Source organism: Catharus ustulatus, chromosome 1 (assembly GCF_009819885.2).
Source record: "Catharus ustulatus isolate bCatUst1 chromosome 1, bCatUst1.pri.v2, whole genome shotgun sequence".
Classification (NCBI taxonomy): domain Eukaryota; kingdom Metazoa; phylum Chordata; class Aves; order Passeriformes; family Turdidae; genus Catharus; species Catharus ustulatus.
The window spans coordinates 25,713,270-25,929,368 of NC_046221.1; the positions used below are offsets into that span (position 1 = coordinate 25,713,270).

Here is a 216,099-nt window from a genome sequence, read left to right on the forward strand (position 1 = left end):
AAGGTAGTGAAGACAAAAAAATTACAACCTCCTTTCCTTCTTCTCTCTAATGGTCTGAAATTGAAAAATTGGATCTATTGAGCCCCAGTTAAAGTTAGGACAGCCAAATAAAACAAGACTACAACCTGCAACTTGCAGTTTTCCAAGTATGTAATTTATATACTTTGGAGACTAAATGCTGCTGCTTGAGGGAGTTGTGAGTCTTCACTCTCACCTGAACATAAATCACTTCATGTTATTTCCATCCATTCACTACCTCTTCCATTAACTCCCACCTCTATGGTAAAGAAACATATCCCAGCATTTCAAAAGAATAGATGTACACGTTCAGATCATCCAAAGCTGTTCGTCCTGATTCTTTTCTCAGGGCTGTGATAAAGGCTGTGTGCCTTGCCATCTTTCCTACTTCTCGGTATCTTTTCTGGCTGTTCCTCCTTTGCTGTTAGTGTTAACATAATCTAAGCTCCTGGCAGCTTTACGAAATTTGTACCGGTATTGATCAGCTTGCAGGATGTGGCAAATGCCTTAACGTCACAGCTGCTGGCATTACAGCACTATGTAGCAGCTAACATTCCTAGTGCATTAGCTGTGCAAATGACCTTCTAACTCTCCATAAGAGCATCTCACAGTTGTCCTGAGTAAGCGTGCCAGTTACCACAGTAGTCTGAAGGTGGCATTTTAAGTGTCCCTCATCATCTTGATAAGGGACCAAAAAGGCAGTAGCATGACACTGGGTATGCCCTATGACACAGACATTGCCCGAGTGTGCTGGATGCTGGGAAATGCTGAAGGGGGCCCAGACCAGAGCCAGAATAGCATTGCTTCCCTCGATGTAAATATCCCCTAACAACTCCCCTGTAATCACATCAGTTGAATTACTTTTTCCACAGCTCCCTTTGGAAAGGAACCTTGTCTGGTCCTGTCCTGTCTCACTGTTTTCATTTTAATGAACATGTTTTTCAGAAGTACATTGAGCAACATGAGCAGCACCGAGATATGCAAATTACTTATTCTTCCCTTTTTTATTTTTTCTTTAAGGAAGTTATTAACATTTGCATTTTAAAAAAATTAATTTTATGGCTAATGCACTGTTTACAACATAGTCAAAAGGATGTGTTTCCCAGTTAAGAAGTGTAGTGCACTTAGTAGAAGTTATGGACTGTTTGAACCCAACTGCTGTGTATATTTGTACATAACCTTGATTTGACCTAAGAGAAAGCCTTTATGCTTGCCGAATATATTTATTCTGTGTCATGACTGGGAAACTGGGCTGTCACTGGTAGGGTGCCACCCAGATTTTCAAATGCTTTTTAAAGTATTTGGGGATCTGACAGCTGTGTCTGAAAATGCATTAAGGAGAGGTGGTTTACATGAATGGACAGACTTGGTATGCTTACTAACTACTGCATTGCTGAAGAGCTGGCTGTAATGTTCTGTACTCAGAGTTCAGAAGGTAACTCATGAGTTATTGTATTGGTTAAGTGGATGATTTTCAGCAGAATGGTGAGAAATTTTCTTGCCAGCTGCACATATTAAGTACTATGCATAGCTACTGCAGTGAGCAATATTAGAGGGGATTGCTGGGACATCCTTGAAGTGATGGGTTAACTTCTCAGCCAGAAGGAAGTTGCACATAAATTATTTCTGGTTACTGGATAGTGTGTGACTGTGAATGAAGTCCTAATCCAATGCCCACTTCATTCAATTAAATGTTTCCAGTCATTTCAGCTGTAGTTTTAAGTGGGAACTGGATCAATCCTCTCTCTGTAAGACTGGAGATATCAAAAGGCATACTGAAAGGAAAAAGTCAGTTTTGGGGTTAATATTTTAATTTTTCAATAATTTCTAAAGACTTCCAGGAAAGTATTTTTTAAGTCTGATTTGCCCTTGTTCAGTTTCCTACATTATGCATAGATTAATTCTGTGAGTTGAAATGTTTTTCTTAGGAGTGTCTAACTTGAGGAAGTCAGTGACCAGGTAAGGCAGTGCACTTCAACAGGTCTCTGGGAGTGACCAGCACTCTCGATGCCCGGAGCATGCTTATTGAAGTGCTGATGAACAAAGGCAAAGGATGGGTCTTTGTATGGCGCTCCAAGAAGAACTTACTGTCCCAAAGAGTATCCACAGACAAAGACAAAACTGGTTTAAGGGCACAGGGTTAAATATGAGACAGAAGAGGTGGGTCTGAGGGTCAAGGTCCAATGGGAATAGGAAAAAATGGTGCAGAGAAGGGGTAACCAACCAGGAAAACCAGTGGGGTAACAGGGGTGGAGCGCTGTGGTACAACATAGCCAATGAGGATCAGGAGTGGGGAGAACATTCTAAGATAGATACAAGTAAGGTGAATGGGGTGGAACAGGGGTGGAACAACTGTGCAAACCAATCAAACTCAAGATATTAACATATGCCTGCAAAGGCCTATGGGAGGGATGCACTTCTCACCCCAACCTTAGAGGGGTGTTTCTCCTTGCCCGTTTTTGCCCCTCCAGGGTTGAAGTGTTACAGCCTGAGATACAAACCCCTAGGTCTGCTGGAACTAGGCCATTTCTGTAGCAAAGAAAAATACACCAGGCTTTCTTGTTTTGAAGTATTTTCTCCCTGTTCTTTGTTCTTTCTGGCTGAAATAAACCATACTTCTGATTTAAAAGTGTTCTACCAATGTCATGTTCATCATTGCTGGGGAACTGTCAGAGGAAACATGGGATATTTGAATTGAGAGAGTCCATTGGGGAGATATGGTGCCAGCAATCAGGGGGCAGGAGAAGAGGAGCTGATAATTCTGCCATGTGAGGACCAACATCTGAGTGCACTATGTGATAGGAGCGAAGCAAGGGACAGCTAACTCTGGAACTGCCTGTCTCTTCTTGAGATGTAGTAAGAAAATATTAGAAAGGTAAGGTGGAGCTCTGCATGTAAATTTTTAATTGATTGAATGCTGCTTTATGCAAGATCTCAGTGAAAAAAGCCTCCTGCTATTTTAATCAGTTGTTGGGGCCACTGTGCTCTGTCAGACAGCTTTTATGAGCTTCCCAGTGTAAGGCATGCATGACATGTTAGATAGCTTCACTGAGCCATCCCACATGTGTCCATACAGTGTATCCATCCTAGGATGGATATCCCACAGAAAGATCCTATCAAGGCCTTTTTAGCATTCATACCACCACATGTAGGACTCTGATTAACTGTTGGTATTATGCTAAAACACCTCATAGCTAATGACTGAGGAAAGATGATCTCGCAGGGTTTTGGGGTACTGTGAAAAGGGTAGGAAAGTGAAAGAAAAAGTGGACTTAATACCAGTACTCAAAACAAGACTAGCCAAAAGATGAGACATGGATTGTAAGCTGCTACCCACTTTATTCCTAGCAGGGCATGCAAGCCTTCTGTTTTTTGTGGTCAAAGCATCTTTGTTTTCCTTACTCCTTCAGATTTTGGATAAATGCTCTAGCTATCAGAATAAACAGTGTTTTGGTTTTTTCCCCATGACTCAGTGACATATATATGATTAGAAACTTCCTAGATTTTTTGCGTGTGCAACCCTGTTGTCTACATTAGCCTAAATTCCGAAACTGGGTACTCAGCAGAGAGTTGGATATAGTGCTTCTGTTTCAATCCAGTCAGTAAAACCTCATGAAATAAGGGAAACATTCCTAAGGCCCTTCAAGGAATCGCATAAATTGTGTGCTCTGTAGCAAGTCTCTAGCCTTGAGCTAAACAAAGTTCTTTGCAAGGTTTTTACACCCCACCCTAGCCTTTGTGTTAGCTCCCAGATCAAGACTGTCAGCTTTCTGCCCAGTTAGTCAACATCCAGAAGGAACAATACACACATAACATTTGCTGCTGACTGCAGACATCAAGGCTGAAGATCCAGGTCAGTGAAGGTATTTCTCACTGTAAAGTGGTATCCAAAATGAGCAGAAGCTGAAGATTTTTTAGAAGAAAAAGTAGCCTGATCAAATAATCACAAAAGAATGAGTCTAAGATGGCTTGACTGCATCTTTTAAACATTAGAGGAGATGAACCAGGCATAGCTGACCTCTTTCTTTGTGCTAACTTAGGAATGGTCCCTGGGATATTGTGAGAGTTGGCATCCATACAGGCTAATGCCCACACCTTGAGTTTTGATTGAGGTTTGGCACCTCTCTGCACTTCTGAGTAGAGTAGGGAAGAGAGTTGATTTGGGGGAAAGGGCAAGGGTGTCTGAATGGAAGACCTGTTTCCTTATCCTGTAGGAAAATGATTTTTCAGTCAGGTGCACAGAAGCTTCCCATTTGCACAGGGGATATTATTGAGGGATGGGAGAACTCTGCTTAGCTGTGAAGAGACAATAGCAGGCATTGCTGGAGCAAAGGCTGGACATGGAAGGCACTGAAGGCATGCTTTTGAGTGAACCCCTGTGTCAAGGGCTTTACAGACTGGAATGAGATTGGACTGAGTGTGAAAGGCTGATGGGTCTCAGCTGGTGGGAGGCACTAAATGCTAAGTCCCAGCTCTCGTTTGCCCTTGGGGAGTGTTCAGCACTGTGTTCAGAGCCAATATCCTATGCTTTATATTAAGATGGGTAGTGGTATTAGAAATGGTGTTAGAAAGTAAAAAGAAAATGAAAATAAGCTAGATACCATCATGTCCTGTGGGATTTGCTTGGACATGGGCAGGTCTGGTGTTGGCAGTACACTTAGACAACACTTTCATCAATGTACTCAGGTCATGTATTTTCTAGTGGGCACTAGTCACTTTGCTATTTTTACTTCAAGGATTATTTCAGATTTATGTTTAGGAACAGAAAGAAACAGAGTGGTTTTATACTACATATATAATTTAGAGTTCAAATGAGGTTTGATATCCATACTGGGAAATGGTTTGGTACTGATTTCTGTGAAAACTTTAGTCCCAAAGTGAACAGTAAGATTTTTGAGGATATCAATTTTCCATAAGTATGAACTCACATGACTTATTTTCCTTGGCAAAATACTGGTGAGAACTGACCCTAGTTCTGCAAGCAACTTCAGTACAATTCTGCACTAAAGATACAAAGTGTGTAGGACAATGAACAAGATAGTATTTTAGTGTGTTATTGTCATCTACTTTCCAAGCAAGCAGGTTATGAGCGTTTGAACTAAGTCTAGTCACAATTACAGCCTGATTACTTCTGCTGCATGACATAAACCCAAAGCTACTAGCTCACATAAATAGAAATTTGTTAGTTTAAGGAAGATATGAAAGAGATATAAACATAGCTCGGACAACTTAGTTTCTGTGAGAACCATGGCAGTTATGGTACATTGGAAACAGCCTGTTTATGAAAACTAGGCCATGCAACAGTATGGCATTCCTATTTTACTCTGGCAGACAGTACTTAAATATCATCCTGCACTTTAACACAATAAATGAGCAAATATTTGCTATTCCATGGACCTTTTCTTCTCCTTATGGCTGAATTCATTGAAGACATGTAATTTTTCTAATTTGTGAAGTGTCAGAGTTTCCATAATATATAATTTTTTTCCCGCTGTGGAAAGAAGCAATTCCTCATTCACTGGCACTGTCTGAGAGCTTGCCATGCTTACACGTGACCAAGCATCCACATGCAGCAGGGTTTGTATTTTGGCTTTGAGCAGAAGTGGTAAGGGAAAACATGATATAGGTGTACAGAAATAAACTGGGTATTTAGGATTCTAATCGAGTCGTCAGATCTAATCTAGGCCTCTGGTAGGGCTAAACCTATTTTCTCATTCAACACAGACATTCTGTAATATTCTGGAAGAAAATGCTATAGAGCTGAAAATTAAAATTTTCATTTGAATTGAAAATAATTCTTCTGATGTTATTCTATACATTCAAGTTTTCTGTCTAAAATCAGATAAAGGAAATTATTTTAGGACTGACTGACATTCCCAAGTTTCTGGTAGTCCAACTGAAAACATCTTAAAGGGACAACTAATTGTTCTTTCAGAAAGTGGCTTCCAGACTGACACTGAGCTGAAATGTGTATCTCATCTTTAGCATAGTGAAAATATCTGGCAGGGAAGCTGTTGCAAAACAGAAAGGCTCATTCTTCCTGGCCCAGAAAAGTAAGTTTCTGCTAAGTGTTTTTAACTAGAGTTTGCTCCTGAACTCTTGCTTGCACTGTGCAAACATAATTTACGTTGCTGTTAAAAAAAAATGTGTGTTGTAGCCATTCTTGGCAAATTATCAGAGAAAACTTTTGAAGTTAATTATATTCTAATGAATTACAGAAAAAGAAAGCAAAATGTTGTAAAACCAGGGTTATTTTGTCTAGAAAGCAAAAGGTTTTGAAATGAGTAGTAGACATTATTGAATTTGATAAATTCTGCCTATGTTCCTTGAGACATTGCTCCCCAGCAGATTTCTGTGGCAACACAGGATGTCATGGCAGCTAACCCAGCCTAGATTAGATTTGCCTGTGTGGCACTAAACTCAAGTACAGTAATTTCACGAATACAAGCCGCACCAATTTGACCAAAATTTTGGTGGAAACCCGGAAGTGCGGCTAATATTCCGGGGCGGCTAATCTATTAACAAAATTCTAAAAGCTGCCAACCCGGAAGTGAGAGCCCGCGGCAGCCCCAAGCCAAGCTGGAGCCCGGCCGGCCCCGGCAGAGGTGGGAAAGCCTGGCAGAGGCGGGGCCAGCAGTGTGGGGGGCGGGCGGCAGAGCCTGAGCCAGCATGGCGGGGGAGCCCGGGAGAACTGGGGCTAGCAGTGCAGGGGAGCATGGCAGAAGCAGGAAGGCCGGCGGGTGGGGCTGCCTGGCAGCGGGGGAAGCCCAGCAGAATCGGGGCCAGCAGCGTGGGGGAGCCCGGCGGTGCGGGGGCCTGCAGTGCCGGCCAGGGCGAGGAAACGCGGCGGCGGTGCAGACGGGAGGGGGCGACCGGTGAGCCTGGTGGCGGCGGCGGCAGCCCTGCCGGCGGGGCGAGCGAAAGCGGCGCTTGCGAAAGCGCCGCTCGGCGAGCAAAAGCGGCGCTCGCGAAAGCGCCGCTCGGCGAGCCAAAGCGCCGCTCGCGAAAGCGGGGCGGGGCGGGCGCGGCGCGAGCGAGGCGCGGCGCGAGCGAGGCGCGGCACAGGGCGAGCGAAAGCGGCAGCGGGGCGAGCGAAAGCGGCAGCGGGGCGGGCGGCGAGCCCGGCGGCGGCAGCCCTGCCAGCCGGGCGAGCGAACGCGGCAGCGGGGCGGTGCTGACGGGAGAGGGGGGCCAGCGAGCCCGGCGGCGGCGGCAGCACCACCCGGCCAGCCCCGCCGAGCCGTGGCGCTGAGCTGGGCCACCCGGCCCCGTCGGCAACCATGAGCGGGCTGAGCCTTCCTGGCCCCGCCCCGAGCCAGTAAAGCCCGCTATGCCGCGATCCTGTTACTAATTGGCCAATTTGTGAAAGCTGCGCACGGATTCTCGCGACGAACGAAAGTGCGGCTAATATTCGGGGTGCGGCTTATCTATTGACAAAGACAGCAACATTGTCGAGGCACCGGGGGTGCGGCTTATAATCCGTGCGGCTTGTATTCGTGAAACTACTGTATGTTGCCTGCTGAGGTCCTGAAATGTTTTCTTCTAATAATACTGATCCTTTCTTTTGCCTGGTTGCAAAGTCATACTGAAGAGTCTTATTTATTCCTATTATTTTTATTTTTATTCATTTTCAGTGTGTATAGTTGGTCATTTGAATGTATTTGGTGTTAGCTAAAGAATTATTTGTGTTACTTTGAATCATAATTGAAGATTTCTGAGCAAAAATAACAATTTTCCAAGAAAAGTATTCAGGCTACTACTACCAAACCAGACTGTCACAGTATTATTATATATAACCATCAGACAGTTCTACAGGGTGTAGTGAATCTGTAAGTACTTTGGAGGTTACTTTATTTTAGATTCCAGAAAAATAATCTTTCTTTTTCCTGAACATTTTTACCACTGTTTTCTGTATTATTTGAAGGCTGTCTCATGTTTCTGATGGTGGCAGTGATGGCTGAAAATGAAATAGGAATCTTATCTACAGCACACATAATAAAACATGATAGAAAGGGTCCAGTCCCAAGTCCAGTCCCTACACACAAAGAGATGGCAAAAGGAATGTGTGGATCCTGCACAAAGGACTGCCGAAGCCATGGAAGTCAGTTCATGTCAACAGAGTGAAATGTATTGCATAACAAGTTCAATATACAGCACAGATTTAAATAGTATTACCTGCATAAAAACAGTGATAACAACACTGTAACAAGCCAGGAGGTTCTTGGAGTGCATTTATGGTAACTTCTTCCTCCAAGCCTCCAAGTTATAAAGAAACCAATTAGGAGAAGTGCACTGCTCACCAAGGAGGGGATGTGAAGTTGGGGATGTGAAGTTCAAAGACAGCCTTGTGTTCAGGTCAGCCTGCAGTGACCATGAGATGGTGAAATTCAGGATCCCAAGGGCGGGGAGAGTGGAAAAACAAGGTCAGAACCCTAGACATCAAGAAAGCAGACTTTGGCCTCTTCAGAGATGTTGAAAAAATGCTGTGGGATGAGGCGCTGGAGGAAAGGTGGGGCTAAGGAAGATGATTACTATTAAAAGCTTATCTCCTACACACTTAAGATTGTTCCATCTCAATGAATAAGAGCTCACACAAAAATTTCAAGAGGGCCATGTGAATAAAAAAGTTGTTCCTGGCCATACTCAAACACAAAAAGGCTGCAAGGAGGGGTAACCTGTGAGGAATACCTGTGAGAATCATTGTCTGAACATTGAGAGATGAGGTTTGGGAAGCTAAAACCCAACTGGATTTGAATCAGACCAGGGGTGATGAAGACAACAAGAAGGCCTTCTATAATTACATAGGTGACTTGGGAAAATGTGGGCACCACCTTGCTCAATGAGGTGGGCATCTGCTACCAGGGCATGGACAAGGTTGAGGTACCGAATGCCTTCTTTGCTTCCATCTTTACTAGCCTTGAGGAATCCCAGGTCCCAAAGACCAGCAAAGACTGGATCAAGGAATATGTACCCTTGGTGAAAGAGAGTCAGATCAGGGAATACTTAAGTAAACTGGACATACGTAAGTCCATGGGACGTGACAGGATGTTGAGGGAGCTCAGATGTCATTGTGAAACCACTTTCAATAATCATTCAATGATCTTTGATTGTTCACGATGCCTGGGAGAAGTAAATGAAGACTGGAGGAAGATAAATGTCACTTCTATCATTCAGAAGGGCAAGAAGGAAAACCATGGGAACTACAGGCTGGTCATCCTCACCTTGATCCCTGGGAGGGTGATGGAACAGCTAATTCCGGAAACCCATCCCAGGCCCATGAAAACTCAAAAAAAAAATCACCAGGAGCAGTCAGCATGGCTTGTCTAAGGGGAAAAGTTTTACCAACTTGAGAAATTTGTATGATGAAGTGACTGGCCTGGTAGATGAGGGGACAACTGTGAATATTTTTTACCTGGACTTCAGTAAGGCCATTGGCACTGTCTCCCATAAGATCCTTATAAATAAGCTGTTGATATAAGAGCTGGATGAGCAGTAAGGTGGGTTGAAAACCCGCTAAATGGCCAGGCCCAAGGGGTGGTGATCAGAGGTATGAAATCTTTGCTGGACCTCCTTCAGTTTGTCCATGTCTGTCTTCTGCTGAGACCTCAGGACTGCACAGTACTCCAGGTGTGGCCTCAGCAGTGGTGAGTAGAGCAGAAAGATCACTACCCTTGACCTGATGGCAGCACTTTTTCTAAAGCAGTCCAAGATCCTTTCAGTCTTCCTTGCCACTCAGGCAAGTCACTGGCTTATGTTCAATTTTGCATCTACCAGGACCCCAGATGTACTGCAAAGATGCTTATATACTGGGTGTCCCCCAGCACATACTGGTGAATGGGGCTGTTCCTGCCCTGATTCAGGACCTGCCCTTTCCCTTACTGAACCTCCTAAGCTTCCTGCTCACCTGTTCCTGTCATGGTCCCTCTGGATGGCAGCACGACCCTCTGGTATATCAGCCACTCCACCTAGCTCCCACATTTGTGTCATCTGCAAACTTGCAGAGGGTACACTCTGCCCCATCATCTGGACTGCTGATGAAGATTTTGAACAGAATTAGACCCAGCCCTGACCTCTGAGGTACACTGTTGGTTCCTGGCCTCTGACTAGACTGTGCCTCAGATGTTCAGACAGTTTTCAGTGTACCTCACTGTGTATGTCAATCCAGGCCATGCTTCACTGGGTTCTCTGTGAGTTTCTTAGGAGAGACAGTGTCAAAGGCCTCACAGCAGTCCAGGTAGACAGTGTCTGCCACTCCGCCCTTGTGTTGTACTTTCTTTATACTTTGCTTCTAATTTCTATTTGTAACTCTCCCACTATGGCTTACCAGGGCAGCAGACCAGTACACAGAGTTTTCAAAAAAGTGATCTTCTCAAAGAGAGGACCAGTTCCACTGAGGTCTTAAAGCCTTTAACTGAGAAGTGTAAGAACGCAGACAAAATTACCCCTGAATCCTTGGGGGACGTGAGCCATAGCTAAGCAAACCTGCAGTCAGTCCTGCTGCCTGGGCAGAGTGAATTGTGTTCCTGACACCTAGTGGCAACGTGGTGCTGTGTAGCAGTAACTGCATCTGTGATACTCACTTTATTATGATGCTCACACTTTAAGGAGATGTTTTATTTTCCCTTTCTATGTATTAACCCCCTTTGTACTAATGGAAGATCAAGCATCAATCAATGTCTAAAGTCTTAATGGAAGTTCTGATATATGAGAAGCCTGAATAAATAGGAGGTACTGAATAAATGTATTTTACTAGCAGTGTATCAAACGTGAGTATTTGAACAAATTCAAAATACAGAGTTGAGTAAGGAAACAAAAGTGGTGTTTTTGTAAGAAGTAATGACTTATTAGGGCTGATTTTCATATCTCTTATAATTTAGTCGTAAAAGTTATTAAATAAGAATTTAAATGAGAAAAATTAAAAATTAATGGTGGCTGTCCCAATCAATCTATTATATCATGTATATGTTCTGCCATGGAATATACTCATACCCTTTTACTCACATATTATATCTTCCTGAAAAGTTTAATAAAGCAATGTATAGTGAAAAAAGACTTACAGTGAGCATCTCTCTGTGGGGAGAGATCACAAAACATGAAAGAAGCTGCAGTTTTGGAAGCAGAAACATGGTACTGATACAAATGGCAGAAACTGAAGGATCTCTTTAGGAGGCCTCTCTTATTGTGTCAATGGCTATGCTAAACGGATCCCATACCTCTAGAGTCACTGTATATAACTCAGCTTATCTTGAAGGAGGGTGGTGATCTGAAATAATTGCAGAGGCATGGCAGTGGTATGTAATGCAAAAACTTCTCCTTCAACATGACACCAGATGGTGATGCTACAGATCTGTTTGGTGTTAAGTATTGCACAATGCACATTACATGCACTCTGAGCAAAGGGGATTTTGGCACTGACTTCCATGTAGTCATCACTGGCTCCTGTACAAAGGCAGGACCCTGGGGCTTGTCACTGGAATGTTGCATACTTACATGTCTCATAGAGCTCACTGAAACTTTTTGCACAGTTTGTTTTACAGCTTATGTGCATGTCAGAGGTTTGGGGACAAGGATAGAATACTCCCAAATATTAATAAAACTCACAAAACCCACAGTAATTTCACAATTATAAGCCGCACCATTTTGACTAAAATTTTGGTCCAAACCCGGAAGTGCGTCTTATAATCATGTGCGGCTTATATACAGACAAAGAACGAAAAGTTGCTGTTTTGGTTTGGAGGACCGGTGCCTGCTGAGAAAGGCAGGAACTTCTCTTTGAAATGAAGAATGTAAACCCCCTCCCTCCAAATTATTATAATTTTGAAATCAAGGGACTTTCAGGCAAAGATATGGGAATTAGGAATAACATTTCTTTTCTAGGGAAATTAAAATAGAAATACAGTACTACAAAGAAACAAACTCCAAACCCTGACAAAGTCAGAGTACAACCTGACACCCCGTCAGGCAGGGTGTTGGTAGCAGTCCCATTAAATGGTGGCTGCATCTTCCTGCAGTGACAGATGTGATTCAGTTGGAGCAGTGCTCCTGTAGAAGGTGCAGTTTCCCTCTGGAGATCCAGTGGTGATGTGGAGAAATCCAGTTTACCTCTGGAGTCCAGTGGAGAAAGGGGCTACCTTAGTGTCCCAAAACCTCTGTTTTTATCTTGGTAAGAAATGTGGGGTTCCTCCCCCTGGCTGGAGCAACTTCCAATGGGATGAAGTAGTTTTATCAGTCACCCAGTGGGACTCAATGGACCATTAGCAGAAAATGATTCGCTGGAGGAAGGATTGGTTGTGAAAAGATAAAGAACAACGCCCTGCCTGGTTTCAATGGATGGCCCATTAGCAGAATATCTCCCGCGGAGGTAAGGATCACTGCCCCCACCCTCAACAGATGGTGATAGAATAGATACCTTTTATCACACTCTGTATTGTAACCCAAGACAGTTGCCAACACTCGGACGTGCGACTTATAATAATGAAATTACTGTACATTGAATTAAATAATCGCATTATCTCAGCATGCATTGAAATTCATTGAAATTAAGTTTCCTGTTATACATAGAAAAACATTCTTCAGGTAAACTGGGAAGATAAAATCTTTATTAAAAAGTGGAATATTAGCTATCTTTAGGATAGTAATTTAAAAAGTATGTATATAGGATGAATCAGTGGAAAGCAAAGTATTTGGTCATGCTTCAAAAAATATTTTTATTTACTGGAGAGAAACATCAATGACAACACTGCAGAACATAACAAGCCAGGAGGTTCCTGGAGGGCATTTATGATAATTTCTTCTTGTGTGTATATTGTCTAGACACATATACAGAACTATTTTTATTTTCATCATAGTCATGATGAGAAAACCATGCTGAAGTGAGAATATATTCATCTTCCTAGTGTAGAGTGTGACATAGGTAATGGTTCCTCTGCTTCAGTTTGACATTTTTCACAGATATTTACTTTTCTATTAACTCTGTGTCACCTTTATAGCAGTACCACAAGGGTTGTTTTTTTTTATTAGAGGATGTGTTGGAAAGCACTGTGCCTTCATAAATTTATCTACTCTGATTAGTCGTTACAAACACAAAACTCCATCATCATACTAATGTAGTGTAAAGTTAGGAGTGCCCTTCTAGATCTTTATGAGATCTGCTGTGTTTTCCTGTGTAACTCTGGAACAGGATTTTTAGGATGTGTAATACAATGGGGGGACAATTGCAGTGCCTCTGTAAACTTTTTACTCCTAAGCTGCTTACAATGCTTTCAACATAATTTCATGTAATCATCATTTTGCTTTGCTATAATCATATTTATGGCACATTAATAAAAGCTGCCAACGGTGAAGAAGATTTTACATCTGTACTGTACTGCAAAGTCTGACAGTTAATTTTCAAAAATGAAATCCTGCTAATGAGTTACTACTCCTGGATGATTTTGGAGAGGCATTAGCAATAAGTGCCAGACCTGGCAGCTGTGCTGTTGGGAAATGGTGATATGCAAGAAGCAGATATGGACTGCAGGCAGCTCTCAGACAATTCTGTAAAGGAAGGAATCAAAGAAAACACTGCACAGAGGGTGCAGCCCAGGGAAAAAGGGGCAACGGTAACACTGACACAGAAAAGGGGAGGGTTGCTGAGATACGAGCTGGTGGCACACCCTGTAAAATACACAGTCCCAAGGCTGCAGCAAAGTCTCTGCCTTGCCATTAGCTGTGACTGCGCAGGAGCAGGCTGTGACAAAAGGTGAATCTCCCACAATGTGCACTTACACAGTCTCTTACAATGGATGGGTATAGTTGATGTGTAGCTCATCTGACTAAAAGATGTCATCCACATTTAGGCTACAGGCATCTCCCAAAGCCTGTGTTCAGTGATGCAGCAGGTACCTCCCTCCCCTGCCTATTCAGAGGGAAGCCTGGAGGCATTGAAGGCTGCAGGTGGAGCTGTTCAGTGCTCCAGCTTCCCTGAGCTGCTTGTCAAGGTGACTGCAAGGCAGCTGCAGGGCTGAGAGACCCCTCTCCCGTGTAGCATACATAGCTCTTCTGCAGATCTGTTGGAAGGTAGGAGGGCTCTGCAGAGAGACCTAGAATGACTGGATGGATGGGCAGAGTCCTGTAAGATGAAGTTTAATAAGTCCAAGTGTCAAGTACTGGATTGCAGTGTTATAGGCTGGGGACAGTGTGGTTGGACAGTGTCCAGGCAGAAAGGGACCTGGGGGTGCTGGTCAGCAACTGACTGAACATGAGCCAGCAGTGTTCCCTGGTGGCCAAGAAGGCCAATGGCATTCTGGCCTGTATCAGGAATAGTGTGGCCAGCAGGAGCAGGGAGGTCATTCTTCCCCTGCACTCAGCACTGGTGAGGCCACATCTTGTGTGCTGTGTCCAGTTCTGGGCCCCTCAGTTTAGGAAGAATGCTGAGATGCTGGAGCACGTCCAGAAGAGGCAACGAGGCTGGTGAGGGGCTTGGAACACAAACCCTGTGAGGAACGGCTGAGGGAGCTGGGATTATTTAGCCTGGAGAAAAGGAGACTCAGAGGTGACCTTATCACTCTCTACAACTCCCTGAAATGTGGCTTTGGTCAAGTGAGGGTTGGTCTCTTTCTCCAGCAGCAACTGACAGAATGAGAGGACACAGTCTCAAGCTGTGCTGGGGGAAATACAGGTTGGATATTAGGAAGAAGTTTTTTATGGAAAGAATGAGACTTGATCTTGAAGGTCTCTTCCAACCTAGTTACACTGTGGTACTGTGGAAAAGACCTTGGAAGCCCATGTTCTTTCCCAACAGTGGGACCCTCCCCTTGTAACACAAGGTCCCAGAAATGCATCACAGCAGGACTGGAGGGCAGCAACACTACTAGGGACAGCAGATCTCCAGCCTCAAATGGAGGATTCCCACACCTCAGGCAATCACTACCTTCTCTGATAAGGCATATGTCAAGAAGAAATACTTTATCTCGGGACTACTGGGGTAGGATAGACTCACAGCAAGGCACAGCAGTTCCTTGGGCAGATACTGCACAAGAGTCAAGACAGCACAGACAGATTTGTCCGACAATAGACAAGTTTTCATGGGAAAAATATGATCCTAAATTTGTGTTGAGGTCCTTCTTTCATGATTTCTTCAGACTTGTGGCACCATACAGCCTATTAGACTTGTGGCAGCTCTGCATCAGCCCTGATGGATGATGCTAAATAGCCCTGCTGTAAGCAGGTCAAACAGTGAGCATGTATGAAATCAGCGCCTGTCTTAGCTACTCCAAAGCATGGCTCCTCCTCCACAAGGAAACTACGCTTTCCAGGAACTCAACAGTGTTGTGTGGGGCTTCTAAGATGGCATAACTCTGGCAAGAACTCCCTTTTCTCCTTCACATTGGGCATCATGGACAAACAAACAAACAGTTTGGGGATTGTCGTGTGCCCTGCACTGTGCTCACATGGTCCCATAAGGAATGTGAGTCCATGGTTTTCAGGTGGTGCCTGACTGATGCTCCACTCTGCAGCTGCCTGCACACAGATGACCCTGGGATGTGACACCATTGCTGCAGTGAGGGAGTAAGTTCATAGGACAAGAAACAAGTCACTTAACACAACTCTTTGCATCCAGCATGACAGGCAGTAAGACATCAATGCAGACACAAGGTGTCTACTAATGACACTACTGATCGCTCATCACTGGGACACCACCAACCTAATGCACAGTACTTCTCTTCTGATCAGATTATAGGTTTTCCCTTTCTTTCTGCAGACCATTGCGAGATATCTCACAGGCTATGTAGGAATATGGTCTGTGGATGGGAACTTAGATGATTTGGCTACCACAGAGTCTGACCACTTTTAACAGACCAGGAGATGAGACTTAGGAACACTAACCTTGACCTTCTTAATACTCCCCTTCTCTCCCTAGTCTCCACTGTAGCTCATCACTTCCAACATACAGCTTTCCAGCTTTCTTCTAGCATCACCTTGATCTTACCTTCTCAATCAAATGTTTCATATTTTGTTTTCTAAAGATGTCCAATGTACTCCAGAAAAGAGAGGACAGCAACTATTCCACAACAAACTGCTGAGGCTCTTTGGCACTGCAGAGCACTGTTGTAACTGTAATTCATCATGTATATATTTCCCACTGTCAGCTGCTATCCCAGCCCTCCAGATAACGAGCTCTGTCAAGCTGATGTGCAGAAGAAAAGACAGCACGCAAGTGAGGCCCTGCTGGACTTGATGATCACAGCCCCAGAGGCAAGACAAGTTGCTGTTGCTTGGGACCATTAATTTCAGGAGGATATCTCCTTTTTTGGGGGGGTTGGAAGTACAGGCAGAATCTTTTCTCCTTCCATTCCTGTCTCAACATCATCTGGGCTCTACTAGATTGACGTTTAAGCTTGACATCACAGCAGCAACATCTTTGACATTCACTTTACCACTCAGGGAATGATTGTGCTGTGACTGCTGTCATTTATTCACAGAGAACCACCCCTGGAGCTACTGTTACCTCAACCTCTGCAGCAGCTGCCAGATCTTTCCCTCTCAAAAGGCTTAGGGGTGAGTTCCTCTACTACAATCCAAGTAGATGGGGCAGGTGCCACAGTCACTTTCAGACCCTCCCAGTTCTTCAGGTCTATAGCTTTTTGGACTCTTGCCTATATCTTGCAGAGCTGCTTGTTCTGACCCTGTCCAGACCTAAAGTTTATCCCAGCCCCTAACTCTCCCTAATCCCTATTACAGTAATTTCATGATTATAAGCCGCATCATTTTGACTAAAATTTTGCTCCCAAACCGGAAGTGCGGCTTACATTCAGGAGCGGCTTATATACGAACAAATTTTGGACATTTCCCAACCCTGAAGTCCGAGCCCGCAGCAGCCCTGAGCTGAGGCGGAGCCAGCCTGGCCCTGTGTGGCGGGGCAGTGGTGGCGCAGCAGCAGCGCTACCTGGGCCTGGGGAGCACAGCGGCGGCACCAGCAGGGCACGCCCCTCTCCCTCTTCCTGGTTGCACCGACCAGGCAAGCCCCTCTCCCGCTTCCCACCTGTACCGGCCAGGCAAGCCCCTCTCCCTCTTCCCGGCGGCACCAGCCGGGCACACCACTCCCCTGCCTCCTGGCAGCAGCGGCGAGTGGGGCTGAGGCCACTCCCTGGCAGCCGCCCCGAGCAGGCCCGTGCCAGTAAACCCTGCGATCCCGCGATTCTCTTACTAAGTGACAACTTTGTGAAAGTTGCACGCGGATCCTCGCTGCGAACGAAAGTGTGGCTTACAATCTGGTGTGGCTAATTTATGGAGGAAAAACGAAACGTTGCTGACACCCTGGAAATGTGACTTATAATCGGTGTGGCTTGTAATCGTGAAATTACTGTACTCTAATTGTCACTGGCTTTATAACTGTCTAGTGTACAATTTCCTAAGTGAACCTTCTGCCTTCATCTTTTCTGCAGTATTCACTAACCTCCAAGTTAAGAAGAGTGGGGCAGAAGATTTTATTCTCAGTGGATTAGATTCAGTCTTATCCCTGGCACTTCATTCTAGAGATGCCTTTTGATTCAGACATAGTTTTGTCACTCCTGGAGAGAGCAGGCAGGCAGTCCTTGAGAATGGCATGAAATGTCTACATAACAAGGATTAGTGGAGATGTGTTATCTGTATGTACATGAGAGTGACGTAGGCATCCCTCAAAGCAAAAATGTCAGAATTGTGCTGCCTACCAAGCACAGACATCCCATTCAGGATGTGGGAGTGTTAAAAATTGTGGGGAAGTCAAGGTGAGTCATTGTCGTGCTCCACAATGTCTAAACTGACACTGGATGCTTGCCTCCTTTCAGTTCGATGTCATAATCTCAGTGTCCTGTGAGCTGAGGGATTCCAAATCACCTTACCTGCTATGTGCCACACATGCAGCACTCTGTTCCACTGTGAAGTGAGGACAGATAGCCCTGTTCATGCCATGCCGAGCAGTCCTATTCATTTTGGCAGTGTGGAAGCAGCCTCCTTCCTCTGGACTGAAATGTATAATTGATTTGATTTTCTAAAAGCCTGGGTATGAAGATGTCTTTGCTGAAATTTAATTTGCCTTGTCTTGGTGGAACAGTCAGTGCTGCCATGTCTTTTCCTTTAGGCTCCCTTGCTATGATGGTTGCCGTGTCTGAAAGCTCATAGCATTCAGTAGAAATTTTCCCCAACTCCTCCAGTACTTATTTTTAGATTTCGATGAGAAAAAATCATAACCATCTACAACTCTAGGCAATGACAGCTATTTGGGATCAGAAGCAATGCTGAAATAATCATGCTCACACAGTGCAACAATAAATTCCCTTAACCAAACAGCACTTTGAAGCAGTGGAACAAGCCCACCACAGAACTGCATTATCAGCTATCCCCTTTTAAGAAGATTAAACTGTTCTATTTCTCTGCTGATGCTTTCATCTTCCCTCTGTGAGTCTCATCCAGGCCTCCAGGCAAGCATAGCTACTTATCCTCATCTGGAGACTTTAAGTCAGGAAAAATAAGGGTGAGAGAAAATATAAAAATTACAGACGTATTTGTCAATAAGCAGTGGGTACATACGAGAAGAACAGGTTAAAAAATGGAATCCATGGCCAGGGCTGGTGGCCTCAGGCCCCAGGTAAGTGATTTTCTGATACTGCAGCATAAACTCAGAGCTAGGACACCGCTTGAAAACTTTCATTGTGCACTGACACATTGATAGCAACTTGCACAAAGATCCAGATCATTACTGTAATTAGCACCTACTGTTTTGTCTGTAGATGGAACATTAAGGCCAGAATTTTATATTAATTCACACCAATTATTCCATCCAGTTCATGGTTAAGGCATAATGAAATGGTGAGCAAAGATGATGGTCTTGAGCAGAACAAAATATGAAAAAAAAAGGGATGTTTCAATGAGGCATTTCAGATAAATGCCTTCCTTTAGAATCTTCTCTACATAATGCATTTCTATTTTCAATTGTATGAATAATTTGCCATGAGGTTCAATTTGTTGTCAAAAATAGCACTTATCTTCTTTCATACATTTTAATACATTTTCATGATGTATGAAATTCATGCATCACCTTGTATGTAGAAAGCTACGTTTCAAGTTAATATTTGGGAGGTCTCAGGAAAAAAATAAAGTAGCATCCTTTGGTGTTTGCAAAAATGCAAATTGTTGTTTTAAATCAAACATAAAGATGTGGACTTCAAACCAAAGATGGTGTGGGGAAATGAGACAACCTTTTATAGAAAGAGCAAAATAATTGCAAAGATAGCTGGGTGCTGCTTGTAATTCTGTAAACTCAGATATTTATTTTTTTCTTTTCAACAAAAATATGGAATTCTTAGGAACTCAAAACAGAGGTCAATGGAGACAACTGTGTAGTTTGGTTTTTTAGAGAGCACCTCAGAATCTTTGTACCCTAAACTGTCCGGTACTGCCTGAAGCCCATTTCACTTCCAGGTCCTGCCACTCAAGTTGTGGAACTCTCCTTTTTGCAGCTTCCTAAGTAATTCAGAACATGAGCACAGTAGCAAAGCACAGTAAAACCCTTCAAGCCTGAAATCCTCTCCATGCTGCAGAGTCTGCATGACAATTGCCAGGAACTTGGGAAGTGTCTCCCACAACATTCCACTTCCTTCCCAGGTTACCTGCTTTGCTGACACGTTTCCAAGCCCTTCCCAGTACACTGAATCTTTTCAAATAAAATGAATTGGTTACATTTCATGGCAAGCACCTGTTATTTACAAAATTTCTGGAGCCTCTCTTTTCTGCAGGCAATTTCTGTACCTTGGTTACAAGTGCAAAATCAGAAGCCTGGGCAATTAGGTGTTTTAACAGGTAGAGTCTCAGGCGTGAAGTCAGGTTCATGATTCCTATTTCAAATGTACAGCACTGTTGAGTTTTAGGACAACAACTTTTTGGTGACAATGTTGTAGGAAAACAAGGAACAAAGCAAGAAAAGAGGCTTAGAAAGGGGCCTGTCACTAACATAATTGTTTCTAAGAGCACACAGTTTAAACACATTTAGAGAGTAACCCAAATCCAGAACAGCATGAAACTCACCCATCTGCCACAGATGTCCCTTTACCTTCTACTTGTATACATAATCTCTTATTAGTGATGTCTTTTTCTGAGAAAGAATTTATCCTTTTTAAGATATGTGGGGGGTTTTTTTTGGCTTTGTACATGTGTTTCAGCAAAGATCTTAGAAATGGCAATCTACCAATAGGAAATCAATTGACAGAGGAATTATTAGTGACTTTGTACCAGATAAATTTTAAATCTTCATTTGTATTCTCAAATGTATTTTTGTGGATATTGAGACTTGCAGAAATTTCAACTCAGGGATCTTCCTGAAGCTCTAATTGATTTCAGAAAAACAAAAGCAAAAAACTCTCCAATACTTTCCTATTACCTTTTTTTTTTTTTTTTTTTTTAACTGAGCAATTCCCCCATACATTTCTTACATGAGTAACTAACTAGTTCACTTGTGAAGGAAAGATTTCTGAAGCCATGTGGAATAATGTTCTATAGTGACTTTACTGCTGTAGCAGTAAACTTGACTTCAGAAGTGATATTCCTCACTTTTTCTAAACCTTGCTTCCATTCTGCCTTTGATCCTTTGTTTAAATCATTGCTTTTGAAAAGCTGGAAGGATTTGAAAAGCTGGATTTTGCAACATTCTCTGTTATTTGCCAAGCCTAGGTTATACCTTCCACAGAAAGTGTTTAAAATGTGCTGCCATTTTCACTAAGCCTTAGAAATGTCTGCTTTGAAATTAATTTTTAATCTTCAAGTGGCACAAACTTCCTAGAGGGTTTGCTCATTTATTAATGCCCGCCATGATGTAGGAGTTGCTGCTGCCTAAGGCAGGGAAATGCAATGCATTACTAATTATTACTAATTATTTTTCTTATATTGCATCATAAACATATATTCGTTTGCCAGAGCAACTTACGTCCATGTTTATTAATAACTTAAATGTGAACAACTCTATATAAAGTAACTTCAAAAAGAAAACATGTCAAATTGTTTCCCCTTGAACTTTTCCAATCTAACAATTAACCACATATTGCACTTATTAATGTGCATGGAAATCTCTACATTTTACTTGTGTGTAAGCTAGAAGAGAGGAGACAGGCAAACAATGAATTTTTGTAATTTTAACAATAGCCTTTTTCTGTGCAATCCATGGTCTGTGATGGACCTCAAACTTTCCCCTAATCTTTGATTTCTCTTCAGATGACAGCGTGGTGGCTGTGTGTCCATGTACAACTGACCTCTGCAGCAGGGAGGGCAGCTTGTCAGACATCTGTAATTGCTTAGTTTGCAGTTTGCTCTCTGTTGTTCTCATAAAGCAATCTGGGGCTACAATAACCAACCTCTGAACTCACAGAATGAAAACATAAAAGTTTTGAAAATAATCTTAACCCTGCGCTACTGCACATTCACCTGCTGATTAAGACATATATAATCAGCTAATACTACTAACAGAATACATTGAGTATGGATTTGTGTTTGATGGGAAAATGTAAAATTAGTGGGCTATACTGAAATGACTGGATAGTTTTCATTTAAAGGAGTTACAAAGGCATTATTGATCTTATTTTGTTTTGATGAGTGTATATAATCATATCTTCTTGGTGTATGAGGATTTTATCCCTGCTTTGTAAAATTATTGACAAGAGAAGTTGCATCCTAAAGCAAGAAATCCACAAAAATGGAAAAAAGGTTAGGCCTTTTGCTGAGGAAGATTAAAGAAGACAATGGTGAGATTAAGGTCAAAGAGGACAGAGCATCACTTGTAGGGAAATTTGTTATTCCTTCAGAGGGCTCCTTAACTGGGTTGCTCATAAATTTTCTTGAGTTCCTGGAGGTCACTTGTAGGAGCACCTAACCTATACCACGCAGGATTGCTTCTCTCCAAATTTTCTTACAACAGTTGATTCTGAGGAGATATTTGTGGGTTTTTAATATGCTACCCCAGCCACTGAAGTTATTTCTGAAGTCCTCTGTATACAATTCCCCATTTTTAATAATAATTTTACTAAATCTGTCATTATGTTTGATGAGGATTTTTTCACATTTTTTTTCCTTGACACATGCATTCCCATTCTTTATTTTTATACTTTCAAAAGACTGAATCACCTGTGGCAAATGTGAATATAACAGATACCAAAATTGTGTCACATTGAACTGGGGCTTAAAGGATTTTTTAAAGAAATACCTCATGTAGTTACTAGAACACAAAACACCATTACTTCATAACAAAAAACCTAGGGCTTAACAAGCTCTGGAAACCCATTTATGACATATGTTAGTATGCCTGGTATCATCATACAATGGGATGTCATGATATGTGAATGACACCATGGCATCATGGTTATATGGATAGGACAGCATGTTAACAATATCAGGATCTCATCATGAAGAACCAACTTCATCTGTCAGTTCAGGAATACTAAATGACTCCTAGACCTTCTTAGGTCAGGAATAATCTAAAGCAATCTGCTGAGTTTGCAGGGAATTTGCAAGTGACACACAATTCAAAGGAACATAAACAAACCCTATGGCATTGATGTTAAAGCTAAGGCAAATACTCCAACACTTTCAAAAGCAAAAATCAGTTTCTGAAGTTCAATTTTGGGTGTCTGATATTGAAAGGGCCTTGTTTTAATAAAGAGTTGCAAACCAAATGCCCCGAACTCAAAACTTTTCAAATTGTGCATTTAAAACCACAGGGTTTTTTTAATACATGTTCCAACCTGCAGGAGCAGAAGGTCTTGCTCTTTCAGGACTTTCATAGGAGAGCAAAGGATGAATCTTTCTTGATTCAACTCCAATTAAATTGAGAAACTGTTATTTCATCACTATATCCTCACAGGCAATGGAGGCTTTGTTCCTCTTCAGGATTCTTTGTCTCCAGGCCAGGTGTCTGTCTGGGTCTGGCAGGAACTGGAAGTGATGTGAATCCTTTTTGGCTTTTCAGTGGGCTGGGTGTATCTCACTCTTCCCAGGACAGGCCCTAGACTTCGAGTGATAGTGGCTGGAATTAGTGTTTTGCACCAAAAGAGAACAAGAGATTAGGCTGCAGGGACAGGGTTCTGGAGGGTACCTTTCCCCCTCCCTAGGACCAGAGCAAGGGACAATGGCATAGAGTCATATGTCTAGGACATACTTTTAAAGAACAAAGCATGGTACCAAAGGGTACAGGTTTTCCTTGTGTGCAACAAGGGAAAGGGAAGCTGGGTTATCTACACTGGAGGTGGCTGCAATTTTGCAGGAACATGGACTATCCCCAACATCTCTGCTCGGCACCTCTCCCCCAGGAGATGGATATGTCAGTGTGTGGAGAGAAGCAGGGGCAATGCTGTCTGGCCCTCCTGTCTGGTACCTGTCTCTAGTGGTGTGAGCAAACAGGAACAAAAAAAAACCCCTCTGCTTTTGGGCAGCCTTGTCCTTATTCAACCATGAAAGCTTGGTCTCGTTCATCTGTTCCGGCGCTCTCCCTGTTCTCCCAAAAAGGGATAGGACTAAGCAGGAGCCCGGTGCCATGACCAGGCGGCTGCGGGGCTGATGGCCAGGCTGCCGTGGGGTGATGGTGAGGCTGGCCCGGGGGAATATCGTAAGCAGCTTGGAGGGTGATGGCTGAGCCTTTGTGGGGCTGCCAGCTGCTGCCATGGGACGGTGTCAGGGATGCTGCGGAGCGGGCGGTGGATGCTGCCCGGGCTGTCGTAGGGCTGGCAGTGAGCCGGTGCTGTGCTGACAGCCGGGCAGTTGCCGGCTCGGCTGCTCTGGGGCGAAGCCTGCGCCGCTGTGGGGGTGACAGCGAGGGGAGCACGGAGGAGCCGAGCGAGCGCTCTTGAGGCCGGAGTAGCCGGGGGCCGGGCGGGCACACGGAGCCGCCACCTGCCCGCGGCCCCGGCCCCGGCCCCGCCCCGGCCCCAGGCGGCGGGGGTGTCGCTACCGGGGGCGCAGGCGGAGGAGGAGGAGGAGGAGGCGGGAGGAGGAAAGCGGCAGCAGCAGCTCTCGGGAGGAGCCTGTCCACCGTGAGACAGCATATTCAGCCGGCGGCGGCGGTCCTGCTGCAGCGGCGGGCGGCACGGCTCGGTTCGGCTCGGCTCAGCTCGGCTCAGCTCGGCTCGGCAGGGCGCAGCTCCTGGCAGCAGCCCTTCAGTCCGCGGAGCATCCCTCTGCTCCCCCGGCGGCGAGGCTCGGTGACCGCTGCAAGGCTCCGGGAGCCGCTCCGCATCTCCCGGGCGCCGGCGGAGGTGAGGCACCCGCGGGGCGGCGGGGCCGGGACGCGCCGGGGCCGCACCGGAGCGGCGAGAGCGGCTGCCCGTGGGCCCGGCGCTGGCGGCGGAGGAGCGGGGCCAGAGCTGCCCCGCGGGATGCGCAGCGGCCACGGAGCCTGGTGCGGCCGCCGGAGGCGCTCCCCGAGCAGGCGGCCCGGCCGGGCGAGCGGGCATCCCCGGCCGGGCGAGCGGGCATCCCCGGCTGGGCGAGCGGGCATCCCCGGCCGGGCGAGCGGGCATCCCCGGCTGGGCGAGCGGGCATCCCCCTTGCCCGGGGTGGGCTCTGGCGGCTCGCGGCTCCTCTGCGGGAGCGCTGCGGTGAGCGAGGCTCGCCGGCCTCGGCACCTGCTCCGGTCCCTGGGGCGCCCCTCGGCCCCGGCCAAAGGCTCCCGGCTGGTGCCTGAGCGCCGAACTGCGTAAAGCAAAAGGGAGTGGTAAAAGTTTTTCATCTGTAATTCTTTGCACAGCGTGGGCGGTAGTGGGTTTACTCAAGTCCAGGACGACAGCGGACAGTAAATAGATCTTTCCTCCTTCTTAAGGTGATTCCCTAAAAGGGTCAGAGAAGGAGGGAGGCAGCCAGAGGCCTTTTTGCACTGATAGTCCAGTGAAATAGATTTTCAAAAGGATGTTATTGCAGTTATATCATCCCGGGAATCCCCTACGGTCAGCAGAGAACATAAGGCCCCAGATTTCCTAGACAAAGCCCCCGTTCTATGGGCTGGAACAAAGTTTGTTTTTCTGTCAGTGTTGCCAGATTTGAGCTATAAATGCATACAACATAAGGATTCTAGGCAGATCAAGCAATCTAGCCTGCTAATACAGAGATGGAAGGACCTGACATGAAATTGGTGTGTGACTTTGTCACTTGCACCTGGAAATTCATCCTGACATGCAGGGTTTTGCGTATGCTTCGCTTCTGCATGAGGACTTTAAATTATTTGAAAATTGCACTAAGTGTCAGGAAGCACAGGACTGCAAAACCTGTTTCAAAATGGAAATCCCGGATCCCAGGACTGCCTGTCTCCTGATAGATGGTGTTACCAGAGCAATCAGGGAATTTAATGTCTATTACTACCAATGTGCTTTGTTGAAGTGCCTCATTTGCTCTTGCTAAGTACCTTGGGGCTGCATCCAGGTCTTCTCCCCATGGGAGTGCTCACTGTGACACCCATCCTCTGCTTTATTTTCTTTTCCCAAAATCATGCATCTATAGTCCATAAAAATACAAAATGTGTTGTCCCTTCTGTACCTTCTCTGTGAACAGACAGTTTTGAAGATTGGGACTTACCATCATCTTCCTTGATAAGTGAGACTTCTGAGGGCCAAAAGATGGTTTAGAGTTGGATTGACTAGATTTCTCTCAGGTCTAAGCACCTCTGTCTCAAATTAGTCTACCATAAAAATGCACTATCCAGAGTTTAGGAGAGGAATCTTTTAAGGAGCAGCAATAAACCACACCTTACATATGCAGTAATTACTGGAAGTTTGGAAATCTGGCTACTCATAGTCAGAGAAATATTCTTTTGTACCCTGCAGATCTTAAATTAAGAAGCTGACCTTCCAGCTCTTTCTATAGAAGGAAGGGCAGTGAGCTGCCCTCCTTTGTGATGCCTTTCAGTGGCTAGTTTTTTCATTATTGAAATGTGTTTGTTTTCCAGTGTATTTTTCCAACTTCAGGTTTCTGGTTCCTGTTATGCCTCCTGTAGATAAAAGACTTGCTTTAGCAGCTGTTTTCAGTGTAGGTACTCTGAGCGATGCAACAAACACTTACCTGCCTTATTTTCAAATAAATTAACAGATTCAGTCCCTTGGTCTTCTTTCCTTTTGTAGGACAGGTTTCAAAAAGCATTCCTTGCTGCCCTCTATTTTCCAGCCTGCAAGAAGAGAGAGGGGGAATACTAGATAGAACTGGTTGCTCTATCTAATGGACTGTGTTAGAGGCACCACCATTGCAGGACATTGGACAATGATGTGAAATGGGCTGGAAGGGAAAAAGATAAGGGATTAAAATAGAAAAAGCGTAAGGGTATGTGTTGTATAGAAAGGCAGTGTTGTTTTTGAAAGCTTCATTTACTCATGCCAGTGAATCAGTTAATCATTTGGTATCTTTCAGCTCCTCAAACTTTACTTTTCGCAGAGATTTTAAACATATTTATTCTAGGACTACTCAGGCTTATTAACCAGGGCTATGCCTCCAGTGCCCTGTTGTGCTCCTTTGGCTTGGTTTGAGCAGCAGCAGAAGTAGTTTTAGGAATCTTTCAGTGTTACCAGCCCCTAATGCCCAAATGAGTTGCTGCTTGGAGGTGGTGGTGGGATGTAAACAGAATGATTCTCCTTGTCCTTTCCATGGGCTTTAGTTTTCAGAGAAGTTGGAGGGAAGTAACACTGAAATCCTCACTGAGGTGCACTCACTGAGGGAAATTCCTATCTGCAGAGATAGTCTCAGGCTTTCTGCAGCCATAATCAGACATAATGACCTCTCAGTGCAATACTCATCTGATACTTACAGATTTCTGTTTTAAAAACCTTAAATGAAACAAACCATAATGACTCTAGCTGTTTCCAGCCAAAATACTGATGGAATATGATGGCAAAATGCCCTTAGTAGAGATGCAACTTGTATTAGTAAAACTGTGCTTTTGCCGGTGTGGCTTTATTTCTGTTCATCAAAGCAACACAAGTCCTGCAGGTGAGTACACATTTATGTATCCATATGGGGGCTTGCTTTTCAGATGAATGGTCTTCCCCTCAGCTGTTTGTAAGCAGGCAGGAATGCTAATGCAGGAATGATGGTGCTTAACAGAGACCTGACTCAGTCTAAATCTCAGATCAATGCAATATGTCTGTTTGCTACTTGGTAATAATCCATCTAAAAGCGTGCTAGCTCTTCTTAGTTAGAGATGACATTGGGAACTGTTGTTCACTTGGCCATCTGCAAGCCTCAAAGTAAGACAGTATGCATGAGCTTGCTCCCCCAGCACTGTTCATTTTAGGTGGCATCATCTTGCCAACTTTTCTGGGAAAATGGCTACTTCCAGGCAGATGGCAGGAGCTGCAGGAAGCTGTGAAGCACACTAATGTGTGAGCCACTACATCTTACAGATATAAGATACCTCTGATAATCCGTGAGAGGTGATGTACCAACTCTTACTGAGCTTAAAACTATACCCCTTCTTTTTTACTGTGCTTCTTCAGCACTTTTTGTTGTACCTTTTGAAGCAAAAGCATTCTGTTGAATATCTGTGAGTGCAGTGCAGCATGGAGAAGGTATGGGACAGGGGTGACAGTTTCTTGAAGCCTTTTGTGGGCAGCACATTGTAACTCCATGCTCAAGTTTAAGGACAGAGATCTCAGCCCTATCACTGGTGACAGTAATGGGAGTTTCTCTCTGACATCTCTGGTGGTGAACCAAGCCTATGAAGTGATGGCAGAAGTCAGCTGCCTTCATTGTTTGAAAGCCATGATACCTTTCCAAACACTAATGAAGGAAATTAGAGTTTTGCATTGACTTACCAGAGTTTGTATGAGTCCCTGTCTAACTGCTGCATTCACCTTTGTGCAGATATGTGTATTACCTGATGAATAATAGCTGCTTAGATGTCTCCTGTGATTCTTGGCTCTTAATCTTAGAGTAAAAGTGCATGTTTTATATTTAACACTGCTCCCATGCATGTGAATCAGCTGATCTGGAGAGACAAGTTACATCAACCTGAGGAACAGACCTCCTGGGAGCCCTTCTGGAGCAGTGCAGTTCTACCCTGTGTGTTCCCCACGTGCTGGTTGACTGTCCCTGCTTGGTCCTAGAATAATTAATAATTTGATTAAAGGAGAAGGCTCATTTATTGCCACTCATCAGAAAACAGTTACAGAAGGAATCTTTCAAGGACCTAATTTTTTGTTTACAGTGATATTTTTTCTTCACATTTCCTTTCCCTCTTGCTGTCATTCTTGGAGGCTGACACTTCTCTCTTTTCCTCAGTACTTGTCTTAACATCACATTCCCTCCTTGCTGGCTTCCCCTCCCCTTTGTTTTCTCTCCCTAGCAGAAAACTTGTATTAGTTCCTTGTTCTTTTCTCCCTCCATCTGTGATGTGGTACAAATAATTCCAAATCCTGCTCTTCAGTTATTAATTTTTCACTTCAGCCCAGCAGAAAGATGCAGTATGTTTTGTGTTCAAACAATAGGGAGTTATAGTAAGGCAATGACACAAAAATGCCTAGTATGATTAAATATAAATAAGTATAATAGAGGATGTATTTCTTACCTATTTATATCACTTTATATCAAGCCTTCCTTGATTCTAATATTTTCAAACTGAATTTGACAGAAAAAGCTATATATTAGTACTGAAACTATGCCATGTTAGTATTGATAGTTAATTACTGTAGGTCTTAGACCACATGCTGGGAAAATATGGATTTCTCTTGCCTTAAACTATTCACCCCTTCCGTTTTGTATCCATTAAAACAGATCTTAGCTTTTAAAGGGCATAGACAGCTGTATTAAATCCTTACTATTCAAGGCATGCCCTTGTTTCGTGGTTTGCACATTAGGCCATCACTGTTAGGATCAGAGTGGTTACCAGGTCACTTGGTAATTGGGGCAAAGACGTTTCAAATGATTGCTATTATATATTTCCAGAAATTAAAATATGTAATAAAGCAGGGTTACAGGGGAAAAAAACAAAAAAACCCAACCAACCAAACAAAAAAACCTCCCAACAAACCAACCCAGGCTGATTCTAATGTTTTCATATTTTTGAACCTGTCTGTTCTGGTTTAAAGACTGTTTCACTGACACTGAGCTTTTAAAAGAATTTCTTCTCAGATTCTCACAGCACAAAGTTGGGTGACTATCTAAACTCATGTGACTAATTTCATAATACATGTTTATCTGCTCTTGAAGTAATATAAAAGATTGCCATTTTTGTTAATCTCACTATTCAAGGTCATATGACGTTGTTTCTTTCATCAGTTTGTTTCTAGTTACATTTTGAGCAATTGCTGAACTAGAGGATGGTTTGTGTCATAATTCTGATTTATATCAGATCTTAGCTTGCCCCTAAATGAATTAATTCTTTGTCCTTTTTAGCTCAAACTGCTCACAGAGCTTTGTCACACGCTTATAGCACTTTGTTACAGACTATAAACTTCTGCCAGTCTTCATTGCCTAGGAAAACAAATTACTTCTGCAGAAAACAGAGAAAAGATAGTTCAGGTTATATATGCTTATGACTGTAAATTGTGTGGTGCATTAAACAATGAATGGCTTAAAAATCTATAACCTTTTGGAATGAAACAAGAAATTTGACCTAAATCATACCCCCTAGTGTGCAGTTAGCTATTCATGTACATAATCTGCTGCACTTGGCACAGCCTGTGAATGTTGTATCCTTGCCTTTCACTATCTCCACAGTAGTAATAATAATACAAGAAAAATTGTGCTGATGGGATAGGAGGGTATTGTACTGGAGTCAAAATAAAAAAACCAGTGATACCATTCTCTCTTTGTTCTGAAAGAGCCCGTGGGAAAACTGTCCCTTTATTTCCCACAATATTTTCTTTTTCACAGAAAGATGAAGAGCAAGAAAATGCAGGAAAGCGTAGTTTCTCAGCCTCTAAAGGCCTCTGAAAATATTTTAAAAACACCTTGAGCAAATTCAGTAGTTTGTCTGATAATTATAAATTAAAGAGCCTTAGGATTTTCCGCCATATGTTTAAAGCATAGAACTCAAAAGATGACAGTAAATTATATTCTTTGTTGGAGGCTAAGATGGAAAAAATCCCATGTTTCAACCTTACTACTGGTGCTGCCCACACCTTTTACAGCAGCCTTTCTATACATAACACTTACTGGGTTTTATTGTTTACTTATCAGTGACTCTGGGGGCAGGGAAGTAAAAAACTCTAGACTTCCACACTGACAAACATATGAGTCTTTTTGAACAAAATTAAAATAAAATGCAGCAGTGATATTAGTTAATAATAGTGTTAATTTTGGAGTCTTTAAATGGAGATCATGCATCCTCAATGTTCATTCAGTAAAGTTTAATTAAGTTTAATTTTTTCCCCAGAAAGTTTCTGATCTCACTAAACCAAGTGATGAATTAGCAGTAAGTATGATTTAAGTTGGTTGCCTCCCATTTTTTGTGTTATTTTTCTTGAGGTACTGTGTATGTATGTATATTTTATATTTTTTTATATATATATTATATGTATGTAACTGCTGTGCTTTCTCATATCATACAATATCCACTTTTGCTAAAGGATTAACTTTAACTATGACCCAATTACTCCTGAGGTCTCTCTGGTCCTCTCTTCTGTTACTGCATGATCTGTAGAGTTTTTAAACTGTGTGTTCTGCTCTTAATCCTCAAGAACACCTGTTGGAACTAGTTTAACGGTTTGATGTGGCTGAAAACCAGACCATTGGACCAATGGACCGTTTCTGATTGCCTTGTGAGCCTTCAGTAGTCCAGTATTTTTTTGACAACCACTAGTAAATGTTGATATATTTTCCAAAACTATCTGTATCATGTTCCCCATTTGAAGAGAACTGGTTGTCTCTAGCTAATGTCTCGGTCTCAACCTCTGGAGCCATGCACTAAGGCTTGCGTCTGGAGGCATCCTGCAGTGTGCTCCAGGGGTACGATTGCCCCACCTTTTAGGATGGGGATTTGTTTGCTTTTACTCTCAGTCAGCCCATTTTCAAAGCTTCTCAGTGGAAGCCAGGCCATTTGAGAGAGATGTGTGTGCGTCGGAGAGAAGAGCTCATGTGCAGCCAGCCTTGTCTTTGAGGAGGCTGTGCTTAAAGTGCAGAGCATGTCCACATCTTAACCTGGTATGCATGCTTGAATTCCCCAAAATGGAAGTTCTTATGGTGTCTGGGATGCTCAGGTGCATCTAAACTGACAAAATAGTGTGGAAACAGAAACTGAAATTGCTGTCATTAAAAATCATCTTGGCTCTCACCTAGCTCCTGAAGCACAGGCAGTCTCTAAAAACTCATTTTTTGCCGTTTTTGCCCTTCTCTGATGTGTTCTTAGCTGTGAACCCCCAGACTCAACAACCCAATTGTCTACTCTGTTTTTCTGAGGCTACTCCATCTAGTTCACATTCCTCAAGCCCATCTGCCAGACTGTGTGTTCTATACTGAGCTGCAGCTGACAGCATCTGCTCCTGCTTTCAGTGGACCTCAGTTTTTATGGAACACACCTAAAGTGAAGGAGTCTCAGGTAATTTTTGCTTTTGCTTAAATAGATATTTGCCTTCATCCGTGCTCTGACCAGCAACCTCTGTGTCTTCTACAGTAAGTACCTTTCCAGTCTTCCCTGATGAAACTACTTCACAGAAGTCTAAAGTACTAAAGTTTCTTTGGGTGCAAGAGAGCATGTGGGAAAAATAGAAAGGACTCATCAGCACCTTGCTTGAAATGCTCAGGAAGAGAGAGGAGTATTTGGCTCCAGATACTAAATACAGCATTGTATTGTAAACTAAACAGTCACCATGTATAATATAAACTAACCCTGAAACAAAGACTAGAACCCAGGGGCCTCTGTTAGGGATTAATATTCGCTCTCTTGCATCTGCTTCTTCTGGTCCAATGAATCTTTGCAGAAAAGAAATTAATAGAAAATAGCTTCAATGATTAAGAATGCAATCTCCATTCCTCCAGTCCTTTTCATTCATTAGCCAACAGTCACCCTAGGAATGTGGGTTTCAGTCTTCTCAAGACAAAAAAAAAGTCCAAACCTCCCCAACAAACCATAAACAAACAAACCCCAAAACATGTTTCTCCTATTTTCGTGGAACTCTTTAACCACAGAAAAGATAAATGGAAGACATAGATTTCTTGATTCACTGTCCTCTCTCATATTCAAATTCTTTGCATATCCCCTTTAAATTATGCTGTTAGACATCTGCTTTCATCATCTTACCTTGTTATCTGGACATACCTTTTTTCTCTTCTGTCAGTCAACAGAGATATTTGGCTAAGGCAGGCTCTGAGCATTCATCTTGGTTTATTAGGACTGCCAAATAAGCCTTGAGAAGTACAAAGAGAATGGCAGTGTTGTTTATTCTGCTTTTTGAGAACTTTCTGTATATTTCTTACAACCTGTTTTCTAAATCTTTAGCTGTCTTGACTTCAGAGCTGAAATCAATGTGTAATATTTTTAACCTAGTTACATCCTCAGAGACATCAGCAGCAAAGCAAAGCATATTTTGTTGTAAGAGAGAAACAGTATCTGGGTAAGTCTTCCAGAAAAATCTGTGTGATGGCAACATAGCTTGTTCTTTGATGCCTCTCTGGCAGTTGTCATAACTGGGTTAAGAAGCAGACACTAGAGCATGCATTTTTCATGTTTGGGTAAATGGCTTTAAGTATCATTTTGCTGGCCATGTACCATTAGGGTTATCTCAGGAGGAGGGTGGAAAAGTCAGAGGGGTCAGTTTTACCCCCCATGTGGAATGGAAGTACACGTTTTAATGGCTGAAGTATTTTCAGGATGGATAAAATGAGTCTTTGTTCTACTTCAGGAGGGACTAGCAGACATCCTGAAACAAAATTCAGTGTTAGGGTTTAATAAATCATTAAATTTACCCCTGGAAGGCACTTTGGTACTGTTATGATGAGCAAGATATTTTATATAGGTTTTGAAGAAGAGGTCATATCAATGATAACAGCAGATATCATTGACATCTGGTCATTGTATAAAAAATACATACAGAAGAAATTGAAATCAAAGACATGAAACACAGGGCTCTTCCTTCTCTAGGTTTAGATTGTTACCTTTCTCACATTATCCATCTCTAAAATCTTACCAATTTACAACTTGTATTTGACTGTCTTTTAATGTCAGAAAACACCTTTAAATTATCCTACTAGGTCACTGAATCATAGGATGGCTGGGGTTGAAAGGGACCTTTGAGATCATCTAATTCAAAGCCCCTGTCAGTGGATAGAGACACCTTTCGCTCAGAGTTCCATCCAACCTGACATTTAAACCCTTCTGGGGATGGTGCATCCACAGCGTCTCTGGGCAACCTGTTCTGGTGCCTCACCACCCTCACAGTAAAAACTTTTTTCCTAATAGCCAGTCTAAACCTACTCTTTTTCAGTTTGAATCTCTTCCCCTTGTCCAGTCATTTCAAGCTGTTATAAAAAGTCTCAAAAGTCTCCCTTTCTTTCTTATAGGCTCCTTTCAGATACTGGAAAACTGCAATTAGGTTAACCCAAGGACTGCTCTTTTCCAGGCTCAGCAAATCCAAATCTCTCAGCCTTTGCTCACAGGAGATGTGCTCCATCTCTCTAATCAACTTGGTGGCCTCTTCTGGACTCACTCCAACAGGTCCATGTCCTTCCTGAGCTGGGGCCCCAAAGCTGGGTGCTGTGTTCCAGGTGGGGTCTCTGTCACCAGAGCAGAGCAGAGGGGCAAAACCTCCCTGCCCTGCTGCCCACACTGCTTTTGGTGCAGCCCAGGACACGTTTGGCTCTCTGGGCTACGAGTGCGCATGGCTGGGTCATGTCCAAGCTCTCATCCATCAACACCCCCAAGTCCTTCTCAGAAGGCCTGCCTGCTCTTGATCTGTTCATCCTGCAATTCCTCTCTAGAGCAAGCTGAGAAATTCACAGAAGATAACACGGGACAACAAAAAAGTGTGGGGAATGTAGAGTCACAAAATTTGGGTTTTTTTAATGTCCATTCCCATCCATATATAGAACCACCCATATAATATGAGTGTTATTGCAGCCAAACAGTAAAAGATAACAGACAGAAGCTGATAGAGAAGGCAGTGACCAAGAATGCTGATTGAGGAATCTTCTGTTCTACAAGATCTAAATGTTGTCAAGCATCCAAGCGGTTGCTTTGTTATAAACATTTGCTCTTTGTAACAGATTCACAAGCACAATTCCTCAGTCAGATCCCCAAGAAGTACAAACCAGTATTGGCTGCTGCATCATTGAGGACCATCTCCCAGCACCAAATCTGAGATCATTGTGCAGTTGTAACTGTGCTTATTGAGAGAAAAGCCAAGACATTTCAAAAGACCTATTTAAAATTCAGTTTTCTTTGAGGTGATATGATGCTGTTGGTTTGTGGAATTCAATACAAAGGGAGCATATTTGGTGCAAGAGATGCAGCAATTTTGCTGGAGTGGCATGTTAGTGTGGGCTCTTGAGTTCATTCTGTTCCTTGCTGGGAGGTTGTGTGTTTCTTGCTCATCTCCAGTGTTGTTGCCAGCAGCTTCTTCCCTTCAACCTTGATGGCTCTTCCATGGCCCTAAGTTTGTTGGAATTGAAAAGGTGACGGTCAATTTAAGAAGGTGTTGCTTCTTTGTCTCTACTCCTATTGCTGGAAGAATGGGCGGTAGTAGAGTTCTGCTCACATGCTGCTTTGTGGGGACCCTACAATTCTGCTGAAACTGAGTTTCATTTTGTAGACAGGCCATTATGAAAAGAATGAAAAGATTAAATGGTAATAGATTGTAAGGGATGTGTAACTGAGCAGTTGTGGGTACATATCTTATACCCTGTCAGCACCAAAATAAATAGCCTAGAGATGTGCTGACCTGTTGCATAGCAACCAAATCTCTGGATGCTTATGATTTGTAAACCTGTACAGAACAAAGTACAAAACCTTTGCCCATCTGCAAGAAATGTTCAGAAGCTGAAGGATAAAAATGGTACATTCCCTGAAATGTAACACTCAACAACCATTTTTATTTATAGATAAATACAGAGATGCAGTGTAAAAAGCCTGACTGTTTTGCCTCAAGGTTATGTAGAAAGAATACTTTGTCTCTCCAATTTTACTTAGTGTTTTCCTGAATTCATCACACGCAGGAGATTCCTATAAATGTTGCAAATGCTGAGTTTTTGCAACTGCAAATATTTGCTCATTGTTGTGATTTCGTAAACATTGATATGCTCATTTAGCAAAATTATTTATGTTATTCCACTGAAGTCAAGTACAAATTCTGACACATGATGAAAAGAGGCACTCATGTTTATTTAAAAATTGCTGTTGAGACGCTTCTAGCCCCTCTTGCCCATTTGAAGTGTGTTTCAAACATTATTTTCAAATGAATGCAATGTATTAGAGTGCATTTATACTAGGGTAGCAACTCCCTCTGGTTTCTTGCAGACCAAAGCTGTTTATCTGCTTTGTGCAGTTTGCATGCACACTTTACACTTGTGGAAGTCATAGGTAGATCTCATGGGATTTTTTTTTCTGTTGTAAAAATATGTAATATTCCTAACTGTAGGAAAGATGCTAATTTATACCAAGTAGACATAAATACGGTGCATGATAGAAATGAATAATTTTTTTCCAGTGGAGCACTTCATATGTCAGAGTTTCAATAGTAATAGTACTCCCATCTGTAAACCATTCTTGAAAACCAAAACCACTGAGTAATGTATTTTATTGTTCAACATCTTTTGCATTTCACACTAATACATTTTGCAGTTTTGAACTCCTGTAACTGGCTATTTATGAAGGCATATTAATAATACATGTACAGCATCTCTAAATGCTAGATGCTACCTATTTATTTTGGAGAAGTGTATTAATGAATCAATTATTTATAATTAGTTATATAGGATGACTAATGCCATATGTAACAGTATTTAATGAACCCCTTTGGTAATTGCAATGGAGATAATAATGAAAAGGACAACGCAGGAAGTCACAAACCAGGAAAGACCTCAAGGCTCATGAAGGGTAAAATTTTTACTGCTTTTGGAAAATTTCTACTCTAGTGCAGCCTGCTGAATGAACAGCATGCAAAAATCCTGCAAACACCAAAAAAGCAGTAAAATTTCTAGGCTTTTTTAATGTGCTACCAGATTTGGAAACTTAGGATCCTTTTTAGATGAGCTTGGTGAAAGCATGCAGGCAAAATGCTATTTTAGCAAATACAAAGAACAGGCTTGAAGAGAAGGGAGATCTTATGCATTGTTTACCTTTTCTACTTTAAAAAGTGCACTGTTGTAATTGTATTTTTATTTTATTTGATATACATTGGTCATTTTGGGCTTATTTTTTCCTATATTTAGTCCAACCTACGTACACATCTTGCAACTCTTTGTACTTGTTCTTCTGGTTTTATTACTCCAACAAGTATCAACTTATTGTTAGTGAAATTGAAGTAAAACCTCTTAGATACCTGTGATTGTTTCTGCTGTTAAGTGTTCACATAAATGCTTTGAGAAAATATCTACTCAAATATTGTGATGCTGATCATTGATAAAGACCTTGTAGCTTACAAAGCTGTAGTAAAACTGGCTTGCACCTGTAAAAGCTCTTGCATGGCTTTTAGACCAGTTGAAGATAAAATGCTGCTGTTTGCATATTTATATTTTTACTGCTACCACAAATGAAATGTTTGCGGGATGTTACTACCTGTGGGATGAGCTTAGTGGAGTAGTTTGGCATATGTTGTGTGCAGCAGAGAAGTTTGTGCAAACATCATTATTATTTTAGGATTAATGTAAATTGTCTTTCAAATACCTTGTTTCACACAGTGACAAGCTAAAAGGAACTGCTGGGAGCATTTTAAGGACAGGATTCTTCTCATCCTGTTTGAGACATTTACGATGGAGATTTCTAGAACTTAATGTAGATTACTCAGGGCCCTTTATCATCATTAAAGAGGAATTGTTGGCTTTGGGGCATGCATAATCTTAGCTGTTTTTTAGGAAAAGTGGAATCACGTCCTAGAATACTCAGACTCTTGATTTTAGGATGGTAGGGATAGCTGTGCAGGTACACTGTGGGCAGCCAGGATGCTGTGAGCTAAACCAGTAGATGGTGAAGTCTCAGAAAGCAGACCCTGGAAGACAGTGCTGCATGTGCACAGCCCTGGGTAGCTGCCATCGGGCTGGGTCTGGTGTGTAAGTGTAATTAACTGTGTTTCCAAGCCTAAGAGGGAACTCTGAGGCACATTTAATGCACATGGGAAGAACTCACATCTTCAAATGGAGCACTCAATTTCATTAAAAGGCATGCCGTGAGGAGCCAGCTCCTCCAGTATCTCAAAGGAAGGAGAATTTTCTCCAAGTATTGGGAGCTCAGGCAGGTGCTCTCTGTGCAAGGACCTGATAACAAGAACCTGTGCTAGCATGTGTGGTAAGCTCTTCTGGAGTGGAAGGATTCTCTCTCCTGTTTTAAAACCATGACAATAAACTGGGCCAAACAAATTAAAATTGATCTAAGATTATGCATTTCCCTTAAAGAGGGGAGCCCCAGGCTATGATAATTATTTCTACACTTACTCAATGTTCAGTGTGTTTGTTCCTATGTGTTCCTTCTCCCACACAGAGGATTAATTGCTTCAGTACAAAATGTGCTCCTTAGTGATTCCTCTGACCGGTGCTTTGTCCCAAACTGGAGATTAGATTGTGCATAAGCCTTGGGCTGTCATTCTGCACCACAGAGAATGTTAAAAGTAAATCTCTCTTACTGTTTGCCTTCATCTCTCTTGGTGTGGCATGCCTTTTAGCACTCAGAATGGTATTTATTAGAAATTTGCTCCCAGTAATGAAGAGTGTTAACTCCATGGCTGATGCCAAGCAGAGTGACAAGTACATTTGCCTCCTTGCTTGCTACCAGCTTGCTGGCATCTGAGAAAGGTGGTTACATACCCTTGGTGTTCAATTTGTGCTAAAATTGTAAACAGCCAGTCTGCAGGTTGGTAAGCTGTCTGGAGGGCTCAGGCTCATGACTATAATATATTCAGGATGAAAGTATATAACTAAGCTCTGGCAACATTCTTTGAAGGAAATTTAATATATCTTCTTTGTTGTATGTAAGACCTATCCTGTTAAAATAAAGTTATAATAGGATTTGGTCCCCCTGACTGGAGCATTGTAAAAAAGGGGCCAGGCACTAAACCATTGATGCTCAAATCAGGGGAAAAGCTAGTTAGCTTCCCTGATGTTAAGGGAATTAATTTTTAGAAAGCCATTCATTGATATCTGACAAACAGCTTGAAAGGGATGCCAAACCCTCAGGGTTCCTGTCAGTAGCCTTAAAATGCATTTGCATATTTTTTGCATAGAAACAGGAGCTCTCTCTCTGTTGCCAAACTGCAGAACTAAAAGGATGCAAAACCTCTATCTAGTCCAAAGGGCTCTGAGGGGTGACTTCATACTCAGAATTCAAATGTGTGCAACAGATTAGGAAAATTACTTCAAATGGGATTTCAACCATATCTAAGAAAGACATAGAAATCCTGAACACATTGGTAGGCAAAAGACTACCTGCATTGCCGTTAAAATGCTTGGTTTTTTCTCTGGGCATTTCTCATGTAAAAATAGCTTACTGATGTCAGCTGATCACACAGATTACTGTTGTTTAAGGTGCTGCTGCTTAGTTTTCTTGATATCAAGTGCATTTTTTTTCTGACAGTTTTGATTTTCTCCGATTGTTAGCAATACTATTATGGATAGGATAAGAGCACTGGAGGAATAAAGAAATGGTGGTCCTCCACATGCACCAGTGGTCCTGATGGTTGGCAGCTGTCCTTCCTAGCTATACCATTTGCTGGCAGCTGTTGTGGGTTGAACCAGAGTCCCCTAACCTTTAAAGGATGCCTTGCCAGCATGGGCAGCTCTGCTGGAGTGCAGAATCTGTGACGGTTGGAGCTGGAGTTCGAGCTGCTCTTATGCCTGTCCTTCTCATTAAATGGTTTTCTTGTCTGCTTCTAAATGTTATTCTATCCTTTCAGGAAAATGCTTGCAAAGACAACAAAGCCTTTGGGGCTGAGATTGCGCTTAATGTGCAGGTGATGTTTTGTTGGCAATATCCTCTGTGTCACAGGCTAATTACGCTTTTATCATTTTGAGGAGGAAGTTGATGTCTGCATCAACTGTAAAATTCATGATGGGTGAAAGTACCCTGTAATTTTTAGCAGATAATTTTACTCCCTGGTCATCCACCCATCCAAGCAGTAATATGAGTAGAGTTCTCATTATACTAAGGGAAAGTTGACATTCAAATTTCCCCTGCATCCAGTGAACAATGGACTTCCATTGCGTATACATGGCACTGCCATTGATCTGATTGATTTTAGTTGCAGCAGAGGATATGGTTGGTGATGTGTGAACAGGAAAGGCACAGTTAACTCTTTTCATGAATGTCTATATTATTCAGAACTGTCTTTGAAACAAAGTCCTGATAAGAAAATCAGTATTGATATAGTTAGATTACAGTTCACAATGATTATGACGTTAGAAAATCAATAAATAATCTGTGACTTAAGTTATGGATTTGTGCAACACTGATGGGGTTTTGAAACTATAGAAAAAGATTGATATCATATCTTCTTTAAAGGTCTGGCTCTATATATCTATAGTATGACTTTTTATTTCCTTACCCTTCATTGTCAAGGCTCATGTAGAGCAAAGGCTGACAGAGATTTAAAGACGAAGAATATATGTGGCTCCACATCACTATTCTAAAGAAAAGTGGATTTAAATGTTGGACGAGGTCTTTCAGTATTTCAGAAGAAATGTTTTTGCCAAGGTTGTGTGGATGGCATCAAATCAGGAGTGTTAGGCATGTCTTCTGCTTCTTGGAAAGATCGTGTGAACACAAGACTGTTGGCAGAGCAATGTACTGCTTCCTTAGAGAGAAATTCCAATTTGCTGGGTTGCCTGGTGTTGAGCTTTGTCTGCATCTTCTTGGGGGAATGACCCAGCTTTCTCTGGAAAGGGTGGAGGGGATTCCTGGGCAGGATAGCCCATAGCTTGGTGAGAGTGCTCACTGGAGAGGTGAATGTGAGAAGGATTCTGAGACTGAACTGATGGTCTGTGTGGGACTGTGTTGGTGGAACAGGGGATCCTGCCTGGCAGCTCTGCAAGGCACCTGCAGAAGCAAAAGCTCTCCTGTTCCCTTTTGTTGCAAATAAAATTATTGCTTGTCTAAGAAGTATGGGGCTGTTTGGGGCAGCTCTGATTCTGGTACTATTTGTGGATCTGACTTCTAAAGTCTGGCAGAGCTGCTGAAGATCATGGGAATCAAAAGGCTTTAGCTTAACTTTGAAAGCATTAAAGCAGTATTTGGAGCAGAAATAGGTTTGCTTCACAAAGGTAATTTTTTAGTAGAGGCAGTCTGAAAATATATTCCACATTTGATGATATTCTGGTCTATTTTCTTGAAATGAAAATTGTGAAGAAAATATTCCACTTTCTACACTGTCAGTATAGTCAAGGACCAGTGTTTATATAGAAATATATTTGTTGCAATTTTAGAAGCCCTCCTTTTGATCAAATTAACTGTCTTTTTTTTCCAGTTAATAGGGTGATCAATTTTCACCTTGATTTCCATATTTTTGTTTTCCAGCAGAGTCAAAATGTCAGACAAAAGTGATTTAAAAGCTGAACTTGAGCGCAAAAAACAACGTTTGGCTCAGATAAGAGAAGAAAAGAAACGGAAGGAGGAAGAAAGGAAGAAAAAAGAGGTAAAGTTGCAAAGCCACCTTTTAGATAGCTCATGCTTGCACAAGGGGCTTGCTGAGGTTTTGACATCTCAGTATTTTATGCCCCAAGGTATCTGTCATGTGGAATGAGATACTCAAACCCACGTCAGACTAACCTTAAAGTCAAAAAGCTTATTTTTAGTCAAGAACATTGGGGTGAGGAAATTGCTTTTAAAACCATGGCACTGTCAAATGACAACAGTTTAGACAACATGATGTGCATGTATATGGAGAAAGAAAAATTGATTTGCCACAATGCTTTTTCCTGGGCTCTCCTTCAATGGAAAGGGAGTGGAGAGTGGGGAAAGACAGAAAGAGGACTCACATTTTTTCAATCCATTACAATCTAAATATGTATTTTTGTACTCTGAAGACTAGTTTGATTACTAGCTAAGGTAACAGATTTACAATTATTGTTCACCAGTAAAGTAAAACATAATTGCAACTGCATTTTCATCTTCTGGCATGGGTGCATCTTTCAGTTCTGTTAAAGTTTGATTGACATATTAGTTTATTTGTCCTTGACAATATGCATTAGGTTTATCATTAAAGGATTTGTACTTCTTTTTATTCAGTCACTTAGTGGAATAGAGGTGAGAATTGACAGGGAGTGGATATTCATTTTCATGCAAAGTCAGAGAAGCATTAAGTGATTATGCTTCCTTTCCTTCAAATGTCAACACTTACTATAGTTTAAAGCACCTGTTATCCTTTACTAATAACTGGTTTCCTTTTAAACTGACACTTTAATATTGTACATGAATTTCATGGAATTACCGTGGAAATGTGATGTGATCCAAGAAATCAGCATTCCAGTTTTGGCTGTCTTTTTAATCTTTTTTCATTTGAGCCACATTTGTACAGTTACAGCGGAGGCCCCCGTGAGGCTCCCAGACTCGCTGGGGAAGTGCTCCATGAGCAGATCTTTAAGTGTAACGCTTTCAGTGTCCATTACTGAAGAACTAGAGGGAAGGACGCTGAGCTAATGGCTCAAGGGAGCTGCTAGGTCCTTTCTCTTTGTCCCCTGACTGACTTATGCCTCGTGGAGAACTTGTGGTGGTTGAAACATTTCCATTTCCGAGACCATGTCCGCTGATGATGCTACAGTGCATAATTGTGTAAACGGGCTGTGCTGGGGTGCTGGGTGGGTCCAGGAGTGAAGGCTGGCTCTCACAAAGGTGCTTGGCCATTCACACTGGTGCAGGAGAGCTGTCTGCAACCCTACTTATTGTGAGATAGTTCATGGGAAGAGCTGAGCTCAGGAATATGCCTGGGCCTTGACTATAAAATCAATGTTTCCTGGCTGTCTCCGAACTGGAGAACATGGGGATGCTTCTGAATTGCCACGTTTTCTGTTGTGTCTGCACCAAGATCAACACCAGTCTGAGGAACTGTACAAGTCCTCTTTTCCAACACTGGTTTGAGCAGAACAGCCAACCTCACTGTGGGACTCTGGTTAATGCAGGTGCTCCTACTGCTTTTGAATGCCCATAGATCAGTGTGGAAGAAGGCTAAAGTGTGGAAGCTCTGAGGAGGTAGAGATAGCAGAGAGGGAAGGGTCTTGTGGACTTTTAGTAGGCCAAGGGCTGCCAAAGTCCTAGTTTAGAAATGTCAGTTCTTTCCTTTGTACCTCTTGGATACTGAAGTGATTGAGAAACAAGTGCTTTCCCAACAAATGCTTGGGACCAAATGCACGACCTTAAACCACATCACTGAAATTCAGTCAGATTTTATTCTTGATCCTGAAGTAAGTAGGAAAGGGCCAGTTTTATTCAGGTCAATGATACCTGCTGTACTATGGTCAGCTTTCGTGTTAGTTGTATAGGTTACACCTCATGAGTGAGAGTTAGAAAATTTCCATCATTGTCCTGTAAAAATTCTTGCAAATATCCTTTCAAAGACCAGCTTTACCATCCATTTAGGGAAAAATACTGCTACTGATATATACAGTATAAATTATCTGTTATAAATTACCTAAAATTATCAAAATTAATTTCAAATTGTACATAAGCAGTAGTACATACAAATATTTCCACACATATAATTGCTAGAGCTGATTATGTATGAAATAAAGTTTTCTGTTTTCTTCTGGTTTAACTCAGGCTGATCTACAGCAGAAGAAGGAGCCAGCTCAGGAAGATTCTGACCTAGACCGTAAAAGAAGAGAGACAGAAGCTTTGTTACAGAGCATTGGTATATCCCCAGAACCACCTCTAGGTATTTAAGAGAAATACACTGTAAAGCATTCAGCTCTGCCACAACTAATGCTTTCTTTCTACTAAAGCATGCTTGGCTTTTTTGGTTTTTGGCTGTATTAGTGAAGTGAACTCTTCTGTTTGAATGCCTGCCATACCATTCACATATACAAGCTCATGGCATTTTGAGTACTTGTCATTGCCAAAAACATCTGTTTCATTTCTTCAAGAAGTTTTTATGAACATAATGCAGGTTGGTTTTGCATACCAGCAGTGATTTCTTTTCTGATGGACTATTTTATCTTCTCACACAAAAATATAAGTGTTGTATGTACTTCATTAGCCCCAAGTTTTCTTTCAAAAATTAAAATTAAGCACGTATAAGGAAGGAGGAGCATTGTCATGTGGGAACTCCCACTGAGTTTCTTTTAAAATTAAGTGAAACTAGAGAAGGAAAATTTAAAAAAAAAACAAATCACAAATAGAAAAACGCTTATCAACAGACACTATTGTAGATTTTTACTCTGGTTTCATTTGCTTGACCTCTTTTTTTGGTTTTCATGTTTCAGTTCTAGAACCTGAAGTGCTCAGTTTAAAAATACATAGAGTATTTGAATATGGTTATCTTGATTAAGATCTGCCTCATTTATTGAATGTCCTAAAGTGAGAAATTCTCTTCCCCTTCCAATTCCCCTTCCCCTTCCCTTCTCCCTCAAATTCAGGATCACTCTCCCTGTTTTAGCTGAAATCTTGGCCTCTCTGGAGCTATCAAGCCTTTTCATTAAGTTCATTGTGACTGAATCTAGGATTTTACCCCTAATTCTTTCCAGTAATATATAGGAGAGACTTCAAATTTCACAAAATACAGAAGTTTTGGTTTAGGAAAGCACCTAATACAGATGCCAGGGTGCACATGCAAGTAGGTAATGACATTTTGAATTGGAATTTGAATTAACTACTTGCATCAACCAACATTTATTGAGAAAAGTTACTATTTTTATAAGTTATGGTAGAATGACTATAGCTTTTAGACACCACTTCTCAGAAGAATTGTCTGGTTATTTTTATGTATAATAAAACATGTTTTTAAAATTATATCATGATACAAAAGTAAGGTCCAATACTCCTTATTTTATAAGAATTAATATATGTGTCCTTATAATTTTATTGACCAAACACATAGATTCATGTTGCAAATTATCAGTTTTTATCTTAATTAAATTTTTTGTCCTTGATACTGTCAAAAGAACATGAAAATTCACGTGTAAGATGATTCCTTTTAGTTAAAAATAGTATTTTGTTCTCTTTTGTTCCCTTTACATACACTCACAATTGATATACAAAGGAGGATTTAATTCCACCTTCACACGATGCCAGGTCTCACTGTGAATATGGAATATGTAAACAACCAGACATACCTGTAACCTGCCAAAGGGCTGTCACGAAGATGAATTCACTTTTCATGCTGCAGTCATTTCTGTGACAGTCTCTAGGGAGAATCTACATTCAATGTTTGACCACATGGAAAATCTGAATCTCTTGACAGGTCTGTCATTATATGTTGCAAAACATAACAAAGTATTTTAAAGTTTTACTCTGTTAAATATATAAAATGAAATGCACATGATTTAAACCAAATGGAAACGTTGCTTTTGCATTAAATCCTCTTTTTGTGTTTTATTCAGTGTGACTGCTTTGAAGAGTACTTGCTTTAAATCTTGACTGGAGCCATCTCTTAATTTTTAATATTTTTGAGAAACCATTTTAAAAGAAATCAGGATATTTTTACTCTTTTATTTATTATTTCTTTGCTGAAGAGCTTTAACTTGTGCTGACCTTGAGCTATGAACTTCCTTTCCTGTTTCAGGAAACAAAACTGCCTTTGCATGAAATATGCTTCAAAAGCCCTGGCAAGGCAAAGAGAAAATCATTTCAAGAGCTTGGGCAAATAGTGTCTAAACCAAGGGAAACTTTTCCTTGAGGGTTGAAATCATGTCCCACCCAAAATGGAAATTTTGTTTGACCTACATTACTTAAGAAAACAATCACCACGTAAACGAATGTGTATTCTCAGCATCTTTGGGAAATGATTTTAACTTAACTGGATTTCCTTATTTAGCTTTTCTTTTTGATGTCATTTCCACACTGCAGCCTTAGAGCATATCTAATAGACACTGGCTTTTGATTTAAATTCAGAATTTGAAAAGTATGCTTGTTCTGTTGCCTACTTGACTTTAGCAGAAGAGTTCACTTAGTTCTTTTGGCAAGACAAACTCCTGATATTTCTTCATACCTTTACAATCTTTTGCAAATAACTTCAAACCAGACTCAAGAAAAAAAGTGCTATTTTATTTCCACAGGTATCTTCTCCACTGATTAGCTGTAGATTCCCATTGGGCTTTCAGTCCTGTCTAAATACATGTCAGTTTTAACACTTCCAGAAGACTTAAAATTCACTTGACTCTCTTCCTTTTCTTTTTCTTTCCTTCCTTATTTGCTTTCACCATTTCAAACTCTCCTACTCATTCATCCACTATCATTTTGGTCCATTGGTTTTGATTTGTCTGACACTGCTCTTCATCAGTGCAGTCGCTGCATGTGTTAACATGGGATACCTGTTATTTTCATTATTTAGTCCCAACCCCTATGTCTCCCTCTTCGAAATCAGTGAGCACACCCAGTGACGCAGGCAGCCAGGACTCAGGGGATCTGGGACCCATAGGAAGGTAAGACACAGAGTTAACACACTTGAATAAATGTGAGGTTTTTTCACTCTGCTCTTACTTCCCCATTTCTTCCTTTTGTGCTGTAAATAAGAACATGCTGTATTGAATGTGTGCTTTCATTTCTGCATTGTCCACTGGGTGTTACTATCCAGTAAGAGTGGTCTTAGATGTGAGGCAAATAAATGCATGCTGCCAATGGATCTTAAGCTCTGAGCCCCAAACCTTTTAGTGGAAGCAGGATCTGAATTTACATTTCTAAAATGGCCTACAGGAAGCTCTCATGCTGTTTGGAAATACACTGAGCAAAAGGGAGATGTGCTGTGGGGTAGAACCTGTTACTCATGTTGAGTTATCTTTGTTCACACAACCAGTCCCCTTGGAATGCCTCCTCATGGTTCCCGTGACTGGTCATTGCAGTGTGTGCCACTGACAGTGGCAGAGAAGAGCTTGGACAGGAACAGGCTGAAACATCCCAGGACGCACTGGCAATTCTGCCTTGGAAATTCTGGATATTGGAGAGTGTCATGCAGAATGGAAGGGAAGCAGCTCTATTGTTGTTGGAAAGTGGAATGTGTGTGTGGGATGGAAACAAGAGTAATCTTCTTATTTTTGTTTCCATGAGGGAAATAAAAAATGAAGTGGCAATCCCAAAAAAAATTCCTTCTCCAGAATAGAAAAGAAAGAAGAATGTGAGTATGCTGCTGGTAAAGAAGGTTATGTTCAAGTAAGCAGTTATGCTGTATATTTTGAGAAATTTAAAAGGTGGATCCTAATAGCTCTTTTTGTATCACATTAATTCAACATGGAGCTGAGCTGCCAGCTCATCCAAGTTTGTGAGCCAAGACTCTGCTAATGTGCTTGAAAGCACAGTGATTGCTTTCTGTAGTTAACAGTGCTCAGCAGACATCATATCATACCTCTCCAGACATAAACTGCAATGTGACAGAGCTTCAGGTCACCAGATTTCACGCCATGCCAGACTTCTGCTTAGAAAAACCACACTTCCATAAGCAGAGAGTATATTGTGTCCCCTTCAGCCGGATGCAGACACTGTCCCTTGTGATGTGGATGCTGCACAGCTGCTTTCAAATCAGCTCAGCCCTGCTCCCAGCTTTACCCTCTAGAAGAAATGGAAGTTGTTAAGTGAAAAGCCCTAGCCTGTAAGATGTAGCAGTTTAAGACACAGAAAACAGTGCAATTCTGCCTTTGTAAGTAAACGCAGTAGGTTTCAGCAAGTCAAAGTACTTTGAATAGAACAAAAATAATTTTCAAGCAAAGTGTAGCCTGCTGTTCAGGATGAAGCTATTTACTACAGTCCTGCGTGAAACTCTGACAAAGCTGGGTGGAGACTTCTAAATTCCTGCTTTTCCTCTGAATCTCAGTGGTGTAACTTTTTTACCATTAAGGTGAAAAAAGGCTCTTGGAAGAATTTATTTGGCTGTTACCCACGCTAGCACTTTGGCTCTCTGTCAGCAACGAGCAATGAAAGCACATGACCACGTGTCCTTTCAGAGGAGAATGGAGCTTGTCCCCTTCTTCTGAGCTCATGACATTCTGTATTGTGGCCTTTCATTTTGGATCCATTTTCCGGCTTCTTTTAGCCATACTAGGAATTCACTGGGAATCCTAATACCTTGCTTGTAGTGTCCCAGTTTGCTTGGCATATTCTCAGGTACTGAAAGGGCTGTGCTGTGTGCCAGGAAAGCCGCTTGCAGCTGTTTGCCTGAAGTGATTGGTTTGTGGTAATGGAAATAAGATAATGGCTGCTCCAGGCTCTGGGGAATGTCTGTAACCAGTGGATAGCACTGAGTGGCAATTAGTAGAATTAGTGTCACTGGGTGCAGATAGATGCGCTCAGTGTTTGTGTGAACAGGTGCACTCAAGCCTGCGTGTGTGATAGAGTGGTCAGACTTGACGAGGAAGATGTTGGTAGAACTGTCATCACAGTGGGTAAACAGGATGAAATCACCTCAGCTGTTTTCTCTGAGGTGCCCAGACCATGCATCTAACAGATTTTGAGTACTGCATAAATTATTGCCTGTGTATCTCTATAAACAAGGTTATCCTGCTTCATTTTATTCTTCCATTTCACTTTCTGTGATAGAGGGGGCACTTCTGCTAGATCCCCTGTTATGCCATCATGCTTGTTAGATCTTTCCCTTTTCTCTACTAGACTGAGCTCAAGCTTTAGAGGAGAACAGATTAGTTTCAAAGCTGCTAATGCCCCAATCTCAGTGATCACAGCTTGTCCACTGTTGCTGCTGCTAATGCTGCAGAAATGACGAGCTCACATAGCCTGGCAGAAATCCTGCTGGCAGTCTGATTACTCATTGCTGAAGAGTTCCCTGGAGGAAGATGATGGATATTTAAAAAAAAAAAGCAAACAAAAAAAACCCCAAAAAAACCACCCCAAAAACCAAAACCAAAACCACAAAAAACACAAAAAACCAAAAAAACCCCAAAGACCCCAAAAAGCTGTGAAGTCACAGATTGCAGCTCATTACAGGAGAGAGGCTCTGTTGAAAGCTTTGAAGAATGCGGAGATCTTCATATGTTCCCATAAGAGGGAACAGATTCTGGTACAGAACTAGGTTGTGTTCATACTTCTTTGAGTTGTTGGTACTTCTGGGAGTTGTCAGAGTTAATGTATTGGTCCCAATATCACCAAGTGTACTTGAGATATGCTTTGATCAGCAAGCATCTGTGATTTCTTATATAAAAGTGAATGTAGTTCAGCCAGAAACACAGGTTTATGACATCTGCTTTTCAGGAGAGAAAATTGATAAACTGGAGAGTTTGAACACTGTTAGACAGTTGTAGTCCTGGAACCATAAAACTCGGTCTTACTTTGCAAGATGAAAACTGACTGGTAACTTGCTCACCAAGTGTAATAGTTACATAGAAGCAGCAGGCTCCTCCAGCAGAAAAGATGAAACCAGCAAAGTGCTTGGTATTGAAGTTGGAGAAATAGATAACATTAAAAAAAAAATCAATAGTCAGACAAATTGCTAAAACAATTTGCCTAAAGACGCTGCGGGATCTTCTATCACTGGCCATTGCTTGTCCAGGATAATGTGCCTGGCAAACAGGCAGATAATAGGTCAAACAATAACTCATTCATAAAAGTTGTACAGCCCTTTTGTTGCACAGGAAGAAAAGCTGCATGGTCACAGTAGTCCCTTCTGCCATGCAACCTACAGACTAGTAGTGCTGCTACCCTCCAGGACCATTGTCTATTATTTCCAGCACAATAGCCAGAGCAGTGTTATCTTTTCCTCTGATGCCATTCAGTGTGTTAGGAGAAGAGATGGGGCAGACTTTGTAATAGCACTAAATCGTGGAAGCATTTCTGTCCTCTGCATCCTGGGTTTCTATGGGGTTTTCTTTGCTGCTTAATATTTAGTACCATTTTGCTATTTGTCAGAACATTTTCACTGGGGAAAACATCAGGTTTGAGCAACATTCCAGCCTCCCTCTGAGCCATGACAGCAGAAACTGTAAGAATAAGCAGATGTTAGATGGATAACTGTCTTAGAAACTGCTGACTGAATGCTTTCAGTTGGACATAAGAGCCAATTTTTTTTGGTTTTTTTGCGGTCTTGGGTATCATATCTGTATAGGCAAAAGCGTGTTACACTTTGATTCTGGTGCTGCTCTTAGTTACCAGGCTACACTGAACAATTCACTGGAGCCCAATTGTTGCTTGGAGAGTGACTGATGTGTCTCCACATTGCTTTGCACATCTCACTTGGCTTTTTTGGATGCCTGTGATGCTTGTGCTACACAGATAGGATGGAAAAATTGCACAGCCTGAGCAGATACCCATGGCTGAATAGATGGGTCATTGGTTCACAGAGCTTTCTTATATGATGTATTCAGACGTGACTCATCTTCCATAAGACAGTATTGCAGGGTTGCATGGAGCTTCTCCTTGGAAGAGAGTATGCTTGGATCTTTCAGGATAAGTGTCTTGCTTTGTCTAGTATTTTGTAAGCATTTTGATGATTCCCCTTTGCAGATTGTCAGCTTATACATGCACAGACATGCACAGCTTCAATGTAGATTTGAATGCATGTGAAGAAAAAGGCTGAGGTAAAGGCATTTGCTGAGAGGTCCTGTGCTGTAGCATAGTGTGAAACACAAATTTGCCTCTATTAATATAAAACTCCTTTGTAATAACTATATGCATCTCCCTGGTGGATACTCTGAACTTTTGCTACTCTAGCGTGCTAGAGAAGATGCTAACTAATATAATTGAACCACCATGAAACGTGCCCATGGAGAGGTATGTTCTGCTACTCAGCATAGCTTCGGCATTCGTAAATCTTGTCTTTGCTGGAGTAACAACCATGAATTTTGGGTTTGTGTTGTTTGAGGAAGTGCACAAGGATAAACCTTGTACAGCACCTCAGAGCCAGGCAGTGCAGTGTACGGTTTTGTGGGCTGAGCAGCTCCCTGGAAAGACCTTATATCCTGTCTCAGGTAGGGTCCATCTGCACTTTGTATGTCAACCCAACATAAGACAGCAGAATTACACCTGTGCTGGCAGGAGGTGCTTCTGTGGCTGGGCAGCTTTCAGGGCTCACACCAACCTGCCTTGGTGTGTGTCCTGTGTTACCTACAGGGCTGTGTTCACCTGCCATGTGGCATGCTGGGAGGAGTTCCATTTGGGGACCAAGGTGTGAGCTATCTCTGTGGCCCATTTTGCCCTGTATCCTTCACTGCTCCTATCTTCATTGCTCGGAACATCCGACATGTTCTCAGCTAGCTTCACTATCCTATATGGTGTTAGGTTTGTGAGTAGCATCTCATTTATTGTGAACTGTGTGTGTGTGTGTGTGTATGTGTCCTGTGGAGTTCCATGTGTGCAGCACTTCCTGCTGTGCGTTGGGGAACATGAGAATCCCATTAGGCTGGGTGTAAGGTTTCCTACCTTCCATCTGCTCAGTGAACTGCACCCGGCTCAGCTGTCTTGGATGTATAACAGGTTAATGGTTGCCCTTCTTTCTGCAAGAATTTTAGCTGTGCTGTTTTACTTTCTAACTTGTGTATTTTGCTGTGCATAAGTTTGGGTACCTGATTATTCTGTGGGCTCACATAAAGACAAAGACATTAATCTTCTGGTGCCTTGTTTCAGAGGATGGTTATTTCAAAATGATGTTTTATCTGCTGTAAAATAATGTAAGCTGGATTATTTTGTACTATTTCTCTCATGGCCCATTGGACTGTGATGTGGATTTGTTTGGCTACTGCTACTCATTCTGTAATTATTATTCTTATTTGGATTAGAGTACAATGTAGTACTTGGATTAAATGGTTCCTACCTGATCTATGTTGTTGTTCCTTTGATATCACAGGTTTTGTTATAAGTTTTATGTACTGAAATTGATTAACTTCCTTCAGTGGATGAAGTGTACTTGCAGCAAAGCAGGGTTAGCCCTTCTTTGGATGAAGCTCTAAATATTTAATGAAAATTCCTATGAGAATGAGTTTGAGCATTGCATTAGATAGCAAAGAAAACAAAAAAAGGGAAACTGGATTTCTCAAAGAGATTTTGTAGCAGTAATATGCTGGAGAAGTTAGATCACTCTGGTATCCTGATTATTTCATCATCATTAGTTTTTAAATTCTGCATAAAATACATTAAATGAGCAGTCCTAGAAATAGAACAGCTGTCTGCAATGCTGGAGCACTTTTCTCTGAGGTGCAGTATCGCCTTTGGCTTTGGCACATGGCATGGTTTTTTTGTCCACTACATCAGTTCCTCTTGCAGTCACTGTGACCTCTGAATGTTCCCAGTTGTATTTCAGAATACAGCAGCAGCTGTCACATCAGGTTGGATGTCCTTACTGATACAGAGTTGGGAGCACGTCTTCTTCTCTCTCATTCTGTTTGGAAGTTTGCTGACAGTATTAGTCTGCATTTGTGTATGTTTTCATCAGATGTGATCCTGTGTTCCTTCCATCTACCATGGCCACTTTGATCCATTTTGTTATAAAAAGTATACACTGGGATATGTTTTCTTTCAATGTGTTGGTGTTCACTGCCAGATTGTACTGGCCTAGTGCAGGAAGAAACGGATACGATTCCAGTCCTTTTTCTCCGCAGCATATTGTTTACTCATTTTTGTATAAATAATAGGTGTTCTGATTTATAATGCAGCATCTAAACACACACATCAGTCTCGTGTTAATCCCACATTACTTCATGTCTGACTGTCAAACATAAACATTTTATGCTTTTCAGATACACAATCAAAAGGCAAGAGAGCGCTCTGGAGTAGCTGGGCACCAAATGAGTCAAAGCATGTCATTATTTTACAGTTTTGTATTTAATCTTGCTCCCTGTCAGTCAAAAAATAAAAAAGGTATCTCTACTGCAATGTGTTCTTACTACATAATATTTAAAATCAGAAAGATACTTTTTGTTCAATGATCTCTCATGAGTACATCTACATGTTATCAAAGTGTTTGGGTTCTGTCCTTTATTCCTGAAAAATGAGACTTGGCAACTCAGCTTCTTACCTAGAACAGTAATATAAGGCATCAACAAGCTGAAGAAAGGGTATCAGAATGGCGTTCTCCCTTTTAAGTGTCTACTTTGCTGTTTAGTTAGACAGATAGAGAAGGCAAAGGAAGGTAGATTTTGGTTCTATTCCATTTGTAAAGGAAGGCTGGGTTATTGTAGGAGATGACCTCTAATAGTCCATACAGCGTATTTCCTATCTTCTCCTTAGCTGCAGAAAACATCTCTCACAGACATTAGCAAAACCATGTTTCTGTAAGATCTGCTAAAACCACTGCCAACAGAACTGTGTTGCCTCGGGCTTAGCTACTTTATCATTAAGTAAATGCATTTGACAGGTTCTGTGCAATGATGCTGTTTCATCACTGCCACTCAGCATTGAATTAGCAGCATTTCATTGTGCTACCATATTCAGAAATGACAGGGATCCTTCTTCACTTTTTCCAGGACAAGTGGGCCTGTGATGTATTGCCTCAGGAGCAGCAGCTGTAACAGTTATTAGTGGTGGATTCTTTTCTTTATGGTGCTTTTTTGTAAGATCGATTTATACTTACAAAATGCTTTCTAAATGGCTGCTTTAGTGGCATACTTATTTTATAAATGGGCTGAGCCAAAGGGAAGTACAGAACAATGTAAAGATTCTAAGGGAGTTACAGGAAAGGCTGAGGGAAAATAACTACTTCATGGCAAACTTTGCTTGCATGGTGTTTTATTCAGACAAAGAAGAATTGTACCCCTAGGGACTGTTGTGTAGCCTTTCACAGTGCAGAGTCAAGAGAAGTTTTCTGCTTGGTGGCTAGAGATAAACAGGATACCCTCTGGGATGTTGTGTTGCCACTCTGTTTTGGTGGCTTTAGGCTTAGTATGGGGTGTGCACCATTACATGGTAGGACAGAAATTAATAACACCCAGCTGTTACATTTTCTTCCATTTAATTTACCACAACTCCATTGTCAGAACTGCTTGGCACGCGTTTCATTTTACAGTTTCCAGCAGACTTAGAGGCCAAATCACGCCTTAAGCCTTCTTGACCTGAATGGTGATGGCTTCTGTGAAGCAGTGACAGTGTCAGCATCCTCCCCTTGCCTGGGGGATCCCTGGCTGTCTCTGCTGTCTTTGGCCTAGGAATTCTGCTGCTTTTTAAAGCAATGCTGCAATCTCTCACACTTCCACCATCAGCCTGTTTGCAGGATAGCAATGGGGGCTGTGTTGGGCTGTTTGCACATCATGGCTTGCTCTGCATAGATTAGGATGCAAGGCTGGCAGATTTCTTACATTGTTTTCCCTCTTTTTCTCCCTGCACAAGAAGAACCACAATCGTTCTCCTTTACATTCAATTAATATTCAACCCTAGATATCTAAAGCGTCTCCCTGCCAGTTTTTTTGGTAGTTTGTTGGGTTTTTTTAGCCCATAAACAGAAGCAGACACCTTAGGGACTGATATTTGGCAGTTGCTTTCAAGTGTCTGTATATCTGACCTAGAAAGTAGGGAGTGTTTTCAGTGTGTGCCAGTTACAAAGTCTGAATGGTCCATATTAATTAGAATCATCTGCAATCCTTTTAGCATGTGAGCCTCTGGCATCATTAAGGATTTTCATGCTTTCCTTCCTAAAGGATTGATAGAATTCAGTCCTCCAGATCTTTGATTATTTTTCTCATTAGCAAACATCTCCATGCTATAAATCAAAGGAGAAGGAAAGATTGTCATTCCCAGGGTGCTTATAAAATGCCTTGGAAACCTGAGCCCCAGCTGCATCCAGAAGAAAATAATATTAATGTATAAAGCCCCACTTAACCATTTAGGTTATCAGCCCAGCTACAGTTAGTTCTCTTTAGTTATTTACAGGCATATCATAATATATTTAGTCAGACAATCAGATGATTTTAGGGACTAAAACTCTAATCCTCTTAAAACAAAGCAACTTACTTGCTAAGGCCAGCTCAGCTTAACAGTTCTCTTGCACTGAATTTCATCTTGATTTAATTAAATTGTGTAAGATCACCTTCTATATTAAACAATTTAACATAGTTAAACTGGTACGGTTTGTGAATATTGATGTTTTTTCCTTCTCTAGCCTATTAAAAAGACCTTAGGAAATTTCCATTCACAATTTTATGTTTTATTTGGAAAAATTAAAAAAATCAATGAGTAACTATTTTGGTAATGCAATTTTTAGGATTTTTCTTAAAATATGTAAAGTGGGAATTGCTGCCCCTGGCAAGATATTGCTATTTTTTTAATTTTTATTTTTTCCCCAAGGAGTTTTGAAACAGTCTAAGTAGGCCATATAAAATTTTCCATAAGAAGAACCTATGAAAATGAATGGTTTTCCATTTAGTACTGATTTTGATTCATAAGTTTTTTATGTATTTATTTACTTTAATAGTTCAGACTACAAAAATAATTTCTGAGCTGGTCTCTTAAAAGTCAGATCATTGGGTCATGAGAACTTTTGACATTTTAACTGTTAATGTGAAACATTTTTGATAACTCTCATACAGTGAGTTCTTGTTTCAACCTTAATTGTAGCAAAAAATCTCATCCCCTTTTCGAATGATTTTACTTTTTCTACCACAAAATAAATTGTGTAAAGGAAGGGAAACACTAACTCTTCTTCCATGTAGTAGTTACTGGATTTTAGATTTGCTGAAATCTTTCACCACCTTCTTTACCTGAAAAATACCAGACCTAAAAATTGTAGGTTCCAACCTTCGTGTTACCTCTTTGAATCCTCTGAAAGGTTATGGACTGCCTTTCCAAGATTTGACTATTAAATATGATTTTGTCTTTTATGCAACTGTACCCAAAGCCCCAAACTTTATGAGAAAACTTTCCTCATATGCATATCCATGGAGTCTGGATCAAAGACTCCTAATGTGAGCACTGCAGTTCCTTTCAAGCATTTGCACAAGCTGATAACATACAAAACTTCTCCTGCCAAGTTCTTTCTTTACATTTTTGATCATTTGAGTTGTGTTTTGCTGCTCAGAATTACTCTTGATATGAAAACCAAGACAAAAATAATGTTTGAAAAAAGAATTGTTAGGGTTTGCTAAGGGAATAAAACAACTTGTGCCTTGCTCCCAAACCTGCTTTTTATTACTGCACGTTCAAAATTACTATTTTGGTATCTGGCACTCAGAGTAAATCTGTGTCACTTCTATTTGACCTTCTGTCCTCACAGATCCAGCCTGCTGCCCACAGTGACCCTCCTGATAAACCAGCATAAATTTGCAGACTAAGATTTCTGTAGCTATAGAATATAAGGTGTGAGTATAATATTACCAGGAGATCTGTAGTGCAGACCTGAGTCAAAGGACAGGCTTTCAATATAGCAGATAAATTCAGCAGATTAGATGAATTAAATTTCTGGTTTAATTGGTGGAATTCTGTGAAATGGGAATCAGCAAGATGTTGGTCCTGTGATATGTCCTTATCATTGCAGGCTTGCCAGAATTGCTCATCCTGATTTAAAAGTCAAATGGTTTTTGAAAACTATTAAATCTGTTGTGCAACATAGCCTTGATTCAAGAAGAATTTTGAAGTATACATATATTTAAAATATTATTTGTTTGTGATTTTTCTTAAATATACCTTCCAAAAAAAAGAGTATTTTAAATTCATGCTATTCTGAAAAGGGCTCTTATGGTTGCCAGGAAGCTAAAAGATAGTGCTGTGCTGTCAGGGAGGTCAGAGTTGCTCTTTTTATTGGTGAAGACTGGAAGTCAGAGGTGTCTGCCTGCTTGGAAGTGTAAATGCAAACCCAAGCAAAACCTTCTGGCTGTGTGCCAGCAGCAGTGCCAAACTCCTTGTTCTCTGAATGCACTAAGGCATTTTATTTTATGATTAGCAGTAGCAGCCCAGCTCTGAGCACAAGAACACACGGTGACTTGTGACTCCATGAGCACGACTGTCGTGTTGAGAGGCACAATTCCTCCCTAACTGCCCATAGCCATCTTGCTTATAGAGTGCTTCAGAAAACAAGTAGCACAAGGAAGGTATTTTCTTTCTGCCAATCCTTTCAAAGGGGAACAGATCTGCAAAACAGAGCACAGATGGCAGCAGAATAGTGGCTTAGATCTAAACCATCCATTGAGGCAAGTGGTACTTTTCCATCTCTAGTAGCTTCTTTTATTTAATATAGTTTTGGAGACAAACTTCAAATGTAAAAAAGTATCAGAAAGTGAAAATCACAGTGGAGAGAATTAAAATTATAAAAATGTAGAGTGAAAGGAATAAAAATAAATGGCGTATCTGTACACACAAATTTAAACATCTGCAGTAATTTCCCATCAATAGTTTCTTAGTTCATATTTTCAATTTAATCAGCAGCAATTTAGGAGTTTTGGACAAACTGACACAACCACTAGGTTTAACTGTTTAAAGTAGCTAAATGCAGCCTTAAATTCATTCTGGCAATATTCAAACATATATATATAAAAAAGTAATCTAGATACATGACAGATCACACATTGAAACTGCAAATACTACTGGATTGTAATTTACTGACAATATTTGGCATCATATTTTAAAAATGTGTTCATGCACATCCTAGTATTTTATTCTGTTGGTGGTTTGAAGGAGGTCTCTTATCTCACAGTTGTTATGCATTTTTTAAGGTTGTATGAGTTGGGTGCAATGTGTTTTTCAAGGTGCCATCAGTCTGAAGGTGCAGAATTCCTAATGTACAGTAATTAAACGACAGTAAGGTGCACCGGATTATAAGGTGCACCCCGGGAGTTGGCAAATTTCCGAACTTTGTCCATATATAAGGCGCACCGGACTATAAGGCGCATTTTTTTTTTGCAGCAAGCATCCGCGCGCAACAAAGTAATGAATTAGTAACAATCACACCAGTTGTGCTATTTTGGGTAACAATACAGGATGTGATCAAAGTTTCTATTCTATCACTTTCTGTTGTGACCAGGTGGGGCAGTGATCCTTATCTCCATGGGAGATATTCTGCTAATGGGCCATCCACTGAAACCAGTAGGGCGTTGTTCTTTATCTTTGCACCCCACATCGTTCCTCCAGGGAGTTGTCTTCTGCTAATGGCCCATTGAGTCCCACTGGGTGACTGATAAAATTACTTTATCCCATTGAGAGTTGCTCCAGCCAGGAGGGAGAGCCCAGCCTTTCCTACCTAGATAAAAACTGAAATTCTGGGACACCAAGTCACCCTCTTTTCCCTGGACTCCAGAGGAAAACCAGACTTTTTTTCCATATCATCGCTGGACCTTCGGAGGGAGGCTGCACCCTTCTACAAGACCACTGCTTCAATTAAACCACATCTGTCACTGCAGGAGGACTGTAGCCACCATTTAATGGGACTGCTACCAGCACCCTGACTGACGGGTGTCACCCTGATGAGGTGTCAGGTTGTACTCTGATTTTGTGTCTTAGTTTAGGGGACAGGTGTCTGCTAAGAAAGGCAGGAGCCTCTCTTTGAAATGGAGAATGTAAGCCCCCTCTCTCCAAATTATTATAATTTTGAAATCAAGGGGCTTTCAGGCAAAGATATGGGAATTAGGAATAACAGTTCTTTGCTAGGGAAATTAAAATAGAAATACAGTACTACAAAGAAACAAACTCCAAACACTGACAAAGTCAGAGTACAACCTGACACCCTGTCAGGCACGGTGTTGGTAGCAGTTTGATTAAATGGTGGCTGCAGTCCTCCTGCAGTGACAGATGTGGTTTAGTTGAAGCAGTGGTCTTGTAGAAGGTGCAGTTTCCTTCCAGAGGTCTAGTAGTGATGTGGAGAAATCTCATTATTTTCTAGAGTCCAGTAGAGAAAGGGCTACTTGGTGTCCCAGAATTTCAGTTTTTATCTAGGTAAGAAAGGCTTGGCTCTTCCCCCTGGTTGGAGCAACTCTCAATGGTATAAAGTGATTTTATCAGTCCCACAGTGGGACTCAATGGCCATTAGCAGAAGATAACTCCCTGGAGGAAGCATGGGGGAGTGTAAAGATAAAGAACAATGCCCCACCTGGTTTCAGTGGATGGCCCATGAGCAGAATATCTCCCGCGGAGATACGGATCACTGCCCCCACTGGTCACAACAGATGGTGATAGAATAGATACTTTGATCACATCCTGTATTGAAGCGCAAGACACTTTGTCAGTGTTTGGGGTTTGTTTCGGCTGCAGTTCAGCTTGCAGCTTGCACTTCTGGGTTGGCAAATTTCCGAATCTTGTCCATAGATAAGGCGCTCCGGAGTATAAGGCACTCCGGAGTATAAGGTGCACTTCCGAGTTGGGATCAAAATTTTAGTCAGAAGAGTGTGCCTTATAGTCATGAAATTACTGTAATCTATTCTGAATTTTTTGGAAATTGTAATCCAGGGTTAAAATTGTGATTTTAAACATGAGGCTCCTCCTTACATCAAAGTCAGAAGTAAGAATTGTGTTCTCTGCAGTTTTGGGCTTGTTGGTTAGCTCCTTTTTCCTATTTCACTTATTTTTCTGGTTGAATTTGAAGTTAGAAGAAAGAAAAAGATGACGCAGACTGAAACCTGCAGGCTGTCAAGTAGCAGCTGATTACTTCCTTATCTATTTCTCAGCAGATCAAAGTGAGTGAACAGTAAAGATACCAACCACCTCTAATATCTACTCACAATTGGAGTCTAAGTTGGGTGCTTGGAACTGCTGCATGGAACAACCTCCTGCCTTTCTGTTTATATGGAAAGAGTCCATGGTAACGTTTCACTGGTGGAGCCCTTAATTTAGGTGCCTGAAGATTGTATAAATACCCCCTGCAACATCAGGGTTGCCTACCAAAGATGGGGAGAATGAGGCTAGTCACATTCACATCATTTTAGAAATATTACTCTGGTAAACAAAGGTGCTCTGAGACTTCCTACAGGATAGGTGAGTCCATATGCTCTGGGTGAGTCCCACCTTCATTTCTGGTGTTTTTCCTTCAGGGTAGTAACAGTCTGTGCTCTGCTTAGTGGATTGACCTTTAATCACTGAAAAACCCTGGCAGAGCCTAATCTATGGAGTCATGGCACAGCTTGCCACTGAATTTTAGGGTTAGAAGGGCGTTGCTGTTTCCCACATGAAGGGTTATTTTGGGACACTGTTGTTGCTGCAAGGGGAGAAGCTTGGTTTGGGGCCTGTCAGATCTAATGGTGTTTCATTAGGGACACATGGATATCTCAGTTCAGGAGATACCTCGGGTCTCAGTGCACTGTCAGTGCAGTTTCCTGCTGGTCTGGAGAGCACAACAGCTCTTGGTGACAGCAGATGCCAGAATATGGTGTTTGCTTTCCTCCAGTTCTGCTTGAAGGTGTGATTTGCAATGCTGCAAAGAGGTTTCTGCCCTGCAAAAAGCCCCTGGGATAGCAGAGTTCACTGTTACTCCTGTGAGGAGCCTTTTTTTCAAAAGCATGGATTTTCAGGCCTGGCTGCTCTTGACCTGGGAAAGGGGAGGGGGGGGAGAAAAGAAGTCACGCAGAACACATGTTCTGCAGCATCAGCAACAGATGAGGGAGGATTTGATTTTGGCTGCAGGGTAGCCGAGTCAGAGCTAAGCTGTCAGTATGTTGCATATGAACAGTGTTGGACTGGGGCCCTTACCCAGAGCCAAGTTCTACTGTGATATGACCATGATTGCAGATATTAAATATCATTTTATGATGGCAGATTGTTTAGTGTATGCATTGGAACTGATGCCTTTTGTGTTTCATACACTACTTCTAAGGCCAGACCCAAAGTTGCTTAAATCAGCTGCGAGGTTCTCATGGATTCCAGACTGTTTTGGATGTCAGAATCAATGCTTCATCAATGCATTCTGATGTTGGGAATTTTCCAAAAGGTTTCAAGTGTTTTATTTTATTTTTAGTTTATTTATTTTAGTCTTTTCCACATTTTTAATCTACACAATTGACATTATGCAATCAGAATAAAATCTTCTGGAGGTTATGCAGAGCATTGTAACATATGGCAGTGCCTTTTTTTCCATGGTAATAATAATAATAAAGTTACAGAAAAGGGAATGCTTCTGTTCAAATTCCTCCCACTTAAATTTTACAACAGTTCTCTGACCTTTCAGTACTGAATATCTTCGTAGTGTTTTGTACTTCAGAAGAGATAAGTGTTGTTTTACCATCCAATCCTTTAGTAAATGTATGACATCTGGGCCTCTTCTTCTTGTTGGTTTCTCTCTTCAGGTTATTGAAAGATGATGTGTCAAGATTATCTGTTACTTCTTCAATAGCAAGAGCTGAAACAGCACCAGCATTAATACTATCCTAAATTCGAGGAAAAATAGGTTATTGAGATGCCTATCTAAAGGAAGAGAGTGAAAGCAGATCAGTTTAAAGAGGAGTAATAACACTTGTTCCTTGTCTTCTTAATGCAACACCTAACAGCCCTCATTCCCTTTGTGCTGCTTCAGAACAATCTGTAATTTAGTAATTCAGCTTTTTATCCTTCAGTGAGCCAGGGTCAGCTGCTGTGCACTGAACGTGTAAAAGGGGATGGACCATGACACAGGGCTATTGTTTGCCACTATGTGGGAGAATGATACAGCACCCAGCTCTGAAACAACGCTGGGTAGTTCTGATTAAAATAGTGTCAGTGCTGTTGGGATGGGGGAAACACTGATTTGGCTTAGCCCTGACTGCGTGTCCAGTGAGTTTCCAGGGGTCCTTGCCATGCCTGCGTGAGTCACTTCACCCATGGGAAGGACTGAAGACTGCTAGGGAGCACTACTTTTATCTGCTTGGTCTAATGTTCCTCTCTTTTCCCCATAAAAATGTTCAACTAAAATGTTTTGCATCTCTTCTACACAGACTTGTGCCAAAATCCATTGAATCCATTTAGGGAAACCTTGACCAACTGTGCTCTTTGAAAGGTCCAGAGTGGGATTACTTCAGCCTGACTGCTGACTCCTAGGCCACTCTCTTGTCCTCAGGGTCTGTGACATTACCTTCTCTGCCTCTGTCTCTGGGTGACTTGAAGCCAAGCCATTGCCGTTTTCTTTTATGAAGAAGTAAGAAAGAAAAAAGAAGAGCAACAGCACCTAATCCTTTTCCTCATGAGGAAATGTCTGGAGGAGGAACTCATGCACTAGTTGGAAAAAGATTGGCAACCACTTTTCTGCAGAGATCCAGTGGCATTTTTAAAACACCTCTGAGAAGTGTCCACAGGAGAACAAACGCAACTATGATGCTCATCCATATGATCAAGGAATGTAGTACGCAATGGCTGTTCATTACAAACAGATTAGCTTTAATTTTCTAGTCAGAATGACAGCACAGGCTATTCAACATCATTTTTGGGTTGCTAAACCTCAAAGAATCAATTTCTTTCTTTTTTGATGTTATTGCCATGGAAACTGGCTAAATTACAGGTCCAGATTACATCTTTACTGTTCACTCATTTTCATTTTGATCTGATGACATTCTTCAGGTGCCAGGAAGAAAAAAAGAACAAATCAACAGTGTTCCTTGGAACAGCCACTCCCTGTGCTCTACTACCTGAGTGTACCCACTTGTGTTTTGTCTCCCAGGGCAAGAGACTTGAAACCTGAAGATTTGTTAGCTGCAGCCTCATGTTCTGTGATAGCATTGCTCAGCCAAGCTGGAGAGGACAGCTCAGCAGATTGTTTCCTCATCTATTTCTCACATCTGTGCATAGTGGAGCACAAATCTGGGAAATGCTTTGCAGATGCATTAAAACAGTTGAAAACAGTTATAATATAATGACAGAAATAATTAGGAGTCAAGGAGAATTGCTATTAAAAGTAGGTATCAGTGTCCAGAATGGTGAAGGCTCTATGTGAGAACTCAGATAATAAGGGAAGAACATCTCTATACATGTCTGCATGTGATGGCCCAAACCATGAGTGTCACTCTTCTCATAGTCTTGGAATTTGAGTGCTGTCTTGAGTGTGGGAGATCTCTGATTTATTTTTTTTCAGCATTTTTATCTGGGTACCAGGTAAAGGTGCCCTCTTTTGCGACCTGGCCTGGATTCGTGGAGGTGGAACATAGGCATCACACTTCTAGAGAGCTGTTGCAAGCTCTTGTTTTAATCAAATTATAATGGTGTTCTTTCTGATAAAGTAGCCTTTATCTCTCTACAAATCCTGTAGGTTTGAAAATGAAAGTTGGGGGAAGAAACTGAAATGAGTTATGTGTATATTCTTTTAAGAGTTTGGAAAACCTGGATATGAATGTATAACTAGCCCCTAGGCAGCAGTAAAATTAGAAACTGGCTCTTATATAGCAAGTCCTAATACGTGCAACTGACCTTGGTGACCTTACAAGAGTAATCTTCACACAGAGAGCATTTTTAGTGGAGAATCTGTAATACATTAGTCATTGATGCCTTTGCCTTGCATCAGGCATTCAGATCTTATGTCCATTTTCCACTGTACTTACACTTCAGTCAAAGTTACAAGGGAAAAATCTGTTCTTTATTGCTGTATTATTTTATCTGACCTTTTGTAATGCAGTTTCATTTTGGAGAAGCCTTTCTCTTCTCTTTTATCCTGATAAACATTACTATGGATCATAAGAAGTTGAGGGAAATGAGTGCCCTTATGTTGCATGAGAAAGAGCTTTGCATTACAGTTTTTCATTCTTTTTGTAGGCACAGAGGGTTGATTCTTTTTCATTCTGGAATTCTGAGACAAGAGGGCAGCACATGCCTTTGTCTCTCCAGAGAATGAGTTAACATTGGTAATAGAATGGTGAGTTTACTAAGGACAGGATGTAGAATAATTATTTGGCTTTAATAGATCTATTTCTGAACTAATTCAGTGTCTTGCTAGTTTATATGAGTGATTCATTGGCAGAGGTTGCTATTGTTGCAGAAAGACTTGTTTATATTGACCACAGGTGATTATATGGCGGTTTTTGGCTGAACCTGGTAATATGAGCTCTATATCCTCAGAATTTGTACTCAGAAGAAATTAGGGGAGTTTTTGACAACTGTCATTGTTCAGCATGTCTTCATGAAGACTTGCTTGCTTAGGGAAGGAGCACTTTCCTTTGCTCTAGCCTCTGCTAGTGAGAGCAGGGCATAATCTGGTATTCATACTGCAGGGAAAGGTGCTCAGGAGCCAATCATGTGCTCCTGATTCTGTCATGGATTCCAGCAGTTTTCTTGCATATTAGATGTGGTTTCCTAAGTGTGGAAAAATAAAGTAAAATTAAGAGACAGGGAAGGAGCAGGCATTTTTGAAAACGTTGGCCTCGATATGTCAGTTTTTGCATTTGTAAATTGGAGGATTCTGAATATTTCACAAGACCCTTTAAAGGCTCTGTGAGTGTTTGCAAGGTGTTTTAAAGCTGGTTGCATGGGAAACTGTGCTGAAGTGCAAGGAGCAACATCTTCACTTCAGACCACACCTGGAACATTTGTGCATTTGGTGATGGCCTCATCTGACAGCAGTCCATAAGGGATTGTCATAGATCTGATTCTTTTAGGCGTGTTATTGCCCTCTTCCCCAGGAATTTTATCGGGAGGAAAAGAATTTGTTTCTTTGTCCCAGATGCCCTCAGAGTCTGTCAGAGCTGGTAGCAGTGTGCCATTTGCTGTCACATGCACTATGTGATGTTCCTGCCCAGAACAGTGTGGTACAGGATGGATTTCTGCTGACTCAGGAGTGTGTGAAGGGATAAACTCTTCAGTGGAGTTCATGGCAAGTGCTCAGTCTGCCTTATCATAAAAACATAAATAAATTGTGCCTGCAGATTTTACAAATTACTGTGAATCCATCGACCTAAGTTAAAGAGTTAGACTTTTTTAGGAAAAGGAAAAAAAACCCAACCCCCTGTTTCCTTAATCAATATGCGACAGAAAATCCAGCTTCTTTCCTCTGTTTATCAATGAAATGTAGTTTTAGTAAATTGCCTGCCCTGTCTCAGTTTGACATACAAACCTTGTTTGACATATGGTGGCTGTGGCTTGCACCTGGAGGTTGAATGTACTACATAGAGCATGTAACTAAGGAGATGGGGTTCTGTTCATCCTTTCAGTTAATTCTGTGTGTTCTTTTTTTTCCCTCCCCTTCGTGCTGCACGGCTGATTACCACCCTAGGACCTTGCAATGGGACACAGACCCCTCAGTGCTGCAACTCCAGTCTGACTCTGAACTTGGGTATATGTCAGCTCTTTTTGTTATCATTTCTTTGCAAGAATTATGTTTAAAATGCTTCCTGGTTGAGCTGGTTGTATGTGATTTTTCATTTGCTTTTATGACTCAAAAAGACCATAGTTTAAGTTTCTGTTTTTTTAGTTTTATAAATAAGATGCTTCAGCAAAGTCATCTTTGTGGAAAAAACCCCAGCTATTTAAACCAGCTTATGACAAGATAAATTGCTATTTCTGTTGCCTGAAACACAATACAAATAACTATTTCATTTCAGATGAAATGTTATTATTGTGGCAGATATGTGCGTGTATAGTTACATTGATGTTGTTTGTACCTGTTGATTCAGACTGTTCTCCCTGAATCATTTGCAAAATACTTTCCCCCCTCCTTTCTGCCTGCTGTCGTTAGGCTGTTCCCACATGCAGTAACAATGTCCCCTTTTCCCTTGGGAGCTGTGTATGTGTTTAAAATTGTGCACTTAAGTGTAATCATAGTCTAAGAGTAATTGGCATCTTAGTTGAGTTCAGGGCTATGAAGCTTTTAAAAAATTGTAATAGAGCTAAAATTGATATTTTATAGTTTGGGATGGAACTTATTTACCCCATGCAAGTAGAAAAATAGTTAATTTAACTAATGTAGAAATGCTCGCCTGCAGAGGTATTTGGGATAATCTGTTCCTCTAAAAGGTTGGGGAGCAATACCTGAGGTTCTTCAGAGCATGAGTCATAGTGAAACCAAATCACTACACTAAAAAATTTGCTCTACCAATGAACTTACAGCGTTGCCTGTTTTGAGTCTCCAGGAAAGTGTCTCATGCTTTTACTTGTTCATGTGCTACTTCATTCACCATTCTGCAAGAAAAACAACAACTTCCCTTCAGCTGCTGATTGACAGTGGCTCCAGATGCAGTTAGGTGTGTTAGGTCTATTCCCCAGGAAAGATCCAGAAGGAAAGTATCCAGGGAGCTTTCTAAACAGAAATATTTCTCCATGTCTAGAACTCCTAGGAATGTTTGTAGTTTACATGTGAGTGTGACTTCAAATAGGTCACATTTCTACAACTTTATTTGGGCTGTTCCAAAAAGGTAGAGTTTTTTGAGCTATTTTAACCTACAGAAACCTTTTAGAAATCCCAGCTGCTTTTTTTACAGAAGTTCGGATTAAAAGATGAGGACTCCTAGGAGCAAGGTTTCTCAAACAGCTGTGCAAGGCTGCAAGCTCCTTTATCTGACTAATGAAAAGATAACTCTGTATGTAGCTACAAAACTTCAGTAATTTACTAGCAGTCAATGCAAAGACAGAAAAGAAGCATGCCAAAGAGCAAATTCACAGGTATACATTTTAATGGAAATCCTGCACCTTTTGAAAGAAATGCCTTTGTCTGTCTCTTCAAACCCAAGGCAGAGTTAAACTTTCTTCTGGTGTCCTTAGACTAGAGCAAAAAAAAAACCCAACAAAACCAATGCAAAAGAAATCCCACAGTCGGGAATTAAATTATCGCAAAACACTTCTAGCAGATACATCTTTCTTATGATACCTATGGACAGAAGAATCAGTTTTAGTGCATGGGTTTTAGTCACTATACTCCTACTGACATCCACTGGCAGTTTGGAAAGGAATCCTTCAATGCTTATGTGCTCTCTAATATGAGTATTTGTTGAGTTTATGAGAATTATGAGCACCTCAGATGAAAAGTGGGGATGGGAAAAACAATAAACCACTTAGTGTTGCCCTAAGAAGAACTAGAGACTAGAACATCACAGCACATATTTGGTAGAGGCCAGATATTGAAGGGATGCTGCAGTTGTTCCTGGGCCCACTTTCAGTAGCATGAGAACAATTAGAGGTGGCTTGATACAGGCAAACAGCAGTAAACAGATCCCATTCCTTCAGATGAAGGAGGACCTCCCAGTCTTCACCAGTAATTACAGATATGGGTGGCACAAAGCATTTGTACAGGCACCAGCAGCAGCTGGATTGGAAGTGTTTTAGATGAAGAATTCCATGCATTGTCTTAGCACAGTGCCATGGGAAGTAGCTCACTTCTGGGACACATGGGCAAAGAGGTTAAATCCACCCAACTAGCAGATAACTCCAGCTGTCCTTTAGAGTCATGTTCCCCATCCTCAGGCAGTCCAGGAGATACAGAGTGACCATGTGAAACTGCTTTAGAATTAGGTGAGGTTCTAATTAGGTCTAGATTAGACACATAATTAATTAGGGATTATACTTAACCAAGACCACTTTCAAGAGACTCTTTCAATGCAAAGGTTTAAGAACCTCAGTAAATGGAAAGAATAGCCTGGGGCAGCAGGGACTTGTAACAGAGGGAAGTCAAACTGACCAAGTAGGCAACAGAGATTGTACACCTGATGCTGAGGGAGGGAAAAGCACATGAAAGTTTGCAGGGTGAGATATTTATTAAAGATTGAATTCACACAGACCATAAGCTAAAGCAGCTACAAAATGTAAAACTGCTAAAATTTTGCTAGCCGGAAAAACTTTTCTGCTACCTCTAATAAGGTAGAAGTTTTTTGGTAGAGTTTTTAGACAATTGTAGATTTTGTTCATATTGGCAAAGTCAGAGATGGTTGTGAGGATGGAGACTTCCTAATTTTTCTTCTTTGAAAAGAGGAGAGACTCAGAGCTAGAACAAGTGTTTCTGTTCTAGTGGTTTGTTGCACAATACAGCTGATTTGTACTGATTACCTGCTGAATGTAATTGCAGTCAGCTTAATAAGAACCCAGGCAGTAAAACAGATTAGAAAAAAATATAGCAGATGCAGCTGAGAAGTTCAGTTTGTGTTTTCCAATGATGACAGTTTACTTTTTAGACTCCTGTTTCCTTTCAGACATCAATTCTAATTGAATACCTAAACCACTGTAAATTAATTAGATCAAGACCCCTATGGCTTCTGTTCTTCTAACAATCTGGAAAATGAAGAGGATGTGGATAATGTCTAAGAACTTTCTGTCTTTCCAAATTGTTCTCTTCAATAATGTGGCAAGTTGAGAAACATTGTGTCCGTGAGTTTATTTCCTCATAAATGCACAAGCAGGCTCACGCTTGTTGGTTTAGGTAACTGGTCTTATTTAGTTCATTTGTGTACTGTGTTTGCATTATTTCTCTGCTGAAAGCTGGCATTTTTTCCGGTAAAACACTTCCAAGTAACAGTTTTTATATTCTTCACTCCCTGCCGACAGTCAAATAATATTCAGGAAATAAACTGATGTTTTCCCCTTCCACTGAGTGAACTGTGCACAACTAGAAGTGTTCATGACCATGCTCAGATGCCTCTCTTCTTTTTCCCTTACGCACTTACAGTTAGTTTGCTTCACTGATTTATTTCATATGGTGTATTTAAAGTAAGGGAAGTAGACAAAATAGAAGGCTATACTTTCCCTGCTCCATCTGTGTTGTAGCTCTCCTCCAACCCTTGCATTAGGACTCTTATCATAAACCTACTTCAGTGCCACCATTAACGACTCCTATGGAAGGGAGAATCTCCTTCTCTATGGAAATTTCCCATCTTGCCAGTTAAAGACTCTGTTATTGCTCCCCAGCTGAACACTTGGCGGTCTAATCCATCCAGGTTTACACCCACTGTGCCCTTCCCACAACTGTGTTTCCCAGGCTGAGGATGAACTCCTTTAAGCAGATAGAACATCATAGAAATGATGACATGAAAGAGACTTTTGTTGCATGTTAAGAGGGACACAAGCAGGCCATTTCTCTCTCCCATTACAGTCCCTCTCAGCAGCATGATCTAGAGGTTCAACAACTGCACTGTATTATGGCAAATGGTTCCCAAGCTAATTTTCTTCACTGCAATGAGGTACTTCTCATGCATGCTGTGTTGTGTTTCGTCTTAACAAACCCTGAAGTATTTTTATCCTGTTCATAACAGCAAACGTTTGTTCCTGCTGCTGATTTACATTTAACATGACTGACCTTTTGATGTCGTGTATTCCACCTTAGACGCAGACTGCACAAGCTGGGGGTATCAAAGATTACCCAGGTCGATTTCTTACCTCGGGAGGTGGTATCGTATTCCAAGGAGACACAGACACCTCTGGCCACACATCAGTCTGAAGGTAAGATTTATGGTTGTTTTTTTTTTAATTTAATAGAAAATTTGAGATAAAGAATGCAATAAAAATAATAGTAAGTCATAACATAGCTGCTTATCATGTATTTTCTGCAAGCCAGGCATTGTTTATGTGATGAATGGCTGTTCTGATGAGAATAATTATAAAAATCACTTTAAATGCAGGTGCAACCAAACTACTTCTGATTTACAATGGATTGTGCTTAGATAGCAGTTTAATGGGAACATTTTTAAAAATAAATCATTATCAATATAATTAAAATTGCACTTTATTCAATTTTTTTATGCTTTCTCAAGGAAGTTATAAATTCTGTGCTTTGTAAGGAGGCAGTGTTGGAAAGCTGCCCGCAGTTGTTTGGTCAGGGTAATTGTGTCCCCCTGCTGTAGGTGAAGCTTAAGGAGAACTTGCAGCCTAGTTCCATGTACTGAAAATGAGGTTTGCATACTTTGATGTGGACAGTCTGTCTTTCTGTCTGCTGACATCATGCTGGCATCTGTAGTCTTGGAGCTGTTTGTTGCATGTTTGGCTCTCTTGTTGATAAGTAAATACACAGAGTGGCAGGGGGTTGCTGATCTGCCAGTGTTGTACTGCAGAATGCTGATTGCACGTCAGTGGTGCCATTTAAACTGAATGCAAAGCTGTACATTAGCCTGATGTTATCTGTGCACTAGAACAAAGTGGATTGAAGAGGAAAAACTTAACAGTCTTGACTGTAATTTTTACTGTTGGAGGAGTAGTGTTGTACTGTTTGCAATGGAGGATCAAGAAAAGTTCAACAACTGAATAATTTTCTGCAGAAGATAGTGTAGAACTTTACCAGGCTTCATTCAGAAAATAAAAATACTCAAGCAGGTTCAGAAGGTGGTGATGGTGGTAAATCTGTGTAATTTAAGTTACTGTCATGGAGAATAGAGTGATAAATGTAGCCGTTTTGACAACTGGGTTGCAAGGTCTGCCTTAGGAAGCAGAAATAGAAATTACTGAGCTAGCTGGTCATATTCTGCTTTTCTGGAGCACAAGTTTATCCTGGTCATCTGTGGACTGAAATAGTGCCTTCAAACACAGACAGCCCTTTTACCTGGATGATGCTACTTGAGCACCAGTCCAGAGAGCTTTGCCTGCTCACAGGGAAAAGCTGTTTCAGAAGCCTCCCTGGATCAATCCAGCTCATCTCTGCTTGTCTCTCTGTGGGCTGCTGAAACCTTGAGAAAATGAGTTTTGCCCCAGAGTCTTTGTCTTCTTTGTTTAAGACTAGTTGTTGCTCAACCCTGGAGCACTATCATTAATTCATTCTTATATCAGATGGGGAGGGTGTCCTTCCTCTCTGACACATGGCCTTTATTCAGTGCAAGAACCTATAGATATGGGGAATTTAAGACATGGCTTTGTGTTTGCCTCCCTCAGACCTACAACTCCAGCACTCATGAGCTGACTTGCCTTTCTGAAAAGGACAGGCTCGCTTAAGGAAGCATCTTCTTTCAGTAAGATCTTGCTTTTCTCCCAAGGGTCTCTTCAGCTATTACAAAATCATTTTCTTGCTAGACAGAAGGACAATCTCCTACCTTTCAAGGAAAAAAAACCCCAAACAACAGTGTGGTGCCATGGAACCTGGCTGTCAGGACAATGAGCAGAGAGTCAGTGTGGTTTGAATTGGTCCTTCCAGCACAGAGGAAAGTCACTTGTTCTTCATTCTTGTGAAAGAAGATAAGTGCAAACATAGAACATCATGCACTTTTAACTGCTTGGGCTAGAACTGTGATGGAAGAGTTCAAATACATGGGTTTGGTGGCTGGATTTGTTATCTTTCCTATTCTCTGTCATCACAACCAAGGAAAAAACATCAACAATAATGGTGTTTTCCATATTGAAATACAGAGGAAATATCACCCAGTTTCTTCCTTCAGATGTGTGAGGGAAAGTGTGACTAACATTTCCTTTCCAATCTGCTACTGGGGAATTCTCTGCATATAACTTGGATATAATTATGGATGTGCACAAGTGAAGGAGATTCAGGAAATTTTGGTTATTTTGTTGAGAGGCTTTTTAACTGGAAATTCTCTAGGGGATAAATAATCACTGTCATTTTGGTCTCCCAGGCCTGATGGAAATGAATTCTTGGTTTCCGATCTCACAAGCCTCCTTATGAATGCTGAGCCCTTCATACTGTCAGTCTAAACATGAACACAAGAGAGAGATTCCTCAAGAGAGCAGCTTTAAGAAGTCCCTACACTGTTTCTATGCATTAATTTAATAAAATATAACCATTAGCTTTTCAAGATTAATTTTTCAACCATTATTATGGTTATGGGCTCAGTTATTTTGCATCTCAAGCCTTAGGGTCTGAGAATAGAAAACAAGAAACTAATTTACTTGGATGAGTATGACTTTAGCATTTGGAATTCATTTTTCACTGTCTGCCTTAAATACTGAAAATGTTAAAATGCAGAAATTTAGGATGAGATTGTCCCATGCTTGCTTCTTGTTTGGAAGACAACTAATGAAGGGTACAGATGGTTGGAAAGATGGATGAAAAGAGCACTTTGACTCCATTCAAAATTCTTCAGCTTTTTCAAAATATCCTCCTCAGGTTTTCTGCATTTGCTTCTCTAGAGACCAAGAAAGAAACTCTGAGGTACTTTAAACCTACTGCGGTTCTGGAGCTCAGTGGATGTTCTTTGTGGTAATGGCTATTGCCCACCAAGCCTTATAAAACTGGAAAAGGAAGGGTTCACTCTGGTAAGTCCATGTGGTGCCAGAGAGCCAGATGCTATGTGCAATGAAGTCTAAGCTTGTCAGCTACTAATTTTAGAAGAAATAGTGTGGCATTATTCTTCACTGTATAAAAAACAGATTACCTCCTCTTTTCAGAACAGGTAATTTGCTTTATTTCAGAGGAATAATGACATGTCATTTCTCCCACCAACTCTATTATTTAGGGAGATGTGTATATGCATCATTCAATCCTTTGATCACAAGTACCTAATTCTTTTGCTTTATTTAGGTCACAGTCAGCTTCAGCTTTTTCTTCCTTGCAGGATGATTTCAAAAACACACAGATCTTGGCTCCAGAGCCTGAGAAAAAAACGTGCTCTTTCCTTTCCCCCTCCTCCTGCTATGATTGTACTTGAATTCAGGTATTTGTAAGGATTGAGAGAAATTTTACTTGGGCTGTTCTTTCCATTCTGGAGTTGATTATGACCTAGACCATGCCAAATATATTTTGAGAGGTCTCTGGGACCTTATTGGGCTGAGGCTCTCACATCACCTCAGGCGTGGCTGCCCCATGTGGCCTTTGATGGTTGGACCCTGCAAAGCACTGCAGACCAGACCTGCTTTGCTAAAGGTGCACCTTGGAGAAAACACGAAAGCCATGGCCTGGCCTCTGCCCAGGGTCCCTCACTGCTGCACAGTACTGGGCTGAGCTCACTATGACTGCCTGCAATCCACCTTTACAGACAGGAAAACAGTCTGCACATTCAGGCTCTGCTAGATGCCCACCTCATTGCCAACTTACTGTTCTGCTCTTTAATGGGCCAGAAAGTAAAATATCAGAGAAGGGAGATACTCCTCTGATCTGGGTCCCTCAGAAAGTGACAGCTTCAAGAAGAATAAGTTCTTTGAGCTTTCTGGTTTTGCTGTCCAGTTTCAAGAGTGTTGTTATTCCTATTTTGTGAAGTAGAAACTACTTCATCAATAAAATGAGATGCTTTCACATTCTGGCTTGACAGACTGTCACTGCAAATAGGTTAGTCAGAAATGCATTCCTGAAAGAGTAGGTCCTGTGTCCAAGAGAAGATCTGACTTTCTAAAACAATGGAAGTCATGTGCTCTTCATCAGTTTATCATCTTCAACAGATGTTTGTTCATGGGGCGAAAACAAATGATCTGCCATACTCGCCTCCTGAGCAGGGTAACCTCATCCTACATCACAAATGTTGCCAAGTTCTGGCAAAGAACACAACTGAGACCTGTGATCCATCTGTTTATCTGAAGTTTTCAAGCACTAAGAGTATTTTGACTGTTAGAGAAAAAAGCAAAATAAGCTCTCTACTCCATCTGGAAGTAGGCTGGAATGAAGTGGCAAAATGGAGCTGGATCTCCAGAGGCTGGGTTGGGTTCTGTGTGTGTCTGACAGTGTAATTCTCTGAACTAAGGCTTCTAAAAGTTACCCTTTTTTAAGCAGTGAAGGAAGAGAGAGGAATTCTGCTCACAGTCAGGCTCATGAGACACATGAGTTCAGGTATCTGTGTGTGATACCAAATGGTGAGTGCCTACTGTAGGGTAAACCAAAATTCTCTCTGTACCATTGATTGCATTGACTATTTCTTCTATGACAAACTTGATAAGAGAGCACTTTATATAGCTGTATTGATTTGGGTTTGTTATTATTCAGTAAAATGTGTGTGTGTCTAAAAGAGTGATACACATTATGTGAGACCTGTGATCTACTTTGAGTTTTGGGAATTGCGTGCAAAGTTATCTGTGAATAGGACTGACAAACTCCAATACTGTGAAAGCAAGTCAGGCCTCTGGAATTTTATTGATTCCATGATAAAATCTATGGATAAACCTATTTATACTTTGATTGTCAAGGTATGAGATTTCCAGGTTTAATCAGTGAGGAGATCTGTGTCTGTACATGCTTTAAGATACTGTGCAGCAAGTCCAGCAAGCTCTGCCCCAGCCCTGCTGTGCCCTGCTGTGCCTGACTGTAGCTCAGCTTTAGCTTTATGAATGCATGCTGTACTTTGGAAAAACCAGTCCCAGAACTAAGTGAGATCATACTTGAGCTTTCCCATGGCCAATCTGGCTAGAGCTCATGGATCAGAAGCTGGGGTTTAAGTTAAAGAGCTTACTTTGGCTTTTCCCTTCCAGAGAATTGTAAGCTCAGCTCCAATCTGAAAAGGACAAGTCTGGACCCAAGAATAGCTTTGAATGCCTCATTTAATGGGAAATGCAGATGCACATTTCCATGCATGCAACATATGTGTCAGGGTACATGATAATGTGTGATGGAAAGTGGACGTAACTAGGGGGAAAGCAAAGACCTTCTGTTCTAAACAAAAGGAGGTGCTGAAAAGCAATACTAGGATATAAATCACTACTAAAAAGAGAAGCTAACCCAAAGATGAATCAGTGGTAAAGCAGAGAGACTTTTTTTAAGAGGCAGAGCATTAAGATTTGTACTAATGGACCCTAATTTTGATATAATGTTTTGTAATTTTGTAAAATACTGTGCTCCATCCTAAGTGGTGCCCTGTGTCACTAGGTGTTCTTAGTTAGCAATAAAAATCCAGTTTGCCTTTTCTTCTCAGACTGCAGTCCGGCAGAGTTGTACTGTGGATCTCAGTAGCTGGCATAAGCACTCTGATCCAAGATGGCTTTGTTTGATTAAAACAACAAACTGCTCAAGATGAGATGAGACTAGAATGAAGCTGTGCAAAGATTTGAGGCATCGCATCGTACAGCAGTCTTTCAATAATTCCTCTTTCTTCCTGCCACAACTGCATCACCTTTTCTAAATAACAAGGTTTTCAAGGCGGATTTAAAAAAAAAATTAAAATTTAAATCTGACATAAAAATCTTTCAAAGGCATTCAGGCAGCGCTCTCTGGTGGTGCAACAGTGAAGCGCTGCGCCTGAGGAACGCTGGCGGGCAGGGATGCGGGAGGGATGCAGGGGTGCGGGAGGGATGCAGGGATGCGGGAGGGATGCAGGGGTGCGGGAGGGATGCAGGGATGCGGGAGGGATGCAGGGGTGCGGGAGGGATGCAGGGGTGCGGAAGCGGACTCCCCTGATCTTTTGTCCGAGGCAAGAATTACACTTAACAGAAGAGTCTTGAGTGGTATGAATGAGATGTATGAATGCAAGTGTTGATGAAAGAAGTATGAGAAGAGACCAAGGCATTACATAGAAAATGGGGGACAAAATTACATTATTTAGAAAGGTTAAAAAGCCTTGGAAAATCAGTCATAGGTATTCAGGGCAATAATACACAATAAATCAGGTGCAAACCCTTGTTATTGCTAATCCCTTTTTGAATTGCAATTAGTAAAGTACAATTTGTTAAGATAGATATATATTCCAGAACAGCCACAACAGGCAGCCAGGTGTGGTAGGTCTGTATTCCACTCCTAGCAAGCTACAGACATTGGATGTACGAAGTTTCTGAAGGCTTTCTCTGGTTTTTGTTGAGCAGAAAAATATATTTGACACTTGTAAGAATTTCTCGGAGGAAGAATGAAGAGTCCACAGTCTGGTCATGGATACTTTGGTGTTCGAGTGCAGAAAGAGACATTAAATGTGTGTTCTCCTGAATTATGTAACAGGCTTGGGCTCAAACAGGATTTCTGCAAGACAGTCCCAGTCTATTTCTAAAAGCTGGCCTAGAAGTATATTAATCAGCAGTCATTGCTTCAGTATTTGCTCCCATTCCCTGTTTCTCCTTCCAGGTTTTCTTTAAAGACTTCTGGAAAAGGGTTTTTCTCAAGATGGTTCTCAGATAGTCTTAAGCAGAGAGCCCTTTTAATGCTAAACTGTTTTGAACAAGCAGATCTGACAATTTATTAAGCATCAGTAATTCTCAGGGAATTATCTACTAAGAACTGGTTTAACAGAGAGAAGATTGCCTCTGGTCACACACAGTTGGAGGTCTGAAGAAAGAAAACTCTTTAGAGATCTTAGACTTTTTCTTGATCATTTCATTACACGGGAATCAAGTAACTTGACTCTTTGCAGCTCCTCCACAATCTTAACAAAATTTTGGGCAGGTCTCCTGAAAACCAAGCACATATACATAGGAGTTTATTGCTCCAAAGTGTCCCTGACCTTCTGCAGACTTTGGGGTTTTTTGCATTAAATGCAAGCCAAGAAAGTATGTCTGGTAATTCTTTATGAGGGTGGGGAGAGGACAACAGACTTGTCACTGCTGAACTATGCCTTCTCTAAACCATTCAGGCAACAAAAAGATGAGGAACAAACCAAAGCTTAACTGCCTTCTCGAAGAAACAAGGAGCCAGTTTTTGGCCTGTGCTGGCTTGGAGGGGACTGTTGTGCAGTTTTGTTCTGTGCATGGAAATAATACTGCTTCAGAGCTTTTGCAGCCATTGTGGAGAGGGACCACGCTATACCACCCCTCTTTGTGCCTTCTCCATCCTAGTGGGTGATCCTTGCTCTCTGCTTTTAAGCAAGTGGATTCATCCTCCACCCAAAAGATGGGAAGCTGTTTGCCCCTAGAATAATCCAAAAAGCATTGTAGTCAGTCTCCTTGTGTGGAAACCAACCTACTCCTTTAGTTGCAGTGGGAAATAATGTAATTGAATGAGATCCTGGCACATCTGGTGTCGCTTGATGGAAAACAAGAGAGTTGATGCTGAGAGCCCTGACCTCAAACTCCTTTAACTAGCTCCAAGTCATCTCACAGTGCCTTTGACCCATCTCTGTGTCCTGACATCTGAAACTAGCAGTGATCCATGAATTCAGAGAGAAGCCCTGTAACACCTGTATGCAAATTGAATTCTTTGTTGGCTGGAAATGAAAACCTTCCTCTAAGTCTTTCTTCTCTGGAAAAGATCCTGGCCATGTTTTACACAGGAACAACTGTTGTATTGAGCTGATTTGTTAAATGTTCCCCTCAAGCAACAAAATATTTCTAAACTTATTTGCAAATATATGACTATTAGTATGTTGCAACTTAGTTTTAACGTGAGAACAAGGAAATTGTCCCTCTAATGAACAGTGCCACGATTTCCCCAGTCAACAATCAACGGAATGACAGTGGCCAATTTTTCTTTATTTGCTGTTTTCACATGTTCCTAGTTATCACTTTATGTATAATTTCAGCAGTGTTTGAATATGCTTTGAATTAGCAATGTGCATACATATTACAATGCTCAAATGAGAAGGTTCAGACCTGAAAATGTAAAAAGGGTGAAATTTGGGTTAACAGTACTTCCAGCAGAACAATGAAGACATGCCTTTTTGTTTTCTTCACAAACAAAGCGTGCTTTTTCCTGCCATTCCTGTAATTCCTTCTTTAGACTAATGTGTGATGCCTATTCAGTATATACAAGAAAACTAAAACCCAGCACCTTCTATTATGTGTTTAGTAACCTTTGGCAAATTCTGGCTTTGTAACACGGACCAATCTCCACTAGAATTTAAGACAAGATTAAGAAAAATGTGCATTGCAGAAGTAGCAGTTATTAATCCTCAGTGCTCTAATTAGCACTTAGTCTTTCTAATCCTGTAAGTAGATACAAAATCAGGGCTGACATAGACACAGGCCATAATGTGGAAAGGCTTTCATTAGTAGTGTTAAAAAGATGTACAGAAAACTGCTTGGTTACTTCACACTTCTCAATTTGATCCTTGGCACTTGGACTCTAAGAGATGAAAAAGATTCACGTGCCAAAATCTCCTCCTCTGTTTTAACCCACACTACTAATGTACTGGGTCAAAAATTGCGCAGCTGAAAATGCTCCTGTTCAGCACCTCTCTATCTTCAATTCTATAGCTGAGTCTCAGCCTAAGAAGCTGGCTAATTGTGCCCCTCTATAGTCTCCTTTAATTGGCTCATTTCCATAGGAGAGGCCACCTGCCTTGGGTAGAGCAGTGTCAGCTGCTTGCCCTCAGACTAACTGGAGAGGGAGCCAAGTGCCTGGGCTGGGTAGAGTGAAGAATTTGGCACACCCCACACGACTGCCTGCCTTGAAGCTGAATGGGGATGCGCCCCAAGCTGGGTCTTTGTTCACCAGGTGTGTGCTCACATTCTGACCTGAGCGCCTGGGCAGAACCCTCCAGCGGCACCCCAGGGCCCCCTTCTCCCTCCCAAGAGCTGCTCCAAGGTCATGTAAAGCCATGATCCATTTAGTATATTGGAAAACTGTAAATCTCATCTGTGTGCAACATTTGAGAATCCCTGCTCAAAATCAGTAGTGGCTGGATCCTTTCCAGAGAATCCTTTTGCTTGCTCACACACAAGAGTTACTCTGAAAACTGAAGAAAGGATCTGGATGAAGAAACCTTTAATGAAATGGGTATGTCAGTAAAGTAAAAGTCTCAGCATGAATTACCACTGGCCACTATTAATAGAAGATAGAATTCTCTTTTGCTGCAATACAATAGACTGTCTCCACAAATAATGCCACTTTTCAACCAGTTCCTGGCTGTCACTTGCCCATCTATCTTATTTAAAATAAACTTAGCATGAATTTGCTCTGAGCCACAATTACTTCAGATGTATGTCCTAGCCATAAACCTCCAAACCAGCACTCTCTCTTCCTGCAAGCTAATACCCTACTTAAAGCACACAGGAAGTGAAAACATAATCATTATTTTTCTGAAATGTGTTGAGCTTGAGCCACAAAGCTTCTCGCTTATTTTAAGTCTGTAATTGCATGTTGTTGCTGTGGATACTCCTTTTTTTTCCTCACCCCAATTGTATTGTGAAGTTTGCTACATCCAAGCTCAGTACGGGTTCAGCTCCTCTGTGATTGGCACATACAGATCTCTCCACTTATGAATAGACTCACTTATCTCAGTAGCAGCTGCTGGATTTTGAGGATTCTCTCAGAATTCACTGCTTGGTTTGGAGCTGAACTTCTTTGAAGGTCTTGCCCCAGCTGCACAACTGGAGAATTTTTGAAATTTTAACCCTTCATCATCATTGTTTCATATTTTCTTTCTTGTCATCCCCACTCAGATGTTCACTCTTCCTCTCCTAGGCGCCAGTTACTCAGCAACAGCACACCCAAAACAGCCACTCATTTGCTATGAAACACAGAAAGCACTGAAGATCTTGCTTGAGACCACATGAAAAATTCTCTGTGTGCTCATATTGCATCACTGATAATGCGCAGGTTGAAAACACAGCACAATCTTACACAGTGAAATCTTACACAACGAGACACCACAAACTTCTCCTGCATATGTTTCAGAGACCTCCTACCTGTGATATGAGATTTGCTGGGATTCACATGGGGGAATAACTGAGACCAAAAGAACTGAACCCAACACAGTCTTGTGAGGGGGATATGGACCCTAGCCCAGACTGTCCTTCAGCCTGTGCCCAAGTTTCCAGACCAGTGGAACCTAGCTGATTTGTTCCAGATGTGAACTGGGTATGCTGTAACACGCTCAGAGTTCATACTGATTAGGAATAAGCATCTCTTATAATCTGCCTTTTCCTTTTTGCTAGATTGGGTACTGCCGAAAGTTTGGGTTCAGGATTTCCAAGTAGGCAGGGTTCCTAAGAGTTACTCATGTTTACGTACATTTTAGGGATGTAAGAGCTGCTATTTAAGCAAAGATATAACAAATTTACATGTGGTTCTCATTTGTGTAATCATGAAAAGGTGTCTAGTGAACAGTGAGCTTCCATTTTCAAGAATGCCTTGGACAGAGTTAGGGTGGAGTGTGCAGGCACAAGTGCACCATGACACTGTGTGCTTGGCAAATACCTGTTCTGGCATTCCTAGGTTGTAACAGGATGGAGGCAGAGAGTGAATAGAAGATGAATCTGATCTCTCCTTTCTCTTGCTGTCTCTCTAGTCTATGGACAGAACTGTGTTTAATAGTTGCAGATATATTTATGTAGTTATTTAAGTATTTATTTGTAGATACCACTGCAGATGCAATGTTTACATAATGTATTACCTATCTGTATATCTGTAGATGTACAGATACTTGTAGATACACACATAAAGCTGACCTTTACAAGATCTCATCACCTGCCAAGTGATACCCTTGGACTCAGAGCAATGGTGTGAATCTCAGGACTCTTATTTTTGTCACAGTCTATGTGTGTAGTTCAGAGCAAGTCACAAATTGAGTTATAATCAACGCAGAGACATAGACCATCTCTTCATTCCCCCATAGCACAAACCACCAAAAGCTTAAACACAAACTAAGTGAACTCACAGCAGCCTAGTTTAGGATTTTTAGCTGTCACAGAGCTGTCTGATCTGGCAGCATGACTAGTGCTTGTACCCAAGGTAACTAGCTGCACCCTTGTTGAGATACTTCAATAACTTGGTGTAATCACATGCAACAGCTCTACCTTGAGCAACCTGGCCTGTTTGTGTAAACTTTCCAGACTCAGAAGAGTGAGACAGAACCTCCCAGAAGGCAATTTACCCTATCTACTGGATTTATCGTAACACTGGAAAAATAATCTTCTATTTGTGCCTTTCTCCATTGCTTACAGGCTTAGCCAATACATTCAAATTATGACCTTCATTTTTAGATGGTTGAGTTTCAGGTAATTCCCACCATTTTGTGATGGGAATATGGGCAAATGCCTTATGAATTATTTTACTGTCATTCCCTGGAACAGTTTTGGAACTGTTATTGCTATTTCTTTTCTTGAGCTCCTTCATCTCTTAGATATTCCCCTTTGAAGTTGCTTCTTGTGCCTCTGTGAAAGAAAAGGGAAGAAGCAGGCAGCTTATTTTCCTCTGAAACCTATGTAATTGAGGACAGCACTTTCCCAACTGATAAAGCAACAGGCCATAGAAAAAAATAGAAAAATTACTTTGCTCTTTTATATCATCAATTAAGTAGCATTTTCATACTATTCAGAGGACTTTATTGTGTAGACTCAATACTTCACTTTATGTGATAACATTTTTTTTGATACATCAGTCTGGTTTGTGTATTCTGTAGTTCCCCAAATGCATGTTTCTATCCCATTTTGCTCAAGGGTTTTGCCATACAGTAAAGCCCATCAATTTCCTTCCCCCAAGGAGTACTGAGCATCAAGTGCATACATATCTAGGAATTATAGCACCATGACTGTGAAATGGAGAAAACCATGACTTGTTTACTGAGGTGTAGCATAGGGAATATATGCTTTCATCTCTTTCATCACTTTCAACCATATCACATAGGTTGTCGGACTGTTCATTTGACCTTTGATATTTCTTGTACCTTGATGTCTTAATGAAGTATAAAAAATTAATACCCAACCCTTAGGTATTAGCTATGCAATGAGGATGTTTTCTCATTACTGAATTAGTATTGGTTTGTGATTATCCTTAGTGAATCTAGATTAGAAAAGGTTAGTAAAAGTACCTTTTCTGTTTCATAGTTCATCAGCTTGAGATAATTTAGTAACAAAGGCTCATGTTGCAATCAGGGAAAAGACTCCCACTGACTAAAATGGGACCTGGACTGGGATCAAATGAAGTGCTTGCCATGAGCCTAAATAGCTGACATTGTCAGTGACTCACCATGTGAAGCCCTTCAGTACATTGTAGAATCATTTTATCTGTATTTGATTAAATACGAAAGTATTTTGCTAGGCTTTCCAACTTTGAAAAACAAAGTCATTTACATAAGGGCCAGGAGACCAAATAGCTATCCTCTTTTACCCTGGTTAGCAGGCTTGATCCTGCAAGTATGTATGCATGTTCTTTGCTCATCATTAGTCCTCTGACATATTTGATTGTCTGATATCAGACATGCATGTGTTTGCAGGAGGGATCTGGTGCTGTTACATTCATTTGTTGAACGTTACACTCTTTTGCTGATGGACTGAACAAACTCTGAAGGGCAGAAAATGTGGGGGTTTTCTTCATTCTTATCAGTACAGAATATAGAAAATGTGCTGTAAAGAAATACTGATCATGAAAAATGTGTTGATATATCATAGAATATTTTGGGTTGATTTTAAATGTCATTTAATCCAACCACACTTCAATGGGATATCTTCAATTAGATCAGGGTGCTTAGAACCCTGTGCAACTTGACCTTGGATGTTTCCAGGGATGAGGCATCTGCCACCTCTCTGGGCAACCTGCACCAGTGTTTTACCACTCTCCTTGTGAAAAAACTTTTCCTTATGTTTTTTAGTTTAAAGCTAATTCCCCTTGTTTTATTGCAACAGCCCCTACTAAATATATGTATTTTATATATATATATATATATATATAAAAATATACACACACATATTTTAAGAGGAATATATGCTTCCTTTACTGTATTCCAGGTTGATTCACTTTGGCAACTGTTAAAAATGTGCATTTTATTATTAACACCTTTTATCAATCCAATGAACAATAGAAGGAGAAACTCTGCTCCAATACAGGCCACATCTTGCAATAATTTATAAATGTCCCATATTAAAAATAATACAGTTGCTCAAACTTTTTCAAAATGTCCCAGGGTAAGCAAATGCTTTTGTATTATTATTAGTTTTGACAAACCTGATTGTGTGCTGGCCATTGTTAAAGGGTTCTATCTGCCTCCAAACACAGTGAGAGACAAAGAATTTTTAATGAATTTAATTAAAACTTTATGTGGTTTATAGTGTTCACCTCCAGCTGGTGTGCCATTCTTCTCTGTTGAATGAAGTTTCCTCTAATGCATAATGATGTGTTTTATAAGAGGGATGTTTGAACCCCCTTCCTAGTAGCCCTGAGGTAGTTTCCATGGTATGACACAGTGGTGAAGTTTTTAAAAGCAGGTCTCTTACACTTAAGCAAATTATTTATACAGTTAAATGCACAGGCATGGATGAATAGATATGAATCTTAAAATAAATTTAAGAATCTTTTTTTTTTCCCCTTGAAACAGTCCTTGTGGGCAAGCTTTTATGACCCATGCTGCTAAGCATTTGTCTGTACAAATGGCACACTGACATGAAAGGGTCTTGTTATTTGACTGCTTCTGTTGGGGGTACAAAGTTGAATGTTGTGTTCTTCTTTGGTTAACACACTGACATCTGTACCAGGCACAAGGTCCTGATATTGATGGGCACTCCTAGTGCTGCTGTAATAAAAATGAACAATAACATGCAGATAGCCTCGTTAGCAAATGTTTCAGTGCATTTTATGAGACATGCTGAGACAGTGCAGCAAGCTGGGTCATTCCCATGGCTGGTTAGAGTTAGTGGAATTTTAGTCATCTGAATCTCTCGTGTTAGGGCTTTCACTCAGGGTTTCTAAAAAGGGCAGTGACTGTTGTCCTTTTCCTGCAAGCTGTCAATCAGTATTCCTTATGTCGAGAAGTAAGCTCTTGCCAAAAGATGTAGGCTCTTCATTTGTTTTAAGCACTTTCTTTTCAAAATCTTGAGCCTGGGTGTGACCAGGCTGAAACACAGAGCTGTATTTTTGTGGTTCTTTGGATGGTGAGATCTCAGTTGTGCAAGAATCTTGAACAAGTTCCTCAGGGAAGGAAGGAATGAAGCAAGATTCTTGGACCAGAGGAATAGGACTTAGGAACAGCTCACATCTCTACAGGGAGTAGCATGATCCCTGGAGAAGTGTTTGCAATGGAGGCTTCAGACTTCCAGTGGTTTTGCAGAGACTGGGAAACTGAGATGAATGTTGAAAGGCATCTTCATAAATAATGTGTCTTGTACTAATAGCTGTGAGGAATTGGATAGGAAACTGGTTACAAAATCACCCTGTACCAGCATCACCCTTTTCTCCCACTGAGGTTGGGAGAGCCTTTTATACTGTCTCATTGCAAGGTGACTGAAAGAAGAGGCTTTCCAGGAATATCAGTGTATCAGCTGGACAACAGTCAGTGGTTACCTGGAGATGAGACTGTTCTCTTAGGAAAGGGATTTCAGTGTTGAATCCACCTGTGATCTTTAATACAGTTTTCTAAGGTTTAGCCAGTAGTTTTAACAACAGTAAATCACCATATCTGTTTTTCCCCAACTGATGAAGAAAAAAAAAAAATACTGGAGAGGACCAGTGACAAGCTAAATCAGAAAAAATGGAGAAAATGCTGAAAAATGTGACATTTGGCACTTGGTGGAATGACAAAGAACTGAAGAGATGAAGGAGCATCCAAAGCTGAAGAATACTTCCTGGTAATAGGTATGAAAAATAAAGCATGATGAACAGAAAAAGAAGGTGGATAAATACTAGATTGTAAAGAATGAAGAAATGAAAAGGAATTAAATTTAAAAATAATTGGAAGAAGGTGGAAGAAGTCCTGAAAACCACAAAGATATATTTGTATTTTCCTAAGAAATTAACGGGATGCTTCTTGAGGTAGCAGAAAGAAAGGATATGAGGAGCTGACTGTCCTACATGGGAAAAAGTCTTACCACAGACTAATGAGTCATCTTGTTGCATTGCTCCTGGTTTCAGATGCTCTGACTGCAGTGTCCAGTGAAGCTTTGCTCGTTAGAGCAAATCAAATGATCTTGTTCTGATAAGCTGCAATGCACCCTTCAGGGAAGGTAGAGCTTCTGTCACTTAACACAGGGAGCTCTTGGACTGAATGTATCAGCAGCTGAGTGTCACGTTCAGTCCCTGGGGGTCTGTTGTCAGCTGGTGGACTAGATTCTGTGCAGTGTAAACCAGAACAACTTACATTTAGTGTGAGCATGAAGGTGGCAGTCTCAGAAGTGCCATCCTGTGCATCGTGGTGTGGAAGTGTCTCCGGACACAGGCAGAGCCACATGAAATGAAAGGTAGATCACACAGCTGTAACAATGAACAATTTTGTCATACATCATGGGGGTATGCACTTCAGTATGCAGTGTCAGTCAGGACATCAAAGGCTCCTGGTAAATCAGTGCTGCTCTGCCTTTGGTTAATGTTGTCAAGTGGTCAAACTGTTAGGCATTGGTCTATATTCCTGTGGTCCCCAGCTCTAAAACAACATTGTGTGCAGCTAGTACCCTTTGTTCCTGGAGTTACCTTTGACAAACAGTTTTGGGAACAAAGTAAAAGAAACCTGAGAAGGATTAAGCTTGGGACTACAAGGGCTGAGTTGTGTACACCCACAGCACACTGTTAGTGATTCATGGGCCCATGAACACTGACACTCTGACTGTGAACCAGTGGGCCCTTGTATTCTTACTGTTAAAAAACAGAGAAGAAATCAAGCTGGAAAGAAGTCAAATGACCGAAACCAAAGATGTTTTTTTTCCCCATGGTTTGTAGGTGTGTTGCACAAAGTGGCTAATTAACAAAGGAGGAAGATGCATGAGGATCTGATTTGTAGCAGGTTTTATTGGCATGTGAAGCTGCCACAGAAACAGAGGCTTGAAGAATGATCTTAGGGTGAAAAAGGGGGCCTTTCTCAGCTCAGCTGAAGTGCAATGCTGCCTGCCCCAGGCCTTAAGCAGAGCAAGAGCATTGTGGAAAATAGAGCTGCTAAGAACATTTTAATAGGGAGTCAGAGTAGCCAAGCACACATCCAAGGGTGTGCCATAGGACACTTGTCCTTCAAGGCACACTTCTAGGTGACCTGAGTGGGAAACTTCTGGATGATTAAGGCCATTGCTGGATTTTGGAAGCAGGTCTGTACACATGCATTCATTGGCAGGACAGTAGTGGAGAACAGATATAGGAAATCTGTACCACTTACTCTTTTGCCTGTTTAAGGTAGTTATTGAAGCACAAAGGGGTTTTGAGTCAGAGTGGTCATTAACAGGTATTGTACATATCTGTCTGTATATACAAATCGTGGAATCATGGAATTGTTAAGGTTAGAAAAAATCTCTAGGATCATCAAGTCTAACCATCAACACTGTAGCACCATCATGCTCACCATTAATCTGTGTGTACATACGCTGGTGACATTTTAGGGGGAAATAGGGTGGTTTTGATGAAAAATATGGACAGTTAGTAAGATACACCATGGATATCCTTAAGTGCTCTTTGGATTGGAAACACTGATTCTGTCAGAATATAAAGAGAATCTTTATGAAGATAAAAAGATATGAGATTAAAAAAAGATTTAAAAAAAGATTAAAAGATAAAAAATTGTAGAAACAGACATACAAAAATAATGGACATTTAATAAGTCTGCCTGTATTTTTCCTTGCCTCTGGCTTCAGGCCAGATTGTCCGTGCATGGAACATCCTAAAAATCATAAACAAATTATACCATATTTTCTCCTCTGTCTCCTTTAAATGCTTCAAAATCCCTGGATCAAAGCCCACAGAATCTCTCCTGAGGAGATATCTGAATCTGGATAATTATGCAGGAAGCTATGAGCACTTTCATGTTTTAGCTTCTTTTACTATTTAAGTAGAAGTTAAAATGAAATAAAAAGATATATCATGTCTTATCTTGACAGGTTTTTTTTCTTTGTTTTGGAATCCAATATTCACACTGTTTCCAAAGCCATAATGAAAAATTTTATGTAGAGTTGAAGTCTTTCCTCCAGTAGTCTTTATACTGAAAAGTATTCTCTTTGAAAAGCAAAACTTTATACAAAGCTTGCCAGTATTGTTAAAATGACACACTTTTTGGTGACCTTTGCTAAATCTGCATAAATATTTCTGTCACTTTCGATTATTTCTTTCTGCATTTTAGCAAGTGCTCTAGAAAGTACTGTGCTATCTGTGTCTATGTGAATAGCAAAACTCATTAATATTTCCTTTTCTGAGGCAAACTTTCCTGTCTTACACTTGCCTGCCCTGAAACAGTCTTCAGCTCTGAACCCTTTAACCCTCTTGGTGATTTCAGTGAAGGGACAGCAAGAGTTATTTGAGCCAGGAAGCTGTACATATGAGGATGTAATTCACTTGTGAGGGATATAAATCAGTTATCCACATAGGATATTTGTCAATCAATGTTTGTCTGCTCAACACACTTCTTTGGTCACTTTGCCTTGAATGGCACTTGCCACGTCCTGCTAACCTCCCGTAGATGTGTGTCATGTGGGCAGCAATAACAATTCCCTTCTTGGACTCTAGCAGAGAAATACTTGCTGAAACCAATTGCAAAATACCTGTTGATAAACCTGAGATCAAGATATTCAGTGTTGTAAGTCCTCTTACAGCTGGGCTGCTTTGCAGCATTGTGCTGGACTATGTATCATGTTTACATTACTTTTAATGCCCTTCTCCATCCCAGCTTCAGTGTACCCGAAAGCGAGGCCAGAACAACTTGCACCCATTTGAATGACTTTTCCTGAAGTGATAGCCATTTGAAGCATGATCCCCTAGAGGTAAATTAGCAGTGTAGCCTGAGATTTTTGCCTGCTGTCCACCCAAGTCTCACCATCCCATTCTCAGGCCAGCTTGGTTAGGTTCTGCCTAGCTGCATTCCTGAGTAACCTGCTTTAGGTGTCCCTGCCTTGGCAGGGGAGTTGGGCTGGATGATCTCCAGAGGTCCCTTCCAACCCTCAGTATTCTGTGACTGTGATTCTGTGATGAGAAATCTAGCCTAGAATTCGTATATGTTCTATGGTACTGCACAGGGAGCAAGGAAAAGCACCCATCTAACTGAAGGAAGCTGTTTGGTATACTGAGTCTGCAATATCAACAAATGTAAGAACATCAACAAATGTCAGGCTTGGTAGCAAACTTCAGTCCTGCTCTCAGTGCACCACTGATTCATTGCAGTGGTCACTGTTTACTACATGGATTAATGGGAAAAGGCAGTGCATGTAGAATGATTAAAGTGCTGATTGCTCTGCAGCCTGAGGCTGATTCAGGAAAGGATGGTTTCTTTGCCTTGCTGCTGGGATTGCCTGCTTTGCTGAGGTAGATGTGCATGTACTCCATATCATTACTGGTGGTGTGTTCTGGAGTTGTTATAAATATGCTCAGTTTGGGTCAGGATTTTAAAAAAAAAAAAAAAGAAAAAGTGGTCTCTCTGATTTGTTGAAATGATGGCATGCTGTCTGCACTGTGTCATTTTCCTTACCCTTGCAGTGGGATAACATGCAATTAAGAGACTGATGTCAGCCTGTAAAACTTTGGTGTAAAATTTTGGTCGCACCAAAATACCATACTTCTTAACAAAGCTGGCAGACATGTCCTTTGGCAGCAGCTGCTTGCCATGTGATTTAAAACTTCCTGTCACTATAATTGATGTGTTTTTATTCTTTCCACTTCCTGAAGCCTGATCAGAATTAAAATTGCTGTTGGAATTTCCTGTCAAAGCAACTCATTTATTCGCCGAGCGCTGCACTGACAGTACTTTGATTGGACATTGCCTTTAGCTATTCTCAGGCAGAGAGATTGCTGTGAATTATGCTCCTTGCCCAGGTTTGACTTCCCTGCATGCCACATCTGCAAATATATACAGATTGTCCATCATGTGGTAACCTTGTCCTAATGAAAACTCCACATGTAAAATGTTAGATTTGAATATCAAACTTGGCCACCTGCTGGGGCCCTGGCTTTTGTGTTTATTTAGGAAACCACTGAATACTTCAACTGATTGTCTCACTGTAACTTTCATGTTACCTACCAAAAAGAGCTCTGCTGTATTTCTACACTGAGAATTTATACTACTTTTCATATTTCCTTTAGAAAAAGCTGTTGTTTGTGTGGGCTTTTTCTTTAATTTTCTGCCTCAGTATGCTGCTTGCATTCCTTCCCAGAGATGGCTGTGTTGTGCTGCCATGTGGCACTTCTCAGATGTTGCTGCAGTTAGTGCAGGGCTTTGGGAACATCCAGGGTGAAAGACTGTGTAGATACAAGTTGTCATTATTTGCAGCAGTGAGGTGGTAGCTCTGTCCATCAGGAGAATAAGCTGTTAAATTTACTGTTGGATGAATCATTCCGTTGCCCCATTTGTAACTTCGTTTTCCTGTTAGAGCTGCTTAGAAAATTGCAGGTTATTTTGGGAAACTGAATAATGGGTAAGTATTGGATTGTTCTTCAGTTATAGCTGGCACAAAGTCATTGTCATGTCAGAGTAGAATAGGTATAATGATACTTACTTAACTGCCTTAGTAAAGTGTTTTGATAACCTAGGCTGGAAGGTGCTTACAATCCTGTGAACTGTTACTATTATTATTAGAGGCAATGTGTTATTTTTAAAGTTGTAACCTACATTATTTTGAGGATATGTAGTGGGCATCTAAATATTCATGTGCAGGCTCTTTCCTTTGACCAAACTGAGCACCAAGTACTCTTCCAATATTTTAAGGAAATGCCCGTGACTGCTTTGGCTGATAGTTGTGGCGTGAGGCCATAAGTGGCCGTCTTTGATTCACTCTCTACCTGCAGCGGGTGGAAACAACTCCCACCAGACCCTGGTTGTGGTGTAAGCTTCTGTTGCATATTTATTGAATCTACTGTTTCTCCTACATAAAAACAAATAAAAAACAACAAAAGAAAAACCCAGCAAAATTTTGTTTCCAAATAGTTACCCTAAGAATATACTTGTCTTATAGTCACCTTTTTTTTTTTTTTCTGGTCAGAAACTTGGACTTTTTATTTAGCAAACAGACAAATAAACAGAATGCCACCTTCAAGCCTCTGCAGTGCCTGTAGGAATAGAACAGTGTCCTTGGGCTTTCCAGCTGAAGAAATGGGAATGCAGATGCAGGTGTTTTATGCTGATGGGAGAGGACATTTAGAGCGAGGAGTTGTGAAAGAGAGTGAGGTACAGAGCAACAGAGGTTCAAGGATGGATGATGGGGGAGCAAAGGAGGGGTCTTGCTTTAAAGACTGGTGCCTATTACCAGCTCCCAGGCAAAATGTCAGATCTCCTTTGTATTCAGGGTCACTCTGCATTTAGATAAATATGCTGTGTAGGGGAAAATACTGAATAATGGTTCCGAAGGAAGATGAAAAGAAAAAAAATATTAAAAGTCTGTAAGAGAAATGTCCAGCTGTGGTAGGTGGCACATTGGCAGGACTGTGAAGTTTCACTGACCAAGTGATATAATCAGAAAACTGGGAAAATGGTAATTTTGTGAAGGAAAGCAAAAACTAAATCCTACTTGGAAAATAAAATTTGGCTCTTACTCTGAAGATCAGGAGAAGGGTATGACTGCTAATGACTCATTTTAGTGCAGAATTTAAGGAATACTCGAGCTTTTCAAAGTTGGTCCTCTGGACAGGGCTGGCTGGATGAGACCTCTCAGTAAAGGAAGGATTACAGGAGTCTACATACATGGACCATGAGACATGGCAGCAGGAGCTCCACTGGCCAGTCCTTAATAACAGAGGTAAAACCAGGAGAACTGATCAAGGCAGAGGGAAACATCACACTTAAAGTGTTCCCCAGGTCACTTACACTAAGAAGACACCAATTTCTCTTTGGGAAGTTATAGAGATGAGGCTGCACATTGCAACATGTCCAACAAAAGAGAGTCGGAGCGAGTCCCTGGCTCTGGGCTGGACTCCTGCCTGCAATGCACAGCAAGGGGGGAGCATGGACAGACTTCTTAAAAGGAAGGGAAAGGATAGCCAAAGTGAGTCCAGTTCTCCTGATGTGGGTTGTGTTTGTTGTTTTTTTTCAGGAGAGTGGCCAGGATAAAGAGAGAAGTATAATAAAAAACACAAACAAATACACTCAGTGTGCTGCTTCTTCAGCTGCCACGTCAGCCCAGCTGTAAATGCCCAGTGTAGGAAGAAGCCAAACCAACAGTGCTGAAGGCTCCAGGAAAGACATAATGCTGACACAACAGTATCTGAGTTCCCAACTGATTTCAATCACTAGATAAATATCAGTTTCAACCCTAAATGATATTCTCAAGTAATTGTCCAATGCCCAGTTGGGCTGGATCAGTGTTCCTCTGGCACTAGTTCAGGCCAACTTTAACTGCTTGGGTGTGCGTGGCCAAGAGCAGACTTATGTGCTGGAGCCTGAAATGCCATTAAACGGGCTGTAGTCGAGAGGACAAAATGCCTCATGTGTTCAGTCTAATACACCATGGGACTTGTTTGCTACAGTTACAGTATTAAAGCTGTAATTATAGCCAGTGAACCGCAGATGTACTGTAGCCACAGGGTTTAAATGGGGTGTTACTGCAGTAGAAACCACCCCCAGTAGGTTAGAAGTTCAAAGGGTCATTTTTCCTTCTCTGTTTAATCAGATACTCAAGCTTACAGATTTCTTAGTGATTATCATCAGGTATTGAACATCTCAACCTGTTTTATGTAGGTCCCTTTGGTTTATTTTAGGGTTTAGTTTCTGTTTCAGAAGAAAGACGATAGCTTAATGCTTGCATATGACCATGCAGTCAGTATTTAGTGCATGGTGCAAACAGAATACCATTTTTATGATGTGCTGGTTAGATAGAAGTACGTCACCCTGCAGCAACATTGGACTGGAGTTCTCTGTAAATAATGATGGTGATGCTTTGTACTTGAGTCAAGACTGAAAATCACAACAGAAGATGTGGATTTTGGCACAGGAAAGAACAAAGAATAACCTCTTTGAGACAATGCAAATACAATACATTTGAAGATAGTATTAAAATATTCTCTTTTATGAATTATTAAAACACAAGTTAAGGGTTTCTGACCTTGTTAACCATTGAATGCTGGAAGTCTTAATGACACTGGTCTGAACATGAACATGCACACCTTTTACTAGCACATGTAGGTGTCAAGTCTTGATTTGAAGTGACTGAAGAAAAATGTCAAAAGTCATACACTTTTTCCTCTCTGTGTTTGACAGACAAAATTTCATATTGAATGTAAAAGAGATGATAGCTGAATATTGACTTTCCATTTTAGCAGTGAGCATAACAATTTTTTTTCTGATTAAGCAGGACTGTAATGGTTACTATGTAGGAAAATATAGGTAATATTAAACTGAAATATGTCTGTCTAGGGATCCATTCATTCCCCAAAATAGCTAGTTTCTATTTATATATGAATGTCTGTATGTTTATATATATTTAAATGCCCCATTTGCTACACTGGTTTTAGCTTCTTGTTAGCATCACTTCTTGTTAGCATGATGTTCTACAGCACAAGGCAGCTGGAAAAGTGAAACATGTGTTGAAGAATTTATGTAGTGTCTTTCTTTCATTAAGAGAACTAACAATTATAGGTGCATATTATAAGTTAGCAGTGCTAAGCAGTATGTTATAGCCATGTCTGACAGACATGTTGTTTACATTCATATTTTATATTGGTGAAACTGTAGCTTTTTTATCAACATGACATTTTTCAAATGCAATATTTATACCTCTTCTTCCATACAGAGGAAACGTAGTCGTCAAAAAACATGATATGTTTTAAATCCACTTGTCTCCTTTTCATTTAGAAAATATTTCCAGTTATTTCCCCAGCAGAATACGTAACTCAGTATATTCTGTATTCCAGGCATTCTATTAATTGATGAGGGGAAAATTTCTCACCTCATACTAACGATTGCCCATCTTGTTTTAATATGACTGAAACCTCTGTGGGTGTGTACAACCCTGTCTTGTTGCCCTTAGCATTTTCTTTGGGCTGCATGTACCATCATTTCACATGTACTGTCTATGACAGTGTCAGTGGGAATTGTTCACACCCTACCATTTTTCCCAGAGGAATATCCTCGCCTAAACTGCTTGAACTGTGATCCCTGGGATCCTCAGACACAGCTAAAAATACAAAATCTTTTCTTACATACATATACCCCAGGGAGATGGTGATTATGAGCTCCAAGGTCTAACTGCACTTCATGTGAAATGAATATCTATGTGGCTTGAAAAGACATCTCTGACACTGAAGTAAACAAATAAACAGGTATTTAGTTAATCCATCTGAGTATTCTGTCCTTAAGGAAAGCTGCCTTGCATACAATGCAATCTATTGTGGTATACAATCAACAGTGTGATATACAGGAGATATTTGGTAACATAAATGCCAGCCGGGATCAAATCTGAGATCCATCCAATACAGTACTTTTGTTTTCAACAACATCCAGAATGAGGTATTTCAGAGAAATGTTTCAGCAGCTCAGAGCAGGCAGAGGTGGATAATTCCTCCCTCTTTTCATCACACTCAGAAAAGATCTCTCTTAGTAAATTGAGATTGCTTTAAATCCTGAAGCATAATGTTTCATTTTTGTTCCCATACTCTTCCTTTAAGCGTTAACTATTACAAGCCTGGATATTACTGCTGTTTCAGTACATGCTTAAACTCTCATAAGACCCAGTAGCATCCTGTCATAATGAGCTCTAAGGTCCAATTACACCTTTCTTGAAAAAAGGATTTCCTCCTTTCAAGTTTGAATTTGCTGCTGTTCAGTTGTACAGACTATTCTCTTGCTCTTGTACAGTGCAATAGGAATTTCAAGCTACAGCTTGGCAGCACTGTGTTGTAGCTACACGAGTACCTTAAATGTCCTTATCATAAGCTGACTCTCCAAATATTACAAGGTTTTCTCACTGGTATTCACCAGTGGATCAAATCCATATAGATAAAAGCAGAAATAGACAAAACCCACCACTTGTAAGAATAGAGTAAGAATGGCAATGCCCAGCAGGGACTTTTCAGCAGCCCAGTGGTTATTTAGGGGGACTCTCCCAAAGTCCAGAAGCACCTAGCAAAGGCCTCAGTGGATGCTGTGTTTATTGCTGTCTGAGACAGACCCTTCTAAGACCCCACTTGCAGCCTGATTCCTGAACACAGCATCTGTCTTACCCAGCTTGCTATGGAGTTCCTTTTTTCTGTTGGTTGCTGGAGTTGCCTGTGTAGTCAGGAACATCTTTAGAGAGCAGCAACATAAGAATATAAGGTGGGGTGAGCTGCCTTTAGGAGCTGATTTATCAATCAGCCTGTTGACCACATGGAAAGCCCAGATAGCTTGCTTAATCTGGGCTGAATTCAGGTAGGAGCAAACCCACCCGTGCCAGCAGGCAGCAGCTGGGAGAACACAGTGGGTCTTTGGCCCACAAAGAGTCATATGTGACACATTGTCTGGCAGGCTCTGCAGCACGCTAAGTGTTTGAAGGATGCTTTGGGAAAGAGAACATATCCAGGCAGCTAGCTGTGTGCTTCCCAGTGGTCAAAGTTGTCTTCCACATTTAGATGGTGCAACTAAAACTTGGCAGACCCCTGATTACTTCCTATTTCTGCAATTACAAGTTGTAGCAACATTTCTCTTTTGCTTTTAAAAAATTCTAGGCCACAAGATAGAAATAACTCCACACAGTTTAGATGTTTATTAACCTGTAATTCAGAGTCTATTTTAGAAGCATGTTTTTTTCTGTTGATGATGAGCCGATGTGATCATTAGATCTCTACGATGACATGCTTCTTAAAATCCTGAAGAGGAATTTTCTGACTGTGCATATTCCGGAATTTATGGCAATGATTACACATAAATTTTGTTGAACACATTTAGTTAAGAAATAGTAAAAAGTACAAACAGTACAGAGTGAGCATAGCTTGTTGTTTTTGTGGAGTTAAGGCAATTCATTAATTTAAATGGAGAGCATGCAGACAGGTTGGTAGACTGTCACATTATCTTAAAGGAGATAAGTTAATAAAATGGACCCATTCAATATTTTTATTGGACTTAAAGGTTAAAAATTAGTGAGCAGGAACTAGCAAAAGAAAAAAAAGGCAGTTGCTTTGGTGGTTGTATGGTTTTTTAGATTGATTTTCTGTGTAATGCACTTTTGGTTCTGATGTGGAGAGTGATATATTTGTGTATTATATTGTCTAAAATAAAATCTGCATTTCTCTAGATATAAAATCTGCACTTAAACTGTTCTGCACTTCTTATTTTGCCAGAAAATTACAGAAAATAAAATCTTCTGGATTTGAGATCTATATAATTTTACTAATGAAGGTAATTTTTACCTAGATGTGCAAACTGAACACAATTGATCTATCTTCCATTATCCCAGTTCTCACTGGACTTTTTCCTCTATTTTATCCTGGTTTTGCTGTTGTTAGACTCTCAATCATAATTGCACTGACTGCATTTTTATGGAGTTTAGTAGTCACCTCCTTTGTGTTGCTCATTTAGACCTATGGAATGTACCTTAATTTCAGTACCAGAGATAAAATGGGATTTCAGGAAATGCTTGTGTGGTCAAATGGCTTTGACACATGCATGTAACAATGGGAGAGCTGTTTTTGGCAAGGGGCTCTGCCAACAGTCCACACCATCTGAACATTACACTGGGCCTGATAACAATGAAATATAATTCTCTCTGATGAGAATATGAAGGGAAAAAGGACCCACAAATGTCACTCACATTACTCAATGCTCTGCTGAATAATGCATGGCTGCCTAGAGTACCATGGAGATGGAGATTATAGAGGAAAGAAGAGAAAGGCAGCACCTCTCCAAGAGGAACCCAGGGTTCTGGATGGCATCCTGCTAGGACTCAGCCAGATTTAGAGACACTTAAAAAACACGTAATGGGCACTGTGAATACTACCTTTATAAATTTAGCCTGATTGTAATGGCCATAGAAAAGGAGAGTCCTTGTGCATCTGACCCTTACTATTATAAATGTCTGTTCTGTTAATTGGTGCCATTGGGATGTGGAGGGCCTTGTGCCATGCACTCCCCTGCAGTGAAAGGCTCCCAGAGCCCAGCTCTGAGTAGGTCCCCTTTGCTGGGAAGGAATGCAGGGCTGGGAGAAAGTTGTTTTCTGAGATGAATTGTAGTTGTTTCCAGCCAGAATCTGGCATTATTTTCTGCCATTAAAATAAAAACAGCTGCATTAGTTTCTGGATATGAATTCTTTTGGCGCACTAAAAATCTCAGCTGTCTCAAGCCAACCATTCTTCTGAGGCCATTATAGAGATACAGCAGAGGAGAAGGTACAATAGATTGATGCTGTATCCCTCACAGTTAGTTCTTTGGGAGATAATATTAGCTAAAGTAATTTAGAGCAGGCTGCTCTAAGCTGTGAAACATGCACACTGGTTCCAAGGCTTGGGAGTGTGTGAAGGCGTAAGGGTGAGGGAAAGGTGCAGAGGCACAGCTTAGGACCTGAGCCAAAGTTACTGCAGTCAGGGGAAGTCTTTCTATTGACTTCAAAAGGTTTTGAATCAAGCCCTAAGGACGAAGGAATTGAAGTCTGACTGGATGAATTATAATACCAGAAGGATTTAGCTTCTTTTACAGGGTTAAATTTCATCCCTCCTTAGCTGTGAGACAGAAAGAAGTGTGTGAAAAGTGCCAGTTGCCCCATTTCTCTGAAAGAAAATTTCTCTGAAAACCATCATACCTATTTTCCTGGGATACTGTTCATGATCATATATTCTTTTGTACACAGTGAAGTAGTTTCACAAAACAAGCTCTTGTCCAGTTTTTTTCAGATAAAAAGAATGGATACTCTGTTCATAAGTGTGATTGGTTAAATGTAATCTCTTTTAAACCTAGAAAAATATACTTGAAATTCTGCTGAGAATTTGATAAAAGGGAGTTCAGCCTAGTGCTGTTAGAAAGAGTCAGAGTTTTGTGGACATGATATTGATTTGTTTTCATATAAACTAAAAATTGCAGCTGCACATAAGAGCCAATTTGACTTTCAGTGACCCCTAGGGAATTGTTTCTTTCTATGCAGAATAAAAGGATGCAATTCTCTTGCAATCATGTTGTATTTTTCGTAGACTCTGTAAGAGTTTGATTGTATTTCTTTATCTGCAATCAGAAAAAGGCAAAATCATTAAGTGAATTTTTAGGAAAGAAATAGGCCATTAATAAAAAATTTGCTATGTAAATATGAACAAAATTGTTTGTAGGATCTGGGGTTTCTTTACTTTTTTTTCTTCTGTCTTAATTCTGTATCTCCAATTTGGAAGTTTTTTTAAATAGTTTTCTAAGTAGTCTGCACACGTGCAGAGGTGTAGTTGAGGAATGAAACTATGTTCTTTTCAACTAAAAAGAAGTTAGTGTAATCTGTTATAAGGAAACAAAGGTATCTGTAGCAGTGATATTCTACAAACAGTTGCATAAATTTAAAGCTAGGTATTTATTTGAAACTTTTGTAGTACACTAATGACTACTGCTTGTCATTTGTGAAATCAGTTTTTTTGCTTTAGCAGCTGAGATTTTTTTTAATAGGTTACTTTATTTCAATCTAAAAGAAGAGTTAGTTCTCTGTATATGACATTGAGGGATGTTTAAGTATGCAAGCTTTTTTTAACTGTAACATTTTGGGAAAGTAGTGAATTGGTACATTTTGAAAGGATAACACATTAAACCCATCAGATACATGAAACTGCATTCTGTGCACTGGGTGCTAACAGCAGAAACCTCACACAACACTGAAGCACCAGTTTAACTGTTTCTTGTGGTCTGACACACAACTTGGCATGTAGGGCACATGCCTTTGAGACAGACTTTTCATGAGAGTCAATGACATCTCTTTGTAATGTACTCCATGCAAAATCAGCAAAATAGCAGTCTTCAGTTTCATCAGTTGTAGACTTCCCAGGCAAAATGGTGTATTTGCACAGAGATGCAAAATGAAAGAACAGAGGAAGTTTAACCACAAACATCTTGATAAGCATACAGGCATCATTCTCCTGAGACTGTGCTGTGCTACAGCACTGAAGAATCTTGAGCTACTGAGCTGGTATGAAAGATGAAACATAAACCGCTACCATTGTGTTTTCATTGTGAATATTGAAACAGTACTAATTCTCTCAGTCTGTGCTTTTAGACTGTTAAGGTCAGTGTGCATTGCAGTGGTTGGTTTCATTCTCCTTGCTCTATTAATATGGAAACTGCAGTGCTGCAAGTTGAATCATTTGCCTTCAGCAACGTGAACCAGTGGCAGAAGCAGGACTCTCTGTCCATATCCTTTGGTTTCCCTTTTTTCCAGCTACATCATATTTTCTCTGATAGTGTCAGTGGAACAGTAAAAGATCCTGATTTACAGTCATGTGTAGGGCTTTATCTAGAAAACTGCAAGGAAACAGCCAGTAGAGTGTGCTGCTCTCTCATGAAGGAGCAGAAGAAAATTGTTAGGTGGTTTGCTTAAAACCTCCAGAATACATTTTCTTTTTATTTATTATCCCTTAATGTAAAATTATTCTTCCCAGGTTAGACTTTCGATCCTTTGCCATTGCCTTTGTGGAAGTGCCACACGAAAAATCAGCAAGTAAAACAAATTTGAATTGTGTAGAAGACACTGATAAACCCAAACCAATACAGTATTAGAGGGTAGTGAAGTCAGATTATCTTATTTTTCTTCCAGCCTGAAGTTCCTATTTTGAGAGTCCCATTCATGAAGGTTTCCAAAAAGAGTGTTTACATTCCCCCTTTTCCAACTGACCTTACCAGTTATCCTCTGACCCTGTGTTATGGTCTCAAAACATCTGTGCAACCCTGGTAACTTCAGTGTTTGAGGGAGGGATAGGGAGGGGGAATTGAAGTTGTACAGGATCTTTCATCGCCTTTTGCTATGGTTATACAGATTTTGCAGTATTTTTTGTGCCAGAGCATGCATAAGAATATTTGAATATTGATAAGTTATAAATATTTATATTCTAATGAATTGTTTCTGAAAGACTCTGTGTCAGTGCTATATTGTATTTTACAATGTTGTCATAAGGGGTTGTTTTTTCCTTGCTTTTTTACAAATAACTTATTAGAAAGAGCATTGCTCAATGTGTCCAAACTTTTTCCTACATGGCATTTTCCCACCAACTGGGAATGGAGGTGATGAGCATCCTTTGCAGCTGGTGGGTGCCACTCTTGGCTGGCAGATTAGCTGGCACAAGATGTGTTGTGACAGCATGAAAAATGTCATGCGTTGGCAAATGAACCCATGCCTTCTACCACGCATGCTGCTTTTGGACTGGGAGTTCAAAAGAAGAAAACATGAGTCATGCCTCAGAGTGCATGGGTTTTGCTGCTCACCATAATTTGAAAAAGCCTCTATCTTCAATGCAAAGATTAGGAGAAAATAGTTTTTAATCTTTATTTCTGGTAAAAATCAATAAACAGCAAGGTTATCCCTTATCTTCCTAAGTCTCACAGCATGCACTTCAAAATTTGACTTGTTTTCAGGCTTAATGAGGCAGGATCTCTCCAGATTATTATTTTGGCTTTGTATCAAAAAATATTGTCTGTCATTATAACAAGCCTGAGCCATTAATATAATCTTAATTATTTAATTAGAAACATGACTTTTTTCTGTATTTATTGGCACCAAAAAAATCAGTCTATCAGCAGAAATTTTATTTTAACATTAATGAGTTGAGATTGATGGTAAAAAAATTTAAAAATGTTTGAAAAATGTTTGAAAAATGTTTAAAAATTGACTCAATAGGTAAAACTGTAAGAGTGTGTGAGATCAAAAGAGAACAGTACTCTGATGTAGACAGCTCTTCATGGCTTGTATAAACAAGTGCTCCTGTTGTTACTACCTCTGTTGGAGCTGCAGGCATCAAAATGATCACAGAAAACACCATGGAAAAAGGCAGATTTAGCAAATGCCTGAGATGACTGAGGGAAGATCACAGCTTTCCTAATGACATTTATTTAACTTCTGCAACCATGTATTTAGCAGGATAGGAGTGGACTGACTTAAGTCATAATGAGCCTTTAAGGGCCTAAATGCATCAGTGCCAGAGGATGTAGCAAAATCAACGTGAGTGCTTTTACTGCCTAATACAAGTGCCATTTCTATTAACATGTAGGGGAAATACTTCTGGTGTGGTTTCCTGAAAATACTCTAGCCATAGCTGCACACTCAGATAAGTCAGGCTTTTCCTATATGCTCTGTAGTAGGGAAAGCAATGCAAAGAAAGTGTGAGACTTCTCTGAAACCGTGCTGGCTACACCTATGCTGTGTGTAGGCACATGGGGCTGGCCTGAGCCATAGAGCACAACCCTCTTCCCTACCTGTGCTCCCACTATTCATAGTGTGCACTGTGGAACATATCTAGGGACACTCTGTTACAGGGTAAAGGGAGCTCAGGCTTCACCTCTTCCACATTCTGGATCAAAACAAGCACATAGGGGATGCACAGGGAATTTTGGCATATATGGGAACTCTTGTCCCACAGTTATCCCCTTCCTGCTCTTAGTAACATCTCATACAGGCACACCAAGATCAACCCCTTACCAGAGACAGAGTTTACTCTTTTTTTTTTTACCCCAGTCTTGCATTGAATCTTTGCCACAGCAGCACCTTCAGATTTTTGGGCTAGGAAACTAGTCCAATTCTTTCTACAAGTATTCCTGCAAAGCATTTTTTTTTTGTTGCCCATCCTTAACACCTCCCTTCCACCCCACCCCCCCCCCCCAAAAAAAAAAACCCCAAAAAACCCTAAAGAAAAGCAATAAAAACTCAAATACCAACCGAAAGCCCCCAAATGTACATGCCACTTTTACTGTAATCCATGGGAGATGCACAACTGACATACTGACATGAAGATAGGATTTTGTGCTTCTTTCATTTGGGGTACTTTTGCAGATTTCTGTATGTAAGTATGGCTAGAGTTTATAACCTAGGCAGTAGTGTTCAGAAGCTGTGCCTGATTTAAATTATTTTGGTTAAGTAAAATTCCGTGGTGCAAAAATATACTAGATTCCTAAAGGAAAGTAGAATATAGTACTGTAAGATTCAGTCAGAGGTCGTCTCAAATACTGGCATTTTTGCAGTGAGGAAGAAAATGGAAAGAGAGTGTGCTTTGTGTGCTTGTCCTTTCCCTATGTGCCTTTGTAATATAATTGCTAGGTAAAAATGTAACTGCATTAAAAAAAATGACGTACCCGAATTAAGTACAACCTACTGCACGCATGCATAGGAGCAGAGGCTTCTTTAGATTCCTTGTGTCCCTGTGCAGCTTGTGAGCTGGGTGTACAGTTTTTATTCAGCAGCAAAGTCCAGTACTTGGGGTGCATTTACATGGAGACTTGGATTCTGCAATAGATAGCAGCATGCTTTAGTCATTGCTGTAATTCTTACAGACTTTCTTATAGACATGTGGCACATGCTTCCAATAACACCCACTTTATTTTTTTCTTTGGCACTTCAGCTTTCCTTTTCATATGGCTTGCTCTTGTTTGAAAGAACAGTATATATTTAGTTTGTTGACAGAGCTATGCTTGAGTAACACTGTCTGGGGTGATAGACTTGAGTTCCCAGAGGATAATCTGAGCACCAGTCTCATTATCCCAGATATTGACACAACAACATGCCAGATAGAGGAAATATATCAGATGAAGTTCATGACTGCTGCAGCATCATTACAGTAAGACTAAACAATCTGGAGCACTTCAAATTTTAGAGAGAGAAGGGCTATGCGATGCATCTTACACAAGGAAAAAGTAGTTGAACAGTGATTGTACAGTGAGAGTTCTGATGTACTAAGGTGGAAGCTCTGCTCTCTCTCCAGCAGGCTCTTGCCTGAGGTGGTCAAGGTACAACACACAAAAGAACGTGTGGTTAAACGCGGGTGGCAGTCGGCATCGGTCCAGGGGAGCTCAAACCCTGTGTGTCTATGCATAGCAAAACACCTCAACCACTAAGCTCTGTGTGTTCTTGTAAACATCTCCCTTGTTTATACACATGGTATTTGTGCTTTCCCAGTGTATAGGTTTTGTCCATGTGAATCCCAGTGTTTGCATGCCTGAGGGCCAGTGCATAAAAGCTGCACCCACAAAATTACCTGTACCTGAACCAGGCTATCTTGGGTCTTTGAAAATGTGACATTTGCTGTTTCAGGGAGGCATTTTATCCTCAGAAATAGGTGACAAATTACACGACTGCAGTGTAATATAGGTTTTGTAGTAAGAGACACATTCTATATTTTGTGACCCTTAGGAGACTGTAAAACAATCATTTTTTGAGAAGTTTATCAAGCTAGGTATAACTAGAGCTGTGACAACTGTCTGAATAGGTTTTTACCTAGGTTTCCCAGCACAGACAATTTACATTTTAACTAGCATGTGGTTACATTTTCTTCCCCAGGTTTAATCACTAAACACTGGAAATCTTAATTTCATCAAATGCAATCAAAGAATTTTGTATAGTAGCAATTAAAAGTGTAAAACTAGCATTCGAGCTATAGCAAATTAAACAGCTGCATTGGAGTATTTTTAGCAGTCATTCCAATCAAAATGCACAAAAGGCTTTTCTTTTTTTTCAGGAGTATCTGCCGGGTGTAGCTCTGGTTTCCATAATTCAACAACCTCACTAAATATACGCACATACTTTAAAAAATTCAGTTATAAAGAAGCAAGAAACTGTATTTTCTCTACCAGTCATTTCGGGTGAAAAAGTTCAGAGGGCTTGTGCTGACTGAGTTGCTTTTGCAGAAGGGGAGCTTCCAGCTGTAGTTGAAGTGTTTAAATAAGGAAACCAAGAACTACTTTGTTGTTTCTGTTACTTTTACTGTACTTCATGTGTGGCATTGATTTTTCCATATTGTAAATGCCACACATGAAGCCAGAGGACCTTGTTTCTCATCATTCCTAGCTCCTGCCACGTTGTGGCAGTAGGTCTTTCTATTTATTTTACTTTTTAATTTTTTTTTTACTGGAATGCCCTAGCTTTTGTGTATGTCAGCCAACAGAGTCCTACATAATCAACTATATAATTAACCAAGAGGTAGTTCTAAGCTTCAAGTACCAACATGTTCCACATCCCTACTCTGTTTAGAGACTGAATGAAGAAATTTGGAGGAATTTTAGAAGCCTGTGCAATTCTGAGTTGCTTAGCTGTGGGAATTTGCCTGCATTCCCCATGTCTGGGAGATTTAAGACATCTCAGTCTTGGTAAGCAATGACACCTAGAAATATGGAGAGGGTCACAAGATTTGTTTCAGTCCAGACCACATGGACCTTCAACCAAGCATTTGAGTGTAGGATGTAGACAATATTACAAAGGGACAAAGTGGGTCTCTCCAAGGCATGAGTAAAGAAAGCAGTTTTGGAGTAGGGACTGAGTGGGAAAGGCAAAGTAACTCCATCCGTGTATGTGCTCATGGAGAAACCAATACAGCCATGAAGTTGGATGAACTGTGAGGTGGTTTCCAAGCTTCTCTTCATGCAAAGCAGAAACTTGATCACTCAAGTTATCTTGAAACTCTGGTGACCAAAAAGATCATGGGAGCCAGAGTATGTGAAATAAACTGACATGGGTTCATATCTAGGTCTCCCCTCAGCTTCTTTGGTATTTTTTTTTTTTTTGAAAAGGAATAAAATACATGAACACCATAGGCATTTGTTGGGAAAGAGATCTTGCTTTATCTAATATATACTTAGGGAACCTACCTCTTGGGGGTTTTGTGTTGCCAGCCCTGCGCTGACAGACAGTGTTCTCTTCCGTATTTCTAGGTTCTTCATCTTCCTCTGTTTCACTCTTTGCTCCATCTGGCTTTTGGTCATTCCTGCTGTTTTACAGGTCACCTCCTGTTAATCAAAGCTGTTCTCCCTCCCCCAGTGATTCAGTTTCTTGTTTATCATGAAATGCATTAGCTTAAAGTTAATGAACTTCCACTAGAGCTCTTTCCTTTTGCTTGCTGCCATGAAGCATCAATCAGTATCACAACAGTAAGTGCTAGTTCAGTGTGGATGACATCTTTAGAAGCAGGGATGCAGCTGAGGAGGTGAAGGGAAGTGGCTATTTAGAGCTCAAGTCATCAATTAAATTACTCAGTGATAAAGTCACTGTCTTGTTCTTCAGTGATGTTCATGTCATGTTGCTGTGTGGGGAGGTGATGATGCATCATTACACTCTGGTGCTTTGTGATGTCTTATCAGCATTGGAGATATTTTGGGATAGTGCCAATATTCTGCAAGCTTTGCAGGCGTGAGATGCTATAATGAGCAAGAGAAATAATTACTAAATCACCACTCCCCTTACACTGTGAGCCAGGACTGGAACTCAGCTTTCTTTTAAATGTTTCCCAGAGTGACAGAGGCAGCTTCCTTGCTGCTACCAAAACCGCATTCTCTGGCTGGCTGGAAAACATGTTTTCATGTGTCTTTATGCCTGCTTCAGGAAGTGACATTATGTTTTTCACAGGACTTTTGAAATCTTTCAGACAATCCCATAAATAAAGGAAATTAGTGTTGCTTCTTGTTGTGTGCTACTGCTAGCACACTGCAAGTCCTCCACACCTTGGTGTTGCTGTCTTAGCCTCTGATCTCTGCCTAAAGATTTACTCTAACTTGAAAGAAAGGGATGTGATGTTGTTGACCATTCCCCTGAGAAGGTTCTGCAGAGGAAGTGTGAATTGGAAAAATACAGACATTCAAAGTGGGGAATAACCATTTGAAAAAGGGAGGGACTCAAGAACTTCCAAATTACTTCATCAACTGGCTTGCTCCCTAAACTCCCTCTAGCATGGAAAGCCTAGAAATACCCTGAGACACCTAGCTAGGACAAAATATCTGTGCAGTATCAGCCAGGAGCAATGTACAGTGTGTCGTGTTCACCTAAGTTCTCATGATTAAACATTTTTATTGCCCAAGTTTGCTGCTTCTGAGTTTCGTGGACTCATGCTTTTGGGAACTTTAGCATGCACTGAAAACCATTTTGCTGTTAATGATTGGCATGAGAATACAATTGTAAATATATGGAACACATGATTACAGTGGCATTAATTAAAAATACCCATCAGTCTACCCTGTTGACTAGTGTCTCAAGAGCTTTCTAAGCGGTTTTATCAGCCGCATTGTAAATAAATTGTCAATGAATGATGAAAATATTGGGTTGTTTGTACTTCAAGGAAATACTCTTAATAAGCAACTGCCTCCCTGCTGCCCTCCTTAATTTTTTTCCCCTTTCAGAAAGGTGTTGAAGGTGGGGTTCCACTGTGGGAGTTAATATACCACATTTATATTTCAAAAAGCAAGCTAAAGCCCATAGAGTTTGTCTCCATCTGAGAGAAGCACACATTTAGAAATTACAACATTGGTATTGGCTATCTGGAGCTTTAGGAAGTGGCTGAGAGCTGGCAGTCAATTAAAACTGGGCTGGAGTTCAATATCAGAGTTATGCTGCCTGTTTTTGTAGGATGTGTTTGAATCCCAGGCTGTGCTGCAATATGGTTTTGATGTAGAAGTATGTAAAAAGGAAATGTAACCCTTAAGAAGCTGTCTGCATTTTCTGGTACAGACAGGTTGTTGTACATAACTCCAGGACCATATTTGGTCTGGAAAGTCACACCCCATGCACTGTGGTGCCAATCCTGATCCCATTTTTTGTGGTGTAAATGTGGAGTAAAGCTGATAACTTTGTTCCTTTGAGTGATAGATATGTTTTGGAGCATGTCTTTCTGTCTGCAGCACAGTGCTGACTTTTGAGTGTGTGCTATGCAGTGGTAGAAATTAGAAATTGTGCTTCTGCTTGACAAGTTATAATCCATGCATTCTGTAAATTCATGTGGATATATAGTGGCTTGATCCCCAAACTTCCTACCTGTGATATAGAAGATCTGCCTGACTGTAGCAAATCTCTCTGCCCAGCATTTTTAAGCAGCTGGTTTCTGCAGTGAATTCACAATTGCTTTCAAGGAGCCTGAATTTTTCTTTTTACTTTTTTTTTTCTTTATATAACTGTGGCCTCTTTCAGTGGTTAGTGTGCTATGCTTTACTCACATTGAGCAGCACCCTAGAAGTAATTTGCCACATTGGCTCAAAGTGAGTGTGGTGTCCACATCTGTTAGCACTATCACATTCACTGTTCACTGGAATAATATTGCTCTTATCAGACAAAGCAGATCAGACCTGTAATCCAGAGACCTCTGGGGTTTTTTTCCTTCTTTTCCTGGTATGGTTTGGGGCTTGTAATAAGAGTGCTTTGGGAGCATTTGCCGTGCTGTTGTGTATGCATGAAAAATACCACCTCCCGGCCCCACGAGTTGGAGAACAAGTTTCAAAAAGGAATATTTGCCCTAAGGGTTTTCCCCAAAGACACTGAAACTAATTAAAAGGCTCCCATTAACTTCAAGAAGTTTTGGATCCGATCACTGGTGTTTTTTGTTTTCAGAGCGCTGCCTGTAACAGAGGTTTTGGAGCCGTGGTGCGAGGCAGCCTCACTCCAGTGGCGCTTCTGTTCCCAGCAACTGATGCCCCTTGGAACAAGCCACAAATGTGCAAAACAGATTCACCTCTTTGTAAAACCATTCTCAGATGAAACCATTTAAACTTGCTTTAAAAAGAAAGGAAACAATTATTCCATTTGCTTTAAGGGTTAATTACACTGGATAACTGGACTGTGCAATACAGAAAGGATCCAGGGATCTTCAACCTAGGAGTGAAGTCATGCCCCTTACCAGTAGAGAAAAGAATGGTAATTGCCTGCTGTGAGTATGAAAATATTTTGCTGGCTAGCAAAGAAATGGCACTGACAACTGGCAAACCCACTCTGCTGAGGAAAAAATGTATTTTTGAGGCAGGCACACAGCCAGCATTTTCATTCGGGAAGTCTCATAAGTGGAATCAAAACTCTTGCGGAGGTAACATGAAACTGTGCATTAGAAGGTTGGTTTTTTTAATCCCACATTTAATTCTGTCAACATTTCATGCTGGAATAAGAAAAATATTCCTTAGGTTGGTTTTAGTCAATCCCCCTCATCTTGGTTTCTCCCCTCACCCCAGTTCCTTTCTCCACCCCACTTCTCAAGACTTCTTTCAGCAACGCATTTGTTTAGAAAGCTGTGGTGCTTAGGAAAATGGTGATAGAGTCTCCTCTGAGAAAAGCTATGTGAGCAGCACCCAGTATTTTGAATGTGGCCCTGATCTGGGGATGTGTTGATGACTGTGGATTCACATAGGAAGAGTGGTCTGGTGGACAATTGACAGGTCTGGCGAGGAGCAGCCTGTCCAGGTCACCTCTGGCTCACCCGTGTCTTCAGCTCTCACATAGAAATGGCAGTTTTGAGACAAAGTAAGAATTATAAAACCACCATGTGATAGGGAAATTCAGTTGAGATGAAAGGGCAGAGCTGAGACCTGAAAGATGGGGCAAGTCTTACACAGCCTATCTAATAGTAGTAGGCACAGAAATTACCTGCTTTTGTGCGTTTAGGGAGAGAGTTCTAGGGTCTTAATTAGGTCTAAGATAAGTAGACATTGTAATTGACTCTCTACAAACCTCAAGATGACCATACTGGGAATTGTTTGGTATTGAGGTCTTCTGAAAATTTTCTCTAAAATGTAGATTTTCACCTAATCTTTTTCACTATAATTAAGAAATGAGAATTTGTGAAATATTAACCCTCTGCCATTGAGTTTAAGGATTTATAAAGAGCTGAAACTTTGGCTCATAAATCTGTATACAGGCACTTAAACAAATAGCCTGGTTACCCAAAGTGCTGAGCACGCAGCCTTCCGGTTGATTTTCTAGGGTTTGGCCTAAAAAAGGCTTATAGAGCTGAGCTTCCATTCTTTCCTTTCCTCCCACTCTTTTTAGTGGTTTAAACTGTGTTCCTCTCTGTAGGGCTTCACTTTGCAGTGATGTCTGCTGCGTTTGCTCTATGTCACTTGCAGAGAGAATCACTAAAATAGGTTGTATGGAGAGTTTTAAAATTGCAGGTATCTGGCAATTGCCTTAAGATGATGTCTTTCTGTACCAAAAGCTTCATTTCATCAAAGTTCTTTGACACACAAATTTTTACCTAAATGTCTGCTACTCTTTAGGTCCATCCTGGCTAACCATGCTTCAATGTACAGCATGTTATTAAAGTATGTTTTTGGTGTTTGTTTATTAGAAATTAGACTAAAGTCACCTTTGTACTTTGTATACTCTGGTAAACAGCTTTCAGGTAGCAATTTTTTCTTGCCATCAGACAGAATTTGACTCAGAGAAGTCCTCAAGACCATCATTCATTTCTCCAGTCATTACTCTTCCTTAGAAACTTGAACACTGCAATAAATGTGCTGTTATTTATGATTTAGCTTGGAAAGTCCATTATGTTCAGTCTTCTGATCTTCACTGGTACATTTACTGTGGGTCTTTGTCACAAAGAACTGTAACTTAGGGGAAATTAAATAATTATTAGATGCCATAAGTTTCTAATAGAGCATCTTTCCCCCCCAGCACCCCATTTTAAAAAGAATTCATAAATGAGCAAACTTGTTGCCAGGAAATTGGTTTGTTAGGGCTTTTCTATTTGTTACAGAACATATAGCGTGAAGTAGTACGAATGTGAAACAAAAAGTTGTATAAGAATAGAAATGCTTTTGGAACAGGAGCTAGAGAAGGCATTAAGATGAGCATTAAAAAATTGTTTGGAAGCAGGAAATAAATGTTGGGGATTATTCTATAAATGATTTGCTGTTATGCTCAAGCTTTCTGTTCTGGCAATTTTGTGATGACATTGCCATGGCAAAACAGAGAACAAAACAAAAAATTCCCAAATTCTTAAAAGAGTAAAAAAATATCAGAAGGTTGTTCACACCAGGAAGAAAGAAAAACAACAAAAAAGGAAGATATTTTAATAGTCTGTCTGGATTTCCTCTAAACAAAGATGAAAGTAATTTTGCAGGGATTTCTACTTACAATAGATAGAGATTTTTTTGCCCTGCATTGTTTTATAGTACTGCCAAAAAATGTAATTGATAGAAGTAAATACTAAAGATAAAATACATTTGTAGTAAACTCTGGGAAATATTTTTTGTCTTTTTACAAAAGCAGATATAATAACTTTAATGGGATTGAAAAGTGAGGGGCAGACAGAAGTTCTCTATGGATTCCGGGATACACTGCACCTGCCTACCATTTTGTTTGGCCTGGGTATAAATAGAGGTCTTTGGACCAGGTTGTCATTAATCTATCATCTTTCATTATTATTCAGTAATTCAATCCACAAAATACTTTAAGTGGTATATTATGACCCTTTGATTTCTAAATTATTTTCCTCATGGATCTTTTTCTCCTTGTGTGTTTATTGCATTCCTGTGCACATGGAGGAAATTTTGGGTCTACAAACAAGGACAGAGCAGTTTTCTGAACAGAAAACAGTTCTAACTTTTGAATTGTAAAGTGTTTCTAAAGGAAAGCTTTTAAACACCAGAGCAGAGCTGAGTATAAGTAGACATCGCAGGACTGAGTCCTTCAGAAGCAGGTCTGCTTTGTGCCTGGACTTGCACTCACTGAAATTATGAGAGAGGTGTGAAATAGAGCTGTGCTTGGGGTGTATGAAATAGGCCTCTAGATGAAAATAAATGTAGAAGGAGGTTCTAGATGTATTTCATTACTGTAGGCTCTGGAATGATTACAGAAGTAAAAGAACAGCCCTTTCCACTCTCCTGCTAGATGCAGGTAACTGCAGGGAGAGCACATTGGTCTCAGGCTATCAAAAAAAACTGAGCAGTGGCCTCAGCTACAAACACTGTGATGTTTCCTGTTTGTTCAGAAATTAATTTAGAATTTTATTAATAAATGCTGACAAAAGGAGTGTTCAGATAAAAAATCTCGTCTGTCCAAAGTTTAAACAGCTCATTATGTTTGAAGACACAGATATGTAAATTTTAGGCAGTTTTCACAGAATCAAGTAATGTTTGAGGCCAGAAGGGACCTCAGGAGATCATCTACTCGTCATTTTCCTCTATTACCTTTTGCACTCGAGCAAACCATGAGAAAAAAAAACAGTGAGCAAGTTGGTAAATATTGCCTAAGTTAAACCTGTAGGAGGTGGACATTTGAGAACAGACAGATTTTCTTGCATTTCCAGTGTACTTTCAGGAAAAAATAGATGTTGAAATTAAGTCCTCCAAGCTTTGGAGAAATATCTGAACTCTGGCACAGTCACCAAAACCGGACTTGAAAAAAAAATTAAAAAGAGCATTAATATGCAGTTAATGTTTATGAAAGAGGCAAAATTGACATCTGTGAATATTAAACATCTCTGCTTAAGAACAGAGCTGTTGGCGGCATGAGTTCAGTCCAAGCTGAACTGAGGTTCACTTTTCCCATGTGAACAGTGTGCCCTGTTCACAACCTTTTAAGTCTTCCATTCTGCTGAAGAATCACTCCAAAAAAGTCTCACTATTCCTTGTTTACACTGATAGAAATTTCTACCTGGTGAATTTTGGTATTTACATAACTGGAAACTGTGGTTTTCTTATCAATTTCCATTCCCATTTACTCATGTCATTCCCAAAATAGGTGATCACGTATTACTTTGGTTTTACTCCTCTCAAAACTCAATGAGTACAACACATATAATGACTGAGTACATTCTTTTCTCAACCTTATCTCTTGTGATCCTACATGTCTTCTCCTTGTGTATATGGGTAACTCTTGGGGCTACCTGCCCCCAAAATCACAGTTCCTACCAGTCAAAGGACACCTTAACTTAGGAAAAACTTGTTCCTAAAAATAAAAACTTCATTCAAGATCTTGTCCTTTTTTGAGATAGCCACCCAATGTGTCAGTACTAGAAACACCTGTCCATTAGACCTGGAGAGGCTCAGCTCTTTACCCCATGTCAATGAATCCTGTACTGGAAATAGAGTACAGACCACTTTAATAATTGCTTTCTTTTGTTTGTTTGCTTTTAGTTAATAGGAAAAAACAGAAACATTTTAAACCAAGTTCAAAGGGAACTTGGTCATCTCTATTTTCCCATCGAGGAGAAAAGGAGTAAAATCTGGTTTGAGTTTAGCTATCAATCTAGTAGTAAATTGAATTAAATAAGAAAATGTTTGAAATCTGAGTTGTATTTCATTCCAACTGCATTGCTGATTTAAATGGGATGGTGGGAGGGGAATAGGACTTGAATATTCAGCATTTTATGATCAAGTATCCCTTGTGCTTCCACCACACCTCCTCTGGAGACAAAACACAAAGCGTTTGGAACAGCTTATTGCTGCCACGCTGCAAGACTCCAGTGCCTGTTGTATCAAAGCATAGCCCAAAGCAGGGTGAGGTGCTGAGCTGCACCAGTGCTGCCAGCTCCCTGTGTTTGGATGTGCATGTGTGAGCTTGCATGTGCACGTTCGACCTTGTGCAAGCATCACAAGAACCAGAGCTCGTGCTCTGGATATGCTACAGTGGACTTCCAAGGCAAGTGAAGGAAAGGAAGAAAGGATTTCCCAAATTGAAAGGCATGCTAGTGAAGGAAAATGCCATTTGAAGGATCTGTGGGCAGCAGGGGAATAATGCTAGTTAGAGTTTTCCAAAGGCAGGGAAAGAAAGCAAGTCTGGTTTTCAATTCTGAATTCTGTGTGCAGGATGTGGTGGGGGAGGAAATGTACTATGGCATTTATTTAATGTAAGGATTTTGTACAAGTGTCTGTTTCACTAATTTGTATAGGATATTCTCTGGTTCTTATAGTACTAGTCAGGCTCAGCAGAGTGACAGATATACCAGCTGAAATGAGAAAAATTACATGCACAGAAATGGAGGCTGCTATTCCCCAACATGTAACAAAAGGAAATAGTGAGTAAGCATTTTCATTTCCAGCACACCTGGAAGTCAGGCATTTATGGCAAAGCCCATTATCCTAGTGTGGTCTTCAGGCAGTGGTCCTAGTCCAAAAGCCAGGAGGTCTTACCCATGTTCCAGGTGCTGAAAACTTTGATTTGGTCACTCAGACAGACTTTTGTGTAAGGTATCAGACCCAAACACAGAGCCCTGGTTTCAACTCTCGTCTCTGACATTTGGACTATTTCTTTCTGTGGTCATGAGGGTTCCCAGTTTGAGCCTCTGCTCAAGGCTGAATGACATTCAGCATTGGTGCTCCTTATTGCCTGGCTATTGGTGTGCAGTCTGGTACATCTGGGAGCCAGCTCTGATCCTCAGGTGGAGAAACTCAGTTGGGTGGGAGCACATCAAGACACTGATCTGAGCTCCAATGCCGCTACCACCAGCACGCTGGGTGTAATTGGTTGAAACTACAAGGCACGGGAGATACGAGCAGACATCCAGACATGGCTAAATAGGAAAGGGTCAACATATCCCAAACTGAGAGTCTGTGAACTGAGAAATGATGAACAGTCAGGACAGACAAAACATTTGGCCAAATGCTGAAGCATGGACCAACTTATATCAAGGTCCAGCCACGGATTGTGAGTCTTGCTGCAGCAAACACTGCAGGAAGAAGCTGGAGTGGTAGCTGTCCTAATGTTCTGTTGATGAAGCTTAACTTCTTACCATTTGTAAAGAGCTCTGGAGTGCACTATCTGCTAGATTAACCTGCACTGATTTCACATCCATTTATATGGGAAGACATGTATTTTTAACATTAGTTCTGCTGCATGCTTAAATGAGACATGCTTTACAATGTAATTAAGAAACTCTTCGCACAGTTGTCAGCTCACACTTTTCCCACTTTGCTAATGCCTTCAATGCACAAAAGCCATGAAGAAAATCTTTCCGTGACATGATGGCATTACCAGCTCTTTTCAAGTGGGAGGACTGTACTCCTACACAGCAGATTTTCCCTGTGTTGTGGTATTCATGCAGCAAAGAGCTGTACTTCTGAAGGGTTTCTTGTTTAAGCTCTTTCATGCTTCTTGCCTTGGAGACTTCTTTTAGATTTGTAGCCAAGAGGAGGTCAGGAAGTGCTCCGTGCTGAAGCTTCTTTTTCTGTATATGTTTCTATGTGGTTCTCCACAGATCCATGGAACACATTCCCTTCCATCTCTCTCCCTCTCAGAGTAGTTTATGTTTCATTATTTGCAGATGGAAAAATGACAACTTGACAAACAGGGGAAGATCTTTTTATTTAAATCATCATCTTCTTTCAAGCTCTCGTGAAGTGTAATGGGGTAATACAGAGAATGCAAAAACAAATTGGATTTTATTTGCTCAGCGCATGAAAAATGAACTTCCGTGCACATTTCCATGCAAGATTATTTTTAGCTGTCATTCTGCTGATGGAATTTGCCCATCTTCATAACTTTCCAATTTGGCCAAACTACTGATGCATTTACTGATGCCATTACTGCCTTTGGTTTTAGGGGGCTGAGTATGGCTTTATAAAGTCTGTATTTTCAACTCTTCTGTACTTCTTTTTTCATTGCTAAGCACACAGAATAACAGCCAGGGGTAGATTCAATCTTGAAAAAGCCACTAGGAATTTTTAGCAGCCTGAACCATCCCAACCAACCCAAGATACACAAGCTCTGTTCCCCAGTTTTGTTTATTCTTTTCCTACCATGATTTACAGCCAAAACACACTAGCTGTGCTTGCTCCTCACATCCCAGTCACAAAACCAGAAAAGATTTTGTTGAACTGAGCAACACTGTTAAGCCCTTGCCTAACAGTTTCAGATTCATTTAACCATAAGCACAAAGTTAATCAAGTCTCACAAAGATATGTGTGGGATCTCAGTCATGTTGGTAGGAGCTCTCAACAGTGGTGGAGTTTGAGGGCAGCATCCTGCCTGCTGTTTGTGCCAAGCTGCTTCTCTTGTACTTCTTTCCCTGCTATTACATTCCAGTTCTGTGGAGGAAAGCATTGAGAGAATGAGGCCAGTTCTTAGTCAAAATCTTTCAGCAGCAAATGGAGTGGTGGGGAAGAATGGGACTCAGGGAACAGCCTGCCTTGAAGTGGAGCAATCAGCTCATGGAAGCAATGATGGGCACTAGCTGGCACTGCCTGGCCGCCTTCCTCCATCTTCCACCTTTTCTGAGCTGCAAAACCAGCACACCATGTGAGAGAGCATTGCTTCCACTTAGTTCCCTGTGAGCACAGGGTATTGACCAGAGTGCTTTCCCACCCAAGTGGCTGATCTTCCTGTGCCCAAAGCCAGCCTGTTCTGTAGTGCTGTAACTGTAGCAGCAAGGCAATTGCTCAGCACAGTGCTGGGGCTGGCAGGTGCTCATGGAAGAGGAACTTGTGCCTCTCAGCATCGCAGGTCCTTGAGCACTATGACTGGTCTGCCCACTGCATTTGCTATTTTATTTCGCATTTGTATCCACAAGAAGATTTTTTAGCATATCCAGAAGTGGCTTCCAGCATCCCAGTTTTCTAGCACAGCAAATGAGCTTGTGTTCATAAAAGGAAGCAATTACTTTGTAGCAGTGTGTCATGAGCCTGTTCTGAGAGCTAGGAGCAAACCCCTAAACTTTCCCGTGTCCTGTGTAATTGGAATAGGTGTATTTACAGAAATTGATACCATGGAATCAAAACAAAATGCTTTTTTTGCCTGTCATTTGCTCTGTATCATGGTTGTTACAGCAGTATAAGACAGTTCTGCTGTTATCTTCAACCTTCTCTCCCCAGAAATCAAGCTATAAAAAAACCTGTCTAGATTTTAGCCACCTGGTTATAGTTAGTTTCTTATTTTAAAATAGCTTTCAAAATAGATCAGACATTACACTGTTAAAAACAATTTTCCCTGTAGGTATTGAATATCAGACAGGGCTTGTAGTAATAACTGATAGGTATCTAGAATAATCTTCAGTATGAACTGAGACTACAAAGATCTGTCAATCACTGTATTTAACTTTAAACACAGATGATTTGAATTCATGTTAGCAGCATGAGGAAGTCAAAAAGATGGAATGGTGCTGTTGGAGAAAAGATGATAGGATTACCTCTGCTGTTAGCCTTTCCTGCTACTTGTTTGAAATACTAAATCAAGGTGAAGTTTATGAAAAAGGCTACAACGGGGGTTTGTAACTCTTCATTCCTGCTGGGATTTTCCTATTATAAATCTGCTGTCAGAAGTAAGTGCTTTACTTGTGGCTTAATTTTACGCAGGCACAAACACCTTGGTTCAACACATTTTGCCAGAGACAATCTTGACTATCTTAATGCAACAGAGTCCTCATTAACAGGGACCTGTGAAAAAGAAAAATGCACACATGCTCTTTTGTCATTGGTCATAAGCAGCCTGATGAAAACTGAAATAAAACATAAATCCCAAGGTGGTGTGGAGCTGGTGTGGAGACATGAGTGTTTGAATCACACAGCTTATGTGAATTATCCATCTTGGACGAACATTACACTCCACCTTTTGAATGAAGTTTCATTAATGTAGTGGAAAGCTCACAATTTCTATTTGTTCTGCTGTGGCTGCTGAATTTAGCACTACCCTCAGTACCTACCCCCAAAACAAACATCTCTGTTGAGGTGATTTTTCTTATTTTATCCAACCATGTCACTGTACAGGCAACTGGGACAATGGTTTCTGAGACGTTGGTCAGACTTGGCTTGCACAATTTTTCTCCATGCAAGAGCCATCAAGATGAATTGGTAGCACTACTCTGGCTTCATAATGCATTTGTCCTGTTCATTTTGGGTTCTGCATGCAAATATAAAGAGTCAGGATCAGGCTGCAAAAGCAATAAATGCCTGTTTACTAATTTCCTGTGCGATGTACTGGGCTGTGTTTCAGGTGTGCATCAAGTTTGTTACCACTATCTATTATCTTGTTCTCAGGATTTGGATGTGAAATTTGCCTTCAGGCACTCAGAACTGAGAGCAGGAGTTGAAGTTTGTCCCATCTAAAAGAAATTATTAACCTGAAGTCGTAAGAGAGGGAATCTCAGATCACAGGAAAAGACATCTTGTCATTATGGCGATGAAAGACATCCTTATCCCCAACCCAGTGTGTGCTTCTATGTTGCTTTAATATCAGATTGTAAAATTGCCACTCAAGTATGACTGCATCCCTTAGGCAATGACTGCTTTAAAGTCAGGCCCAGAAGGAATCTTGTCTTCATGCAGTGCTGTGAAATTTCAAATTTCAAAATATAATTTTGTACCAGCTTGAAAGAAGACTCCAATGCACTCACACTCCACCTTAAGTAAAATTTTGCCTTATTTTCCAGTCTGGTTACTGAAAACATCTATGTTTTAACAAAGCTGAAATCTTTCAATTTTACTTTGCTTTAAAGTAGTCTAAAGGTAAAAATTCCAAGAAATACTTTTTAATGGAAGGTTTCAAAAAAATCACCTCAGAAAATGTGAGAATAGGACATTTTAATGTTTCCAGGGCTGTCTCTTTATCCTGTTTTTTTTAAATTTTCCCACTTCCACACAGAAAGTGGCACCATTTTACAAAAGACCAAGATTTGATGGAGCTGCACCTTTTTGACAGAATATGACTCCAGCATTGCTGGCATTTGTGATCTGGCTATAGATGGAAGAGACAACAGATGAAACATAATGTGCTTTGAATTATCACAGCAAAACGCCTCATTTGCAGTAAATTCATTGGCATGTATGCACGTTGTGTTTCCTCAGATCAGGATGACAACCTCATTGCTGCCTGGTTTGTGGCATCCCAAGTTAACACATGTAAATTCCCAGCTGTGAGATCTGTTACAGTGAAAGGACACAGGGGATGAAGCCAGCAACTTCTTCCTTTTGCTTTCTGAAAGTAAAAAAGAAAAAAAGAAAAGAAAAAAAAAATAAAAAAAAAAGAAATTGATGCAGAGCTGCCTTTTCAAGTAAAGGATCATGAGCATAACCCAGCTTATTTTAAGCTTATTTCATCTGTTTTCATACAGTTCTCCTGACTTAACACTCCTGTCTGTAGCTGAGAGGTTCCAAGAGCTTGCAGGAGAAGGACTTGGCAGTGTTTTGGGAGAAAAGGAAAGGTTTTAATTTACAGGCAGGCATTGTATGGCACTTCAAAGCATCCATTTTCCAAAGAGGGACAGATATAAAGTAGCCACAGAAATTTTTTTCCTGACGAGTCTGAACTGTGAAGTGGGAAAAATGCAGCATATTCCAGTGAGTGGTTGTGGTGCAGTTTAATCTTCCCATGTACCCCAACAGCAGGTGCAGTCTGCCTGATTAGACTGAAGTCTAAACCTACTTCTGTCTGAACCTACTGAAGTCTGTTGAGCTTCAGCACAGAAAAACATACCTGATCCTCTGAGTTGCAACAGATAAACAGGGTTTTAACCATAGCAATTGTGAACTTGGGTGATAGGGTTTGCTTTTTGTCTTCTTTTTTTTTATTAATGTCTTACAACCCAAGTTCTCAGAAAAAACCTAGAAGTTCATCTGAGAATCCAAATCAGAGGGCATTTCTGTGTCAAACAGGTATCTGCAGGTGGGTGGGGCTCCTGGCGTGCAGAAAGCCCCAGGTTGTAAGTAGGGGATTTTTGATATCTGCTTTGGGAAGACCAATGCCAGGGAGGCTGGAGAGGAGCCAGGAGGAAGGAAGGGATCTTCCTGAGGGCATGGGAGACCTTGAGATGCGACCCTGAGTAGAGCAGGGGTGGCCAGTGGAGGCAAGAAGCAAAGGGGTGCAGGAGCTGTGGAGGCAGGGAGGGGAAGGCAGGGTCAGGGCAGGGGGTGCCCAGCCCTGGGAACAGCAGCACCCTGAGCTGGGTGCTCTCCCAACAGGCTGCAACAGGCAGCTGGGGGACACCGGCTGTTTTTTAACAGCTGGTTTAACATAATGAGGGCTGAGCAGCCTCCAAAGCAGCCCTGATCACATGCCTCAGGGGAAGCAGTGGCTGAAATATCAGTTTAGGAATCAGGAGACCAGGGTTTTATTCTTCAGCTATTTCAGGAGTGACTGATGTGCTTGTGCCCTGGTTTCTCTACCACCAAAAGGTGTGCTCGCCTGGATACCCTGCAAGTGAGTGTCTAGAAGTGGAAGCTTCTCCTCTTCCAGTGTGGTAGAACAAAAATATTAAATTGAAAATGAAATTAAAATATGGCAAGTTCAAAACTGTCAGAGGGAATTCCTCTTTCACATACACTGATGCAAATCATGGCTAACACCAGTGACTAAGGTGAAGTGGCGTCAGTGGGAAACAGAATTAAGTGGGGTCTGTTTAGTGCCTATAAAAGTAATAAGCACACACTCATCGAGCCCTGACCCAGCATTTCTTTTGTAGTTTAAAAATTTTTAATAAAGTATTTTTTGCCTGCCTTTTCCTAAGAAAAATGTTGAAATTAATCTTTGCTCATGTAAAATGCATTTGCCATATGACTAATGGTTATTTTTAAAGTGCTGAGAGAATGCATGTGTGTGTCAAGGAGACAAAGAGAGGGAGTTTTTGTCTATTTGCTGTGGTAATTGTTTATGAATACAGTTGTTTTTTCCAATTATCCTTTCTAGTTTTAATATATTAGCAGCCTTGTCTCCATTTCTGTCAGTTGAGGTTTGTGTGTAAATGTAGAGAGATTCATGCTGTCAGATATTTCAGTTACAAAATCAAATGCTACATCTTGAGCATTGGGTTTTATTCCTAAAATGCCATAGAACTAAGATGAGGAGATTCGTGGAAAAGATGGCACTAAAAGTTAAGCCGTGGTCATACAAAAAACTGTGTGGCCATTCAGATGATTTCTGGGCCTTGAACTGAAAATTTATTTCATGTTCAAAAACAAAGGAAAAACTCAGAAAGACCATAACTCATGCTAATACCTGAAGGAGAAGTTAAACCCAGGGTCAGGGCTGGAGAATTTGACCCAAGGGATAGTAGTATGGCTGCATGAGCAGAGATACAGTATGGAGAATTAATTTCTTCTGCAACAACCAGATTTTGTAATCTTTCTTATCCAAAGCACAGTGGAAAATAGGAGAGGTGGCCAGTGGAGTCTAAAGTCATTTGCACTTGGAATAAATGAGTCTGTGAATGAAATTCTAGTCCCCTCTTGTCAGAAGTAGCAATCCCACAGAATTTACTTGGTCTACATTGTACTTAAGGTTTTAAGTACCCAGTACCAGCTGAGGTAACCATGATTGACCTCTGTATCAGGCACAGTGTAAGTGCCAGATACTTCATCTGTGTGTGTGTGTGTGTTTAGTGTGAAAGCAGCTTTTGTTTTACAATTGCTGCTCATGCCATAGCTTGCAGGGACTGGTTTTCATTAACATACTTAAGTTTTTGTGATTTAACGCTATTGCATGATCTGAGTGTTTGAAAATGACTTGAGCAGGCCCACTCCAGAAGTTTGCCATGTGTCTCAGTGCCCTTTCCCAGGGCAGGAGTCATTTCACACTGCTGGCATGACGTCCTCCAGCAGCACAGCAGGAACGAATCCTCACATGTTTCAGAGGCTGTGAAAATCTGCATGGTTTAGGAACCCCCTTCTTCATCCACAGAAATAAAGGGTTTCCATCTTTTTCTTCCTCAAGGTTAACTGCAGTTTAACTGGAACAGGGTATTTTAAATTCATACCATTTGGTTTTGGAGCTGGAGGTCTGCAAATGCTACTGTAAGGCTTCTGAGGCTCAAACATTATTTCATGTTGGCATTTTTATTTGAAAGCCCAAACATGGCCAAAGAAAGGAAACTTCAGTACTTTTCTTTTTGTGTTACATCTTCCAACTGGAATATTTTCAACCACAATAGAATTGAACATGAGCTTTGGAGAGGGAAAGAGAGGAGAAAAGGGAGTCAGCTAGAAGAGGTGATGACTCCAGTGGGGTACTTTGCAGTTTAGTTCTCTGGGGACCGAAAAATGCTTTCAACTAGTGATGTTGCAACAGTCCAAAAGAGGAGAGAAAAATCCACGTCTGATCTAGACCAACCAGAAACTAAAAACAAGGGACACTTTGAATTCTTAGACTCTCACCACAACTGAAAACTGTGTTCAGGCCAAGGAACTGGAAAATCAGTTTCTTGGGTTAGAGAAATGCTTCCCTGAAGAGTCAGAAGCAGCTTTCCATTTTAATTGGTAAAGAAATTATTGTATTCTAAAGCAGTGATCCTAACATTTGAACCAGTGCAAAGGTTTGCAGTCAGGGCTATGAAGAGTTTAGTGAAATGCTAAGTAAAACAAATTTTTCTGGGACATTTTCTTGCCGTTTGGCTCTGTTAGTCTATCATTTGTCACAAAATGGAAAAATAAGGTCTGTCTTCATAATGTACCAAAAAGAAATCTGACTGCAAACACAAGTCAGGAAGAGGCATAGGGACAAGAGCTGAGTGGTGTAACCTTAGATAAGAGATGGTTATGAGAAATCATATACTGGGGACCTCAGAATTGAATGTGGTAATTGTTAAGGAGAGCTTTGAGAAGAAATGTTGAGTAAAAATTACTTACGGTGTGCTTGTTTTAAGAGGGAAGTGTAGTAAATTTCAGGACAAATTTTTAAGTGGCAATAGCACAGGCACGGCCTATGCTGTAGGCAAAATAAATTTTCTGAACTAAATGACTTCTCTCAGTCAGCCAGGCTAAGTGTTTGTTTTTGGGGTGAAATATGTATTTCCTTCATTGCGCTTGTACAAGGATAGCTGAAGCCTGAGAGGAGGACTCTGGGGATCTGGTTGTAATGGCTGGTAATAACACCTGCCCTTTATGGGATGAGGAGTGAAGTCTTGCAAATTTGCATTGCAGAATAAGGGATGAGATCAGAAAACCCTTCTTAGATGTGTCAGAGATATGGGAGATGCACATAGTTTTACAAGAATCAAGAAAATTAGGATTTATTCTTTTGTCTTGCACTTTTTAAAACTGATGTATCATTACTAGTCTATTTACTGTGGAAGGTGTTAGGCTAAATCAATTATTCCCATGGAGAACTGCCCTGCAGTCTTCTGGATTAAAATGATATATGTGTCAAGCATTATATTATTTTATGCATAAATTTTAGAACAATATTTTCTTTAAAATTACTCAGTCAATATATTGATTCTGGTAAAAGCAGTACGATTCCTACAGCCTGTGTTTTAGCTATATGTAAAGCTTCTCTTTTGCATAAGAGCACCACAGCACTTTGATAACAAAACATGACAAAAGATATGTCAGGTTTTTGTTCTGAAAAATCAAGGGAGTTTGAAGATGCTAGGCAGTCTGTTCTTGTAGCACTGTGATTTTTTTCTTGCTCTTGAAGAACTGCAGTCAAGTAACAGACAGATTGTTTTCTTCAGAATTAAAATCATGTATGTGGAAATGAAGGAAGAAAGTCATATATTTATGTTCAAGTTTTATAGGTGCTGTGGACATAAGATGGTTCCAGAAATTTATTCATCAGTTCTATCCTTTCTTTTTCTAATGTTGTTGTTCCATCTGACAGCCATTGGAAAGCACAACTCACTATGCTAGTTCATAAGGACAAGATGGTTTTTTGGGAGTGCTCTGCAATAGGGATGGGGAACTTCACAGGGATGACCTGGAACTTTTTTATGTTCTTCCAATGCACATTTAAGTATTTTTCTGGGTAGTGAGCAGCATTGCCTTGCATGCATATGATTCTTGGTTGCAAATATACTTGAAAACTCCAGCTCATGTGAAATTCTCATCTGAAATTCTCATCTGAAATTTGTTGCCTGTTTCATGGAGCTTAGGGTAAGTTCTGTTCACCCTTGGGGTTTTTTCTCAGTATTGAGATCTGAGTAGTGTTCCTTGCTTTGGCTAGATGAAGTACATTTTAGAAGGCAGCTCCCTATTGCCAAGAAGAGCCCTAATGCAAGAATATTTCCATCTGGGATGACTAACATGTGCCCAATGTACGTCCAGTCTCACATCCCACTCTGAAAACAAGATCTACTGATGAATTAATTCTCTCCTTGCTTCAAAGGACAGTCAAAAGATGAAAGTGAAAAACTGGACATATTTCAAAAAATGACATTATATGAAAAATAGGTCATTCAGCCAGATTGCAAGTCATAGATTTTCAAAAATGTGGAATGTCAGGCAGTCCTGTTTGAAAAAATATGTCCTCCCTTGCTTGTTGCATATTTTGCTAGTGATGGAAAGAACATATTCATAAAGGAAATACAGTATTTTGACTCCTACTAAGGATAATGCCAACAGTATTCAACTTGTTTGCTCCAGGCTTATGCCAATATAAACGCAATGCATTTATCCTTGTTCAGTTTATAGTTCTTTTGTAACAGAAGCAGCGAAGTTATTTTGAACAGTTGTAAATATAAAACTGATACAGTGGTTTCTGGTATTTCATAGTTGCAAATATGAAGTCTGCTTTTTGTGAAGACACTTGATTTTATTGAATGTGTCACATGCATGGCTGATCCTTCTCATACACTGAAGGAATGTCCATGCTGATATAAAACCTCATATAATAACCCACTGGCTTCTCATATATCACTGACTCAGTCAATAAAATGTATAATTGTGATGCTAATTAAATTGCGATTTTAAGACTGTGTCTTTAACAAAGGGATTGTTTGTACCTACTGAGAATTAAAACCAGACCTATCAGTCCAGTTCAGTATAGCTGTCAATTCTAGAAACAATACACAGAAGCTGCAACTTCTTGGCTTCAGAGGTGCAGGTCTGAGGAGGTGTAAATCCTCCACTGAAGAAGAATGCACAACATGCCGCCTGCTGTTTAATTGATGCTACGTGTATTAGCAGAGTAGGGACCTATAACTACATAAATCCTCCCAAAAATCAGCTATTTAGGAATCTATTTGAGCAGTACCAGTGCTGACTGCCTAAAACTGGCAATCCAAAAAAGGCAGAACAGTATTCATCTCAATAATTAAAATCCTAAGCCAATGTCTTGTGTAGTCCTCTCAGCTGCAATTATTTATTCTAGTATTCTAATTTGTCTTGAATGTGCCTGGTATGTTTTTATATGCTGTAAAAATAAATACTGTGGTTTAAAGCCCTGGAAAGTCCAAGTAGGTATTAAATAGTCCAGCAGTGCAGAAATGCAGGGTCTTATTTTCTGAGATCATCTGGGCTGTCTGTGAATATCTGATGCAATTCAGCACATCTGGGCATTTCTTCTGCAGTTGCCAGGGAGTTGGCTGTGTATTCACAGGGCTTTCCCGTGTCCCACCTATTGCAAGTGGTTGTGGTGGCCAAGGCAAAGACCAGGCATAGAGCAGGCTCACTGGAGCTAGTAGTTGGTTAACATTTGAAAATTAGTATTTACACCTAGATGAAAAAAAATTAGGGCAACTTAGCTGGGAAAAACAGACAAGCTTTTAGACAGACAAGACCGCTTCTTGTCTGGAACAGAAGCAAGACTGTTCAAGCTACAACCAAGATGAAAACAATTGCTCTACTTTTACTTTGTCAAGCACTGTTCAGACTGATTTGCCACCTCCTAGAGCCTGGAGAGTCATCAATCACTGAGTTATGAGGGAAAGGATTTTGGTCCAGTTATCTCAGTCTGTATTAATCCCACATTTGGCTCCACTAGCTTCAGCAGACAAACATCATTATCCAAGCATTTAATGATCATTTCCATTGAGGATTTGTTTATTTACAGTAAAAGGAAGGGCGGCCTTAGTGGGCAGGACTCTAGGCTGAAAATCTGAAGCCCACTCTATCTTCCCTAAGCTGCTGGTCTACTGAGTGATCTGCAGTGAGTAGGTCTAGCTGTCAGCTTCTGTGTGGTAAATAGGCACACCAAAACTGGCCTTGCAAAGTCCTTTTATATCCACAAAGGAGAAGTGTTGCACAGCAGTTATACACTCCTTCGTTACTGGCTCCTTTTAATGTGGTTCCTTTAATAGACATTAGAGTTCTGATAGTGTTACACCCTGTTCTCTTCTGAGCAGGGTGTAACACTACTACTGGTGCTGGTAGCATCTCTGCCAAATGTGACAAATGTGACTGCTGTGATGTGAGCAGCTAAAAAAGTTATTTCTCTAAACTTCCTAATATTAGATATGCTCTTAAAAGGGAAAGGCTATGTATGTTCAGGAACTGCACATGTTTCTTCATCTCCCTGGAAAATTATTGCAATCTGAGTGGGCACATGTGGAAATGAATAACTATGTAGATGTTCACAGATTCTTCAGTAAATGTACAGTAAAAGCTATCTTTATCATCTTTAAATAAAACAGGAAAATGAATGCTGAAGCATTTCCCATTATTCTTGAACCATGTGTATGTGCAGTCAAATGTGCAAATGCATAATAACCATGCTTAACACAAAAGCAAATGTATGTACTATGAACATGTGTAAGGATGCATACATTAAATAATGTGCAATATAGATCTATAAAAACTATGACAAATAATCATTTAGGTTGCAGAACCAAGCAACATTGGGTAGTTCAGGATGCAGATTTATTGGGTATTATTAATTAGCCCACTTGAAAATGTAGGATGGTACAATTTTATTGCATGGTCACATATAATGTTTTTTGCCTTAACAAATTCTTGCTTCAGCCAGTCAATAGGGGGACAGTTTTTTAACCTTTCTGCTTTTTATCTTATTCTACTCAGTGCTCTGGCCTCATATTAGTGCACATGATCAAAGTATTACACTGAACGCAGAAAAACATTTATCCACTTCCTAGATTTAGTTTTTCTGTTGCTTCCCCAGCAGCATCTTAATATGCCACAAATTTTGATGAACATATCTCTGCAAAACATCTATTCAGGGTGAGAATTCTATTTTTTTTACTATATTACTGCCATCTTGCAAAAGCACTTAAGCACAGGGGGAGAAAGAACAAATATGTCAGCATGACAACTTTCAGTGAAAGCTGAAAGAGGGAGCTGTGAGAGCTTTTTGTGTAGAATTTCCGTAAGATTTTCTCCACTCAAAAGCTCAGGGCCAGTTGACTTCAGCTCTCAGCACTTCTGCATTTCAGGCCCCAGGTGTCTCTTGCTGAGCACCCAGAAAATGAAGCCAACCACTCAAGAGGGAGGAAATTCCAGAATTATGTCATCATGCCTACACGTGGGGAGGGGAAAGAAGCTAATCGTGCCCAGACAATCCAAATTCTGGCATTTGCTGAGATTTTAGCATTTGACTCACAACCCTGTCATTCTTTCAGCTGAGTTTCTCTGTGTATGTGCATACATTTCTCTATAAATAAATAAGGACATCTAAACAGTGTCTAAGCTGCTAAGAACTCTTGCAGTACTTTCTCAGTAAAAATAATTAATTGAAGTTTGTGCCCTTGGAAACACATGTGATGTGTTTTAATAACCTTTACTTACTTCCATTTATCCCTACTCTGCATTAGAAGCAGAAAAGGGCTATAAGCAAGCAAATAATTTGGCGCCCAAAATCAAGGGGATCAAGAACTTCTCGAAACAGGGATCAATTTGCTTCACTTCAACCTGAAAACCTGCTTCTAAATCTCAAGTTCTAAATTTGCTACATCATCCCTATCCATTACCACATTGCAAGTGAAACATTAAAAAGCATTGCAAGAAGCCTTTAAAATCTCAAACATTTCAGTTGAATATTGGTGTAGTTTTTATTTGCTGCTTGAACATTTTCTCAAATCCTTCACCTTCTGAAACTTCCCTGCACAAGCTGGCAGGTTAGAAAAAGGTTAAAAATGGAAGCAGAAATCCATATTTAAACAGTTGGTTCCAAGAGTTGGTGCTTTAGGGAATGAAAACTTTTAATGCAAGACTTACAAAACTTTTGTAGGAGCTGGTTTTATTAGTATCTGCCATAATTCTGTCTGTGTGTATATATCTGTACAGCATTGTGATCCTATCTGTGTGTGCATGGTATTTGAGGTTAGCAGAGGATTCACTTCCTGCCATGCCAGGCACTCACACTTCTCACCTGTTCTTTGGAGCTGGGAGTGCCCCTCTCTTGCATGCATCCCCATCTCCACTAGTGCCACGGACCAATGGCAGAAGGAGCTTTTTTTACCCCTCCTGTGTGTGCACAGCAGAGAGCTCTTCTCACCGACTCTCTGCTGACTGTGGTGGATGTTATCTGTCTTTCAGCCAGTGGACAGAGCAATGTGTTTACCTTGCCAAACTGAATGCCCTGGCTTACTCTCTAAAAGTTCTTCCTTAGTCCTTCTGTGCAGGGTGCCTAGGGAAAAGTAGGCACCAAAGGGAGGCATTATGAGTACTCTACCTTTTTTCCACTTCAAGTTCCATAGTCTGACAAATCCCTGGTAAAGGAGTGGCATTCATTAGTAGTGCTTTTAATTCTGGAAATGCCTCTTCATCCATGCTGGATTCATCCTCCCTTTGCAGCTTGTAAAGCACACGGTTATCCCTCCTCCCTGGTTGATGGAGAGATGAGCTTTCCCTTTCTCCCCACTGCAGTCACTAGCAGTAAGGGAGGTGATGGCAGATTTTCTGCCAAAATTTCCTTGTTTTCCCAATAGGGAAAAGCATATCTGTCCATGCTGAGACACCTCCTTACAGTATGTGGCTAAGCCATGATCTCCAGCCAAGATACCACAGAATCACCGAGTCACAGAATTTTCTGAGTTTGAGGGGGACCCACACAGATCATGGAGTCCAGCTCTTAAGTTAATGGCCCATATGGCAGCTAGCAACATGTCCCCTCTGGGCTTCTGGGAGAAGTCCTAGGCAGGCAATGTGGTGGGAATAGTACAGTGCCTGTTACGTTATTGAAAACAAGATACAGCTGCATGTTCCTGTTGGTTGAATGCAACCTGTCAGCACCACCATCTCGCAAGAAGCCAGGACTGATTGCAGCCAGCCTTCACAGCAGAAGGTGCCAGTAACCAACCAGCTGGAAAGCATGATGTGTTTTCCCCATTAACATGGCAGGTTAGGGCAGGAAGTGTGCCTGGAGAAACACCATGACACTGCTGTATGGTGACAGCAGGTTGCTCAGAAAGGTTCCCGGTGGAGCTGCAATGTTTTTCCTGATGGCTGAATGCCCCACGGCCAGGACAACATGTGCTCTTTCATGTCATGGACCAATACAGGGCACCAGTGATTCTTGCTATGCCTTGGTGGTATGTCAAGCTCCAAAATAACTCCTCCATAGGCCGTGCTTTTACTCATCCTAATTGTTAAATACTTGTAGGACCAGCTCTATTTTCAGTTCTCAAAGATCACAGAATCCAGAAAGCTATGTATGTCTTTATCCTCTCAGGAATCTGAGTGGTTTGTGAGCCAGCCCTGGGCACAGGGAAAATGGATCACTTTCCTGTAACAAGCTGGTAACAAGTAATGAGGGCTAGGTAGACTCCAAGCCAATTTGGTTCATCACTGTCTTTCCAGCTCTGCTTGTATTATGTTCTGGTCTGGACAATCAGAACCATTGTAACTTCAGAGAAACATCAAGGAATGAATGGTTTGCCCTCCCAAATAAAATGAGAACATGTGAGTGTGGGGAGAGAGGGGGAGAGAGAGATGCATTTGCATAGGTCAGGAAAGGTCATTAAAACATCTGGCAGTAGTAGCTGACATGTGTCAAACTTTAGTGTTCATTAAATTTGTATTAATGCAAAAATGGTTCCTAAGCTCCAAACGCCACTTTTGGTTGCTGTATCCCCCCAGTTGATGGTGATGACTTTTCAGAACTGTGCCATGCTTGTTTTCTTGCTAGTGGCATCTGACCTAAGGTCAGATTTCTGTTTAACCTATTCCTGTAGGTCAAAAGACAAATTAATCTGGTGAGAATTGAATTGGAAATGAGGTATCTGGATAGCAGGTGTCCCAGCTGTGGAATAGCTGCCAGGCTGAAACATGTTTGTGTCTGTCCTCATGCCATCCAAGAAGTCATATCCGAGGTCAGGGAGATATCCAGTTGACATCTGAGATGGGAAGTTATGGGGAGCAGAAGTGGCAGGTGCCCAGATTATCTTGCCGTCAGGGGGGAAATGTCTGAGAATGTCACTCTGAGCATAAATGTATATGTTTCATGTATTGGGCATTTTGCTTTACCTGGGTTTACCAACAGTTTATCATTGTAAAGAAGTCAGACAATTTCCAGGCCCCTCAAAAAGGAGAATCTCACAAATCTTTTTCTTCCTTTTTTTTTTTCAGAGGATGAAGATGATGAAGAGATGGTGGAGCCAAAAACACAGGATGACTTAGAGACAGAAAATCAAGACCAGAAACAGGAAGTGAAAGAAGGTACTTTAAAAAATGACAAGGATGATGTTAGATGCTTAAAGGACTGGATCCTGGAAGTAGTTTCTCTCATAAGTAGTTTCCACTGTTGAGACCACTGAAATTGAAACAGTCACCAGTTTTATTGATTCAAAACCATATGAGTAGCGTAAAAGCAGAAAATTGTATCCCAGACACCCAGGTGGTAGGCCTGAGAAGATTGTGAAAGCCATGAGACTTGTTTAGAAGAAGCTACATGTCCTTACAATTTGAAAACAAAGTAGGGATTCTTAGATCTCAGTACTGGTACTAATTTGTCCTCAGGCTCAAATACCCTGCTTATGTGAAAGATTTAAAATGGGAATGCCAGGCACTTCAGTATCTCTACAAAATTTGTTGGTCTTCAAAGGTACTTGGAGCCCATAAATGTCTGCCTGCTTGAGAGGAACAAACTTAAACCTAGTGATAGTCAGGAATCTTCCAGCAGAAAATAATTTCGCTTGAAAAATCTTTTCTGTCAAAATCCAAACATTTTGTGGGAGCTGCTTCAAGGAACTTAAAACCGCCCCCCGGAAGCCAGACAGGTCCAGCCCTTCTATCCCTTATTTTGTGTTGAGGTGTTCTGCATGGTTACAAGAGACAAAAATTCAGGTTACTACTTGCTTCTGGTGCAGACAAGAGATGCTTAAGTCATGCATGTCAGCACTGCATGTGGTAGATATGCTTGATGACTCTTTTCCTTTCCTTAGACCTGTCCTAGCTTTCAAATTAGAAGAAGGATGTGACATTTGGTCTTCCTCATCTAGAAATTTACTTGGGTCTTGGCTATTCTAGTGTGTGAATGCCTTCAGCAGTAAATGCTCACTCCTGTGTTGAGTAGGGAAAAAGAGCTGAAATAGCAGCAGCTGCAGGGTGGAAGGAAATGGGTTTCTTCTCCAGCATTTCTTACTTGTGTATTGCCAGGACTGCTCAAAATTCTGTTTAGCCTCTTGAAAGATAGTTTACTTCTTCAGGTAGGGCCTAAGTAATTTCTTGCTATGGTGATCATTACAAGGATAATTCTGTGAGCTTGGTTTTTCCCATGATAATCTCACTAGGGGAAAAATAGGGAGTCACTTTACATGGAAGCCAATGAAATCTTCAACTGGGAATACAGCATTCAATGCTTATTTCTCATCCAGGAGAGACTGGTATCTTTTCATCAGTATCCAAAAACAATTAATCTGGTACACAGTACCCACATTTGCTATTCTCACCCACTGAAGTGAATTGCAGTACTAGCCATACCATTTTGATTATAAATTGATCTTTCTTCCATCTTTAGGGCATCACAGAAATCACCCATGCCATAAATCCTGCAGTGTTCATTGCTTGTTTAGGTCCTTGTAGAAATGTGGAGATATAAACTCAGTCCTGCTCCTCATCATTCTGCTGCTTCCACTGTCCACAGCCATTGATGCCATGGGCACAGGGGAGCAGTGGGGACAGCAGGAACAGGAATCAGGCAAGACTGAAAAGGGAGAACTGAGGACATGAGCAAGAAATGTGGCAACTTCATTTTTCATGAAAATTATTCTTCTTTCCAAAACTGTGAGGTCAACTTGCATATGGACTTTTGCAGTCACTGGACTGAACACAGTACCTCTTTTACTGATGGCAACAGAAAGCCATAAAAGTCCCTACTATTGCACACTATGCATAAGCACTGTCCTCAGTTGCTGAATGTCCCTGTAGTATTCAACTTACAAGTATTCGACTTAGTTAATCCTACACCCATTTATTCTCACAAAAAAGTGATGCTAATGCTTATACATGGGGAGAAAGCACAAACTCCTCAAAGAAGAAGAAAAAAAATCAAAATAGAACCCTGAACTGATTTATTTCACTATTTTTATGGACTTTCAAGTTAGCCTTTTATGTACTTTGCTCACCACCCACTACTGCCAACATCTTTTATTTCTTTGCTGTGTTTTAGTCAGAGGGCAGTGCTCCCCTTCCCTGCCTAGCAGACCCCCAGGAGCAGTAGATCATCTGGGCTGGTTTAGCACTGCTCTCAGGCACACACACTGCAGGCTGTAAAAGGAAGGCACAGCTTGTTTCAGCAGAACTGACTTTGTGAGGTGCTAACATTTGACTGGGTTTAAGGAAGAAGAGAACATGCTCATTGCCTGATAAAAAGCAAACTTGACCTTTGGTGTGTATGATGGATAAAATACCTTTGGTATGTGATGGATAAAATAGTGGTGTGTTGCTGGCAGGCATTAAATGCTGTGAATCCAATGACTCCATTGTCCCCAAACTGACATGGAACGGAGTCCCGTTTTTTAGTATGTGGTGTCATGCTCTCCCTGTTGGCTTTAGCCTTTTGCCTACAAAATCCCATTTTCCTCTCTGTTGTAATCACCCTTCTCATGTTCTGAGCAACATTCAGAGTTTGAAACCATCGTTTGTGTTTCATGGGAGTGATTAAAACCATGTTACAAGTCAAACAGGAGTTTAGAAGAACATTTCCTGTCAGTGCTGCATTCTGTGTGCCTACTCAGAATTAATAGCTTTTCTGCAAATTAGCACATAATGGGTTAAAAGCATGTTTATGTTGGCATTAAGTACTCTGGCTTCTTTTTCTCTGCAAGGCAAGACAATATTTTGCAAACTTTTTAAAGAATCTCTAATAGACATTATAGTGGCGCCATTCACACTGCTATATAGTAGTTAAGGCTGTGTCAGCACTTCCATTATGAATCCTGTTTTTCAGGGATTTATAACCCAGCCGTAAAAATTTGCTCTGGGCTGAAATTTGGTTTCAGCTCAGGGAGCACATTTTTTAACAGATTAAAAAACATCAGCATGGCCTTTTTTGAGTTATAGGAGTGTTAAGAAAAAATCCATGGGAGAGAGAAGTGCAGGGAGAGAAAGGCAGACCATTTTTTCATGAATATAACTCAAAAATTGATCGAGATAAAAAATAAAGTTTGGATGCAGTCTTTCAGTCTCCCTTTCTCCAAACCAACAGGACAAGAGTGCTCTATTTTTATAATGGTATTTTAAGAGGAAATGTGATTTTTTTTTTCTATGTGGTTTATAGGTAGTTCAGGCATTTACTGCATGCCTAATTTCCTCATCTTCCCCCAGAGCTCTATGAGGTTTGGTGGGGTTATTCAGCAGTCGGGGTCTGACCCTGGTTCTGGCCATGGCATCACTGCAAAGCCCACAGTGTACCTGCACTAGGGCAGTCTGTCTGGCATGCACCTCTTGCAGAACTTCACTGCCATGGTGGTGTGAAGGGCAGAGGAACAGCTTGAGCCTCCCAAAGTGGAGTGGGAGATGAAGAACTAACTCAGTGACCACTTGAAGTGTATGAAGCCTTGGGACCACCTCGTGTTCCTTCCAGGGGCTGCCTGTTGCCACCCATGTCTCAAGTGCATGCTCTCCCTGTTGTTTTTGGAAGAACCAACTGTGGGATACTGACAGTGAACAGGGCTGGGCTCTGCCTGTTCCCAGCCTCTCCTGACCACGTAAACAAGACACCAGTCCCAAACTGTGGCATCAAGTGGGATGGGGTTTTCCACCACCAGAGAGCTCTGGAGCTCCACCTGAGACTCCTCTTTGTGTCGGTAGAAACCACATGAACAGGCTAGGTCTTGAAAGTGGGCATCGACCTGCATTTATCTGAAGCCATGTGCATGTCCACAGAAACTTGCACAAAATAAATACTGTGATGGGAAAGGCTGGGATCTGCTGTGCCTTGCTCTTGCCCTGGCTGTGGGCATGGGGCTCCAGTGTCCACAGAGCAGGCTGGGCTGGTGGGGATGGTTTCACTCTTGACAGCTCAGGCATCAGTATTGGAAAAGCAAGACAGGTTGTGGTGAGGTCTGTCATGGCCAGAAATGCCAGGGTTTCACTGCCACCAACACCACAGTGAGCTGATCCATCCTTACAGCCAGCTCAGGCATGCTCAGGGATGGTGTCTAGCATGGCTCCTGGAGAAGCACAGGTACTGGGAACAGCCCTGCCTGGCACAGTGTCAAATTTAAGGCTCTGCAACTTGCTACTCCAGAATCAAAAAAATCCCAAAATAAAGCTTGAAATCTTTCTTTTTATGTTCGGTGGTTATGCCATGAAGGGGCTTGCCAGCACAACAAAGACATGACATATATCAAACCATGGTATGGCACACAGCAAAGCAGGATATGGCATATATCAAGCCTGACATGAAAGTGCAAAGCACAAGAAAAACAGGAGGATCACAAGGTATCAGCAGGCAAGGACTGAAAGCTGCTGAGAGCCACTTCACACGTTGCAGTTCTCACCACGTACCTTTCAGCCATCCTCCGTCGTCAGCACATCTAAAGTTTACATGGATTTTAAATAGATGCTGAAAGAAATAATACAGCTCTTAAAGGGGTTTTAATAATCTCCTTCTGTCTCTCATTATATCTCTGGGTTGATAACAAGGCTGCTTCCTGCTTTACTGTTTTTATTAGTTTGCCCTTTCTTACATTCATTTAGTCCTTTTGGTCTTTTTCTTTTGGTTTGGTATTTTTTTTCCTGTAATGGACTTCATTTTCATTTCTTTTAGAAATTGCTGAGATTCTAGGACAATCTTGGTTATATTTATTTAAATTTGGGGTAGGATTTTTCGTTTTGTTTTCTTTATGTTTTTTAACTCCCTTGAGAGAAGATTCAAATCCTGGTATTTGAATATTTCTAAATTTGTTCCTGCACTGTTATCCCCATTATTTATGTTGTATTTACTACAAACATGCTTCTGCTGAATAAGAACAAGTCTGCGGCAATTTTATCTTTGTTCCTAAAGATTCAAGAAGGTGTTCTAATATCATATTTTTTTCTTTCTGTTTTGTCCAAAGAAATTTATGGACAAAGGACCTGATGTGAAATATGGTATTTCTGAAGATTATGTTAGGTCACATGAAATGATAAAATGTTCCGATTTTTGTAAATAAGTCTTGAATAAATTGGTTGTTTTCACATCATGTTCAACTACTGTTTCATATTCTAGGCCTTCCTGTTCAAGCACAAATGTATAATATCTTTCATTACAGATACACCTCACAATTTCTTTCCCTGTGGTGTCCTCAGTGCATATATTATTCTGTACAGCAATTTAATTTTAAATGCAAATTCGATTTTGTTTTGTACATATTAGCATGAACACAGGGCTTCTGTGATAGAAGATGTTGACAGCACAGCCCCAGAGCCCCTTGCAGAGCAGGGTGGGTGCGGGGTCCCACTGCTGTCATTGCACACATGGGATCTGTGGTGCTCCTGCTAGGCAGGACTTGGTGGCTGCACCATCCTTCCTCCTGCCACGGGCTGTGCAGGGCCACAGATGGGTTCAGCTCCTTTGGGATCAGAGCACAGGCACAACAGTTCAGTAGGAAGCTGTGGTGTCGAAACAGGAGCAAACTATGGAGCTTTCTTTGCAGGAGATTTCATTGCACTCCAGGCAATAAGCACGTAACTTTTAGCAGTGGTAAACTGCACACTGCACTGGGCTTTGTTCAGCACAGAAGGTTAGATGTGGTTGGTTTGGGTTTTATGCCAGGGAGAGCAGATACTTGAAGACAAATGCTGTATTCTTACAGGGAATTTCTGGAGATTTTGTCACATCACACAGGTCTCTGTGACAAAACAAAACAAAAAACCACTTTGATCAGCTACTTACGTTTCTCAGTTTTCCTTGAAGAGAGCCTGTGTTTCTTGAAAGCTGAGATCAAAGTCGCTGTAAGCTCCCACATCGGACGAAAAATTGCAGAAAATTACATAGGTTCTTTTTATTTTATTTGAGGTAATGGACAGACAGGGAGAAGGAACAAGGAGAAAATGGAAATGTCTCTGAAAGATAAATGGTTAGAAAACCTCCATATTTGAAAGAACAAACCTGTCTGTTTGGCTTTTTTTGCTTATACTTCATGTATTTACAGTGGTTATAGCAATGTTTTACACTGGAAAAAGTAATGATGTTAACATTCTTGTAAGAAGAGATTGCCTGAAATAAAACTTCAGAGGCAGCCGAATGAAAGAAGAAAATAAGGCTAAAATATGAAGCTTAATATTGCCAGGGGGCATCTGGTGTGTCAGTCAGATGAATGAGGTAAGCTGATTTATGCCCTAAAAACTTTAGCCAAGGTGTTCCTGATGGTTTAATAGACTGCTGGCCTCCCACAGATCATTGCTAACTGCAAGGGAGATTTTGCTGTGGTAGAACTACAATCGTGTGTGTCTCCACTGCTTGTGAGCACTCCACAGCTCTCAAGTTGTTTATTTTTTTGCCTTTCCCCTTTCTATTGATTTTGGGATATATTTTCTTTGCAGTTATAGTCAGCAAATGGCCGAGTAATAAATTTATATTTCCAAGCTGTAGAGAGGATTTGAGTTAGCAAATAATTTTTACCATTTGGAGCAGTTTAAAATGAGTTTTCCAGTTGCCTTTGCAGTTATTTTCCCCCTCTTTATGCCACTTTGCTGCATTGTCATGCTTGTTGTCTTCGATTCTCGGAAAGCAATGCTTTAGTGGTGACGATGGGATATTGCCTCATTACAGGCTTCCTTGCCAGATGAGTTCCCTCAGTGCCAATTACTGTTCAGAAGTGCATGCTGCAATAGGTCAAGCTGTACTTTTTGCTAGTTGCTCTTTTTCTTTCACATGCATTGCTTCTGTGTAAAGCACTCAAGGGCAAATTGTGCTCCTGCCTTGGTGATTGCTTCTCTGCTACTCAGGGGAACCACGTGAGGGGGTGCAGATGTTCTCTGGATGTGTGGAGCTCCACAGGGACCACCTACCTGCTGGTTGGAGACATTGGGCCAAGGCCATAGGGGAGCACCAAAAGCTAAAGTTTGTAACTTCCTAGCTACTCTGTCTCCTGAGGGCCAAATTGCTCCTCCACCTTTTGTATTTCTCCTGCCCTCTCTGTTTAACTCGGGTGTAGTGCAGAGATTTTGTCTTTCAGAGCTAATGCTTTCAGGCTAACTTGAGGTGATATCAGCCTCTCCCAGCCACAGCAGCTCTGAGAGCAGGAATGCTGGAAGCAGGGAGCTGAGTACTGCAGGAATGATGACCAGGTCACTCCTGCCTGCTGCTGTGCCTTTCCATCTGTTCCTGCCCTGGGGGCTGGTGGTGGCATCGTGCCCCTTCCAGTTGGGCATTGGAGTGCATGAATCCAATGTGAAGCACAGGAAAACCAGATGGAGAGCAAGGGCCACATCTGCCTGATCACTGAAAGAAGCTGTGTGGCATGACACAGAAACTAGAAAATCATTTCGAGCTGTAGCTTGAAATTGTGTCACTCATTGTTTAATTAAACATTGAGATATGTATGACAGGGCTGACACTGAGATATGTATGACAGGGCTGGGAGTTAAACTTTGCTGTAATGGTGGGTGTTCTCTGAACTGCTGAATTCCCTTTTTTGGCTGCTGGTGTTTTAACCCACTGTGGCCTATGGAGACTGCAAGGTCATTTTCACAGGTAAACACCTCAAATCTGTAGTGTAAAGCCAAATCCAGGAGACCTTTGATCACCTGTTAAACTCTTACATAGCAGTCTCTGTAGTTTTGCAGTAAATCTGTTTATGATATGTTATTTGTGTTCCTAATTATAAATTTGGAACAAAATACTCTATCAAACAGAGCCCTTTATGCTGGGAATATAGGCTAGTTACAAGGTTGGTTGGGGTAACTGTAAAGATGTTAAAGTCATTTCTTGAAATATAAGCAATTCTGAAATATAACCAAAATGATGATTCAAAAACACATGTGGGCAAATGCATAACCAATATATAATATTGCCACAATATCAATATGACCCTGCTAATGTAATTGAGAACAGAATTTTGTACTGTAGTAACAGCAGCATCCCTACTTTCATGCCCTCTGATCCTCACATTTGAGTTACAATTTACCAACAGGTCATTAAATTGATGGAGAGGCTGCATTGATGCATCCTTTAAAGACGGTGTTTTTCAAATGAAGGCCCAAACTGGAAATATTGGAAGTAAAGGTTTAGCATCTCTGTGTACATGCAAAGAAGCAACTTCATCTTGTGGGGCACATGCTATTCTTACTGCTGCCCGAGGCAGCCCCTACCCCTCCCAGAGCAGCTTTGCCCATGGCTCAGTGACATTTGTTGCTCTGGGCCTTAGGCTGCTCTGCAAGGAATAACACTGCCTTAAAGAAACTGCTGTTTGGCTGGTTGCTTTCAGTTTTGCTGCCTCAGTGAATATCTTTGGTTATTCACTTCATTACTTCGCAAAAGCTCTGAAGCAAAGACAGAATTTATCAGTGATACCGCGTATAAATTGGAAGAACTGAAGGGAGAGATTATGTGAGACCTTTTAATATAAAGAACTGTAGTATAAGTTAAGAAGATTATTTTATCCTCAGCTCCTCTGACAGGTCCTGTTACATAAGTGTTCTGTTTTTTCCAGTCAGGTATTGCCTAAACGTCAGTCACGGCCATTTCCTGAAATAGGAACACTGAGTTTATTTAATTTGGGGGGTTTAAGTATTTTCCATTTCAGAATAATAAATACATAAGATACAGGATCTCTTCTATGTAAATGCTACATTCTGGTAATATACAGGAGTATGTTTAGACATATTAAAAACTTCTTAGTCATGATTTTAAGAGTAAAGCTTTGATTTTTCTCCTGAGATGGCTACAGCAAGCTTTCATGTCAAAAGAAACCCACTGAAGATGTTGATTCATTGGGAAAGGGGTGAAATGTCATACTCCTAACTACATCTTTTCATTTTCCAAGCTCCTCCTAGAGAACTGACAGAAGAAGAAAAGCAACAAGTTCTCCATTCAGAAGAATTCCTGATATTTTTTGACCGCACAATACGTGTAATTGAGCGAGCTTTGGCTGAAGATTCTGACATCTTCTTTGACTATAGTGGCAGAGACGTAGAAGAGAAAGATGGGTCAGTTTGGAGGGGTTTTTTTTGCTTTTGCAAAATAAGTTTTATAAAGATAATTCCAATAATAGGAAGCCTTAACTTTGAACAAAATTTAACATTTTTATAGTTAGGAAAAGCTCATAATCTTTTCATGAAGGTCTGGGTCACTTTGTCATCTGAAATTATGTGGTAAAATACCTTTGTGCTTTACTGATCTGGATTTTGACAGGTTTTTTAATTTGATGTATTATTCAGCTGGTTTAATCTTCTGTTTCATTTTTGGGATGAAATTCAAAATTCTGGAAAAATAATTGAAAGAGATAAATGTGTGTATACACATGTACATGTAAATGTGTACATTCCAGCAGTGTACGTGTGTGTGCTTATGATACTTTCACAAATTCAAACTAGTGTTGTTTATATTCTACTACTGCCTCAGGTCTGTAATGGATCCCACTGTACCATGCATTGTGGGGATCAAAATGATCTCCCAAAGCATTTGCAATCTAAACAGCTAAGACGAGAAGTGACAAGTTTTGTTTTCAGCAATTGATATGGGAACAAAGCAGAAAAACTTGTTAGTTGGAGAGGAAATATTTAGGTTGCAACAGCTATGTGTCTGTTGAAGCCTCATGGTAAATCAGTAGCTGTACTGTGTGGAAGTTACTGGAGGTTAACCCAGAACAGCATCCCTATGGACCAGCTGAGTGCATCAGTGTGGCAGCAGCGTTGGACCAGCACTGAGCTTCAGCCTGTCCCTACACAGCATCTGCTGTCTCCATCTCTGGGAGGAGCTGCTGTACCTTTAAGATTTCAGGAGTCATAAGTAAGAGGGTTTGGTTATAGCTTGGAGGTGAAGGTTCAGAAAAGAGGGAGCTGAATGCCAGGGCCAGATTCATCCTGAGAGACAGAGAGGGCAGAGATGGCCCAGGGTGACCCAGAAGAGTCAGGCAGGCAGTGAGAAATTTAAAAATGTGGTTTTGTGAAACAGATCTAAAATTTGTTTCTTGTTGCATCATTTTTAGCCAGACAGTCAGTGAGAGCAATTAAATCAAGGTGGCAGACTTCCCCAGGCTGAGCAGACATCTGAGAAGTAGTCAAAAACTTTTGCAGTGCTTTTCACAGCATTTGAACCCTGGTATTTGAAAATTTGTCTCTTTGTTTAAATTCACACAGAGATGTTCAAGCAGGAGCCAACCTTTCCTTTAACCGGCAATTTTACGATGAGCACTGGTCAAAGCATCGTGTGGTCACCTGCATGGATTGGTCTCTTCAGGTAAGATGTGAAGTTGGGAGACACCTTTCCATACCACTTCTATTCTCCCTATAAAACGTATGACCAGCCTCTTTTTACTCTTCTTTATGCAGAGCAGGATGTTATTTCTGAGATAATAGCAGGGCCCTGTGTGAGTGGAAGCACATTTCTCTGTAAAGAAGAGTACTGGGCAATAATGAAGCTGTCTTTTTTTTTATCTGTTACTTGGTCTTCAAAATCAGGATATTGTGTTAAAACCCTAGGTTAACAAACCTACCAAGATGAAGTCTTTACTATTTCTCCCTCTTTCACTCCATCAGCCAAAAATGAATATTTTTTTTTTAGGACAAAAGTTTTAAAATTAAACTAACAAAAATTAATTTACTAAATATGCATAACTAGATATAGTAGTATATAAAGATAAAAAATAATGGTGATAAATAAAATTAACTTTTATAATATATTAAAACTAAAAGCATGAAAGTATCTGAATGAATTGGAAAGATTGAAAAGAAGTTTTCCAAAAACTGCTGGGCCCTCTCTGTGATGGAAGTGATGGAAGAAGAGGCTGCAACTGCTTTGGGTCATGCTAAAGCAGCATGCCTGGAATGTATCCAGTTTCTCTGCACTGCAAAGCATTGTTATTGGAAAATAAAACTGGTGATAGACCTGCTTAAGCTCTCCAAAACCAATGCAATCACATCATCAAAGTACAGAAACCAGTTTAATTAGTTACTCTGTTGGGTAGCTGGGATTAGCAGACATCATCACAGGTCCTGTTAAATGAATTCGGTTCTGGTTTTACTCCAGCTCCCCTTGTCCTATTTCATGGTTGTTAGCCTGTTCCTAGGTTCTGGCCTGGAGCAAAGCATCTGGTTTCCCTGGGGAGAGAACCAAGGAGACTCTGCTCCTAAATCCACCATACAGATATAACAAAACTGCTCCAGGAGGACATTGAGTTCAAAAATACAAGCACAAGCCAGTCTGCCATCCTGGCCTCAAGCCCAGCCTCAGACATGCCATGGGGTCTCCAGAGACCTGGTGCACCCTGGTGTGGGTGCCAAAGGTGCTACAGGGGTAGCTCAGCCCAGTGTTAAGAACAAGCTTTGCCTACTCTTAGAAGGAGCATCTCTGTGCACCACGTTAGATAAGCACATGAACAGAGCAAGTGTGCAAGGTCAAGTACATAAATGGGGTGTGCAGGCTGGAGAGAGGCAGTGGGTGAGGAGCATGGGGCCTTTCAATCCATGCTTCTCTCTTTCCCCTGGAAATGGCAACAGAGCTGCTTCCATCCCTCTGGGCACTTCCCAGGCAAGGTGGCAGCTGCCTGCACAGAGGATGTGGAGGCAGCAGAGAGGAGAAGAGTCAGGGGGTCCCAGTGAGCTGCTAGGCTGAGGAGGTCTGGGTGGTGCACAACAACCAGCTGCAGAGAGGCTTCTTGTAATAACCAGCCTGCACCCCATGTGTGAAATGAAGGATTTATACCTTTGCTTTCATACAAAATATCAGCCTAGCAACAGGTATGCACTATTGTGATGTGGGTGGCCTTTAAGCACATATGGATTTCCACAGAAATCAAATATAAGCCTGAGGAAACACTTATCTTAGGTTGTTCACTTGTTCAGGGGCTGGAAATTACATGGAATTCTTATCTGATATTTTCCTAACAGGCAGCTCTTACTGTATTCCCAGGGCAGCAAGAAAAAAAGCCGCCTCAGAAGAGCACTGCCAAATGTAATTGTTCAGACCCTGGGGCTTGAAGGCATGTTCTGCTTCCCACCTCTTTGTTCCAGGGTGGCCCCTCCTGCCTTCCTCTTTGTTAACTCCTCATGCTCAGCTCCCTGCACCCCAGCAGGGGCTTCTCTGTGTGGGGGGCTTCTACTCACTGCCCTACAGTAGCTTGGGAGCATGGTGTTGCCTCCTCTCTTTCCTGCTTTGAGTTGTGTCCATGAGACAAGAGCTGGAGCCAGACAGAGGTATTTCACCTAACCACTAACTCTGCTGCTCCCACATGCTCCAGGACATGACAGTGTCCACTGTGCCAAAGAATTACTTGAATAATCATGGGAACTGCAGAACACATTGCTCAATTTTCTGTGATAAAACTGCTGCTGCGAAACAGCCTGGAGGCAAATAGAAGCTTAATCAAACAAAGGACATTGATGCATTGATTAAACAAGTTACTCTGTTCCCAGTCACATGTAGAATACAGTCTCAAACATGTGGGATCATTCATACTATTCAAGTTAACCCTCTAGCCACTTGATTCTTTCACAGAGCAACAGGAAAATGGCAAAGGTGCTAAAGGATCTTAGGAAAAGGCCCAACGGACTGAGAGTAAACACAAAGAATGATAGCACCTTACTCTGTTCATGGAAGCTAACTTAGATCACCTAAAGCCAAGAAAATCATGCTCTCAGGGATAGTGATGTGTCTTTCCTTGACCCTCAGGCAGCAGCCCTGAATGAGGCTTTGCACGGCAGCATTTCTATTTTGTTTTCAGTTGCAGAACATTTGGGCACCTGGTGAGGACTGAAACTGGGTAAGTGGAAGTAGATTGAGTGGAGCATTGGAGTGCACAGTGCCAGAGAGAATTTAGGGTACTGCACTTACCTCTGTTTTTTTGAGAGTCTAAAAACCTCATAATGGTGTTACCCAGCTAGGTGTAAACTTTAAACTGTGTTTTAGTCAAATATATAAACTGATTGTGAAACCTTCCAATAGACCAGCAAGATTTGAGTCAGTGTTTGTTTATGGCCAGACGTGCTGCAAACCATGCTCACTAAACTTCCCAGGAGCATGAATGAGCCTCAAAGTGCTTCAAAATTGGTGCTTTGGACTGGTCACACACCCTAGCTGTTTGTAGTCATGCTGGCAGGAGAGCTCATGGCTACTGCCTGCTCACGTATCTGCCCCTTCTCGACTGCAGGCTCAGCCACTCACGTGAATGGTCCCCAACCTGTTCAGCCAAAACTGTGATGCGCTGTCAAGAGCCTGCTGCACGCTCTGTTTACCTGGACATGGGCCAGTGTGGATGAAAAGGTTCAAAGGAGAAGCTGAGCTTGCTGTTCAGAGGTGTTCACAAGCTCTGTTGCAGGAGTGAGAGAGGAGAGGAGTGAGATGGATGAGAGCAGTTGAGGGCAGGGCTGGCACAGTGGTGTCCAGAGAGGTGGAATCTCAGGTATCTCAGAATCAATCCACCCTCTGGTGTCCCTCAGGTCTTAATGAGGCAGAAGACATGGTTGGTCTACTGCATCATCCCCTAAATCCATGCAAGTGAATTGGGTGCAAAATCATTCTCACAAGCTGTGCCAGCAGACAGGGTCTGGAGGTACAATCTAGTCAGAGCTTCCTTAAAATGGGAAAGGGGCAGGCTCTGGTGTCCATGTGTCATTGCTGATTCTTCCACACGTGGGTCCAGGCTCAATTGGAGCAACGAACTTGAATAGAAAAATCATCAGCTCTGTGATACATTATCCATGGAAGTGTACAGAATGTGGGAAGTAGCAGCTGCTGGTGGCAGAAGTTACAGCTGTGTGCATTATTTCTTCCAAATGGATTTTGAGAGCAGAGGTTTAGACCCCAATAATAGTGATAGAAAGGGTGATGGTTTGGGGTTTTTTTATTGTTAAAGTGCCTTTGGACCAAATTCACAGCTCCCAAATGAGAGTTTCCTTGTCCTGCTTCCCTTGAATCTACCAGGTGCACTGTTCTCTTGTAAAGTGGTGGATGGCTTGGCAGGAATCTACCTGGGAAAGAGAAGAAGTGACAATAATTTGCAGATACTGAGAAATTTTGAGGGAAGGCATTTCTAATTTACAAGAGGAGAGTGTACGTCCTGCAGAACTTGAGCTACTGACTCAGTCTGCAGAAGCCACCTGGTTTTCTCTGGACATGCCAGAATCTCCACTGCCTTATCTCTTGAAATAGCAAACATTTAGGGGGAAGGACAAAGGTTACCAGAGGTGCCTACTGTCAAACATGTCAGAGTGGACAACTGGGAGTTACTATTAGATATAAAGTAATTGATGTTTTTGTGGATAAATTGTTACTTCTTACGGTGTTTTAAAATTAATGTCATCATGAAATTATGATTTTTCATATATGATACTATGTATATATAGATACATATATATATAAACAAAGCAAATAAATATGGATGTTGCATATCTACTATACAGCAGTGGAAAATGGGAATACAAAAAAGTGTGGCGCTGGTTTTTGAGTTCTCATTGCATCAATCTAACTGAGTCAGTGGAATTCAAGGTCACCCTGTGCTTTACAAGATGACCTCAGCATCTTGCAAAATTGAGCTTCTGTGAAGAAAATGTTTTATTTGCCATTTGAATCATCACGAAGATCTTTCAAGTTCATTCTCTGCATAAGTGAAGAAGAGTGAACAATGAAATAAGAAAGAATAGTTTTCAGGAATGCTGAAAAAAGTGAATTTCAGAATAAAATCAAGTCAATCCTATGGTCATAGTGTCTTATTATCAAAATAAATTAAGAGCAGTTTGACCCTGAAGAGATGTTTAAGCAAATTATTCAAGCTTTCAAAATTTTCCTCTTCCTTCCTTTTTATTCCCCTTATAAATATTTTTCTAGTTGTCTTAAGAATTACCTGTAGAAAATAACATTGCCTTTGTGATATTTGAGATAAGTGATATAGAGCAAGTACCAGGGGTTTTAAGGTTGTTAGGGATGAGTAAAATGTAAAACCAAAATGAAGGAGAATAATATGATTGAACTAGCATGTATTTTAATTAAAACCAGATATTGCACATTTAGTGAAGATTACTTCTGTCTGATATGATTTTGTGTTGGTTTTTCATCATCCATGTTATTTCATTTGCATTTTCTTCTTCTTTTTAGTACCCCGAATTGATGGTTGCATCTTATAACAATAATGAAGATGCTCCACATGAGCCTGATGGAGTAGCCTTGGTGTGGAACATGAAGTTCAAGAAAACCACACCAGAATATGTGTTCCATTGTCAGGTAAGGCTGAGGAAGCCATTGGTTTTATGCTTTAGACAAAACAATTTACTACATGGTGCATCTCCCCACTGTTTATATGAAAAGGTTAAGGTTTAAAATGGGCATTTTTAGTAAAAGTACAAGTGACAGTCCAGTGCTTTTAGAAGGCAACCAGCCTTCTCAAACAAAAGCCTGTCAGGGCTGCATGTCATTCTTTGTCTATTTAAAACAGTCCCTAGGAGATTTAGTTCATAAATCCCTCACACTTATGAAGTAACTGTGGTGTACCACTTCCTCATCCAGGCAGTAACACATGCTTTCCCACCCACGTTCACTTCCTCGCATCCTCTGCATTCAAGCTGCCTACCCCTGCCTTGGTTCTGCTCAATATCATGTTTTGCCTTTAAAATTGGGTAGTAAACTTTGCATTTTTGGACATGTGTCTGACTTCCAGCTTGATCAAAATGGTCTTGATTTTAAGAACTACTCCACCAATTCAACTTTAGGTCAGTCGGTTTGACTGTCCTTTAAGTCAGCAAAATAGTGCGTCACTTCACTCAGTGCTACTTTACAATTATGCTGGCTTAGAAGTTAATGGACAATTCAAAAATAGTTGAGTGTTTTATTTCTTTATATCTGTTTAAACGCTCCTCTTTTGCCACTGCTTTTGTGTGTGAAATGGCACAGCCTCATGTTGACAGAAGTGTTCAGGTCACTGGCTCTATCTCCATCAAACTGTCCAAAGTGTAGAACAGGGCTTGGGCCAAATTTCAAACCTCTTCATTAATATCCCTCTGTGGTAATTAAATACAGGACAGTGGTATTCAAAAAGCCATATGGAAAAGTTTCAGCAAGTAAAACTTAACAATCAGAGATTAGCAAAATGCAGATAATTCTGTGGTAAAAATTGCTTCTCTTGGAAGGATATGTATTACCTGGCTAATTGTGTAAGCTAAGTGTCATTTTACATTTGAGGACCAAACATCTTTTTGAACTAAGTTTATGTTTGGACTTGGGTACATTATCAGATGTAACATAGTGGGAGGGAGTTGCTGGAATTGAAGTTGCTGCTTCAACCCGATTAAGTAACCTTTAATTCTGGGCATATTTTTCTAATTTGCTAAACTGAAAAACAACTTCACAAGAAGTTTGGGCCTGCAAATATGCCATACAGATTTATATACATAAATATGTGTGTGTGTGTGTGTGTGTGTGTGTGTGTGTGTGTGTGTGTGTGTGTGTTACCTTTGAAAGAGGGCTTGTATTTTCCTGGATATCATATTCAGCAGCCAGTGTGTTCTTTCAGATTGCTTAAAGTCTTAGCTCAGATCCCATGTTCAGATTCTTCTATGATGTAAATGAGGCTTAATGTTTTGAACAAAACTTCCAAGAGAAGAGATGGCATTTCTAGGAAGGATAATCCTTAAACTAGATTTTGTAAGATAATGACCAGATTCAGGGTAGTCCTCCTGCAAACACAGAGGAAGATTGACAAAAGCCATAACAATTTGTTCAATTAAAATTGTGTCTAGATACACTTAAACAGGAGAGGTATGACTTACTACATTGAAAGCAATGGGACAGGCTACATGCTCCTTTGGAAAAATACACACAGGACAAAGTGGTGGCCAGGGATTTGGCATGACTAAGCTTCTGTCTAATCCTCAGATTGTTGGATGTGGTCGCTTTTAGAACTGGAACCTTGAAACCAGTGAATTGGGAGACATATATGACACTGTACTTGCTCATATATCCTGGATCCACTCTCTTTCAGCTAAAGAACATCAGTTCTGCCCATGGGAAATATTTATTTTCTTTTCAAACTGACCATAGATATTTTGCATGATAAGTCCATTAAGAGTTGGGTCTGTCTTTGAACCACCATTATAGGGCTTTCGATGTGGAGTGTCTTCTGCATGTCTTCAGATCAGATGGGGATACCCACATGCGGTTAAATGGGGAAGCAAAAAGTATTCAACTTGGTCTCTTGAACACAGGTTTTGTTGTAACTGACTCAGATGGAAAATAAGAGAAGAATAGTATCTTAGCTCATAGTCTGGATTTCAGTTCTATAGATCATCATATTCTGTTAGTGGGAACTAACTCTGTAATCAGTCAGCCCCATATCATTTAAATTACCATATATCTAAAGAAACATTCCCTTGTTCAGTCCTGATTCAGTTATTCCTGTAGGCCTTCTGAGAGAGAGGCCCAATTTTGTTTCACCAAACCTTACAACAGCCCAGCCCAACAGCTAGAGACAAACACACACCTTACTGTTATAGCTAGATTGCCCAGATATGACAAACACACTTTGAGTGTATTTTCCCAATAGGGCTCTATTTTCCTGCCCAAAGGCTCTCTATAAAAACTGGTCTCAGTAAATCCAACAAGATGATGACTAATACACCTTTTGCCTTTCAATCTTTGGGGCTCAGAGAGCAAGACACAAGGAAGCAGAAACTCATTTCAGGTGTGACTGTCAATGAGCTTTTCCAAGCCACTTCTCAGAAGCCAAATCAATAAATAGGTTTATGAAGGCATTTCTGTGAAAATTCTAAGAAATTTCACCTCAGGGGTTCTGCTAACTTCAATAGAGATAGATCTGTGGAGCATCTCTGGATGGCTAAAGAGCTGACTGGAGTGCAGCAGGGAGAACTTCAGACACCAATTATGTACATTTGGTAAATTCTTGAAGCTAGAACCTTTAATGATTTCCTGTCTTTCTTGATATATTATTCAGATGCATACCATGGAATTTCTTCATTTTCTTTACTTCCTTCTGAAGCTGTTTTTAATCTTACTTAGGAGAACATGAAATGCTGAAAGTTGCCAGAACCAAAGGGCTTCAACTAAAGTTGTCTATCAGCCATGACAGACAATGATGTAAAAACCTACTGGCAAGGATGTTTTTGCCTAACTTCAGTCAGCAAAACATTTGATTTCAGTCCTCAAATGTGAGGGGTGGCATATTCTGTAAATATGAAAATCTTACCTAATTTAAAGTCATATTAAGTTATTGTCTCATTAATAAAATTTATGTGGTAGTAAATTTCATATCTCTACAACGTGTTGTGTTACAAATACTGGGTTCAATTTTAGTTAATATTCATGAAAAGAAAAAACACAATTGGCGCCAAATGGACATACTTACTCATTAATTCATGTGAACTGCCATGTGCTCTATCAGATGCTTTCTAAAATAGTCCTGATGGCTGCTACTCTCATCTCCTATGGAATATTTTTTTCTTCTGTGTGTTTTATTTTTGCCCTTCTTTGGGTTTTTATATTTCTGCTTTATGTGCTGACAGTATTTTAGCTGTGACTCTCAAATTTTTTCCTCTGTAGCTCATCATACATTTCTTTACCACAAGGTTAGAAATAGGAAAGCAGGGAAGAATGAGGGATTGGGCAATTTGTTCATTTGTTTTCCTATGCAAGCAAAAATTGTTGTCTCAGAAGCAAAACTGGACAGGCAGGGTGATATCATTTGCCAAAGGAATGAATGCTCAATTCTTTCCCTAGGTAGTGAGAAATGAATTGAGCATGCAGTTAATACTGCAGAGTGCAGACTGGGAATATCTTTGTAGGGAAGAGTCAGGGATGTCCTCTTCCCCCATGCTGGAGCATCACATACTCTTGGTGTAATCCAGAGCATTCCAAAGGCAAGACACATGCCTTTCAGAAGTACTTTATGAAACCATGCAGATGAGTCATCCCTAGTTGGGTTGGTTTGGCAGTATCCAGAGATGGAATGAATTCCAGCAACAACATGGAAATCACATTGACTCTCCCTTGGTTTAGTTGGGAGAATTTCAAGCAGTGGTTCACACTGCTTCTCTCAGCTACTGCTGGTTTGTGTTTAGGTGGGGGTGACAAAAACAGAAATAGTATCTTATAGTTATTGATGATCTTACTCAACATGTGCTCAACCCTATATTGATTTCTGCAATGCATGGGGCTGGCCTTGTATGTCAACATTTCTGCACCAGTGATTGGTAGAGTAGCACCAACCATATTTCTCAATATTTCTGTCTTTTTCAGAAAGTGTTTTTATGTTCTTAATGTGTTTTTTCCCTGAACATACAAATAAAAATCTACATTATCCATTCATTATGAGGATTATTTGGACTACTCATCATCTCTGCCCCTGATATTCTTTCTGTTTCATGGTGGTCTGATCTAAGTTTTCTAAGCCAGAGTGAGCTGAAGAAGTATCTGAAACTGTGCAGCAACTATGCAGGTGAGGCAAATGGGAATTCAGAGTTTGCAGTAGAAGGGCTAGTAGATAATAGTCAGCTTTATAGCCCTTCTTTCAGCAGGGCCTGTTAGCATGTGTATAGCACTGCTCTTGTATCAGATCTTATAGCTTTTGGGTTAGAGCTGATCTGCAGAGACAGAAGTCACAAGCAAAAGAAATAATCAGTGTATCTAAGGGACTTGAGGGTATTACAAACCATTTCCTTTCTTCTGGAACTGAAGAGGGGTTATTAAAGTTGGTTGAGGTATCTGGATCTCAGCCTCAAACATCCATCATTTCAGGAGAGGAGGGGTGGAGGAGGAAGACAGCTAAAGATACTAGTTTCATGCAAATAAACCAAATTGAATGTTACTTTCTGATTTGGAGGACTCTGCATTGTTATTGGAAAGTAAAGAATTCTGCTTTACTACACCCAGTCTAATGATAACAGAAACAAAAAATTACTGCATTGACTGTCTTTTGATTTATTATGGATTATTTCCTGATGTTCTAATTTCCTCTTTGTCAACTATGTCTTTTAAATGTCTCAAAAGGGCAGTGAGAAGTACTGATCTGACACCTAGAAGCAACTATACTCAGTCTATTTTTAAAGGAGAGCACATATGAAGTAGCTTTTATTTGAGTAAGCAGTAACCATATAAGAGTTCTTTCAAGGAGTTAGATTGACTTTTAGCATAATCACAAAAGTATTTCAGCAGTATATCACTTTCAGTAGCTGCAGCTATTTCTGTCCTTTTCCTAAAATGCTATGCAGTCAGATTTACTTGGTTAGTTCCATCCTTTTACTAAACTGTCAGGTTTTTTTGTGGGAAAGAGGATTTGTGTTTTCTATTTTAATTTCAAGAAAAGCTGTCCATGCTTGGAAAATATTGGTGGATTGGGTACAGAAATCAGCTACTCAGCTGCACCACAAAATGTTTCATTCTCCCCTAGCTTTTTTGTAGTGGCTTCCATACACTGCCATTAAGTTATGTGTTTGACCACTCTTCATTGCTTATCCTGGTGTGGTCTTTCCCTTTTCAACTAAATGGATGGAGTCATAAATGCATATCTTAGAATTAGATGCATTGAGGTAAGGGAAAGGCTATATTTAGTGGCTGATATTGGCCAGAGTTGCTTCATTTTTTTTTCCTGATTTGGTTCCTTTGTTGTTGTCTGCTCTTTCAAAATCAACATAAATTCCTTCAGATGTGCCTTTTGGTCCAGCAGCCTGCCTTCTAAAGGTGCTGAGCGCCCAAATCCACAAGACTTGTGTGTGGAACAGGCTGAGGTAAAAGCCTGAATGACTAATATCCTCCTTTTCCTCTTGTCCTTGAGTTTCCTTCTCTGTGGAAGCCAGACCAGAGCTCAGTCCCTCCAGAGCTTCTAAAGAAAAGAAGTACTACAAGAAGTTTAGGAAAGTCCAGAAAGTATGGTTGGAATAATTTAAAAATGAAGAAAATTTTCTCTTGTAGTTATAATGGTGCTTTTCAACAAAAACTTCCTCACCTTGTTAGCCCTAAGTTTCAAGGAAGGATTCAGTTCTTCAGAGACATACAAGAAATGAAAGACCCTGAACTCTCTCTAAGCTTCACAAATTTTCCTAAGTAAAATCGATCCAAAAATCCAGCACATCCAATTCCAGAGCTGGTTTACCTAATTCCTCCATTTCTAGTGAGAGGGGTACCTGTGAACAATCTTTAAAGGGCGGTAAATGTCAGAGAAGACGTGTTTCTGAGCTGACTGCAAATTTTCCCAAAAAACCCACAAACCTTCTTTGGAATAGAAAGTTTTTTCCAACCTGAGTTTCCCCCTGACCCTATGATCCTAAACATGAATCAGATTCTGCCTTTTTTTTCATAGTAGTTCACTGGTAAATGGGCCTCTGAATGTCTGCCTGTGAAGATACTGAGACAGCAGTCATAGTGGGAACACCTCAGCACCCAGGGTCCCAAATTTGTTGTTTTTGTAACACATACAAAAATGTCATTCATACCAAGAAGGGCTTCTTCAGAGGTAAAGGAGCTGTTTGATTTAATTTCATGTGCATCATCGGCAGGATGATCTTTGTGTAAAGCTTTGTTGTGCCTTTTCTCTGGCACACTCTGCTGCTCTTACATTTGTGCCTACATGGTTATCTGCACACTGTAATAATTAATGCAGATGCATAGTTTTGCCATTTTGAATTACAGTTTTGGGGAAGTTCTAATTCTAACTATATGACTGGGAGAGAAGAAGAGTTTCAGCTACAGCTTGTGATAGAAAGACATACTTAAAATATGTACTTTGTTCCTATTTAAAAACTTTTGTCCTCTGCCATGTTTCTATTTGGAATGTGGAAACACAGAGCACAGTTTGTACCAAGAAGGTGTCAGTAAGCAAGACCCCATGTCTTGTCTCTTAGGCTTTTGTTTTAGATTCTTCCCTCTGTTCTCAGCTAATACCAGTTGTCGTTTTTTGTTCTTCCCATTGGAGCCTTTGTTGATTAAAAGTAACTATCACTTGGCTTAAGATTAGTGCCCCAATACTTGTGGAGAGATTGTGTGTGAATTGGTTGAAGTTACAGTCATACGTCTGAAGCCTAAGGGTAGTACTTGGAAAATGGTTTTTGGTTTCTTAGGTGAGAGCAGAGACCTGCCTGCAGCAGATTGGTAGAGGGCGACAAAGAGGACCACCTGTACAAGGGATGGAATCTCCTATCTCCTGTCAAAGCCATTGGTGGGGGAGGACAGAAAAAGTACTGAGAAAGTGAAAATGTATATTCTGGCTTGGGTGCCACAATGTCTTAGCCAGTCCTGAAATCACCAGTCTTGCTTTACTGCTGAAATGCCACAGCTGTCAGCATGGAATCTGCTAGCATCTGCAGTTCAAAACCAACTATGACATGTTTGCCACATAGCCCTTCACCTTTCAGTCCTAAAATCTCTTAAACCTGACTTATTTCCACAGAACTCAAATCATTATATTTTTCATAACAAGAGTGGGAGAAGGAAACCGTCTTCCAGGCAAGGTCAGAGAGCAAATAAGCACCATTATTTAGACTAAAGGGATGTCACAAAGTTGCATACCTTCACTTATGTGTCTTTAAAAACCCTTACTAAAGCTGATTTTTCCACGATGACTTGGATCTCTTGATGTCTTGTACAGAACCCTGAAGAGCGACACACCCATCAAAGCCAATTTGTATAACAAAATAATTGTACGCCATGTCAGTCTGTGAAATGACTGCTTGTACAAAAGGTGGGTGTACTTCCCCTATTAGTAATTAACATTCTGAATTATTTGAGGACTGTGTTTATCCAAACTAAGTCTGCTAGCAACAGAATACTCCTTTGCTTAGAGCAAGACTTAACAAAGATCATCTTCCTTGTTTGAAACTGAGATTTCAATTATGAATCAAATAATTAGAAAGTGACAACTTTGCTTGTCTTGGATAGAAAATTTCAGGCACATCTAAGCCTTTTTTGGAGGGGGTAGATGTCATACATTTAAATTATACACTGTCACTGCTAGCAATAGCACTGTGCTTTTTGCAAGTGTGAAAATAGAGATTTGTAATGAACCTGTACTTAAAGATGCCATTTCTCTTCCTAAAGTTCCATAGTCTTCCTTTCAGACCAAATATAAAGAATATGATGGCTACTTGAAACAGTGAGTGCTCAATTTTTTATTTATTCTTTATTTCATTGATAACTTGCATTATATCTTTCTGAATTACAGGCATCTAAAATGCAATTCAGAGAAAGCTTAACTTTTGAATTTGCCGAGTTGGACATGCAATATTTTTAAACTTCAGCTAGCTAAGGGAAAAAAAAAAAACAAAAAAAGATCTCAGTCAAAAACTATATTTCATAGGAGAAAATTATAGTGACATTGATGGTTTGCCAAAACCTCAAGCAGTGACAAAATCCACAGTGTCCCAAAAGAGATGCCTTTGCAAAACCATTCCTTTGCAGATGGCTTAGATTATTGATACTTACAAACACATGACATTATTCGTTCAACTCAGAATTTTGAAAATCTCTGTTGATGAAAAAATGCAGATTTGTCACACTATCCCAAAATTGCAGAGAAAAAAAAAATCACCAAATCCTGCCATTGTTTTGTTCCTGGGGTTGTTTTATAGTTTAGAAGTTGTTGATTTGGTTACATTTCAACATAACCTAGTGTAAAAAGGAAGGAAGGGAAAAAAGAACCCAATTTTCCTGTGTTGATATTAACATTACATTTTATATATTTTTTGTATGTTTGAAACTCCCAGTGCTAAAAGGGTTTTAGATGAACAAGAAATGCAGGATCAGATGTGAAATCAATAAGTCACTGAGATCCTTCCACCAATTTTTTTCCATAAAGGATGTAAAATACCATGCAATTCCCTAGCTGCACTGCAAATGATGGATAAACAGCCATAGGCATGACTTTTCTGTTTGGGTTATGTAACTGTTCTCAGTGCAAACTACTTGCAATGAAGAGTACATTTGGTCCAAATTCAAGAAAATTATTTCACCTCATGATATTTGTCTCTGTGGGAGCTCTATGTGAGGAGTGAAGCCTCTTTTTGTGTTACCTGGCACAAAATATAAAACAGTTACTCTTCTAAATTGCTGTAAAAGGCCCCAGAAACCAAGGAATCCATCATTACAGCCCAGGATACAACTGTCCACTGCCTTAAGTCTAAAATCAACAGTTTTCTGCCCTCTGCCCCCATGGCTGGATGACTGACAAGTACTTCCTTAAAAAGAACTTTTGTATATGGACAACATTGATTTAATGATGATTAACACTCCTGGCTTCCCACAGAGGGAAAGCAGAAGCACGTGCTGTGTGGCTGAGATGCTGATATTATCCTTGGAAGATGTTTCCCATGGGGTAAAGAGAGAGAAAAATTAAAGTACAGTAATTTCACGACCATAAGGCGCACCGGACTATAAGGCGCACCCCCCGGGAGCCGGCACATTTTGCAACTTTGTAGATCAGATAAGGCGCACCGGTCTATAAGGCGCACCGGGTTTTTTTTTGCAGCGAGGCTCCGCCCCCAGCTCCTCCCGCACGCTTGCTGGCCGAGGCCACGCCTCAATCCGGCAGCCATTGGCTCCCGGGCCTGCCTGTACCCGGCAGGGCCGGGCTATGCCCACCGCCGCTCCGTGCAGCATCCCCAGGGCCCCGCTGTTCCGGGAGTTCCCTGGCGCTCCGGGTGACCCAATGCCGGCAGGCTTGCCCCGTGCCGCCGCTGCCCCGATTCCAGCTGCTTGCCCCCTCCCCGCGTGGCAGCCGCTCCGATTCTGGCGGTTTTCCCCCTCTCCGCATGGCGGCCGCCGTGCTTCTGGGGGTTTTCGCCCCACCCGCGCGGCGACCGCCGTGATTCCGGGGGCTTTCGCCCCCCCCGCGTGGCGGCCGCCGTGTTTCCGGGGGCTTTCGCCCCGCCCGCGCGGCGACCGCCGTGATTCCGGGGGCTTTCGCCCCCCCCGCGCAGCGGCCGCCGTGCTTCTGGGGGTTTTCGCCCCACCCGCGCGGCAACCGCCGTGATTCCGGGGGCTTTCGCCCCCCCCGCGCGGCGGCCGCCGTGTTTCCGGGGGCTTTCGCCCCGCCCGCGCGGCGGCCGCCGTGATTCCGGGGGCTTTCGCCCCACCCGCGCGGCGGCCGCCGTGATTCCGGGGGCTTTCGCCCCCCCCGCGCGGCGGCCGCCGTGTTTCCGGGGGCTTTCGCCCCGCCCGCGCAGCAGCCGATCCGATCCCTGCGGCTTTCGCCCCCCCCGCGCAGCAGCCGATCCGATCCCTGCGGCTTTCGCCCCCCCCGCGCAGCAGCCGATCCGATCCCTGCGGCTTTTGCCCCCCCCGCGCAGCAGCCGATCCGATTCCTGCGGCTTTAACACCCCCTGCAAGGGAGCCGTCCCAATGTCGGCGGGCCGGCCCCGCGCGGGGGTGGCCCCGAAGCCGGCGGGTCCGCCCCGCGCGGGGGCGGCCCCGATGCCGGCGGGGGCGGCCCCGATACCGGCGGGGGCGGCCCCGATACCGGCGGGTCCGCCCCGTGCGGGGGCGGCCCCGATGCTGGCGGGACGGCCCGCGCGGGGGCGGCCCCGATGCCGGCGGGGGCGGCCCCGATACCGGCGGGGGCGGCCCCGAAGCCGGCGCGTCCGCCCTGCGCGGGGGCGGCCCCGATGCCGGCGGGGGCGGCCCCGATACCGGCGGGTCCGCCCCGCGCGGGGCGGCCCCGATGCTGGCGGGACGGCCCGCGCGGGGGCGGCCCCGATGCCGGCGGGGGCGGCCCCGATACCGGCGGGGGCGGTCCCGAAGCCGGCGCGTCCGCCCCGCGCGGGGGCGGCCCCGAAGCCGGCGGGGCGGCCCCGAAGCCGGCGGGTCCGCCCCGCGCGGGGGCGGCCCCGATGCCGGCGGGACGGCCCTGCGCGGGGGCGGCCCCGATGCCGGCGGGGGCGGCCCCGATACCGGCGGGTCCGCCCCGCGCGGGGGCGGCCCCGATGCCGGCGGGGGCGGCCCCGATACCGGCGGGTCCGCCCCGCGCGGGGGCGGCCCCGATGCCGGCGGGGGCGGCCCCGATACCGGCGGGTCCGCCCCGCGCGGGGGCGGCCCCGATGCCGGCGGGGGCGGCCCCGATACCGGCGGGACGGCCCGCGCGGGGGCGGCCCCGAAGCCGGCGCGTCCGCCCCGCGCGGGGGCGGCCCCGATGCCGGCGGGACGGCCCGCGCGGGGGCGGCCCCGAAGCCGGCGCGTCCGCCCCGCGCGGGGGCGGCCCCGATGCCGACGGGCTCTCACTTCCGGGGTGGCAAATGTTGCAACTTTGTAGATCAGATAAGGCGCACCGGACTATAAGGCGCACTTCCGGTTTTGGGGGGAGATTTTAGTCAAAAGGGTGCGCCTTATAGTCGTGAAATTACTGTACATTTATTTTAGTGTAGAATGACAAACAAATGTCCTACATACAAGAAGCAATATGCCTTTAACAATTTGTCATGTTGGAGAGATCAGAGTGTTTTCGTTATCTCTACTACAAAATGTGCCAGAGTGCATTAGGACCTGTGATTAATTCATTTGATTGCTCTTATAACACCATTCAGTATTTTTGTAGCTAAGAAAAATATCAATCCCACTTCAGTTCTGTGTTGTTCAGGAACATATACTAAATTACCAGTCATTTCATGGACAGAAAAATATGCTTAACATTTGCTATCTCATGTTTACATCTGTAAATAATAGACTAAGCCAAATTTAGAGTGGAGTTGTGCAGAACTACTGACATGAGCTGCATTATGAAATGTCCCATCACTGATGGGAGTGAATGACCCAGGGATGCTGTTTTTTGAGCAAGAGGTGGTCCTCTGATACTCCAGGAGTCAGCAGATGTAAGATGGCATAACTATGCGGATTTAGTGTTACTAAGGCTTTCACCCTGAGATTGGAAAACACTTATCTCAATCCTTTCTCCTCTACAAGACTACTTATGGAAAAAATGTAGAAACCAAGCAGCTTAGCCTTGCAGGTGACAAAAGCAGGATGTGAATTTTCAGAAAACTAAGGTTTGTTTGGAGAAAGGGGAATTTAAAATTGTCTATAATGGGTTTCATTAATTCCTTTGGGATCTTAGCTGCTTCCTAATGCTCAATGGGTGCAGGGGCAGGCTACCGATACTAGAATCTCTACAGTAATTTACTGTAGGTGTCATGAACAGGGTGAAAGCAACTCATGTTTCCGCCCTCATTCTTAAATACAGACTTGCCTGTGGTATCTTCTGTGTTTCCACTAGATAGTTGTTTATTGTGCCTCTCAGTCTCCACATCCATGTGTAATGTTAATTTTCAATTATTTCCAATTATTTCCAATTACATAGTGACACTGCTTATAAATGGATTATATGGATTTGAGCAAATATAAAAGCCTGTTAGTCTTCATATGACTGACATCATGTACCTGGACTCACAATGTCCTGTGCAACATCCTTGTCTCTCAACTGGAGCGACATGGATTTGGTGGATGGAACACTCAGTGGATAAGGAATTGGCTGGCTGGTGGCACTCAAAGACTTGTGGTCAATGGCTCAATGTCCAAGGGGTGACCAGTGACAAATGGTGTCCCCAGGTGTCAGGGCTGGGACCAGCACTGTGTGACATCTTTGTCAGCAATGTGGACAGTGGGATTGAGAGCACCCTCAGAGTGTTCACTGACCACACCCAGCAGTGTGGTTCAGCTGACACACTGGAGGGCAGGGATGCCTCCAGAGGGACTTCCATGGGCTTGAGAGTTGGGCCTCTGCAAGTTTCATGAGACTCAACACAGCCAAGAGCAAGGTTCTGCACCTGGGGAGAGGCAGTGTCAAGCACAAATGCAGGCTGGATTGAGAAGGAATTGAGAGCAGCCCTCAGGGGAAGGACTTGGGGGTGTTGGTTGATGAGAAACCCGACATGAGCTGGCAATGGGGTTTCCATCCATGGAGGCAGTGAAAACCCAGCTGCACACAGTCATCAACAATCTGCTCCAGCTGATCCTGCCCTGACCAAGGGGTTGGACTAGACAACCTCTCGATGTGCCTCCCAACAGTGGGAATTCAGTGAGCCTGCCTCTGACATTTCATACTGGTTTTCGGTTCCCTGTCTCTGATATTGATATAGAAGTCTGCTAGGTTGAGATTGTCTCTAAGTCTACAGAGTCTTCCCAGGACCATCTGAACATCAGGGTGTCCTTCTTTCCTCACAGACTGGAGCTCATTTGCTTTCAGAAGACTTGAATTTAAAAATTGCTTGTTTAGGAAAGCTCTTATCAATTTGCTTAGCTGTGAGCAGGCTTCTGAGTTGTTAAAGTGTTCTTGGTTCAATATATTCAATCTTCTGACTGTGCCTTGGTTCTCATGGCCTTTGTATTTCTTGTGGGGTACCGGACTCAGTGCTACACTTGAAATTTATCTGTGAGTCTCTTGCAAGCAGCTGTGACTACTATACCCAACTTCACAGGCTGAGTTGTAGATAATTGTTCTTGCAGCATCTGTACTCGTTTCTAATTCATCTGTGGCTTCACATAGTTTGGTTGATCAAATGCATTGGTTTGAGGAACTGCTGCCATAGAAACCACAAAACCATCACCACAGCTTAAGAATAACTTGTGTTTCTATTCCTGTTCTCCAGATCTGGAATTTGCTATCTTTGTGGGCTCTCTAAAGTCTGACTCCAGTATTTCCAGAACTTGCCATCAAGTGATTATCTGTTGTGCTTTCACTGTGAGGAGAAGAGTCCAGGACACCAGAATCCCAACCTAAGTTCAGTCTCTGGGGGATCTCTTCTACATAGTGTTAGATGGGAGGCCTGAGGCCTGGTCCTGGTTCCAGCAGGAGGGAGATTCTGCCTGGAGAAGTGTGCAGCATTAAGAAGCTTAAGTCTTGAGACAAATGGCTGGGGCACTTCATGAGCATGGGTCTGACTGCCAAGATTACACCTATGTTCTGTATCAGATAATAGCAGAGAGATAATATCCAGAAGTAATTCAAGAAGAGTGACTTGAATTCCTGGATTTGTCCCTCACAGCCAGGTAATTCCCCAGGTAATTGCTAGATAGAAGTGGCTTCACCTTCAGAGGTGCTTTAGGAGTTGGCTAACTGCAGTACTTACAGAAGGCTTTGGTTTGCATGATGTTTTGAGTATGTGCCTCTCTAGATCTGATTGCATTTGCAGTGTTTAAAATAAGATGCTTATCTGGCATTTCTTACCTTTCCACCAAATAAATTTTTCAGGTAATGCTATTATTTGCTCAGTTTTAGAGGCCTTCATCAAACTGAGATGCTTCACTAGGGATTTTGTTACAAACCCATCATTATAAAGTAGTCTCTGTGCCACAAAACTTGCAACTATATTTAGCAGTGGTGGCAGGCAGTGACACCATCACCATACGTGTACAGCAGCTCTGGTCCAGAAGCCTTTGGCTAATGCTGAGTTGAGCCAGTGAGCCCTGCTGGATGCAAGCTGCATGCCAGACTGCCATGCTCAAGCTGACACTTACCATCTGCTCCAAATTGTGGGCAGCCTCTGGAATGGGAGGGGACGACAGAAGGTCTCTGCACTCCACCCACAGACACATGCCCTCAGGCTCCGGGTCTGAAAGGGTGGTGTAGACACATCACTTCAAGCTTGTCAATAATTTCATCAGAACAATTAAGAGTGTTCACAAATAACTGTAGAGTATCATGACCTAAATAAAATAGACAAACCAAGGAAGTGCTTGCTTCTCCAACATGCAGGCACACGGACATTAATTATTTGACTCTGAGCTCTGATAAGCAACCAGGTCCTAATCAGAGAAAAAAAACCCATATTTGGGTACTTAGCATCTAAGTAGTTGGGTGGAAAGAAAACTTCATTTTGATGTGCTGTTGTTATGAATTTACTCCTTATTTCTTCAGGCTTTAATCTTCTCATCATCAGTCTAACAAAGACAGTATGATGCTCAGCAAAGACTGTATTCTCAGGCTTGCATGTGTGTGCAGTAATTCAGGGTTACTGAATCAATTGCTTGCTGCAGTCGTGGATAAAGGCATGCAGAATGTCCCTGTATGAAATTTGAGAAGTATCAGGATTATCTGCTTTTGCAATACAGCAAGCAATTTTGCTGCTTTTCTGAGTCACCATGACACTGCTGAATTAATAAGAACAGCAAATGCACTTTGCAGAAGGGCTGAAGTGTAGACTCCCTTTTGCAAAGGCAGTTTGTGGACTTTTTTCCTGATTATTTTTCCCTTGTAGTTACATGGGCTGAACCTGCAGTTACAGGGATGAAAGCAGAAAGCTTCAGCTTTCTGCTCTATTTAAAATGAAGTCATAAGCTGGATATTGCCTTTCTGCAGACTTGGGCAGAGTGCTCTTATTCTACTGCAATACTCAGATGTCAGCACTGAGGCTAGATGTCAGAGTTACCTACCCTGTAAACTCAGCTAAGAAAGGCTGCATTTCCTGACATACTCTTTTCCTTCTTTTTAAGGACTTAGTACTTTTTCAATAAAAATAAATTTAATTTGTGGCTGCATTTCAGCTCCATTGGTTTGATGGTATAAGTGGAGCAATACCAGCTTTGGATTTAGAGCAGTCGTGTGGCTGAGTCTCTCTGGGTAGCTTTCATGTGGTCTGGTGAGACATTCTTAGAATCCCCAAACATTTTTGAAGATCCTAAACTGGAGACATTCACAATTCTTCCCTCCCTTTCTACCATTAATCCTTCATGTTTTAACAAGCACTGAAGTTAATACAGCCTACACTCTTTCCTGTCACACTGGGCCCCCTCCCTCCTTTCTTTCTCTTGAATAAAGCAATCTGTTCTTTCCCTTCCATACTCCTGTAAATCAAAGGGGTAGATGTCGACACACACCATAACCAAGTATAAACTTCCTTTTTTTAATTAAACAGAGTTCTGACATTTGGTTTGAAGAAGTGTTTGTTTGGTTTTATTTATTTTTTTTAATATATGAAGGATGTCAACTGCTTTTATTTTATTTTTAGTAGAGACAAATTTTGTATGGTACCGCAAATAATCTCTAGCACAAAATCTTTCAGATGTTATTTCATAGTTTAATAGGAAGACAGTTGGAAGGGAGCAGTACAGAAGTCTTGGAATTTGAAGCTTTTAGAATTGAAAGGTTGCCTCATCGGTTAAGATTTTTGTGCACATAAATCATGTTTTAACTTCCTTTTCAAATTTAATTTCAAACCAGCTGTAATTCTGTCGCTGTTCTCTCTGCTGTTTTCTTGTTTCAACTAATTATACTGAGACAGTTATATGAAACACAGAAATATCCAAATTCACAATAGCAGGTACTAAAAATAAACAGGACTCTTGGAAGGAACACAGGCTCTGTTTCAGTGTACAATACCAGGTGTCTCAGTAACCAGAGCAGTCACCCTAAACTTGCCTCTTTTAAGATATCTTGCACCTTTTGCTGTCCAAAACCAGAGAAAGGTCCCTAAACCAGAGAAAGTGTTCAGATCTGATACTGCTACTTTCCATGATTATTCTCAGTCCACGACCGGTCATGAAAAAAGGGTTTTATTTAATAATTCAGTTGCTATTTTATTTCTAGATGATGGTTTTAATCCACATTTGCAGTTGAAGTATATCATCCCTATGATGTAGGGGGACAAATGTGTATAGCAGTGCAGGAATGAAATGGTCTCTGAGTTGCCTGGTCAGAAGAAGGTTGGGCAGCTCTCAGAGGGACTGGGAGTGCTTAGACTCTGTAAATGCTGCTTGTGATGGGCAGGACTGAGAACAAAAGGTTATGAGTAAGTTGAGTGTACTTCTGGCCTTACTCTTTGTTTATTTATTCCTCAAGAGGGAAGACATAAGTGATCAGTGGTTTAGTCCCTGTTCTTCAGCTCCCAGGGATGAAGGACTATGACTATGGCACCTTTTCATGGTTTTAGCCAAGGAGCAGTACCAGAGCTTTGTCCCTCTGCTCTCAGTCCCTCAAGCATGGAAAAGGATCTGCCACTCCAACAAGAAGGCCAGCTGTGTCCTGGGGAGCATCAGGCACAGCATTGCCAGCTGGGCAAGGGAGGGGATTGTCCTGCTCTGCTCTGGGGCAGCCTCATCTTGAATAATGTGTGCAGTTTTGGGTGCCACAATATAAAAAAGACATTAAACTATTAGAGAGTGTCCAACGGAGGGCCATGAGGTTGCTGAAGGGTCTGGAGGGGAAGCCACATGAGGAGCAGCTGAGGTCACTTGGTCTGTTCAGCCTGGAGGAGACTGAAGGGAGACCCCATTGCAGTCAAAACTTCCTAATGAGGGGTAGAGGAGGGACAGGCACTGATCTTGGTGATGACCAATGACAGGGCTCCAGGAAACTTCATGAAGCTGCCTCAGGAGGGATTTATGCTGGATATCAAGAGAAAGTTTTTCATTCAGGGTGGTTGAGCACTGGAACAAGCTTCCCTAAGCAAGTGTTACAGCAGCAAGCGTGACAGAGTGTAGGTGTTTGGACAAGGCTCTCAGCACATGGTGATTCTTAGTGGGTCCTGTGCAGGAGTTGGACTTGGTGGTCCTGATGGGTCCCTTCTAACTCAGCATGTTCTATGATTCCATGATCTCAGCTGCAGGTGATTTCATTGCCCAGAGTTGTCTGTGTCAGAGTGACCCACAGCAGCATGCCACTGATGGTAGTGGTTTTTCACATGCATGTGCTCAGCTAGAAAATCCACCCAGGAGCTTCCTGAGAGCCTGCTGCAATATAACCTGGTCTTCTGGAGCCTAGAAATCCCTGTGAACTCCTCGGATTGCTTCTTCCCACTGACGAAGTATTGTTTTGAGATACATCTGGTGTCAGGCGTAGGCATATGGCACCAGTATGGCAATGCTGGCTCCGGGGGTGGTTTCCTGCAGAAGAGGTCTGGCTGAAGGCAGTAGTCACTGCCTATTGAGAGTTATTATTATTTAGCACCCAGGTCTTTGTGAACTTGTTTGACTGGTGGCTGGGCAGAGTGCCATCCCAGAGTATGGACATGAGCAGAGACAGCCAAGTCTCCAGGGCCTTACACACATCAGATGTGGCTGCTGAGGTCAGGCTTCCCAGTAGGGAGAAGCTAAATGACTGTCTGTCCCAAGCACGTGTACCTGTGGTTGACGGGATATGCCACCATTAATCCAAATCTGGGCTCCATTAAGCTTCTAAAATAAAAAACAGCTTTGCCAGCCACTTGAAGAGGGCTGGGGGCCTGTTTGGATCAGTGTATTAGTGGGGGGAGAGGGAGGGAGGGAGGGAGGGAGCAGGGAGGCAGAGGCAGCTCCACAGTGCTCCTCCCCACCAAGGCAGGGGGCAAAGGGTGCTGCCTTCCTCCCCTCAACTGCAGACCTCTTTAAGGACTGGACAACACTTCTGCTTGTGAGGCACAGCCCGGTCTTTGCTGTAACAAGAGCACAGACATCTTATGTTTTAGTTCTTAATTATGTTCTTGCAGCAGCTGGGAACAGAAGCTTTAGCATTGAGAAGCAGGATTGCTTGTTTGCCAGGCAAAATCCCCAGGTTTAGCAGCCTGAGCTCTCATGCTTGGCAGTGCTCCCACGTGGAACTAACTCAGGTTTGTTCCTCTGGCACTTGGAGATCTGCTTGCCTCCGCACAGGGGATGAGGCAGCAGCAGCAGTATTGTGGCCCCACCAAGAGTACAATACCTGGGTGGAAGATCACAAAGCCAGAAGCACCAGAAATACTTTAGTAAGGCCACTGAGAAGGCTAAGGGGAGACAGAAAAAGCAAAATCCAATAGGCCATATTTGCATAGAGGGAGAAAACACCTGAGCATTAAGCTGAAGTAAACACTGAAATTATTCACTGCACTGTGCAATTCAGAGAAATCCAGATGACCAGACACTGCGATTTTGCCTGTCTCTTGTGGGTCCCAACAGTTGCTCAGACAGATGCTTTGTGGCATCCATAAAAAGATAATGCTGGGAATCTCCTAGCCTTAAATGCTGCTTTTCTACTGTGAACACTAAACTCCCTGTGGAATTGCCTTCTGACATGATTCCTCCTACATTTATTTATGTGCTGTTGCCATATACTGTGAAACTAGCTATTTCTGTCCTCTGTAACAAGTAACTAAGCACCTCCAGTATAAAATATCCCTAACTGAAAAACTGGGAAGCTTTACCCTTGCTATTGGAAAGTGCCGTGAGATTTCCCTAGAAGGGTGTGGTAGAAGTGCAACCAAGGATATGCTGTTATTTTAAAAACCTGACCATGTACTGGTTCCTCCCCCTTTGAAGTCAGTGGCAAAGCTGTTTCAGAGGAGCAAGACTACTTGAGCAGGCAAACAAGAGGCAGCCTGGGGGCAGAAGAGGCTTACAGGGAATGGTTTCTGCTGCTGTCCTTGAGCACAGAGCTGTTCAGACAGACTGGAGACCTGTCAGGCACTCTCTCCCATTAAGACTAAGAAATGAATGCTTTTCAAGTTGTTAAATGAATGGGCTTGATCTTACAGCCCTTACTCATCTGAGTACTGCCATTAATTTTAAGAAAGTAATCACTATATTAAGTGCTATGGAATGGAGTCCTTAAATTGTTAAATCCTAATATTTGACAGAATTTTTTTATTGGATAGAAAAATAATGCTGACATAATTAAAAGGATGTGAACATTTCACCTTTTGAAGACTGCAAACTGCTTTTGAGTGAGTTGTAAAAGTACAAGCAGTGCAGAGAGCTCAAGCCCCTGTCATGTCTGGAGGTTATTTTTGAACTTTATGAAAAACACACTTTAGCAGTTTATATCCTGACCATTCAACTGTATTCTGGCATTCTAAATGCAAAAACATGCTAACCATGAAAGCAAACTTTTAAAAATACACTGTCCACTTGGCTTCTTTGCCCTGCTTTAGAGTCTCCCAAGTTTGTTTGGGACAAACTCGGGAACTTTGTTGTGGAATGACTGTTTGAATTGGGGTTTCTTAAAATACATGTGGAGCCTTGTAGCTGCTGTGGGGTGTACACAGTGGTGGAGCTGTACTATTTTAAAATCATCTGGCTATTTCACTTCATGTAAGAATATCTGTCAGCTTAGTTATAAGGAATGAGAGGGGTTGATTAAAACAAGCCATTAAACAAAGAGATAAAATGTAGAACATGTGCTGGGGGGTCGTTTTCATTATAATGTGTGGGGGGAATCTGTGGAAACTGGATGGCAGCTGCAGTGTAGCTGAGTTTTAAACCCCTCTTAATAGTACCTACATCCTGTTCCTTAGGGGTGGAGTTTCTTTTCCTAGGTCCTTTGGAAATGGTGTTTGGAAGCTACCTCTCATTGCTATGACTGACCATAGTGGAATTGCTGTGCTAAAGCACTTGCATATGGACTAAAATAGGCATTTATGTACACTAATCATCTAGTCATTAGGTACTAGACTATATAGCATCAGAGAAATGTATGCAGATGCGTTAGAGGGGAATGTATAAAGATGTCAAGTGAACAGCCAGGAGGATCCAGAGAGAGCAGAGAAGAAAAGAAGAAAGTAATGGCAGCTTTTTTCATTGCCTTGATTATCTTTTTAGATTAAAAAAATCCAGTAATAAATATCCTGCTGTATGCTGTAAGTGTGTCTGTTAAGTTCACTTAGCATACAATCTGGTTTTAAACAATTTATATCAGGCAAACACATGAATTCAATAAAAAACTGTTCAAACTTCCCATTTTGCTTTATTCTTATTAACCTAGTTATAGGTATCAAGAGTTAGCATAATTTATTCTAGCCCTATCAGAAGGGATTTCAAGTCTCCCATGAGTTCAAATCAGTCTCTAGCCACTAGAGAAATCATCATGAGGAGCAGTAAGAAAAGAAGGCAACACATCTGCCCATGTTCAAGGTTTTACAACCCCATCCACTTCTCCCAGAGACAGGGCCATTTTCTAGGTAGACACTGGGTCTAGTTCAGATTGGCAGCTCCAGTGTTCCTAATTCAACAAAGTTTACTTTGTTTTTTATGCAAATGAAACCTGGTAATTTAGTTAACCCTTTGTCATTGAGTAAAGTGTGTTCCCAGATAGGAATACCAACACTACAAAACATCCAATCACTAAAATATAAAAAAAAATTTGCGTAAAAGAAAAACATAGCAGTCAGGACCAATTTTTATAAATGGGAAACAATTATTTAAGAAGAACATGGAAGACTTGAAGGAGTTACTGCTTCTTGCTCTTGGTTGTAGCTTGTTGGCACATGAAGGTCTGGGGACTGTTCCCTTGAGGACTTCAGCCATTGTTTGTTATTTTAAAGGTGTTTAAAAGTGGTAGTTGAGGTAGATAACAATCTCCATACTGGCTTGTGAGGCAGTCTACCAGGTAGCCAGGGTAGCCATCACATCAGTCTGGCTCCTAAACATCCCCAGCTAAAGAAAATATACAAAGAGAACTCAGCTGCCATTAAGATGAGGAAAAACTCAATTCTGCTTAAACAGTGTAAAGTGTGGTTCCCTTTGTTGTTTAGAAGACTTTGGTAGCAGAGGAATCAGTTATTGATCCAACAATGAGACACAGCTTGTCAGCTGATGCTCTCAAGACAACACACCCTGAGGTGAACTTTGGAGGGTCTTTCACAGACTTACCTCAAGCTGCCTGAGTTGAAAGTTAGAAGAGAAAGGGGAAGAGCTCTCCCTAATGGGATAACGGGCCAGGATGTCATTCTCTATTTGGATGGCATCTGGTTAGTTGAAGTTCTCACTTCTGGAAATGAAATTAAGCCCTTTGCCATGACTCTTGTGGAGAGGATATGTCAGGTTTTTAGCATCATGCTCAGACTCATCCTATATTTTCCCTAGGACCAATGGAGCAACACATTTTCGGGTCCAAGCTAGTTTTTTCCATGTGTCCTGTTGGCTTTAGTAGAATTACTGGTGTGAAAGGAGTGTGAATTAAGTTTATACAGTGATTCCTAAAATACAAAATTCTAATTACATTATGCCTCTCTAGGGAGAGAACTGAAGATGGCTGACCATGTAACCCCTCTCTTTCTACCTCTTTTCCTCCAGTCCTCTGTGATGTCAGTCTGTTTTGCTCGCTTTCACCCAAACCTGGTCGTCGGTGGAACATACTCTGGCCAAATTGTCCTGTGGGATAATCGCAGTCACAGGCGCACTCCAGTTCAGAGAACTCCCTTATCTGCTGCTGCTCACACGGTAAGGATAAAAATCACCTCCTCCTTAGAGGAGGTGGTCAGCAGGGAAAAGCAGCTGCCTAGTTGTGTCTACAATGCCAGTTGACACACAGATGGAAATAGAAGTGTGGCCCCTGAAGGGTAAAAAGTAGATATGAGACATGAACAACCACCTCTTGTAAGTGCTTAATCATCACATGTTATACAATCAAGTCAGGACATTATTCTGCTTTCCAAGGAAGAAGGCAGGATTGAGTACAACACTGGAGTGAGGCACCTATGTGCCAGCACAGTGGCACTGTAATTCTTGTCCCCATGGTCTGTAAAGAGAGCCAGACCACTGTGGAGGCTGTATGTCTTTCAGTCCGACATGGCAGGCAATTCAAGTCATTATTGTTGTCTTGGTGTAGGCAAATTTCTCCTTTAAACCAGATTAGGCACCTATGAGGGTCTCACGGTGGATTCCTATGAGTAGACACTGGTGCCCTTGGGAAGAGTAGGGCAATTTTCTTCTGTTTTTAATAGAGCAATATGTAAATCCCTGACACGGTCTTCTGCTCCAGACCGGGGACACAGGGCAGAGTTTGCACACTGAGGGAGAGTTTGTTTCAGTAGAATAATGCAGGAGAGCATTTTACTGACACACACACAGGTTCTTGCAGATAATTAATGACGGTGGTGACAGGCTCTAGTGGTGTCTGGAAGACAAATGGGCAGAGCAGTAGCCCAAAATGCCTGAGAAAGAAGAGACTTTGTGATACAAGGATGATGTTTGTGATCGGAGAGTCTCTTAACATTGCAAAGTACTCACACTGTGCCGGAGGAAGAGACAAGCCTGGATTGTCTGCTAAAGTTTCCTCACTCTGCTATCATCCAGCCTACTGCACTGACATCCAGTCTATCCTGCACAAATGTCTTGTGCAATCTTGAGCTCTCCTCCTCCAGAGTCTGGGCTTGGGCAGACTCTTCAGGAGAGATGGAAGGTGGAGTAGCTCCTCCTGGGAGTGAGTTTAGGGTGATTCCTGAGTGGAAAGTGAAAAGGAGAAAAATGCAAGAGTATGATGATATAAGAGTGCAGGAAACCAGATCTTGTGTAACATAAGGAACTTAATGATCATGTTCTAGCAGAATGAAGGATCAGACAAAGTGATAGTACTTTTGCAGCTCCAGCTTTCACAATTCTGTGATTCTAATGCTTGGAATTTGCAGATCAAGGTTCAGCTTTCAGCTGACTGTGACAGCATAATCCCTGGAGTTAAAAGACAACTCCAGAAGCCAAGCCATGGCACAATATGAATTACTGCTAAAGATTCAGTATGGGGCCAGGGTTATGATTGCAAGCCTCTTATATTAAAAATTACAGGTGTGCACAGACATGCTTAGTGGGCCAGGCAATACAAATATTGTTCCCTAAATTTCCACTATCATGAATGTTGATGTAATTATCTAATGATCTGTGCCATGAGTTGCAACTTCAACATTGCTTTTCATTTCCCTAACGTTTTTGCTCATTTTGTTGCCAGTAATGTTGTTCAATCTGCATGAAAAGAAACAGTCTCTCCTGGAAGTGTAATTTAGAGATGTAGCAGACCAGAAAACTAGTGGCAAGAAGCTGACTGTCACTGAAAATTGAACAACTGGGACTCAAAATCTAGTAGAAAAGCAAAGATTAATGGGAAGTAATTTGTTTACACTCAAAAATCATTTAGGGCAAAATTGTACCTCCTGGAATTATATATTAAAGCAGTTTTATTATTGCAATAGAACAATATGGAATGTTTTGCTTTTGAAAAATATAAATAAATTACTTTCAGTTGTGGATGGGCACTTTATGTGCTGTCATGGATTGGTATAAATAAGTGTTTACACAGTCTAACATGAGGAAGCATGATGTTTTAAGGAGTGCTCAGATTTTGCAATAAGAGTTGCTTACTTTATATTAGCACATAGGAATTACTTACATAAACTTTAAATGGTTTGGCTGCAAAAACTTGGTTGCAAAAGGCTTGCTTGAATCCTTGCTGCCAAGAAAAAAAAATTAAATTAAGACAATACTACATTAGCAATGTTACTTTTTGCACTGCTATATATGTGAGCTGAATAGTCTTTTTTTAATTTGAACTCATGCTGTATGGGAAAAAAAGGATTTTCCCCTTTTCTTTCTCTTGCTTTGTTTATTTGAAACAGATAGATTATGTTGTTTTCCCTGACTTAAACCTTCCTGAAATTTCTATCACTGATTACTGCCTGGATTCACCAGGAAAGAGAATTCTACCCACAGCTTACTCACTAATTTCCTTTCACACCCACCACACATCTGCACTTGGGACAACAGGAAATTTTAATTAAGACAAAACCTTTTTGCATGATGATTTCATTTCCAAGATAAATAAAAGCAAGCTGGCAGCAACCCTTTGAAAGGAAGGAGCCTGTTTAGACTTTCTGTTACATACAGTTGGTTGTCTTTTTCATCCGCTTTCCTTACATCTTTTCATTTCTGCTGTGAGTTTTATTGTGCATGAAATTGATGGCTGGTAGCCCTGATTAAAGCCAGGCCTGACACACTGAGGTGCTGCTGGACAGACATGGCTCACTCCTTCCCCTACACTGAATATTCTAGATATTCCACTGCTTGCTCCCCTCCATTCTGTTTGTTTGGACTACTGGAGGTGAAAAAGACCATGGAAAAATAGCTCCATTTCAGACATCAGTATGCAGTAATCACGTTTAGCACTGGGTCATTAACACTAGCAGTAAGAAGGTCTGTGATCTGAGAGAAATAGTGTGAGACATTCTTGGACATTGTGGACATGTTGGAGTCCATCTGATGATCTGGGAGAAACCAGGTGCCTGACAATCTTGAGAGAAAGAAAGGGATTGGTATCAAATGGACCTTGTGACTTACTAGTGTGTACAGGTTGCCTTCAGGCACAAGGTGCTATTTCAGCAGCAACTGCTTAGTCCATCTCAGTGTGGGCACAAACAGTGTTTGTACAGGTGCTGCACCTTTTGCTCTTGGAGAGGGGACATTCACTGGGCCCACACAGGCATCAAGCCTGAGAGTGAGGCAGAGCGCTGAGGATTTCTGCCAGTCCCCATGACTGGGCAGGTGACCTGCAGCTGGATCTTGACGTCAGTGGCAGTTCTGCCATTCCTTTCAGCAGGACCAAATGGTACATTCCTAACACTGCATGGAGTTGGCTTAGAAGCTCCCTAGGGATCTCTTGTAAGTTGGTCCTAATTTTCTTTAATTAAGCAAAGTATTAGAGAAAAATGCTTTTTTTCTTTCTGGAAATGCAGGTCTTCTATTTATTGGTAAATGCAGCAGAGAAATTAAACTTTTCTTGGCTTGACTTTTGTATATGTCTAACCCTTAATTTAGCAGAATCACTAGTACTGGTCAAAGAAAATTAAATCTTATTGTTCAGTATGACTGATTTTTTTTACTCTGGAAATTGCTGAACTTGACCCATCCCTTGTATGTCACCATGAGATATCAGATGACACTTTAGGCTCAAAATGTTACCAGGTTCCTTGGAAAAGGAATAGGCCAAGTTTCATTATGCATACTAACTGGAATTCAGCCTCCATGGAATGACTGCACTATGGTGAACCAGGTGTAACACCCTAAATTTAGTCACTCCCAACTTACAATGACAGATTTTAAAAGGTGTATTGGCCAATGCTGAAGAACGTAGATGGGCTTGTTCGTGTTCTTCAACTGGAGTACATTTGCAAATATTTAGTATGCAAGCCAAATTCTGAAAGAGTTTAAGTTTTATGTAGCTGTTTTCTTGAATAAAGTTTTAATTTTGATCTCATTTCGACAGTTTTCCTCTTTCTGCTGGTTATTTTCAGTGTCAAAAGCCATAAGTAGAATGATACATGTCCCTGTGGGTGAAATCTCATCCACATAATTTGGTATTTTCACAGCATTACTCAGCTGGGCTGTTTTATTATGAGGAAAATGAAACTTTGAAAACATTTCCACCTCCATAACGTACTTCTTAAAATTTAAATGAAAAAGAAACACAAAAAACCCAACCAAAACAATTTCTATCTGGCAAAAGCTGAGTCTTATTTTTTCCAGGAATTGTGTGACTACTTAATCATTCTTTAAAATAACATAAGAGACATTGGAAATTTGCTTGTGAAAAAGTAAGAATGACTCTCTGACTTCCAGTGTTGTGTGTTTTCAGCATCCTGTGTATTGTGTGAATGTAGTTGGAACACAGAATGCACACAATCTTATTACTGTCTCCACGGATGGCAAAATGTGCTCCTGGAGCCTGGACATGCTCTCAACTCCACAGGTGGGTTTGTTTTCACCTACACGGGGAGGAAAAAGTGTCTTTGGTAGAGCAGGATACCTGGGTAGTGGAACATAGCTCCTGAAAGCCAAAATCTCGCATCCTTTACAAACTAAAACCAATGGATGCACTTGAAAGCGTACAGCTTGCTTCCAGCAGTCTCTGCTGAGAGCCAAACCCCATTTCCTTTACCACAAATCATGTAATTATTGTAATACGTTAATGCATAGGTCAGTTTCAAGTGAAAATGAAATAGTCCATTTTAAAGCACGGTAATTACAGAAGTCGCCTGTGGTATAAATTGCACTTATTCTACAGCATTGTTTAACAAATATGGACTAGATTGCACTGCTGCTGAACACACCCTAGGCACTGCAGGTTTCCAAGGCACACAGTCAGAAACTCAGAAACTTATTTTGCTGGCAGCCTTCAGTAACCAAAGGAACAAACAATTCAAATCAAAAGTTTTAAAACTAATTCTCCCCCTCTGGAATGTTTGTTACATTGTCTGTTCCCCTCCTCCTCTCCTTTGTATCAGAAATGAAAGGAAACACAGGAAAATTGCCCAAACCACTAGTGATTATAATAATGGAAACTAAACAAAGAATCCAATGCTGAAAAAGGTGTACAGAAAGCATCTTTTAAGTGTTATCTTCTAAAGAAGAACATTTTCTATTCTAACACATCACTCATTTTTATGCACAATTTCTTAGAATAAAAAATTAATATCATTTTTACTAAAGATCATGGGATCTGATCGTGTTTCAAAATGCTGCATAGAAACTCCTGATAATGATTCCATTAATCATGCACTAATGTGCAATTACTATTGAATTATTTGCTTTTCAGTGTTGACACAAGAGGTGGGACTCCTCTGTCCTAACCTCAGCCCTCTAAAAGTTGATGTGTCAAGTCTAAGTTAGAAATTCAAGTTTTCTGTACAGTTGAGGTAGAGAGAGGATGGTGCTTCTGGAGGATGACTCACCTCATCCAAGTGTGAAAAACCATTTCAGATACCCATCTTGGGACACAGAACTGTCCTATCTTAGGATGGAAGAGGATTCTGGAAGTCATCACATCTACTCCTCTACTCAAAGTGAGGCCAGCTTCAAAGTTCGACCACATTGCTCGTGTAAGGCAATAGTGTGGTAGTTGTGCCCTGGGACTGTAAGAAAACATGAGTCTTCTGCAGTACACATGGAGGCATCTAAAATGGCCCAGGCATCTATGTTCGGGCACCCTAATCCCTTCCGCAGTTTCTCACCTAAACATCAAGAAGATAAATCCCACCCCTGCATATTCACTTACTGGAATACTAAAGTCTGAAGCACAGATCCGTGAACATCTGAGTTCCAGTACCTCATCACTCAAATGGAATTTCCCTGCTCCAAAACTGGCTCTCAACAACGATGGGAACACACCCCACATTACACTGAAGTTTGGCACATGGCTCATGGTGATCTAGAAAAGAAAGGCACAGGACTTGGCATCAAGCTGCATGCCATAGCTTTAAACTGGGAGGAGTAAAGTGTTGCTGATGTGTGTCACTCTGAAACTTTCCAAAGACAGCTCCAGAGCACTTGTGTACAGTCATGGTGTGGGCGCTGGGAGCAGAGAGTCCACCACAGTCTATGGCCATGCAGAGATACTAAATGATGATCTCACCCCAGAATACTTTAACAAAAATATATGATGTGTCTCCCATATTAACAGAACTTCTTCTCCCTCTCTCACTCAAATGTTTACAGAAATATGGGGTGGTCTCCCAATGGAATTCCCATGCCTTGTTTTGTCTTTATAATAAAAACAAATTTATTTCAAAGAAAAATATAAACCAAGCAGAAGTATTTCTCCTCAAATTGTCGATTTGCACTGCTCTCCTCTCACAGGGATACCCACTTTCTTTACAGCAAAAAAGCCCTTTTGAGAAAAACCCTACAGGCTTTGGCCCTAGAAGAACAGCAGCATAGACTTTTTAAACATAGAGAAGATAACCATTTAAATAGCTAAAGATGAAGATGGTGAAATCATTCAGGCCTTTTGTGGATTCTTGGGTTACACCATTTAGGCTGAAAAACTAAAAAGTTGTGCAAAATCTGCTCAAAGCATACACATCTTGCAACAGCCACAAACTTGCATGGTGATTGTATTTGCAATTGCAAAAATGAGCGTGCTGATTTACTTTAAAATATAGCTACCAAATGAAAACAGAAAACATTCCTGCTGGTTTGTAGCTTGATGGTGGAGTCTAGAGGGAGTGTTTATGGTTACCTCAGAAAATCACTAAAAAGCAATGTTTAAAATGGTGGCAGTGACTGGACCCCAACTTTTAAATTTTGTTCTGCAAAGGCACAAATGACACAGTAGTGCAATAAATGCCTCACATGCACACAATACTACATGTGCTTCCTGACAACTGATTTCCAGAATGTAAATAGAAGGGTATTGCATGATTTATTAAAGCCTGAGGCTGGCAAATGTAACCATTAAGGTATTATCTTTAGTTTCTGCACCATTAGATTTTAAATTCTCACCTGTCATCTCTGGCTGATTTAAGATGATGCAGAAAAGACCAGTGCCTTCCTGCCAGTCTCATGTGTGTGACAGACAGCACTGGGGATGGCAGGAGCATCCTGGTTGGTGACATTGCATCTTCTTACATCTTATGCAGAAATCAAAGTCCTATGGCTGAATCAAATTATTCCTCTCCTGCTGTCCCATGTAATATTTAAAAATCAATTATTAAAAAACCCAACCCAGGCTAACAAAAGGAGGATCCCAGGATAATAACAAAAACTTGTTTTGGTAGGAGAGCATGGAGCTGGTGTACAATAAGTCCAAACCAGTGGCGGTCACAGGAATGGCTTTCCCAACTGGAGATGTCAATAACTTTGTCGTGGGCAGTGAAGAGGGAACAGTCTACACAGCCTGTCGTCATGGAAGGTGAAGCTCAGCATTTTGTATTTATAAAACATTGTGTACCTGTGTCAATGAGAGATAGCCAAGTGTGTGTGGAGAGTGTTAAATGTTTTTTTCTCTTGGATCAGCAATGTCTGTACTGTTCCTGTGACCAGCACAGGAGCTGCCCAACTCTGAGCATCTGTGCTACAGCCTGTTACACTGGGGCAGTTACCCCAGGCTCCCTGTGTAGTTGGTGGGCAGCAGTGATTACTCTTAGGCTGACTTCCTTTACCTTTTTCAGTCATGTGCCTGAAGAGAAGATGGCTGGGCCCTCAGAAACGCCTCTTTCATACCCATGAGATGAGATGAGATGAGATGAGATGAGATGAGATGAGATATGAGATGGAGATTTACACAGCTGTATACTGATTTATACACCTAGCTGGGATGCAGGTGTCTATGTCTGCACAGGTCAAATGAGGCCCTAGGAGACACTTCTGTTGCAGACTAATCAGGCCTCAACCAATACCAGGTGGTAATCTGCTTTATTTTTTACCATTCTGAGTTCCATCTTCCACAGGGATAAATCAGAGAAAAGCCACCATGGGCCTGGTTCCTTTAATAACATGGATGCAGCCACAGTGTGCCACATGGGTTCTACAGAATCCTGTGCTCTCTCACACATGTATAAAATAATCCAGGCTGTAGTCTGATACTGCAAGTTCCTTGTTTTGCACCCTGCAAACCTACAGGATGCTAGTGCACTCCGTTAGCTTCCAGTAGTAGTTCTATCTCTGGGAAATTTGAAAGGCTTTTGTAAAGAGCAAACTTTTTCCACTGATGGGCTTGGAGCTCATCCCCACCAGTAGTATTCAATGTTCTCTGAATTCATATTTTATCATATTCTGAGTTTATGTTCACCAAAAAGACATTGATATGGTGGTTTAAGATTGTAAGGCTTCTATTACACATCCCCAATGTTTTATAAATATTGTTTTATATATGTTTATATATGAGATTATGTATGTATATATATGAGATGTGAGGGGACACTGCACCACTGGATGAGGGACCAGTTTCCTCTGGCACAGCTCCATATCTCCTTTCAGTACATTGTACTCACACTGGCACAGGGCTGACAGGCTCATCAGGACTGTGGCTATTTTTAATGTATATTCTTCCACTAGCAATTTTTCTATAATCTAGCTAAAAGGGTAATTTCATAATTCCCTTTTCTGTGTACGCTGTGAGACAGCACTGACAACTGATCTGGCATCATTTGCTTCCAGGAAGAAGAAAACTGTGCACATTCTCTTTTACACAGCGTTGTACTTTTCCTTCCTAATAGCTGTTCTAGCCTCTGGCTGATGAAATGCACATCTCCCCTTATTCAAAGTAATGACTGTATGATACCTGATCACAGGATCAGTTCTTTCACTTTTTGTGAAAAAGCGTTTGCTTCCTAGGGACTTGATTGACTGCTGTGAAAAGTTACCTTAGATATTTAAGAGAAAAAGAATTGCTCATAATAAGTCATTAACATATCTGCATTTTTATTTTAATGGTTATTCCTTGTGATAATGGCTTACTCTGAGGCATAAGCTATAGTATAATTACAATTTAGAGTTATTTTATAATTATACAGAAATGTTATTTCATTCTACAGGAGCAGACAGTGTATATAGAAGTGAGTAAGCTAAGTCTTCAGAAGTAAGAGAAATTCTCACTGTGCTCAATTCTGAGCATTAATTTTGCCCACTGGAGTAAACCTCTGCAGGCAAAGTCATTAGCAGAAGGAGAGGGATTTGCAGATTAAATAGGACTTCAAAAGGAAACAGGAACCTAACAGTAAAGAAAAGTTATGTTAAATCATTAGGTGGTAAATCACTCTCTGCATGTAAATCTTTCTTCTTCCTGCAGTAAAGCTGGCATTGGTGAAATTTTTGAAGGCCACCAAGGACCTGTCACAGGAATCAATTGTCACATGGCAGTGGGTCCCATAGACTTTTCCCATCTCTTTGTCACATCATCCTTTGACTGGACAGTAAAATTGTGGACCACAAAGGTAAGAAACACAAGTTGGGCTGGGACAAGTAATGCTACTTGAGAAAATACTGTTGTCAGAAATATTTTAATACTGTCCATCATGTCCTAAGAAGCAATTAATTGAAAGGCTGTGGTTAGAATGAGCATAGTGACAGAATTGTAAGTAAGTAAAGTAATTGTAAGTAAAATACATAGCTAATGTAACCCTGGCGCATGCCTTGCCCTTTAGGGGACCTTCATTTCAGTATTAACCCTAGTGCTGAGCAGTTTCACAAGGCAAGGAAATGAGGATGTCTTACACTCCCAGCCATCAAACAATCCATTCAGCACTCCCTGTGCAGGCTAAATTGCAAGGCTAACACTCTGCACCGTGGTGGTGCAGGAGCAGGAACACTTTCCTCTGATGAAGCAACAGGGGAAGTGCATATACAACTCAGTGCAATCAATATCACTTGTGAAATTCACTGCTGGAGGAGGCTGTGATAGTCAAAGGGTATAAAATATCCCAATGACATTAGATACTGGAAGCAGGGAGGAAGTTCATGCTGGAGCTTACATTTCTGACCACTAGGGATCTGTTACTGACTACTCTGTGGCTATCTGCCTGTGACCTCTTCCAGACAGAGCCAAACAGCAGAAATGTCACAGTCCTGTGAAACTTTGAAACCTCAACAGTCCATGGGACAGACTAAACAGATAAATCTGGTTTATTAACAGGCTGAGTAAAACAGAACAATGAGATGTTAAATCCTAATTATATAAGTTATCTAAATTTATTTTTTTTTATACACCAGAGTAGAGAACTGCCTTCTAAATGTCAGGTTCTTGCCTTAACCAAGTTGGTTTTATGCCTGCAATTGGTTCACATCTTGAGCTGCACCCAGCAGACTTCCAGTAATGGAAGCTGACCCCAGTCAGGAAGTATCTCAGCATGTGTTCCTGCAAGACATCAGGGCTTGGAGATGCTAGAACAGATGCACAGCAAATGGAAATATGGAAGTGATCAGAAGGACTCATGTGACAGCCTTGTGCTGCTAAAAAAAGCAGTTACCTAGATGAGAACTTGAATTACAGTGACCACAGCTGATGGTTTTGTCTTGAGCATTATACTTCAGGAAACTGGTAATGAGAAAGGTCCATGATTTACCTAATTCACATGTAACTACATACATCACTAACCTTAACCAATGCAAAAGTAGTCCAGAGGAGTGGACATGGGTAGGCTGGAATGGGTCTGGGATGGTTTCCTAGGTGGTAAACGTTAGAAAAGGCTGCAGGATAGCCAAGGGATGGACAGCTTAGATGCTGGCTTACTGGGGCTAGATAGGCTATTTGGTGTGTGAGACAAGGAAGTCCTGGCCAGTGGTGACTGGGGGCAAGGGAATATTGGAGTGTTGAAGCTGAAGCTGAGTAAGGGGAGAAGAATTTGTGGGGAGTGCAGGGAAGATGAAAGGCAAGTATTGAATTCCAATCACACATGTACAGAAAAGTCTTGGATTGGTATTTAACTGTCAGCTTGAAGCTGAATATGGCAATAAGGGTCTCATTCATCTGCAGCTTAAATGAAATTACATTAAGGGATAATAAAGCCTGATTTTTATTTTAAACTCTTGAGATTTTAGAAGTTAGTAGTAACACTAACACAGCACATTTTAGGCACAAAGACACTGCAGATAGTAATACACAGTTATCCTTGTGGAATATTTCAGTGCCAGAATGGTTGGGTCTGATTTTGTTCAAGACAATCAGTTTTCAAAGAACCAAACCATTTAAATTTCTGATACCTATCAAGTTGTGGCCCATCTGGCAAGAGGGGCTTCCTGAGAAAGCTGTTTGAGCTGGGTGAGCTGTGATGTACATGTGACACACCACAGCACCGCACATACCTGGAAGCTGCACTGCTGTTTTGGATCTCTCACTTTATTCTGGAGCAGGTTTGAACAGCAGCAGCAGCCCCAGGCTGCTGCCCTGCCAGCCACTGCCCTGTGAAAACATCCTCTGAGACACTAGACAGGTTCTTGAATTGTGATGAATGTTTTCTTTTTCTCCCTATTCAACTGCATCAGAACTTTATTTCCATATTGTCTGGATAATTTTCTTGGCTGGAGCTACTACATATTTAAGGCTCTCTTTGTTCAGTTCTCGCAGTTGAGGCTCAGTCAATCAGTGGGCTCTGAAAAAAAACATAGTGGATTGATATGAAGTATTAAGTGCTTCTGCTGGCTAACAAGATTTTAGTCAGAATTGGTTTATTCCTTTAGTTTCTTATTTGTAAATTTAATCTCCCTATCAGCATCCAAAGCCATATTTCTTTCCTGCTTCTACCAGTGTTGTCTACTTAATCCTGTGTACATTATCCTCTTTGGTCATGAAATTCAATTCCTTTCTGTTTCACAGGTTCAGAGTCAATGTCCAATTGTAAAGTGAACCATAAAAGCTTTGTGTTTATATTGTCTATTGATGTTGTGTAGCATCCTGGGGTGCTTACAAGAAAAGCACTTTCATAGCAGGCATTTGACTGATGGATTGAAAGCACCATCTCCCTTAAAAACTCTCACTTTACATTTTATAATGTTTTTGTGGTTAACACATTTTCTAGCTAAAGGCAGTTCAACCAGCTGACTGAGAATAAGATTTTCACTAGTGGATGAATGAGTGTTTTGTAGATAACACTAATACAAGGTTCACATTATCATCCATCACATTAGCCAAAAATTAGATCCCTGTGTGAATAGCAAGCAACCAGAAGCAACAGGAAAAGAAACAGAATTTGCAAAGTTACTTGATAACCAGAGCATTACCTGGCTCCTGATGAAGTTAATAGAGCTTTCAACTTGAATTTATGTTTCGCCATGTGAGCAAGTCTTGGATGCAGAGCTGTCAAAGGGAAGTCCTGATGTGAAGTGTCTGTGGAGCTCTGCCCTTAATTAGGTAGTGTCGGTACGATGCTTTGAAGAGGTAAAGTGCTAAGTGGAAATGCTAAGTGTTGTTAATTAATTAAACACTAATCCTCATGAATGAATAGCATGAGGTTAAATAATGAAATGTAAGTATTGTTATTATTACAGCAATTGCTCTTCGGAGAGCAAATTTTTTTATATTGTGTCAAGAGATGGAAGCCGTCTTGGAATTGTTAAAACATAGCAAAACATAAGCTGGTTTCAGCTAAAGCCTAGAAGATGGCTTGTTTGCTGCTAAGGGAGTTAACAAGGGTCTGGACAGAGCTGGATTTTGTTGGCTTTTTCATGCCTTCTTTAGCTCTTATCCTTCCACTGAGGCAAGGTGCTAATGACTGGTTTTCTCCTCTTGCACCTATGCCTAAAGTCATGCTCAGATGGGCAGAGACTGGAATAACTGAAACAACGTTATTGTATCCCCATCCATGCTTGTCTCCCTCTGCCTAACGTTTAAGTAATGGTGGTAATGCCATCATCAGAAGGGGGTTCAGAGGTGAGCAGACTGGTAGTAGGGCCACCACATCACCATTAGCAGGATCTAATGGAGCCAGAGATCATGTGTGTCCTCAGTGACAGACAACCCATTGTGTGTCTATGCTCAGTTTTGCTTTATAGCACGTGCATCAGTGGCAGTGCCTTCTTCATCCCCCTCCTTTCTCTTTTTTTTCTTATGCCCCTCACATGTTGCTCTTCTCTTTTAGTATGCTGTGCTGTCCCAGTCTGCAGTCTGTTGAGCTTTTTGAAAAATCACATTTTAAACAGCAAACATTCCCATTTCTATGCTACGTGCCTTCACATACATCTCTGTATCTTGAATATCTTTTGCCAGTGTCCTTGTTGACAATCTGGGTATGACCCAGTCCTCCTGTCTCTTGGAGTAAATTATTTTACCTGTTATACCTTCCTATCAGCATGTAAGTGTATATCAGCATGTTCAGACTTCACTGCTTCTCATTTGGCCTAGAGTTGAACACCATCTCCCTCAAGGTCCACCTGAAGCCTACCTGGATAAAAATGCAGCATGTGGTGGTGGTGATGCTACTATAGGCAGGTACCTCTGCTCTTCCCCAGAAGCCTTGCTGTTAGGATTTGATCAGATCCACTTAATAGACCAAATTTACTGTGATGGAAAAGGATGTTGCTGAATGAACCAGAGCACCACTTGATGGCCACCTTTGGGCCATATCTTCTCATATGATCCTGTAAGGCATTTTAGATTACTCTTACTTCATATGAATTTGGATCCTCCTGGATCTTTTACTGTGTAGAGCTTTCACACTTTGGTTTCTTATGCGGCCACTGGAAAGAAGTAATGTACTGCATACATTAGACATCTCCTGGAGACACTGCTATTCCTGCCCACCACTAACTGTGCAGGAGCCCAAGTCTGGCAGATGATCAGTTGCTGCAGCTTCTGGTGGCTTTCTTGCATCTGGACAGCCCCAGGCCATATCTAAACTGGCAAATCTGTCAGCACTTTTGAGCTCCCAAATCTGTCTTCTTATTCTGGCTTCTCCCAAACCACTACCAGGAAGGAATCAGCCTCTTTATCCCACACCACACACACATATACACATGCACCTTGATTTGCAGCCAGAATCCTATGGAATCCTTTACTACTCCTCCCTCTGACTGATTTTGGTGGGGCTTAAATGTCTATCTCAGGGGACAATTTCATTCCTCTTATTTTGGATACCTGACTAGAATGGTCTCCCTCACTGCTGCATTACCATACAAAGTTCCTTTCTTTCTCTTTGATAAAATCAATTAAAATGATTAATTTGATTAATCACTGTCCAAATGTTAATTTTCTCTCATTATAGGGAATGACAAAGGGAGATAAAATAGCATGCTGGGATTTCATGGAAGTGGTCTCTCTGTGGTATGAGTTCAGAATTTTGAGTGTGGTCCAAAAACGAGGCAATGAATGAATTTGCTTCAGAGCACACTTTCTGTCAAAAGGCCAAGCTGACTTGGGGAAGAGGGTGGAGTTGCCTGTTCAGACAGGATTTTTTTAGGTTTTGCCCTTTACCTCTGGAGCCAGAGGTCTGGCTCTCATCCAGCACTATTAAAAAAAAAAAAAAAAAAAAAAAAAAGACTATTTTCTAGGTAACTTTACAGAGCAAAATTAATTTACTCATATGAAACATGGTGCTTCTTTGTAATACATTTCATGAAGAATGGCATACACACAAATAAACCGGTCATCTAAAATACTGAGTTCTAAAAAACTCAGTGGGCTAAACTGTGTTTCAGAAAACCCTAATATAAATCCAGCTGTAGCAGTGGAAGTCTATTTGCACATGGAAAGCAGAATTGGATTTCAGGAGCTTATATAATCTGTGCAAAACAAAGTCATCATTCCTTTTTTCCCTGAAATCAAAATGCAAACCTCCCACTGACAGTTCTGTTGCAGAATTACACTGGAGGATCAAGCTTGCATGGAACAGTGAAGCATTTTAGGACAATTATCAGTATATAAAGCCCAGGACTTCTTCCCTAATGGAAATTTTCTCCCACCTGCTTCAGGCAGCCATCCTTTCTCTGCCATGTGAGAGACTTTTGTTATCAGTAAAAAAAGGAACTGTGTTCAAAGTCCTACAAGATGAAGTCGTCTTCAATAATAATTAGCCTGGAAATCACTGCTTGCTGACCCATGAAAGCTCTGCGGGCATCCTGGTGGCAGCAGCTACAAATACTAATTTTGACGGTTTAGCAGACAGTGCTGTAACATCAGGCTGTGTCAGCCATCCTGCAATGTTCCTCATGCTCCTGCTTCCTGGCAGCTGAACTGCAGCAGCAGCAGGGTCACTTGAAAGCCTGGCAATTCACTGAGCACACACGCAATGCTGGGCCAGGTACCCTGCGATGAAGCAGCATTTTCTATTAAAAAGAAAAATTGAATTTTCAGGGGCCTCATACTGAATGTTCCCGTCAGAATCACAGGGGTGGGAAACAACCAAACCACAGCTACATTATCCCACTCCTCTCCTCGCCTTGCAATTTGAGCTGAACTACCTCTCTTTAACAACTTGAGGCCCAAAGCAGGGAGACCAGTCCCACTGACCCCAGAAGAGCTACGTGCAGCACCTCAGTGCATGCCACTGCCTCTCCTTGACAGGAAAGCACTAGCACACCAGTCCAGCCTCTCCCAAAGCATCTCACTCATTCTCCTGCTCTGCTTCTTGTCCCACCTGTGTGGGATATAAACTGGGACTGACAACTGGAGGTAGAAGACCAAATCTGCCCTTCAATGTTTCACTCTGTGTTTCCTCTAACCAGGATTTGGTCATTCTTCCATCAACATGCCTCGCTTATATTTCTCAGCAAGTCCCTCAAGAGCTTCTCTGAAAAATAATCTAGGAATATACTAATGTAAAGGCAGGAGAATGAACTACAGAAACTGTGAATCAGTTTTCTAGGCAAGGACAGTAAGACTTTCTATAGTGTTTTGAGCTTCTTGAAGGAAATTGAGCCATTTTTAGAAGTAGGTAGAAATTCCAAAAGAAAACAATAGTATTTCCAAAGAAGTCTCTTGACACAAATGCATAGCTAGTAGTTTAGCAAGAAGTGTTGTCCTGCTTAGAGCATGCTTTAAATAAAAGGTGAAAAACTTGATTATTTTTTAGCGATGAAGTCAGCAGTCTGAGGAAATACAGAATAAATGGCAGATACCTGTATAGGCTTTTCCAGTGTTGCTGTCTGCACTTGCCTGCAGCTTGATGTGGGTGAGTGAAACAGAGAATATTAAACCTCACAGAGTGGAAACCCATAGGCACAACTCTTGTAATTGTGGAGTAAGAGGGGCTCCAGATTAAGAATTAAACTGGATTATCTAAAACACAGAAACAACAATACACCAGCCTGGCCAGAAGGAACAGGGACAAAAATGAGCTGGGCAACACTGTTAGCCAATCTGCCTTACATACATTCTGATGTTTTCAAAGTTCATCCATTGCAAGCAAATCTTTTAAATCATTTAAATTTGCAGTAGGGATCAAGTAATGCACATTTATATCAAACTCACTGAAAATAGTTCCTCAGCTAATATGCAGTGGTGAAGAGGAATGCCATGCTTTCTGCTTTTTTTCTTTAGGAAATAAAGGTCTTTTTCCATTGGGTAAGTGGAAAGGCATGGTCGAAGAGAGTTTTTGAAGTAGAGCAGCACAGCCAGAATGTATTGCACCTCTGCTGAGTACTTAAAGAGTTAAGAAGGATTAACCACATAAGGAGTTTACCTGTCAGTAAAACTAGCTTCCAGGCTATCTCCACATAATTCAAAGGCTCTGCTGTTTGAATTTCTGATGCTCTTAAAAGACAAGTGCTGTCTGACTTTCCAAGTTCTTTTATTTTTTTCTTCATACCGTAGTATTAGACATTGAGATCAGTTCTCATTAAAACCGCCTGTGCCAATCATCAAACCTTTTTTCCTTTGCTTCCTTCTTTTATACTCACTTGTGGCGCTTTGACTTTGAAGGAAACCACAAAAATGTAATCATCAGGTTATCTCCAGACTCGGTCTGCTCTCACAGCCCCTTTCCTTTCAGCCCTACCCTTGTCCCCTCCTCCATCCATAATAATTCCCACATGTTTATGCAAAAATATTGGACTTTATTATATTATTGACAATTAAGAAAGGCAACAGTTTCAGCATCTCTGCAGGAACAATAATTTCTACAAGTGAACAGTTTTCTGCCTTGTCTGTCTGCAACATTTAGAATGCCAAAGCCCAATCAGTGTAACACTACAGCAGTTAAACGAAAGAGTTGTGAAGAGTGTAGGGATCATTTCCACACTCATCTCCTTCTCCCTGTTGCTACTGAGTCTAAATCTTAAGCCTGTTATCTTGCCAATCAAGTCAGTTAAACTTGATTTGGTGACCTGGTAGTTATCCAATAGTGAGGTGACACAACACACAGATAGGTCATAGCCCAGTGAAATGTTGAGTCCCAGAGGCTCATCTGCAATCCAGCACTGAAAATGACTGCCAGAAGGAATTTTAAGGCAGTTAAAGGAGCTTTTACTCATGTAATTCAGTTCAGGGTACCTCAGTTAGCCAGTGACATTGGGTGGCTAAAGCTGAATATCCCCCTTTTGCTTTCCCATCGCCATTCTTTGAAGGTCTGGCTAGTCCTGGAAAAGGTGGAGCAGGTTACAAATTGTGAGTTGTGTAGTGCTGGGGTCTGTAGGATAATGATACCCTTTGTGGGAATGCTGACAGGCTTTGCTGAGCCATCAGGGATGTACCTGTAACTACTGCCTCTCATTTATGACGTCTAGTAACAGTTCCTGGGAATGCTGTAACTTTTAAAAACAAGCATAAACTGAACTAAGTCCCACAAGTATAGTATCCAAGTAGGAGCTACTGGATAATCCTAGATCACTGTAACTATTAGAAAACAGATTTGGGAGAAACATGGTAGTCCAGAACTGGCAAAATTCCTGTGGAGATCAGTCAGTCTGAATGAAAACCAGGGCCTCTGACTCTGTACAAATGGAGAGAGAACATAAAGGATTGCAAGAGCAGTAGAGCCTTATACAGAGCAGAGGACTTAACTCCTCACCACAGAGGAATGGACAAGTAACCCTAGGCAGCTAATAGCTGGTGTCCCAACAAGGACATCATCAAAGGGGGAAAGGTCAAGATCAGAGTAAAGCTGATTTGATATTTGCCTCAATATTGCTAGCAGCTTTTGGTTCCTGCTATACTGTCTGCATGTTTTGAGTTGGCACCATCAGAAGGGAAACAATGAGCCTGGATTCAGCAAAATATTGAGGTCTCTTTCAAGATGAAGAAGACTGGGCTTATAAAATGCTGAACAAGCTCGGATCCTATCCTGAACAGAAGTTCCACAAACTGTGCCCTGTCCCTGTTTCTTTCACATCATCTAGCCAGGGTGACACTGCAGCACTCACTTTAAAGAAAGACAGAAGATTGTACCTTCCCTATGTGTTATCTCTGCTGAAAGAGATGTCTTTCTTTGACATCATTTTGCAGGTTGTGGTTTTGGGGTTTTTTTAAATCAATAAAGACTATTTATACAATACTTGGTCTCACAGGAACCAAGTTCATCAAATCATAGAATGGTTTGGGTTGAAGGGTCTGTAAAGATAATCTCATTCCCAACTCCTATTCCCTGGTTTGTTCAAGTGCCAGACTAAGGAACAGACACTCTGCTCAGGACCACTCTGGCTCTGTTCTTTCCAAGTACCTGAAAGCCTGAGCTTGAGCCTAAACAAACAACATTAGCTTGTTCAGAAAGTTTCTATGCCACGGACTGATTAGTCTGTCATATTTGCTGCACACCTAGAAAAACCAAATCAGCTTGAATCAACTTGCAATACCACACAACACTGGTGGCTGTTTTTAATATGGTGAGAGACAGGAGTTTGGTGTTTGGCTTATCATCTTTAGAATAGAAGATAATTGAGTAGAAAGAAAGGAGACAGTAGAGTCATACACCTGTACTGCTGAAGGTACAGTTTTGGAAAGCACCTCTAAGTGGAGCTGACACCCACAGAAATTGTGGCATTGTGTAAAAAAAATGCTCATTTCATGAAATGGGCAAAGCCAATAGTTTTTCCAGAAGTCAGATGCTAGTTAAAACCTGTGGATATGTATACATTCCTTTATATGGATAATTAGCTGCTTTATGTGTGGCGCCTCCTGGATTAAAGAAAATTCTTCTATGCAAATAAGTGGAATAGACTGGTCAAATTTATATGTGTAAAAAAACCCCTCTTTTATAGAAATGTGTAGAATTTCTTAGGTGAGCTTCTTATTTCATAGACAAGTCTTATATCCTAGACAGCCAACGGGTACTTAAAATGTTCACTCTTCCTTGTCCTCTTAAACAGTGCCTCTATACAATCACTGAGGATAAGTGATTCATAACGATTAAATAAATGAGAAAAAAAATCATGTCTTGGAATTGGCTTTTTGCTTTTTCCACTAACTTCTCAAACCATGGCCTTTTGGAATCAATGTCAAAACTCCATCGATTCTTTAGGGCAGTATTTTCACCCTACACTCTTCTTTTTCAGCAATAAGTAGATTTGGTCCAAGTTTTTCTGAAGCTACTCCTTCAAACTATTTCTTCTGTTCTATTGAATAACAGAGTGGGTTGATATTTAAGAATGAAAGCTCATCAAGTTTAAATTTCACTTGTTTTATAATAATAGCCATATGTTAGTTATGGACTGTGTAGGTCTGAAGTTTTGGTAACTTAAAACTGCTTTAAAGTGACCTTTACATGGTTCCACATTTCAACATTTTCTAAAAGCAGTTGGTATCAGTCCTTACTCATAAATTGTTGCATTACAAGATCTGCAGGCCTGGGCCAGTAGTATGGAAGCAGGCTCGCAGCAAGGAAATCCTGTGAACATTAAAGCACACACTTAAACTCAGAAATGGAGTCTTCCCAATGAAATCAACATAACTGCTCTCAGACCAGCATGAAATGTCAACTTTTAAGAAAGGTCAGTCGCTTTTAGTGTAGAAGACAGGACACAAAGCAGGATGGACCTTAAGCAGTTGTGTTCTTCTCTGGTTAAACAGTGCAAGAAGACAAGACAGTATGGGAAATACTTCCTCTTTTTTCACTGTCAGCTAGTCAAGCTGGGAGGACAGTGATATTTGGGGCAGGATGAATGTGTAGCTCAGCTCCACTAACACTGCCGTGCTCCATGCCCTATTCTTCTCCATTCATTTGTGTGTCATTCCTTGCACGTCTGAGATCTTTCTCAAAAGCTGTATTATTCCTGTTGTCCACACTTTCCCTCTGACTTTCTATCTGACTGAATATTTCCACTGTTATGGTAAAGACATTTCATTTCTGGTATTTGAGGCTTTTCAACTCAAATTCCAGCACCTTGAAAGTGTTTTTATTTTGATAACAGTGAAACAGAGGCACATCAGCTAAAGCTGGAGACTACACAACATGTGTACAGCAAGATATAGACTAGCACCAAATCTCCTGACCCTTCCTTCTAATGCCTTAGTCTTTAGGCATGAAGGGAAAATAAAGTAACAGAACTAAAAAAAAAACCAACAAAATACATTACAAACGTGCCCCACTCTAGATCAAAACAAGTTTTGATATGCTGACAAAAAGGAAATGCTGATTGAAATCTATCCTGGATTGATTGATATCTTAATAGGCCCTTAACTTCTGTGGAATTTTGTTATTTCTCCCGTGACATTACATGTTAAAGTGCTGTATGTGCAGCACTTTTCCCATGAATAAGAAAAATACCATCCATCTAGCAGTTGACCAGATTTCTTTTTCTTCTGGTGTACTAATATCTTCAGTGTCCACCAGGATTTAGACAGTTGATATATTTGGACCTAAATTAGATGTTTTCAATGAAAATCCACAATGCAGCATTGGGAATCCACGTAGCCCTTTCTAAATAACATTTGCTAGCTCACAGTTGTAAAAATTCACTTTGAAATTTCCTATTAAATACCTCTGCCTCTTCAAAAGTTTGGCATTTATTTGGTCCTAAACCCTGGAAAAGCTTTAGCACAGGCATATAAGTAATTCCAATTACAGGTGTAAGTAACTCCCATCAATAATATAGTAAACAGACACGTATGTGTTTGGATAAAAAGACATTCTTAGGGAACTAAAATATTTTTGTATTTTTTTCATTTTCTTTTGCAAAACTCCAGCCTGGGAAAAGAAATTGAAATGCTGTATAAATTTGAGGTCAAGTTCTAATTTCATTTCATTGTTACACAAAATGTTTGCTAGGCTTAAGAAATAGACAAAAACCATTAGGCCGGTTACGAAAATTTGAGACCCAATCCTGTAATCAAAGCATCTTTCAGTAATTCAAGCAGAGGAAAACCCAGCCTCTGGAATAAATCCCTATGTATTTTCAGTATGCTTTCAGATGACAAAGTCATGTAATTAAATCTCTGAATACTTTCAGTAATTTTTTGTGATAGCTGTGACAGCCAGAAATATTATGGAATTGTTTATGATAAATGCTGCAACAGCAACACACCTCATCAATACTGAGAGTCATGGCAGCATAGAAATGGACACAAACCTGTCCCAAGTGCTGACCCTGCAGTGCTTCCAGCCCCAACATCCATCCAAACACCATGGGATGCAAGAGGACAAAAACCAAAACTAGCAAGGGCCTGTCTGTGAATAGATGTCAAACGACTGCATGATCGCTTTAAATTGATAACATACCAGAGGAAAGCTATATAATAATTGGAAATTTTCCACTTTTCGGAAAAATAATGCATGGCTATGCTTTGAGGCACTCTGGGCAATGTTTCCTTTGTAAAATGCACGAGGGTGCATTCCAGAGGGACCTGAGCGAGGTGTTGTGCGGATGCGACCTGGACTGTGCATGGTGCAGTGATGCTGCATGTCCCGGGGCCGGGGCACCGCGAGGGGACCGTCCCGCCGGGCCGCGCTCGCCGGGGAACGGCAGCAGGACGGAGGCACCGAGGGACACCCTCGGAGAAGTCCCATTGTTTAGATTTCTGTCACAAGCCACGAGAATACTTAATTTCTTTCATCTCTGGAGTTTTCATTATCATTCAAATTTCATTTTCCATTAATTGATCGGGGATTAGCGAAGCCATTATGCAAAAATTAAAGGCAAGCCAGATGCGATGAATAATTCATGAGGGACAATTACACTTTATTCCTGGTGTACTTCCTAACTTCCCTCCGACTCCCCGCCTGCTGCAGATGACAGCCTTCCTTCCCTCCATCCCTCCCTCCCTCCCTCCGTCCCTCCGGAGCGCGCCGGGCGCGGGAGCCGGGGCGGCGCGGGGCTGCACTGCCGCCGCCCGCCGCTAGGTGTCAGGCGCCGCCCGCGGTGCGCGGGGGCCGCGGGGGCGCCGCTCCCGCCGCTCTCACGATCCTTATCGGAGCCTCCGCCAGCGCGCCCGGCTCGGCCGGTCCCGCTCCCGGTCCTGCTCCTGGTCCGGTCCGTGCCCGCTGCATCCCGCACCGCCCTCCGCACCCCCTCCCGCCGCCGGGGTGCCGGCCGGGAGCGGGAGCGGGCGCTCCCCCCGCCCCGTCATCCGCGTATCCCACACCCCTCGCACCGGGCATCTCATTTATCCCACCGGACAGTTGTTGCCCCATTAAAGCGCAGTCCCGCCCTTCTCGGAGGACCTTTCATCTGGGGAAGTTTTATGACACTTTGTAAATGTGCAAAGTTTTTAATTAGACTCGCCAGACAGCCCCAGGCAGCACTAGCGCCACGAAGTCTTCATGCCGCTCTCTGCTTTACAGCACAACAAGCCGCTCTACTCCTTTGAAGACAATGCCGACTATGTCTACGATGTCATGTGGTCGCCAGTGCATCCCGCGCTCTTCGCCTGCGTGGACGGGATGGGGCGCCTGGATCTGTGGAACCTGAATAACGACACCGAGGTGAGGCGGCTCGGCGGCGGTGGGAAGGCGCGGGCGGGCGGGCAGCGGGGCGCCGGGCGAGCCTTAACCCTGTGAGGGCCGGCGGTGCTGGGCAGCGCTCGCCGTCCCATCCGCCCCGCCGGGGCTCCGAGGGGCGCCGCGCTCCCTCGGGGCGGGGGCAAGCCGGCGTCGGCCGCCGCCCGCGCCCCGGGGCGCGGCGGGGAGGGACGGAGGGAGGGGAGGGTGAGGGTGAGGGAGGGCAGGTCCCGCTGCCGGGGGCGCCCGCCCGTCCCCCTCCCCCGCCTGCCGTCCCTCCTCCCCTCCCTCCCGCCTCCCTCGCTCCCTCCCCTGCGGCGGGGCTGCGCGCCCGGTACCTGTCAGGGGCGGGGGCCCGGCTCCGGCACCCCCGGCAGAAAGCCAGCGCAATTAAATGCCGCGGTGCCGGCTCGGGGAGGAGGCTCCCTCCCCCTCCGTTGTTTCAAGGTGCACTTTTAAACCGCGCCCGTTCTGCAGGTTTTTGTTATCCCCGCACCCCGTTTCTGACGCTCCAGGTTTGCGATTCCGGCCCTCACCCAGGGGCAGCCCGGCCACGCCACCACTGACTGCCAGCGGGGACCGGGCTCCTGTTGGACTGCGAGCCTTCCTCTCCCTCTGAATTTATTATCCTCTGCGCCAAATTCTCTGGGGACTGGAACTTGGAAGCCCGGTGCCAGTGCCTGCAGCGTGTCAGACAGCGAGCGTGTGCCCCTGCATCTCCCCTCACATCCCGCCTCTGAGTCGCTTGGTGCCCTGCTTCAGTCTCTTAAAGCACAGGGCATCTCTCTCACCTGTTATTTGGGGCTTTACACCCTCACCCTTTTTTTGCCTTGAAATGTTGCTGTGCAACTTAAAGGTAAAACTGCCAATAACAACTGAGTTTTCTTCTCACTGCTATTAGCTAAATAGTTGGGTCCATTGGAAAGGAAAGGTCTTGCCTTTGAATTTCACTGGTGAGAAAGGATTAATCAGATCGCTTTTAACAAAGGTTGAGATTGATTAACACTGTGTTTTTTAAAAGTATCTTTCTAAATATGCCAAATTCCGGTTTTTTTCTCTTATTATTTCATTTTTTTTTAAACACCAGAGGCTTGAATTGATACTATTCTTTCTGAATTTGAGTTTCAGCCGAAAACGATTTTCAGAAAACCTGTCATCACCTGTCAATCTTGGATGGCCAGTAATAAGTTTTCAGCACAAAAACTGAATTATTTTTCCACACACAAAGTCTTCCATGTTGTTATTAATGCAAGTTAAAATTAAGAACAAACAGACTGTAAGAAAATAAAAGGTCACGTATTAACTGGTGAGTTCCTTTTTATGTTTAAAAAACAGAAGATGGAAGGGCAGTGAGCAGTATTTTCCTCCATACACCATATTTTAATTTTTTTTTAAAAAAAAGACTGGTTGGATCATTAATATACCTTTCACATAAACCTGCTATGGATTTCAGTCAGAGTAAAATACGGGCGCAGTTTATGGCTTCCAGTGAGTGGTGCTTGCCATAAATAAGTATGGACAGGTAAGAGGAACCAGCACCGGGCACTGCACTGTCAGGGGAGCAGCGAGGCCTTTTGAAGTCCTCTGAGCAGGAAGCAATGCAGCCTTTTTAATTAGAGCACATACAGCTGGAGGATATACAGGAGGAGTCTCCTAAGAATTTATTTTGGGAAGGGAGGGACATATCCTTCAGGTGTTCTCATTAATGCAGGCTTAAACACAGAGCATAAAACCCAGCATTTTGAGAAGAAAAAAAAAAATTCTTTCCCCCCCAAGTACCAGGGTTGAAATTGAAATCAACTGATGTTTTGCCATTTTACTCAAGGAGACCATAATTTCTTTCCAAAAAATTAGTCTGGACTGCTTGATCCTATTCCCATCAATAATAAGGCTGTACGTACCAAACCACTGAGTGTTTTTTAGTGTGTTTACATATAAATATATAGGAACATCAAAAAAAAAGAATTAATTTCAAGCTTCATCCTGCTTTTATTCTGCATGCAAGGCCACCCTCTGATTTCACAAATTATTTCCGTTCTGAGAGGTCAAAATCAGCTCTCCTATAAGGATCAGACTGGAATTATTTCCACGGTATCCGAACTTTGTGTTTTTATGAGAATCAAATTTGGGTTTCTGGACACAGAAATATCATTTGGTTTCCTTACTGAGCAGTGATGAAACAAATAAAAAAATCTGTATAAATGATAAACTGGCAGGTTCTGAATAGATGTGAAGTTTTGTTACGCAGGAGAAGCAACAAAAGTATCTCTGAAAGAGAGAACTGCAAACAGTTCTAAGCATCCTAACTGAAAGTGATCGTTGTTTGCTTTTACCCTCTATCTGGTGGGTCGTAATTAGCTAATAATTTTCCAGATTTCTGTAATTGATTATGCCGTTTAAGTCTGCACAGCTATTTGCTAAGAAAAACTCCTTGTCAGCACTTCTGCCTTGGTAATAAGAGATCTCGAAGCACCTATTTTTTAGATCGTTATTACTTTTAGATGTCAGATATGTGATGTCAAAGTATTTGTGAAGACAGTAGAAAATGACAGGTCTATTACTGTGTTTAACTGCTAGCTGTTGATAAAAACCTCTGTGTAAGAACTAGATGTGATTGTTATTAATGAGTCCTGGCTTTGTTTAATTTGGGGAATAAGCCGCATTAATATTTAGGTATTCTTTTGAAAATCAATTAAGAAAACACCTGGATTTAGTTACAATATGCTACCTTCAAATTTTTGAATCGCAACAGAGTTTCCACTGGTGTTGCTCTCAGTATTTATTGAAAATATTTTTCCTGAGAGCTAGATGCTTTCTGATCAAATAACTTAAATCATTGGATTTAATGTCTGTAATAATTACTTTCAAAATCTGATTGCAAAGTTGCAAGGCTGTTGGTGTACTTCATGTTTATTTCTGCATATCAGAAATTATTTTTCTAATAGCAAGGAAAATCACCACATTTTATATCTGATAAATGCATATAAAAAAAGTTGAAAAGAAAAAAATCCTTACCCATTCCATCATTCCTCTGCAAACTGAATATTATTTTTATGGATCAGCTGTAGTGAGGTTTGCAAACAGCTTAAGGACAGCAAATGTTGATTTCTTACCTGTGTGTCCATGACATTTATTTTTTGATCAAGATTGGAGAAGATCTTTTGGTGCTTGATGCGTCTTATTTATGTATGAACTGATACGAAACTGACTTACAAAGTCGCTTATTTCTTCATTGTTATATCCTGTTCAGACGTTTCTCAGGTTTTTTACATGCTGTACCTTAGCTTTTAAAGTGTGAGGATGGTGTCTATATCTAGAAACAGGTAACAGATGTATTTGTAAGCAGGTTTTGACACTACATAGGCAATAAAAATAATAATAAAAAGCTATATTCTTATCATGCAGGTTTTTTTGACTGCATCTTTCTTAATCTGTTATCTGTTAAAGTTTCATTTCAAAATTGTTTAAAATCTGACAAGCACCAACCTCAAAGAATTTAAGAAGTATTTCAAATGTGATTTTAAAAACATAATGCCACCATTATAAATAAACTCTTACCTTGAAATCTAAAATAGGCATGTGTAATTTAAACTATCACTACTGAGAGCAGTCAAATCTATTTTAAGACACTATGGTTTGACTATATTTCTGTCCATATCACTGGAGAAAAGGTTTTTTCTTTGGATTTTTGAAGACTGTTTCAGTATTGCTTTTTATTTTGTTATATAGCTTTGTGGATTAGTAACAGGGTTTTTCAAAACGGGTTTTGAAAGAAGTATGGGTTGTGCCTTGTGTCTGCGGCATTCGTGCTGCTTATTTTTATGTGGAACACTGAAAGAATGCTGTATTAACAACAACAAAAAGTAAACCCCCAAAAACAAAACCTAAACCTAACCTCAGCTCTACAGTTATATATTACAGCCTCCTGGAAGATTTTGTGAAAATTCAATGCCTTAAATATACCCTGTATATTTGTACATGAAACACATATCTGTGATCTGCAGTTTTCTAAGGAACATAGCTGGTTAGTGGCTTAGTCCTCTAAAATGTGGCATTTAGCTGTTTGAAAAAAACTATTCCCAAATGTTATGAAATTGATTTTGGCTGCATTTTTTTTCTTTTTTTTTTTTTTCTTTTTGTCTTTTTTTCTTTTTTTCTTTTTTTTTTTTTTTTTCCTTTTCAGAAATCTGTGATTGCAGCACTGAAACTTGCTTGTTTTCTACTGTGATTTTTATTCTGGATCAATGACTCCATGTCAGCTTAAGGCCATTGACTCTTCTTAGGTAACAGACTCGGGACAAGGAGTTAGTGCATGCCAGCTTTTTTGGGAAGTACTGCCTTGGACAGGGCCTAGGCCTTGCACAATGGGGAGATGAGTCCAGTAGTTATTTGCATTTGAATGACTTCCTGAAGCGGGGAGGATGGTATCTGCTTTCTTTCTTTATTTCTTTCTTGCTTTATTTCTACATCATTCATCATTCTGCAAACAAAATCCTCCTGCGTTTCTCGTGCGGGGCTCAGGACACTTCTGTGGAGCCCTTTGCCGAGGTGATGCTTTGGCAGAATCCTTGTGCTTGAGATGCCAGTTGGTTTGGCAGCCTGGGGCCAGGGTTGGTGAGGGGGAGCAGGGAGCCTCCAGGGGGAGAGTCGAGGGAAGCAGCCCTGCTTCCCAGTCCTTGTCCAACTGCTGGCGTGGCAGTGCACACGCTGTGGCTGAAATGGGAGTCTCAGCAAGTCTGCAGAGGTTTGGCTTCCTGCTGTCACTCATCTGGTGTGGCACAATGCAGGCACTAGGGCTGAGGAGGAGACTGGCATTGGAGCTATACAATGTTCATTTTTCTATTATTTTTCTCCAGGATCTGTAGACCTATCTCCCAATAAAAATGTAAAGCACAGTCAGAGAACGGAGATGAAGTCAGCAAAATACTGATTTTGTTAACCTTGCCAGTTTGTCAGTGTTCAGACCAGGCTTTAATATGACCTTCAAGCTTCTTTCTTCATCTTTCTGCTGCATTGTGCTGCCAATGAGGACAGAAGGAGTACCTGTCACTCCTCTCAGAGTAGCCTGGACTCTGGTTCTTGTCCTACTACCACTTTTTACCTGGACTATTCTCCATTCTATGCCCTTTTATAGGTCCTGGGATTCTCCCTTGTCATCTCACAATGTAATCAAAGTATTTTCCCACCAGATGGATCTGGTGGAGGAGTTGTTTTTGCAGCTGTCCTATCCCATTTCCCTTGACCTAGAAGGCACTGAAACTAAAAAGCCTTGTTTGGAAGACTGTTATGCCAATCTACAGGCTCCTTGCTCAGGCAGTTTCTCTCCTATTAAAGGCAGCTGGGTGGAGCATTAGTAGGCTTGCAGGTTACTGTCATTTGTCATATGAGGTGACCTAAATCAACTGAGTGATCCACCTATCTGGGACAAACACCCACACAGTTCCTTCCTCCTGCAGCATCTTTTGATGCCCTCATTCCAGCATACATGACAAATACTTCTCTTAAGATCATGTTCATTGCTTTATTCATCCCACACATTAACCAGAATCTTTATGTATTCTTGTGGATCACCTGTTAAGTTGGTTGACTTGGGGCAGGGAGGAGGTTTAGGAGTTAGCATCCAGGTGTATTTAAAGCAGAAGCAGTATCCTGAGGATGTAAAAGAGAATTGTGGAGTATATTGTAGGAGTTCCAAAATGTTGGCTCAGCTGTTCTTACCTCTGCCATGTCCTCACTCTAAAGTGATTAGCTCAGGACTTTTCTGATAGAATACCTAAGTTTCAGCCTCTGCATCTAGCCACAGAGGTGAGTATGGATTCAAAAGATGTGTCAGCGTGAATTCAGAGATGTGTCTGCTGACTGTCAGGTTATCTGGGCCTGAGTCAGAAGCCAGGGTATGACTGAAGGCAAATCCTTCTCTCAGTTGGTTCTTGGTCATGTTAGTGACTTGTGAGAAAAAAGATTTGGTTTTGCATGTTTCCAGGGGGAAAAATGGGTTCACTTACTGCCCTTAACTGTTAATTCCAAGCAATCTCTTACTCTTGTCTCTTTTTAGCACATCAGAGAAACAATAAACCCTTTTGCTTTTTTTTTCTCACCCCAACCCAACGAGAGCTGTTTGCTTCTTCCAGCAATGCCAAGAGACTTTGACTCATCTGGGACATTCAAAACTGACCCTGGATTTGTAGGCAGTGTGATTTTATTGTCCTTCCTGTTGCTATTGTTTCAACAGGTTCCCACAGCCAGTGTCACCATAGAAGGAGCGTCTGCCCTCAACCGTGTCCGCTGGGCCCAGGCTGGGAAGGAGGTAGCAGTTGGTGATTCAGAAGGTCGCATATGGGTCTATGATGTTGGAGAGGTATCTTCTTTTGGGATCCTTTTGTGGTTTGTTTGTTTTGTTGGGGTTTTATGTTTTAAGCTCGACTCCTGGAAACTGCCACATCCAAGTTTAAGAAAGAAATCTGTCTTATTCTTTCAGCAGAGTCCTCATTGAATTTGGGTTGCCAACAGTGTGTTAGTCGTAAAGCTACCTTGAAAAAGAGTTAACTTGTTAAAGTCTCATGAGAGAAGACTCTTTTAAAGGTTTCCAGTGTTTTTTGAGCTGGTTTTTTTATAATGATCCTGTGGGTACAGTTGGAAAAAGTTAAAAGAACGTAAAGAAAAAATTGAGATGCAAAAGGAGGCAGTGCTATTCTAAAGCTGGTCCTAAAGGGTTTACCTTTTATGCTCCAGTATCTCTTATTTTATGACTGGCTTATTGCTGTAAGTTTTTTGTCAGCATGACATGCACAGAATGCATCTGTTCTTTTGATACTGCTTCATACGTGTGAATATGTGCAAAACATACTAACAGGAGGAAATGAGAGGTGTCATTTTGAAGGATGGTAGGTGCATGCGTGATAGACTGTAGCAGGATGCATATTCTGTGTCTAAGGCTGCTCTCAATTCACCCTGCTGCATCTTATAACAAGCATCTAAACTGCAGTGTGTTCGGCAGTGATGAATCTATCTCTTTGTTGATGAATGCAGTATAAAGTATTCCATTGGCATTACAATTCCTTGGAACAGTTAAGGGTGAATCTCTGAGCAATCAGCTTTTATGTAGAGAATTTGTTTTCCATCATTATCTGTGATAGGATATTGAGATACCCATCTCTACACAGTAGGGAAACATTATAGAATGCATACAGAATTATCTGTAATTCTCATAAAGTGATTTTATGGCCCATAGCAAAATTGCTTATGCATGACTCATATTTTTGGATTTCATTCACTAGTGCAGGAGTTGCCCTTCCTCACAAATGTTTGTTGAAACTTCTTGCCATGTTGTTAGCATAATCTCTAAATTGTCTAAGGTTACTGTGCTCAGATTTCCACTGTGACATTGGCAGGTCAGCTGTTTTTATTTATTTTTCATTTTGCATGACGGCTCTGTCTTTCAAGTGATACGACAGGCTGTGGAAATGTCTTTGATGACAGCACAGTCTGATCTTGTCTGAGAGTCTAGACAGGCTGTAGAAATGTCTCTTTTTGCATATCATACACCAAATCATTCATAGAACTATTTACTCCTGTAAGCTCACCCAGAAGAAAATAGTGTTCTATGCAGAAGCAGCAATATTGAAGTTTTTGACCTCTCCTCTGCATAATAAGACGTCATCTTGCAAAATGAGTCATAGTGATACACTCATATAAAAATAAAAATTAATAAGAAAGACAGGCTTCCATGACTTGAAAAATAAAACAGAGTTGTTCAACATTATTGATTTGTGTGAGTCCGGTTCAGTGTTACACAAAGGCTTCTGCTTCAGGGATGTTTTGTGCCCTGCCCATGCAGAGTCTCAGTGTCTCCAGCTCAGCTCCATATGTGCTTAAATAAACCATTGGATGTCTATCCACATGGCTACTGACAGATCACTGCCAATCCTCCTCTTCTGTAATGAATCGAGGAGCTCATTAATTTGTTGCCTGGTTCAGTCAGGCAGTATCAGTCTCTGCAGTAATTCCTGCATGAAATTTAGGAGAGGTCATCTGGGCTGCAGCACTACTAGGGCTGTTGTGTTGTTAATGCCTTTTTCTGGTTTAAAAGAGAAGGGTGGTCGTATATGCTGTAGTCCAACTGTTCTCATTATAAAGCCCCAAGTGAGATGCAGAAGTACCTTGCAAGATCAGGAGCCTGGAACCAAAGGCATGTACAGTGAGCAGCAGCCTCTTGGGTCATTAAACCAGTCTGTAAAGAGCTCTTTGATGAGAGATTCTGTCCTTAGCTGTCCTCAGGCACGACGCACAGGGGATTCACAGTTCACGTGCACTTTTGGAAGTGCCTGGTACAGAAATACGGCAGCCTTTAAGGATTTTGCTTTACTTCACTGTGCAGATACTGGCCAGGTTTTGGCTTAGCTGGGGTCCTCCTTTGACTGTCCTTTTTGTAGGAGTTTGATTCTAGGTTCTGATGGGGCTGGTCTGACAGTTTAAAAAGAAAAGCTCTTCTCCTGCCAGCCATCCTTAGCTGCATCCCTCGCTGCCCAGTTTTTGTGCAGGTAGCAGTGCTTGTCACCACTATATTGAGCAGAGCAAGACGGATCTGTAGAGAAGTATTTATTTATTTATTTGGTTGGTTGGTTTGTTTTTCTTTGGGCTGTTTTTCTCCCTGAACTGACTCACAAGAGAGTAGATGAGTGAACATGTGGCTGGGGTCGAGCAGCTCGGAGCTGGACTGTACAGCACTCAGCAGCAGCTAACTTTCGCATTTGACCCAGCAGTGTTGCAAATCCTGATACTAAGCTGTGAAAGTTGACCTTTCAGCAACAGCACCCTCCTCATCTCCTACAACATCAGCTTCTGAAAAGGCCTCATCACTGGAAGAACTCATCTCTGCCTGGCTGATAACTCAGTAGCATCCACTTGTTTGAAGGTGCATCTCCCTGATTTGGGAAGATGGGTGTGATTTCTTGCATTAGAAAGTCAGCAGGCCACTTTACAAAGACCCTAAATACACTCACCAAAACCATTAATGCTCCACTTATACTCCACCCTTTTTAAATCCTTTTTTTTCTTGTGACTGTTACAAATGTCACATTAGATCAGCTGCAAATTCATAACACACTGGTTCCATCAGAAGAAAAAAATACTGTATTTATATTTTAATACCGCGTTGTATCTTTAAATTTCACTTTATTAGATAAACAGTTTTTCTTACCTGTTTCTTAGATAGCATTGACTCTGAATTTTGATCAGAGCAGAAAACATCAAGCTATCAACCATTAAGGAAAAAATTAAGTAGTAGGAATTTTTACTTTTATAGATTCATCACGGTTTTAAGGAACTATCCTAGAGAGCAGTAAAATTTACTGCTGCTATTAACCCATATGGTATAAAAAGAAAACATACGACCTAGGTGAAAAATATAAGACATAAGCCCTAACCTTGCATCCTTTGTGAAGGTAAGGAGTGTGGGATCGAGGCTGTTTTTCACTCGTGTTTTCACTTTGACCAATGTTGGTATGTTATCCAATCATGGTCTTGATGACAACAAGAAATGTCAGACACATGAAGAACATGGCAGGGTCCATGACCAGGGAGTTAAAAATAATGGTGACACTTTCAGTTAGGCTATATAGTGTTATCTCCTTTGACTATGTACTTTTAGTTGTTTCATTTTGGCATCACATCTGAAAATAACTGAACACATTTATTTTCACAGTGAGGGGTCTATTTTCTCCTCTATGCTTGTGCTTTATGCCCATTAGCATTAATGGGAGTTAGACATACACAATTCCAGTGGAGAGCAGACTTAAACAGTCCATATAGATGTGCTGTTGTGGATCAGTAAACACTGTTTTAAAGAATGTGAATTATAAAATGAAATAAAAACCCAAACATACAAAAATCTGATTGTTTCAGTATGATGGGATCTTAAACCTATATAACCTAACTAGTACTTATTACCAGTCATTGTAAATACACTTTCATCTCCATAAGATCTAAACATTCATAGTTTTGCTGCAGTTGTGATATTATCATTGTGATAATTTGTACAATATATTTTAGCTTCTGTGGCCTTATGGCTTATTTACTGGGCAGCAAGTTTTCTGTAGAAGCCCATTTTAACAGAACATGGACCACTGCCTATATGGTTATTCACATGATCAAGTGATTGATAGTTAGACCTAACTGCATGTCTGTTTTGCAGATATATTTTCTAGAAAGCTTACTCCCATTGTGCACGCTTCAGTGATGTTACACAGTGCCTGCTGTCATAAATATTCTCTAACAACCATGTTTGTTGCTTACTTGGCTTATTGCAAATGCTCTTTACACCTTTGGTTGCAAAAGAAGCAGCTTCTCATCCACCTTCTATTATTTTTCTTTTTTTTCCCATTTGTCTCTTCCAGGTCATATTCTGCTTGCACTGTGAGTACATAGATAGAAACTGAGTCAACGACTTATTATTTGATTCTAATAAAATATAAAATAAGTTCTCAGCATAGGATCACAGAATTTGAAACCGTAATCACAAGGAGCTTAATGTAGTACTCTATTCCGTTAAAGTGGTTACAGGACAAACTGTTGCATCTGTTTGGCAGTCTTTCAGAAAGTTAACTACTTCTAGTCATGCTTTTAAAAGGCAACTAGTATGACAGGTGGACTGAAGAGAAGTAAGAAAATGTATTTTTCAAGACCATCCAGGAAAGCTGACTCTGCCAACAAAGCAGTTACCTGGGATTCTTTGCACAGTTATTACCTCTGTCCTTGTTTCCTTGCAGTGAAATCAGAATCATATGGATGTTTATGTAACTTTGTTATGTTTCAGAGTTAATACTGCCTGAAGCGTTTTTAGGGCTGTTGTGTTAGGTTGTTTGTGTACTTCCCCATTTGCTCCATGATAGGTGTTAATCCCATATCTCATTTTCAAGTAGATGATCAGCGAGGGAGGAGCTGGTAACTGCCCCGAAGTATGTGGATGAAGTGGTACAGTAAGGATATCCCGCTGGTGCCTATAAAATAATTTCCTTTGATTTCAGCAGCCTTTAACAGCTGCTCCGAGATTCTTGGGGTTCTAGACAGAAACAAAAGTATATTTGTGACCAGCTCTCACATTTCAGCATGACTATTGAGTCACTTGTTTTTTTGGCTAGGGTAGGGAAGCATTTGTACTTTGTACTTCTGTCTTGTGATCCCCGTGTATCACTATAGATTTTGTACAGAAAATACATATCCAGCATCTCTTTCATGCATTTAAAAACTGCTGCAGCCCAGAGAGAGAAATATGAAGCTAGGTTTTGTGTCATGTAGTTATCCAGGCAGATTTTCCGGTAGGTTTGCTTTTGCCATCATAAAGCTTCTGTAGAGCATATCTTGAGGTGGAAAATGTTTTTGCCACAAAAGCAGAATTGAGACTCACCATAAAACATTTGATTTTAAAACTTGTGTTGAGTTACAAGTCTTCTTGGAATGCAGATAAATGGCTCACGCACATATCATGAAGGCAAATTTGAGCAACAATAAGGAGTTGTGCTTACAAGCAAGTTTTATTCAAACCATTCAAAGATTAAGTAAGACACAGTAGTTACAACAACATGCATGATCCAGGCATAAAGGATAATTAAATTTCACCATTTATATTTCTGCTAGGGAGGTTGGAACCCTGAACTCAGAGAATTTTAAAAATATATTTTAACAAAGCAGAATATCTTAAGAGTTGTTGGAAAATGTAAAGAACCAAGCTTTTGATTTGCTTGCTCTTTTTTCCTAGTTTTATAAGTTGAAAGGCTTTGAAACTGGAAGCATTTAGAGATGACAAAAAAAATACTAGGAACTTCAGCTTTTTACTTGAATAATGTCTGAAATGTTGAGCAGAACAAGCTCCTCGTCCCTCATCATTTCAGTTTTGACTGATATAGTCTGTATTCACAAAGGGATTTTTGAAGTAGGTTAAATAAGAACTCCCTAATGAAAAAAATGCACTAGTTTGAAATCAGTCAATTTAATTACTGTGTTTTATGAAGGCCATTACCCATTGCTGATTACTAGGGTGATAAAATCTTTAAGCTTTGGTAGCCTCCATAGGGGGTGAGCTGATCTAAGTAGAGCAAAGTCCAGTCATTATCACCCTAAATACTTGTGTTTCTCATTACAATATTCATTACTTTAGGTTACTGTGAATGCTTTGAGGTCTTTATGTAAGCACTGGTTTATTCCTCTGAAGAAAAACAATGTTATGTTGATAAGTTAAAACCAAGTGTTTATATACTTCTACAGTTTAAAGTGAGGCTTAGCTACATCCATACATAGAAATGCATAACTTTATACCTCTGAGTATAAATTTCCTTATACACACCTATTGATGGCTGTTTGCTTGTCAGTGAGGTTGTATTAGTCTGATAAGAAATGGAAAGGGGTATGAGTTACCATGTTATTGCACTCTGTTTGGGTACTTAAAGAAGCTGGAATGGAGGCTTATGTTCCCAATAACAGTCTTTATTAGGGAAGTACTTTTCAAGAGGGAAAACTGAGCCATGATCTAATTAATCTGAGTTACCTAAGGCTGGTAGCTGAGGATTGGAGATCTTTATCTCCACTACCAGCCTGGGCCCTTGTGTTTCCCTTTCTCTGCCACCTCTTGCGTATCATGTGGCATCACTGGCTCTCTGCCCTTATCAGTCTCCCTCATCATGGGTTTCAGACTTATAAAGCATGAAACTTCATGAAACTGATGTTGTTTAAAAGATCAAAACTTTGCAAATGCTCTTTGCACCTTCAGTTGTAAATGAAGCAGCCTCTCATCCACCTTCTATTTTTTCTTTTTCCTTTATTTTTTCCCATTTATCTCTTCCAGGTCATATTCTACTTGAACTGTGTGTGCAAAATCCCTTACTCATATGTTTAAAAAATTATTTTATTTTAAAGTAATATGTCAGAAATGTGTCAGAGAGGGATGTGTTGGCAATATAGATGTTTCATGTTCTTGCAGAGTGCTTGGGGCCAGAGGAGGAGACCTAGAGGAGCTGAAGACATGCTGCCACCAGTGCATGTGGCTGCAAGCTGCCTGTGTATTCGAGCCAAAAATTAAAATAATATTTTTAACTATCAGAAGGCTGAAGTCCCAGAGTAGGTAGAGTTGGGACAAACATCCTCTCAAGGTGGAGCCTGTCCCCAGGGTTTTGTGATGTGCTTGTGAGTGATACAGAAGAGGGGCACACCTGGTGTACAGGGTCACTCTGCTGCCCATGCCTGGATATTTGCTTGTTCCTGGCAACAGTTTCTTCTGTTTCTCTCTCTAGATAAATGGACACGAAATTCTGCTTTCATTTAATTATCTGAATGTTACTTGTTAAAATTAGAGGAAATGTCAGATTTTTCATGAAAGTACCTTTTTTCTCATTTGTTGATCAGACAGTGAAATTAAATGGGTATTAGTGAAAACAGAGAGAAATGGTGGGGGGTTTAAATGGTTGTCTTAAAAATTCTGTTGATTCTTTATTCTTAGCTTCCACTTGCTCATGATGAAATATTTCAGCACTTCTCCAGAGACAGCTTACTAGCTCCCCAGAGAATTTCACGGGCTAAAAAGACATGAGTTTCTAATATGATACAAATATTTTTTAGAAGAATTATTCAACTTTTTATCATATGAAATAAAAATCTTTAGAAACCAACCAACAAAACTCTGACCCTAGTCCTTTTTATTCATTTGCACACTATTTTTAAAGCTGACTTATGTTTCCTTTTCCTTTGCAAAGGCCCAGATCCTCCCCCTGCAGAGAGGATCAGAGAGAACAAGCCACATGTGACAGGAGTTAATCATGTAGCTTAATGCACTATTGGAAGGCACTCAGATAACGAAGTGATGAGAGCAGCAGAAGAGAATCTGTAAGAGATCATTCCCTTTCTGCACAGTGCAGCCTGCAGGAGGGGGAGAAGGGAGAGCTGTGTGTGACAGTCCTCCTGCTGGTATTTTCTTGCTGAGCTGGGAAGCACTGTAAAGGGCAAGAGAAAAAGAGCAAAGGGAAGCCCAGATCGGACATACCCGTGTCCACATGGGCACTGCTGGGGGCTTCACTGCTAGTTCCTCAGTTACTGCTTCTCCTGAAAACTTGTCAAGAGGCTGGAAAAGAGAATCTAGGTCCAGGGTTTCAATGGTAGCTGTAGCTCTGACAGTGGTCTCAGCTTTAGCTGGTCTGCCCCCATCCTAGCCCTGTATCTTGGAACACTGTGGGGGAGCACAGCTGTAGTCAATGCATGTTGCTAATGTCACAGAGTGTGTATTTTAAATATCTGGTTAATCTGTTGGGTGACATTTATTCTGGAATTTTTTACCCCCTTTCTGATGTAAAAAGAAATATTACTGAAAAATGTCCGTAGTTTTAAGTAGCAGCGAGTATGGAAGAGGAAAATTGCCAAGTATGAAATTTAGTTTAAACTCAGTTTGTGTGCAGCAATTTGCAAATTTCATAGAAATCCGTGACTTATCATTGTAGTGCTAAAAACATTTCTGAGACAAGAGCTGCTTTGTATAATTAATTTTTTTCAGGGCGCTTCTGTGGTTTCAAGCTGTCACATCCAGTAGCAGTTTTCATTTTGAGAATCCTAAACTGTTTTCAATCTTTCTGGATTGCAGAGTGGTCTGTATTTTTAACATTAAAAAGTACTTTATTCGTGACTTGGAAAGTAACAGTTAAAATATCAACTGAGGATAACTCTGGGCCTTAATATATACTATTTTGCAGCTGAAATTCTATTTTCTGTCTAAGTGTGAAGTCTATACTGTAGTACCTGAAGTGATGGAAGAATCTGTCTAAAATGAAAAAAAAAAAACAAAAATAAAATAAAACCCACTGCTGTTTCATGACGGATGAGCTCTTGCAGATAACAGGATGTGTACAAAGTCTCAGAGAAGGCAGCAACTCCCTGCTGACTAAAATCTTTGAGCAGTTTATAAGCTGCTATCATGAGAGTCCATTTGCCAACTGAGAGCCAGAAGACTGTGGCAGAAGTCCTTTACAGTTCCTGTTCTGCCAGGTTTCCTGGCATGAATCATGGCATGGACATGGCCAGCTTGGTCTGGATGGGAAGCAAGCTGAGCTGAGTATGATTTAGTTCTTCCCTGAGGCAGCAGTCCTTCATGCAGCTGGACTTCCAGAGAGGCCCCTTTGCCAGTGCAGCTACCCCACAAGCTGAGGCTCTGGTATTTCAAGTGAGAACGATGGGCCCATTCTTCCAATCTATGTAGTTGACAGTAAAAAAAAATAGTAGGTATTGGAAAGAACAGGTCGAGGGCTTCTTACCTTCTAGTTTAGTTTTGGTATTTTTAGGCTTTCTTTTAAAAGGATGACAACTGATAACATAATTTGGTAGAGGAGGAGTCCTGATCCCTGAGCTCCAAATGTTAAATGTCCTGAAATGCGTGGAAAAAGATTCCAGGACTTTTCAACGACTTTGAGAAACGGCAGTTGGAGCAGGGCTGAGATCCCCATGGGAGTTGAAGGCAGGCAGCATGCCTCACTGTTTTTCTCAATCCACCTGCAAATTGATGGCATTACAGAAGAAGTGGAATGGCAGGAACCACAAGAACTTTGTTGCTTAGGGCACCACCACCTCTGTTGAAGCAAAATTTTGAGCTTTCCTGAAGCATGGCAGATGCTCTTTCCATCCTTCTGCTGATTGCCTCTTTTTTTCCCAAGGACTTACAGGCCAATACTCTGCCATTGAAAGTATCCCTTGAGGAAGATGCATAAGAGAGCATTGGCTCCTCCAAATATGACTGGTGAAAGCAGTTTAGTGAGCTTAAGAAAAAGCTATAAACTTCTAGTCAGCCATAGTATTTTATTTAAGAAAATAAAAAAGTTATTGAAATTTCAATTTGAAGACAACTCTTTCAGGATTACTGATGATTACTGAATGTTTTATCCTCTGTAGTCAATATCAAGTGCAGCATATTGATACGTGAGTTGAGGGAGGCATTATCTGTTTGATAGCTTGGACATCATTCCTGCTGGTTAATTGAGGAGAGCCTAAGCTAACTCTGGTTTTAGAGGTGGAACTGTAGCATTGTCTACAATTAAGGATACTTCCCACTTCCTTGTTTTCTTTTCTATATGCCTATCAAGTTGTAATCCTTCAGGCTGAAGTTTTCCATAATTGGTGTTTGCTTCTAGCACAGTTTTTGTTGTTTCTGACTTTTTTTTTATTAAAGACAGTACCATAACACAAAATTAATAGCATGTTCAAATTGAGGGAGTTAGTCTTAACTTTGACATTTCCTACCTTTGAAGTGTTACAGTCTGCAGTCTTAATGTTCTGTTATGTGTCACGTATGTATAATTTACAGGCTATGTTTTATTTTGTTCTCCTGTTAGACTGGCATCGAGATTGATGCAGACAAAGAGGACTAAGTTTAGAAAAGAATGAATGGGCATTCAAATGTTCAGTTCCTATGTAGGCCCTTTGTACAGCATATCTTTGCACATTAAGTATAAATTATTAAAATAACACTATTGTTAGCTTGGTATTCAAAACATAATTTGGCATCAACAATTCAGAAGTTACTGTTCTCCTTAGGAAAAAAAAAGTCAGTTTGCTGAAAATTCAGTTTTTGTTTAAGTTTGGGGGTTTTGATATAAGCTAATATTTTGTCTTTTTTTTTTACTAAGGCAGCACTAGTTAAATCAGACCCTTCTGGCGAATTGCAAAGAAATAAATCACAACAGACATTAATCTAGATGAGGGCTAAGTAATTAACTTCATAGAAGGGTGGTGTATATTGTGTCTGTGACACTAGACTGACTGCTGTGCATAGAATAAATGCAGTATTTAGGTTGCCTATGGTATTCCACCCCTTCAATTAAGTAAACAAATATATATAGAGCTACTCTGGAGTGTATCCTTTGTGGTGAAAACACTGTATCTTATTAAAATCATCTGCATGCAGTATGTGGGGTTTGAGTTCCTGCCAGTGGTTTCATCCATTGTTAACAGTGATGCTCAGCTCTCCCAAGAGTTAAATACAGTGGTACTTCAGTTATGTGGAAAGGGTGCTCTTGGTTACTTTGGTGGCCATTTCGTTGCATATTACCTCCCACTTTGTTTCCATCCATGTGTGTGGCATAGGGTGTTGCCTGAAAAAATATAGGCTTTTTCAGGAAATAAAATATCCATATAGGTTGAGAAAAATATCAAAGGCAGCCTGTAATTGATTCTGGGGGGCAAGACCAGAGCCAGAATAGGTGTGTTCCTGCCTGCTCTATGTGTGTATCAAGATATTTAATGTTTACATTTTCATATCTATTTTCACCTCCACGATAGTGACAAACCATCTGTTGAACTCCAGAAGACAGAATCAGTTCTGAAAGTGGAACTATAATCGTTCATTGCTGTTTGTATTGCGATCCTCATTCTGCAAGTGCTGTTTTTTACCTAGAAAAATGAGACCAAGTGATTGTTCTACTTTTTAAAAATCGTCAAGTTCAAGTAGTTATAGTTTATCATCATGAAACACATTTTTACCTACAATGTCATAACTGCATTCAGATGTTAATCCATTGCTCAAAATATTTGCAGCAGATTTCAGCGCTTAGAGATACGGACAATATAGATTGACAAAAATTTTGCTCAGAGAAAATACAGCTAAAGCTACATTTGCCTGAAGCTATGTTTATTTGATGATGTTGTTAAATTGAATTGAAGGAATATTAAAATTATGATTAGCCACATACACAAATAACTTAGTGTGAAGCCTGAGATTTTAGTCACTAGTTCACCAGGAGTTGCTGTTTTCCACAAACTCAGATTAATCTGAGTATTTTCTAAGTTTTAGTTAGTTATCTCTTCAAAAAGTGTTTAACTTGCCCTTCTAAAAAATTGCGATAGCAACAGGCTATTTTAGAACATTAATTTTTATATAGTTTCTATTTTCCCTGCTAGATATGAATTTTATGGCATATACAGCTCTGTGGAAGCAGAGACAAGTAAACAGAATTGTCTAAAATAAGATCACCCTATGCCTCCAAACAAACCCAAATGCAACTAACAAAAGATGCATGTTAATCAGAACGTGTCTGACCTTTTGGAGCACAGTGATTAGCTATAAGAAAGCCATCAGTTTAGATCAGAACAAGCTTTTTCTTAACACAAAAATAAGAAAGCATTGTGCCTCTATGAAATGTTTGAATGGGTCACAGATTTTTGAACTGGGAACCGCTATCACCCTTGGAGTGTATCTTGGACCACCATGCCGGCTCGTCTGCAAACTTGTAATTGAAAACAGCGTGTGGCACTGGGCGGCGCGGGCCGGCTGCAACCACAGGCTCTGGCAGATCCTCCCAGCCTGGTGTAGCTGCTCGTTGTCAGAGTCTCCATTTACACCTGTGTCCATGGCACATGGGGTCAGAATTGTCACAGGCTGTGCTGCCTGGAGAACTTCGCCCCCTCACAACAACCTCTCAGTCCCTGACGATGCTGAGGAGCTTCTTCCCATGGCTGTTTTTGCTTTGAAGCTTCTGGACTCCAGGTGAAGGCAAACAAACAGTGACTACGAAACTGGTGACTGGGATCACACAACTGTTTCACCAGTGATCTGTGCTGCAGGTTATGAGCCAGTGTCTCAGTGACAGGTAAATAAGCCCATGAGGTACAGTCATTAAAAGGAAATGGAACAGGTTCAACATAGACTCCCTTTGAGCTTACAGACACTGGTTCATCCAATGTGGAGGTGGCTGCTGGTGCTGACAGTGCATTTTGATTGCTTCTCAGGAGAGTCCACTGCCCTCAAAGGAGAGCTATGATGGACAAGAACTTGGGGGGATGAAGGCAGGAAGAGTTTGTCCACTCCCATCCCAAAGATTTAGAGGCTTCAGGGAAGGCAAGGAGCCAGAAATAAAGTGAAATATCCTCAATGAATAATTCATTGGCTGGAAAGTGTTTTTTTAGGGTAACTGAAGCTATACAGGGATTTGGACAAATTCAGCTGAAACACTCTCAGCCATAAAAAATATGGATAGGAGGGAAATACACAAAAGTCTTGAAATATTCTGTAATATCTTATTTCAACCATCTGGATAGATTCCTTTAAAAGATACATTCAAAGATTTGGGGGCTTTGTCTCAAAATTTCCCTTTTTCCTTTTTCCTTTTTGTATACTTTTCCCTAACTCTAAAGAGCAAATGTACCAGAAGGTGTTAATTTATCTGAAAATTAAATTGATGTGGATTTGTATCTTTAGCCACTGGCTTTTGTTCCTTTCCTCCTTGCTGGGGGAACCCAGCACTTATTGGCTCAGAGGACAGCATCAAGAGTTGTCTGGTCAGAGCATCTCCTTTTCCTGAGTTCTGTCACAGTTTCCAGAGTAGTAGTGTCCAGTGAAGCTGCAGTTTCTAGGAAACCACGGAAATACAGCTTGTGTTTGTCAAATCTCTGGTGTATGGATTGGAAAGTCTGCACACTGAGGAAGTCTCTGGCTCCATGAGAAGGTGGAGGAGGCTGGTTTTGGTGAAGTTCATGTGCCTGGTGCTGCCTGTGCTCCCTGGCGAGCCTCAGGTGAGGAGCACTCTGTCGCACACATAAACCTCTTCTTGATCAGCCCTAGTGGGGAGCAGGGCATATTTTAGGGCAGGAAAGCTGACAGGTAAGTGAAGTGCTTGGCTAGAGTGATCTCCCAAGAAACAGAAGCTTCAGAAGGTTCAAGGGCTCTGTGGTAGCACTGAGATACAGGTTGGTTGTGTACTGCATAAATCATGTAGAATTGTGACACATCAGCAAGGCAAGGATGGGTGCTTGTCAGGAAGGTCCTGGTGGCCTTTTTTTGTAGATAGTACTGGTTTTCCTCATTAGAATGACTTTCTAATGCAACCTAAACATGCCATGATGTTAAAGCTAAAGCAGAGTGAGTAATTCAGTCAATTAATTAGATGTGGGTAGCATTCGCCTTTCATTGTAATGTGATCAGAGGAAAACACTTAATAACTTTTATGTTCTTGTTCTGCCCCATACTTTAGCATCAGTTTATTCAAATAACCTTCTGACCCAAATAAGTTATTATATTAAATTATTATGCTTTGGTGAACTTTTCTACCCTGCATCCACATCATGACATGAAAGTTATCACATGCTGCTTTGTAGTAACTGGAAGTGGACAGAAAAATTGCCACATGAGGAACACCCAGATAGCTCTAAACATCTGCCCTTCCTCCATGGAGTATCTCCTCATTTCTTCCACCTCTGCCCTGGTATTTGCAGAAAAAAACATGTGCAGAAAAGCTGAGAGGGAGATCCCACAGATAGACCCAGGTCTCTAGCACTTGTGGGTGTTGTGCCCAGACGAAGGAACTTGAATGGAAAATGACTGGAAGGTGACCATTAATCCGGAGAAGAATTTGAATTGGAGTTTGTGGATACTTTTGTTTATATTTGTGGTCTTTTCCTGTATAACTAATGTGGTTTAGTATTGGGGCCTTTACAGAAAAAAGGGGTTTGGAGAATAAAAGACAATTTTTCCTTTGACTTTATTATTGCCAAGGTTTCCCTCTGCATCCCTGAGGAATTTATATTAGAGAGGTTTAGTCTATGAACAGTCTATTAGCAGGATTTGCCCCTTGTTGAAAGCATGATGCAGTGCATGAGATTAAATAAGGTAAAATAAGATGAAGTTGTAAGGAATTTCATGTGAATATTTTTTCCTCTGTGATAAAGCTATTTACTTGGGTCATTAATTGCTTTGTGAACTAAGTCACTAGAAATGGCCCAGACCTTGCTAACACTGTCAGCTAGAAATAAAGCATGTGATACATCCATTCCTGGGGAGATACTTCAAGTTTGAGATACTAAGTAGTTTTAATAGCCTGGACTTTGATTTTATTTGTCTGTGGCCATGCTGTGGAGTAAAGGCAGTTAATATTCTCGATGTCATAAATAGATTTGACTTTTTTCTTTAGAATGACATTTTCTTTTTCAACCACTTAATACAATGTTATGCTATTAAAGACTTTAGAAGACAAGGACCAGCAATGCTTTATTAAATTCAGAAAGTCTTTTGCCTAGGATATTGCTCCACTTTAAATACTTTTCTGCTTGAAATTGGGGAGACTCATTTCATTCAAGAGTTTGACAAATGGTAGTGCTGTATACATCAGAAGAAATGAAATGTTTTAGGAGATGTAGTAATAATGGAGATGGTTGCACAGCTGGTTTTGGTTCCATCTCTCATAGAAGGATCTCTGCACTGCCCCTTACTACTATACAGAAGCTGGCATAGGTTGTGGCAGTGACCAAATGTGCGCTACAGGTACTTGTGTGCTGGTGCACTGGCCTCTCTTCTGGTGCTACAGTTCCTTCTGCTGAAGAAATTTGAAAGAACTGAGTGGTCTTTCAAATATAGGCCGTCCCAGATCCCATCTGTGCATATGAGCGTGAGAGACAGCTGCCTGAAATTATTTACTCTTGTAACTCTGGTCTCCATTCCTGGGAGAAGTAAAGAAGAAAAATGCCAGAAGTGGAAAACAAAGAAGGGAAAATCCAGAGATGCAGTGATGTCTGTATTAACTGGGCTGAGATGGCCTTTTCACAGGTTGCATTTCTCAGTCCATAGCCTCAGCTAATGCTAACTGTACTATATTTGGTGTTTGAACAGGAAAAAACCCAAACTTGCACACCAGCCCTTCATAATGTCACTGATACATGTATAATACATGGGAAGTGTTAAAAAACACACAGTGTTTTCTGCAGAATACTGGATGTAGAGGCAAAGCTAGATAAAAATAATTTTAAAAACCTGATATTCACCAGTGAGATAGAGATGTTTTGATCTTGTATTGCAAATTCCTGTCCATATGATTAACACTTGCAGCAGTGTTTGTGGAACTTTCACACACAGTTTATCTTGGACATAAATACAAGCTTTTTTCCCAGCTGGGTCATGTAAAAGATGCTTTTCTTAGTCTCCAGTTCTGTGTATCCAGTTGAGATGTAAGGAGAAGAGAATAATTTGACTGTTTTCCAGTACATTCTGCCATGTACCTCATGGGCACCTATAATCTACTAGTGCCACACGGACATAATTAGCTGACCATCTGCTTGGCACTTCTTGTGGTGTATTAAGAGATTTAAGTCAGTTCAGATTGAATGCTGGGTAGTACAGACTGGATTAGCTATGGTTATACCCATTCTTCAGTCCAAAGGCATCCATTTGCTAAGGTGGACAGCAGTTTATTATAGTTTCCTGTAGTTTCCAAAACAGTTGCCTTCTTCAGTACTAAGCACTGCGTAATGTCTTGAAACAGTTATTCTTTCGTATTATATGCAGGACGTGATCACAGCACTTCAGGAGGGCAGTAAAAACTTGCATGGATCATGTGGATGCTTGTTGCTGTTTTCTGGAATTTGGCTTAATGAAAACAAAGTTGAGAAAAGTGCTTGTTTTGTTTTGGTGTTTCATTTTTTTTGTTTTTTGTTTTTTTTTTTTGTTTGTTTGTTCTTTTTTTGTTTGGGTTTGGTTGGTTTTTTTTAATTATCTCAATTCCAGCTTGCATTATCTTCCAGAAATTGCAGTATTGGATCCAGCTGGAAATGACTGCAGTATTATTTTGCCATAGCACTAAAGTATTTTGTATGGAAATTCAGCTATTTAGATTACACTTTCTTCTTGAAGTCTAATGTTCAAGAGCTCTTCATTAGAAACATCAATGGTATTAAATGGAAATAGATTTTGCATGATGATATAAAAAATCAGACTAGTAATGCAGTATCCAGTTGGTATAACATTTCCATTGTAATGCATTTCCTGTAACTGTTGATTCCTTAACATAGAGGAGGGTAACTAAAATAACGCAATATATTTATTTTACTACTTAGAGCTTTAATGAACTTCAGGAAAATAGTTTCAACACAGTGTTTTAAAAGCTCTGTTACCTTGTGCATACTGACCTGGGTCCTGCAAACAATTACACTTGGGCACAGCCTTGCTGACTGCCAATGGCCAGCTCGTGTGTGTAAAGTGAAACATACGTGTGTGTACATGTAGAGATCAAGGACCTTGCTCTAGTCTGGAAAATCTGCAATATTTTAACCAAAGGGTAGACTTTGCAGCAACACTACAAAATCAAGCAGAAAGCCTTTTCCTCTGCCAATGACTAAAGGTTCCTTCTGGTTGGTACTTGAATAGGAAACTGCCAGATGTGCCTTGAGAACTTAGCCACACTCCCCAGGTACCAGCCCCCAGCGGACTGGTGAGGCTCATGCCTTGGTGCTTCACTGCGCATAGCCATGCTTGCACATGTGTTAGGATAGTGGTAGGAGCCCTCCTCAAAGGAGATGCCTCAGTTTTGGGTGAGAGTTAGAACCACTCCTGCACCATCGTGTCTTAATTACTTCTCTGCTGCCTTGTCCTGCAGCTGGCTGTTCCACACAACGACGAGTGGACACGCTTCGCCCGGACCCTGGTGGAGATCCGCGCCAACCGAGCCGACAGCGAAGAGGAGGGGGCGGTGGAGCTCTCGGCATAGAGGGAGAGGAGCGGCCAGAACAGCAGCTTCCCCCGCCGAGTACGCCAGTGTTCAGTGTCAGAGTCAGTCTTGCTGTGGCTTTTGATGCCAATGTACATGCCAGTATTGCTCAAAGCATTCCATATTAATCACACTGCTTTACACAAGGCTGAAAATATCCAGAGCATTTTCATACTTTATATTTCTGTCTGAAAAGTAAGAAAGAAAAGACAAATCAACCCTTTATGGGTTTAGTTGTTGCCTTTTAACTACTTAGTAGCTGTATTTAATAGCTAGGAACCCCTGGTTAAACTTGTGCTCACATTGCCCTTCTGGCATAGTCCTATTAAATCCATATGAAGCCAGATATGATTATGTGCAGATGTGGTGTGCTTCACTGTATGGGACTGGGCCAAAGACTTTAGATGTGGTGTATCACATGGTGACTTACATTATGAATGGATGTACTATACGAAAGTTGCTGCTCCTTATTTATTGCGGTGTGCTGCATGGAACATATTTATTTGAAAGCATTAAAATAAACGATCCTAAAGCATGTGCATAACGAGAGAACTGCATTGTCTGTGTGCTGCTGTAGAGGTTACATTAAAGTCCACGTAACAATTACGGTACATCAGTTGTGCTTAAGATGTAAGATCTATAAAGGTTGGCTTGAGTGGATGGAATGAGTTCCCTTTCCTTTTTTTTAAGATGCCTATTATTTCTAGGCACTTTAACTATATTTCAGATACAGTTGGTCACTGATACTTGTCGTGCAAGTTAACACTAATAGTCTGACAAAGGGTCATGGTTCCCAAGTATGACACCAGTATTGGCAATAAAATGTATCAGGCCTGTTCTGCTGCAGTGTGGTTGATCTTTCCTTACCAGTAGTGCTCAGCATGGTGAGGCACTGGGCAAATGTGACTGTCCTGACTCAGAAAACTCATGAGCTGCTCTGTAAATAGTTACCTTCAGCATTGGGACTGCCCAGTAATGGACCTGCATGGATCAGACCCTGCTACCAGTTTTACATGTGCAAGCACTAATGCATGTCAGCTTCTGGGCTAATTTTTATTTTCCCTCCATCCCTAGCATGCTTACCTGCACACACATGTACATGTATATGCTGAAAGAGAAGGAATAGGAGAGACAAGGCCTCCTCAGACTGTCTTAAGAGACAGGTTGGGACAGGCTCCTTTATTACAATCTCTTATGGCTTGAGCAAAGAAACAGAGTGCAGAGTGGTCTGTTTGAGTGCGGAGGCCCAGATGGATGTTGGTGGTGAGGCTGCTCGATATGTCCATGTCACAACACTCTGCTGAGCCAGAGGACAGCTCTGACATCTGGGTTTAGCAGTGGGGGGCATGGAGGTGAACCATTTTAGCAAGAAACACTGCAAGTCTGACAAGAAAGATCTTGTACATTAAGTTTCTTGCCTCATTGTCACATCTGGTCTTCAGACAGTCATGTTGAGGAATGAACACATCATCTGATCATGTTCAGGGCTATGGCCTGATCCAGAATCACTTGGAAGTCTGCACTGCCAAAGCCAGAGCAGGCTAAGAAAATGAATCCTTTGGAAAAGCTGCATTTCCCTTATCTTCTTTGTTGTTAGAAGCAACTCCGAGTGAGAGTGCACAGGCTGCTTTCACCTTCATGGTGGAACCTGCAGCTATCTCCCAGTGCCCATGGAAGTGGGCTGTGGGGAGCATTTTCTACCAGAAGGCATAGTACACAGAGAGATATATCAGTCATTTCCAAGTGGGTCCCTGAGATTGAAGCCATGTGTTAGAGAACTTCGTGTTTCTGCTGCTCCCCTGGGTGCTTTGGGAGTTGTCCTGAAAAACCAGCATAGCACCTGCAGCACTTTTGTAGGTTAAAGGTGAACGCTAATGAAAAGCCAGGTGAGATGACCGTAAAGGAGCAGTTTAGATATCATCTCTGGGGTTTTTTCCCCAGTTTTGCCCTGTTTTCTTTACAAAAACCATTAGTGTTGTCTGTGTACATGGGTAAGGCAGATGTGGTGCTGAGTGGAAGAGAGGGACGCACACTTGGTTCTCAGTGGGTCACGAGACCAGGAACACGTGCACAGGGGAATACACAGAAAGTACTGCTGTCATGGGAGGCAGAGGTGGGAAACCACTACCCTTCCTACCTGGAGGAGCAGCTGCACATCACAAAGTGTGAGGACACCATCTGAGAGTGCCTGTAGTGTAACGGGAAGGGGTTTTGTTTTGTTTGTTTGGGGTTTTTTTTGGTTTGGTTTTTTTTTTTGTGTTGCAAAAAAAAAGAGGGAACAAGGAAAAAATCTGAATTTCCACAGAAATCACCAGGTTTGTATATACAGAGAAATAACGTGGAAGAGCCATTTCACACAACTGAAGCAGATAGAAAAGCACACAAGAACAAGAGGCATTTACTTCCCTTCTGCTGCTCATGATTATCTTGCAGTGGAGTTTCTGACCTGCCCTTGTGGAATCTTCCACAGTTCTTATTTGTATGATTTTCCTGCTGCTAAACAAATAGCTGCATTTCACTGGTCATATGACAAAATGTTACTCAGAATCTAGCCAGTAGGGAAATAAATAAAATATTATTCTTTAATTTGAGAAAAAAAGAAATCATCTTCTCCTGTCTCTTTTGCCCACAAACATCCAGAGAATAGAAGGAAGAACATAAAGGGTTATGTCCTATGCTCTAGCACTGCCAGAATGCTGCCATGACTGCTCTGGGTGTGGAATAGGTCAGAAGACAGTCTGGCTCTTGTAGGGCCATTGCAAGACAGCTTTCTGTGAAGGACATAAACTGTGTGCTCAGACTGAGCTGGAGAGCAGTACAAACTACAAAGATCAGAAAAAGCAAACCCAACCACAGCAGAAGTAGGCAAGTGGCAAGAAGAAGCTAAATGGAGGTTTAGGATGGAGGACAGGACTGTGAGATACATGTAGAAGGGACAACTCTCCTGTAGTTGTTGGAGGAAAGTCCAGAGTCTCCCTTGATTTCAGTACCAATGATCAGAGCTATGCCTGCACAGGTGAGAGACAGAGAAATGATGTGGCCAGGGATGTGGGATTTATTCTCTGGTAACAGAGAAAGAAGCTGATAGCCAGGGTGTATAGAAAGAACACATGCACAGCACTGGCCAACCTGGAATTTGGCCAGGACACACAGAAGTGAGCACGGGGCTAGAATGCCAGGTCCATCATGTAAATAACAGCACTTGGACCAAGTGGATCTTTGAAAGGTAGAAGTGAAGTAACCTGCCTCTGAAGTCTGGGAACACCACAAATATGTCCATGGAAAGGCTGTCAGAGCAAGGTTTTGCTGCTGAGATTAGACTCCACAGAATTACCTGTAGCTTATTACTTCAAAGAGAAAAAGCAGGCAGGACAAATGGTGCTGGGTTGCAATGATTCAAGAGCTGCAGCTTTTTCCACAGGATACTCGGCAAGTGCTCCATAATATATTTTCCAAGATGGAAGGTGTTGCCTCCTGGGTCTCAAAACCAATGCCCCAAACACTTGCTACTTCTGAAAACATCAGAGCCCCTACCACACCCTGGAATATTATCATCTCACATTAAAAATGACAGCCTGCATCTCTAGGACTATGGAAACAATGAGGAATAGGTTCCTTCTGCACAAGACAGGTGGAAAAAGCTCTGAAGAGTTTTAGCAACTGTAGATAAAAAGTAGACACAGTAGAAGACTGGAAACGCCTCACAGAGCAAAACAGCATCCTGCAGGAAGTGGGATGGTCTCCATTGACTAGTGACAAAGGACACTCTCCTGTCACCAGGGCAGCACCAGTCCTAAGGCAGGACTTAGAGCCTAAGGGTGCTGCGGAGTAGCCACCTGCGCTTGGGAAGCTTACAGGACTGGTTCTCCTTCAAAGTCATAAGCAAAGATACTTCTGAAGTGACACCACCATGTCTGGCACAGAGTGTCTGCACAGCCTGGGGTGTGAGGAAGGCCAGGCAATGTAGCTACAGCAGCTGGAATGAATCTTGCAAGCAATAGGACTGCTTCCTGGTGCGATCAGGGACAGTGCAGGGAGCAGTTAAAATTATTACTACACTTCAAATGTCATCTCTCTGAAGGGCAACAGACACTTTGATGACATCCCCCCATTCAGCACTAGGGGAGGCTGCCCAGTCTCACAGCCTGAGTTGTACACTGCCTACCTTGCAGAAAACAGAACCACCATATGGCACGTGGCATTAAAGAAACCATTTCATCCCAGGCTGTTTCTGTGTTATTTGATGTGTTTGAAGGTCTCTGGAGACACTTTAAAATACAAACGTCTTGAGATTTGTATATTCTCAACCATTAAATAACTTACAAATGATCACTATCTCTGGAAATTGCCTTCTAGCTTATGCAAAAAAGGCAAATATTTAAACCAAAAACAGAGTCTGAGTTTCACAGCACTGTTTAAACAGCAAAGCTGGAGGATTCCTGATCGTCCCTGTGCCACTGGAGAGGCTCTCAGCAGCAGGCAGACATGTATGACAAGGTCATTCCAAGCAGGCTGTCTCCTCCTAAGATGATGCAGAGTTACTTGTCAGGTTTTGTATTTTTAGCAGTTTTAGAAAAACCTGCCCAATTTATTTTTGAAGCCTGTGGTATGTTTGCTCACAAAAGCATCCCTGCAAACTGTCGATATTAAGTCAGCTTAAACCCAACCCATTCCCTGGGGACCAGGCAGAACAGCATCTCCTGGCTTCTGTTGGACCAAAAAACACAAACACGGGGTAACTGCTTCAGGGACACCCCTGCCCCACTCTCAGTCTGACAGGTAACATCACCAGTATCTGGTCATTTCTTTTTTCTGGAAGTGCTGTCACAGGGAGTTAGCTGGAGTGCAGGAAGCAAGTGAGGTTACTTTTTACCCATTTGCATAACTCATCCAGAAACCAAGAGAGGACAAACATTGTCCTCAGGGCATTTTGTTTGTTTGCAAGGCAATCTGACAATTCCTTGGCCTGCAAGTTTTTCAGAGCAGGAATGCATCCTTTTGTGTCTGGAGGAAGCCAACTGTGGGCACAGATCTTCCCCAAGACCTCTGGGCAGAGCTGCAGCACGATTTGGAATGTTTTGAACTCAGCTTCCTGTTAACAAAGCAGTCACTGGCTCTTTAACACTTCTGCCCCTACCTACCTCTGCTGTCTACTGACCCTGCAGAGATGGGCAGGAGGAGAGAACAATCCTCCAGGAAAGTTAATGGCAAAGGGAAAAGCCACCATGGGTGGGATGGGGTTGTCAGTCCAGCCCTGCTCAGAGAAGATGAAGGCTGTGGCCTTCTGAGATGGATCTGCCATAGGAGAGCTGTGCCTGAGCTTTGTTCCTGGGATGGGAGTTTTGCCCTTCATCCCCAGAATAAAGAACAAGTCATAAATACACCACCAGGCCTGAGAAGGAGAGGGCACCAGGAGGCAGAGAAATTGGTTTTGTGGAACACAAGCAATGAATGATTTTTATCACACAAGCCAAGAAATTGTGCAAGCCCTACAATAACCCAGCTCTAATTCCTCTTCCGTTCCTGGCTGCAAAGCCCCAGCAGCGCTGGGGTTTGGTGTCAGGCAGCAGAGGGACGTGCTCTGGTGGGTGCAGCCTGGGTGTCCCTCTCCAGAATAAGCCAGGAGGAGGAAGCAGCTGACAACCAAGCCCATCCAGTGGCCAGGCATTTCCTCTCCTGGATCAGAGAAAAGATGCAGCTCTGCACTCAGACATCTTCCTGGAGCTGCTGACTTCCCACAGAAACCCCTGACATGGTATGTCATGCAAATCTGAGGGATGAAGTATAAAACCAGCTCTTAAACAGCCTAAAATCTCATGTGTGAAGCACAGGCAGCTCCCAGTGAGAATGTTTTACTTCTGTGACATGCTTCAACCAAAAATCTTGATGGCTGATTTTGAAGGGTTATTACAAGGGAGAGCTTTTTTCCCCCCTTTCTGAAATGAAGAAGCTGCTGTCTGGGGAGACTCAGATACACAGGGCTGGGAGGAAGCAGCTGCTGTCTGTCAGAGCCCAGTGCAGTCTCTGCACAGTGGTTTAGCCAGACTCCAAGACACAGCTGCAGGTAAATGTCATCTGCTCCCCTCATCTTCATGTGCACAAGTGCTGCTACTCCTACCCCTGAGCTCCATTTCACTAGTAACTTCAAAATACAAATTAGTCCAAGAGAATAATTTTCATCATGACCCAAATACAAATGCAAAATCAGAGTAATTTCCATTTCAGTGTTTGCACAAATTACAGCACAGTGTGATATTGCACAGCAAAGTCACTCTTCTGCAGAGATGCTGCATCTGTGCATTCCCTCAGTTTACAGCCAAGGTTG

General features: G+C 41.4%; 1 protein-coding gene across 7 annotated transcripts; it reads left to right on the forward strand.

The window, feature by feature from the left end:
- The first annotated feature begins 24,030 nt into the window (after positions 1–24,030).
- DYNC1I1 (dynein cytoplasmic 1 intermediate chain 1) lies at positions 24,031–210,613 on the forward strand. 7 transcript variants are annotated; one of them, XM_033052408.2, is made up of 17 exons: positions 24,031–24,272; positions 40,646–40,763; positions 42,884–42,998; positions 45,561–45,702; positions 64,284–64,343; positions 68,316–68,431; positions 126,565–126,654; positions 135,411–135,573; positions 136,726–136,825; positions 141,677–141,802; positions 163,520–163,666; positions 167,844–167,957; positions 170,764–170,897; positions 172,776–172,920; positions 186,127–186,267; positions 192,515–192,640; positions 209,664–210,613. In XM_033052408.2, the coding sequence occupies exons 2-17, from the start codon at positions 40,656–40,658 to the stop codon at positions 209,772–209,774; spliced, it is 1,938 nt and encodes a 645-aa protein (XP_032908299.1). In that variant the 5' UTR covers positions 24,031–24,272; positions 40,646–40,655; the 3' UTR covers positions 209,775–210,613. The 7 variants fall into 7 exon arrangements, with proteins under 7 accessions (XP_032908299.1, XP_032908326.1, XP_032908333.1 ...); XM_033052442.2 differs by having other exon boundaries at positions 24,032–24,272; positions 45,645–45,702; XM_033052428.2 differs by having other exon boundaries at positions 24,033–24,272; positions 45,612–45,702.
- The last annotated feature ends 5,486 nt before the right edge of the window (positions 210,614–216,099 follow it).

Excerpts from the sequence above, each read along its gene's own strand:
- DYNC1I1 (XM_033052408.2), top strand. The coding sequence starts at position 40,656 with ATGTCAGACAAAAGTGATTTAAAAGCTGAACTTGAGCGCAAAAAACAA. Across the intron at positions 167,958-170,763 it reads ACATGCTCTCAACTCCACAG|GAGAGCATGGAGCTGGTGTA; the intron begins GTGGGTTTGTTT and ends TTGTTTTGGTAG. Across the intron at positions 170,898-172,775 it reads ACAGCCTGTCGTCATGGAAG|TAAAGCTGGCATTGGTGAAA; the intron begins GTGAAGCTCAGC and ends TTCTTCCTGCAG.